We start from the raw sequence: 254,923 nt of genomic DNA, 5'->3' as shown, positions 1-254,923 counted from the left end.
ATCTACGAAGGTCAGAGAATTTTGAAATATTTCTCTGTTCTCAGTTAGTCTTCGGAAAACCAAAGCCTGTTGCCGCTCAGTGGATATTGTATCCGCGGCGGCAGGTGAGCGGACAAAAGCTGCGTTGGAGGAACAAGTCGGCCCATGCCTGAGCCGAAACATCAGGCCCGGATGTGTTGACAGATGCAGACAGAGGGTCAGGAGTCACACCTGTGGAAAAAACAAACCTCTTTCTCTCCAAACCAGGTCCTGTCACCTCAAACAGTCAACACCTGAATGAAAATACACGTGGCCAGCACATCTGCTTCTCAGCGACTGTCTTTTACTGATGTTCCTCTGGACGTGGGCGTGGTTCTGCTGCAGCACCAGCAGGGGATGTCGTTTTTTGAGGGGAGCGGGGAGGATGTTTGTCCTGCTGTCTGATGACTCCTGACCCCCCCATCCTCTCCAAACCTGCCTCACCTCTGCATGAGCTCTTATCGAATCACCGACGTGCATACACAGAGCTCCAGATAAGAGCGGCTCTGTTCTCGTGATTGTTTTCGGAGCCATCCGACCTCTTGCTGTGACCCAGGTACAGTATCTAAAGCAGCACCACTTCCTATAGCTCAATACTGTTTTTCAACCTCTCACCAGGTTATCTATGCTGGGAACTGACATCTATTAACAACACAATGCAACGTGTTTAAAGCCTGCTAACAGCTATGTAAATGAATATGGGCGTCCATTTCCCTACTGTAAAGCAGGAGCAAAACATGTGGCCTCTGGGCTGAGCCAGAATTGTTTTTACTGTACAGATCAACAAAACGATGAATATAGGCCATATTTGGGTTGATGAAATATTTTCCAATGAATGTATTGCTGTTTATCTATTGTATTTGTCTGATTTAAATAAAACCTGTTGCATTGGAGGTATATTTTCTATTAAACCTAAGAGGGCGCACAAACCTGACAGGTTTGAAATGGACGCAAAATAGGCTCAAAATCCAAACTACTTTCTGTGAGGTCAAATAAATCCTTCACTTTGTTGCTCTAATGTGGCACGAGTTGACAGATACCAAGTGGACTCTTTCGTCCAAGTCTGCCTTCCACATGGCATGTGGCTTTTGCATATATATATATATATATATATATATATATAGAGTGGTACCTCGATTTTCGAACGTCCCGGACGTCGAACAAATCGGAGTTAGAACAAAAATTTCCAGATTTTTTTGCTTCGGATTTTGAACGAAAATCCAGAACTCGAACGCCCCCGAAAAAGCCGGGATAAACATAACATGTGCGGACCGATCAGCTGACCTGCGACGTGCTCTGTTATTGTGTATAACACAGCCTCTGTATGGAGACGTGTCCCGTTAGCTACATTTACTGACTGTTTTTTCTTCATATTGAGGTGTAAAACCTTTCCTGTCTCCGCACTGGACCGTGGATGCAGGGGAGGTGCTCGCTCTCCACACCTCCGAGGAGCGCGCACTCCAGGGTTTGATGTCCTGTTGTGGGCTGGAGCTGGGACAGGGATGAGTCTGGGACAGAGCGTGACTTGGTTTATGACTTTGTCACAGCCAAACTGCACAGAAGCGCACATTCAGAGCTGGACACGCACCGGGCACCTCTTCACTTCTGGAGAGACGTCACTCACTCGGCAACCCCTCCCACATGCAGCGGCCACACACATAGAGGAACAGCGCACCTGCAGCAGACACTCTACATTCACTCCTACTAAGCCTATTTTAAGGCTTGGAACACATTATTTCTTTTTCCATATATGGGAAAAAAATCGATTCAGATTTCGAACAAACTGCTTCTCAAATGGCCGTCTGGAACGGATTGTGGTCGAGAACCCACTGTGTATATATATATATATATATATATATATATATATATATATATATATATATATATATATATATATACAGTATATATAAACCAGTTAAAGCTGTACATTTGTTTCACTTGTAGTTGTGGTAAAGTAATAATAGAAGTAGAAAACCAGCGAAGAAAGTAGTCGTAGGAGTTTAGGGACATTGCTAGGAGAAGGGGAGGAGGGAGAAAATCATTTTAGAAATAGTGAGTGTGAGATAGGATTGAGGGAGGTAAAGAAGAGAGTGCAGGCAGAGTACGAACAAGAGTTCAAGGGAAGTTCACTTGGATATTGACTCAAGGTACTGATACATTTTCAGTACCCTTAGCAGTACCCCCTGGCGATACAATCTGGGTCGATTATTTTGGCCCCTTTGGCGGAGCAAAGCGGCCTGTACAGGTAAAACCCTTGTATAGGAAACCAGTGTTTGGTTCAGACTTTCTCTGCCATCTGGCCACAGCAGTTTTGCTGCTGCATGACTACCCTGCTCACTAAGACAACACTCTCTGGTGGTGAGGGCCCACCAAGGCCCCTGACCATCACACTCTGTTCGGTCGCAGCCGTGTTGCTTCTCATCCGCGCTAACGCACACTGACACAGGGCTTTGAAGTCATGAGGAGCAGCGTGGACCCGGGACAGGCCCAACAAAAGCAAAACTGATCCTCGACTGATTTGTGCGAGCAAGCTTCTGTCCCTGGGACAATGGGCCAGGACAGCAGGGGCCCCATGAGCCACCTCTGTGTGTACCTAGGAGACAACCTGCAGGTTGTTCACAGGGAATGGAAAACATGGGGAAGAGTGATGCAGATGAGAGGAAGCTCTCCATGCATCAGTTTTTACATCGCAGTTGAATTCAAGAGTCCAAGAAAGTACATTAAAAGAATGATATGAAATGTGTGGCACCTTTGAGTTTGGGTGATCCTGGCTTAACCCTTGTTTATTACCATGGTGTGATGGGCTGGAAAACAACTCTGGTTGACGTTAGCTTGTGAGCGACCTCTGTGGTTCTGAGGAACATCAACAGATTAGTAATTTCCTGAAGTTATTCTGGTGGTTATCAAGTAGTCCTTCTCCGTCCGTGTGTTTCTAAACTCCATGAGGTGAGCCAGCTGTTTCTTATTTTGGCATTATTCACTCATCCATATCAAAAGTAGCTACATTTGCCACACCTTTTGGACCAGCAGACGAAAATAGTTCCGATGAAAAACTGTTATTGACTCACGCTCCAGTCCGACAAGAGGAAATCAAAAACCTGTTTTTCAGATATCCCACTCAAAAGTACCGCGTCGCTGCCAAAAGGCTGTGGCCGGGGGAAAATTCCAGAAAGAAATTTGCATTTGTTTGTTTCCACTTTCGTAAACTGCGACGTCATCCAACGTCTGACACACCTGCCCAAAACACAGCTTTGCATGTTTGCGCCGGAACCAGAATGTAAATGACATTTTCTTTGCAGCTCAGAGTGACCTCAGCACCAAGCAACGCGCCACGTCCCCTCCTCTCTACATCTGGTTCACTTTAGCTCCGGCATCAACAAGTGCTGCCTCACACTCACATCACCCCTGGATGATTCCACCTCCAAGTTTCAGCTCGATGTATATTTCATGAGGGCATTAGACAGTGTATTATTCATGCGGCTTCGCTCGGCCGTAGATTGTGTGCGAGACAATGGATCCGGGCCGCCATGATTGTTGATTTGCATATCTGGAGATCACAAAGCCCTCCAGCGCTCTTCATGCACAGGAGGGGTCCATTCATAAACCAGACCAGTGGTTCTGTGTGAAAGAATTTGAGTTAATCATGCGGAGGAATTTCTCACCATGAAAGTATATCACACAGTCAAGCTAGCTGGGGCTAATATATGAGTGATAAACCTCCGTCTTGTATGTGCATAAACAGTCATTTTTAATCTCTATGAATGTTCACTAGCTGGACTAAGTTTAATATAATACATGTGCATTTACAAAAGGATATAAAATTCCTGTAAGTCTTGCCTATGTGGTGGACGAGCGATGGCGCTGTCAGCGTAGCGGCTGCAGCAATATAGCATGTGTAAGCTACAGCTAAAGCTAAGCTAAAATTAAAACAGTGTTTTTCAATGAGAAAGCAGTATTTTGACCAAGACAAACACTGCAGTAAAAGTAGCTGAGTGACAAGAAGTAGGAGTAGTCATAACTGAATGTCCTTGGAAGTATTTAATCAAGTTTTACCTTGCTTTTTCTTGGTCCTCTAATAAAACACATATAGTTTAAAAGCTAGCAGTGGCAGTGCAGGTAGGAGTACATTTTGGAATCGAATACCAGGATTGTAAAAATACTACAAGCAGATGTAAAAACAGCTAGGAATTGCAGATGTACTGCCATAAAAAGTTAGAGAATATTTTAATGGACAAGAGAGTCAAGTAGTACTATAGAGGTATTATAGAGGTAGTAAAATTCAGTACCTGTTATAGTAAAAGTAGAAAAAATATTGGGAAGAGTAGTTGTATTTCAACCTCTCTGTCAGGGCTTCACCTCTGCCTATTTTCTTGTACCCTTAGTATGATGAACAAAGTACTTAAAAGACAGATTTTAGAAATAGTTCTGATAATGTGTAAAACTGCAGTGGAAGTGGGGTTGGTATTTAAAGGCAGTAGTAATTTGAAAACCAGTTAATGCTGTACATTTCTTTCACTTGTATTTGTAGTAAAGAAATAATAGAAGTAGAAAACAATTGAAGAAAATAGTAGTAGGAGTTTAGAGACGTTGCTAGGAGAAGTACGAGGAGACAACCGTTTTAGCAATAGTGAGTGTGAGATTAGACTGAGGGAGGTAAAGAAGAGAGCGCAGGCAAGAGTACGAACAAGAGTTCAAGGGAAGTTTACTTGTATAGTAGTGAGATCTGCCACAAGAGAAGAGGCAGTGATAAAAATACTAAGCATGTCATTGGGACTGGAGCATAAACAGTAGCATCAATCGTAGAAGCTGTAGTTTTAGTCGTAGAGGTGACTAAAAACAGAAGAAAAGTAGGAGTAGTTGTGATACAGTAGGATGGGAAAAGTAGATGTAGAAGCAGTGAAGGAAAAAGAAGCGGTAGAAATAGATGTAACTTGAAGATGCTGCAAAGAAAAGTAGTGGAAGCAGTAGTAGAATTATAGACAAGTGGTGTTGTTTTCAAGAAACAGCAGTGGAGTAACAGTAATAGTCGTAAAAGTTTGTGCAAGCAGTTGAGGAGACAGTACATTATTTGATGAATGACAGCTGGGACGATTGACGGAGATCAGACGAGTACACCTATTGTGAAAGAGAAAACTGAAGGCACTTGTGTGAGTCGACGCTGCCAAAAGATCCACTGTAGCATGAAAAAAAAACAGATTGGTGTACTGTGAATAAATGTTCAGCTTCCTCCAGAGGCTTGGACGTGTTGGAAAATCATCTCTTGACATCAAAACTGCATCTGGAACCCACTAGCGCCTAACTGTACCCAGGCGCAGGGATACGTACAGGAGAAAAGTACACATCCACTCCAAACCTCTGGAAAGCTGCTCCTAGTAGTGGCCCGTGCTGGAACAACACGCTCTTTGTTCTCAGTCAGAGGAGTGGAAATTGAAGGCGACCGCGGCCCTGCGCTGCCTGTAAATCATTTCAGACAGACTCACTGGCAGGGCTCGGCTTTAGCGGACGACACTGGACTCAACTGGAGTCAGTGTGGAGGAGAACTTGATCAGTGGAGCGCAGGATCTAGTTTGAGTCTCTGCCCGATCACACCCTTTAAGGAGTGTTGTTTCTGCGTAACAGGGGACACAGTTGGACTCACACTTTGCCTTCTAGCTTAGCTCATTTTCCCTCTGATGTCCAAGCAATGGTGCATTTCACTGACCTCCACATTAGTAGAGTAGATAACAAAACCGGGCTTCCATTTTATAATGTCTTGCGAAAATAAATCCTGCCCAAAGGGTTAAACAACAACTGAGTCCAATGTAAAATTTCTAAAAAATATATTTTTAGCGCAATCTGAATCAATCCATGATGCACAATCCCCAAGTTTCCTGCTACGTTTCATTGCTACAGCTGCTAGCATCCAACCACTGCGCCCCCCCTAACTTCTGAAAAAAAGCTGCTCACACTGTTAGCACTGTTACGACGAGTCTTGCTAAAAACATCCCCGAACACTCCGACATGCTTTCTCACTCACACACAGACGCAATTTAAACCCCAAATAAACTGATGGAACAAGTTTTTCGAGTGTTTTTGAGAAGACACAGTGCCACTTGGCATGGTACTACATTGTTTTGATCACGTTCGCGCTCCAACACCCCTAAGGCCGGGCACCACCTCCACCTCACTTTGTTTTGAGAATTTTCCCGACAAACTGCAGGTGTTTCAACTGACGGACACTGAAGACACCTGAGATGATATCAGGAGACTGGCAAAACAAAAGCGTCACAGCTGGACTGAGTGGAAACAGCAACAAGAGGGAAGATCAGAATGGAAGAGGGCGAAGAACAGAGTGAAGCTTGTGGGTTTAGCTTTCTTGATAGCACAGTAACAGAAGGAGCTGGTTCAAGTTGGTGTTTCGTGTCGTCGCTGGAAGCAGGGCTGCCTCCTGCGGTGCAGAAGTTGGAAAGCTGGAGACAAAGAGGTAGAATAGAGTCGAAGTGTATCCATCAAGGAGTCGCATTCCTGAGCCAGCTGTGGGTTGGAGGGGAATTCTCTCCAAAGCCCTGAAAATAAAATAAGACTATTTCAGTATTCCACGCCGGAGCCAATTTAATGGAAATGAGAGAGGGGAGATTCGGGAAGGAAAAAGAAACAAACTAATGACAGAACCAGCAGTGGCCCGGCAGGTCGGCCCAAAACCGCAGCAGCCAGGCGGTTAACCTCTCCCTGCTTCTCCTGTCTCCCTCAAAAGTCATTTTGAGACATTCCACACGCTCGGACAGGTGGAGGGGCTGTTTAATAAATACAGGATTTGATGAAGGCAGCGGGCGGGGAGGGGTCAGGGGTCATCCCGCTCTGTAAACAGCAGAGCCCAGCAACCAAAACAAGACTACTGCTCCTCGGGGAAAGCAACCTGGACTCATGTCTCCCTGTTAATGACTCACTCTTTCAACCGAAGCACGGCGCTCAGTCCAAACACCATTGTTCCCGGCTGATGACTAACTGTATGAAAGTTCAGAGTTGTGAAACGCCAGAAAGAGATGTCACCGAAGCTGGTTTTGGGTGAGTCACGTGACTTTGACCTTCCAGTCCAGCTGCAGTGTCAGCACAGTGGTAGCTGTAGTCTTGGAATCCGGACGCCAACAGTGATCTTTTCAATATGTTGGTTTTTTGACACATTTAAAGCATGTAAATGTGATTGAAGAAATCTTAAGTGACGTTCTTATTCTAAAAATAGCATTTTGAAACAGAGCTTCCAGTGCCCCCATGAGCCCTGCAAAGTGTTGGCAGATGAATGAATGAATGAATGAAAGCTTGTTTGTTACTTCAGCTAAGGACATTATGTTTCTGACGGTTTGCTATATTCAAAATATCGATTCGAATGAAATTGTCAAGGGATATTTGAAATGGGACATGGAACAAATGATTCCATTTTGGGGGTGATCCGGATCAGTTTGAGGCGTTCACTACACACGATATACACACTTTTACGGTCTGCAGTCTAGAGCTTAGGATTCATAGTTTGTTTTGTCCTTTGCAAATTCCCCCGAACGAAATGGCGAAAACATAAACACAACCTGCTACTAGGACAAATTCTGCAACACAAACCCGGTGCTTCAAGGTTGCAGCGCTCAAGTGTGCGCGCCAGATTATCAAACGCTGGTATTGTTTTTGATTCCCCAGCCTGCAGAGACTTGTCGGCGGCTCAACCGTCAGAAGCTCAGTGGAAGGCTTGTGTGAATGATTCCGTTGGACGACTCGCGAGTGCACCTGTAGCGAGGTGATGACATAATTTATGGTTTCAAAACAGCCTGTCGAGATTTGCGCCGTTCTTCTGGCTCGGCAGCCACGACGCCAGTCACTTGTCACGGAACATCCAAAGTCAACACCTTGCGCCGCTAATTCCAGGTTGCAGTCGGCTCTTGTTTTGTTTCCGAGTGTGAGTCAGTAACAGCTTCTTTCTTACAGTGACGGAATGTGGTGGAGTTAAAAAAAACAAAAAAAAAACCAATGTTCTGACGCCATCAGCCCAGGTCAACCAACACATTTCCCTCAGCATGTCAGAAGCCACTTCCTCCATCTGAGGTGGCGGCTGCTGGTCAACCGCCGCGACCGCATCCACTGTCTCCTCTTCCTGCCCGTCCTCGACCCCTGTTTTCCGGCTTCTAGCGCGATCAAAAACTATTCCGCATCACATCACATGTCAGTGGTGCTGTGACTTGTGAGGAGCTGCTCCTCCACATCCCCCTGATGGGAATGATTTAGGATACTGGGGTGTCATTCCACCCCCCTTCTGTTGGGGTCCTGAAATAGAGGCAGGAGTTCCACTGACTGCAGGAGAAACTTGCAGCAGGCTGAGCCCCCTCCTCTCACCCACCACCACGCTTGTGGTTTTTTAGACCATGATTGATTTCAAAGGCTGTAAACACACACATGTGCCGGCACAATCAAGACTAGCTTTAATGATTTCCAATTGCAGGTTATTCAAAGCACATTCCGCCTCCATGTGTGTGACATTGATCATGGTGACTGCCAGCACACGTCTGCTGCTCCAGCCTTGGTGGAGGGAGGAGGGTGGAGGGCGGGTTCCAAAGGAAGCAGACGGAGCGAACGGACACTAACCACCTGGAAGTGGCAGCTTCCAGCCCTGTCATTTTGGACAGCAGCTCTGAGAGCAGGCAATTGCTGCAATAACTTCAGGAAGGGTTTGAGGGACAGAGGACAGGATGGAGCTGGCAGACAGAGCCAAGATGAATCAGCCGCCTCCGCACTTGAATGGAAACTAGCGCAATACCTGCGACGACTGAGCCACACCCACCTCCTCTGTCTCACAGAATTATGGAAATGGCCCAACATATAAACAACCCAAACATCTTCATAAATAAGCGCACAGAAGCGGCTAAAATTTTTAGAAAGAAATTTAAAAAAAAATTGTGGTTCTCATTTTTTTATGGATGAGCTACAATGTTGAGACACAAAATATCAAATACATATTTTTATATTTTTGGCTATCAAACGTAACATAAGGCTCCTCATAAAATATGAAGAAAAAAGAAAAAAGGAAAAAAGGAAAAAGAAAAAAAATACATTTTTTGTTCTTATTACTATTAGTATATTTTTATTTCAACATCTAACTTGTTTGTTTGTTATTTATATATATATATATAATCACATATTTTTAAATATATATATAAAAAAACGAATATAACAAAAACTTTTAAGACAATATTGTTGTGTTTTTATTTTATGTTAACAACTCAATACCTTTTTCAGCATTGTGAAATACCATTGATCGCAGTGAGCTCAAGCAGACAGGAGGAGGCAGTAGAGTAAGAGTTGTCAGAGTCGGTGCTGAAGCTCACCACCACAGTGAGTGATGATTTGCTTTATCCGGATGGTACGCCACCCAAATGAAAATAATATAGAAATACATCAGTCTGTTTTTGACATACAGATAAGAGTCAGTGAGAAATCTGTATATGGACAAAAAAATAGATGATGAAAGTTGAAATGATGAAGCCAACAAGAAGCCAAACATCCTTGAATTATTTCATGCAGCACACAAAAACACGATGAACCTCCAACCATCACTCACTGACGTTTCACAACCGTCGTCCCTTCATGAGCAACTGAAGACTGGTGGAGCCGATGACTAAACTGAGACACAGAGCAACAATGATTCAGACCCCACGACGACAGGGGAGACAGAGCGTCAGCACGACATGTGACCCATGTGTCCTGCCGTGATCTTTTCATTAGCTTCTATCATCTCATCTAATGTCGAGGCGGGCAGCGGCGTCACATGCTGTAACCGCCAACCCTCCTCACTCTGGACGCCACGCAGGCGAACAAAACGGCAGTGTGCTCACCAAAGATGAAACTGTCTGATACGGAGTTTTGAGAAATGACTTAGATCAGCTGAAACGAATGAGTGAACTGGCGCATTTGGAAAAGATTAAAATGATTTCCTGTCTTACAAAAGGAATTTTCCTCCCCTCCATTTGCTCACATCAGCAGATGCACAAGAGGGTCAGTGTTCCTGAGCGTTGGTCGTCTCTCAGGTGACACTGGTGGCCAGCAGAATAATAACAAAAACAAAGTCAGATCCCAGTGTTGATTCTTGCCTCAGGGAGATGAAGAAGAGAGTGAAGGCAGAGTGGACTGAGAGGATTCTGACTCTGCTCAGTAGTCAGCAGGAGAGTTGCGCTTGTGGACCCTTACAGGAAGTGACGTCAGCAGTAGGTGAAACCAACTCAGCAATGATCTTCGTCCAACACAGCAAACGCTCCTTCTGCTGCTAAGAAAGAGCCAGCCAGCTGGAGGTCAAAGGTCACCCGCTGCAGTCAAAGCAGTGACAGACATATAGATGCAGCGGCCGCAGAGTTACGCACCCCCACCAACAGGTCACGGCTTGTCCAGCTGCAGGACTTGTAATTGGAGATTAAATGCTTTGCGCATGGGTAACACTGAAGGCACAGGAAATTGAACCTGACACTGATGTTACGCCTCAAGCCAAGTGAGAACAGTGGTATTTAGTCAGTTAAATATCAGTTTAGAAGGCAAAAGAATATTATGGAAATTATGGGTTAAAATAAACAATAAAAATTCAACATAACAATTTGGACATAAATATCATACATTTGTATTTACACATACAATATCCACCAATTCATTTTTTATTTTTTTTATTTAAATCAAAATAGCTCAAGAAATAGATTTTCTTAAACATCTTATCTTTTTACTTTTTATATATGTGATTTTAAAATTGAGAGACAAAGCTTTATATTATTATCAATTATTTATTCATTTTTTGATATCATTATACCAGAGCATAGCATATTTATTTTTAAAGCGCTTAAAAAGCAATACGATTGTCACTAAGTTCTCTAAAATAAAACTGTAAAATAAAACAGAGATTGAAAACAATAAATATAATGATCATGAAGGACACGTAATAAGCTTGAAAAAAGTCATTTTCCCCAAAGGCAGCTGCCAACCTGAGCAGCCGCTCTCCTTCTATTCATGACCAGCAAACTCTGGAAGATAACAACTTCCAAATGTAGAGGAGAGAGGAACTGTGGAGACCACGAGGAAGGGAGAGCAGGAGGCAGTTAAGATGGGACTCCCTCGTAGGTTCTGACCTTTGGCCGCCCTGGCGCTCGTGTGCGGCTCTGTAAATTGAGACCAGATTGAGCTCAGGAGAGTTGGAGCGTGTTAGGAGACAGAGATGCCTCACGACTGAGTGGTGGTCACCCCAGCGCCCGGGGGTCTCCACTGTCGACCATGCTGTTTAACTAGTACTGCAAATCATGACATGAGGCCTGGCCACCCCACTTGTGACACCATTTGTGGCAGAGGTGAGGATGCCGCCCGAACCTCCCTGCAGCTCCAGCAGCTCAGGCTGGGATGGAGCTGCTGGGCTCCGCTGAGGCCTCTGAGGGCCACTCAGCATCAGGCTTCACAGAACTAGCAGAAGGAGCGGTAATCTTCCTCCTCCATATTCCCAGGACGGCAGGCACAGAGATCTTACAGGCCGAGGGCTCAGCGCTAACACAAAAACAATAGCATCACAGCAAACCTAAACAGCAGCTAATCACACTGGCTTCCAACACCAGGATTCACACACACGGACAGCCAGACCACCCCAGAGAGCTGACCCGCACATGCCCCCCCTCCCCCACCCCCTTTTCTGCTCGACACTGGCGCACGTCCAGAACAAACCAAGGCTCTCCGTAGGGATCCGTGGAGGCCTGAGGCCGGGCTGCTGAGCAGGCGCCGAGGGGGCGGCAGGCCGCCGGTGGTCAGTCACAGAAGAGGCTTCTGGGAACCACCAGCAGTAACTCGGCTTGGAGCCTAGTCAGCAGTCGGGTCAGTTGGACCGTGGAGTCAGCGACATTTTGACAGGAATATTCATACAGGACGGGTTTGAAATTGTGTGGTGTTTCACCATGGGGTTTCTCTCGACACTCTGATTTCTTCCCACAATCAAAAACCATCAGAGGGTAACTGACTCTAAATACAGTAGTACAGTGGTACCTCCGTTCTCGACCACAATCCGTTCCAGACGGCCGTTCGAGAAGCGAATTGTTTGAAATCTGAATCGATTTTTCCCATTACAATGAATGGAAAAAGAAATAATGCGTTCCAAGCCTTAAAATAGGCTTTTGTAGTAGTGAATGTAGAGTGTCTGCTGCAGGTGCGCTGTTCCTCTATGTGTGTGGCCGCTGCATGTGGGAGGGGTTGCCGAGTGAGTGACGTCTCTCCAGAAGTGAAGAGGTGCCCGGTGCGTGTCCAGCTCTGAATGTGCGCTTCTGTGCAGTTTGGCTGTGACAAAGTCATAAACCAAGTAACGCTCTGTCCCAGACTCGCCTCATCCCTGTCCCAGCTCCAGCCCACAACAGGACATCAAACCCTGGAGTGTGCGCTCCAGCCTCGGAGGTGTGGAGAGCGAGCACCTCCCCTAATGTACCTCCTGCACTACAGACGAACAAATTCCTCCATTGTTATGTCTTCTTTGTGTGTCATTAGAGCTGCATGTAGTAACAGCAACACTGCCCTCACATGGTCTGGTCCAGTGGTACTGCTCCGTTTGGTCCATATCCGTTGGAGCTTTGATAAGATAATGCCATGTGTAACATTGGGCCTTAACTCCACCAGAGAGGCGAAGAAGAGAGTGCAGGGAAGGTGGAAGTTGGAGACCAAGCAAAGGAGGCGTGGACACAAGACATATTGGACGAACATTTGAGATGGAAACAAAAGAAAATGGAAAATAATGAATCCGATTTTAAAAGTACATTTGTCGCTCCTTGCTTGACCCCTGGACGCACCTCACATAGCTCCTCACAGCTGGTTGAAGCCTTATCAGCCCCTGAAGCAGAAAAATAATCTTATCCGACACAAGGGTCTTGACAACTTCAAGTGACGCTACAAAGACGCAGAAGGCCGCGAGAAACTCAGCAGGACTCGCCGCGTTATCTCCCAGTGGTCCCGGAGCCACACTGTGGCCCAACCCCGCGCTTCACCAGTCACACTTCCATAGAAAGAAAACTCTTTTTTTTTTCGGCATAAAGAGGACAAAGCCGCTGTCTGTCAACACAGGGAAATAACTTAACAAGGCGAAATCACATTTCCGGAGACCACTGCGGGACATTTTCTGCCAATTGGAAAACAGCAAAAAATAGCAGCGCATTAAATTCCTCCGCCGAATAATCTCCCAGATTGTCAGATAGGGAAACACTGGGCCCATTAAGCGGCGGTCGCACCGACTCCACAATCGAGCCGCGAGCCCGAGTTTAGCCAGCTGCCTCCGTTTACTGTCGTCTCTCGTTCCAAACAACGTGGTCATTTGCCGGCGGCAGCGCGCGCCCCTCCTGCCTCAGATCATGGCTTCTCTGAACAGTTATAAAGACTCGGGTTTCCTGCGGGAGACCACATCAGCTGTCATATTTATAATACCAGTCCTTCTTCTATTTACATCAGTCACATAATTATTATCGCGCTGCGATTCCTCTCCTCGCTATAATTACGAGAACTCGGCCCAAACTGTCTCAAGGATCGGCAACTCTTTTATTTATATCCAGCCAAATAGCGTTTTTTATTTTCATACTGGTCCCACTGTCAAAGAGCGTCCATGAGCAAACAATCCAAGCTGATATTAATGTGCTCATAAACATGGAACTGTGGCAGCTTAAAAAAAAAAAAAAAAATCATATGATGGTTGGACGCCCAAATAAGACGCACAGAATGTGAGACTCTTGGAGATTCTTTTGTTTATTCATGGAAAAAAAAAATTAAATTGTGATTTTAATGTAAAAACAATAATGATAAAAAATTATTTTAGCTTTTTAAAGTAGTTTTTCTCTGCTACAAAAACAATAAATAAATAAACAAACATTTTCCTCAATTTTTGGATTTAACATAAGTAAATACACTACAAAATACATTAAAAAAATAATCTGCAAGGCCTGAAATATATTATTATTTTTGGTATTTTTCTTTACAAATGGGAAAAGATGAAGAGCATATCATTATTATTATAACAAATAAATAAATAAACACAATTTACCTTTCATTCATTTGTGTAAAATACATATTTTGCCTGTAAGATAATAAATCATGGTTAACTCAAAATCAGTATTTTCACTCTACTTTGTTTAAAGCGTATTATGCAGTTAAAACCACAACTATATATAACTACAATTCAGCTACTGTATGTATGGCCCACAGTGTTTCATAAAATGCGTCATAGCTGCTGGAGAAAAGCACTTACCCCAAATCCCATAATGCACTGCAACAATTACAGCTATTAGAACTGTGACTGTGAGTTAAAAGTCACATAAATACTTCAGTATATAAATATGTAAATGTTAATCTGTTTGGGCTTCTTGTTGTGTTGCCCTCAGCCTTTGAAGTTGAAAGTTGTTTTTACACTGTGAATTGACAATTTGAATGCTGAGTGTTGTGCTAAATACGGAGAAATGCGAGTCAATTTAAGACTTTTACGCTCGGCCTCCTAGTAAATCTGTTCAGAATCAGACGGACATGTAAGCGACCACCATTACTCACAATTATGAGCAGACATCGCCAAAAAAAAGCAAAACAACCGAGACTCAATGGAGGTTCAGTCCAGCTCTCCTGACACAGACGCCATTAAAGGCCAGTCATGAACCTGGGGTACGAGCAGAGGGAGGTTCGCAGCTCGTCCACCAGGTGTTGGGCTCGCACTCAGGAAGTCCAGGCAGGAGAAACAGCTGGGTCTAATGATGGTTCTGAGGAGCCCACGGCCGCATGTGAGGAGAGACTTTGGAGCAATTCCGGGAAACATTTCCTGGACTCCACTGCAGGTGTGAGGCCTTATGTGAGGCCTCATGCAGCACAACTCCTCGAAAGCGTTTGGGTGCTTCAAACTAGAGCTTGTTCTTGGACTAAAACCTGGACTGGGAACCTCATAACAATAGTATGGGCCACGCTCATCCACAATTTATTACCATTTATTATATTTAGAATCATCAATCTGTGATCTTAGTGGTTGCAGTGGTTGAGCCGGATGGTGATGGAAGGTGTCAGAAAGGAGTTGAAAAATAATCCAAAACTATTCTTCAAAACACTCAGATTCAAGAAGGTTTTTCACCCTGACCGAGTGAATAAACCAAGGTTATCCCGAGCCAATTGGTGCAACATTCGTCCCAGTGTGTGCCACAGACAACCCATTGACAACCCTTCGTGATGTTGATAGCAATCTGTGCATCATGAGGGGAATAAGGAAAAACACTCACTGACATTGTGCACTTCTGACACCCACCAGGAAGCGGCTACTAAGTGAGCACTTAAATCGGCATGTTAGGAGCGAAACACGAGTCGGGATGGGACCCCGCCCTTCCTCCATGGGTCTGAAGTGTGAGAGGTTGGAGAGGGTCTTTCACATATCAAGCCATGGGCCCCTCCCCTGCTTCACCTCTCCTCTCCTCCACAAGGCTGCCTTTGTGTGTGAGGTATCGCCATGGCTACTGTCGGCGAACTGTAAGCCTGTTGGAATGATTTCCTCGCCGCACTTAACCATCAATCCGCGGCACGGGAAAACACAACCTCTCTTTCATCAGCAGCTGCGAGAATCTCAGCCGGCCGAGACTTCATTAAAGTTGAATTACTGGGGAATATTTGGACGGAGAAGTAGAACAACACTTCTTATGAGGGGCGGAAGGAAACCCAGCTTGTCATGGCCTGTGTGGGGTGACGAGGCTTTCAACAGCAACGGGACTTATAACCTAAATAATGTGGAGTTTTGTGGGAAAATTATGATTATAACCAAACAAATCAAGTACGTAGGTTACTGAACGGATCAATGGCGCAACTGTAGTTAATTTAAAAACGTTCTTCTTCTTCTTTCTCTTTCAGCTTCTTCCTTCAGAAGTGGCCACAGCAGATCATCTTCCTCCACCTCACCCTGTCCTCTGCTTCCTCTTCTCTCAAACCTACAAACCTCATGTCCTCCTTCACCACCTCCATCAATCTCCTTCCATCCTGCCTGCACCTGCTTCTTCACCTCTTTCTCACACTCTCCATCTCCCTGGACAGTTGAACCTAAGAACTTCAAATCCCCCACCTTCTTTATCTCTGCATCCTGTAACTTCACCTGTCCACTTGGCTCCCTCTCATTCACACACGCGAATTCTGTCGTACTCCAGCTAACCTTCATTCCTCTCCAGTCTAAGGCAAACTCTGGAGCTTATCTTCCACTTGCTCCCTGCTCTCACCACAGATCACAATGTCATCTGCAAACATCATCATCCAAGGGGTTTCTTGTCTAACCTTATCTGTCAACCTGTCCATCACTATCACATAGTAATAAATCTGTATCTTTCTATACACTAAACAACTACACACTTCTTTTTCTCCGCCTTCCCAGTCAACATTTTTGTGTCCAAGGGTCCTCAATTTTTGGATTTTAAGCCACAGGGCTTGTTGCTTGGACCCTTGACCTTCTTTCAGCATTTCCCTTCTGGGGTTGCCTGAAAATATGACCATCCTCATTTAGCACAATCGTGAACCTCATTGGTCAGTCTCCATTCGGCCTTTCTCTTCTCCCTTCCTCTTTCTTAGTTTCGTTCTGAGTTTCCAAAAGCGTAGCTCCGCCCACATGCCACGTTCACAATGAGGTGCAGGAATCAAACCACTTCCTCCAAGAGTTTTAAAATAGATCCACGGCCTAACTGTTTTCTCTTCTGCATTATCCTTAGAAGTAGGACCAACAAAGCAGTGCTAGTCATAATGTTACGGCAGATTGGTGTCCAACATGCTCCAGTGTGATCACACTGAGCGAGTGGGTGTGGAGGGGTGATGTTGTTATAAAGGCCAGATGGGCCCCGAAACAGGCCGACTCCAACACGTGGGGAAGTTTAACCGCTTCTCGCCGAAGATGTTTTCCCACTGAGCCAGATGATCCTGATTACCGTAATGATATTACGGGAAAAATGTAATGCAATAGAACTTTACGAGCCGCAGCCTCCACAAGACCAGTCCGCGACCCCCGACTCCTTCCCAAATAACGCAACAACTGCAGCATTGTTGCGCGACGTCGTCGGACACAATGCCACCAGTCTGCAGTGAGAAAGTCCAGACTAGAAGGGCTGCGGCGGAGCGCTCCGGTTCCCGGCACCCTTCAGTGAAGCAGAAAAAGTAGGTCCACTGGGGTCTCGGGGGAACGTCGGGCCCCAGAAACCTTCAGCAGTTCCGCTCCCAGGAGGGAAGCTGCGGCGCACTTCGGTTTCGCCCACTAGTGTTCGCCCCAGGTTTCGGTTACTCAGACACGCAGCTATTGTTGCTGCCAGAGCACGAACTTGGGAGATGGAGCAGGAAGAGACACAAGAGCATATTTGATCCTGTTTTACAAAGAAACAGAAGACAAGTGAACGATTGTTGACACCTTTATTTCATGTGATGTTCGGTGAGAAATGTGGGTGTCCAGACCCGAGGGGGTGTTGCAGCTGTCAGACATGTAAACCTGCGTCTGTGGAGAGAGACGTGGATGGTGTGTAATTCAAGGGAAATTCAGCAACAACTTCAGCATGTAAATGCAGCCAGAAAACTAGCAAAGCACAGGTTTGAGTCGACATGATTGTTGCGACAAAACAGGACAATAAAATAAACAGAATCAAGAGTGACAACAGAGGCAGGTGAACTTCACACTTCCCCTGTAGCTCCATTAAAAGCACCACAACAAGCCACTGTGGGATATGGTGTGGTGTCGAAAGAAGAGGCACTGAAGGAGCTGGAGACTATATTGTTTTTTTTAAAAAAAAAAAAGAAATTTGTGGGCTGCTGATGTTGCCACAAAAGTCGACTTCAACTCCATTTGTTTACGTCGGCTGGTTACCTTGGAAACCATCTAGGGTTTGGAGACTCGGAGCAAGTCGCGCAGTTGATTCCTGACCGGTAAAAGATCTGCCGGCTCGTTTTCCCTGGAACAGAAACATCCATTTGTAACAGGCCTAGCAACCACCATGGTTTTGGTAGCCACTTCTTAGACCAGGAAGCAGGGACCCGCACGCTTCAGCTCCTTCAATTCTGACTCCAGCTAATATAGCATGCTTAACAATGAATAATTGGGGAGTGAACATGAGGACAGGTGATTTATCTGTGCTCCATTTGTTTGCCTTGTTTCACCCAGCTACACAGGGTGAGCGGGAGGGAGGACGCGGGAGGTCACTTTTTTCCTTCAATATATTGGCTGACTTTCGCGGTCAAAAGAGAGAGCTGCTTGGTGACACACATGACGCCGCGATAACAGAGAGACTAGTCACCAGTTTGTATCTCCCAGCAGGGTCATTGTATCGTCCAGAACCTCAGGATCGATGACATCACTGTAGGACAGCACCATCTCATACATCTTGCTGGCTGTGGTCTTTCTTATCTGAAACATCCGTCTTTTATTAGAGCAAAAGTTCAACCTCACAACCTCAACCTGATCTCACCATCAGCGTGGGGTGGCAGAGCAGCAGCAGCAGTTGGTCCAGAACATGTTTCCTCACTTCACCTTCAAACTGAAACAGTCCACAGAAGCTGCGGGACAACACAAACTGTAAACACAGATGTTTGTTTCCGCAGGTTTTGGCGCCAAGCGGCGTTTACTCACACGTCTATCAAGGCGGGGATTTTGGCCGGCAAGGATTTGGACTTCTTTATCTTGATGCAGAGCGCAAAAAGCTCCTGTATGAAGGGGTGGCTTTGTATGGAAAACAAGAAAGACATTCGTCATTTTTGATCACTTCATGTTTGCAATGGAGCACAAGGTTCAGGGGAAAGCCTGACGTAATGGTACAACAGTGTGTGGAGGAAATGCTAGTAGTCATTTGGAGTGAGAAAAACATGTGTAACATGCAAATATTTACCGAGGAAACTGTCAAAACTGAACTGAAGATGAAGTTTTAAAGAAGTCTGTTTAAAAGACAAATAATATACATGCAGAAATAACATAAATAGTGGGGATTTAAATGTTTTTATTTACTGTAAAAATGGGTTTAGGAAAGTGGTAAATTAAAAAAACAAAAACGAGAAATATTAATCCTTAAAATATAGAATGAAAAAATAAATATTTAAAATGAAAAAATATCTGAGAAATAGCTGGATGATAGAGATTTGGAATTAAATATTTAAAAAAAACGATGAAAAAGCAACAGCAAAAAATATTACTATCAAAAGCTTCTGTTCAGATTTATAGATGAACGCAACAGACAGATAAATATGTCGACAAAGATATAGGAAACAATACTCTACAATAATAGAATATTTCAATCTGAATGATTTAAGAAAATACAAAAAAAATAAACAAGCATCAGCAGATAAATGGATGAGTCACATGGCGGTGAGGGGTTTGGTCACATGTGCGCGAGGCCTGGGCTGCAGGACAGAGAAAGCAGGGACACTCACTCCTCTTGTGAGCTGAAGGTTTCAAAGCAGCTGTTCTCCAGCAGCTGATGCAGCATCTTCAAGAAGGGAATGGCCAGTCTGGAAATAGACACAAAAGATTCTTGGCCCCCGACACATGAACTCCTCACATGCATCATGGAATCGCCTCAATATTAATGCAGCGTAATCATATTTCACATGATCGAATCAGGTGGTCACGCGGAAAACAAGCTCAATAAGATTCTTCCTACAAAATCATATTTTGCCAGAGAGATGTTCTTTAAAGAAAACATTTTGTTATTTTGGTCGGATTAACAAGACTTTCTGAGACTTTATCAAACATTAATGTGACAACTAGATTCCAACTACAGTCTGTTCCGTTCAGAAGTGTGAAGAGTGTGAGACATTTCCACACAGAAACACACTGGTCTTAGTGTAGTAAAATGACTCTTTGTCTCTTCGTTTTGTGTCTGTACCTGAGGTTGCAGAGATTTTCCCTGAAGATTCTTAATAGTGTTTCTCCAAACTTCATCATCGCCTTGTCATCGTCCTGGATTCCTCTCAGAAAGGCGAACAACGACTGAGATGAATTTTGCATCTAAACATTGTCAAAGGGGGGGAAAAAAACCGAACCATCGTTAGCCTATAAGACAATACCGAGGGCAAACAAACAGTCCTTGGCAGTGATCGATCAGTGACAGTCGCCAGCTTGGATTATCGATGTTTTCAGAGCTGCTGGGTTCAGTTTCTGTTTGCGTTAGTTGTTTACATATCGGCCTGGTGTGTGAAAGTGGCTCGTTCTTCATGATTCGGCCCGGGACAAACATCAATCTGACAAGCCCAGAGGGGCGAAGTGAAGGCGCCTCAGAGCCATCGGTTTTCATTCAGAGTGAATCTTCATGTTTGAAGGCCTTACTACTTTTGTTATGGTGTCGAACATGTGCCACTTTTTAGCGCGACTGACTTCGAAGAGAGAACGGAATCAAGTCAAAAGACGAGTGACACGTAACGACACGCAGAGAGCAATAGTGACGTTTAGTGAAATGGCGCTCCCTGCTGGTAAGAACTCGCATGACAACAATAACCGCTGAAATCTAATATCAAAAATGACTGTCTACTACTACTGTCTAGGTATGTTTATGTCTCCCAGTAAAAACATTTCCAGCAGTATTTGGAACCCGCAATCTTAATTTGAAAGTGAATGGAACGCTAGTCAGCGAGTTGCTGCACCGATCACAGTACGAGGACTCACTGTGGACTCAGAGATTCCTCCCACTGACGCAGTGAGGCCCAGGAGTGTTCGGTACTGATACCCCGGCAGTGCCAGCAGCTTGGTGACATAGGGGAAAACTTCAGATGAAGCCCTCCAGTTCAGACTGCCCTTGACTTCCCTAAGAGAAAAAAAAAAATATATATATATATATATATATATATATATATATATATATATATATATATATATATATATATATATATATATATATATATATATTTCAAAATACATATTTTAATAATGCAGGTTATATTCGATACATTATGTCCGGCTTTATTGTGTTCTTAGTAATGACAACCTACGCAGTAAAAATTTGGAGCAGCTCCTCCTTGTGGGGAATGTGAGGTACTTCAGGCTCAGTGCTGTGCAGCAGGTGCAGGAAGATGTTGCCGGCGTGAACTCTGGAGTTGTCGTTGGTCTCTGCCGCCTGCTGAGCCAAGCAGCTCATCATCGAACACACCCTGTTTCAGTCAGAGGGACAGTGAAGGAAGAGCAGGGCAAAGAAGTTGAATTCCCCTCTGAGACGTACTGGTCTGGCACGAGGATGCAGGGATCGTCTCTGCACACCAGCATCGTCACTTCCATGAGGCTGCTCATGGCTGCTTCTCTCACCCTGCACACAGGACGAAGACAAATCACTGTCACGGCTTCACAAGAAGAAGGCAACGTGGATCAATCCAAATGCAAACTGCTGAACAGTTTTCTACCATAGACATTACAGCTATTTTACAAAGTGTAATGTTGTTTTAAACAGAGACTAAGATATATTATGAAGTAAGATAAGACATGGATATTCAACAATAATGAAATACAATCATGAACCGTCTGACAAACAGTGAGTTGGAAACTATTTTTTATCTTAGCTAGATGGTAAGTTAAGTCAAGTTGGAATTTTAACCCAACTCAAAACTGTGTTGTGTGTGTGGAGAGACCACCAGACGGCTCAACCACACCAGCTAGAAACACCAGGACATGTATTGGCAAAAAAACGAAGCTCAGGATTGAAAATTTGGTTTTGTAAGTGCATAGAATACTAGAACGTTTCAAGTTATCGGCTCGCTTTTGTAATTCCTGTCATTTTAAAGCTCTTACCATGTTATACAGTCGAAAACTGCTGTTGTGTATATAGTGTTTTTTTCTATTTAAACAATTAGGAGATAAAAACCCACAGTAATCTTGAATAAACGGCCGGATATCAAAAGCGCAAGCCATCTTGAAAACAGGGACAGACGCACGTACAAACTAAGTAAAAGTAGTAATACAGAGGTTAAGCTTGAGAGGAAAATTGAAATGCTGAATCAATTAAAAATGATGAAAAATGAAAGGGCAGGAAGAAGGATACTAGAAAAGGTTGAGTAGAAAAGGAGGAGTGTGTAAACGCCACCCAACCCATGGAGGTAAAGACAGGTGACAAGCTTGGTGGCATTCCTAGTCAGCAGGTAAAGCGTCGCCTCGGGCTGCTGGCGATACGCATGTCAGGTCTTCATGTCCCAAGGTGGAGCGACAGAGTTATACCCCACAGGCCTTGAGGCAGGAACATTCTCAACACCTCGGGCGAATCCACAGTTTGTCCTGTGAATGAGTGTATTTGCATATGTATGTGGAGCAGGAAGTGAACTAACCAGATCCCGACATCTCCTCTCCTGTCCGATGTGTAATCGTTGATGCAGTTCAGGAGGCAGTCGTACACTTCGGATACACTCTCGGCAGGCAGTGAGGTGTCAGCGCCGACACCAGCTTTCAGACAAACTCTGAGAGAAAGGAAGTTAGAGAGAAGGAGATGATGCAACACAGTGCACTGAAAAAGGAGAAATAAACACTTGGACATGTCAGTCAGGTCCAGCAGGTAGTGTCAGTGAGCTGTTTATTTTAGAAAAGCCTGAGTAAAGAGGGAAACAAGGGAGCCTTTTCAGACAAAAAAACCCACTGTGCAATGGTTGCCACTGCATCTCTCCTCGCCTCGGTGAAGGTTCCTTCCCTCTGAGTGATGGCACACATGTGCTGAAGTGCTGTGAGGACCTGACGTTAGAAAGACAAATTCAATCTGCTGAGTTTAGACACATGAGAAGTTGATAGAAACAAATATTGTTCAAGCCATTCTGGTCTTTTAAGACAACTCATCACAAAGAAAACCACAGAAATGGGATGAGTATGAGACTATCGCTCTTCTCACAAATACAATGAGACGGTAAACAAAAACACATGGCTAGAGTGAAAGAAAACACACAGTAAATGCACTTAAAAATATCGAGAGTGACCTGTCATCTGCATGAAGCAGTATTTATGTGCCTCAATCCTGAGGGTTTTTTCAACTTCCTTTAGTCTCATTCATCATAGATGTTTTGGTGATGACATCAAAAGCCCACCAACACACCTGCTTTAGTTTGCTCTGGATCATGAATTTGGGGAGAGCACCGAGAGCGAGGGCAGACCCACATCGTGTGAAAAGCTGTGGACTGTTCAGGCCTTCGATGTACTGTGATACCAGGAGATCTGAAGATGCACCAAAACAACCAGGTAACACGACTGATTTCCACATGCACAATAAAGGCTCTTCGTACTGACATCACCCACCCTGTCTCTCCGCGTCAGCCACTCCCGGCTCGCTCTGATAGAACTCCTCACACAGGGCAGTCAAGGCGGATACCACCGCAACCTGGAGGCAGATGATTTATTTAAAAGTCTGATCCACTGCAGTTGTAACTAGTGTTTCAGGTGCAAATATTTGCAGTTGAGAAGTATTCCATTTTCACAGAGCCTGAGTGCAAACATTGATAAAAGGCTTCTCTGAACTTTGAGATAAGATTTGTGTTTGGTTACCATAATACTTTTCTGCAGGCGACTGGAAATAAGATGAAGAGTCTTGATGGTGTCGTCGATGAGCCACTGCCAACCAACTGAAGCACGACAGCAGGTGTGTCCTCAGCATCTTGACTGAAGAGAGTCACGACCGTTTCTTACTCACCTATTACTGCGTCGTCCTTAAATGGCATTTTGGATAGAGACAGCTTTTCTATCAGGACACACACTGACCCAAAAAAGAAAGAAAGAAATGCAGATTTGCCCCAAAAACTATGACAATGACGTGCTGTTTTACCTGCTGGCCTCATCAGCTCTCCATTGAAACCCCTTTAACAAAGCAAAACTAAATATTAGATAATTACTGGCCAATATTTCTATGCAATACATCCTTTCTATATACCTGTATTGCTTTCTGTCTTGAAGCTGAAACCAACAAATAACAATCAGTTACATGAAGCGAGGGCTGAAAACAGTGATGTCCTCTCACCGTCTGATGAATGCTCTTCAGTTTTTCCAAACAGTCGGGAGAAATCATGTCGGTCACAGTGCTGCGGGAATCATACACTTAAATAGCTTTGACTGTAGCACTCGCAAAAAAAATAGTACTTGGATTATACAATGGGTTCAATGGGTACAGGAGAGAAAATCTGGCTGCTTTTATATATATACATATATATATATCCATCCATCCGCCTACATGAACGTGTTTCTGGTTTACCTGTTGGTCTCCTGCGCCAGTTTGGCGAGAGCGTGAGTGATTTCGGCACATGCCAAGATGGCGCCATGGCGACCGTGGAGGTCAATACCCGTAGCCATTTGCAGCAGCAGTGGCAAAACTAAACAAAGAAATCCCCTTCAATCACACGTTCAGTGTTTACCATTCGGTTTTCAGAACTATTCCACACTTTTATAATGATACATTTGGTTCAGTAGGTGAACTTCGACTACCTGTTGTTGCCATATAGTCCGGAGCAGCTGGTGTCAGGTTATGGAGAGCCTTGGAGGTCAGCTCCCGAATTTTACTGAAAGAGCGTTACACAAATCTACGTATATTCACTGAATACTGAGACACCTACATTTTCATAATTAAAATTAATCTTGTCTGTCTAGGTAATATTTTCAACCTGATCATAATGATATATTTTATTTGCTTTCATAAATATCAACCTTTTGTGATCAAAACCAGGACTCAAATGAGGGGGAAAAACATATTAAATGACATAAATTATAAAACACATATAATTCTTTTTCTACTCACTCATTCCAGTGGTTGACCTTGAGGGTGATCAGGTGGTCGATCATGGCTTTGGTATACTCTGGAAAACCTGCTATATAAACGCTGAAAAAGACCAAGACAAATCCAGCTTTGACAGTAAATCTGTACTGAGGATTGAGTGACGAGTCAACGTCTCTTCAATTTATAACAACTTCTTACCAAATGTTGACATAACACTTGGTGATGTTGCCGACTGAAAAGTAGTCGGCTGCGGTTAAGATGTCGATCCCATGAGGAAAGGTGCCCTAGCGATGCAAATATACCAGTTAATTCAACGCTAATATCAGATTTGACTGGCTGTGACTGGCCTTTTTAGTGTCCATCCTACTCTATATAACCTTTGGTGAAGACACGCTGCTGCAGGAAAGTGTGAACTAGGGGAGCGAATATATGAATGTTTCCGAAAATGATAAAACTATGTTCCTGTCTGACACATACAGAAGAGCAGTGCATGCATTTGCGCGTCAATGTAAGTGCTGAAATGTGTGTGTCACAGGGAGTGTAGAAGCAGCAGCACTGTTTACACGAGACGATTCGTCATCTGTGTGTCTATATGTTCAGCAGCACACTGGCGATGAACTCTGTTGCAAGGTGTTCGCTAAATATTAGTGCATTATTAAGCAGGAGATTTTTCTTAAAATCACTTTCCCTTCCCAAAAAACGTAATCTGTGCACCTGACAAACAAATTAAATAACAGTTTCATGGCTCGAGGGCTGGGAGTCAGTTTGTTGTTGAACTCACGCTGATTCCAGCGTACTAGAGAAACTACACTTCACTGGAGGGTTGTTGGTTCGAAGCGAACGCAGCAGGTCGCGGCAAGAAACTGATAACTGGCAGCGGCTTGACAAAAATCACAGTCACCCTAAGTCTGAACACAAAAGAAGTAAATACTGTGACACACAAACCTGTCTGCCCACATTCTCCTGGAAAGCAGCCTGGGACAAGAAAATAGAGAAAATGAAATTCATTTCTCTGAGTGGCAGAGGGCCAGCTGCATGATGGGAACTCACCGAGGCGGCACGGCGGCAGGTGATGTCCTGATCGAACACGGTGGTGATCAGCAAACCGCTGCGAGGAATTGACAGCACATGACAAGATTTTTGTTTTATGTATCCAATGAGTTTGTACGTAGGATTTCGTCTTGCGCCTTTATTGCTGATGTAAACACTTTACTCCAGAGACTAAAATAAATAAAAATAGAGAGTGAAAGAATCTGTCTATTTTTGAAAAATAAACCACTCAGCAACAACAAAATAAAGAGCCATTTAAGGTAAGTTGGGGTGAGTAACTTGTTGAAAGAAATGAGTATTTTGACTCATTAATAAATGTACTAATTGAATGAATAAATGTTTACTTCAATCCCCTCTAATACAGTCTTAATTCCAAAGAAAAAAAGAAAAGAAAAAAAAAATCCACCTGAGGGAATAAATCAAAAGTCAAAAGTCAAAAAGCCCTTCTTATTTTCAGGTATGCAGATGATTATTTACACTTTTACTTGTGTCCTACGAGATTGCACACTCAGATTCTAGTGGGTCTGTGCTTTCAGAAAACTGTAGCAAGACCGAAAATGACAGGTCGCTCTGTTATTAAGTGCACGGCGAGTGTCATCAGACAGATAAACAGAGCAGGCATCAGCTTGTCTTAAAGACGTTCTGCCAAACGGTGACCGAAACCTACAGCAGCAGGCGAAACCTGGCAGTCCTGACGGCTACAAAAAGGGGAGGGTGCTGTCGCAAGTGTGACGAAAATACTTAGACACAGGGTTTAAACTGACACTGCAGAGCTGGTCTGCACAGTCACAGGACGCAAGTCGATACACGCTCGCGGAGAGAAGCGAGCAGCCGAGGAGGACGAAAACCGTTACCACTGACTAACACAGAGAGTCACCAGTGCGATGAGAGTGCGCCGTGGACTTTCTCACATGCTGCTATTGCATGTATGAGAGCAGCCAAAGAGCGGGATGTGACTGTTATTCTGACATTTATGGAAGCTAAATTCCTCTGTTTAGAGCGATGGTATTCATGAACACAAACAAGTCAGTGACAAAAAATTATTTTTTTTTATTAACAACATTAGTCGAAATTAAGAAAATGACCTCCTTACTACTCTTTTGGCTCAACTTCTTCTTTCAAACATCAAATAAACAATTGCTATAGCTAGTTTTTTTGCTTTAAAAAGCAAGGAAAGCCTCAATTTAAGTCAATTTATTGGTGTTAGTATTTTGTATTGCAGTTGTTGATAATAGATTTCATTGGCTTTTTTTAAAAGTCGGCGTTTTCTCTTACAATTTTAATATTTTTGAGCATTTCTGGTCCTTTGAAATGTATGGTAATAAAAAATAACATTCATCAGTAGACATTTCTGAGAGAAAAAGAATGTATAGAAAACGAAAAAAAAAAAGCTTAGCATCATTTTTTCTACTTTGCAATTGTTAGCAAAGTTTGTTCCCCAACTTTTCAGATCCATAAGGCTTCTCTTTGCTAGCTCAATATGATACTGGCGAAGAAGACAACTTTTCTTTTTTAAGTGTTAAACTAAAGCTGTGTTGTGGTTGGAGGTAATGTTTTGGTTTCTCTAGTCCAAAGATAAAAGGAACCAGAAGAAAAGAACTGCAGTGAATTTTTTTCATGTCTTCATTAAACCACCTATCTGTTGCCAGGAACTTGAAACACTCAAATGCATTGTGTCTGACATGTAAATTGTGCCCTGGAGCATCCATTTTGAACTCCTGAAAGACACTGAGTTGTCCGCACATTCTTCCATTAAACAGTCATCGCTTTTCTTGGGCATAAGAATGAAGATCCAGCTGTTTATTTCATGTTCCTTGTCAAATGTGACGCCATTTAACAGACAGTGTGCTGGATTTGACATCTAATAAACGTTTAGATTTAATTGAGAGAAATAGCCAAAAAAGATCTGCGACACGGTTTCATCTGAAAAGTTGTCCGAATTTATAAACAGTTATTCAAAACAATAGGAGTTTACCCTTTGAAAAAAGGGAAACTGGTCCTCATACTGGACGATTATATTCAAACCCGTGAAATAGAAATTAAAACAGCTCTTATCACTTTTTTCCGAGTACAAAATTAACAATATAAACAAGACCATTCCTTTTTTTATTATACATTGATTTTAAGAACACTTTAAATTATCACCTACAGAACCATATAAACCCCAAAACTAACAAACTGATTTATTCTTCAGATTAAATGGAACTCAAAGACACAAAAGCAATTACGCTTTCAGTCAGATAGATATTTGGTTCCCAGCCAAACTGCTGCAAGCAAAACATGAATCATAAATAGTTTCAGTTGACTTTGATTCTTCCTAAGAACGCAGTGGAAAGCAATTCACTTGAAAGTGTTAGAGACATGCCTCTGGAATAAGGCATAAATATGCAGTGTGAAATCATCATATAGCGTTTAAGAAGTTGGTTCTGTTGACTTGCAACACTGAATAAGTGTAAAGCCAGTCCTAAATGATTCAAATTCAGAGCCGTGTTGCGACGTCACTGCGGGTAGATGCTGTGCTATTGGAATGCATGTGAAAAAGCCCTTTAGCTTCAGTATCAGAAGAGAAATGCTGAACCGTTGCATGGCAGCTAGTGGGCACCTAAGCCTGTTCTTCTAACCAAAAGATGAAGAGCATCATAAGAAATAGGTGAAGCAAGTCTAAAGCATTAGGGACAAGTGTCCACCATCTGCGTGTTGCTGCTTTGCGGGATTATTTTACCCAGAAGAATTCGCCCCAAAAGGAGGTTGAAACCGACTACAAATGCCCAAACAGCAAGCTATAATAACAACCTATCTAAACAGTTCAGAGAAGCAAACAAAACTGCTGACCATTCTTAAGAGATTTACATTACATTTACATTACTGTTCAGTGTTGCCATTGTCCACAGCTGCCATCTTGTGATGTCAGTAATGAAAACTTTGTCAAAATCTATCTATATTTTATCCTAGTACATTCTATTAAATATTTTTGAATAAACAGAATTAAATTCCGAATTTTCTTCCATCTCATTTTGAATTGGTTGATGATGACAAAAAAAGTACTAAATATTTCTGCCTGATTTGTAGATGGTGGAACGTGAACTTCAGTGTGCTCAACGTGCCTCAGGGGTCAATTTTAGAACAGCAAAAGTTAAATTAAACTGTCGGACCAGAAATCATATGGTTGTTGTCATGTTTCTGAAATAAAAAACACAGGATTTCTCCGACAAGTCGCACAACTATTGCACAACAAACAATAATGTATGAATTATAAGAGCTTTGTAACCACTGACGAATTCCACACCCTCTATTGTTCGACAGATCGCTCACATGGTTCAACATGATTCAAGTCAGGAGGACACCTCCACACCACGTTCATTATAGATTGGCATATTCTGTTGAAACTATCCACTTTCTTCATATGACTCACTCGACTGGCAAATCCAGAAATCATCCCAAGTTCTTGACTCGAGGATTTAATCCACGACCACTAATCTTGGGAAAACAGTTTCTTCGTTTTGAAAATTGAATAAAAGTCAAACTCTCTTCCTGTGTCCCACATACATAAAGAAAAGTGTTGTTTTCCTTTCTACTAGCTTCTCAAAGAGAATTCAATTGATTCGACTTAGAAAACAGTTCACCAATTCATTGTTTCATTTTGGATTTTAAAGTTTTATAAAAGAGACATGAGGAATTAAAGTTACCTTGCAAGATCATTGACGTACGGTTTAAGCTCCTTGGGTTCATAAGCTCTCGCGAAGGACCAGCACACGTAGCATGCAGCGTCCCGCACTATAGAGCCCACGCTGCGAGCTCCTCTCTTCTCCTCATAGGTCAGGAACTTGATAATGAGAGGCACCACTGTTCAAGAAAGACAAAAATAATTATTAATAGATGACACCTGACATAATTCCTGGCACCAGCATCGCTTTTTCTTTACACTCTCCTTAAGAATTGTAACCTATCGTTGAAGTTACAGGACCTTTGAGCGATGTAAAGGTGAACAAAACATGAAGTCACCTGAAACTGAACTTGCTAGACTTCAATATAGGTTTGGCATAAATGTGCATACTCACACACAACAGGCTCTTTTTTTGCTTTTGATCTGAATGTTCATATTTATTATTTCCAAATAAAAGCCACGGGTTATTGTGCCAGTTTACTGTGACATAAAGTTGCAAGAAACACATTTAAAATGCAGAATGGATGCCGACTGCACCTCTCTTTCCAGCTCGCCACCCCAGAAATGGACCCAGTGCCCCCGTCATGTAAATCATCGCTGGAGGCTTAACTAATATCAGGAACATTGATGTTGCCCGAGGGCGCTGCAGTTTTGGCTGATGCTCCGCCCTCCAGAGAGACAACACCTTGGAGAGACAAACTCACCACACAACTAGTACAAGGCTCATTCGCAACCTAAATCACACGCGTTTGAAGCAAGCTTCACCTGGGACATCGCCATCGGACACTGGACTGTTGAGCTCCCCATCGCGGGTCGACGAGGTCCATTTTGTGTCAAGTTGAGCAGGTAAATAGTCCAATTTATGCAGCGTTAAATGGCAGAATTCGTAATTTTAATATTCTATATCGAAAGAGAAATATATTTTTAAAGGAAAAAGTGCAAAATGTTATTGACAAAAATGTGATACTTGGTGATGGTATTAGTTCACGGCTGAAGTTTAGTGTCCTTTTGAATCCATGTGACTGCACAAATGAATAATAGCGCTTTTACCAATTACATTTTTTATGGACTTTTGAGTGATGTTAGAGGGAAAAAAAGAGAATTTAAAGAGCTGATAATAAAAATAAGATTTTTAAGTTTAAAAAGGGAGTGGCTTTGTGTGCCATTACAGTTGGACAGAAACTTGAGTGACAACTTCTTGCGACAGCTCATGACAAGCAGGTTCCTCTTAGCAGCAACACCTAACTCACAGCTCTAGGGGATGTTTCATTTCAAAGGAAAAACACAAGTGCAGTCAGCGAACTGAAGCGCATTCTGATATTGGACAGTCCGTTATTTGGCTCTTAGGGGAGAAAATGTTTCCCACACTGATGATGAATTAGAGCTGCATCCCGCAGGTGTAGTCATGGGAAGCAGGTGGCTCACGGTTCCCACGCAGCCGGAGTTTAGAGAGGAAGAGCAAGTCTATGCACGCTTGCTGGATTCGCGTTAGTAAGCGCCAAGTCAGTACACCTGTCTCGCTCATGATTTGCTGCCAATCCACCAGACGGACCTGTGAGATCAGACAGGTGAGCACAAGCTGGACAAAAAGATGACTGGTAGATAAATCGTGAGTAATCGCCGCTCCAGAGGGCGAGAAAAGGCGGCCGATTTTTTTTTGACTAGGTTTTGCATTTGGACGACCATTTTAGCTACCGCGACAGTTGCAGAAATACATTAGCCCTAGGGTGCAGTGTTTTGTGTAGCTAGAGATTTTTAAAGGAGCTGGAAAAAGTCAACAACTCTCCAGCCCAACCAGTCAAGCAGCCCCATTAGCATCAATACCTGCAAGTCGACTCAGAAGGACACAAAACATGCATTGATTTTTAGGTTTCAGTCTCCCTCAGGCCTGCTGAGGAAACACTATGAATATTCACATGACAAATGTATAGTTAATACGTCTCTTTTTTGAAGCTTGTTTTTGGTTGTGTTACTGACTTGACAATAGGAAATAAATCCTTGGTGTCTTTCACAGCGATTCCAAAATGGAAGGTGCTCAAGAGCGCAAGCCAAAACGACCACACTACATCCCCCGCCCACCAGGAAAACCCTTCAAGTACCAGTGCTTCCAGTGCCCCTTCACCTGCAACGAGAAGTCTCATCTCTTCAACCACATGAAATATAACCTGTGCAAGAACTCCATCTCCTTGATGTCTCAGAAAAACGGCCAGGCGGCCAAGCAGGTCAAAGCAACAGCCAAGGCAGTCCCTCCGACACCCAATTCGCCAGGAAAACCTTTGAACTCTCCTCCTGAAGGAGACAAAGACAAGGAGGAAGCAGACTCCGTGGATGTAGATGTCGGGTCTGATAGTCCAGATTGTGCAGATGTTGCTAAGTCAACTACCGACAAGTGTGTATCACGCCCTTCTGCATTTTCCCTGGTCACACCCAGTCATGACGAAGCAGAATCCTTCAAGTCATCGACTCAGCAGACTGAGGATCAAGAAGCTCCAGCGCCAGCTATAACCAGACCGACTTTTCCATGGAATGCTATTGACTTAAAACCATTTCCCACAACTGTTGTCCCCGAGTACAGTCCATACCTACTGCAAGAACGTACCCTCTATCCACCCTTCTACGTTTCTGGAAGCCACAATGAACAAATCCAGCCGTCCATCGGTTCTAATTCACAGAGGCCACTGGTTCCCCAACCCCTCGCCCCACCTCATGCTCCCCTCTTTACACACTACCCATACAGATACTGCCACCCCATTCATTCCGGAACCCCTTATGAATACACTATGTATAGACCTTATGAGCTCCCAATGCCACTTCCGGGGTCAAGATATCTTCCTGTAGATTTGTACGGCCCAACTCTAGGACCTTATGATTTTTACATGCGCTCCCATCACGACGGCAACAATGCAGCGACACAAGAAGAGGTAGGCCAGAGACAGAGTGCGCAGAAGGAAACTAGACTGAGCCCTAAAGAGGGATGCTCAGCCTTAGGCTCACCAGACAGACCCAGTCAGGCAAACGTTGTCCCAAAAGACATAGACGGACCTCAGTATACTAACATGGATGAGGCTTCCAGTCCAAGGCATCACCTGATGCCAGGTAAATCCAGTCAGAAGGACACCAGGGTTGAGGATTCTGCGAAGAGTTTGCTGAAGCTCAGCCAGGGATCAGTGGCGAGAGGGTAAGTTTTAACAGCAAAAACAGCTGAATTATTCAACTCTGGCATGGCTGAAATAATCATATAAACCTCTTCTCAGATCTGCGGAGAGCGGAGGACAGTCATGTGACTCTGAATGGACATCAGAACAAGAAGAAGATAATGAGGATGAGATGGCACCACTCAATCTGTCGACAAGAACTCACGAAAGCCAACTCAACCACCCAGTCAGCACGTCACCCAAAGGGGAAGAGATGCCCCTTAACCTGAGCCTCCGCTCTTGTAGCCCACAGAGACTCGGCGCTCAGCTGGATGAGGAGTCATGTGACCAGCGGCAGGCGGCAGCGCTGGCTCTCTGTCAGCTGGCTGCCACTACTTCAACACACCACGTGAGCGTCAAAGAGGTTCAGGTGGATTTGACAAAATCCAGGAGACTTGGGGAAACAAAAAACACAACCAAGGAAAAAGGCACAAAAAGAACAATCTCTGAGCAGAGTAAGAAAAGTGGACACAAAGCGAACAAAAAAGCAAAAATGCTCAGAAGAGCAACAAGCAAGAAGCCACGCTGATGAACAATGACTCTATTTTTGTTTTTTTTAAACTAAATTAAAGCACTCTAGACTGTTATATTGTTCATAAATATTTCAAAATATATATTTCTTGGGTGGTTAGCATCGAAAACAAAGAGGAATACCAGTCTCAGAACTCTCCCATTGCAGGGGTTGTCTTCATCCAATCATCCAATCATCCAAAGACAGCATGCAGCTGTGATTTTAAGCGGATTCAGTGACTCTAGGCATTTGTGCCTCCCTGCTCAGATGATGGACAGCTCACCAAACCAGTCGATGGTGGACAAAGAATGTATTGTTGAACACTCCTTTTTTATGTAAAACTTTTAATTAAACAAGTGAAAACAAATGTGTTGTCTATTCAAGCTGTAAGTTCAGAAGCCTTTAAGCCTTCACACACGGGCTTCGAAAGATGACAAAGCTTTGCTTTTTTTTTTTTTTTTTGGTGATACATGAAATGGACATGTTTTAGTGCACTAAATTATTGGTCCAAATTTGGCACCCAGGCCTTGAGTTTGACACTGGTTCTTGTTAAGTATCAAATGTTTCGATACCTTAAAACAAGCAGGGCTGTGTTTTTATTGAAGGTTTAAATCGCATTGATTCGAGCGATAACCTACCATCTGAGAGTCTGGACGGCAGCAGCAGCCCTCTCCGTCCAAGTTCAGCCAGCGCTAGGCAGCCGCCATGAAGTGTGTTGTCTGCTTCCTGGAAGCTTTTTAGAAAGCAGGGTGAGATAACAGTGAATCATCGGCCATCAGGCTGCAACATGTAAAAGATGTTTCAGATGACGGAATTAAAAAAACGAAATCTTACATGAAGCATTCCAGCACAGAACCGACGACGTCATCTGCTAACTCTTTGGGAAGTCTTCCAGTGACTCTCCCAACTCTGAAAAGAACAAAAAATAAGATGAACTTCACATAGATTTTAGTGTGATATGGAACACATACCCCTTAGCTGCAGACCAACGAACATCCAGCTGTGTATCTTTCAGTCCAACAAGGAGGTGCTCTGCAAATAAAAATAATAATAAAATTATACACACACACAGATATATATATATATATATATATATATATATATATATATATATATATATATATATATATATATATATATATATATATACACTTCATCTTTCTCGATTAATAGCTAACCTATGACGGTCTCCACTTCTTCTGGAATGTCATAGTCTTCCTCCTGCTGGTGAGTATCCACTTCAGGCACGTTGACTGGAGCAGCTTGGGACATAGACAGGTTTGCTGCAAGTGAGCGGCTGCCTCGCTGGTACCTGAGACAGACAAGTTCCGAAGTTAGATCACAAATCATCTTTTCTCTGACGAATGCGGTTAATTATTGTTGTTAGTCCATGGTATGTCTTACCTCCATGTTGCCAATCGTGGCTTCAGAAATGTCATACCAAGCCTCTGGACGAGTTTGGACCCCAGCTTCCTCAAACGTGCTTCGCTGCTCTCAGAGAGATTCTTCTCCTTCAGGCACTGCAAAACTTTAGGAGCTGAAAAAAGAAATCTTATTTCTTATTCCATTTCTTCAAGAAACCATTAAAAAAGCATTTCCCCAACAGAGGTTGACCACAAAGGAACCATTATTTCATTAAATTCAGTCAGGGCCATTCAAAAATCGACTCACCATATGGGAGGAGGTCTTCTCTTTTGCCATGTTTGAACATCTTGGCCTATAGGTCACCAAGAACAGAGATATTAAAAACCATAAAAATGAACAAATACATTCAAAATACAATACCAAACATTTAGTTGTTAAATAGTATTGAAATAATCTTTGTTTCGGGTGCTTGTTTTTTTTCGGTTGCACTTTAAATTAGGGAACATATATTGACACAAATAAACAATTTATTGTATGTCTAGCAGCATCATCTTGGCCAGTCATTAATCACTATAAAATAGATTGTTTTAACCAGTATTGGTCACCAAAAGTTCACTCCAAACCACCTTATTAATGGCTAATACATGTTCTCCGATCTAAAGTGTAGCCATTTTTTTTATCCTAACAACAGCAAACAGACGACTATGTGGCGCTCAGGGCGCTCTAAAGTGAACAAAGAGATGCTTTGGTAAACATGTTCATCAAGTTTAGACCTTTGTGATATGCAATGCATTCGCCTTAGGCTGGAATAACTTTACCAGGGAATGCACAAGGGACTTTCAGCATGGCCTCATCTAACAGGATTCATTAGATTCGCACAAATCACAAGCCACTCTGCTCAACAAAAAATTGGAATTGACGACAACTACTCGATACTTTACACAAACCCATAACCAAATTGGAGATTTTTACAAGAAAACCCTAAATAACTAGAACATAACTATCATTCTGAATTGCCACATATGTTGCCTTTGGAAATAAGGAATGGATTTTTGCTGATACGACTGTTTGAGGCAGTCATGGCGAGGCTGAACAAAAGAATTCACTACCTTGACCTATAGGGGTTGGACAAAATAATGGATGTTTCCATTATTTTGTCCAACCCCTGTAGCTTTAAGCAGAGGAATAAACTGATATTCAGCACCTGCCAAAGCCACATGACGTTCTGCATAAAGCACACCAGTCATGTGAGGTCACGTATGTTTACCCAGCTCAACTCGTTGCTCATCATTCAGCATGGTGGGTAGGTCTAAAGGTGGAGGGCGGGCTCAGTTGGTTTACCAGAGCTTGCAGAGTGCCAGCCATCAGGTCACTTGTCGCAGATATGGCGGCGAGACTCCAGTCCACAAAGTCACAAAGATGCTTCAGTTTCACATCAGGGCGTGTCATGAACCTGCGCAGTCATGTTCAAAACAGAAAACACGTTTAAATGACGAGGAAAAAACCTGACGGATGAGAAAGTCAATAAACTTAACACCATCGCCCTCTGCTGGTGGTACAGCAAATTAGAAGACGCACATTTGACAAGATATTAAATTGTTTGCAGTAAAATTGCTTCGTGCCCTTAAAAACATCATCTTTCTCAGAATCAGTATCATGAGTCCAATTGCAGAAGATTTTTTGATCGGACACTTATTTGGTGGACTGATTTGGAAATTTGGACTTTTTTAAAGTCCAAATTTCCTTCTGAAAAGTGTAATGAGGATGTGGTGAGTGAGGACATGAAGACTCCACATCATGTGACCGGGGTGAATGATCAATAGATGTCAGACGTCAGAGTCTTGTCGTAACTTCCCACTCATAATGTTGAACTCACTTTGATATCAACACGGATGCGGCGTCAACTGAACTGTCAACAACACCCAGGTACAACTGCAATGGAGAGCAAACGTTTATAACACACAAAATAAATCACAAAAGTACTGGTATTTAAATGTCTTCAGTGGAGGGAAATGATCAATTTCTCTTTACGGCACCAATATACTGGGCATTAACAAAAGGGCAGAGTGAAGAGTCCAGATCTGGAAATCGGATGGGGAAAACAACAATATACCTCAAGCTCTAGATTATTTGTGTAACTTGCTGTCTGATAATATTAGCAGTTAGTCATGAAATGATTCTGTGAACTTGCCTTTGCAAGAGCTAGAATGCGTTCCATGATTGGCTCTTTGGAGTTACCACTGTCTGACTCCAAACCACCATCCAGGAGTGAGAGATCAAACGGTATGAGACAAGTCGTTGACAACCAAAGCAGCAGAATGTAGCGCGTCTCCCACGTCTGGAAGAAAAGAAAATATAACATTGTTGGTAAAGATATAAACAAGGAGACAAAGCTTACAAATGTTTGAGTGATAGGTGGCTCTCTGTGGTGACTTACCTCAGTGTCTTTTGGATCCTGTTTTGTCAGTAGATCCAAAACTGGTTGGATATCAGCGACTTCATGAGGAAGAAGCTGCATGAATGTTTTATATCCTCTCACCTGGAAGGAAAATAGGGGAAAGTGAAACGATAATAGTAACTGACAGACGCAATATTCTCATAATTCTAAAACCAGTGCACAAATTTAAACAATGTTAGAATTGAGCATATCATTTATTTGTCTCGGGTTCATTTCAGCATTACCCAAAGCTAATAATTAATACTCAATTTGAAGTGAAAATACACAATGTATTCAACACAACCATGTTAACATGTGAATGGGAATTGAAACTTGAGGAGCCCAACACAGGTTGATGTGATTCATATGTAGTTTCATTGGTGATGCAAACCACTCAACACATTATAAAGATACACAAGCCCACACACAGTAAAGGTCTTGAGAACAGCAGTGGCCAGTATCAGTGAAAAGAAATGCAATTTTACTGTAAAGAAAGCTTTGTTAGCTTCACACTTCACTTACCTTGCAGATGGTGTAGAGGAATTTGAAGGCAAGATGAGTCAGATCAGGTGGAGTTTCATCACTTCTGACGTATTCCAGGAGCATATTAATCATCCATTCTTTTAAAGAAAACAGCATTAATTAATGGGATAATACTATACTAACCTAACACAATGCATTTGAGACTGAAAATGTCGTTGAACAATATGACCAACTGCACTTAAATTTGCATTGTGACAACACATTCATGGGCAGTAAGAGCTCATTGTCATTACTAGTGCACTACACAGATGAAAACACTATTGAAAACGGACGTAGCTTTTTCCATATTGAGCAAACAATGTGGGGTGTGAAGGGACATCTCCTCCACATCGCCAGGCTGAATCGCGCATGCTTGTGCGACAGTGCTGCGCTTTTGACACACGTTAACCAGGAGCTGTTCTGTCACCTTCACACATGTAGTCACAAAAGTAAGCACCGGTCTTTCGAGGATTACCTAAGTGCGAGTCCAGAAGATGAGGCTGGTCCTGGTATCTGCTCATGATAACTAAAAAAACGAACAAATAAGCAGGTGTTTTTGAAGTGTTTTGCTATATGACATTGGCTATCTTACCCCAAAACCGTTCTTTGGCGGACTCTCGGAGCACCTGGTCTCTTTCGGCCAAACTTGAGATGAGGGTCTTGACCTCCTCAGACTCAGTGAAGGCCACACAAGACTTGACAATCCCCTCAGACTCTCCATCAGCAGCGAGCTGCTCATTCTCAGCGTCCGATAAGTCCATTGTCATTCTCTGTGATGCTAGCTGGCTACTTTTCACCTGACTTCACGAACGTAATTACACTTATAAAAAAACATATATTTACACTGAGGCCACAGCACAAACAGCACTTGTTCAAACACTTTGACAGCACAAGAGTGAAAAATGTAAACTAAAGGTCCTTCGGCGTCACGCCCGTCTGGTGGTACATTACCCCTCTCGTCTATTGATCAGCGCCACCTTGTGTAAGGGAGGGCGTAATGCGGAACACAAGTCTAATAAAAGCAACATATTAAATGACTGCATTAAAAGCTAAAGGCCAATCACAGTCCAGAAGTGAATGAAGATTTCTCGCCAAAGCTGTCATTTTTAACTTCAATCCACCTGGTCACTGTCCTCAGAAGAAGAACGAAGATGGGGGAAAAAAAGGTTATTTAAGCATTGCGACTGACAAATTTAGTCCAAATGTGGACCGGATATTACTTGAATTCTTGTTTGCTACTGTACACAGCAGGAAAGGAGCCTTTTTTTTTCTCCAATGCAGTCAGATTGATACAAATAACTGTGGAACCATTTGATCAACATTAAATACGTAAGATCCAGCATGACCAACATGCTTTTTTCTCTTGTAAAGAGAGTAAATAACAGTACAAAAGAACACATGCTGACAGAAACAAAAGGGGACCTCTTGAGATGTATTCATATTTATTCCCCACACCATGATAATACTATTTAAATAAATAAAACAAGGGAATGCTTTCAGTTATTTAAGTGATTTTTCCTTGTGCACCTCACTCTTCCCCTCCGTATTTAGACTAGAATACTATACAAGAATCTGTTCTATAAAAGAAACCACACAGTTCTATACATTACAATTTTTTGAGTTTTTATTGAGTTTTATAAGCTCAGTTTCACATCAAAACTAAAATAAAGGTGGATAATGCACAACTTCTCATTGAAGTTAGATTGAGTTACACAGAAAGTATTAAGAGAGATGAAATGATGAGCCATTTCATGCCGTAATGTCACCCCAATCACTGAAATAAAACTAGTTTGGATGACTGTCAGTACTGTGGGTGTAGGTTAAATCATTTAATCAGGTCCTTCATGATCTTTATGGATGAGCCTCTGTACCCTCCACCAAAGTGGTTCCAGTGATTCAGGTAGTGGAAAAGCTGATAAAGCTGGTTTCTCTTCGCAAAGCCTTCTGCTTTGACAATTTTCTCATGATATGCAGAGTAGAAGGAGCTGCTGAAGCCACCGAACATCCCTGCGATTCCCAATTCGAACTCGGCGTGGCCGTAGACGGAAGCCGGGTCAAATATGACGGGTCCATTTGCACACTCTGAGACGTTTCCCCCCCACAAGTCACCGTGGAGGAGAGCGGGGACGATCTGCAGGTCTTTAAAGAACTGAGGGATCTTCAGCTGCGAACAGAGAGGAGCAAATACAGGTCATGTTTTAAAGCTGTTATGTACCACTTCATAGTTTCCTTTTTTGAAACAAGTGACCTTTTGTTGTTCGCCATACATTATTTATACCTGCAGTGCTGCCCACAGTTCTCGGGCCTCTCTGTCTCCATAAGACTCTTCCACTACGTTCAACTGATGCTGCAGTCGTTGTTGAGAATAGAAAGTCACCCAGTCGTCCTGCCAGTCATTATTCTGGGGAAAGTAATGGATTACTAAATGATCTCCTCAAGCAATTTGCTGAACATGACAAAAATGAGCAACTTCTAAAACACATTTTTACCTGGGGTAAATATCCACAGCAGGTAGGAACTGGGAAACCAAATTTGTCGACATAGTTGTCCTCCAACTGCCCAGCTCCCCTTCCTATAAACAAGGTAGAAAGTAAAACCACTGCTTCACAGTAAGTCACACGTGAAAACTTATTAGGATGTTTAGGAAATAGTTCTAGATCAAAGGAGCCTTTTCGAGTGAGATACTAACAACAGGCCTTGATACGATTTCAATTATTAAAGTCAGATAGGAGTGGATTACCCACTGTCTGCTGCTCCTTGTTAATTTTTTCCATTTGTTGTTTGTTGTGAAGATGCAGATCAGCTAACTGCTCCCCAAGCTGCTTTGAATACCTGCAGGATTTATTATAATACAATGAAATGAACACACATTGTAACAAAAGCTATTGCTTTACAATGCTGCCGTTAGTTAACCAAAGCAACACTGAAATAAGAATATGAAAAGCAGGTAAAACGTCTCACGCAGTAACCATACTTGCAATAGCTATGTTTGTCCACAAGAGTGCGCGTGGTGACATGTTAAACATCAAATAAATGTAAATAGAATTTTAATGGCGTATGAACGAGCTGTAGTAACTGTCTCTTTTATCGTTAAAATACGTGTGTAATAGTTTCATTTACGTGGATTTTACGTAAAAATCAGGTCAAACGCCAAGGCCAAGTTATTATTTTTTTTCTTTTTTTTAATTCAATTATTTATCTAATTTGTCAAATACAACAGACATTAACAGGAAAAACAACTTATGAGTCAACATTTTCAACATTTTTATGTTTTTATCCTTCACTGTATCTATCTAGGTGACAGTGTTATTACTATAAGAATTACTGTCGCCAAACCTTCTTCCTATCTCAGCTTTAAACACATGACAACACGTAAAGAAAGTTGTTGGGTTTACTTGTTTAGACTTCGCATGTCCAGATGTTCCATCACGATCACACACCCCCCAGTGTCCAGCTCGATCACCTTCATAGGTTTAGGGACTTTTACTGTGCCTGTCTTGAGAATAGCGTCCAGACTGGCCAGCTCCCCATCGAACATCTTCTTGGCCTGAATAAGAACAACCAAATACAGGGTTTAGAATGTGCGCCGCAGGACTCTGCGTGGTGATGACGTTACCTCGCTCTGGTGATTGATCTTCACAAACACTCTCCCGCTGTCCGTGTCGTAGCTCTGGCCTTGGCTGATGCACCCGCCTCCGGAGTGACCAGCGGACTTCAGCATGCTCGTCCCCAGCTCTCTTTTCAGCTGAGCTTCCATGGTTAGGTCTTTGCAAGCTCAGCCTGAGAACATCACACATCGACAACACAACTGATAAAGACTTGTTCAGGAGAGTAACCTGCACTAACTTCAGCGCATCACGCGGTATATATAGGCCGTGTTTTGCTGCGCGATGGCAGTTTCCCCATCATGTGACCCAGACTGACCAATCATGTGCGACTACCTTGTCACGTGAGTGTCGCCTTGGTTGCGGCCCAACGCTACTTTAGCTTATGCTAACGCTGATAGAACAACATGACTCCGGGATGAGCGGGGGCCAAACATGTTTGCTCCTTGGGGCCACCGGCGTCGGGAAAACTTTGCTGCTGAAACGTCTGCAACATATCCTATTCCAGTTATTGCTAGTATTTGTTTTATGTATAACGGATGGAATAACGACGTAGTAACGATTTGTCTTTCAAGTGAATGGTTCGTGCATTAAAAAGCGTATTTGTATGTACTTTGACTGTTTCGGGGGTAACTATAAACACAAGTGAAATATTACCATCCAGACGTGTTTTTCTTAACGGTGGTTCACATCTGATTTTACATGGACCAGGCTCACTGGATGCTCCTCCCCCCACGCTTCCTACTGTAAGTTGCTATTGAGGACACTACATTACTGAGATTATTACCTCTTAAAAACACTATGTTGTAAATAGTGTTGGTGCCGTTCAAAGCAAACAATTGAAATTGTTTGTTTTTGTTGAGTAATCTTGTTTTGACATCGGCAGTTTTATTGAAATACTTTTGCTAGCTAGTCAAATGAGTGACATGGAAATCCTATGCAAATTGCTGATTTAAATTCAGATTTTCTTGCGTGATACGGACGAGGTGTATTCATTCATTCCCAACAAAACAAAATATCGGACAGGAAGTGACTCTCAAAACTGTGACCTGTGACCTGATGTGGTCAATGAGCCTAACACATCCTTAACTGCATCCGCAGGTGGGAACCAACTTGACTGACTTGACCCTCAAGAAGAAGAAGAAACTCACCATAAGAGAGTTGGGGGGCTGCATGGGACCAATATGGCCGAGTTACTTCAAAGATTGCACCGCTGTGATTGTAAGTATCGATGTCTCCTGACAACGTAACTGATGATCTAATCTAGGTGATGTGCTCATGCAGTTCATGGTGGACTCTGCCAATGTCGCTCAAGTTTCAGCATCCTGTATGCAGCTGTTGTCAGTTCTCTCTGCTCAGCCTCTGCGTGCAGCTTCTATACTTCTCCTCTTCAATAAAAGGTGGGGACCTGCTCATTTTCCATGGTCTTCTCAAGTATCAAGCTCATTTAAGTGGATTCATGTTCACTTCCATCTTTCACAGAGACATGCCTTGCACCATGAGTCTTCTAGAAATGAAGTCACTCTTCCGTCTGGATGATATCGTCGCATCCGCTCCTCAGCAAATCACAACGTTGGAACTTAGCGCACGTTCTGGACTGGGACTTCAAGAAGTCTTAACTTGGCTGGAGTCTGCAGCTGTCAAGTGACATGTACCAAGTAAAAATATTTTTTGTCAGACCCACACATTTAAATGTAAATATAAAACATAAGGGTGTGTATTTATAAAAACACTATACATTCTTCCCTTATATTGGTATTTATTGACTGAGATATTTTGATATATCCCATCTTTACATTACAGTCAGAGGTCCAGCAGCAGTGTTAGCAACAGAAGACGAGGTTCTGAGATGCGGACTCTCCTGGAATGTGAGGTGAAACAAATAAATAAATAACAGAGAGACTCTTCCAGCATTTTATTTATTTGGTCCACTTTCATTTGTGCAATGTGAAACCAAAAGAAAACAATGACATTGACTGTAATTCGTCTCGATCAGATGGACTGTAGCTCATGAAACCACCCAAAGGTTTCTCTTGAACATCGAGCTATAAAAATACGGGGAGTTGAAAATGTTCAAAGTTGCAATTGTTTGATTTCCAAGTGAGAAAGCAGCTAAATTACAGGGAATTTCAGAGTAAAGACCTGTTTAAAAGTTCCAGCTCACAAACTGGTCTAGTTTGGTCGAGCTGTCCTCTGTTGAAACCAGGAGATGTGACTAGTGATGAAACTTGATTGAAGCCTTGTTACTCTCCATTCTTTCCCTTTGTATCAACTATGATGACCAGTGCCTCCAAAATTGGATTCTTCTGCACCGTAATGCCTTTAAGTGACGAGAAAAAAAATCTGGTGTTTCTCATATATTTTCATTTTAAGCCATTAATTTTGTGTCCTAGCCTCTGAATTATCCACCAGAACGCCCTTCAATTGTACTTCCCAAGTATTAATGGCCCTTATAATCCATTGTAGTAACTGCATGAATGAGAGATAATAGAAAATGATTTTACATTTTCAGTCCTTAGGGCTGAGGATAGCATCAGCTATGTGCAGAAGTCCTCATAAGAAAGGGTTCTGATTGTTCTGGTCGGCCAGGGTCCCCTGTGTGCTGCCACTGGAGAAGGGCAACAGAGGCTCCGGGAGGGTCCCCAGCAGGTCCAGACCCGGCTGGGTGGGGTGGGTGAGTGAGGAGGGGAGGCTGGCAGGCTGCTGGCTCACGGGCAGCGGTAAAGAGGCACTGTAGGGCAGAGAGGAGTTGTTTGGAGCGGCAGAGCCAGAGCCCATCTGGTTCAGAGTCAGTTTGCCTTGGTCGGCCTGGAATGGATTGGTGGCTGACGGAGCACTCATGCCTGAGACGGAGAGACACAGAGAGGCAGCTTGGTCACGCGTTTTTCACTTTTGTTTCAGGACTTTCTCCTAAACAAAACTATAAAATGAAGCATGTTATTTGACTCCTGGTCTTGTGGACCAGTTCTGCTATTGAGCCTTCTTCTCCTAAAGACTTGAGAGAGAAGGCCATTTTCCCCTCTGCTCCGCTATAATTCCAGTCTTTCCTAAATGATGGCACAGAAACCATCCACAGAGTGAACCATGTGAGTCTCAGAAGGGAGAAGATCAAGACATTGATCCTGCCTGCAGAGCATCGGCCCACACGTAATGGATATTGGCAGGACCTGGAACCGGCTGTCGTGAATGTCGATCAAACCAGAGCTGACCCAACTTCGGATGTGTCCCATGAACTCCAAAATCAAACATTTGGTTGGGTTTTTCCAAGATATATGATGGTTTCACAGTTGTTGAAGTGTAAACTACTACTTTCCTGTTGCTTGATGGTTGTTAAACTGCTTTCTTGTTTAGATTAGTATGACCCTTTAAAGCCCACCATGTTTCATTGGTTTCTTACTAAACAGTGTTGCTAATAATTTCTTATACTATTACTGTTATTACTACTTAACTAATAAATATTAACATTATTAATTCATATTTTAATGTATTTATTGGAGACTATATACGCGGTCTTTACCTGAAAGAAAGGGGTTCTTGGTCTTCCCTGGGGGGTTTGCTGGGATCAGACTGTCCAAGTTCACAAGTGAAGCCGCTGTCGGATCCAGGAAGGACTCGGGGGTCCGACACGCACGAGCAGTCGGGGCAGGAAGGCTTTCTCCCAGTCTGGAGAGGTCGAACAGCTCAGGACTGGCGCTGCCTCGCCCGTTGATGCTGATCTGACCTCCGTCCATGGCTTCGTCAAACAGATCCCCATCTGGAAGCCCAGCAGAGGAGGTTCAGAACGCAAACTGGATGAACTAGCCAACTGAAGTGAACACATTAGTACCGGACGGGCTTCCAGCGCGGGGAGACGGCTCCCTTGCTGATAGTGCTGAGAAAGGATCCACCGCTGGGGAAGACAAAAATGTACTCATTCCTGAGCGATTCAAAGTAAAACTGAGGATTGTGCTGGAACTTGCAGAGCCACCTGTCTTTGCTGGGAATGGCTGAAGTCCACCTGCAGTGTTGAGGTTTCTCTGTGGGGAGTCCCAGGGATCTCCCACCGGTTGGCTGGGCTCCCACGGTGGAGGAGGGCTGTTGGAGGGAGGCGGGGCCATCCAGGCCGGCTCCACTCTTGAGTTGCTGCCTTTTAAACAAAACAGGGAAGTCAGATGATTCCATAATCACAAACATTCAGGATCTCAGGCTAATCCCAACCCTGGAAACAGGATTGACGATAGTGTGGAGCTGACTTTCTAGTTACACTTGACTGTATCTGGTGACTCCACATCCAAATCTGACATCATCTCACCCATTGAGTCCCAGGGTTCCGATCCTCCGGATGCTTGGTAAGGAGGTCTATTCCAGCTGTATTCACTGGGAGGGGGCTCTGATGGGACGGCGAAAATATCCACCAGGTCCATGAAGGCAGTCTGGCCACAGAACAGGACAGAATATTTCAATGACAAGCCACGCGGGTTTTCATGAAAATTAAAAACAAAACATGTCAAGGACAGCATGGACAACAATGACCTGAGAGATGCTCTAATAATAAGGACGATACAGGCTTAATATTACTGTGAAAACATGCTTTAATATTTAAGGATCAGCTTGATTGAATGACTGAATAATAGCAGATTTTTGTATTGAAGGGATAGTAATGATACGGATTACATGTGTAATTACTTATAATAACTTATAATTACTTGTAATAATAATAAACAATCTTTTCAAATAAATAGTAAGGTCAATGTATAAACTAAAAGTATAAGCAATAATAATAATAATAATAAAAAACAATCATTACCCTAATAATAATAGTAATAATACTAATACTACTACTAATAATAACAATTAACTTTTCAAGTAAATAGTAAGTTCAGTATATAAAACAAAACATTTATGACTATTATAAATGCTAATAATAATAATAATAATAATAATAAGAAGAAGAATATAACAAAGTATAATAATAATAACAACAACAATCATAATAAAAAACAACCTTCACCCTAATAATAATAATAATAATAAACAATCTTTTCAATTAAATAGTAAGTTATTTAATTCATGAACAAGGCAAATAAAATTAACCAGTCATGAAAAGTAGAGATTTTAAAACAATAAAATTCCATTGAAAAATAAATAAATTACTACATAAGTGAAAGGGACACACTCCTTGGCGTTCTTTCTTGGGTTACAAATGTAGTTTGTTGTAGTTTCATACTAGGTCACAGAGTATGTCACTTCTGCCTCAAATTTTTAAGATCTAAATTAATGTATAGCTTTTCAAAATAGGGGAGAGAAAGTAGGTTTGGTCCAAGGAACATTTTGTCCCTCATTGATTTGTTCCCCACACAAAGCCAGGTGTGAGACTCGCCAAGTGAGTGCAAGCATCCCAGAGTAATACAATGTTTGAGGCTACCATCTTCAAGACTGAGACTACAGCGATCCCCGATTATTGAACTCATACCCCAATAATTCATACCCCGCCTTTAGACTCCATCTCACGTTTGCTCTCCTCCAGAGCTTTCTGGAACATTGTCTCGTCTCCCTGACGACTGAGCTCCTCCTGTCAGAAGACAGAGACAAGGAAGTTTGTGAGGCAAGAAGCTTCTGGTACAATTCACATGCTGTCACATCATACTGTATTTATGAGTCAGGGATGGGGCCAAGGCAGAAAACACACAGACGGAGTAGCAGAATAGGGACGAACCAGAATGTTCGGGGGCTGAATGGAGGCCAGAGAGAAACACAGCTAAGCCAGAGCCACTCTATTGTGTTGGAGCAGACACGCGGCAAAGCCGGGCTGTTGACCTCGCTTATAAGGTTCATAATTATATTGAAGCTATAAAAACGCTGTCATGTTTAAGCACTGAGTTACACCAGTGATTCATTATATTCATTTCAAAATAGATTTTCAATATTCCTTCAATGCATTTTGATGGACAAGAAAAACACACAAAAATAGCCTGTGAAAAGAAGAAAATTCTAGTCATAAAACATAGATAAGAAGATAATAATGTTTTAAATTAAAAATTATTTAGTTGTACTCAGATAGTAAATATGTTGATCAAACTATAAAGTAGTAGCTCAAGATTTCTGCAAATTATTAAGATTAATATACTGTAAAATTTACAAGGACTGAACAGATACAAAGCAAATTTCTAATTGTATCTATTTATAATAATAAACAACATTATGATTCATGCCATAGGGCTAAATATTAACTTGAATTGAACATGTTGGGATCGGTAGTCAAAAGTTACAGGAAGTACAATGGTATTTCACTCTATTTCACAATAGTAGTGTGAGCAAGAAGCCAAAATTGCAACATAACACTTTCATAGTTTGGACAAAAGAAAGCAATATATTGAATAATATCGCATCTAAATTTTGTTCCAAATCTTAGAAACATTTAAAACTTGTGTTTGCAATAGTTAGTCATAATTTCAAGCTCAAAACATTAAATTATAAACTGAAATCTGGAGCTTTTTAGGTCATAATTCAATGAAGTAGAGGAAAATAAGTCGAGATGTCACCTGCTTGTGCTCCTCCTTGCTAATGCTCAGGGCTAGCTGGAGCTGCGTCTCTTCGTCCATGTCCACCTGGGGGGGTGGACGCTGCACTGCCTGCCACGGTGAGATCAGACACCAATGTGAGATATCTGGATGTATGGAATAAACGTAGAGTCCTTATGCACCCACAGACACCACAAGGTTGAGATCTGAAAGGGACCGTTGTGATTGTGTGTTCACACCAAATATGAAGTTATAGTTTTGAATACGAAGAGATTTAATATTTGGAAGTTTTAGTGTGAACACACTGAGAAGGGGGAAGAATCCTCAAAATCCATGAGTGAACTCTGTAAAAATGCAGCTGTTGTTAAGAGTTTTATGAAGGATGAAATGCAGAGTTTGTCCATGGTGGTCCCCAGTTGTACCTTCTTGACCTCCTGCTGGCTGAGCTTCATGGCAATCTTGAGCTGAGCCTGTTCATCCATATCAACTGTGGGAGGGGACTAAAACCAGGCAGGTTGTGTAAGGATGAGGCAGCAGGTGATAGAAAAATACAAATGACTACTGCACAATTTCAGTGTTGTCTTGATAAATAGTGGCTCAAGGTTACTCAGAAAATCTATAGCTTTACACTCAGGTAACAGAGGTGCACAGTCAAACCTTTGCATGGCAATATTGAAGGTAAATCTAATGGCTCAGCCGGTCAAAGGTTGGAATTCAGGTGTGGTGTGTGGCTGCTGACCTTGTAGTGAGTCACTGGATACAAAGAGGAGAACTAAAATAAAAATAAAAATAAAAATAAAAATAAAAATAAAAATAAAAATAAAAATAAAAATAAAAATAAAAATAAAAATAAAAATAAAAATAAAAATAAAAATAAAAAACTGACGGTTGTGCAATGCAGCCACAGAGGGCAGTGGCTTCACAGGCCATGCATACAATTCTGGCAACAGATCAATGCTCGCTTCCTGTCTCCCTCTCCATCGCTCTCACTCAGTATCGCTTACACTGATGCATCAAAGTGCCATTACGGAACACGTCAGAGAACACGTCCCGATATTGGCATCACTTACAGTTTTAAATCATGACTAAGAGAAGCTTTAACCATTCACTACATGACTATTCAGCAAGGGGAAGGTCTTTGTGAGGACAGGACTGAGTGTGTTGAGCTGAATGAGGAGCACCTTTTCACTCTCCTCCCGGCTCATGGCCAGAGCCAGCTGCAGCTGCAGCTCCTCCTCTCCACTGGTGGACGGGCGAGCTTGCTCAAGGTCAGGAGCCAGGCGAGATGATGACGCTGTGGAAGAAGAGCAGGGGGACAGCAAAAGGAAGATGTCAACAGAAGTGATGGAATAAAAAAAAGTGGAGAGGACAAGAGTAAAAAAATATGAATTTAATCCCTTGGAGAGCTTCATTGGCATTGCTGGCCATGGTCTGCCTCGCCCGGCCTCCTCTGAGAACAATGGTCTGTCTGTGTGGCGAGCTCGCTGATGGAGGGGAGAAGGAATGGATGGGTTGGATAGGGGCCCGCTCTCCTACCCCAAATCCACTGTGAAGGATCCAAGATTGTGATCCAAGTTTCAGAGCAAGAAACAGAGTGGGCTAAAATAGGGCTGGAGCTGCCAACCTCATACACACCCTCAGCAGTTTTGCTCCTACTTCAATGATGTCATACTTCTGAGTGGAGTGGCTTGCACTCGGAGCATTTCCTCCACTGAGCAGAAGCGCCATATTTGATTCATGCTTTGGTCACTTTTGACAGTGAGTTGAAAGCCCCAGTCTGTTGTTTCCATGTGAAACCAACCAAGTCTTTGTCAGACCTTGAGTTGCATGAGTCCCATATATTTAAAATAATAGCCTTGAATCCAGCTGATTCAATGATGAATAAAATGAAAGTGTATGTGGCGCTAGCTAATCTGTGACGTAGCCAGGAGCCACACGCCACACAGTCAGTTGACCTAAGGTCCCTCCCGACCTGGGCCTCCCTACATTTGCCATTTTGCTGACATGCAAGGTAGAGAATGACAAAAATGCAGGTGCACAGAGACAGAACCTGACATCAACACATGACGCGTCACGTGGTGCATTCCTCTGTCACCGGAAGAATTTCATTTCAATAACGTTTTGTTCCTCAGAACCTCATTGGGGTTGAGGGTAGTTATGAAACTGGTTTCTGATACTCACATTGGCCTGAGGAGGGCGAGCACCTGCTGTACTCGTCCACGTATGAGCTGGGATAGCTGGTGCGACGCCCTGGATAAGGAGGAGGTTGTGATGCCGAGCCCATTCCACTGTGCACCCCCGCCATTCTTGTTTTGGTCTTCATGGCCTGGCTTCTCTCCTTCTTCAGCTTCTCCTCGTCCCTCAGCAAAGCCACTATGTTTTTGGCTTTCTCTCGGACGTTCACGCCTTGGTCGCGTCCGTCGCGGTCGATGTACTGGAAGTCTCTCAGAGTCTGGATGGAATAGATGTTCTCCCTGCAGTCCTGCGCCACACGTTCTGAGCCCGTTTTGATCAAGTAGTCCATCAGCGTCAGCGCCTTATAAACGTGGCGCCAGTTCTTACCGTGGTCATTGAGGCGCTTCCATAACATGCCCATGACCTCAGTGAACGCCAGTACGTTGAAGGTCAGGTCGGAAATCTCACACATAAGAGAACTGGAGGGACCCCAGGGGTCATTGGAGGTAGCCTCTCGGACCTTGATCTCGGCCTCTGTGTAGTTGTTGACCATATTTTTCATCTGGCGTCGCAGCGATGAGGTCTGCATGGTGGCGACGGTTGTTTTTTTACAGACAGAGCGAAACGAAACACAGGCAGGCTGGAAACAGCTTCAGTTGAGCAATGATGTTGTTTTGTTGACGTCCAGGAGGACAGATCTGTAGAGAGAAACAAAACATCAACAAACCTCAGACGTTTTGATGGAAAGCGACACAATATTACAAGAACAAGATTATCATGCGATGCAGCAAGGTGCTACAGAGGAAGCGCAACATGACAACACAAATATTAGCCTTGTAGCTTCATCTATTGCTGACGTAAGCGAAGGCCTTTAGGGCTGTTCCTGTCGCGGCCGGTGCAGATGATGAACTGGCAGCCGGATCATGAAGGAGTCAGGGTTAATTGTTGTAGGGTGATGGCAAGTGTGGCCCAAATTCCTGATGAAAATATGCCACTCAGTCATGACTTCTGTTTCCCTTTTCAACAGTGGGGAACCACAAGTAAGTGGCGCATGTTATATACTGCATATATATATATATATATATATATATATATATATATATATATATATATATATATATATATATGAGTGAAGCCAAACAGTACCGCGACAATGACAAATCTGCGGTACAGTGGTCAAGTCTGTTGTTTTTTTATTAAAATGTAGCAGGTTGCAGTTATTTGTATTGCGTCATTACCCATCAGAAAGAAGTAAATGATGGAAAATACAAATAAAACAATGAAATATTTTAATATTCCTTAATATTTTGAGCTTGGAAATGTTTGTGTACAACACTACTTACAATTCTTTACTTTATAATTTGTTTTTTGCATCCTTGTCAAGAAAGTAGCTTCTCTTCCTGTTACTTCAAGTTGTCCTAAATCTAAAATCAAATTTCTACTCGGCATGGACATGATTTGCCCCAAATCGTCCTGTTTTATCAGAGTGTGGGAACATCCTGTGACTTCAGGGAAGTAGCTCCGCCGCCACATTAAAGATTTTGAAGAGGACCTATGCTTGGACATGAGCCTCTGAGCGGGATGAAACACAACACCTCAGCTCAGTTTTCTCCAGACAACCCCTCAGAGTGTGAGTTCCTGCAGTGGTTTGCTTCTAAACAAACAGTTAGCTAGCAGCCTGTCAGGTAATTCCACCGATCATTAACCCTTCCCAGGAAATGCAAACACGAGTTAACTATCGACATGGGTGGCGTTGAAACTGAGGTTCTGACCTACAATTCTGACCCAGTTACACCACCCTTACAAGATAAACCCTTGTAGAGAAGCATCCAAGTACATGTTAATCTCGGCTTGCCGTTGAGGTAATTGTGTTTATCGGACCACCTTTATCGGTGTGTTGCACCTGAACTTTAAACTCGGAAAGAGTTTCATAAACGAAATGCAATTATGTGATGGCAAATGCTTACTTCTAAATCAAAACAATCATTTTAACAAACTGAAAATTTTGTCAACAGAATTTTATTATATTTTTGTGGACAATATTACTTAATTTCAGCTTCCCAGAAAGCTTCTTTTTTATAGATAGTTCTGTTCAGAGAAAGATGAAGTGAAACCATTAATATTTGTCAATAACTTCCTATTTTTTCTAAAATCTTACAGTCGCATGAAGTCATCAATGACAAAAAATAAACTTTTTTCAACTGAGTCAAAGTACCTTCCTAGAGCAGTCATTGTACAAAGAAAGAAGTGAGCCCTCTTATAGCTGATATCAAAGCCTCTACTGTTGCAGTGCAATATGGCACTTATCAAATGTATCATGGGAGAGATTTATTGGTAGGCAATTCATAACTATGTGACAGGCCTTGAGTATGACCTAAGATTTCTGCTTTACTGGATGGATTTGAGGTTTACATCTGAGTGTCAGGCTTTCCCTCACATTCCTCCATGAAAAAAACGCACTCTGATGACCTTATTCTTGAATTTTCATCGTGTTTGTCATCTCTCAGCCTTGGAATGTCTTATGTACATGTGTCAAACTCAAGGCCTGGGGGCTTCATCCAGCCCGCCAGGTCATTTTATGTGGCCTAAAATGACCCCAAATGGTTCCCTCAAGATCATTGTGAATTCACGCACACTGATATATACAGTGTCCAATGAGGGCTCTCTGGAAACTTAACAGTGAATGACTGCAGGAAATTGAAGGAAGATGGAACATGGATCTCGGTTGGAGCCCTGAATAATTGCACAGAATCAGAGGGGAAGGACAACAGTCTATGACGATGCCACTAAACACAGATACAAGAAGCTAAATTTGGTCCCCAACAACTGACAAGCTAATTGATCTCACATTGTGTGAAGACTTGTTTTTCCTGATCTCTGTTTTGCACTCCCTGCAACTGTCTCTGTTTGGCCCCCAAGAGTTTGAGGATGAAGGTAGATCTAGCACCAGAGTCCACATTCGACTATTACCAAGTCAATATGTTGACATACGATGAGGTGAGAATGACAATCTGACAGTCGAGGCTGTGCAGTGCATCTTCACATGGAGATGCAGAACTATGATGTCACAACCCAAAAATCTAACAATGATGATCTCACTGATGAGATCAGTGAGATCAGCTGTTACGTCAGTCACTACACATCTGGAGTCTGAATGTGAGCCGCGTACGGTTGAGGCTGGAGACGGAAGCAGCTGAGTATTTGAGAGAAATGATGAGGAAATATAAAACAGCGCCCCTTCCTTCAACCAACACACGCCCTGGAGGATATGTCTTTTTAAAAAAATGAAACAACAATGGCACTGTTCAGAGCAGAGCAGGGAAAGTGAAAGTAAAAAATATTTTTAAAAGTAGAAATATATTATGCCTTTTTTTATTTAAAGCCTAATGCTTTTGACTCTAAACATCATTTCCATTTGTGGCCAACTGAAGGTTCAGGGACCAATTCCGGCCACCCAAGTTATTTTATGGGGCCCAAATGTGCTGTAAATGTTGAAATGAATTTAAATTCAATATCAATTTACCCAAAATTAGACTGTTAGCCATGACGATAGCTTTGAGCTTCGCCGTTAAACAGGCTGAATTATTGTGAGTTATTACTCCACTGATCGCAGCAAAACCTTTTGCTAAAATTAGCCTCCAAGAATCAAAATAATCGAATATCTTTTTTTAAACAAAGCTTTTCAATCCTCAGCTCTTTTGAAAGATGCGAGTAGTTTGCCTCATCATATTGAACAAAATAAAATTATGTTTGCCGAACACAGACATTTTGACAACAATATTATAGAATATATTACAGAAAAAAAACTATATTTTGAATACATCATACAGTCGCATCAAAACTGAAAGCGTATATAAAGACAGTTTTGACTACAATGACATTTGGTATTTCATACTAGTAATCTTTTGAATATTCATATTCATTCATCCAATAGTCAACCACGATAGATATATAGATAGATAGATTAAAGGAGTAAAAGTGGTCGAACTGCAGTGTAAAATTCTTGTCTGCAGCCACTTCAAGAGCCCTGAACTCGGACGAGACGCCAAGCAAAGGCAGGTTGCGTCAAACGGGGGACGTCTGTTGTAGGTGAAACCTCTTAACGTGACTCAGCACCGCCTGTGAAAGTTTAAATGTCGACGGAATAAGCGCAGAGAGCAACAGAACCGAGTCCCAAAATGTCTCTTACCGTCATGCCATTGCACGTCAGGGTCCCAAGTTGAGGAGGGTCGAGGAAGAACCGCCTCCCGTCGACATGTCCCGGAGCAGAGGAAGGAAGGAAAAACAAGGTTGGGAAAGAGACCCAAAGCTCGGCGGGAAACCTCCGTGTGAAGCTGGACTGGTTGCGAAAAAGCAGTTTCCACTTTCAAACTTTGCGCACGGCTCGAAGGCACCGAGCGTCCGGATGACACAGGCCCCTGAAAACAGTGAAATGGATGGAGGGGAAGGGGAGGAGGAGGAGGAGGGAAGAGAGGGGGAGGCCTGCTGGGTGACTGCGCAGTCAGAGTTAACCCTTTCACTGCCTCCACTCGTGTGGGCTTCATTCAGCTTTATTTATTTCTGTCCTCCGACTGCTCTCACTGTGACAACACAACACGGCATGACCTACAGCTGACATGGCATTGCATCCCCGCGTGAGAATGCCAACTATAGTGTCCTCTATATATTCAACATAGCAGGGTTTTGTTTTATTAAGTGCAAAGCACGTATTTCTAAAAACCTGGTAACAAATACAGTTGACCAATAAACATTTATGTGTGTAAAATCTGCGTTTCATGGTTCTACCAATTTAAAGCTTATTGCCATTTTCTCGATTTATAAATACCAAATAATATGAAGGCGAATATTTCTCCCTAATATTTTGAGCTGTTTGACTCAATTTGGGGTTAGGTTTTAGCAAGAAATGTTACAATTAGTTCCAAACTTTACACTTGTATCTAAACTAATATAAAGCAGTTAAATTGTGAAAGCAACTGTTAGTATATGAGTTTATTTTACCATCTATGGCCATCTCTACGTGTGTTACAAGAAATCAAAGTTGCAGTCATCGTGAGTCATGAAACCGGGAAATAAAATTTAAAAAAAAAGGTCATCATTTGTTTGGCAGAATGACATGTCTTTCTCGAAGCAAACAGCAAAGCAAAACTAATGAAACTCATGTATGTTATTCACTGTTCTACATTTTTGACATTTTCAACTTTTATTTTTATTTTTTAAATACGATTATTTTTATTCTGCTTTAGATTAATTCTTTTTTTCCTTTTATTGTTTAATTTCAATGACATTTAATATAACTTAAAGCCATTCAAAATTACTGTTTTTGCCCCAGTTTTTCCTTGTATTTGTATTTGTATTTCCTTATTTAGTTCTGTTTCCCTAAAACAAAATGTTCTTGCTGTAAAATGAAAATGAAAAACATGAATTTGTGTGTGTGTGTAGCACTATACAAAGTCGGTTTGTATTTTGACTGGGTATAGCATTGTGTACACATCCTGAATAGCACCCCGGAGAACGTGTTCTTGTATTTGCCCTCCATATGGCATCACTTGAGCACACTGCATCGTGCAAGTCTCCGGGCAGGGTGGTGCTTCATTCTGCAGCAGTGATGTAACGTGGATGTCACGCTGGAACTTGCCTGCTTCAGGAGTAAATGGACTTCCTCTGGGATCCATCCAAAGAAGTGCATTTCCTTTTTAGCAGAAGCTATTTACTTATTTATCAGTACTAATGGGAACTTGTCTGAAGTCACGTCCCAATGCATTACACCCCCCCCCGATCAGTTTTATTATCTGTTTTGGCTCCATGGAACGCACTTAATGCAAAGCTAAATGTTACAAGAGGCGCGGGATCATGTCAAGACTCTGGGGTAGTAATGATTATGCGAGAGAGACCAAAACAGGAGGAGGGAACAGCAAGTCTGGTGACTGGCTGACGGAGCAGGATATACAGGAAATACCAGCTCCACCTTTAAAGAAAAAAAAAAAACTGTCTCAACGGTAGGAACTGAGAAGTACAATGAGGTGAGGGTTCACGGTTGAGGAATTTAAAAGCAAATAAAGAGGCACGTGCTGGTCGCAAGGACCGTGGTGTGGTTAGTCTTTGATTCCAGCTAGTGTCAGCTGCTACTTTCACTGATCCCTCATGCGCCTCGGCCGCCACTCCTCCGTTCTCTGACTTGGCACCCGGTGTCTTTATTTCCCCTGAAAACAGATGCCTGAGCTGCTTTGTTTCCCAACAAAGGCCTAGTGATGTCAGCACTGGGTTGGGGGGGCATGCGGGCCAGGTCTGGGAAACAAGGGGGAGGAGAGACTACCACTACCACTGCAAAAATAATAGTCATATCACTTTGATCATCCGGTGTACGGGAACAAAAACACATAAGGGCTGAGAAGTGGAAGTGGGGAATGTAATAAAAAGTACAAAAAAAGAAAAGCACTGCCTCCACCACAAATCCATTTAAATGTATATATTATTTTATCACTTACATTCTGACTGTATTTCCGCAGTATTATAACACTGCTCTAATATAATTTAAAACCATTTTTTTAATTACTGGAAACATGTGCTGCAATGAAATTTGACAGCAGGTGGCAGTAGCGTGGCAGAACATTACTCCCACAGCGAGGGCGAAGAAGAAAGCTCTCAATTATATATTTATTTTGTTTTAATTTTACATTTACAGACAAATACATAACCTTGGTAATACAATATTTTTTTCTGATCCACAGTCATTTCAACTGCAGGCTCCTGTGGTTTCCTTATCTGGACTGTTCCCAGTTTCTATGTCGTGTTTACCATGTCCAGCTGTCAGTCACTAGACTTCCGCGTCACTTGTTTACACGAGACTTAAAGAGAATAAGACGCTATTTTTGAGATGACGCACAAGATGAGTTCGCTCGTTGCCAAAGGCATCTCTTATTGTCATATAATAATTACAAGCGATTGAAAATCACTAATTCAGAGTTTTAAAATAAACGTGTGCAGCTTGTTAAGTGACTTTTTGTTCAAGAAACGTGACCAAAATTCAATAATTCTTAGGCAGCTAGTCTCCAACAGCCTGTGCATTTGCTCCCCTCTAGCGGCCGGTCACTGGTGTTTCAAGTAACATAAATCCTGTGGATCACTAAATGTGGATTTTTTTTTCAATTGACAAAAAGAAATGTAATTTGAGCTACATTCGCAGCTTTCACCTTTATGCATTGATGCTCAAAAGCAACCTGGTATCGTCTCTATAACAAGAGAAAGACAGTTGAGTTGTTCCTCTACGGTGAACTGGGAGGACGACAGGGGCAGACTGTGTCTCTTGTTTAACCTCAACAAAGGGAGAGGAAAGTCTGGCCTTCTTAAGTTTGGCTGCTGCCCCCTTGACCTGCCCTCGAATACTTGACGGATAAACAATTTTTACTACCGTTGAAAATCTGAATTTCGAGAGTTCTAAATCACAAATGCCCACACAGTGAAAAGCCTCAGTGTGTTTGCGTGTTAAAATGTGAGCTACACTCACTGATCTGTTTAGAAGTGAGATCTAGGTGACAACTTACTAGAGCTATAGTAGAACCGTGAGTCTAAAATGGTGTTAAACACGTAATATTACTGGACATGTATTATATGTTGTGCCTTTTTTTGCTTTGTAATTATTTATTTTTTCATATAGTATTGATTTATTTCACCAAACATGAAAAGAAAAAGCAGCATAAACAGCAGTGGCTCATGGTCTCTGTATAAACACTCATTTATTGTCATTCATTGTGAGACACAGTTGCTGTCAGAGTCAGAAGTCTGCTTGCATGGATACTACTATATTTACTCCTGCGCTCTCCCTCTCTCCCACTCAAAGCAGGTGGGTGAATGACAGTGTCAGTGAAAGGAAGCCTGACATCTATTATCTCCCAGTGACGTGCTTTGATCAATGGTGCTGCTGGGACTGAAGCAGGACTCTGTAAACATGTGCTTCACAGTGTGAATATACTGGGACAAAAATGTGTCAAATTTCACTTCAAAATGTCAGTTTTTTGTTCTCCTATGTGTCACTAATTCACAGATACTGATCATATTTAAATACTGGTGGATCACGTTTCATTCATTTTGACTTCCTGTGGCTGCATCAGAAGGAAATGTAAACTGGTAAAACCCGGTGTGAACTGCTCACACACTCACCATGGCAATCATCGGGTCTCTTCACTCTCCTTCCCACAAATCTACTCCCATGTGGGCTGAGTGTCAGACTCGTGGAAACACATTGCAGTGCAGCAATACTTACACACATCACATGAATTGTAACCTAAGATGCCTTTTTCTTCTAAATTCAGGACCCCATAGAGGCCTAATGCAGTTATTGCTTGCAAAGACATGTACAGTAACTCGAGGCCTGGGGGCCGAATCCAGCCCGGTGAGTCACTTTATGTGGCCGACAGGAGCTTGAAATTAATTCTTATTTAAATAGAACTGCACTGAAGGGGAATCGTAGAGGTGTGTAGGCAAGACGAGGGGCTTCCTGAATTTGCCCTGAGTCTGACACCTGTGTTTTAAGATTTAGTCAATTCCCCAGCTCAAGATAAACATGTTTCACATACATTTTCTAGATTCTATTGCTTTTCGTCAACTTTGTATCTGAGACAGAGATAATATAATGGTCTTGTGAAATCATGAAATTGTGGGTTTCTATAAGAAAATGTCCACAACTTCAAAAGCGGCCGCTGGTGATGGCGTCATTTCAGCGTCTTCATCATTTCTTGTGAATCATAGAGCAAAGACTGAGCTGTTGCCTCGGCTCTTCACACGCAGCCGAGTCGTGATCGGTGCCAACACGACCTGCAAATGACTAATCTCATCTCCGAGGTGCATAGTGTCTCTGGTGGAGAAACATAAGGGCATCATCAGCCAACAAACACATGGCAACCGTGACTGGAAGCTCACTCAGCTAGCGCTCAATAATTCACACCTCCCGTCGCCATGACGACCGGGATGCAAGCAATTATCAGTCCATTAGTTAAACCACTTATCTCTAATGAGACAGGAAGCATTGTCACCTCCAGTTGCTATAAATGATCAGGTACATTAAATGTTTCTGACCTGATTCATCATCTCACTCTGCTCCTCACCATCAAGCCAATGCCCTTCGTGGTTCAAGCCCTGCTAGCGTCATTGCAAGGTCACTCACCCTGTTGGGCCGTTCGTGTGTGTGTTTTTTTCCCCAAAAAAGATCAGACTTCGGAAGTGAGGTGGAGGCCACAAATGGTGTCAGAAGGTGGATGGTGATGTCAGACTGTCAGTGAGGATTTTCCCTGAGAATGAAGGGCCATAGTGAAGTATGGGAGAATGATGTAACATAAGACTCTCATAAAAAAGTGTATGTCAGCGTATGTTGGTTGGCTAGTGGAACAACATGTGGATGCACATTTGTTAGTCTTTATATAAGATCCATAGGGGCAACTTTCTCTCAGGACCAAGCAAATTGTCTGTTAGAGTGGACCATCTACGTTCTCATGAATGATCTTGTCTCACAAGTTTTCTACATCGACTCATGCAGTTAGTATAGGTGGAACTTGAGGAAAAAAAAGGCAATTAATCAGTTTATGATTAATTAATCGTGATTAATTCGTGATTCTATCTGAGGTTATTTTAGTTTTTAATTTGCTGTTGCTGAGTCTCATTTAGTCTGGTTCATCGTGGATGTATCGGTTATGACGTCACTTTGCATAATGTGGCGCACCTGGAGTTGATGTTGACATTTGCATACGTGAATAATCTGAGTTTTGGTTTGACTCATATATTTTTTTTTCTGTAATTAGTGAATCAAAATAAAGGTGTTTAAGTCCCTCACCCAATAGTTCTACTTCTATATTCATTGTAAAATATTCAGGTGCGTGTCATTTGTCCACAGAAGTGAGTGTTGAAAAAAAAAAAAAAGTACCTGAATTAGAAATAAAAACCCAGATATTCTCAGCAAATTTCGTATCTTCACTTTCACCTGCATTTGGTCAGAATATGATTCAATATAGAATGACTTGCTGCCGTCAGAAATCATAATTTTCTTTCTCAAAACAACGGGAAAAACAATAATATTATATGCATTAAATAAAATGTATCTAATTTAGGGTATATGTTATTTTAAAATATTGTGACAGTAAAATTAATGTTTATTATTTATAAATTTAGGATATGTTTGCATTTTCTGAAATCCTTTAAAAATGTGTTTCTGGTTTACATTTATATAGTTAGTTTTTCCTCCACAATAGATTAAAATTGGGGCAGTAATGGAGAATGAATGTCCCGCCGCTGTTTATAAATAACATGTCTCTTAGCAGGAAACTCACGGACATCTTGAACGTTTGGAGAAAAAAAATGGGAGGCTGTTGTAATTCTATTTAAGGCATATTCTGAGGATGAGAGGCGATGACGCAGGCGCAGCCCTTGACGGAGACTATAAGAGGTGCCATCCGACTCTGTCCGCGCACTCGGAGACTGAGCGAGGTTGGTAAGATTTGGACAAATGTCCTGATGCCCGGAGGAGGCTGACGGAACAAGGGGATGAAAACGACTGAGAAGTTCCAGCTTCCTCGGCATGTTCGACATCTTGACCAGTCACCACCAACCGACTCTTCCAGCCGTCGCAAAATCCAAACTTCTCCAATTCTACAACTCGTCCAAAAGCGGCATGGGCATGCTCAGAAAGGTCAAAGAGCAGTCAAGACAAAGTGGCAAAGGAGATGCTGAAGCCAGGTCGAGTTCGGGAAATCGACTAGTTTCGACTGACCGAGTCCCCAAGCGGTCCATGGACCTGCTGGAGCTGCAGGGTGTGATCAAACCCCGGAACCGGCAGAGGATCGTGGTGCTCGGCGGACCGAGAGTCGGCAAAAGCAGCATCATCAGGAGGTTTTTGGGGGAAGAATTTGTGGAGACCTACGAGCCCACGAGTGAGGATTTCCACCGGAAGCTTTTCCACGTCGGAGGCGAAGCGTATCAAGTAGATCTGCTGGACGCAGCCGGCGAGCGGAACTTCCCGGCGAAGCGCAGGCTCTCCATCCTCACAGGTGCGATTTCGAAAAGAATCTCTGTCGCTATATCGATCACTGACTTTGGATGTGTTTGCTGATTCGTGATGCTGTTGGATTTAACGATGAAAACTGGCTCTAAGTTTGTGCGTAAATGTCTCCTCAGGCGACATCTTTCTGCTGGTCTTCAGTCTGGATGACAGAGAGTCGCTCATCGAAGCCTGCGATCTTCTCGCCGAAATAAAAGAGGCAAAAGCGAAACTGCTCAAGAAAAGCCCCGTGGTACCGGTGGTGATCTGTGGCAATAAAGTGGACCAGCGGAGAGAGGTCAGCAGGTCAGAAGTGACGGCGCTTCTCGGTGATGAATCCGCCTACTACATCGAGACTTCGGCGAGAGATGGCAGCGGGCTGGACGGCGCGTTCATGGAACTCGCGGTTGTCGGTGGGCTGCCCGTGGAGACCAGCCCTACTCTGCATCAAGCCGTGTCCCTCCTGACCTACCACTCACTGTGCGTGAACACGCGCGGCCGGAGGAGGTGGAGCAGGACGCGGGGGCTCGGTGCGCCGTGCGCCGCGGTGGATCCACTCGCGCGCAGGCCGAGTTTCACCAGCGACCTGAAGATGGTGCTTGGATCAAGTGCCAAACACAGCAAACCCGAGGGGTGTCAGATTCAATGAATCGCGAGCCTTCTCGAAAAACCAATTGTAGTAGTACGCTGCAATGTTCTATTATGTCAGGAGTTATACTCTGTAGGAGCCGGCTGGACCGGTGCCTTTATATTGTACTGTACAGTTCGATGTATCGCGATATTTAACGATGAATAAAACATTTATTACTGTCTCAACTGCGTGTGCTGATCTGTTGTGTTCAGTAGAAATTGAAATGAAGGGAAAAATCTTATTTTCTGTTGGTGTACAAAATAAATGAACCATTGAAATTTAAAATAATATGATAAAACACATAAACCATTAAGATAAAAGATAATATTTCTGATATACAGATACTACAGAATTCTGATAAACATTTTAAAAAAATGATGCCACAATAAAATGAAAATCGTCATTTATTTAAAAACGAAATGGTAAAAATGCCATAATAGATCGTAGCTGACCTTAAAATAACAGGTGTATATTCTATTCTAAGTCAACTGTGCAGTTACCAATCATTCATATCAAAGACATTTTACAGAATTAAGAATGAAAAACGTTAGGGACTGGACTCGAATAGTATTTATCAGGTAAAATTCCATTTCCCTCATCATACAACGGATTTAAAAAACACTTATGAATGAATAAATCAGACAGCTGCCTTTGCCTGGCCACGATTTCAAACACAATAAAGCTTGTGGAGAGGAAGAATAAATGATAAGCGTCCATTTTGTGTATAAAAATACAAGATGAAGAAGAGCGTCCTTCAGTTTCAAACACTCGAGGACGTAAAGGCTGTGCGTGCGAGGCTGAGTAAGTGTGTGAGAGTGATGAGTCAAGCAACCTCAAACGTGAACTATTGTTGTCATCAGCCTTGTTCACATAAACACCCACGCAGACAGAAGAGCGTCATCCCGCAAGGACCAAGTGTCACAATGCTTCTTTTTTTAAAATCTATCAGCGTCATTAGTTTACTCGCTCTTGTGTTGCTATGGTAACACAAGCATCACACATTTCCAGGGACATTGTCTGAGAGCTCCTGGTTAGTATTCTTTTCACATTGAAGGCCCACGACATGAATATGAATGAGGGGGAAAGTTGTGGTAAATCAATGGTCCCTGTCTTGAGTATTTGAAATAAATGAGGAGGCCAATATTGCTACAGGTCAGAAGATGAAAGGTACAAACACTCAGTTTTGTCATGAATATTAATGAGTGCTGAGTCAGACACTTTAGTGAGTCAGACAAAACTGTCAAAAAAAGTACTACCATAAAGAGGAGAGAACAAACAAGGATGTTGTTTTATTTATTTTTATTTTTTTATAAAAAAATACTAGTTATACCAAGCAAGTAAAAACGTTTTATCTATTATCTTTGACTAATATTTTTTAATATAATACTTATATGTCTGTACCAGATCCTGTCTCACTGGTGGTTGTCTGACTGCACTCCAAAAACCAAGATGGAAGATGCTAAACTAAAATTCCAAATAGACCTGGCTTCGACCGCAGTGAAAGGCCATGGTGGTGAGGTGAAGAAGAGAGTGCAGGCAGGGTGAAACAACTGATCTGTGAGAGATGAGGAGCAGCTTGAGTGAAAGGGAAGCAACAAGAGCAGAAATGAGGGGAGGTGGTAAATGCAGAGTGAGAACCTGCACCACAACATCATGATGAGTGCGAGTTCCTTTCTTCAGGTTGCGGTCTCTGGAGGATCCTTGTCTCCAGGGCCAGCATCAGAGTGGGCAGAAGGCTGTCCAGAACAGCAAGTCCATCCCAAGAGCAGCGCAAACCTCTGACCAGGGACGACATAAAAATAAAAAACTGCCAAAAGGAACATTACAATGTCCTGACCTCTCATCGAGAAGCAGCTGGCCATTTAGGATTAAGTCATTGACCTCTGTGGAGGCACCGAAGACCTCATGAAGACCCGACTCAGGGCTAAACAGGTCCCAGTGCTGTGAGATCAAATACATTTTCCGTTAATATTATCATCAATAATAAGGGTGGAAGTTTGGTCGACCTGTTGTGTGATGCCGTCCGTCATCCTCAGTCCCGTCACCAACACCTCCTGCAGCCTGACAAGCAAACATGAGACTCTGATAGTGAGAACATGGCAGCGAGTGAATCACCAATGACAATCACAGAACAGGAACAGAACATTTGCAGGGCCACAGACATGTGCACACTCTTCTGTCAAAACTTCCATGAGATCTCACAGTTCTAGATGGTTCAGCTTCATCCTCCTCCGCGTCGCATGGCCTCGCTGCCGGACCTCTCGGATCCACACCTCAGGTTCTAGCGTCTGCGTCCGAGCCTCACGGGTCGAACCTCCTTCTCCGTGAGGAATGAATCGACCATGAGCTCCTGGTGCAGAGCGGAAGAGCTTTTCTCAGCCATCAAGTTTCAGTGGAAAGTGTTGATGTAAAGTACCTGGGCCGACGCCGATGTACTGTCCACCTTTCCAGTAGTTTAGATTGTGGTGACTCACAGCATTCTGTCATCAGGAAGAAAATAAGTGGAATTCATTGTATTCTGCTTGTCTTGGGGTCACGGGGTCAAGGCAGCGAGTCCAGTCCAGAGACTCCAGCCATATTAGGCCTTCAGTGACAGCTGATGTGTTGTCAGTCTGGTGGAGCAGCCACTGAGTTATGACAGTGACTCCTTCACAAAGTCACACATCGACTGGGTCCAACTGTGCACAGAAGTGTTTACGCAATGAAGTCACATCACAGTTGTTCACAGACTGATTGTCCCACTTGTAGAGGCAAACAAAAAGAGCCATTATTTAGACAAAACCATCTGATGTATATTACAATGCCAAGTGGTGGCGCAGAAGAAGAAAAAAATCTAGGATAATTTACAGTGTTGAACTTCATTTGGGGACGAAAGAATAGTGGTTACAGACCAGTGGTCCTTAGTCACCCCTACATAATAAGCCAGGACTAGGAGAAAAATGGAACAGAATGTAGTTAAATACATGTATTATATACACAATATAACAGTAAAATTATTGCATGTTAAAATAAAAGCAAATCATGTTTTGTGAAGAATAGCTAGACGCACTTTTGGGTGCCTCTCCAGCAGTTGGAAACCAAGATGTTGAGGGGTTTAAGTTCAGCAGTTTGGGTGGTTTCTGTTGAGGTTTGGATTGGAACTTGTTGTAGTAATGCCGTTTGGATAGTTAAAATGGAGGGTTTTACCCTTCTTTATTAAGTTCATTTGTAGTTAACCATTTGTAGCTTTGCTTGTTTAAACTGATAAATAACATTATATCATTGGCAGCTTTTTAACGCTTAAACTTGGGGAGATAATTTCAGCTACTGGAATTAACGTATGAAGAAGAAGAAGATTATTGCTGAAATGTAGTTTTAACTAGCTTTATTTGTTATTCTAGTTAGTGCCATAGTGTTGTATGTTTAGTAGAAGTTAAACTAGTATACATACATAAATAGCATAAATAAGCATAAAATAAGTAAAGTTAGGAGCGGGAGTGGATGTCGCATTATATCTTTTAATTATTTAATCTTATTTTTGGAGCTTAAAAAATATAGAGCTGTGGTAAAAATAGAAGAGTAAGTAGCTGCATTTCTAGCAAAACAACACGTGTACAGAAAGTTGTTGTTATTCACGTTGACTAATGTGTCATGGGGTCATTTCTTGTCAAATGTTTGTTTGTTCCATGATGAATAAGAGACAAATGTTATTTTTCTGGACGACTCACGTGTCTTGCGAAGTTTGACACTTCGTACTGGTCAAAGCTGTGCTGCCGCAGCGTCGCTCTGGCCACGTGATACATGTCAGCAGCCGCCTCCTCAGGAGGAGTCGTCATCTCTCCCTGTTCCACTTGTCTGAACAGCCGCGTTCCTCGCTCCAACGTCAGCTGGTACAGCGACACATGGTCGTCACATACGCGCAACAGCTCTGACAACTCAGACTCCCAGGACTTCACGCTCTGTCGGGGTCGTCCGAACATCACATCCACGGAAACTTTGCCGGGACAAAGTTTCCTGGCCTGCTCCAGAGTTTGCAGTGCGTCGAGTGAACTGTGGTCTCGACCCAGGGCTGCCAGATCGGTGTTCTGGAGAGACTAAGACAAAATAATAAACATGATACTTCACTTCTAACAAAAAACACTTGTTGTAATATAAACATTTGCGAAGAACAAATCCACCTGGACGCCGATAGAAAACCTGTTCACTCCTGCTTGACAGAAATCTGCCAACTTGGACCTTCCAGCGGGAGTCGGGTTGACCTCTAAGGTGACCTCTGCATGATGTGAGAGCGAGGCATGTTTGGAGACAGTGTCAAGTACTGCAGAGACAGTGGAGGCAGGAGCCAGGCTTGGAGTTCCACCGCCAAAAAACACTGATGTGATCCTGTGAGGAAATGAGGTTCAGCAGCAGGAGGGTGGCAGAGGAGGTTTGAGTCCTCATACCTGGACACCTGACTGATCCTCAGTAACGTTTCGGTCTCCATCTGGAGACACGCCGTCATCATTTGGTCGTTGTTGTCTCTGGGAATGTATTTGTTGAAGTTGCAGTAGGAGCATCTTCTCAGGCAGTAAGGCCACTGTGGAAGGACACTTAACGGGTTTAAATGGATCCTCACGTTTTCATATTTATTCCATTTAATCGGCGCATTTGGTCAACACTCACGTGCACGTAGAGAGAGGCCTGTTTTGGGACAATGTCAGTCGATTCATTTCCATCTTCTGTCACGTGTCCAGCAGAAGAAGAAGCAGAGAAGCGTGGGACAGAAGCGATGACACGTCCGGCTGGTCCAAACGTGCGTCTGATCATTCTCATGACTCAGTTTCACCGTGGAAGTTTGGACGGATTGAGACTGCGACCCAGATTGGCTTTGTCTGTGAATCACAGCGTATAAGCGCATCACCTACTTCATTCGAAATAACTTAAAACAGACCGATGAAGACAGCGCTTGAGGCAGGTTATGACGTCACACCAAAACAGGAAGTGCAGAGTTTCATATTCTGGACTCTCTTTCCTGATCTATTATATTAAAACGTCCCCCTTATCATCTAATGTATTCAATCAAAATATAGCGGGGAAAAAAGACCCAAAACAGAACAAGGCATTGACGTCCGTGTCAATGCCTTGTTTTGTACGTGCAATACAGTATTTGACCAAAGAGTGTCGCTGTTTAGCTTATTTAATATAGTGCGCTTATTACCTTGAGCGAATGTTTATACTTTTTCATGAATAACAGGTGAAGATGGCATGTACCCAAACAATGTATGGACACAATTTTTTTCATCATGTCTAAGAATAAATCGCATCATGATAAAAGCAAAACAAATTCCTGATTTCCTGCAGTTCTGTTCCGAGTGACAAAATAAAGCGTAAATGTTTATGTAAACCCTTTACTGCTCCACTAACACATGAGGACATCCGTCTATTTTTAGAATATAATTTCCCCAGAAACTCCAACACGATCAAAGCCATTTAATGAGGTATCGATTTGTCTGCAGCTCCACAGTGCGTCTGTGATCCGACAGATTAAGTTATGTAAAACCAGAGAAAGACCATCGCATTGCTGCAGCAATGACTCGCTTAATATCGGACAAATCATTTGAAGTATAAGATACACCACCGAAGGAACTACATCTATAGCATTTTGTTCTTAACTCAGCTCAACACGTGAACTGTCAGCGACTTCATTCAGGTGAAATTCATCGCACTTCCTGAAAGAGACAAAAGTGGGCGGGATTAAAATGGGTGAACTTCTATCCAGATTTTGGAGCCAGTGAGGAGAACACCGCAATAAGGGCAACGTATTTACACCTACCAGGCTGGAAAATGGAGAAAAGAAAAAAAGGTAGGTCATTTTTCTGTCAAATTTCACGTAAGAAAAATATTGCATTTTGTTAAATCACACTACATGAGGTTATATTTTTATCAAGTTATCGGCTATTTGAATTGTTTGTGGTGGACAATATTGAAAACACTAATAATAATTCCACTGATTTAAAAATAAAAACTAGTGTGAAGTACTTCAATACAAGCTACAAATTAAGCAGTAACTGTAATATTAAGATGAGGCTTGAACTGGCTACAAATGATAACTGGATACATAAAACTGATTTGATGATTGTGATAGGAGGGAACATGTACTATTGAGAACTGCAATAGTACAGTCACCTGCAGTAATAGCCAGTAGCCATAGCCAGTTCAATAGGGATATTTAACTGAAATTATTTTTAACCATTTCAATCTAGAAATGTAAATCCAGACCAAGTGAAATGAACCGTGGCTTTGGCAACTTGTGTAGGTTCTGGATTGGAGCTGAGGCTTCTCGTGGTGGGCAGCAGTGGGCCGTCGCAGTTCCAGCTCACCAATGCCATTCTGGGACGGGAGGAATTCTTGAAGGACACCAACAGCCTTTCCAGCAGCAGAAAGAACATCGGGGAGCTTGCTGGGAGAAGAATCGCAGTTATCAATGCGCCCAACATCTACGACAAAGATATATCGCAGGCGAAGAGGAAGATGGAGGTCAGGAGGTCCAAGTGTTTGTCCATCCCTGGGCCCCATCTCTTCCTGGTGGCCTTTGACATCGAGAAAATCTCCCCAAACGACATCAAGACTCCGAAGCTGATGATGAAGCGTTTTGGGAGGCACTGCCTGCGACACTGCATCGTCCTCCTGGCTTATGAAGGAAACCTGGATGGACCTTTGGTGGAGAACAGAGTGAAGAAAACCGACTGGCACCTGAGAGATTTAATCGAGAAGTTCGGGGGGCGCTTTCATGTTTTCAGCAAGAACTGGAGAGATCGAAGTCGGGACCGGGAGCTGCGTCAGAAGATTGAGCTGATGGTGGCCTCCTTGGGGGGAGGCTGCTTCTCCAGCAGCACCTTCCAAAAGGCTGAGGACAGTGTGCGGAAGGAGGAGAAGAGGCTGCGGAAGCTGAAGTCTGGAGAGCATGAGAAGACCTGGAACGACCTGGAGCAGCAGTATATTGCAGAAGAACTGTATCGGCAGCAAGACGCCTACGCCGCCAGCTCCAGCGCGGAGATCCGGGCCAGAGCAGAGATGGACAACGAATGGCTGCGGACATCCCTCGCTAGAGGACTCGGAACGGGTATTTTTGTGGGGGCTGTCATGGGGGCGCTGTTTGGTGCTATAGAGGGACCAGTGGGGATGGTTCTTTACGGCATCATAGGAGGGGCTGTGGGCGGCTCTGCGGGGGGAACAGCTCAGGTGGCTATAAAACACATGGACGACAGAGTGGCTCCAACCGCGAGACTCAACTTCAACTCTATCTTCATCAATCGCTTCTTTGCAGCTCCTCGTGCTTGACCAGTTGAGTTATTGTGCCTGCACACTACTGTGGGAGCTTAGACTTGTTCACTATTGACTTCACTATTGTCCACTCCATCACTGCACCTGGCTCATACCTGCAGGGAGAAGGCATTTCATCTGTCACCTTGATATTCAGGTCACTGGCACCTTTCTCCCGATTATCTGAAAAGAAGCTTCATCCAATAGCCCCAAATCTTTTGGTCCATCTGCTCTAGTACTTCTACCTCAGTACTCAAAGAACAACTACTCTGACTCTGTAAGTTCTTCTTTACATTAAACTTCATTGTTGGTGTGGTTCTTGTGTAGTCTATCCATTTTGTAGTGTTATTGTGTGGTCTTTGGAAGGATGGAGGGATGGATGACTGGATGGATAGATGGATGGATGATGGGAGGATGGACAGATGACTGGATGGATGATAGATGGATGATGGAGGATGGGAGGATGGATGGACGATGATGGGAGTATGGGCAGTTGGATGGATGGAGGGGTGGATGGGTGAATGGATGGTGGCTGATGGATGGATGGGTAGATGGAATTGTGAATAAACACAAAACAAAGCCAGAGTTCTTCAATTTTTTTTTTCACACTAACCTCCTGACGGGCGGATAAGTAGAAGCAAACGGCCACCGGTGGCCCCCGAGCCTCACTTTGCTTCCTGCCAAAGTCTCCAATATCACTGGTTTCCTCTTCGGCAACTCCCTGGATTTAGACCTAGTTTCGTTGACACTTCAGACGGCCCTGTCCTTGTACTGATACTGGAGTTTCACCCCCCCAGGACTGACACAGAGTTAGCTCTCTATGGTTCAGATGTAAATGACGGTCATTCCCTCATACAATTGGTAAAACCTAAGCTGTAAAGTAGTATAAAAGGACTTCGAACAGTAACCAATACTGCTACTATATTATTGAGTATTTCAAGTTCAGACACCCATTTTCATGCCAGAGTGCGTGAGGAAGAAGTTGTTTCACATTGTTTCATCCATTGTCTTCAGTGCAGATGCTTTTGTTCCGGAACAATCCAAAATAATGATGGGTGTAAGTCACGCACGCTCAAGCACATGCTGCAGTTGGGCTAAAGTACAGCTCAGATAACAGTGGGTGGAGTCAGGCTTGAGAATGCTCCTCTGCTTCCTCTTCACACAGCACACACCTGTGACTAGTGCTGCTCAGCAAATGATCAACAGAACAATCTGACTCCCTCATAAGGACCAGAAAGGTAAGAGCACATTTGTTTCAAGGACTTTTCTAAAGATTATTTTGTTCTCTACTGTAGCTTGAGAGTAAGATGTTGAATACAGGCTTTGATGTTCAGTACTTTTTAGCAGTTGTTTTAAAATTAAATCATGTCTAAACTATTCAAAATAAACCTTAAAATGAAACGAATAATAAAGGGTTTTGATTTATTTTTAGTTGGGAATTGAGAAACCACTTGGCTTCTACCTGTTTGGTCACATACTTCACATCACTTCCAAAGTGAAGCAGACGCAGTGTGTTGCGTCTGCCGAACCTTGGCAAACATATTTGCTTTTTGTGAAAACATTAACCACAAAAAGCTTTTGTCCAGAGACCTGGTGCGTCGGATGTCTCCACAGACCAAAACAGCTGCGTCTGGTGACGTGTTATATAAAAAGAACCAGTTCCACATTTCACATTAATGTCGCTGGACATTTTTGACATTTTTAAAAAAAATGCTTGCTGTGTGGTTGGTCAAGTTTCTGTCGCTGTCTGTTGATCCGTCCACGTGTCAGCTATCAGCGTTGAATACATTAATGATTGAACAAGCTTGAACCAACGTCAGCAGGGAACAAAAGCCACAAAATATTTTCTTAACAATGATTAACTTCGATACAAATACTGTTTTGGAATTCATATTTTGCTTCCATAAAAATTTCCTTGTAAATGTGTTTTACATATGTAAAATGAATAAAGAAGTAAAAATAATAATAAAAAAAGTGGGTGCAGTCAAATTTTAATTCCAAATATAATCGAAGGAATGAATTATGTCAGAAATTACATAAACAAAATGTGTCATAAATGTGTATATATATATATATATATATATATATATATATATATATATATATATATATATATATATATATATTTTTTTTTTTTTTTTTTTTTTTTTATTATTTTTTTTTTTCCAGTGTTTTTACTGAAAATTATGCGGTTTAATGTCTCATTGCACTCAGACATGAAAGCATAGTACAAAAGTACAAAAGAGTGAAAGCAAAGCAACCCACAAGTGCCGCACATTTATGGGAACTTCTTCAACATATTCTGAAGAATATTGGATTTCTATTGTAGAAAGAATGCCTCGTGTGTGTTCAGCTGTTATATCTGCCAAAGGTGGCTACTTTGATGAGTCAACAGTTTAGAGCACATTTTGGTCTATAAATTGATTCCATAATTTCTTTTTTTGACTCCAATTGCTTATTTGTACTATGCTTTCATGTATGAGTGCAATGAGACATTAAAGGGAATAATTTTTAGTAAAAATTGGGGTGTTCTAAAACTTTTGACCGGTAGTGTATATATACTGTATATATATATACACACGCAGGATCTAACATTGAAAATGTTGTTTGTCAAGTTAACAGGTTATATCAGTTTTATTTCATCTTCCGTGTCCAAAATGTTTTTTTTTACTTCCTGTTGGTGCAGCGATGGCCTCCACGGTGAGCCTCCTCCATGAGAAGCACTTTGTGTGCTCGCTGTGTAAAGACATCTTCACCAGCCCGGTCACCACACCATGTGGCCACAGCTTCTGCCTGTCCTGTCTGTGTGGGTTCTGGAGCAGACACCAGTCCAGATACTGCCCCCAGTGTAGGAGACTTTTCTCCAACAGACCTGACCTCAGCGTCAACCGAATCCTGGCGGAGCTGTCGGACAAATACAAGAAGGATCGACCCGAGAAACCAGCCAAGGAGGAGATTGTAATGAACTCTTTCGTATTGACAGTTCATGGAATTGTTTTTGACAAGGATTGCTTGAACTGCTCTTAACAAGGTGGTAGATGTCGAGCAAATGATCCAGGAAAGGCAGCAGAAGATAGAGAAGTTCAAACAGGCGCTGGAGCTTCAAAAGGTGAGTCTTTATGGAAGTGGATGTTGATGTGCCTGACTGAATGATGCCATCTGTAAAGAGCTCGTACCTGAGGGAAGTGCGGGACAGCCACAAAGTGTTCTCCGCCTTGGTGACCGCCATGGAGAAGCGCCACAAGGCCGTGGTGGCTGAAATCGAAGCCAGGCAGCGAGTGGAAGAGGAGAAGGTCGCAACCCTGGTGAAGGAACTGGAGCAGGAAATCCAGCTGATGAGGGACGAAAGTGTCCACCTTCACCAGCAAATCACAATGGATTGCACCGAAACCATCAAGCATCTGGACTTGGTAACCATGACCTCACCTGACGTGACAGGAAGCGAATGACTCCGGCTGAGATTTCTCCTCCATGCTCCTCCAGCAGAACATTAAAGACTGGTCTGACGTCACCATCGAGAGCGACCCGTGTCTCGGCGTCACCAGAAGAGCGCTGTCGGACATGATGGAGAAGATGAGAGTGGAGGTCAACCGACTCTCGAAATCTGGTCAGAGAATCATTACTATCACCATCATATTGAACAAGCTAACTTTTATTGCCTATATATATATATATATATATATATATATATATATATATTATGAAAATGAATGAAAAAAAAATATCTATTGCTTTTATTCATTTTATTGTCTATATATATATATGTAATGAAAAAAAAATTACTGTTTGATTGTTTTGTTTCTTTTGTATTGTTTTTTATTGCTTTTATTCATATATACATTTATATATATTCATATATATGAATCACACAGTTCTGTTCTAGACTTCCCTTTTTTCTTTTATAGAACTGAAAAGGATTGAGAAATACACAGGTATGTATCAGATGAGTGAGGAAAGACATTATCAGAGTCTAATCTACCAACTTCTCCTAGTCGACATCAACTTGAGTGCTAAAACAGCCCACCCGTGCCTGTCGGTATCCGACGACAGGAAGCAGGTGAGGCAGACAGACAAGTTCCAGGAAGTGCCTGATCACCCCAAGCGATTCGACCGCATCGCCAACGTCCTGGCCAAGGAGAGCTTCAGCGGCGGACGCTGCTACTGGGAGGTGGAGGTTGGAGAGAAGCTGGAGTGGAACCTGGGTGTTGTCAGACAGACTGTCAACAGGAAGGGCAAGTTCACCGTCAGCCCGGCGAATGGCTTCTGGACTTTAGGCCTGAGAGTCGGGGGCCAGTATGTGGCCAACAGCTCTCCTGTCACCCTGGTGGCTCTGGAGCAGAGACCCAAGAGAGTGGGTGTCTTCCTAGATTACCGTGAAGGTCGTGTTTCCTTTTACTGTGGGGAATCTGGACAACACATTTACACTTTCACAGACACCTTTACTGACCAGCTTCATCCCTTTTTCACCCCCGGTCGTTTACATGGAGGCAAAAACGCTGCACCGTTGACTATCTGCTCCAGTTTCTGCAGCATCTAAAGTCTTCCCCATTTTTCTTTGTATTTATTTGTTTGATTTTCTATCAGAAGAACCACATTTTTTTGTGAAAGAACCAAGGACTCTTGAATGGAACTCCTGAACAAAATGAAGGGCAGAAGAGAAGAAAAGAACAAGAGAAAAGAGAAAGTGGATGAAATGTGTCGCTGACTTGGAAGGATTGGGAGAGAGGTTGACAAGGAGCGGGGCGGGACGGCCAAACACAACAGCGAGGCATTGTGTCCGTACACCAGGCACCGGGAGACACACTCCAACACGTTTGTGCATTCACACACTGACACGGCGATGCACACACGCTTCTGCCCACTGCCACACAGGCTCGGCATCGCGGAGGGTAGACCCAGCTCCAGTTCAGTCCCTGGTGCAGAAGCTGGACCACCTTCTGTTCTCAAACCCCAACACTCACAGCAGCTTCTTCGGGGGCCATATCTCAGGGCCAGGAATCCACCACATCCTCACCAAAGCAAGACACTTTCAGCTCTCACTTCTGGACCACAACAAAAGTGAGAACATCCAAGGGGCTATTTCAGGTAAACATTCTTCCCATAGCTCCATCTCTGCTTGTTTTTTAGCATGTTTGCAGATGTTTCTGTTGCCTTCACACTGGTGCAGCCGGGCCTGAGCTTATTTAACTGTTGCTGTTTCGTCCGATGAGAGCAAGCGACCCTTCGACTGATCTTTCATGCTGTTTTGCTGTGACAAATGGATGTCAGTGGTCGACCTTTGCCACTAAAGTGGCCATGAAAGCTGCTTGTGTTCAGTCTCCTCATGTTTTCTGAGATAATCCACTCTCCCAGTTAGGCGTCGCTCCACACCCACAGCCCCGTCAAAGACGGCCATTCTCTGTGGTCCTGGATGGAATCTGCAAAACATGTGCCAAATATTTATCATGAATATATGCTCCAAACAATGCTATGTTTTTCTTGTGGAGAAATTAAATAATTCATGAAAAGCTTGTCGTGCTCTGTTTTCAAGGTTCTCTGCAGTGAAAGCCTCCTCATATCCAAGACGCCGGCGGTGGAGCTCTGTGTTTAGACTGACTTTGGAACTGTTTCCAGACAAGATTTGACTCCAAGTGAAGCAACATCCGTCACCATGGCAACGACAGGGATGCAGCTGCTGGGCCTGATCATGTCCATTGTGGGTTGGGTGGCCGGGGCAGTGGTCTGTGCTCTTCCACTGTGGAGGGTGACAGCCTTCATCGGCAACAACATCGTGACGGCTCAGATCATATGGGAAGGTCTCTGGATGAATTGCATCGTGCAGAGCACCGGTCAGATCCAGTGTAAGGTGTACGACAGCCTGCTGGCTCTGCCCAGCGACATGCAGGCCGCCCGGGGGCTCACTGTCTTCTCCATCTTGCTGTGCGGCCTTGGTCTGACCCTGGGGGTCCTGGGAGTCAAGTGCACCAAATGCATCGGCGTGAACAGCTTGAAGGCTCGCATCGCCCGCGTTTCCGGTGCCCTCTTCGCCATCGCCGGCTTCCTCTACCTCGTGCCGGTCTGCTGGACAGCCCACTCCATCATCAGGGATTTCTACGACCCCCATGTGGCGGCTCCGCACAAACGTGAACTTGGCCCGGCGCTCTACATTGGCTGGGGCGCCTCCGCTCTACTCCTGATCGGAGGATCTCTGCTCTATGCTGGGTCCAGCCCTCCTGGTCTCCCTGGTTCTCCCACCTACAGCAGCGGGGAGAGTAGCCCTCGTAGGGCTCCTGCGTCACAGGTCAAAGGCTACGTCTAAGACCCGACAAGTTTAAAGCTCTGACCAACCCTGTATCTTGCCTTTCTGCTCTGTTGTAATTATTTTGTACTTAATGTTTATCGTGATAGGCTGAAAAGGGTTTATTATTTCATACAACATCCACCAATAACATTTGTTTTGCTGTCTGTCTGTGAAGTCATAATAAAACATAGTCTTCCCTTCATTTCACTGAGAAAACATGAGCACATTTCATGTATGATTATGATGATTTGTATTGTATTTTGGGTCAATTTAGTACGGAGAAACAGCACTTCCTTTCACTTCTCCAAAAACTGTTAGAGTTCAGCATCACTTTCCATTAGGAATAAGTGGAAGATAAAAGAACTGACAAAGTACATCAAACAGGAAATGGGTGAGATGATGCTCAAACTATGCTGAAATTCAATATATAAAATAAGATTGGACTAAATGGAGAAGTTCAAAATGTTTTTTGTTCTTGTTTAGAAGAAAAGATTGAAAACAATCGAGTGGAGTTGTGTCCTTCGTGCACAAAGGAACAATAGTGCGTGTGATCTTCTGACTCCGCAGTACCAAGGACAAAACATTCTTTTTCTCTCATGAAGTGAAACACATTGGATCGCATGAATTATCCAGCAAAACCTCAGTGTTCTCCACACCATTTCCTTCTGTAGCGCAGGAAAAAAAGCTACGTTGGGGCAAAGCAGTCATGTTATGTTAAAGGATTTATGTTATTATTGGTCTTAAAATCCTGGTCGATCAATAAAGTTAAAAGAAACACTTTGTAGACCTCAAATTAAGAGTAAAGGATTGTTCATCTGAGGCGATGCTCGCGTATCGTGACCATTCCTTTTCATTACATAAGAGAAGAATGGGAAGACAAAGCCACGTTCTGACGCACAACTACAATGGATGCCAGTGTTGGCAGTGCCAGGTAGTGACTCATACATGACCTAAGTCAGCTCCGGAGTGGCTGGAATACGGCACGGCAGCTAGTACATATCCACATAAACCACAGTAATGTTGTGGGGAAAAACGACTGCAGATAAACTTGTGAAATGATATATTGTTGTCATGAATGAGCGCTGGCCTTTTGTCTAAAGACTTAAAAGTCTATGACAAGAGCCACACTATCTTTATATATAATGGTGAGTCCAATTTGAACTTGCTTTGTGCTTTTGAGCACCAGAGGGATGTCAGTATTCTGTTTGGTAGGTAACCATTTTTGCATTTCATGCTTTTATAGCTTTTTAAAAATGGTTATGGTTTATCATTGTCGAGTTCATTACATTTTGTCATTTTTAAATCTATCTATACATGGCGCATGCAAATGTAAAATAATATACGAATAGTCTACAGTGTGTATTATAAAATCTTAGATCATACCACACAAAAGCAATAACAAGAACTTATCTTAATATCGCGCAAGGGTTTGTTCTGTAGTTGTGAGAAATTAAATATATATACGGAAACGCTGTTTACTCGGGGTCAAAAGTCGTTCCGGATTTTTTTTTTTTTTGTGAACAAAAGTCGGCTCATCCCGAGGCTACTCATCTATGTTGGTTGAACGATATTCACGTTACATTACAGAACTGCCACTTTGTGCTTGCCATGGCATCATCAGGTCGCTGGACGGCGCTAGTCGGCAAGGCTGGAGCCGTTTCCAGGCCGGTAGTGATGTAAGGCAGTACAGCTGTGCTAGGTGGCTAACACTGAGGCTAACCTCAGCGGAGAAAATCACCGGACCCGTCAACAACCCACATCGACAGACGCTTTAACACTCTTGACACGGAGATGGGGAAAGGAGGAGGCACTTTCGAGAGGCTTCTTGGTGAGTAACACTCGAGACGCTTTAATTAAAACCGTCCTTTGTAACTACGTCGGCTTTAACAGCGTATTGTTTTGATATATTGTGGGGCTGTGGCTGTCAGGCCGGCTACATTAGCCTGCTAACCACTTCGCTGCCATTGTCCAGAGGCCCATAGAATCAGCTGTAACTAATATAAGCCCTATACTTGCACATTACAGCCTTATGTGCTTTGTATATATGTTTAAAGCACGGCGATTGGCCTTTCGCTTCGGCTGAATGTGTTAACTGGGCTCGCCATTATTCTTGTCCGTCTCATTTTACTCTTAAGAATTCAACCACGTCAGCTGCCGTAAATAAACCTTGCCGTCAAATTAAAGACGTGACATCGAGTAGCTCATTTCACAGACATGAGCGGCTGTTGTAATCGAGTGTTGCTTTCAGTTACTGCGATAGATTTATTTGTATTTCATTCGACCTTAAGTGGTTATATGAAGTTACTTGCTGCCTTGTTCTTTCATTCAGTGGTCTCTCGTTATTCTTCTGATGTTTATGAATAACTTCACTTGTCTTTACTTCCCTGCGCCGATCATTGACAAATCCTTTGTTGTAAATATCGTTTTGCAATATTCATGGTGTAATCCTGCTTGCGTCGAGCAACTAAAAGAAAACTCGCTTCCTTTTCACGGTAATCGGAGTCATGTTTATATGTGTTATCAGTTTTAGATAATATATTTTCGTCAGAACATTCAAACCACCAGTAGGGGGAACAAACGGATGTCTAAAATAGTTCTCTGCTCATAGGAAAACATTTGTGTCAAGTCATCATAGCATGGTGTCAAACTGGGACAATCAGCAGGTTGTCTCATGGTGCATAACTTAGACATAATTTGCAACCATGACTCTGCAACTAATAGTTTTTAGAAATAACCTTTCAATCTCATTTCATGCTGAGGATGATTTGCTGTTTCTGCCTTGACAATCAGTGTTTTTATTCATGAAAACTGTCAGTACTAGGATACAAATGCTTAATGTTTTCAGTTAAATTGTGTTTACTGAAATATGGTTTGTATACAGGTTACATTCTAGCAGTAAAGTGTTAGAAATGAGTTGCGCTTAAGCGTAACATCCTTGCCATTTGCAGAAAAAGCAACCAGTCAGCTGCTGCTGGAAACCGACTGGGAATCCATACTTCAAATCTGTGATCTTATTCGACAAGGAGACACCCAGTGAGTATATCCGTCCACTTCTAGATTAACGTTGTTGTTGAACATCTATTTTTCTTTGTTTAATACCATGTTGTTGTTGTTGTTTTTTCAGAGCTAAGTATGCTATCGGAGCCATCAAGAAGAAGCTGAATGACAAAAACCCTCATGTAGCCCTCTATGCATTTGAGGTGAGTGAAGGCTGTGACCAAAGATGCTTTTAAAATGCATTGCTGAGGTAAAGAATTCATCTGTAAGTGGTTGTGGTTTGAACATTTGGGGTTGAGATTCTAATCTTAAAACCAAATACTTTTACAGTGCACTATAATGTGATGGAGTAGACAAGCTTGAGTAAGGATTCTTCAAGTTGGCCCTAAAAATATTCTTACACAATTTAATGGAGGAATAATGAAGTTTTACTTTATTGCGATCTGCTTGATCAGCGGCTTGAACCTTCCCTGCTCTTGAGATAGAATGCATCGCTACATGTCGAGGGCCACTTGTCGGTTTAGTCGCTACATGATTCAACATTGACAGGAGCAATGTGATTGAATGGGATGTACAGTAGTAAGAACAGAGGCAACATGCAAACCAGCAAATGTAGCGGCTAAGAGACGATCACTGCATAAAACGTTCTAATGCATTCAAAGACCGAGGAGAGGAATTGTGACTCAGACGTCTGAATCGATGTCACGCTTACTCTGAGAGCTAATCGGCCAATCAAAGGGGAAGTTTGTGGTTCACTGTTGGCTGCAGAGATGGTGAACAGTTTACACAGGCGACTTTTAAGATCATTCATCAGCAACATATTCTGCCTGCAGGTGCTGGAGTCGGTGGTGAAGAACTGCGGGCAGACGGTTCACGATGAGGTGGCGAGTAAACAAACTATGGAGGAGCTGAAGGAGCTCATCAAGGTGAAATTCACCTCCATGGCTGTTGGTTTTAGTCGTTGCTGTTTTCATTCAAATGGTTTCACTAGTTCTACTTGCGTGAAGTTCAACCTGCCAAGTCAATTCAATGCTTTCATAGTCCTCTCTAACTGCCAACTCACTCTTGGCTCGGCCTGTGCAGGCAATGATTGATGCATGTGTCATGTGACCTGCTCTGCCGCTGCCTGTCAGGATGTAGACATCCTGGTGATGTCATCATCTCATGCTTGTTCAGGAACTTCCCTTTTTGTAGTTGTGAAGCATATCATTGACTTCTAGACACGATTAGTTTCTTGTCGTCGTTCCAGAAGCAGACCGAACCAAATGTCAGAAACAAGATTCTGTACCTGATCCAGGCCTGGGCGCATGCCTTCCGGAATGAACCCAAATACAAGGTGGTTCAAGACACGTATCAGATCATGAAAGTGGAAGGTGAGTGGATGCTGCGGGCAGTTGTCCATGGCTGCACTCTTAACACTCGCAGTTACACTAATAATGACTTTTGTCTTGCAACATCAAAACACAGTTAAAGGCTCAAAGCCATGTCTAATATTGTCAATATTATTTTCAAATTTTCATCTTTTTCTTCCCTTTAATTGCCTCCTTTTGTTTTCTTTTGGACATTCACCATGAATTAATCGTCACTGCAGTTTACATTCTGTGCGGTATTTTGTCACTGCTAAATCCAGGACTTGAACACTCACAATTGTACATTTTGTCAAACTAAAATCTTCACTGAATATAGTTAACCATAAAATCTAAGCACTGAAAACATAAACTATACATGTCTTTATTTGACATGTGAATGGGTGGTTTAAATCCCCGGCAAAGGCAGTGCTTTGAAAATATTTCCTGTTTTTCTACCTGTTTTTCCTCACAGGCCATGTCTTCCCAGAATTTAAGGAGAGTGATGCGATGTTTGCCGCGGAGCGAGTGAGATGTTTTTCTTTTTCTTCAGCAGAGATTATAAGAGTCCATGAGTCATGTAGGCTACTTTGTCTTGTGATGTATGTCAACACTGTCTCTGCCTGTTCAGGCCCCAGACTGGGTGGACGCGGAGGAATGCCACCGGTGCAGAGTCCAGTTTGGTGTTATGACTCGGAAGGTAGGCTGGGCTTTCTTAAAACTAGGGCAGGCCTGCTCTTCCTGTCACATGCTTTACAGCAGCGGCAGAAGTCGACCTGAATTCCTTGTTTACTTCATTTCCAGCACCACTGTCGGGCCTGCGGACAAATATTCTGTGGCAAGTGTTCGTCCAAGTACTCGACCATTCCGAAGTTTGGCATAGAGAAGGAAGTGCGTGTGTGTGAGCCTTGCTTTGAGCTGCTGAACAAGTGAGTGGCAATGTTGGGAGCTGCTTTGTGGTTGAAATGACATTCCGTAAAACCTGCTTGTGTTGGTCTACTCATACTGCTGTGTTGCCGGGGAATACAGGAAGTACTGCAGGGTTTAGAAATTAAACTACACATGCTTAAATACAAGCATGCACACAGTGAAGGAAGTGAAACAGTGTTTTATGACATCACTTGTCCATGTATCACACAGCATCTGATCCTCTGCTGATTACAAGGTTGTTTGTCTTCCCTGATCCCCTTTCCTTACCAGCCACCCCTCCCTTTCTCCTCCTCTTAGAAAAGCCGAGGGGAAAGCCCAGTCGTCCGGCACTGCAGAACTGCCGCCCGAGTACCTGACCAGCCCGCTCTCCCAACAATCACAAGTAATTTGACATCTTTACAGTGGAGCATTTCTTTGGAAGTGTTAAGCTAATGGTTGTCATTGACCCTCACCTTTATCCACTTTGCCCTGAAGATGCCCCCGAAGAGAGACGAGGCAGCGCTGCAGGAGGAGGAGGAGCTGCAGTTGGCCATCGCTCTCTCCCAAAGTGAAGCTGAAGAGAAGGAGCGGATGGTGAGCGGTAGAGCAGCGCCACGGTTTGTAAACACCAACTCTTACACCTCTGTCTGTGTGACAGCGGCAGAAGGGCTCCTACACCATGTACCCCAAAACTGATCCCACCCCAGTGACTTCTTCAGCACCTCCCGTCAGCACCCTCTACACGTCCCCAGTGGTAAGAGACAGGTCCCTCCTGAATAATAAAACATGTTTTAGATTTATTTTTTTGCTTCCCAGAATTCTTCAGCTCCTTCAGCAGAAGACGTTGATCCTGAGGTAAAAACCGCTTATTGTGGTGGATTTAACAGCTTTTATCTGACTCATATAAATGGTCTGCTGTTGTTCCAGCTGGCACGTTATCTAAACAGAACATACTGGGAGAAGAAACAAGAAGAGGCTCGCAAAAGTCCCACCCCTTCTGCCCCGGCCCCCGTGCCACTGGCGGAGAGTCTTCCACCCATCAGTCAGCCAGTTGAAAGCCACGCTCCTGTCCAGCCTGTCAACATCGTGGAGGTATGCTGAAAAAGTACCATTTTTCTGCGTGACTTGGCGTCGCTTATCTTCCAATCTCACTCCAGCAGCAATACCAGAATGGGGAGTCAGAAGAGAACCACGAGCAGTTCCTCAAAGCGCTGCAGAACGCCGTCACGACCTTCCTCAACCGGATGAAAAGCAACCACATGCGTGGACGCAGCATCACCAATGACAGCGCAGTGTTGTCGCTCTTCCAGTCCATCAACAACATGCACCCGCAGCTGCTGGATATCCTCAACCAGCTGGACGAGAAGCGATGTGAGCGCCACCCCGGTCATGTTTGCGTGTTTATAGTTCAGTGTCCCAACGCTCTTGTTGTTGCAGTGTATTACGAGGGGCTGCAGGACAAGCTGGCTCAGGTCCGAGACGCCCGGGCAGCACTGAACGCACTGCGAGACGAGCACAGAGAGAAGCTACGTCGCGCCGCAGAGGAGGCTGAGAGGCAGCGGCAGATCCAGCTGGCACAGAAATTGGAAATCATGAGGCAGAAAAAGCAGGCAATATATTGACACCTTGACTTGAAATGCAGAGGAAGTGTTCTGTGTGTTGTCATGCCAACGAGTCATTGTGCGCCGCAGGAGTACCTGGAGATGCAGAGGCAGCTGGCTATCCAGCGTCTTCAGGAGCAGGAGAAGGAACGGCAGATGCGCCTCGAGCAACAGAAGCACACCATTCAGATGAGGGCGCAGATGCCGGCGTTCTCTCTGCCCTACGCTCAGGTAGCCTCCAGCTGTCACACCTCTGCAGTATGTTCTCCTTCCTCACCTGCCCTCCTACCCCACAGATGCAGTCCTTACCCCCAAATGTAGCAGGAGGCGTTGTCTATCAGCCAGGAGCCCCCCCCAGCTACCCCGGTACCTTCAGCCCAGCAGGCTCTGTCGAGGGTTCCCCAATGCACAACATCTACATGAGCCAGCCTGGTCAGACTGCGCCCCCGCAGTACCAGGCCATGCCGCCTGCCCCACCCTCAGGTGAGGTCCTCGGGTACTAAACCATGGACTCGCCATATTTTTAGGTGGATTTTCAGGCTGTAGGAGCAAGCTAAACATGACATGGTTTGACAGTCTCCCAGTGCTGCTGTAAATAGTGTAAAAGATTTGTTGCGCTCCCACCTATTCACACACACCGACAAGTGGCCACTTTAACAGAAAGTCTCTTGCCTCCGTCCTATATATGCCATGTTTTCTATGTGTTTTGATTAGCATTAGCATTGCGAACTAACGTGCACATAAGGCGCAGAGTGGAAAGCTGCAGTTTGACTTTTATGAGTAACCGTTTCTCCCGTCTGCCTCCAGATCCCAACATGGTGAATGCATACATGTATCCGCCTGCAGGCACCAACGGGCAGCCTCCTGCTCCTGGTCAGGCTCCTCCCAACACTAGTCCACCCTACTCCAACTACCAGCCTACGCCTACACAAGGATATCAGGTTCAGTTCAGACCCTCAGACTTTATACATCTATGCTTCTGTTGAACTCAACAACTCACGTCTTCCCCCATATGACAGCAGAATGTGGTGTCCCAGGCTCAGAGTTTGCCTCCGATGTCCCAGGCGGCTCCGACCAATGGCATGGCATACATGGGCTACCAGCCCTACAGCATGCAGAACATGATCTCAGCATTGCCTGGCCAAGACCCCAACATGCCTCCTCAGCAGCAGTACATGCCCGGCCAGCAGCCCATGTACCAACAGGTCAGTGGCTTTTCATTTCCTCCTGCTTTTTTTGTCATGTAGGTTTGCTAATATGTTTTTTTGTGTGTGTTGTTAGGTGGCTCCTCCTGGTGGTCCACAGCAGCAACAGGCGCAGCAGCAACAGCAGCCCCCTCAGGCCGTGCCAGCCAGCGCCGAAGCCCAACTCATCTCCTTCGACTGAGCGCTGCCGCCACACAGGGTCTGACACACTACAGCCTGTCCCCTCTCTCTGGTCTCCCTCTTCTCTCTGGACTCTGAGGACGACGTACCTCTCCCCTTCCATCTCGCTGTGATCTTGTGGCAATGCGCGAATATTGTGGTGATGTTGCAGAAACCCTCTTCACGCCAGCTGCACCGACACCTAACGTGTGGCTGGGGTCGAGGGGCCGACGCTGCTAGGAGGAGCAATATAACCACGACCCTCTCACTCAATAACCCTCCTCTTGACAGCCGGTGTGTATGTAGTATTTCCTTCTTGAATAACTTAAATCAGATCTAGTCAGTTGTATTATACTTTAAACCAATAATTGATGAGGTGAAAAATAAACCATCATGTTACATATTTTTTTAATTAAAGGAACAGCATGGTCAATTTTAATCATTTCCTGGTATGAACATTTGCTGCCTGTTGTAACCGTGACTGAAAGATGGCTGAAGAGAGGGAAGAAAAGCACAGTTGAAAGCCTAAAGTCAGCGTCACGAACTCACTCTTCTGTTTGGAGTCACAGTCAAACATTCCAGTTCCACACTGCTAGCAAGCATCACTTGCCATTGTTTGAGCATTTATTTGTTGGAGGTCTGAAAGGAGTGTGTCGCTTACTGTTAGAGAGCTAGTCATTTAAACAAACCTTACATTTGATAACATGGCAGATCAATCTGGAATTCATCCGCCCATCATTTAAGAAGAGAAGAGTCAAAAAGAAGCTTAAAAAGTGCCTGTTCTCGCGTGTGTTATAGAATATTTTCACGTGGCTGGAACAGTTTGCCTTCAACTGTATTGACTCCAGAGATGTCGGTGTTTTCCTACGAGGTGCAGCATGTATGTATCTGATTTCTGTAACTCTTCATCCTTCAACTGTGAAGCTTTCTTTCATCATACTGATCTGTCTGACTTTAAAGTAATTTTAAATTTATATTTAATAAATATCTGGTTCTTATTGCCCACCACAGCTTGGCTTTTGTTTGGAGATTTATTTAAAACATACCTTAGCTGACACACTTAACCACAAGCTTGGAAACTGCAGTTAAAAGTTCAGTGTCACCACCAGTCTTGCCTTGCTTTGGTTACATTTTCCTGAATATGAGGCATTTGTAGTACTCTTCCATCTCCACCTGTGGAATAGAGGGTGTCATGCCACTGTGAAGTGGAAATGTAGAGGACTTTTGAAAGACAATTCAACTCACAATCCTTTCCAGACGCATCCCGTTCTTGAAGGCCAACTGTCTGAGCACGTCGATGTCTGGCAGCCCCCACTCTGGGTTCCTAAAACACCAACAATAGTACATTTTTTTTTAAACATATCTTGATGTCCAGAGAAGCAATTCTGTGACATGAGAGTTCAAGTCTTACATTTGCCGCAGCTCCTCGTCCAGTGCTTCATTACAAGGTGGAGTTATGGTTCCATTTATAGCGTAAACCTGCAACATATTTGAGTTTTCTCACACAGTTTGTGCACTGCTTAAGTAATCGAAGCCACACCTACCCCATATGTTATCAAAAATCCATCCTGTCTGAGCAGCTGCCCTGCTCCGGTGAAGACTCCCTGCACACGAGAAGCAACAACCCCACTGACTATTACGATCGTGTAGGTGTCTAAATGAGCCGTACCTGTGCTGTTTGAAATGAGCTGTATTGGAGTAAGTTGATGGCAACGATGACATCACAGGAGCAAACGGCCAGACCCGCCCACTTCTCCCGTGGCTCACTGGCATCCAGGTGGACGGGCTCAAGGATGTTCTTAGCACTTGTTGCACTGATATAAGCCTTGATGCTGTAACAAAAAGGTGGACTTTAACATCCAAATAATCAAACCAAGATCCAATGCAGACCTTTCCAGTGACTCCTCTTTGATGTCTGAAGGCTGCCAGGTGACGTAGGGCAGCTTCTGTGAGAATCGTACGACGTGCTGCCCCGTGCCGGAGCCCAGCTCCAGACCAAAAAGTTTCTTGTGTGACTGTGGCTCAAGAACATCTTCAAGAATTGAACACAAGTCCTCCCAGTTCCGCTCTGCCAGTGGAGACAACAGCATGGTCTGCAGGGAAGAAGCAAACATAAAAGCTCGACGTGTGATTTTGATAAATGCTGCTTTGTTTTTGGAGCCATCTTACCTGGTCTTCTGCTGAAAGGTAAGTGGTGCAGAATGGATGAGTGGAGCAGCAGATGGCAGCGCAGATTACTTTAAGAGGATTCTCAGAAGCTCCAGTGTTGATAAAAATTCATGCAACTGAAGGCCTACAAGCAGCAGAAGAGCAAACATTACACTCGGAATGATTGTCAGAGCAGAACTAAAAAGGGAGTTGACATGGGTGCCACATTCCTGAGATTATTCCACCGTGATCTCCACCACAGGTAAATCAAACTATCACTCACTAAGAATCGATTTTTGTCTGAAATAAAAGATGTACTTTGAATCCATAATGTTTGATATCCTGTCCACAAAATTGCAACACTGCCACGATTAAAAGGAATAAACGGTCACTTCAAAATAAATTATTAAATAAATAGAGTATTTAATAAATAATGAAATACATTTTAAATCGGGTTTTAATAATGCACTATTATAAGTTCAGATTTTCTTTTAATACCTCCACGTGGAGCAATAATTAGCAATGAGGGCATAAATATAACAAATCTACACAGATTAGAAGGTTATAAATATAAAGTAGTATGTATTTCAGTTCATATCTTAATTTGTCGTCCCCAATTATTGGAAATTTAAATACAATGATCATGACGCTACATCCCTCCGTGTTGTTCTTCGATGGTATGAGAAATAAAAAATAATGGGACTTCCCATTGGCGATCAGCCTATTGCTCCTCGTTGGCACCCGTAGATGTCGAACAGTTCGCGCAGTGCATGCTGGGTAGGTCAACAGTATCCAGGGCGCCATGTGCTACTGAGGCGCTGAGACTGGAAGGGTACCGGCTGTGACGGACGAGAGTGTGTGTGCAGGTTTTGGATGTGTCCTCGTTGTTGAACGGTTCCAGCGATCGCTAGCATGTACAGCACCAGAGTTTGCCTCCGCAGTGCGCTGCGGGCCGCCGCCGCTGTGCACCGGTACGTAACGTGAGCAGCAGTGATGGTTTGGTAACAGTTGCGGGTCTGACTGCTCCTTCAAGGGCAGAGACCTGACAGCGGGGATCGTGACTCCTAAAAAGCCCGTCCTTGTGTACCACACGCCATTTTATCCCATGCATGCTCCAGCTTTTCGAAAAAAAAAAAAAACTATACATCGAGCACAAGTTAGCATTAGCTTGTAGCAATTTACGTTTTGGGGTCCGGCGTTTTATTGCTCTGTGTCGAATCAGTTTGGCCTTATCCTCCCAATCTTTGCACGAACAAACACACCTGCTGCTCATGCTGTGATTTTAATGTCCAAATTCTAGGAAGTTTAATTCATTGCGACATTCAAGGTCAAATTTGAGAGCACAGATTAAGTAGCTACATCCTCACCTTTTTTGAATCAGCCGTCACCGAACAGACGCTGTGGGAAGTCGTTATTCTGATATTTTAATTGATAAACTCTTGTAATGATTCAAAGAGAGTTGATAAACATTGACTATTTATTATTTATTATTGACTATCCCTTGCAATGTGTTTTCTGTTCCCAGATCATGGTCAAAATACATGCCCATTGGGCATGTTTCATTGGGGAAAAACCAAATGTACAGAGTCGAATATAACAGAAAAGCAAGCAACTGGTTCATATATAAGAAAAATACAAGTGAAAATGAAGTGCATTCACTCTTATTGTTTTGGTGTTCTTATGTTAAAGTATTTCCTGTAGCCTTGTTGAATATAAAACAAAAGTATTTTTGTACACACTCTGGACAAACTTATTCAAGGTCAAAAGGTCAAATAATGTGCTGTTTATCACCTCAATGTCTTGACATTAGTGCCAACTGAGTTGATCTGACACTCTCGACCAATAACTGGCAGAGTTGTATGCTTGGTATGTCATATAAGAATTGTACATCCAGTAAAAAATGTCCTTCATCTTCATGTCAGGCACCAGCTCCTACAGCAGACACCAGTGTTGTGTGCGCTCAGACTCCTGAGGACAAGCGCTGCTACACAAGATGCCATCGCCACACCGCCCTTAGACGGAACACCCAAGCAATATTCGCCCAAAATCCAGCAGCTGGTCACTGACATAGCCGGCCTCACCTTGTTAGAAGTGTCAGACCTCAACGAGCTCTTAAAGGTGAGTTTTTTGCCTTCATGAGCTGCAATAGTCAACACTATTATGAACGTGATATTCCACTGGATCTTTTTACTGTCTTATCACCCTGTGTTTTGGTCACAGAAAACTCTGAACATTCAGGATGTAGGAATGATGCCGATGGGGGCGCTGGCTGCCTCGGCTGCTCCAGCTGCTCAGGTGCGCTGCTAACCCTAACCCTGCTCCAGTCATTCAACAGTAGTGTTGAGCAAAACTCAAGTGACATTTCTCCCATCAGGTCCCAGAGGAAGATGAGGCGCCGGTCAAGAAGGAGAAAACTCACTTCACAGTAAAACTGACTGAACTCAACTCGTCTGAGAAAGTCAAGCTCATTAAAGAAGTGAAGAACTGCATTCAAGGCTTGAATCTGGTGCAGGTAAGACCTTGTGGTGTTGACCACTCCTCTCCATGAGTCCAAACCTTCTGAGTCTGGCCTCCCTAACTTTGATGTGCTCTGATTCCTGTTCCCTCTGATAGCCTTCCACTCTTCCTTTCATCAAGGCATCACTAACTGCTGCCCTACGAAGCTTGTGTCACAGATCACCCCTGTCAGTCTTCTCCCCCTGTTCCACCCTACCTACACTCTCCTCTTCTACTCACTTGATCTCAGTCTGCAACTCTGCATGATTGACACATACTTCTCTTATTCCTCATATCTCCTGCAGCAAACCTTTTTGATAGAAATGGGTGCTAGATTTATACTTCAAGGTGTTTGTCAACACAAACAAAAATGATAATGTTTCTGCGTTCAGACTCTTGTGACCTGCTTATTGTCACTCAACCATCCATTTGTTCTTGGTATTAATGTGTGATGAATGGGGTGTATCTTTGGCTGGCATTATCTTTTGTGTTGTTTTGGGTCTGCTTTTGATCAATACTGTTGACACGTGCTATCTAGATCTGCATTAGGTTGATGTCTGTCTGATATTTTGGCTACAAGTTGTATGGTGTTAGAGAGCACAAACAAAATGCGAATGTATAATAGTGTGTTTTCCAACTTCCAATAGGTTTTTTTTTAATGTAAAACCAGATATTGGTGATCACTCATGAGTGAAACTAAACTCCTCCTTCTGTCTCACACAGGCCAAAAAGCTAGTGGAGTCTCTCCCTCAGGAGATCCGTGCCAACGTTTCCAAAGAGGAGGCTGAGAAATTGAAAGCAGCTCTTGAGGCAGCAGGTGGCACTGTGGTGCTGGAGTAGACCTCCTCTCTGCCACTCATTACATTTTTTTTGTACTTGGAGAAAAAGACAAACGTGGCTTCAGGAGGTGGGAAACAAAAACTGCCTTCTCACACTGACTCCCCCGCTCAAGGCGGCACAAGTCGGACTGAACTCTCCGGGCCTGCTGCCCGAACCCGGGGCCGAGTTTGTTTCTCCATTTGTCTGCTCATGTCTCTTGTGCGGAAGACGCGTCACAAGCTCTGGCACTTGGCTTTCCAAGCAGTTTGTATAGACACATGTATCTCTGTTTAATGAAACATGTCTGAGGATTCTAATGTTGATAATGATTAAAATGAAAATATCCAAAGTCTCTTCACTCATCTTGATTCTTAACTTAAAACCAAGAGGGGCGATGCTCCTCCATCGGGGCGGCCAACCTGTCAGAGGCTAAGAGTCACATTGCTTTACTGTGTTGCTGAAAAGAGCCACATCCTACAAATATGTAAGGCTCACCTGAACAGCTGGTCATGTGACTTAGCGGCAGTATAGTGGTTAAAGTACATCCCTGTGTGTCACAAGTTTGCTGGTTCGTGTCCGGCGTATGTCTCTCGTGCATGTATTTTTAAAATTCATACATTTTACCATGATCCTCCTGGAAATATCAAGCGGCATAGGTAGAAATGTGTGCACCATTTATTTATATATATTTTTTTGCGTGGCTCTTGCCACCAATAGCGTTGCTCGGGTCTGTATGTGTGTGAGTGACAATGCAGACTGGAGCGTCTCATCTTCACTCCACTGAATTAAATGGACTTCACGACGATAAACAATGAATAATAGGTGAAACACATGCCATACGTTTAGTTTAAGGAATGACAAAGTGAAACGTGGAACTAACTCATGTAAATGGTGTTGATCGTGGATCTGATGACGGTCCAAGTCTTAGGACCGCAAGTCTTATACTCTGATATACTGTAGAAAGGCTTTGTGATCTAATAATAGAGATCAGAGAGCCTTTCTGTCGGACTCTGCTTATGTTTCCTTGTTATCTATTGGTCCAGAAATGTCTCATGATGTCAGAATAAGCTGTCAAACCAATATAGTGACGCTTTGGCATGTAAACTACACCTGAGCTGAGCTTCAAACATAAACCGGGTTATGGTTATATGTATTAAGTTTGAACATCAACAAATGAATACTGTTTCTATCAGGGGGATCAACATCTTCACAGCAGTAGCTCATAAAATACTTTAATGCTGGCGTTTGTTTTCAAGATTTTGTGTAAAGTAAAAGTAATATTGCCATAAAACACTGATAATACATACAATTGACACGTTATTGTTGAGAAAGCATTGGACAAAAAGTTGTTGTAGAGCGCGTTAGGAAAAATAAATCCCACAGAGGGCGCTGCAAGCGCGGAAATGATGCTTCGCTCTGCTCCAGTCAGTTTTGCACTGATCGTCATGTTGAAATACTAATTTTGTGTGACGATTTAAAAAATACTAATTCACAACTGAGTCCTGATAACTTTCTGGATAGCGTCAAAACTCACTTCCGTCTATTTTTCTTTTTTTTATGTTTAAATATCAACCGTTCACGACAAGCTACTGTACCATGAGACGAATTATTTTAATTTTAGTTGGAGGTTCAGGTTATGTCCACCAAGAGGCGCCAAAGAGCAGGAAAAAAAACTCTGACAAACCTCTGACAGATTCAAACAAACAACAAATCCTCATAATCCGCCCGCCCAAACACTGTCATGAGTGAAATGACATGACAACCAAAACTATGAACGACTCAACTGCAGCCAACAAATTTGAATGTAAGACTAACATCACACTATGAATGACACACTTAAACTTCACAATGCATTGTAGTTGAGACGTTCCGTCTGAAGTCTCTATCACTATCACTGGTGCACAGCATAATGTGGGACAAATAAAGGACATCTGATATGATGTAATATAATAGGAAGTCAGCTAACGGTGATGTTGAATTTGTGATGCAAATAGAGGAGTATCTCTTTTGGGGTCCATGCAAAAGAGCTGCTCTGCAATGTAAAAACTGCGGTTAATTCCGACCCCCTGAAAACACATGAGAACTCACAGTTCATGTTGATGTTTATGGATTTATGTTTATGAAGCTTATGAATCCGTCTTTGTCCTTATCAAACTCACTCCACACAACTCTGTAACACAAAAGCAGCCCGGCTTCAAACACGACCCTATCGTTAAAGCATACTTGCTATTTATATTGTACTGACAGCAATTTTCCTCCTGGTCTTGACACAGTACAGTAGTCTGTAAATGTGTGTGCATAACATACAGAATGACTCAAACATACTCAATAACGATAATAATAATAATGCCTGCTACTAAAGAGCATTTTTCATGGGAACTCTTTTTTTAAGATCAAGGTTGGACTTCCGTATGACAGCACAAGTTTGATCACAGGAGGGCAAATGAATTTATTATTTTACAAACATTTTATTTAAAGAATGTCAAAACGTGCTTTAAAAAAATGCTTTAAGTGGGGGAAATGTTCATAAACTAATAAATAAAACGTGAATATGTAGGGTATAAAGGCACTATTTTCCTAGGTGTTTTTCCAAAATATGTAATGACTTATAGTTTTCTTCTGACCACACAAGGGGCGCAGTCTTCCCACCTGTGAGATAGGCGCCTCCATTTTCTTTTTATTTATTTATTTGGAGAAACTGTAAGTCATGAAACTCATACTTAGAAAAAGAGAAAAGAAGTTAAGTAGAACAGTGTGAACATGCATACAACTATTGAATCCAACAAACTGAAAGGTAAATATTCAGTCTGGGTTAGGCTCTTTCTTCAGCCAAAGATTTCACCACTGAAGATAGCTCAATTCAGATGTGACCAATTTGGACAGACATTCTGAGAAGACTGTGTTGCTGACATGACTTCAGTGCCAGTTACCTTGGTGTGTTTCACCAATGTTGGGTCAATGTTGGTTTCTAGTGGTCAAAAGTGGGCCAACAGAGTCATGAATGCTTGTTGGGACCACTACTTTATCTACCTTCCATTGTTTTGAATGCTATGATGACAGAATCATACACAGCTGGTCATAATGTTAAGAAGAATCTACATGTTCCTATAAACCTACACCTCTGATTTTATTTCTCACATTGACATTTTCACCCATGATGAGCTGAGAACACAGAAAAGCACATTTAAACAACCTTATGATTTTTTTATATTTGTTTTTTTAACTAACTGGGTGTGTGTGATACAAAATGGGGAAGTGGTATATGCATGAGCACACACACCTGCTCTATTCAAACTTTTGGATTATTTTTAAAGCAGCTCTTCACGGCATGCTAAGGAGGACACGATGTATCTTCTCTTTTTGTCATACAGTGAAGCAATGTGGTGAATATTTCACAGTAAAGAGTATGACTTGCAAAAGACGAATTCACTTCTTACTCACATTCTAAAGCCATCGACACCCTGACCAATAATCCGAACCGTCACTTAACGCTTGACTCTACTTTCTAAAAAAAATAAATATTTTTTTTTAATGTTTTGACTGTACACACTGTTCTGTCTCATGGTTTTCATTATGATATTAGATGATGGACACGAGCGACAAGTGGGCAAACCCAGGGTGTGCTGAAGACCTTATATCACTAAAAAAGGTTTCAAGGGAGAGGAAAGCTTGGGCCTCTGGGAATCAACTGCTGCTCCCACAACAGCAGAAGAACATGGATGAATGACATGCTGATTCAACATCATGTCATGTGAGATCAAAACATTTCAGTTGACGACCTGCCTTCTTCCTGAATAAAATGAACTTCCATCACCACAGAACACTTGAAATCCGACCCAAGCACAGACGTTGAGAAAGACTTGGACCGATACTGAAAACCAGCTGTGGTTGTGGTTATTGCTTCCTGGCTGTAACGGTATACACAGCCATAACGGTCATTTCTGACAAAAAAAGGAAGTACTCTTAAAGGGCACACTGGGGTTAAAAAAGGTCACCTTTAGTGTTGAGTAATGTCTGTGGACATGAGTAACTGACAAGACACCACACAGCAGTTGAGGACTTCCAATCCTCGTACGTAATCCCAGGCTTTGTGTCGTGAAAGAAATGACAAGGTCGTGAATTGGAGTGCTCAACACTCATTTCAGGAACCCAGTGCAAATTGCTTTTTTAAATATATATTTTTAAGCGCTTATAAACTATTACAGCTGTCTACACAGCCGACAATGACAGATCACTCACAGTGGTCCAGATGAACGATCAGACAGATTGTTTGCTCAGTCATATGAAAAATTTGAGGGACCATTGGTTGCAACATCTCCTCACTCCCATGGCGTCATATATTAACATTGGGAAAGTGGCCTTTTGCGTTGGAAGAAGGCAGCCTTCAGTGTCGCACGTTGGCAGCGCGACACATGAAAAACATGGTTGGCTTTAGGGTAAGCAATGGGATGGCACTCCGTTCATTCTACATTCAACAATGTGTCACATTGTATTTACTGACCATCAAACATCCTAGCGTTTTAGTCACAGTGACTTTCAGTACCATCACTCAGAAGGAGAGGCACATAAGGGGCCATGAAGAACAACTGACATCGTGTCTCCCCGTCTCCCCGCACCCAGTGGTCCACACATGGGGGGCTATTTGGAATTAAAATTTGTTTTTTGCTCTCTCGCCCCGACGCACAATGCTCCATGCGGTCCCACGCTCTTAAATATCACACACGACTATGTTGGAGGGAAAAGATAGATCCATTACGTACACTAGTTACAACAGCAACTATTGGATTCAATCATCTCTATAACTTTGTCTCCAAATAAAACGTATAAACTGGACCATGAATCTCACATGAAACTGAACAAACATGTCATGTTACCAGTTCAATAAAATAAATGCTCAAATGTATTCAAAATGTTTAACTGAGTGCAAAATGAAAATGAAATGGAAAAATTGAATGTGAAAGACAAAGACCTGATTCCATGGCTGTGGATGAGAGGCGGAGTCGTCCTCACAAACATGGCTGTCATGTGTAAATATGTCTCTATTTCCCTGTAGAGGGAGGGCTATGCAAACCTTCTCTGACATAAACGCTGGCTCAGAAATGTGAGCTGGGAATATAGGAGTCCCTGAAACTCATGCGACAGAGAGCAATCATGATCTTCTGCTGGTTCATCTGCATAGTTGGTTTTCATGGTGAGACTTGATTGAGACAAACACACCACTGTTTTTCTTGCTTGTTGTTGATGCTGATTATTGATTCCAGGAGTCTGGTCTGAGATCAGACTGGACCAGAGTTCCTCTGAGGTGAAGAGACCTGGAGACACAGTCAAACTCTCCTGTGTCACCTCGGGGTATAATATGTCAGCCTACTATCATCACTGGGTGAGACAAAAGCCGGGAGAAAGTCTGGAGTGGATTGGGTGGATTCATCCTTCAAAACTCACAACAAAATATGCCAGCACCTTTGAGGGTCGCTTCATTATGACTCAAGACGTCCCGAGCAGCACTCAGTATCTGCAACTCAACCGTCTGACCGCAGAAGACTCTGCAGTTTATTTCTGTACATTACACAGTGTGTAAAAACACAGGACACGCTGCACAACAACCTCCACAGCTGCCAGCACTGCAGTGGAGGAACCACTGATCTGGTCATGGTGCAACCTGAGGATCCCCTTAAGGCGCCTTGACAGCCCCTCATGAGCACAGCGCCAACACAGAAATAACACTACTGATAATAAAAATGAAAAGATACATAAAGTCACCTAAATAAACCATTCCAACATTTAGGATCATTGAGGACTGGGGTCCTCCTGAGGAACAGGATTGTTTAACGCTGCTTCAGTCATGAAAAAAAACCCAACTTGATACCACTCAGTCACTTCATGATCACTCAGGCACAACATTAAAAATGGATGTCAGCCAATCATCCTGGTACACGATAACATTTGTCACTGTGGCGAAACGTCCACACCATCATCAGCATGAACACACACATACAGCGAGAGTGATCGGGAGAAATCAACACCACAATCACACTCCTGGTGGTGGTTCAATAAAAAAATACAGTTATAACTTCGGTATATGAGTCAATGCCAGAATTTAGTACTGTCTTGATATTTATCTAATAAAAACAAAACAAATATGTTGTAACCAGGATGTGACATCACTGATGTGGTGTCTCATCGCTGCAGCCTTGTGTGCACAATTAATTTCCATCGGACAATTCTAATATATGAAAAAAGGTTTTCAATAAATTTAAATTCTAAACAAATTCAGAGGGATTCGACAGCTTCATATTTTAGGTTTTGCAACTGTCTGCTTTCTGTTCCACAAAAACAGTCATTCAAATATGCCATGCAAATACTTAACAGCTGTAAAATGCCTTTAATGTTTTGATGTACATGTTTTGATGTACATGTACAACATTCATTCATTCATCGAACCAGAGTTTCAACCAGGTCTGCCAAACATTTACATGAGATCACTGTCAGTTTTGGCAGGAAACTTACAAGAAAACGTTCAATTATAAATCTGCTGGCTGTATATTTTTGCATTTATAGCTGCATTTATAAAGCCATCTTCTACATGCAGCATGAAGTACTAAGCTCTGTATTTGTAGAATTGAACATTTTCTAAACCCTTCAAGCTCAGGTTTCCAGCTCATGTTTCATAGAGGGAGAATATTTATTTTCATATGAAAAGTCCATCAGATACAAAGTCAAAGGGATGATAGAGTACACCATGGTTGCTGATATATTTAAAGATTAGAAGATGTAAAACTGGAGGATATAAATTGAGCTTTAAAAATGATTCCATTTCGGGGTGTAACCATTATTCGGCTCAGGTTTTTGTACGAGGCTATAGCACTGTGAGGCTGGGCCACAGTGATATATGCTCGTACAAAAACCTGCCGTGGTTGAGCTGCAGCTGCTCACAGACATGAGGGACGGAACGGACCTAACAATGTATAGGATGCAGCGCTTCCATGGTTGTCTGTTTTTTCAGACGCCATAAAGGCACCGAATGTTTTTCCGTTCTGCCATGCGACAGTGGCAACGGCGACATTACCCTGACCTGCCTGGCCACTGGCTTTACTCCGTCCTCACTGACCTTTGCATGGACCAAAGGAGACACGGCCATTACAGACATCATCCAGTATCTGACCATCCAGAACCGCAATGATTTTACTGGGATCAGTCAAGTGAAAGTGCGCAGACAGGACTGGGACAGCAAAGAGTATTTTTACTGCAAAACAACCCACAATGAAAAAAAAAGGAATGACTTTTTTCCAAAAACAAGGTGATCTTTGATTATTACTTTTTACCTCAAATCATCATATTTGTAACTAGTTTTAACGGTAAAATCCGACTGTGATTTATAGTTTTTAAAATACATCTAGAACTAACTGTAAGGCTGCTAAAATGTACGGTCATAGTTGTGAATAATAACAATACATTTTTTATTCAAGCAAAGAGGAAACTTCACAGACAAAAGTGGGCAAAAGAGAAGAAATGTGTGTGGATGAACATGAAGAAAATTTATTGATATTTATTCTGGTTCTTACATAATATACATGCTTCCTAAATGTAACTTCTGTGATCAGGAAATTATAAAAATAATCTGTAAGAACAAGTATTAATACTATCATTTAATTGTCTAAAATGCTCATTCATCTCTGTTGTAATTTAAATAATTTAAAACACTATTATAAACATTGGTTGCAACATCTCCTCACTCCCATGGCGTCATATATTAACATTGGGAAAGTGGCCTTTTGCGTTGAAAGAAGGCAGCCTTCAGTGTCGCACGTTGGCAGCGCGACACATGAAAAACATGGTTGGCTTTAGGGTACGCAATGGGATGGCACTCCGTTCATTCTACATTCAACAATGTGTCACATTGTATTTACTGACCATCAAACATCCTAGCGTTTTAGTCACAGTGACTTTCAGTACCATCACTCAGAAGGAGAGGCACATAAGGGGCCATGAAGAACAACTGACATCGTGTCTCCCCGTCTCCCCGCACCCAGTGGTCCACACATGGGGGGCTATTTGGAATTAAAATTTGTTTTTTGCTCTCTCGCCCCGACGCACAATGCTCCATGCGGTCCCACGCTCTTAAATATCACACACGACTATGTTGGAGGGAAAAGATAGATCCATTACGTACACTAGTTACAACAGCAACTATTGGATTCAATCATCTCTATAACTTTGTCTCCAAATAAAACGTATAAACTGGACCATGAATCTCACATGAAACTGAACAAACATGTCATGTTACCAGTTCAATAAAATAAATGCTCAAATGTATTCAAAATGTTTAACTGAGTGCAAAATGAAAATGAAATGGAAAAATTGAATGTGAAAGACAAAGGCCTGATTCCATGGCTGTGGATGAGAGGCGGAGTCGTCCTCACAAACATGGCTGTCATGTGTAAATATGTCTCTATTTCCCTGTAGAGGGAGGGCTATGCAAACCTTCTCTGACATAAACGCTGGTTCAGAAATGTGAGCTGGGAATATAGGAGTCCCTGAAACTCATGCGACAGAGAGCAATCATGATCTTCTGCTGGTTCATCTGCATAGTTGGTTTTCATGGTGAGACTTGATTGAGACAAACACACCTCTGTTTTTCTTGCTTGTTGTTGATGCTGATTATTGATTCCAGGAGTCTGGTCTGAGATCAGACTGGACCAGAGTTCCTCTGAGGTGAAGAGACCTGGAGACACAGTCAAACTCTCCTGTGTCACCTCGGGGTATAATATGTCAGCCTACGATCATCACTGGGTGAGACAAAAGCCGGGAGAAAGTCTGGAGTGGATTGGGTGGATTCATCCTTCAAAACTCACAACAAAATATGCCAGCACCTTTGAGGGTCGCTTCATTATGACTCCAGACGTCCCGAGCAGCACTCTGTATCTGCAGCTCAACCGTCTGACCACAGAAGACTCTGCAGTTTATTTCTGTATATTACACAGTGTGTAAAAACACAGGACACGCTGCACAACAACCTCCACAGCTGCCAGCACTGCAGTGGAGGAACCACTGATCTGGTCATGGTGCAACCTGAGGATCCCCTTAAGGCGCCTTGACAGCCCCTCATGAGCACAGCGCCAACACAGAAATAACACTACTGATAATAAAAATGAAAAGATACATAAAGTCACCTAAATAAACCATTCCAACATTTAGGATCATTGAGGACTGGGGTCCTCCTGAGGAACAGGATTGTTTAACGCTGCTTCAGTCATGAAAAAAAAAAAAACTTGATACCACTCAGTCACTTCATGATCACTCAGGCACAACATTAAAAATGGATGTCAGCCAATCATCCTGGTACACGATAACATTTGTCACTGTGGCGAAACGTCCACACCATCATCAGCATGAACACACACATACAGTGAGAGTGATCAGGAGAAATCAACACCACAATCACACTCCTGGTGGTGGTTCAATAAAGAAATACAGTTATAACTTCGGTATATGAGTCAATGCCAGAATTTAGTACTGTCTTGATATTTATCTAATAAAAACAAAACAAATATGTTGTAACCAGGATGTGACATCACTGATGTGGTGTCTCATCGCTGCAGCCTTGTGTGCACAATTAATTTCCATCGGACAATTCTAATATATGAAAAAAGGTTTTCAATAAATTTAAATTCTAAACAAATTCAAAGGGATTCGACAGCTTCATATTTTAGGTTTTGCAACTGTCTGCCTTCTGTTCCACAAAAACAGTCATTCAAATATGCCATGCAAATACTTAACAGCTGTAAAATACCTTTAATGTTTTGATGTACATGTTTTGATGTACATGTACAACATTCATTCATTCATCTAACCAGAGTTTCAACCAGGTCTACCAAACATTTACATGAGATCACTGTCAGTTTTGGCAGGAAACTTACAAGAAAACGTTCAATTATAAATCTGCTGGCTGTATATTTTTGCATTTATAGCTGCATTTATAAAGCCATCTTCTACATGCAGCATGAAGTACTAAGCTCTGTATTTGTAGAATTGAACATTTTCTAAACCCTTCAAGCTCAGGTTTCCAGCTCATGTTTCATAGAGGGAGAATATTTATTTTCATATGAAAAGTCCATCAGATACAAAGTCAAAGGGATGATAGAGTACACCATGGTTGCTGATATATTTAAAGATTAGAAGATGTAAAACTGGAGGATATAAATTGAGCTTTAAAAATGATTCCATTTCGGGGTGTAACCATTATTCGGCTCAGGTTTTTGTACGAGGCTATAACACTGTGAGGCTGGGCCACAGTGATATATGCTCGTACAAAAACCTGCCGTGGTTGAGCTGCAGCTGCTCACAGACATGAGGGACGGAACGGACCTAACAATGTATAGGATGCAGCGCTTCCATGGTTGTCTGTTTTTTCAGACGCCATAAAGGCACCGACTGTTTTTCCCGTTCTGCCATGCGACAGTGGCAACGGGGACATTACCCTGACCTGCCTGGCCACTGGCTTTACTCCGTCCTCACTGACCTTTGCATGGACCAAAGGAGACACGGCCATTACAGACATCATCCAGTATCTGACCATCCAGAACCGCAATGATTTTACTGGGATCAGTCAAGTGAAAGTACGCAGACCGGACTGGGACAGCAAAGAGTATTTTTACTGCAAAACAACCCACAATGAAAAAAAAGGAATGACTTTTTTCCAAAAACAAGGTGATTTTTGATTATTACTTTTTACCTCAAATCATCATATTTGTAACTAGTTTTAACGGTAAAATCCGACTGTGATATATAGTTTTTAAAATACATCTAGAACTAACTGTAAGGCTGCTAAAATGTACGGTCATAGTTGTGAATAATAACAATACATTTTTTATTCAAGCAAAGAGGAAACTTCACAGACAAAAGTGGGCAAAAGAGAAGAAATGTGTGTGGATGAACATGAAGAAAATTTATTGATATTTATTCTGGTTCTTACATAATATACATGCTTCCTAAATGTAACTTCTGTGATCAGGAAATTATAAAAATAATCTGTAAGAACAAGTATTAATACTATCATTTAATTGTCTAAAATGCTCATTCATCTCTGTTGTAATTTAAATAATTTAAAACACTATTATAAACATTGGTTGCAACATCTCCTCACTCCCATGGCGTCATATATTAACATTGGGAAAGTGGCCTTTTGCGTTGAAAGAAGGCAGCCTTCAGTGTCGCACGTTGGCAGCGCGACACATGAAAAACATGGTTGGCTTTAGGGTACGCAATGGGATGGCACTCCGTTCATTCTACATTCAACAATGTGTCACATTGTATTTACTGACCATCAAACATCCTAGCGTTTTAGTCACAGTGACTTTCAGTACCATCACTCAGAAGGAGAGGCACATAAGGGGCCATGAAGAACAACTGACATCGTGTCTCCCCGTCTCCCCGCACCCAGTGGTCCACACATGGGGGGCTATTTGGAATTAAAATTTGTTTTTTGCTCTCTCGCCCCGACGCACAATGCTCCATGCGGTCCCACGCTCTTAAATATCACACACGACTATGTTGGAGGGAAAAGATAGATCCATTACGTACACTAGTTACAACAGCAACTATTGGATTCAATCATCTCTATAACTTTGTCTCCAAATAAAACGTATAAACTGGACCATGAATCTCACATGAAACTGAACAAACATGTCATGTTACCAGTTCAATAAAATAAATGCTCAAATGTATTCAAAATGTTTAACTGAGTGCAAAATGAAAATGAAATGGAAAAATTGAATGTGAAAGACAAAGACCTGATTCCATGGCTGTGGATGAGAGGCGGAGTCGTCCTCACAAACATGGCTGTCATGTGTAAATATGTCTCTATTTCCCTGTAGAGGGAGGGCTATGCAAACCTTCTCTGACATAAACGCTGGCTCAGAAATGTGAGCTGGGAATATAGGAGTCCCTGAAACTCATGCGACAGAGAGCAATCATGATCTTCTGCTGGTTCATCTGCATAGTTGGTTTTCATGGTGAGACTTGATTGAGACAAACACACCACTGTTTTTCTTGCTTGTTGTTGATGCTGATTATTGATTCCAGGAGTCTGGTCAGAGATCAGACTGGACCAGAGTTCCTCTGAGGTGAAGAGGCCTGGAGACACAGTCAAACTCTCCTGTGTCACCTCGGGGTATAATATGTCAGCCTACTATCATAACTGGATAAGACAGAAGCCTGGTGAAGGTCTGGAGTGGATTGGGTGGATTCATCCTTCAAAACTCACAACAAAATATGCCAGCACCTTTGAGGGTCGCTTCATTATGACTCAAGACGTCCCGAGCAGCACTGTGTATCTGCAGCTCAACCGTCTGACCACAGAAGACTCTGCAGTTTATTTCTGTATATTACACAGTGTGTAAAAACACAGGACACGCTGCACAACAACCTCCACAGCTGCCAGCACTGCAGTGGAGGAACCACTGATCTGGTCATGGTGCAACCTGAGGATCCCCTTAAGGCGCCTTGACAGTCCCTCATGAGCACAGCGCCAACACAGAAATAACACTACTGATAATAAAAATGAAAAGATACATAAAGTCACCTAAATAAACCATTCCAACATTTAGGATCATTGAGGACTGGGGTCCTCCTGAGGAACAGGATTGTTTAACGCTGCTTCAGTCATGAAAAAAAAAAAAAACTTGATACCACTCAGTCACTTCATGATCACTCAGGCACAACATTAAAAATGGATGTCAGCCAATCATCCTGGTACACGATAACATTTGTCACTGTGGCAAAACGTCCACACCATCATCAGCATGAACACACACATACAGTGAGAGTGATCGGGAGACATCAACACCACAATCACACTCCTGGTGGTGGTTCAATAAAGAAATACAGTTATAACTTCGGTATATGAGTCAATGCCAGAATTTAGTACTGTCTTGATATTTATCTAATAAAAACAAAACAAATATGTTGTAACCAGGATGTGACATCACTGATGTGGTGTCTCATCGCTGCAGCCTTGTGTGCACAATTAATTTCCATCGGACAATTCTAATATATGAAAAAAGGTTTTCAATAAATTTAAATTCTAAACAAATTCAGAGGGATTCGACAGCTTCATATTTTAGGTTTTGCAACTGTCTGCTTTCTGTTCCACAAAAACAGTCATTCAAATATGCCATGCAAATACTTAACAGCTGTAAAATACCTTTAATGTTTTGATGTACATGTTTTGATGTACATGTACAACATTCATTCATTCATCTAACCAGAGTTTCAACCAGGTCTACCAAACATTTACATGAGATCACTGTCAGTTTTGGCAGGAAAGAAAACGTTCAGTTCAATTATAAATCTGCTGGCTGTATATTTTTGCATTTATAGCTGCATTTATAAAGCCATCTTCTACATGCAGCATGAAGTACTAAGCTCTGTATTTGTAGAATTGAACATTTTCTAAACCCTTCAAGCTCAGGTTTCTAGCTCATGTTTCATAGAGGGAGAATATTTATTTTCATATGAAAAGTCCATCAGATACAAAGTCAAAGGGATGATAGAGTACACCATGGTTGCTGATATATTTAAAGATTAGAAGATGTAAAACTGGAGGATATAAATTGAGTTTTAAAAATGATCCCATTTCGGGGTGTAACCATTATTCGGCTCAGGTTTTTGTACGAGGCTATAACACTGTGAGGTTGGGCCACAGTGATATATGCTCGTACAAAAACCTGCCGTGGTTGAGCTGCAGCTGCTCACAGACATGAGGGACGGAACGGACCTAACAATGTATAGGATGCAGCGCTTCCATGACTCCTGCAAAGTAAGTTGTGCTTGCTGATTCATCATGACATATGAAGCAACTGCACCATCAGATAAGTGGCAGTGGTCCAGGAGCTCAGATATTCTCCTCACAGGATTTCACCTAAAGAACAAACTCAATCCATTGTTTTTCCTCATGATAGAGAACTGGGTCTTTGGGCCCCTTCAAATGTCTCCTGGCACGTTTGTCGAAGATTAGAAACGCATGGTGACTTTGACTACGCTTTACATGAAGAGTCATAATCCTGTGGTCATCTTGACAGATGTACCAATTGGTGGTTGCAATTAAAAACAAATCACACTAAACCTCCAAGAAAAACAGCAGGACGGTGCATGCCACCTTTCGCCTGATGCTGGTGGAAAGAGATCTGCCACTCCATGAACCAGGAGCGCCAATGTAAGCCTGTCAATTTTAACCTTCAGACTGATCATGACATATAGTTACAAAAACAACGCAGAATTTTTACAATACATTAGTATATTTGGATGATGCGACTCACGTTGACACATTCTGGATGGAATTACTCTACCAATGGCACTCAATGGCCCACAGGAGACCTAAAATAATTTTCTTTCGCTGTGGAAACTTCTTGGGTGCAAGTCATTCATATAGCAAATACTCAAAGTAGAGACACTACTTCTAGTCATGGAGAAGACCTCGCCCCCTCAGCAAGAAGCAAATATACAGTTCCATTTTCATCACACGTCGGCATTGTACTGCAATAAATCTATCTTTTGAAAGACCAGGAAAACTGGGTCACTCAGACTCTGATAGGGTGTTATTCTGAGACTGTAAACAACAGTGTAGCTGCTCCAAGAAACATCTGAGACCAGACCAAGACCACAGCAGTCCATATTTCTACATAATGAACTTCTGCTTTTTTGATGAATTAGAAGCAGCTTCTTGTCGTAACTTACATTCTTACAGAGTAGATCAGAAAATATATCGAGAAAATGGAATGGCGTTAAAAGAGAAAGTGGAAAGGTTTTTTCCACTGACATGAACTCAAGTCTTCCACTGTGTAGCTACTGGGGACGAGGCACAACTGTAACAGTCACATCAGGTAAGAAAATCCCTAAATTCTTTAAACAAAAGTAAGATTGATTGTTTCCCAAATGAGCAACATTAAGCAAAATATTTTTTGTTTGTTTTTTTGTTTGCAGTGACTTGATTAATATTGTTTGTGGTTATAACTCGTTTTAAAGTTGTTGAACGCATGTCAAACACAGTTGTCTGTGTTTTTTTCAGACGCCATAAAGGCACCGACTGTTTTTCCCGTTCTGCCATGCGACACTGGCAGTGGAGACATTACCCTGACCTGCCTGGCCACTGGCTTTACTCCGTCCTCACTGACCTTTGCATGGACCAAAGGAGACACGGCCATTACAGACATCATCCAGTATCCGACCATCCAGAACCGCAATGATTTTACCGGGATCAGTCAAGTGAAAGTGCGCAGACAGGACTGGGACAGCAAAGAGTATTTTTACTGCAAAACAACCCACAATGGAGAAGAAGATATTAAGTCTTTCCAAAGACAAGGTGATTTTTCATTTTCTCATATTTAAACCAAACTTTGACAGTAAATTCCAACTGTGATATATTGTTTTTAAAACAGATTTGTCAGGCTGATGGTCATGGTCATAGCTGTATAATAATGATACATTTTTTATTTAATGAGAAAACTTAAAACTTAATAAGAGAATGAATATGTGTAGGATGAACATAAAGAACATTTATTGATCTTTATTTTGGTTCTTACATTATGTAAGTCGATAAACATGCTTCTGAAATGTAGCCTCTGTATAAGGGAAATCAATAGCAGGAAAATGCACTATTAAGGTAGTTAAGCGAAGATGCATGTATGTACAGTATGTATGTATGTATGTATGTATATATCTTTAAGAATATGTCCATTAATCTCTGTTCTAATTGAAATAATTTAAAGCACTGAAGACATTATATTAATTCCACTTTCATGAACACCATGAAGATCAAATAACTTGTCTAGAAGCTATTTCCACAACAGCAACAAATTAACCTGCTAACGTAATGAAAAAAGATGTTGTAATGTTAAACTAAACGTACAAATATTGTGCTGAGTTAATCTCATAAATCTGAAAAAACTGAAACTAAAAATAAACAATAAAATAAAATAAACAATATGATACATTGAGAAGTTAAGGCTGATGTAAAATCATGTTATTATGACTATGAAAATGAATTTTAAATCAAATTATAATATGTATGGTATCACTCATCACATTAATTAAAAAGTATGTGTATTCGCAACATAATAGCATGTAATTAATCATAATATAGTACCAATTTGCGTTTGACTATGTTTGCCCTGGAATGGTCACTGAAAGTTCAGTGTAAACAGCTTAAATAATAGCAGCTTAAATCAAATAGTTAATAAGTGCGTAATTATCTTCATAATAGTTCATCTATGCTCCCCAATCAGAAGTGTGACCATTAAAATGATATGAAATGAGAAAATATCTAAACAAAAATAACACTCATATGTCTACTTTGTGGAGCTTCAAAGTTTCAAAGTGGCAGAATGAAGCTTAATTTGTTCCAGTGTTTAAATAACAACGCTAAAGAAACAGCTTGTACTGTATCTGAATCTGAATTTAAAGACACAAGACCATGAGTGGATGAAAGAAAGTGCTGATGTTGTCTGTCATACTGGACCCATGTGAAGATAAGGCTGTAGTGAGCATGTGTCTCCCTGCTCTCCGAGACAAGATCATTCAGCTGTTGATCTCTGCAAATTTTTTCTTCTTTTTCTGCTTTTACTGACCCCTAGTGCTGGTAATTAACATCTACTCATGTTCCATCTGTGTGTCTGAACAGTCCAAGTAGATGCAGAAGCAACTCTTCAGACTGTGGGAGACTCTGAACCCACCTGCCCTGAACTGAACGTGTTGTCATCCGCTTCTGCATATGCGAATAAATCCTGCTTTTGCTTTTGTCTGTCTTTCAGAGGTGTTTTATAACCTGCCAACTCTTAAACTGGTGGCCTCCTCTCAGGCCTCCTCTCACGAGGCTTTCTTCGCCTGCTTTGCCAATGACTTTTCGCCAAACACTTTCGAGTTTAAGTGGCTGAAGGACGACGCAGAAATCACCTCCAGCAAAACCGAGATCACCACTGCCTCCAAAGTCAAAGACAGGCAAGACGGGAAGGTGTACAGTGCAGCCAGTTTCCTCACCGTTGAATCCAGCGAGTGGTCTGGCAACGCAAAGTTCACCTGCGAGTTTAAGGGAAAAGGTGAAATCGGAGATCAGTATGTGAACGCATCAGTGACTCACATGGCCGCTTCCCCAATTGGTGAGTAAATCCTGCCTTTTAGTGTGAGCCATAACATACTGCTATTGTGATTGTCGCTCTTGTGCAGCAAGCCTGGGCTGCGATGGGGGAGCCTGGAAATGGGTTCGGCCCATCACAAGAGAGTGACTTGTCTTTACAGTTCATAGTCCCTTATTAAGTCTCTGCCTTGACCTAATCCTACTCCTGTTGTAACAGCTCATACTGCAACTTGAAGATGTAGCCTTGTCTCACAAGTGAATGTGTTTTTGGGATCTGGAACCTCTCAGTACGCCTTGGTCAGAAGTTAACTGTTTATCAAATGCGTCACACAGCGAATGACTGTCGCGAGAAGGAGCAGAGAGATCTGCACATCGAGATCATCCCCCCAGAGCCGGAGAACTTGTTAATTCAAAAGAAAGGAAGCTTAATCTGTGATGTCTATATCAACAAGAAGGGCGTGACACACATTTTCTGGAAGGACATGGCCGGTTACTCTGTCAGGCCTGAGCAAGATAAAACTGGAAAAATAAGCCTCCCTATGGACATCACCTTTGACGAGTGGACAGCAGGGGTCCACCACACCTGTGTTGTCCAGCATTCTGAGCTGCCGGAACTGACAAAGGAATACACAAAACGGGCTGGTAAGAAAACTCATCCTGTTACGCTCAAGATATAGGTCTTCTAACATGGAACGATGTGTGCTATCTTTCAGAAAAACAAAATCGACCAGCGGTTTTCATGTTCCCTCCAGTAGAGCAAAGTCAAACAGGCATGGTGACCCTGACTTGCTTTGTCAAAGACTTCTTCCCCGAGGATATCATTATTACTTGGCTCGTCGACGACGTGCCAGCAGATCCGGCCTTCTACCAGTCAAGCACCACCAAACCGGTCCTAAACAATGGCTTGTATTCGGCCTACTCCCAATTGTCTTTCAATGTTGACCAGTGGAACAGCAGCGGCGTGGAATATAGCTGTGTTGTTTACCACGAATCTGTGGTCAACACTACAAAATCCATCGTCAGGTCCATTGGGTCCAAATCATTCGAAAAAGTCAACATGGTCAACCTCAACATGAACCTAGCTGATCGGTGCAAGACCCAGTAGATGTTCTGTTGTGGTGTCTGCTGTATGTCGTTCCATGTTTGCTGCTTTTGACATGATGTTGTCTTTACCTTTTTAATGCAAATCAAAATAAAAAAAAAATAATAAAAAGTCCTTATGTATGTTGCTTTGTGAAGTCTTTACTAAAAGCTGTGTGTCCAGTTTGTGTGCTCTGTCACCAGTGAAAACACTGTATGTTTAGACCAAACTAGCTACATAACAGTATCTTCTGTGACTCGTCCATATGTACATTTGTTTTGTGCTTCCTCAACTGAGTCTTGCACCCATGCCAAACTGTTAAATCATGGAAATGCTGTCCAAATTCGGCTGAAATTGACATTCAACATAGTCTTTCATAAGCAACTTTGGGTCACCAGCCTTCTATTACATCTTAAAAGTAACTTTGCTTTGCGTTTAGAAAGGAAACCGCCATACCAAACTACTTTTTTCATAATACCAAAATGCATTTCTTTCAATGATGTCAACTTACAGTCTTACTCTGTAGACAAAAACATACTATATATCTAACCAGAGAAAACCCAGTTAAGATGTGTTTATGTTCTTTTTTCCCTCAAAAATCAAGCTCTCATTTTGAATGAGTTCACAAGAGAAAATCGTACTACTTTCTTAAAAAGAAAGGCACTGTCTGGTATTTGTAGTATACTACGTCATTGTATGGATAGATTTGACAAAACATATGACAGCCACTTCATCACATCTCAGAACTGCAGTGCTGTTTTCATGCAACACTTTATTTAGTTGAATTTGAAAATTTGACTTTCATTTAAAAAATAACATTGCTAGAATTTAAAGGTTATTTTGATGGGTTTAAATTTTGCTGTGCCATATCCGACCATGTCACCAACTTAAATTTGTGTTATTATACTAAAATGACATGAATCATGCCATTGCTGACCATGTGAGTGAGTTGAATACCTATTGATATATATATGTAAAACTGATGAAGATTCTTCATGTATATACTCACCATGTTTTGTATATGACTGTCTCCTCAGATTTCCTGTTTGTGGACTGCAATGTAAATGCTCCACAGCAAGATCACTTGGGCAGGACTGCATTTACCTTCATCCTCCTCTTCCTCATCACCCTCATGTTCAGCATCGGCACCATTGTGATAAAGGTAAGTTTCTACTATAATAAATAATGATGAAATCATTTGTTGAATTAATGTTATAGAACGATTCAAAATGGACATGAATATAATCAATTTTCTTCCACAAAGAATTTAGAGGACAAAGGAAGTAGTTGATGTCTTAGTACAAAAAACGTGTTAAAGCGTTATAAAAATAATATATATATATATACAATATAATAAAATAAAAATAGGAAGCTGCATGAGAGCAACATCAGTCACAAAAGCATTTTATGACTGATATATCTGGCATTTTTCCACTATTATTCAACATTAAATGCATCCAAACAAGAAATGAAAGCTGATCGTCATGCATTAAATGGTATCTTAACGTCTTAACCTCTTCTCTGACTTAAGAAATGCCAATCAATATGGATGACTGCATTCATAAAATATTTCTGACACTTTTCCATCTTGATTCACAGGTGAAATGACACCACACGATGGTTTGAAAACTATTTTGTAAGACTTGATACCATGTTTGTTTTGTCACAAAAGATTCACAAGATTTATGAGATGATCATTGTTTTGCATGTGGTTTTTGTGTTTCTGTGTCTACATATAACCTTTATAAAACCTTTTTTAAATATAAATGCAGTATTGATGAATGGCTTTCTCTCCCCTGCAAACCATGTGAATATCTATTTTGTATCTGACCTGACAATAAATGTGCTATTATTTTGCATTTTGTTCTGCAGCACCTGGAATAAACGAAGCATGATCAGCCAAAAACGATGGTCGTCTTTAAGTATTTTAAAACCTGACACTAGAACTGATACCCCTCTGGTCAGTGTCAGATATGAATGTCATACTTTTTGAAGGGGATGTGAAATATTTAAATGTGCACTGTGCTTCTGTCTCACGCCTCGCACCTGCAGCCTGTTCTGCACTGTAGCTCCTGGCTCTCTTTCACTTCTCTATGAAACATCACTTTCCCTTTGAGCGAGCTACAGCCTTATCGTCACTACTATTTAAGTGTAGCGGTGCAACTGCGCCATCTAGCATAAACTCAGAGATACCACACTTAGAATAGGGAGGCAAGGTAAGAGGAGATCATTTCAAAATCTCAACATCATATGTGAGATGTACTGATGATTCAATCTCATCCACAGAAGAAAGGATTCTCCCTCCAAGAATCACATTGCTTCCTATTAGGGAAGGAAAATCTGACAACTCTGCTGTCCGGCTTCTGTGCACACTGAGCGACTTCTTTCCAAACACACTGAGTGTCGAGTGGCAACGAGACGGACAACAACTCTCAGATGTGAAGGTGGTCGAAAAGAAGTATCAAAGTGTTGGTGGTCACCCAAAAACCTTCAGTCTGAGCAGTGAGATTGAGCCAGATATGTCAAAGTGGAACAATGGTTCAACATTTACCTGCATATCAACCCAAAAAAAACAAGAATTCAAGGAGACAGCAAGTATCTGTGGAAGTAAGTAGACAAAGCATTTTCAGTCGTGGCAGAATCGCTGCAGTAATCATACTAAATAAAAAGTAATTTGGTTGTATATTCGTAGCAATGTGAAAGAACATATGAGTCAGCCACAGCACCACAGCGGTTCTTTCAAGCAGGATACAATGAAGCATCAACGAAGTGCACTAACATGTGAATAACTATCTTCTTGCAGCACACAGAGATGCTTCTCCTACAATTCATGTGCAGATCCCCAGCTTTCAGACAGGAATGACGGGGTATTCTGATGTGACTGCGACATGCTCAGTTCAGACCACCTTAGCAGTCACTGTGATCTGGATGATGGATGGCAAGCAACCCATGAGCAACCAAGTGAGCCAGGCGACCAACTCAAGCCATGTCATAAGTAACCTGTCTGTTTCCATTGATGGCTGGAGAGACCTGAAGCAGCTGAAATGTGTTGCAAACCATCCCTGCTTCACCATGAAAGAAGAAACTGTTACTGTAGCAGGTACCACTCCATCAGTGGAGATCAGACGATCCCTCTCAGATTTCCTAAAAGGAGATGCTGCTGTGCTGGAGTGTGCAGTCAATGGACTCTCCTCCATCGACGCTTACATCTCTATCAAGGCCAATGGACTTGAGATAGCCGACAAACAGTTTCTAAACCTTCCTCAGTCTTCAGATCTCCACTCAATCACCAGACGTTTCAAAGTGTCAGAAGGCCACTGGGACAGGAGCTCAACGTTCACCTGCTCTGTGAATCAAGGCTTCTCTGACAGCTTCCATTCAGAACCCACTGGCAGAATCTTTGGTGAGAGCCGACCTCCTTCCTTCCAATTCAATTCATTCAAACGTTCATGTGAATCTACGACTTCTCCTGCCTCCCAGAGGACCCATCAGTGGAGCTCCTTCTAGTTCCCAGCGCAGAGTCAGGACCCCAGAGGCTCTTCTGCACTGGACAAGGCTTCAACCCACACATCAAATGGTTCAGCAATTCTCAGGAAAAACAACCCTCAACCTATGACATCAGTGTCTGCTCAGATGGACGTATGAAAGTGACCAGTGAAGTGCGCATCATCCAAACTGAGTGGGAATCAGGAGAGACCTTCACATGTGAAGTGGCTGATAAGTCTCTGAGCAAAACAAACAAGTCCACCGTCAGCATCTGCTCAGGTACATTAAAAAGTTGACACAAAATAAAACACCAATAGTACAGGGTCTTTGCTGAGCCTTAGTAATGGCTGTTCTTTACAGTAAATAATCTAAAATCTTGGCAGCCTCAGAAACGAATGCATCTGATTGAATTCTAATGTTTCCCAGTGACCCCGCCATCAAGCCAGCTTGTTGGTGTGTATGTGTGGGGACCATCACAACAGGAGAACGACAACCAGGGCCCAGTCATGGTCACTTGCCTTCTAGCAGGTTATGAGCTCAATGGTTTTTCCATCACCTGGAAAGTAGATGGTTCTGACCTTTCTCACAAGTCCAAACTGGAGCCACCAGTGAAGCACAGGAATGGGACGGTGACTCAGCAAAGCTTCCTCAATGTGTCCAAGGTGAAGTGGGACGCACATAAACAGGTGTCCTGCAAAGCAAAACACAAATGTTCCACTGAAGGCCATGAGGAGTTCATCAGCAAGTCCAAAGGTAAGAATCCAGGAAAATCATAGAGCAAATGTTATCGCTGTAAAATAATAACAGCTGTGGGCTTCTTTCTATCCCCTCCAAGATTTGCGTCCACCAACAGTGACAATAATCCCACCTTCTCCCTCCGAGCTGTCGGAAATCATCCCACTTGTTTGCCAAGTTTCTGGATTTTTCCCACCTGACATTCTGGTGTATTGGGAGAAAGATGGGGAAAGAGCTCCGCTCACTGCCTTCACCAACAGTCCAGCATGGAGATACACAGCCACAGATACTTATACAGTGATCAGCAGATTCAATGCATCAAGAGCTGAAGACCATGAATCCAACTACTCATGTGTTGCCAGACATGACTCATCACGGAAGCCGTCTAGAGACTCCATAAGGGACATCTTTGGTGAGACGTTCTTATCGATCATGTGCTACAATTCTTTATTGAATAAATAACTTATCTGTAAATACACTCAACTGATAACTCGTCTTATTCTTAGACAAAATACAGTTCTATAACAGTTGGAGTTGGGCCCTCTAGCGACGTATTTGAAAATTGAAAGTTAAAGTGTGTGATCCATGAAACAGTCATTTTAATTCCGAATTTGCCAAAAAACTAAAACCCATGTCTCACTTAGATCCCGACGAATTAGATCCTGCATCTACAGTTTCATTCTAGCCACCATAATTGTGTTCACTAGTTTTGTTGTAACATCATCATGATTATCTCCCTTTTCCCTCAACGTCCCAGCGTCACTCAGCCACACCAAGCCGACAGCTGCCCTGCTACAAGGGCCTGGAGAGCTTGTATGCTTGGTGTCTGGCTTCAGTCCAGCATCTATTGACATCACTTGGACATATGACGGCACCAAAGAACTTCTGGGATTCAATACAAGTGAACCTATCCGAGGCCCTGATGGAAAATACAGCATCCAAAGTCGACTGCGCCTCTCACCGGCTTACTGGCTACCTGGCGCTGTTCACACCTGCAAGGTGGAACATGTGACCAGCACTTTAGTCCTGAATGTGTCCAGACCAGGTACCTTTGTCCGTCCGCTACATTGTCAAATAAGCTGCAAGTCATTTACCCAAGTGTGTGTCCACAGCGACCATGCAGGATTGTGACTTCATGGATGGACTTGCTAATCTGGTTGTAAGTCAAGACCTGGGAGGGGAAGCCTGGTACACGTCTCTGGCCTTCCTCATTCTTTTTATCCTCTCTACCATCTATGCAGTCGTCACCACTATAATAAAGGTAGGACTTCAGTCCATAGCTCCCAAATAACCCTGAATCAAAGTGGATATTGTTCCGGAACTATTCTGGCTGCAAATTATATTCTGTTAGGCTTAAAAATACAAGTCAACAAACAGCTTCTATGATGCAGCAAAGTTGCAGTTGAATCTTCATTTTAACTTCAATGAATTGTTATTTTGCAAGCAAAATTACAAAAACACCACAAAAACGAAAACACATCCAATACATATATAATGTGTGTGTTTTTTTCTTTTCAGATCATATGATGGCATCAGCTCCTCTGTCAAATAAACCACTGATGTTTTTAAAGTAGGAAAATAGCAATTCATATGGAGAGTTGTTGTGAATAGAAAAATTGGAATTTTAGAATACATCGGACTTGAATTATTGTATCTGTGAAGATGTAATCTCATTTACCAGTAGACATTTTCTTTCAACCCTTTTTTCACTTCTTTTATGAGAGTGATCGAATAATTGTTCTAATTTTGCCATGCGTGTTTAAGGCTTTAATTGTGTTTGCCGAGTTACGTTTTGGAACATGCAAAATTACAAAAATACAAGTTTGTCTTTTGTTTTGCTTTGGTAAATAATATTTTTGGAAAATAAAGTCTCATTTCAGCTTTTTAAGTGTCTGTATATCAAGTGTTTCCTCTTTGTGCTTCTGGACACCACTGCAGGATGTTCCTCTCAATAAGTCAAAACCGAGCTTGTCTTCTGGACATAAAAACTGTGAGCTGGTGAATGAGAAATCAGAAATTTAGTCCGTCTTATTGAGACCCAGCAAAAGTTAAGGTAGACCGAACAGATTGGGACGGTGCTCCTTAGTCAAACTTGAATTAAAACGTTCGACAAAGGCAGCTGTAATGTTATATTAATGGCACCTCAGACAATATCAATCAACCACTTATAGCCCAAACTGTCCACAAGAGTGTGACAAAGCACAGCAGGAGATGTCTGCCGTCCTCATGAGCGAGAGCAGCGTCTGGAACGGGTCTGGAAACGTTTCCACACAAACTCTTCCGTCTTTAAATATGCTTATAGAAACATATTTATACTCAGTCTTGGACTCAGGGTAGTGAACATACATGTGTTCATGGTGGGTTTGTTGGAATTCCACATCTGGGAGGGATGACACTGACTCACTATTGGCCACATCTGCAGTGATCTGGCACGGCTTGCGCAGTGATTGGCTGAAGACATGTGATTGTCAGCCAAAATCTGTGACGCTGTTGCTGGGATGGAGACACGGCAGGCTGCTGCCAGTCTCAGAGCCATGGGGCCTGGAGCAGGGAGGCAGGGCGTCGTGCCCAGCAGGCAGCCAGAGAGCGTCTCCCTGTCTAGTACAACCATGCACTCCTGTACTAAAACACCCCTTGGGAGAACCCATTACTGCTGTTTCCATTCAGGGACCAACTCAACTGATATTGATGAATAGACTCTTATATCAGGGAGCAATATAAATTAATACAGTGTGAGCACAAGCCCAGTGGTTGTTCTCTCTTCAGGAACGTTTAAACACAGTCAACCTAAAATCATTGTTTCATATTACTATGTTTATTTGATGGGTGCCATCAAATAAAGACAGTAAATCTTTCCGCAGCAAGAGAGAGTGAACTAGCCCATGTGACATGATCACAATCATGTTTTGACCTTTCTGCAAGCGACATCTCCATCTACCCATTATGTATTTACAGGTGCCTTCATGAGCCCTTCGGCTTTCACATTTAAGGTTTACCTAATTTTGATCAAAACAGAAAAGCAGACAAAGGCACCTACCACTAGGGACTAAAGAGGAAAAAAGACACACAAAAAGAAGAAGATGATGATCATGTCACTAACATTCCACTAACACATAACATTCACTACATCTACTTCAACAGGCAAGGCTTGTAAGGCTGTAATTGTAGATTCATTGTTGTTCTTTAAGAACTTGTTAGTATCTCCTTGAAAAACCAATGATGGAAAACGCTCGTGAAAAAAACGTCTTTTTTCCAGTCTGAACAAACTTAGTCCTTCAGGCTGGATTTTTAACAGTGTATTATTAAAACACTCTCAAACACGTAAACAATTTTTCCAGGTTGCGAGATAAGTGCTGCACTGTTGCTACAAGGACAAGTACATCTTGCTGCTGATACCATTCTACCTCTGATGGCGCTGGACTCAAAATATATCTGGCATCAGGAATCTATGAAGACATAAAAATAACAGAATAAATTGAAATAAAGATGATTATTATCACAGCAGTGATGTTTTTTTTTTTTTTTTGTCTTACTGCAACGTTGCCATTGGGCAGTCAGGCATCAATCAGCACCACAGACAGCTCCACAGTTATCAATACAGTGCAATGATCACTGAACTGTCTAAGACAGACAAAACTGAATAGCAGATCAATTGCAGTACATTTACGGGAGCATTAGTGAGGGAGGTGCGTACACGCCTTTATGATAATTGAAAATCAAGATTTAGGGCTGAGCCGGTGGATTTGTGACAGAGAAAAATGAGTATGATTGAACAAATGGGCGAAAAAAAATGTATGTCAATTTCAGAAGCAAAACTATGTACCCACAAACAAATACATAAAATGGGATAGACTAGGATGGGGGAGAAAACTGCCAAGAATAAATGGCTGAGCAGGCCTCGGGCTACGTTATGAGTTATAAAATCACTACTTCTGAGCAGAAGACAGAAGATGACATCATCCCCCTCCTCCTCTTGACAGCAGCCTCAGTTTCACTCCAGCAGTATGACTGGATGAAAGAAAGCCTGCTGAATCTGCAGTTACTGTGAAAAAGTGCTTCATCATGTTGGTTTGTTTTTTGTTCTCGGTCTATAGATTTTTTTCTTTTTGAAATAAATTAGATCCCAGAGGTTTTTTGCCTTTTCAGACTAAAGTAGATAAATACGAGACAGTCAAACTCATAACACGATTGATTTGTCTCATCTTCAGTTCTACTGAGCCAGTACTTGGTCAGTCATAATCCAGGGTTTCTTCTTGGTTTTGAAGTTGTTGTCAATTCCCCTTCTCTTGTGATTGTGCTGTTTCAACTTCCTCTGGGATTGTATTTCACTGTTATCCCCTTCAAGGCCTCTTCCTCTGGGCATGTACACTTAAGCACATTGTCTGATTTATTACAATCTCTGCCTCACTGTCTGAAACTATCACACCAATAATCCAGTGCTTCCACTCCAGTAAGTTTAAATCTTAACCAAGTATTACGTCTGTCTGCAGTTTAAGAAGACAGTCAAGTCTCAAGGTCCAGCTTTCTTAATTTGTTGGGCCTGAGCTACAAATTGCTTCTAATACATTTCTCAAAAAGCCAGATTTAAAAACAAATCCTGTATTAACATCTCGCCACAATAGCCCACTCTATCAATTAATTCTACTGTTTCCTTCCTGTGAGCAAAAAATAAAATCACTTTTTTTAGTAACGTTTGTGCCATTAAAGAAAGAAGGCCAGATTATATTTTATTAATTTGCCACACTCGACGCAGACTATTAAGATTTTATGAATGTCACTGTCACTATGAATGTCATTTCACTGCAAGTAATGACATGGTCTCATGCTCGAGCCCCTGAAAGGTTAAATGTGCTCATGACTTTCTTCTTTATGCCACTATGTGAGACAAAACGTTAGTAAAACCATTTGAAGAAACTACAGGCAGAGGGGATCCAGGTTTACTATGACAAATTCTATCTACTAAATGTCATTATGCATATTATTTTTTGTTGCTAATATTCTGATGAGACAAAACAGCAAAGCGCCAATCACCCGGTATTATTGACCTACATGTATTTTGTCATTACATTTTGTGATAAAAATACCTGACTTGTTTTAAGATGGTCAATTTATTAACAATTTATATACATGAATGTGGAACTCTTGGGCGTTTATTAATCAATTCCTAGCAAACCCATAGAACATCACCAAAATCAAATCACTTCTAAAATAGCCCGTTTCCAACAAACCCACACAAGTTACTGCTGTTCACAAATCAACAGAGTCCAGTCACAGAACCTCCTAATACCACTTTATGATTGGTGGAAGTAGCAAGGGTTGATGGGTGTTGTTGCCTAACCACGGTGGAGCGCCCTCTGCTGGAGGAAGTGAACCAAACACCAAACCTCCAGAAGTGAGCCTCAGGCTTCCAAAAATATCACCAGTATTTAATCATACAGAACATTTTTAGGAATTAGCTTGAGGCAGCTTCAAAACAAGTTTAAAAATGAAGACATTCTCCATTTTTGTCTTGCAACGCATTTGATTTCTAAAGTGATAATGTACCTCATTGAAATTAGTGTTATCTGACCACCTTATTCTAGCATTGACCAGACAATGAGAACAAAATGCATAACTTTCCTGAGTCACACATAAAGCAACAGTCCCTACCAACCCAGTTTGCTGTCAGAATGAGAGGCAATGTTGTTGGTTATTCAGCTCTCATTGAGGTGTATAGTATAAATTTGGATTGACACTGGCCGTTGAAGTGGTGCCAGAATGCCAGAGGGGAAGAAGAAGACTAGTGAATGTGAATTATAGTCATTTAAAAAATAGGTGTTAATAGTGTATACATTGCAGTCTGTATATTAAAATGTATTAGGTTAAGCAGCCAGACTGGAGCCAGAAAGTGTCAAGAACACATTAAAACTGCAGGCTGAGAAGTCCTCTCTTTGGCATGAACCTTGAAATTCCTGTGCGTCACAAAAATGCACAAAGGAAACAGGAACTTTCCATTGGTGGATTAAATTTCCAGTGGCACTGCATTGCTAAGTTTTTGGATTCTGTTTCACTGTTCTTTCACTTTAAATGTTGCTGCTGCAATGCGCAGTGGCATTTTAATGCATTTCACAGATGTAGATGAGATCAATCTTGAATTAAATTTCTGAGGAGATTCATTTTAGTCTGTGTACTCAGAAAACTGAGCACGGTGTGTTCAGTTTCCATGACGTTAAACAGGATGCAATGTATAAAGTCTGTCTGAAAGACAATGATGTTTTCATAGTTTCATACATTAATTCACAGTCTAAACAAATTTGTTATGTAACCAAAAGACAATGAATATCAACTGGATTTTAGTAGTGATAGCAATGACTTGATTCTGTGTGCTCACACTTCCAGGTTTAAATAAGCAACTTTGAAAAGTTGTATAAAGCATGCATTGAGGAAAAATCTATTATTGACGTTTCATGTCTGATGCTCATTGTGAGACGAACTGGAGTGACCCTGTGGTGGATGGGCAGATTAACGGGGTGGATGGGTTTTTCAAGGCATCCAAACTCTAGAGCTACAACCGCCAAGTAATCAAAAGGTCACTAATTCCATCTCAAGCTCATGCCGAGGCTGCCAGAATGCCCCGAACTAGACCCCCTAATTGCTCTGGCCACGATGCAACCATGAATTGCAGACATACATCGAACAATTCTTGAATTCATCTTTCTACAGCAGATACATCTAAGGTCAGATTAAAATGACTTCCATTAAAAAACATTTTGGGTCACACAAGCAGCAGTACGGTTGTCGTATTAATGCACGTCTTGTTGAAGTACTACTATGAAGTACTAGTATATAATTAGAATCTATATGAATGAGACTTTTGAATACAAAATTACAGGGGTCAACTACAAAGGGTATTCTCACTTATGAGGTTAGTGAAGTGGCCAAGATTTTTAAGTGGAATGTTAAAGATCTGAGGCTCTCAAACATTCCTAATCCAGAGTTAGATATTCTCTAGTCAGCAGTCTAACATTTGCTTGGAACATTATCAACCATTTCAGTCATATGAACATGAGAAATCTTTAGTAACCGGATTGGAATTTGGAGAACTGATGCTCAAGGGTTTTGTGTCCAAGACAATATCACATAGAGAGAAAAAATTACCCAATTTGACGGTTTCCCTGTCTACTAGACAGAATCTGGGGATTTACAAACCAAAACCTCTGCTGTACAATGTTGTCCTATATATTTAGTGCTGCAATGAAAATATTAAACATGATTACTGGCAGAGAACAGGACCAGAATTTTTACAAAAGTCGATGACAAGGATAAAAAGAGGTGTTAATGCTTCCAGGTGAACACTGGAGGCTGGCTCACGAACAATGATTGAAACTAAAAAAATGTGTGACAAGAGCAAAAGTTACAGGAAAAAGCTAAAGTCCAATGCATGTAGGGCTTGGCACAGCATTTATTTTAGAAGTTAGACTGTGCTGTGGAGGACAGACTTCACAGCACCCAGATATTTGCATATTCTGCCTCAATGTTTACAGGCAACAAGGGTGCGGTTTTATCCCTCCTACTTTATATGCGCTCTGAGTTCACTCAAGTTAAATAACACACATTCGGCCTACTTTCCCCCCAAATCTATTGCTCGTATGTGGATGTGTGTGTGAGCGTGCCACTGCGCAAACACACTCCTCAGTGGGCTCTCGCTCCCCAAATTGAGGCTGAGCTTGCAACGATCATGCGATTGAATGACGCGTCCGTCTTCCGTGAGCGATCAGTAGTTCCGAGCTCGGCGATCCCCTGATAACAAGCTGCACCGGACTCGGCGGCTTCGTTTTTCGAATTGAATGGCCGCTGGGAGCCCAGAGACGCGGGGAGAGAGAGCACCGCGTCCCCTCGTTTGAACCGACGCTCTGCATCTACTTCCCGGCGCGGGGGTGAGTGTCGTGTCTGCGGCTGGGGTCGCCTCAGGACCCACCGGGGGGAAAGGAGGAGGGGGGTGTGGGAGGGACAGTGCTGGTGCTGGATTAGTCCTGATGAAGCACGTTCCGGCAAGATAATGAAAGTTTTTTGGGGGGGTGCGAAAGTGTAGGATAGGTGCACAACTTTACCTTACGGTAGCTTCAAAAAGCCCTGCGGTGCCGAAACAGAGGGTTTTATTTTTCTTATAAAGGTGTGAAAATGTGATGGCAGCCAGTTTTTGTTGGCTCAGAAGCCCCCGAGAGCGCTGCTGGTAAAGAATCGTGCCTTGTTGTGAGCGCCCACCCCCCCGCTCCGCGCCGCACTGGTTCCGTCTGGCTCGCCCTCAGCTGCTGCTGCGTGTCCCGGGATGACCTGTTGATGTCGGCGGAATGGAGAGTGGCAGGGGGAGCGATTTCCCCCATCACCAAAATATTTAAATAAAAGCAACCTTCTCTTGGCTCGACTGCCGGCACCACACCTGGACTCGCCTCGTCCGCACAGGCAGTAAGTGTGCTGATTGTCATGTTTGTGAGCGTGGAGTGGGCGGAAATGGTTGACACGGTGCGGCGGAGGGAGGCTGAGGTGGACGGTGCGAACCCAAAATATTTCACGTTAGCTTAGCCGTTAGCCACCTCTGTAGGCCCGATGCGGATGCAAGACAGCCCTGAACTCACAATCGGCGTGGACATTGGGAGATTAAATAACATCCAGCCTCCGAAAATGCTGCGGACATCTGTGTTTACGTGTCATTTAGGGTGAATTACTCGTCGCCGGTGAGGCTACCCGGCTGCTAGACTGGCGTCCTTATCTGCTCCCACCCGGCATCCGCGCTCCGTTAATACATCCCTGCACAGAGGCGGGTCGATTCAGGGCAAATCTGCGTAACCATGTATGTTAACTTGAGAAGTTCAGCCACTTGCTATTTGACATTCCGACTTTCCCTTGGTATTGAAGTAAAACCCTGACTCAGGCCTTAATGTGCACGTTTCTTCATGAGCACATGAGAACCAGGAAATACATGCTGCACCAATGAAACACTTGATATGAAAACGAATCGCTCAGTTCCATTCAGTTAAATGCCACTAACGGAAAACGGAAATGTGCATAGACACGTGAAGGTCATTTTAGCAACGTACTCTTCAGAAATAATTAATAACAGAAGACCTAGGCACAGCTGTGACAATATTTTAGTTTAGTCCAGTATTACAATTAAAGGTGAAGGTAACATATAAATTTTCCTGATGAATCATAGACAACACAGAGAAGAAATAACACCCATTTTGTAAAATTGCCTTTAGACTTAAACTAAATGAAACTAAAACATGACCTCCACAGCACATTTGTCTGAATTGGGTACGTTTAAAGTCCAACAATGTCATGACAAATTGGAAAACGCTGTTTTTCCTGTTTGTCCTGTGAAGAAGTGTGATTTTTTTTTTTTTTTTTTTTTTTTTTTCAAAACTTTCTGTGGTCAAAACATGTGGAAAGGTTTTGCTCATTTTACGAAGATGACTTGGTAATAGCTTGTGGTATTGAAAATGAACCTGTTCAGGTATTTGGGTTTAGTCGTTCAAAGAAGTGCACGGATATCAAGGTGAAGAAGAGAGTGAGGTCGGGGAGGAAGGGGTGGAGAGACTTGATCGGAGCAAGCTGTGACAGCTAGGAAAGCTAGAAGTAAGTTGAGCTTGACTTCTGTCTAGGAAAAGACAACACACAGAAACAAGAGACAAGATGTGTAATGAGTCCATAAGTGGAGAGGACCGGAGAGGAGAGCCGAGGAGGTGTTGGACAAAGAAGGTTAGATAGATAGATAGATAGATAGATAGATAGACTGACAACCAATGACGTGATAAATGAGGGCATGGTGGAGATAGGTGACTATAGAGGATGATCAAGATGGAGGAGGCTGACTTGTACTGGAAAGTTGCCTTATGAAACACTTAATTTCTGTCCCTGTTTAAACTGAAAACTTTGGACATGTGGCCCAGAGATTTTCAGCCCACCTTTAAGATGGTAAACCAAGAAGAAACAACCTCATTATTACTTCTACATTAACAAAGTGCAAGCAGTTGTCAAAACCATTACTGTTAAATAAGAAAGGCTTATAGTGTGAGAGGTTAGCTGGGACCATGCAGCAGACGGAAACAATGCTCAGGACAAATAGGACTGTTGGGATTGCTAAGACTTTGTGAAGAATTCAAGCAATGGCATTGAAGTTAACCTGCAGAAATGTGGCGTAAAACAATCTCTAATTTAATGAGGACTTGGCAGGAGACATGTCCTGGCTAGATAATATGCATGTGCAATTCTTCACTGTTTTCCAAGTTACCACGTCACACCATCCAAGAGCTAGTGTTCCTAAAAGCGCAATACAAAATGCTTGCATTGATCAAACCTGCCATCCTTTCGGTTACAACATGTTTTATGCATGAGGAATGGGCTGGTGAAAGTGAGTCTGTGCAGTTGGTTGGGCCCGTATTTCACGCTGCACTTTTGTTTGAGGTACTGCGACATTTGCATGACTATATTGGCTGACAATAATGAAAACTGTCGTTGGGGATGAGCTGTACTCTTGTGTGTTAGAAGTTAAGTGTTTGTTTTAGTGGGAAGAGGCTGTACCTGATTTTTAAAAATGCCTTCAGGCGGCGGGTTGTTTGTCAAGTGTGTGACGATTGCTGAGCTTATTTTTATCCTGCGAATGTTAACATTTCAGATTCATACCATCTTTAAAGTGGTGAAAACTAGACTGTAACGAATCACACTTAGAGTTTGAATGCATAGACAGATGAACAAGACAACCAAGTCTTCGTTATGAATAAAGGTGACTGATCTAACCGTCACACTTCGAGACGAGACAGCCACTTTCTCCCACTCTGTCACAGCAAAATACCCTCCTCCTGTTCCCAGCTCTGTGTTTGCATCTTTATATGCACGCCTGTGTGCTTACTGTGGCTCGCCAAACTGTAAACAAGCTGTATTGTCTAATGTCTGTGTGTATGACTCAGTGTGCCTTTTGTGGGTTTGTTTGAGTTTGTGTGTGTGCATCTGTGTTTTAGTATGAGGGAGAGGGAGCTTGAGAGAGATGGAGACAAAGAGAGCATTTCTCTATACCCTGGAGCTTGGCCCGGACCCAAACGAAAGGCTGTGGATATGATGGGCCCTGCTCTCCCTCCCGTCTTCCTCACACAACAAAGTTTGTGGCACACCCTGTTGCGGGTGGACTTCACCTCCCGTCGGCATGTCAACAAATGATTATCTATGTGTTAAAGTTTTTCTTTAACACTGTTTAAAAGCAACTAATCGGACAGTTATTTCTGTTGATTCATACTGGAGGTTGTGCACTGTTGCTTTAAGGATGGATTGAAATTTGGCGTTTGAAACATGACCACTGTGTGGTTTGTCTAATGGAATCTACGGTGTCGAAAATGCTCATTGTGGCACAGCCGCTGAACAGAAAGGGGCAGGATGAATTTCCATAGATGAAAAAAGACGCTCACTCACAATTCTGTCGTAATAATTTTCTAAAAAGTGGCATCTTAACCAGGTTAAATGAAAAGGAGTACAATACGACTGTTACCTTCCAGGTAATATGCCCTATTAAGACTTGAAAGTCTCAGGATAAATCTCATTACTGCGCCGCATGAACGGGGAATAAAGATGAAATCTCTAACATCTGGCCAATTCATCTAAAAATAATATACCTCCCTTACACCTCTCCTACAGTAACAGTCAGAGCAGGATGTGTTTAGGTGAAGTGGGAGGAATTTGAGGTGAGGCTTTCATTAAAGCCAAGTTGAGCCGTGATATCAGCTCCGGAAAAGCCATAATTACTGCAATGTTAAGAGGACCAAACATGGTCAGATAGTTTCTCTCTTAAATACACACAGAACAACTGCAGAATATATAGGTCGCCATGTCCCTCCCTTGCTGCAAAGGACTGTGGGCATATTATCCACTGAGGATACACATCTTGTGTCCTCGAGGTGAAAATAGAAGTGCAGCCTTCGTAGGCAAGGATGGGCTATGGGAAAGGAGCGGTCCTTGGCAGTGGTTGATGACTCGGCATCCTTGAATACAGTAACTTGCTAGAGAGTTTCTGATGAGATTGATCTTCAAAACATGACAAAGCCCATAGTCAACCCCCTGTCAGCTCATTGTGACCTAGTGAAAATCACAGATAGGCTCAATTCATTTGCGCCGTTCATTACTGCAGCTTAGGCGACGATATGTATCGTCTGATCAAACCACATCATTTGAGTTGGTGAGATCAGTGAGTTATTAGAAAGAAGGCTGGGGAGAGGTGCGGGTCAAGAGTGCATGTTTGACAGCTCTGAAGAGTGAACAGATACATGCATTGTGCTGTTTGTTTAGGCTGCACACACACACACACATTTGCACATAGAATAACAGAGCATGACCCAGTTATCTGAGGACACTCGATTTTATAGCTCATAGAAGGCAGAAAATAAAAGAGCTTTTACTGAGCCGGCTCCTGGCAATAACAAACACTGCTAGGCTGGGGTGACGTTTAAGATTAATGCAATGAAAGCTTAAACAAAACTTTGTTTCAAGTATTTTCATCCCCTTGCTTGCCAACTGCTTAAATAGGACAGTGTTTTCAGTTGAAACAGACAATTTAGGACAACTTTTCTCCAGAGCAAAGTTGTTTCATTATACATAAACTGACCTAGTGGTGATTAAAAACAGACTACTTTGAGATTAAGTGTTGATTTGTGAAGCTGTGTAGGCGGAAAACACCGTCAGCCATTTTACAGAGTTCATGTATGAGGCTCACATTCCTCACTGCTTTTGTTTTTGGCCCTCATGGGTGTATTGTCATTTAACATGTCCTTGTTACATGACACCTTTTCTTTACATCAGCTGTGGTTTGAACTCAGATCAAAGCAGCGAGCCTGGACAATGGCGGTTCTATCCCTGATGTGGCAGGGTTTGGTCACACCATGCTCCAAATAATGCAGCATAGCTTCAGGCAACATCCACATGTCCGGGCGGCAGAATCTTTAAGATCGAAATTTAAATATTTATGATACGATTCATCATTTAAAGCACTACATCTGAAAACTGCAGCAGTGAAGAAGTATTATAGTCGATTTTACTTTGTCTCACGACGTAAGGGATGACTGTCCTTTTTGACTGCTCTGATAAATATTGTACAGTGTAAGAATGGAAGTTAAACACAGTGCGACTATAAACCATAGTTTATTATGTGCTTCTTTACTGTAATAAATGACGTCACGCTTTATACTGCTTTGGTTTACTTATTATGTAAAATAGGCTGGTCTGAATGAGAATTTTTGTGAGGCCCTTCATGAGAAAATAATTCTTACTTTCCAAGGATACATTTTTGTTCTGATTTGCCTTTTATTGTATTACCATGCAACTACTGCGCCGGGATTTTTTTTGACAAGTTATTATTATTTTTGATTTATCTTTATTTAAAAATGCATTTTGGGGTACTAATTTAATTTTCTGACATTTTTAAACTTTGTTAAAATTTGCTATCTTTAATTAATTATATTTAAAATTAATTAATTATATTTAAAATGCAGTACGTTATTATATTTACAAAATATTCCTTAAAAAATGTTCATTCCACTCGACGTCATGAGTTTTAATGACCCATTGATGAATGATGATGTCCTGTTCTAATTTAATATAAACTTGTAAAATAATAATTCATTCAAATTTTGTGTTTTTCCTTCTTTCCATCCTTACAAATTATGAAGCGCCTTTCTCTCTTTATGAAGAAGAATCTGAGCTGGGGTTTCCATGCCTCAGTTAGAATGTCAGGGAATGAAACAATCAGAATGACAGGATGAGTGTCGCACAGATTTGTGTGGGCTGAGTGTCAGAATTGTTGTCATTTATTGTATTGGAGTAATTTGTGCTCACTGTGTGTGTGTGTGTGTCTCTCTCTCTCACCAGATAGTTTCCGCTTCAGAGGTGTGCCGTAGGCGCACCATGGCCCAGTCCCTCCAGATGGCGATCCCAAACTTCGGCAACAACGTTCTAGAATGTCTGAACGAGCAGCGGCTGCAGGGGCTCTACTGTGACGTCTCTGTGGTGGTCAAAGGTCATTCCTTTAAGGTACAGAAGATGAAGATAAAAGACACTTTTCTGAAGTCTTTGCTTACCGATCGATGCATCTGGAATCTTGCAGGCCCATCGAGCCGTGCTGGCTGCTAGCAGCTCTTATTTCCGGGACCTTTTCAGCAACAGCGGCAGCGGCGGAGGATGTAACGGCACAGAGACAAGTCAAACAGTAGTGGAGCTTCCTCCTGCTGTGCAGCCTCAGAGCTTCCAACAGATTCTGACCTTCTGCTACACGGGTCGCCTCAGCATGACTGTCGGGGACCAGTTTCTGCTCATGTACACCGCCGGCTTCCTGCAGATCCAGCAGATCATGGAGAAAGGCACTGAGTTTTTCCTCAAGGTGGATGCTTAAACACATTTCTTCCACATTTCTTGCTGTGAAATGAATGGTTGAAAAAGTGAGTCACTAAAGGAGTCGTCTGAATTATTCAGAACTGGGCTTGTTATGTTCATTTACAGGTCTCCTCTCCCAGCTGCGACTCTCAGGGTCTGCATGTAGAGGAAGCCCCACCGTCTGAACCCCAGAGCCCCGTAACACAAACCAGCAATGGTGCGGCCCGTCCTGCCTCTTCTGTAACTCCACTACCCCTTGTGTCGCGCGTGAAAACGGAACAACCAGCCAGTCAACCGGAAGCAGCCACTCCGTACTCTGTGGTCTGCACTCCTGTGGCCAAGCGACTGTGGGAAGGAGGCAGCAACCGAGACGGGAGTGGCTCAGGTTCTGGAGGGGGAGGTGGTGCCAGAAAAGCAGCGCGTTACTCCCAAGATGCGGTGCGAAGCAGTGCTATCCAGAGCCCTGGAGCACTGGGACTGGCGATGGGAATGGGGGCTTCGGCAACAAGTTTGGCTGGCATGGCCGGCACCGGTGGAGCTAGTGGTACCAACGGGAGCGCAGCCGCAGGCCCCGGCATGTCCGAGGGGGCGAGCCCTGGAACCTTAAGCACCTACGCTAGTGATTCACCCATCAGTTACCATGACGAAGAGGAGGAAGAGGAGGCCACCGAAGAATGTGCTGAAGAGCAGTATCGTCAAATCTGCAACATGTACACCATGTACAGCATGCTGAACATGGGAGCTGCAGGTAATGGACATGAGACGTGGTCCAAGGGTACGCCAGCTTTTATCACATCACACCCTTTTTGCAAAATCTTTAGTTCTTATGGTGACGTTTAAATGTAAACCTGTGAAGTGAGTGTCTCATTGATATGTGATGAACGTGTCCAGCTGCAGGCGAGCGGGTGGAGGCGCTGCCCGACCACACAGAGACACGGGGACGGATGAGAGGACGAGATCTCACGTGTCTCCCAGCAGAGCTCATTGCTCAAATTGGAAACCGCTGTCACCCCAAACTGTACGAGGAGGGGGACCCCGCTGAGAAACTAGAGTTGGTCTCTGGTGAGCATGTTGGAGAAACATTTTACATGCACCTATTTTAAATTTCGCTATTACTTTTCTAAAAAACAAAATATACATTTTTTTCCTCTCAGTGAAAATATTTGAATCAGAATTCTGTTAAACTGACTGTATTTACAGACAACAAGCCCAACAACACCGATGTGTGCACGCACTGTAGATTGTCCTGGAATGGCCAGGCTCAACTCTGGCATGCAGTCCATGCTGCAACACGTGATAGTGTATATTTGCAGGGACGTTCTGTGACAAACGCGTGTGTGAGCAGCGATTCATGCAGTACAAATATCTGCGCTGTGGTTCATTGAATTCAGTTTTAACAATTAATCTGGGGTTATTTTGTTGTTCATGCCACTCACAACAGGCACTGATAATGAACTCATTGGACATGGCTTACTATCTCTGCCCAAGCTTCCTGTATGATGAAGTAATGGACGGCATTTAGGTTGAAGCTATTTAGAAACAGGCACCGAGACCTGATTCATCTCATCCTCACATGAATTCCAAGAGATTCTATTACATGATAAACTGTTATTGGCTTAGAGGCGACTTGGATCAAGAAAGGACAGTACTAATCAGGAGTTCTCTGTGCAGGTACTTGTGTGTACATATCTCGAGCTCAACTGATGAACTGTCACGTAAGCGCTGGGACCAGACACAAGGTTCTGCTGAGGAGGCTGCTGGCCGCCTTCTTCGACAGGTTTCCTCTTTGATTCTTATCTTTCTTTGATGGCACTTAAAATAGGAATGAAGTTGCTTTGTGCTCTGCCTACTAATGAGGGATAGAACAACTATTTATGGCCGTGGTTTGTTCAGAGAAACTCATTGTTGTTTGGATGTATCAGGAACACGCTGGCCAACAGCTGTGGGACAGGAATCCGCTCATCCACCAACGACCCCAGCCGAAAACCGCTGGACAACAGAGTCCTCCATGCAGTCAAATGTGAGTGGAATGTTTTTCAATAAACAAACGAAAAAAGAATCGATTACTTCTCAATAAAAAAAAAAAGTTGATTCATTGTAGCTTCTTTTTACTAACTGACTTTGACCACAAGAGGTCAGCAGACGCAGTATTTTTTGATGAAACGCCAATAAGAAAAAAAAAACTATGCCACATGGATTGACTAAGATTTTGTCAAATAACTGCAATTTATTTATATAAGTGGTATAATCAGCCTGTGTAATACAGTTAAATAAATATGACGGGTGCATGTTGCACCAGGAAACTAAACCTTGGTGCAGGGAAATGTGTTAACCTTCTTTCTGCTCCTGGTGTCAGTTTATTGCCAGAACTTTGCCACCAGCTTCAAAGAGAGCGAGATGAACGCCATCGCAGCCGACATGTGTACCAACGCCCGACGCGTGGTCCGGAAGAGCTGGATCCCTAAATTAAAGCTGCTGATGGCTGAGAGCGACGCTTACTCCGCGTTCCTCTCTGATGGCGTGAAGAACGAGGACGACACCATCGGCGCTGACCAGGCCTTCGACCCCTCCTCTCTAGAGGCGGCCGGCGGTGCCGGCATGGAGTCTGGCGCCTCCTCGGGAGAATCACTACAAGGTGTGGGCAGCGACGTAGGACCATTGTTTTGAGTGTTGGTGAAGACAAACCAATTTCTTCCCCAGTTCTGCTTGCCTCTTCTCACTTTGGCCCACGCTGATATCTCACCTCTGACTGTCTGTTCTACACTGAAAGGTCTGCTGACCCGATATAACCTGGACATTTTTGCTTTGTGACTGTATGATGGTGGTAGAAGAGGAAAGGGAGAGAGTCAAGAGGAGTTTTGCTGCCTCTCCTTGTCCTTTTAAGGTGTATACATGCATCCACTTGTGCATCTTTGATACATTCCCAGAGAGTCACGCTGTGAGGGATCGAGTCTGAGGAGAAACAAGCTGCTTGGACATGGTATTGAATGTAATACTACTCGTACTACACACTACTAAGGTTTCATTTTTGTGTTCTCAGCTCGATACATATGCACCTTGATTGACAAGATAATCTATCGCTTAGTTTAGAGGTGAAAATAATTAGTGTAACTTATTTTTTTTTTTTTTACTTAAATTTGTTTATTTTTAAGACTGAGTAGTTGTAAAGGAGACGAGACTCAGACTATCAACGTTGACTTGAGCAATAATTGAAACCAAACTTTTAAACCTTAGCTGTTATCTAAGTGCTGTGTTTGCTTTATCCAAAACTAGATGTAGATCACATTCCAGTTATGCTGACCAGAGGAACATGTCCATCACCCGTCCACTGGATCGCAGGTTAACTTCACATTACACAGCATTTTCACTACGGAACAGATTCTGGCCACTTTCCTCCCATACAGCACGGAGACAGTGATGCATGGTCAAACCTGTATCTGCAGACATTTGGCATGCAACATTAATAAGTTTGGAATCCATGCTGACATGGCACAAATGGTCGTGGGAAATGACATTAAGAGATGCTGATGAACCGGCGGGAGGTTGAATGAAACCATAGTAGTGTGGACGTAGCATGTCAGTGGCATCTTCACTGTGCAAAACTAAAATATTCCAGATTGATAGAGTATTTAAAACTGTTCTTCCACCCCTGCATCTTCACCTGCAACTATTTGTCACCTCACGCTTTTCGTGTTTTGCTGACTGGCGTCTTATCTAATAATAGTTCATCCTTTGTTTTTTTTTTTGTTTTTTTTTGCACGACATGATCCAGTTTCAAAAGGCGGAAGCTTTTTACCAGAAAGCTCATTCAAGCTGGTCGTATTTTTAGAAGAGAAACTATATTTGTACTCGTGAGCACAGAGAGGGACGGTCATTGAGAGAAGTCTGTTAGAAGTGTTATTTTTACATGAAAGCAGAATTAATGGCAGGACTCTGTGTTTTTGTTGTTTTTTATTTTGTTTTGTTTTTTTCCTGAGAGATGGAACGAGCAGTTGAACTGCTAAACTCGACATGTTTTGGCTTCCTGTCATGGTTCAATAGAACATCAAGACTGAATAAGCTGGCTTGACTGTTGTCCATAACTAGTGTTTGTCTTTCAGGCCGTCGACATGCTTCATTAGAAAATTACGTGGCTTTGAGTTCACCACAAAAATGATGCGTAGCGGCATAAAGATGTGTAGAACTGAGAAGCTGAAAAAAAAACTGTTGTTTTTTTTGAGACTATTGGAATGTGCCTTTTAATTGAAATCACGGGTCAGAGAAGTTAAGAGGCAATACTGCTTTAAGATTTTATGGTACTACATGTGTATGTGTGTGTTTGCTAGAAAGAGAGGATGTGTTGTATACACGCATAATTAGATCATGTTTTGATGTGTTTTCATTTTGTAAAGTCCCTTTTTTAGTACGAAAATAGAAATGTCTTAGTATAGTTTGCACCTTCTGTCAGCTGTGGAGTGGAGCTTTGAGCACCTTAATGAGAAGAACCAGCGGTTCATGCACCTTTTGACAAGTGTTGTGTAGCGATGACATTTTGGCCAGAAATATTCTTTTATGGGAATTAATCTCGATTGGCACAAACACTAACCGCAACTACTGGAACAGACTGTTTATGTTTTGTATGTTAACAAGTTTTTGTGTGTGGTTCCTCTAGTCACATGTGGATGAAAGTTGTGCGTCAACTCACCCAACACATTTTTTTCACAGAAATATCAAATGTATTCATTTTTTTTCCTGCGTGCAAACAAAAGACTTCATTTTTAAGTTGTTGGGTGGTTGGACTGATCACTGTGGAAGGTTTTTAAGAACTCGTCTTTTGTGTGCTCATAAGAAAGCAATTGTTGACTGATGTACATTCCCCTCAAAGATACAGAGCCTGTTATGCAAGATGTTAATTTCAGGTCATGAATAACAGAGGTCACCATTTCTTTTGGTGAGACTGCTATTTCAGGAGATATGAAACACAACAAAATGCAGTATCCTAGGAGCTTTTAGTTAATAACCTCAAAAACCTCAGAGTCATTTGTCTGCGCGTGCCTCATGTGCACGCATCCCCATTTACCTCTTTATCACGACTGTTCTCCTTCAATACGGAGTGTCCGCACTACAGCGTTTTCCATTTTAAAATGGTGGTTCTGACAATTTTGGCCTTTTATCGCTACTGTTCTGAAGATTGATGATGTGATTCTTCTTGGTCAATACACACTGGACAGCATTTGCATTGATGTTGTCACTATAGCAACTGTGACACGTTACACAGTCTCCTCAGTGAAATTCTAAAATCAATGTCTACTTGCTTTGGAAAATCAAATTCTGAAAAGGTTAAGTAGATGACTGTCGACAGACGGTTTTCAACAGTGAACTTCACCTGGATTTCTTCATTTTTAAACAGATTATGCACAGTTCTGTCAGCAAAATTTGAAGTGGAATTGCAAGAGTGACATCATCAACAGGAAGTCTTGACGGCGATAAATGTGCCACATTGAAAGAAAATTTTAAAATGAAATGTAGTGTGGATCTACCTTCGGATTCGGGTCGAGTTTGAATTTCAGGACTGTGAGAAAAGAGAGTGATCATCTCAACCTGCTTTCATTTAACAGGAATTCAATTCATTTGGTGTAAAACAATTGACTGGTAACTATTCAAAATATTTTTCCCCCTATATTTCAAAATTCCTATTCGCTATTTTCAAAATGGTCTTTTAAAGCCATTCAGAGGCATTCACACAGAAAGCTCAAACTGGTAGTCTAGGGCTTGAACCCAGAATGCTGGTGATGTGCTTCAACAAAAAAATGCATTTCAAAGTGTTCTAGTTTCACACACCACAATAACTTGACCGACGATAGACGATTTACCTATCACCCACACACACACACGTATGCATCAATCTAGCTAGAGGTTTTGACTCGTTTCATTTCTAATTCAAGGTAAAGGTTTTTTTTTAAGGTCTAATAATAACCTTTCATGAGGTTAAGAAGAGACCAGACATGCATATTAATCTGAAGGACCCTGATTACTCACAGGTAGTCCCTGAATGTCAACTCAAGTAATAGCTGTGAGATAATGATCGGCTCCTTATCACAAGTTTTAGTTCAGTATTTTAACATAGCATACAAGGCAGCACGAGACACGGGGGTCTTATCAATAGATTTCAGGGTCAACTGATCAAGAATCAGAAAATGTAAAGTTGTGATGTGAGACTATGCTTCCTCTACAGGAATTGTTAGCGTGGTTGTGTTTTGTACGACTTTGTGTGTGTTGAAGAATTCTTAGCATCTGTGTTTACAGCTCAATACACACTTGAATGGATAAGGTGTGGCACCGTACGTGGAACCTTTCCTCACAGAACAGTACATATATAAATACGAATATATACATGTATAGATACATACTGTATATTCTATATAGACACACATAGCGGTCAGACTGTTGTTGTGCACTCGCAGCATGAGGTATATATTTACCCAGAAACGGCGCTTTTCTTCACACGCTGTGCAGTAATTGGTCCATGTCTGCTCCTCGCCCTCTGTGATCCCGTAGCACCAGTGAACCTCTCGATTCCGCTCATCTTATTCTTTCTGTGTTCCAAGTGCCAATAACTTTGTGAAAGCCCTGTAACTGTGACCCAACATTATCAAAGGTAATTGCACATTAACAACTGTAATATAAAGAGATACAAATCATAGAAAAAACAACATTGTCAAGATGGCTTAAATGATAATAAATATCTTAATAAAAGATTTGTAACATTTTCTCTTCGTGTCTTTTTTTCCTGCCAAACGCTTGATGTGAGGTAGCAATAGAATGAATCTAATATCATTGAGTCGGTAACAGCATATCAATTACAGCAGGTTGTTAATCCTGTGACAAATATATATGCAGGACTGTTCTTTATTTTCTGTAATGCATGTCAACTGAAATATTGCACGCCTTTTATTATTTTAATATTGCTGATTATGGCTTAAAAATCCTTTCTCAAAATATTAGAATATTTCCTCAGACCAAGTAAAAAAAAATTATAACAGCAAAACAAAATCAATCAAATGTCCAATAATGCACTCAGTAGTTGGTTGGGAATCCTTTCGCATTACTGCATCAATGCGGTGTAGCATGGAGGCAACCAGTCTGTGGCATTACTGGTGTGTCATGGATGCCCAGGATGCTTCAATAGCGGCCTTTAGCTCATTTGCATTGTTGGGTCTGGTGTATTTCAGCTTCTTCTTCACAATACCCCACAAATTCTCAATGGGGTTCAGGTCAGGGGAATTGGCAGGCCAATCGAGGATAGTAATGCCATGGTCAGTACACCAGTTACTGGTGGTTTTGGCACTGTGGGTCCAGGTATCAGAAGCCACTGATCACAGACGTGTCTGGGAAATGGGCTACAATTGTTGTATTCCCATGGTCCAGCCACTTCTAAACTCAAGACAACGGAAGAATAGTCTGACTTGGGCTATGGAAAAGAAGCACTGGACAGTTGCAGAGTGGTCCAAAGTCCTCTTTTCAGACGAAAGCAAGTTTTGTATTTCATTTGAAGTCAAGGCGCCAGAGTCTGGAGAAAGGCTGGAGAGGAGCAAAATCCAAGTTGCTTGAAATCCAGTGTGAAGTTCCCACAGTCAGCGATGGTTTGGGGAGCCATGTCAGCTGCTGGTGTTGGTCCACTGTGTTTCATCAAGTCCAGAGTAAATGAAGCCGTGTACCAAGAGATTTTAGAGCACTACATGATTCCGTCTGCGGAAAAGCTCTATGGAGATGATGATTTCATTTTCCAGCATGATCTGGCACCTGGACCCACAGTGCCAAAACCACCAGTAACTGGTGTACATGGCATTACTGTCTTCTGATTCCCCTGGCTATTGTGAAGAAGAAGCTGAAAGACACCAGACATTTTTGACTTCTCTTAAGCTGTAAGCCATAATCAGCAATGTTAAAATAATATATATATATATATATATATATATATATATATATATATATATATGCAATTGCTGATCATATTTATATTTAATTGATATATTTCACATAATTCAAGGTAAAGTAAAATCTTCAAATGAACATACTTTCAGATACGCGTTACTTTGATGCACATCACAATGATGCGGTTTAAACCGGTTAGCATGATGCTAATTGACTACTTTAGCTACTAGAGACTTAAGCTACTAGCTACTAGGTATGGAACGTTTTTGAGGACTTTCTAAACATGTGGAGGACTAAAATGGTATTTCACTAATAACTTACCTCATTTTATTATCAGCCAGGAGGTAAAACATCATAAAATCCACTGCTTCCGCCGTCTAAATATAAAATATTGCGCTACTAAGGTGGAAAAGTAGTTCGTTATATGAAAAATATACAGATACCAAATACTAATTCAGAGAATTAATGTTGTCGTGATTTACCTGCTTTTCATTTTAAGAAGTTTCGCTATTGCTTTGTAAAATAATAACTATGACAATCAAAAACAAAGAAGACCGTTTTATTGGAATTCAATCATGACCGCGTGCTCATCTGGTGTTAATGTATCACTCCGCGGACCTAATAATGAAGTTCATTTGCTGCTCCGCGCTGTTCTTTACTTAGTCAACAGATGGCGCTATTTGTTTTTAAACGGCAAGCGCAAGGCCAACATCATTGAGCAGAGATTGCCATCTGCTGGACTCCGTATATGAAGATTGAAGGAGAAATTGGAAACTTGTTTCAATCATATTTGGAGGAGTAAAAGGAATAAAATATAAACATGCCAAAAAATGAAGTGTTTTCATCTTAAACGTTCCAAAAATTAAGACAGGGTTGAAATATATTTGTGACAAATTCGTACTAACTCGGATAATTATTTTCTATGTTTAGGATGTTCCGTTGAGGTTCGAGCCATGTAGGTCATGAAGGCCTCCTCAGCCCCGTCAAAAACAATGGACTGCATTCTTCAAATTCCTCGTGGGCGAAAATAGTCACGCTCTCTCTGCCACCCGGTTTTTGAGCTCATTTCAGCGACAAATCATTCTCGGGTAATAACATCAGATCATATCTAAAAGAGCAGATTCCACTGCCCAAATTTGGTCAAAGGGAAGCAACGAACACTGATGCAATCCTGACTCTTACTTTAAATGGCTTCAGGAAATGAGGGCTCCCACACACGTCACGGGTTTTCCTCCGCGTGTAACACAAGCGCAGGATGCTCCATATATGGGCACCAGACCCCCCTTCTGTTTTCGTCTTCCTGTAGGAGGAAGCGGCAAACACAGGGGGATGGGTGAGTCTGGGGGAGCAGACACTTTCATCACGAGTGCCGTGTTGTCACCTCTGGTGGGAGACAAACTAAAAATAGAGGCGAGGAATTTGCCAGAGGACGTGTCTGCTCAGGATCATGCAAACATTGGTGGATCAAGGTTATTAGCGTTACAAAACCTCGATTAGCCGTAACAACAGGTTAACACAAACCTATTTGTCAACAAAATAAACATTCTAAAATGTGGTTTATTTTGAAAAATGAGACTAGATTTACTTCAACACTGCGTCAGCAAGCAAATCATCAAGAACTGGAGTGAAGAAAGGTGGAAGACTTGTTTTCACTTTCTCTTGATGCAGCTAGAAAATAAGTAGAATTGGACGTAATTGCTGACGGTTCACGTCTGTGTGATTACTTGAAATCGTTTGAAATTAAAGATGAAACATTTTAGTGCAACATTGCTACCATAGCAACTATCCCCAGAACCTGCCATCGGGCCAGTGGCGCAATGGATAACGCGTCTGACTACGGATCAGAAGATTCTAGGTTCGACTCCTGGCTGGCTCGCATCCTTTTTTATTTCAATTAAAAAAGGCAACGCACTTTTAACGATATAAATTAAATAAAGTAAATGTATCTGTGTGGTCGACCAATGACTTTTCTTCTGCTACCCATTCTAAAATACTTTTTTTTCCACTTCAAAATATAACAGACGTTATTCTCATCCTTTTAAGTAACAATAAGTAAAATAACAAAATGAATTTTAATGTATGTATAACTTTTAATACATACATTTCAAATGCTTTATTTCTTCATTTAATAAACAAACAAGACAATCCATAAAATAAGTTTCTCTCTCTAAATATAATATAAACTTCTAGAACTAAACAAAGTCTTGTATGCATGAGCTGGAACATGTAGATATAAATATACTCTTTGTTTGACCCCCGGATCTCACAAACCCCTTGGTGTACCTCAATTTCTGAGCAAAAAGCATAAGCTCACTACACTTAATGCCTCCAGCCAAGATTTGTTTGGATTACAGAACCATTTAGCAGATGCCTTTATCAGAAGCCACTTACAGTAAGTCCATTAAATGATGGGGGTCCAAACCAAGACCAGGGTGAACCAATTAACATCAAGTCAACCACCTCGAATTCAACAATTAAAATTCAAAAAACTAAAAATAAAACAAATAATAAATGGAAATGGACGGACAGAAGAACTATTCGGGTGTTCATTCTGTTGAGTCCACCAAATTAGCATAATATAATATAAGTCTCTCATTCACTAAAACAATTTAAGTGACTTTAACCATTAACTTTTTAACTTTAACCATTAAAAAATGCGAGATCGTGATGGTCCTACAACTAGTGGGCGGGGCTTGGTGCTGAGTCCTCGCGTCATCGCACGACGTCAGCGAGGTTTTAAATAACGGTCCAACGTCGAGTGTGTATTGTGTCTGAATGTGACGCAGGCGGCGGGGAGGAACAACACTCTACGACCAAAACAACCACGAACCTCGGCTTGGTTTTTGCTTCGCCACAACAAGACATGGAGGTCGGCACCGAGGCCAAGAGGATCATGGTGGTCGCGCTGGGGAAACTGTACAGCTCACGGACCCAGCGAGGAGGTCTCCGTCTGCACCGCAGCCTCCTGCTGTCCCTGGTCATGAAGTCCGCCAGGGACATCTACCACGCCGCCTACACGGAGCCGCAGATCACGGGGTGTCTGGAGGAGCTCTACCCGGTGGGGATTAACTCAGAACTTGAAGCCTCCGCGGAGGTTCCGTCTGAACCCGCTCGGTCCGCGGACGACAAGGAGAACGCGTGCCCGTCTGCTCCGACGTCCCCCTCCAGGAAGCGGCGGGGCAGGAAGGCGGCGGTGCCGGACTTCCTTCCGTGCAAGAAAGCCAAACTGGAGCAACAGCTAAGCTCCGCGTTGACGGACTTTGGGAGCTACTCTGACCTAGCGGTCCCGCAGAGCCCGCTGTTGGTCCACAGAACTGTGGCGGTGTGTTGACGCTCAGGCGGCGGAGGGACGTTTACGTTGCGCTTCTGCGCTGGAGCTACGCGCGGAGAACCTTCCCGCTCTCCCCGCAGGCCGAGGGAGGGTGCGCCCAACCCGGCGAGGTCCTCGGCCCCGGGTGCGTGAGCGCAGCTGCTGGGTCACTTCCTGGGAGCCAAGAGACGGACGTGATTTTGTAGATGCGTGTACATACATGTCGACTGAGTCTACCTCAGTATTTATTAAACCTTTTGTACGTCACGCCAGTGTTGTCATGTTCATTTGTTCTCGGTTGGCCGTGAGACCGGGGGTGAAGTTGTTTCCCACCCCCTAGCTCTGATTTACAAAACAAAAGCAGGAGATTGGGGCTCCACTGAAGGTTGTAAAGCAGCTGACAATCATGAACCCCCGCGGTCACGCCTTTGTATTCGGCTTCCATTGAACGAGGGAAAGGATCCTCAAATACGCCAATGAATGTCAAGTGATGCAAGTGCTTGGGTTTTCTATCTTAAATAGTTCCTCCAGAAATATATGTATGTGCGTTCACAGCGTCTGAAAGTGTAGGAATGTTGACAAATTGTGACTTCAAGACAACAAACAACAGGGAGTCACACACAGACCACCGGTGGCAATGTGGCGCTGGGGGAGGGGGTTAAGCCCAGGAACACGGAGGAAGGAATGTGGGGGGAAGTGCATGTCAGAGTCCCAAGTGGCCTCCACGGTGCTGCCGATTCTTCCGGATGAAACCAGAGCACCCTCTCAGGGGCCGGAACCGTCTGGAGATGCCTTTGGAATTCCACACGCATGTGTTCTTCAGGGGCATGTTGGGACTAACTTTGAACTGCAACTGCTGCTCCTGGACCTCCAAATAAACACACAAGTTGGGGGAGATCTTGTTCCTAGACAAACAGTCGTCCCGTCATTTAAGGCTGTCAAGCTCGAGACGGTATCAATGGTACAAAAGTATCCGTGTATTCCTTTGCTAAATGGTTGGGACTTAATCTACCTCTGACTATTAATCTCAATGTCTGAGTCACACTAGCACTGCAAATAATACATACTAGTTCATTTGTGTAATATTTCTTAAGATGCATCTCATCAAATAACAATAAAAAAAAACTTTTCAGACTCAATCCCGGTTTCCCCTCATCTCTATTAATCTCTTTTCACCCGCTCTTTGGTTCTTCGCGCACACGTTATCTTGATCCATACTTCTGTAATCCCTCTGGAGGTGATGGATTTTCTCACCTGAAAATGTTTAAAAACTAAGCAATTGCAAACAGAAATAAAATACTGATGAAGAAGTAAGTATAGGAAGTCACAGAGCAGGAAGATGGTGCTACACTTCTGCAAACTTTTGCGGTAATCTCTCACCACTTCCTCTGATTTCTTTAGTGTTAGGAAAAACCATCAGGTTTCAGCGATCCCATCCAGCAGCAGGAGTTTGTTCCTCTATTTTTATGTAGCCCTATAGTGCCAGAAGGAAAGTAAAACAATGACATAAGTAGGATCAAAGTAACAAAAGAACCACACAGCAGGCGGACGGCGTGCATTCTCTCTGGATTTTATTCTTTAGGAAGAGTTGTTTGGAATTACAAAATGCACTGGTAGAAATAGCAGTGAGACAGTTCGAGAGTGCGACAGAGTGAGAGAAAGAGAGAGACAGAGTTGGAGAGAGAGGAAGAGAAGAGGGAGTGCGTGCGAGACCAAACCGGAGGCCTCCACAAACAGAAGGGAGAAAACACCATTGAACTGCATTTCTCTTTTATTTTATACATTTTTCTCTTTAAAAACAGTTGGTGGTGTCCTGATCGTGTCGTGTCTCATCCCCATGTTGCAGGAAACAAACCAGACTTTCACCAAAGTCTCTTTTGTCTTTCGACTCTTTAGTTGTTTTTTTTTTGTTCATTTTTTTCAAAACCTTTTTTGTTCTCAAAAATAGAAGGAAAAAGGAACTGTTGCTTTTTTTTTAAAAACATCTATCTATTTATATATCTTTTTTTTCCTCTGAATTCAATAGTCTGCTTTTATCTTTTATGTCCTGAAGATGACTGTTAACCCACGGTGTGGCATGCACATAGCACATGCATTTCTGGAACTATTTTTTTTTCCTTTTTTTTCTTTTTTTAACATTTTCTTCTTAAAAAAACTCTTTTTTTTCTCTCAGAAGCGGCTTTACATTGCTTTTGACGTGTGGTTGATCAGCGTGTTAGTGGATTTCACTGCAGCATAGACAAATATGGATGGTGGATGACCAGGGCTCTGCATTTCTCACACACTCATCCACACACAGCCAAAATGTTTGGGTTGTTCGACTGAATTGTGTAAAAAAAAAACAACAACAAATGAATTAATAAAATCTGGAGACAAATAAAGCTGAGTAAGCACAAAACCGATCACCTGATACAAACCAACCCATACACACCCACACACACAACAACCAGGAGCTACATACCCAGTGTGCTATATCTGATTTTTAGTGAAAAAATATTGTGACATTCCACTGAGGTTGGAAAGACACTAATAGGCAGTTATTTTTCTCTTCTACATATACATATATATATTTCTGGTGCATTCTCTGGTCAACATGTGTTAGGCCTCCAGGTTAAAGTAAACATGAAATCATAGTTCTACGCATCGATGGAGCTGACAGTGGTGTGCATTGGTGACACGTGTTAGTTTGAGGCACACAGAGAAACACACGGAATCAAAACAAAGATTGTACACAGGTGTTTCCCACGACAGACTTCTTTCTTCCAACCCAAACGTCTGAACACCGGATTCTGTTCCGAGCCAGACGACATATGTAGCGTTACAGTGGCACCCTCCGGCCATAGACGGTACTGCGCCTCGGTGAGCAAATCTCAAAAATGACCTATGGCGACTGAAGAAATTTGATCACTAGAGATGGCAGTTAATATAAAAAAAAAATTATCCGGCAAAACAGTCAATTACCGTTGAGTGATTTCTTTTACCTACGTGCTTTAGTCTCGCTAAACTATTTACAGATTCACAAGGCAACAAATTCATATTTCAGGGGGACAAATACTGGATTCCCTTTTACCCTCATGAGCACAGCTTCAACCGTTGCATAGTGCCTGAGGGTTCAATATCCCCCTCGCTCTTGCTGTACGGTAGTATTGACTAAATTGTGCTTTTATTGTTGCATATGCCTTTCAGTTTAAGGAATGTCAAGCAGAAACTGAATTCCATTCTCTCATTCAAAAACATGGCAGTAACATAAGCTCAAGGCTAAACATGTCAAACTCAAGGCCAGGGGTCCAAAGAAGTGCTTCGAATTGTCGGCTCGAATGAAAAACCAGCATCTTGATCTCATCTTGTTGACGAGAATTATAAATATCAGCGATCAATCCGGAAACTTCACGATGCTCTGATCGGATTTCCCAATGAAACGTGTTTCAGGGAGAGCGTTTCCAGTGTAATGATGAAGCAGGACAACTTCTGTAGTTAAAAACAAACCACCTTTTTTTAGCCTCAGTAAATTCAGTAAAAGGCTTCAGTAAATATGGATTGCAGCTTCATTTGTCCAACATTTTTGGCCCCTGATTGAGTTTGACACTGCTAATCTACACTCACAAAAAGCATGAACTATTCTACTATCTACTATTTTTTGTTTGTGGTGTTTCGTGTCTTTTTGGTAACACCACAAGAAACGGTTAGAAAACACAAATTTCTCAGAGAAACCTTCAGAATCTTGAACAATTGTTGAGTATTGAGTGACTATCTAAATATTTTAGTCCATTTCTACATTTGATAAAGAATACTTTTTTTTTTAATTCAAGTGCACCCTAGTCATTTCAGCTGTTGTTACAGCACTTTTAAATGACTAGCAATCGATGTATTGGCTCCTTTAGGTCAAATGAAAGAGGCCCAGTATCGCAGTGACAGACCCGAATGCTTCATGAAGTGAAGCTGACAGTAAAAGCATTAGTGTCAAAGCTTCACCTCAGGGTTGGAAAAAAGACTCTGATCTTAAAAAACAACAAAAGACAGAAAGGAATCTGTCTCGTGACCATCACAAACCGTTGTATTTCATCCATTTATATAGCCAATTACCATGAAACGCACAGTTTCTCTCTCATTTTTAAACCTTTCTATAAATCTCTATCTCTCTGTTTCCACCCAAAAATCCTGGAAGACTTGAAAGTGTTTTCTGATTTGGCAACTTCGTCCACCGACGTTCTCGACACGGACCCTGCTTCCCTTAAGATCATCACTTGTGTTACAAAAGTTATGATCACAAAAAAAAGATGTGCATTTCCAGCTGTTCAGTGTTTCAGGCATTTGGCACGGAACGTACAGACGAGCAAGCAAAACCTAAATTTGTTTTTCATACAGATAAATTCTCTCCTTCCATCGGCGGGTTCCAGTGAAGGTACAAAGAGAGGAATGTCATACAGGAGAGAGAGAGAGAAACAGAAAGGCCAGATTACAAAAAAAAAGAGAGAAACGTTCAGATCACAACAGAAAAGACCAAGAAAGCACCCCCACCCACATACAGTCGTTTCTCATTGTTGCTATTATTATTATTATTGTTATCATTATTATTATTTTCTTTTGTATCATTCATGCAGGATTCCACAGGGTGTACAACTCTGCAAGTCTAAAAAACAAAGCTGCGTGGAGTGCAACCAAAGATTCAAGCTTCAATGTTTCAGTTGAAGAGGAGGAAGAAGAAGAAGCTGCAGGAGGAGAAGAAGAAATACTGCAGAAAAGTTTGTTTGGAACTCCACTTTTTTTTTTCTTCTCCGTCATCACAGGTTGAGGTTGGTTATATTGTTTCTGAGTGGAGGCTGTTTGTTCCGCGGACGGGGGTAAACATCCTTACTTGACCCAGCGAGTCCTCCGGGGTTATCCACAGCGTGCTCCCCCAACACTCCCACCCACCTCTCGCCTCGTGAGGCCGGCGTGTCAATTTCAATTAAAAACACAGATGATAAAACTCATCAATATTCAGCGAGTGGCTGGGAGGGTTGGGTCCCCTGCAGCGTCAGCTTTGACAAAAAAGAAAGTCTTTTTTTGTTTTGTCGAGTCGCAACTCTTGACATCTTGTAAGTGGCTGTAGCTCGTTGCCGGAGGCAGAATTTAAGACAAACAACGGCCGTGGACGATTCCGTAGTTCTTGTTTTCCTCACTTGGCGTCGTAAAAATGATGCACTTGATCCTGGTGTCCCCCGGCGCAGACCCTCCACCGCCATCGAGCCCACCACCCGGGACGAGCCGTGGTGGAATAAACAGCTATGAAAGAATGAATCATGGCAGCCAGTTCTTTCACCTTTCTGTCTGTTTACTTGGGTTTCTCCGTTCGTGCCGTGTCCCCGGGGGCTAGCACCAGTCGTCCTGTGTCTCTGTGTAGGGTTCATGCAGGCCCTTACGAGGACCCCTCGGATGCCCAGCTGGAGGGGGGACCTTCTGTGGTCCGTGTAGATGTGTGGAAGGAGATGAAGAGCGATACCCATTGGGTAGGCGACGCTGGACTCCCGGCTGACCCGGCGCTGGTCCAGTAATGGTTGCAGGGGCCCCGTGGAGGACTGTCCGTGGTGAGGTGCGGTTGGGCTGTGGGTGGGGAGGCGGGTGAGGGTGGGGGTTATTTACAGGGTGCGGCTGAGGAGGCGGAAGAGGATGGGGGTTGTGTGGTTGCTGCTGTGGCGGAGGAGGAAGAGGATGAGCGTGAGGATTGCCACCTTGTATTGGGTTTTGCTCATAGGCAGGAGGCTCATGTCGAGGGTCATAGTCCTGGTTGTAGAAGCAGCCATCCCCTTCCAATGAGCCCCCGACTTGGTCTCCCCAACGCACGGGAGGATGGCGAGGGGGGCCGTGGTGGGCCATTGGAATGCCAGCTAGGGGGACGCCCTGACCTTGGGTCGGCTCAGGGGAGAATCGCCTCGGACCCGGAGGTCCTGAGGGAGGGACTGGCATGGTCTTGCGCACAACAGGGGAGTATGTGACATGTGGGCGGGGCGTGGCAGGAGTCTGAGGCAGCTGTCGTCGGCCTCTGCGCGGAGTGCTCGTACCCGAAGTGGACGGGACTGGACTTCCGCTGACCGAGCTACTTCCCTATACAAGAAGTGAAATAAGGCAAATAAAAGGAACGTACCACAGTTCAACGACAGAACATGTAGAATAAAGTGTGGAATGCACAGCGAAGAAAGAGTGCGATTTGGGATGGAGACCTGGATCTAACGCAGGCGTCGTGCGACGTAATAACAGAGGAAAAAAAAGCCAAAATTAAAAGCAGAGTGAAGAGCGTTCTAAAAACGATGAACATCCTGCACAGAGATAAGCAACATGACATGCAGAGGAAAGAACACAGTGGACAACAGGAGACAAAAAAAAAGGTTAGGGGTTGGATTTTGGAGTGAAAAACATGGTGCACTTTGAAAACGATGACTTCAGACTGCAGTTTCTTAAACACATTAGCTCATACATTGGTGCTCTTCTGGGGAAGAATTCGTGGGAGCAGGAGGAGTGAAGACAAAATCACGACAAACAAATATAGTCCATATTTGTTGGTTTGAGGGAGAAGTGATTTACAAGTCAATGTTTACAAGCATTGTCTTGTAGTGGAGGGACATGCAGGGTCAAGCCTTCCTCAGTCATCTCCAGCTGTTATACTAGACCTGGACACCTACCTGTCGATGTGGCATGCAGTCGCGACCTTCGCTGGGTGACCTGGACCAGCGCCTGTCTCTCTCTCGGTCCCTCTCTCGGTCATGGTCTCTGTCTCTAGAGTGTCTGTGTCCATACTCGCCTCCTCTGTCTGCTACATAGCGCTCTTTCTCCACCGAGCCGTGGTGGTGGTGATGATGGTGGTGGTGTTTGCGGTCTTTAGAACGACCCCGGTCCTTGTCCTTGGCTGTCAGGTCACCGGATGCCGTGGTGGTGCCGAGGTCTGTGAGCCAGGTCATCAGCACACAGCAAAACAAATCGCAGATTCAAAAGAAATCCCCTCACCTGTGTCGGCATCTGCGTAGTGGCAGAGTGACCGCTCGGACGCGCGGTGGCTTCGGTCTTTTCGCCGGTGCCCGTGTCTGGAAACGCGGCCCTCCTCAGGCACACGATCCATGGTGTAGTCGTCTCCTCGCTCCCTGTGCCCGCGGCCGGACCTGCTGTGACCCAACGACGATGCCGAGCGCTTCATGGGACTGTTGTCATTGATGGTCTGGAAGAGCAAGAGAGACTGATAGAGACCACTAGCGCAGAGATACGCACTCAAGGCCTTATTTGATCTACATTTATCAGCATAAATCCTTCCATGTGTGTTTATAAAAAATCTATAAAATCAATGAGAATTAGAAACAGATCAGACAGATATTTTTTTTACTTGGTAACATTTAATCCATGGATTTTTATAATGAATTAAGTAAGGAGCTCACAACAAATAGGGTTTGGAGAGGTTTAAAAATAACCGCTGGTCCAAACATTAAAGAAGAAAAGATGAATAGAGAAAAGGCCCCGCTCTCTGATGCTCCTTCACCCCACATGACCCACTGGAGGCGAGTCCTCTGGTCTCGTCCTGCTCAGTGTGTGTTATTTCAGCCATGCAGTGTGTGTAAGATAAATCCTCTGGACCAGCACTGTATTTATCTGTCAGGTGAGCCGTGACAAAACTGCAGCTAGAGTCTGGATTTTATGTAGTCAACAGTAGATGAAAAGTTAGTCAGAAACACCTGATGATTTGACATCCCATGTGCAAGAAGTTCTCATAAACAAGACCCATAAGTGGCTGATCTCTGGTAGTTGCTGGCGAATGTGAAACCCACCCAAAAGACATCTCTTACTACTAAATGAACGGATAACCCCCCCCATAGGGAATTCCTGGTTGGTGCATGCACATGAAAGGGTCCACGTGGAGTTCTTATTAGGGAGGGATGGAGAAATGATGAGACAAGCAGAGTAGAACACAGAGCAACAACACCTCGGCTTGAAGAGCAAAAAGAAAAAGGAAATAAAGTGAGAGGTGATATGTCCACTTCAGCCTGAGTCTAAAAGGCAAGCTCATGAGAGGATCAGGAAGCCTGATCAGTTTCTGCCATGCCGACAAGTTTGATCAGTAAAAACAAACCCTGCCTCAGAGAGGTGACGACGGAAAGAGAGGGGGAGAAACAGACAAGACAGGGAAGACAAGGTACATACACTGAGGTTACTGCCACGTTGTTTCCCTTTCCTCCGCTGCTGCACGAGCACAAAGAAAACACACACAGAGCCACAGAAACACCAAAGGTGTGGTCACAGGTGAAGCCACGACACAGGGAGAGAGGTGAGGGATGGGAAGCAACAATTCTAGGTACAATAAGAGATGGAGTCACAGAGACAGAAACAGTAGACAACGACGCAGCAGTGAAGGTGGAAGATAAACACTTACCACGGACATTGGCAGGTGTGTGGCGCCGAAACAAGACTAACAAGCTCACAGGGAAACTACTCGTCGGACAACACCATGGTCACAACAACGATCAGCTACATGTATAAACAGACGTATACTGGTGCTGCGTTCAAGTGCTCTTTAAATTGCTCCAAAAGAAGAGACAGAGATAGACATTGCCTCACTTCTTTTGCTCTCTTTTGGCTCAGCTCTTTCGTCACCTGTCAGTCTTTCCTTCATTCTTGATCAAAGCTTGAATTCAAACGTACATTTCTCTCATATTAGCAAGATACTTGAACTTATTATTATTAATAATAATTTTATGACATCTACTCACTAGTAATCCTTGTCTTAAGTGCCGTTTCTTATTGGGAAATCTTACATTTTGGGAATTGACAAGCCAGCCAACTCATCTTACCCATATTTGATATAGAAGTTAGTATTCATGAACTTTCCAATGCATTCCAGAGGCTGCTTAGTTTTTGACTAGAGCCAAGCTAAAATATTTTTTGATACATGGGCTGACAATTTCACTTCAATTTAAGCTTTAAATCTTGAATGTTTTCCCTCATAAAATAACCATGTGAAACAATGACAGAGATGCAGAGCAGGTAATGTTTCTGAGATTACTTTACTACTGTCCATTAATGCAGTAAATGCAAAGAGGAGCAGCTTTATATCGGCGCCTATTTCTCAACGTTACAGCTTTTAAAGTTCACATCAGCATCTCTCAGAGCACGTGAACGCACCAGCAGCACACTCACAAACACACACAGGTACAGTTGACTGGAACAACAGCTGTTTCAAGAGAACAAGGTAAGAGCATACGCACATGAAATGGTCACACTCTATGTGATGCAGCTTCAGAAAAAAAAACAGAGCCCTCCCCCTAAATCTATAAACATTGGCTCCTGCTCACATGAAACCAGTCTCTTCATTGATAAAGTCGGACCAAATTGTCGCTGAAAGAATTGAGGTTTGTTTTGACAACCAGAGCACTCTGAGACATGAAAGAAAATAAAATAAAAAAAATGATAGTTTTGTGGATGGGAACGAGACAGAACCATGCAGGTTGAGAGGAAGAAATGAGAAGAAGAAATAAAAGATGTTATGATGTTGCTTTGCTGAGATTTGTCCGTTTGATAGAAACTCTTCAGCAAAGCATTAATAGAATTCATTTACACACAAACACCGAAAGCAGATTTACCGACAAAGATGACTGCAAATTGACCTGTGTATCGTCACCACAGCAACATAAAACGACCACTCAGGTCTGCGCGATCAATTTGGACAAGAATGAAGGAAAGGCGATGAGGAACCAAGGGAATGGAGGAAGTCGGAGAGTGGAAAGATGAGAATGCTGCTCACTTGGTTGTCTCCTGGGAGGCGGGGCATGGAAGCGGCCCTGCCGTGGCCTTCCATTGGAGGAAAGTGCTCAGTATCCGAGTAACCATCCTGCCCCATCTCCTTCATCTCTACCGTCTGAAATCAGAGCAGGAGAGCAGGAGACGCTGTGATTGGCTACAGGAAGAAGTGGTGTCGGTGGACAGTTGGCTTTTGACAGAGAGAGCGACTTGGAGAGGTGGATATTGTAATGGAGGCAATAGTACAAGTTTAGTTTGACGAATGTGCACTTGCTTTCATTCTGCTAAAAACAACTTCTTCTGCACTGATCTAAACAGACAGATTTTTAATAACAAACAAGTGCAAAAACTTCTACCACTGGCTTTGATCATGACACCGCCATCGAGTTTCTACTCAAAGAGACCATTTCATTATCAAATGACAGCAGGACTTGGTGCTCTGGCCTCAGTAGCTTCATCCCTGCCTGTTCTCACTCTGCTTCCTGCCTGTTTGTCCAGTAAAGCTGCCCTCTAGTTGATATTCTGTTGTCGCTGCCCTGCCTGCACTCTCTTCTTCGCCTCTTTTCATCAAGCTTACTTCATTAAATTGATCACAATTGGCAAAACAATATAAATATATTTTAAAAATCAGCCGTTGACGTATATAGTAACCGTGTATGTCATTCAAACGTATTTGAATGAAGCAGACAGCCACTCTCTTCGATCCAACTGCAGCAATTAAACGTCTCCAGACCTCAGGTGACTGATATTGAGATTTGACAGTGCCACTGATTGAAGGAGAGACCAGTCAGTTCCTGTAGGAGGTCTACAAGCAGAGAGGTTTAACAGCATGATAGACGCGGGCCGGTCGGAGGATGGACAGCAAGAGGGACGCTGAATGAGATGAAGGAATGAAGACAGAATTCCGTAAAATACAACACTGGAGAAAGACGTTTTGAGATGTGGGGCTAGTGGGACGTAGCACCACATGTCAAATCAAATGCTGAAAAAGTACAAACAACACAGAGAACACCAGTAAATAACACAAGTACTGTTGAAGAGGAACAAAACTCTTTCAGTCATATTGTAAAAGCACAAAAGGAGAAGCTCTGACTGCTATTCTTACCGTGACATGTAACTTAAAACTCAATGGAGGTGAAGTGAATGAAAGGTATTTATGGCTCTATGCAGCTGGTTTTAAAACCTTAGCAGTGGTTTGACAGTTATTATTTAATGGATGGTAAAGGAAAATCAACTGCAAACTCTAATCCACATTTTCTCGATGGTGGTCAGTTGTGTTGGTGTCAGTGACACCAGGTGTAACAGAAGCTTGGACTGTTGGCTTGCTCGCGAACAAATTTAACAGTTAAATCTTTCTACCTGTGAGCGAGACATGCTGCCCAGACCGTCCTCTATTTGACCTTCTGGGCTCCAGCTGCCGACTTTCTGGGTCATTTCTTGAGCACGAGCCGTGACCCACGATTGGCTCGCTGGGATCCCCCCTTCCACGGGTCTGTATCAGACATAGTGAGAGGCCATGACACACAATAGTGTCTGTAATGATCCGAGGGAAAAACGAAAGCTCACAGGCTGTTCGCCGTGTCCGTTTTCTCCGGTGGAGGGAGGGCGTTGTTGAGTCCGGGTCCTCCGTCCTGTGAGGGAGAAGGTGGCTCCACGCGCTGGAAGAGTAACGGGGTCCGGTTCTGTGTGAAGCAAACATGAACAATGTCAATATGTTTCAGAAAAAATAAAACAAGTTCACGAACAGATTTAAACATGATGGACCTCTAGAGCGTGATATATATATATATTTTTAGAAAAATCTTGTATAATCTTGTATGAGCAGATTTGTAGATGTGTTGCATTGAAATCCTAAACATGATGCTGCAGTTTCAGACTTTTACCAAAAGAGTGTGATGCTGCAAAACAGTCAACAAAGAAATGAACTGAGCTCAGCAAAATGAGTAAATGGCTGAGATACTCGGGAGAGAAAGCGCAGGCACTTCCGCCTGCTTAAGATTCAGATCTCTGCACTCTGTAGACGGCAGAGGGGCCAAAGCAGCGCCACATGCATTTGTCATTGTTTTTCTTTTCCTGCTGGGAAGCCAGGTCCCTCAGTTAAAGAAAGAGGTTTATTCTGTAAAGCCTCAGCAATGACTCCATCTATTGACCAAATCGGAGCATTTCTAATTACTTAGTAGCTCCGGCAAAGTCTTATCTATCTGCTGTAATTAGGAACATGCAGACGGCGCTATTGATTTCTGCAGTAACTCTGATTTATGTTGGGTCATTTCAGGTGAATATCACTTCTTGGATGGAGCGGACTGAAGCGGGCATCGTTGCCAGCAGAGGGCAGCACCGGACCAGTTGGGACGCTTGTAGACGGATAATAAACAGTGCATCTAGCAGCGAGACAAATGTAAAGGTTGAAATTCTGAGGAAAATAAAAGAGAGTTTCAGTGGAAGCATCCAGCCTTGACCCAAGGTTTGAAACCACCCACTCAAGAGTCGCCAAACACTGCATTTAACCGTTAGTTGGGTTAGAAAAAACTTTGATCTATGGTGGCAGTGAGAAAACTTTGGGGCAAAACTGCACTGATAACAGTGTTTGACTGGCTGTGACTGCAATCTTCCCCATACAAACAGCAGTACCTGCTCGTCCCGCAGCGCCTGCGAGCGTTTAATCTTGCTCTGCCGGTAGTACTCCATGATCATCATGGCGGCATAGATTTTTCCCACTGTCAAGTCTGTCGCTGCTGAGAAAATGACAAGTTACCCTGCAAGATTAGACCCTTTGGTATGGACCCTCAGCGCAAGGAATGGCAGAAAGAGGTGAGGCATGCACACAAATACAAACATCTCACACACCAAAACATGAACATTTTTGCAAAGTCTTTTCACAAACAGATTTTTTTTTGTTAACTCTTTAGTGACAACTCAAATCAACACATCAGTAAAATAAAAGAGCATGTCTCACCAGGGTTCTGGAGGGACAAAACAGGAACATTTTAAGGAGAGAATTATCACACGGTGTTTGAATCATCACTGACACTTCTGCAGATGCATGAGGTGACTTGGCACCTGTGCACAGTTTCCTCCTGGAGTGAAAAGACGTCTATAGAGAGCAGATCTATAGTGAGGCACCCTCTGATTCCAGGCTGAGATGTGAAGGAGTGCTGTGATCTGAAGTGGTCTGACAGTTCAAGTGTGTGTGTGTGTGTGTGTGTGTGTGTGTGTGCCAGCTAAATCAGAGGGTGCGGCAGAGAGAGAAGAAAGAAGCGACCCTCTGGTGGTGTGAAGAGACACTACAACACTGGGGTGGCACGTGGCGGCGTCCTCCGGGCCGCGCTGCTGTGCCTGTTACCACACTGCAACTTACACTTGTGCGGCGTCACCAGCAAATCCAGAGTCTTTTGAGAGAGATTGGGCCAGATCGCCATCATCTCCTTCCTCAGCTCCGCGTCCATCTGATGCTTGTCCACGCCACCTGGGAAGGTCACGCAAATACAGACGGAGGCACGCACATCCATTCCAATACACACAAATGAAGAACAAGGGCAGACGAACGTGACAAAAGACAAGAAGAAGAAAGGATATTTAGGCACTTAATCACATCACTTAATCTTGCTTTATCAGCAATTTCAGTTTTTACGTTGCAGATTTTTTTTTGTTGAATTTTAGCAATAAAATGTTCCATTAATTTTAGCCCATGATATACATTTAAAATACAGTATATTCACGTGTGTTAATGGAAAAGTGAGAGGGCAGTTAAATAACTTGAAAGGCAGAAAATTAGAATCCATTTTAAAGAATCATAAAACACATTCTAAATTAACAATAAAAATAATATATTTTTAAACACACGACAAGAATCAGAGATAAGACCTGTAAAAACATTGTTAACCGCTGATATGAGAACACTAAAGGTGGGGTTGGAAATTTTTCTTATTGTTTAAAATCCTGTTCAAACCTGCAATATAGCTGATTGATGAGAAGCTCAACAAAATAAAACAATTCCTGGTGAAATGCCTGCCACACTCAGCAGCCATTTGTCCGCTTCTCACCCCTCCCTTCACAGTCTCAGTTTTTTTTTCTCCAGAACCACCAACCCCACCTTTAACACTGGAAAGCAGAGATTAAGTTGCAGGTGATTCCGAACCTTCTGAAACCTTGGCGATCTTGATGTCCAGCGCAGTGCGTATCAACGCCATCAGAGTGGAGTTGAAGTGAACCGTGTTGTCGTCGGCTACGGGCAGATCCATGCGAAGCAATCTCTGTCGGAGAGTCAATCGAGTTGAGATGTGAGACGGCGGGAGAGAATTCAGGTTTGTTGAACCTCCATGTGAGCCAGACACAGGGTTGAGAGAGGTATTCTTGAGTTTGAGGGAGCTTTGGATAGTAAGAACTGAGCTTAAGCGCAGTTGCGTCTTTGTTGATATTTGAGGTGATTTGTTGTATCCAATAGTCTGATAAACAATATCTAAAGCTCCTTGAGGGGAGGTTCGGAGGTTCATAGTAAAACAAAGACCAAATAAACCAATAAACCCTTGCTCTTGCTCTTTGTTTATTGGTTTATATCTTTGTGTGCATCGACAATAGAAAAGAGACAAACATTGACTCACAGTGTGTTTGGTGACAGAAGACGGCGACGTCCCAGACATGCGGGAATCATGCACCCCCACCCCGACAAACTCCTCCCCGGTCATTCATTTCTTTCACCCCATCATTTGCTCATCGTCTCCCGTCCCCATGCGACATGCAGTGCACACGCAATATGCTTCATAGGACAGGCAGCTGTGCAGCCGTACATAGAAAGCATCGGGTGATACTAAATGAGTGTTGTTTTAGTAGTCTGAAGACGGGGGACGTAGATGATTAGATAAAAAGAGAGAGAAAGACAGAGTTGCTGAAGCAGTTACCACCACACAACTATGTTTTAACTGGAGAGAAATGTAAAAGTTGGTAACCACACATTAACTTTAAATGTATTGGCAAAGTAGTGATCCTCGATCACCTTTATTTATCTCTGAATTTAAAGCTCATAAGTAGACACTATGAGGTCGAGAAAGAAAACAGCAGAGAGGACGGAGGCTTAAATGAGGGATTAATTGGCAAAAAAAAAGATATTTTCACTGATTCACTATTTCACTGATGGTTGATATTAATCTGCAATAATCAAAATAGGTTGTTGGTTTTGAGAAGGGAAGCTCAGCAGAGAGGTCGAGGGAGAAAATCAACCGCTTTTGGAGCATGTTAATAAAAAAAAAAAAGCGACTAAAAATAGAAGAAACAGGAAAAAGAAAGAGAGAAACATCACCAGTTGGGTGTGTCTGTGATAAAGCAGTCCTGCCCGAAGACCCTGCTATTTCTCTTCAGAAGACAAGATCCAGAGTTAAAAGCAGGCCGCATAGCTCATTGTTCTGTGGACTCTGATGGTTTGGTCGCATCAGACAGTGGGGCTTGGGGAGGTAAAGGTTTGATGGAGAGGGATGATTTAAGCTGGTTCACATGTTAAAGCTCAGCTTTTCCAAAAGCATGCACTGAGACGGATGTCATCGGGGGAGTTAGGGGTTTAAAGCTTAGTTTAAACAAGGCTTTTATGAGGGGATAGATGGTGGGAGAGGTGTTGAGTGAACTCAAAAGAGGTCACCGTAATGGGTACATCTGGGAGGAGATTTTCTAATTTAACGTATTGATCAGCTGTAGAGGAAATAGCGAGCTATCTTCCTCCTGTGCCTGAAGGCAGCCTGGTTGCCCCCTGGTGCTCGCAGTGATCGGCCCATGTGGGCTTTGATATTTTTGAATGGCTTGTCGAGAACGTCTCGTGTAACAAAATCTGCCAGTGCTGAAAAGACGTCAAGTCAGTGGCGTGCACATGGAGATGGTGGTTACTGATCATGCAGAAGGCAGATGAAGGAGTTTTTTTTTCTTCGTTTTTTTTTTTTTTTTTTGTGAGGGAGGAGTGATGCGTAGATGAGAAAGGGGGCTGGAAACAGAATAGAACTGCATTGACGACAGAACCGAAGGACAAAGAGAGGATTGGACTTGCAGATAGAAGAGGCTGCTTGGGGGCTTTGAGCTGCTACATGAAGGGTGACAGGAAAAGAGCCGCTTCTGTACGGAGCTCTCAGAGGAGAACACAAGCCACCGACACAAGCCCTTCTGCTCTCTCTACCGTGAGAAATAACAGATTGATATGACCTAATTCTCTGCGTGTCTGTGCATGTGTGTTTCCCCATCCACAGGAGGGAACAAGTTGGAGGACGCAAGTCTGGTGGACCTTCCAAGCCCTGCTGCACACGCCATCTCCTTCACTGTAAATGTTTGCATGTGTGTGGATTTGCATGGGTTCAACGGTGCAAACGAACTGAGAAGGTCCCTCTTGTCGTTCCCTCCTGTGGATAAGCAACCCTTGTGCAACCCTTCGCCTAAAATGTCTCGCTCCCTCCACCCACGACACTCACACCATCACACGAACGCCACGACACCAACCAGCGCACCCCTAACTTTCCACAGAAAGAAACAGAAAGATAACAAAACACCACCAGTACACCAACTGAAGCGTTGAGAAAGAAAAAGAAAAGCCCTTCTCGGCTAGAACTGTGTTCTGACGTTCTGACCTTGTAGGCCACCCGTGCTGGACACCTCTTCCCAAGGCCTAGTGGAGGACACATGTGCCTCAGCATGTCATACATTTCCCTGCAACTGATCCTGCCACTGCACCATCACCCCATTAATAAAAACACAAGGAGAGGAGGGACAGGGAGACGCTTGGTTAGACAGTTGAATGGATAAAAGAGGGGATTAGTGTCTAGAAACAAGAGGGGAAAAGAATAGAAAACAAAATGACAGGTAGGTTAGTGGACAGGATTTTTGGTCTGAGCCGAGGTGGACACTTTAATTGTATTACAGTGGAGACGGAACACACAAGGTTGACGTAACTTAATATACTTGGGGAGAAATAATTCTGTACTCGGATGAGCTATATTCCTACGAAGGCTTGACAAGCGTTTTCAATGGCAGAAAGCTGTTATTATCACAAATTGGCCTTAAAATGTTCCCACTCCAAAACAGCAGTCAAGACTCCAAATTCTAGAAAAACAGCATTTTATATTAGCATTATTTTTTTTGTGAGGAACGCTTGCTTCTGCTCCACAGGGGGTCAAGGGAAGGAAGAGGTAGGAGTGACATGTCAATGCAGTTTCTGTCTTTCCCCCCAACCCCCCAAAAACCAAGAACAATGCAACAATACAGTGTGCAACCGTAGCTTACTAAATCGAAGCCACAGCAAGCAAAAAAAAAAAAAACAACAACCCTAAAAATGATTTCACTATGTGATTAAAAAAGTGCATTTCACATGCTTCTTTGGGTGTCTGCATTGTCCCGCACATTCTCTCAGCATTGTAGAATGCAATGGTGGAAAAGAAGTTGAGACTTGAAATGAAACAAAAAAAAAAAAAAGCTGCATTCACTCCATTCCTGGATGCTGTGGCTAGCAAGTGTGGTTGAGATGCTTTGTTTGAGCGGAAGTCAAACCTTGCAAGCCACCCTATGGGGGCATTTCTTTCCTAAGCCAAGAGGCGGGTCGATAACTCGCAATAAACTGTACATGTCCTTATAATGAATGCGACCGCTGCAAGAAGAATACAGGGGAGTTAAAAAAAACACACACATACACACAGGAAAACACAGTTTCAGAGACAAGAGAAAACGCTGGGAAGTATTTGAGATACAGGAGAAATACTATTCGTAGTAAAGCGCAACAGAGTCATTCAAGGAATAAGATATGGCTGTCTAGGAGTAGTTTAATCCAGCCTCAACTGTGGGCGGTGTAGTTAAACAATTGCCAGCTGGCTAGAGAAGCTCAGTAAACAGTTGATAGTGTAATAGCAGCTTGTGGTTTGCTGACGTCCTCCCTGTTAATTCCCTGTTAACCATGTGACCAAGACTTGTCCCTTAGCTGCATGAGTATTTCTGTGTCCGTTTTATTTCATATTTTATGAACATAAACAAGACATAAAAAATGAAAAAATGGAAGTTTCAGTGACAAATTCATCACTTGTCAGAAAAATTACCAGAAGTCCAATAAAATATTTATCTTTTTCATTTTGTACTTCACACTATTATGATCTTAGAATATATTAGTTTGCAGTCTACAGAGAAATCATGTTTTATTAGTCTGTGTGCGTTTTACAGGACGATAAAAAGGGCGACACACATGTAGCCGAATACAGAAACCATTAAACTTAGCATGTCTACAGGGGGGTGTTCAGACTAGGAGCTCAGAAAGGAAGGGTTCGAAGGTAGACTGTCGCAGTAAGTTTCTGTCTGTATTCAGGTTTCAGGAAAATAGAGGGAGGCAGGGGAACTGTTAAAGGACGTTTAGGAGAGACGTGGAAGGAAGCGGGAGGGATGGTACTATGGGTGAGATAACCTGATAAGGTTATTCTCAGGTTCACCCTCTTGCAGCTTTTTCACTACAGGAAGCCGTTTGGAGCAACGATTGAAGTTGACTTTAAAAAAAAAAAAAGTTTGATAACACTGCAGGATCCTGGTTGTGTGATGAAAAAAGCATGTTAAAAGACGTTTCACCAATTGCAGAATGATCATTTTGAGTTCCTCTGTGGTCTGAGGTCGACCACTCACCAAGCTGCAGGATCATACTCCGCCCAAATCCTGACATACTCATCCAGGTGATGTGGTCCAAGTATGGAGGAGTCTCGCGTCAGGTACTCAAAGTTGTCCATGATGACGGCGACAAACAGATTCAGCATCTGCACGAAGAGCAAAAGGAGTTGTTGCATGTTCTTTTTTCGAACAAGGTGAACAAAGTCTCACCAAGAACGAGCAGAAGAAGATGAAGGAGACGAAGTAGAGGTAAGCCACTTGGCTTCCGCATTCCGGCTCTGTGTTCCCTGACAGGGGGTCGCATTCTTTACTCCCAAGACACGACAGCATGATGTCATGCCATGCTTCGCCTGTTGCACTCCTAAAGTCACAAACAATATGGCATTACATTACAAATTTCAAAATGTCACATGGGGGGGTCATGTGAAATCTAGTCACCTGAACAGAAGCATGAGAGCCTGTATGAAGGTCCTGAAGTTGTTGTGCTGGTTGATGGCGCTCTCTCCGTCTTCTTCGATCGCAATGTTACCAAACAGCTGTGGACGCAATGATGCACATGAGTCTCCTTCAACGACAACTTCAATAGATCAATCAACCCTGTAGTCCATCACAGACTGAAAATATCTGCCTGCTATTTCCTGACAATCTTCCACCTCCCAACCACAAAATGATCACGTTCTCCTCCAACATCCATATTCAGCCATCATTAATGCTTCGATCATATGACTCACCTGCATTCCGATGATGGCATAAATGAAGAAGAGCATGGCAATAAGGAGGCAGACGTACGGCAGGGCCTGTGGATAAAGCAGATTATGTTATGGCTAACTGAAAAATAAAAAAGTAAAAAAAGACTGAATGGCCATGAACCTTGAACGACTGCACGAAGGTCCACAGCAGAATGCGGATGGTTTCTCCCTGCCGCAGCAGCTTGATGAGACGCGCTGCCCTGAACAGCCTCAGGAAACTTAGGTTGATGAAATTGTTCTACAGCGGAACCACGACATGAAACAAAGACATTATGATTAGCACCGCAGCCAGGGTGCGGAAAAATCCAGCAACAAAAAGAGGTGACAGAGGGAGGTGCTTTTAGGAAGGAGGAAAGTGTTGTTAGTTTGAGAGCGAAAAACCGAAAACAGTCAAACTGAAAGAGATCAAACTCAAAAATAAAGGAACCAGGAGCCAAAACAGTCAAAAGCAAACCAAAATAAAAATGAATAGCAAGGCTCCGACAAGCGTCTCATAAACCAAACAATGCAACACAAAAGGGAAATATCATCCAAGTCTAGCCGGGTTCATCCAAATTGAGTTCATCATGTGATAGCGTTTGCAGCGTGTCGAGGTGGTATGTCAAAAGTGCGGGGACATTTTCTTGGAGAGACAACCAAATGCACTAATTCTCTCAAGGCAACGTGCGTTTTCTTTACTTTCCTGAAAGAGCAGGCTCACAGCATGCAGATATGCAGTAACAGAACCATGCAGCAACACGAGGGTCTGTTCATATCCGATCCAATGGGATCGGCTGTCGGGGTTAGGTGACATGAGAACCAGGACTATTTTAGGGGTGTAGCGGCTTCTTCTGTTTAAATGATTCGAAGTGTCGAAACTGATTAAAAAAAATATACATATATTTCATTACCTTAATAATAAATAATAATAATAAATAATAATAATAATATTATATATATATATATATATATATATATATATATATATATATATATATATATATATATATATATATATATATATACTCATCTAACCTAAAAAAAACTGCTAAAAATAAATCATCTACTCAAAAGCAGAGAAAACCTCTTAGCATGAAAAAATATAAATCAGACCCAAAAACAACAGCAGAAATAAAATAAAAATAAAACCATTCTTTTTCATCCTCCAAATGATCCCTAAAACCATTACACCCCTAAATGAGTAACTCTAATAATTTAATAATTGAAAATAAAACTGAATTTTGACATAACTTATTTATCAAAATAAGCTATATCTCTGTGTTCCAAAAGGACAGGCAGCAGGCTCATGCATGTTTCCCTGCTTTTAGATCCAAATGTGCTTTGTAAACTTAAATTGTTGGAGGACACTGCAGGGGCAGCATGCATCATTCTGTCTCTCTGCCACAGACAAAGCCTCAGACTCTGTCACTGTGACTGAGATCTCTCTCACTCACTGTGACAGCGTGAATACTAACCTTGACTGACAGAGTTAGAGATCTATTCTAGCATATTTCCTATCCTTTACAAGATGAACTTAGGTTCATTGCAAAGGATATACAGCACAAGTAGAAGAAATGCAAACATAAAATATATTTAGAAGTGGAAGAGAGATTCTTTGTGTCTGGGTCGACATGCAAACTTCATTCACAAGTGGATGCAGTCAAACAAAAACGAAGGATGTCCAAAAAATTACAAACCATCTACATGTGGATGTTGCAGATATATGGTTTATAGTGGCAAATTTTTGGATTTTTGGTTTGAAGGACAACCAGAGAGATTGACCAAGCCAGTGGTCATGGGTGGACACAGAGGATTCATAGTGCATTTTGGTTGGACGGGAATCGCAGTAGAAGTTGTTGGTGTTGTGAGGGAAGAAGGGGGGCAGAGGTAGATTACAGTAGATCGTCGTAAAGTTTGTGGACGGTTTTAAGAAAGCATGTAAAAAAAGATAAAAACAGAAATAAATGAAGATTCATTAGAGACATTTGGCCACAGCAGCACGCTTGTGTCAAATCCAGAGAACACACACATTGTCAGAAAGATCGAAAATAACAAGGATTATCATGTAAATGAAAACAACTGCATTATTAAGGGCAACACATGATTCAGTATACAACCATCAAACCAAATTCTTAAGGAACTTTTAAAGATATTTAAAGAAAATTCATTTAAAATCAAATTTTTACCAGACACATTGCACCATGCCAAAATAAAATATATTACAAGGAGACAAGATCTTGAAGCCTTCTCTGTAGACACACAACAGTTTCTTTCAATGATTTGAAGCACCCTTTCTATACAAATGTTTTAATCTCGAATCAAAAGCATTTAATTCATTGTACAGTCAAGTTTAGCAATGTCCCTAAAGCTGAGGTTTAATCTAACTGTGATGCTGTGGATGACATTAACTCATTGTTTCGTGCAGACAAGAATCAGTCAAACGTGACTCAAAATAACATTTCAAAGTCTCCACAATAAACACCGATGGCTCATTCAAAAAATCATCACACTTTTATTGAGTCATCGGACAGCGCCACCTGCAGCTACGAGCAGATCCCATCCTCAAAAGTGTCGTCTCTCCTCATCCCACCAACTGGGACAATTATATAAGACTTTCAAGAGACGTTCATGCTCCACTGAACAACAGTAGCCTCTAACTCATGCTACTGTAACTCCCAATCATGTACACAGTATGTTTCAGGTTCTGTTACGGATCAGCCCCCAACACACATCAGAACGACTATAAGAAATATCCCATAAGAAAAGAGAAAACGCTATGATGTCACTGTCACATTACGAATTTAAGCCCTGGCTCTTCCCGTGCACTGAAGCGTATACATCAACATACTTCCACGGCTCAGCTGCTCCGACTTACCCCAAGCTCCGTCACCAGAATGTCAGTGATGCTGCCCAGAACAGTCACACAGTCGAAAATATTCCACGCATCTTTGAAATAATTCTGTGAACAAAGAAGAGGAAAAAAGGGCTTGTTAGAACACAGCAGTGACAAAACAGCATTCAGTAATTTTTAAAACAACTTTAAAACAACCCCAAAAACCACCAAAGTGGGGGGTTGAGGATCTACACTTTTTGACTTGAGTCTTAATTCATCTCCTACATTTAGCCCCCGAGAACTGAGGTAACAGGAGGTGGATGTTAAGCAAAATCCCCTGAACGAATGTGTATTTATATGGTCAAGCTCCTGCATGCATCAGTTTAGATTGTAATCCTTTAAATGCTCAGTTACTCATCTCATAATCTTCACCCAGTAGCATAAATCTTCTAATCACTTTCAACACTGCCTCCTACTTTGATGACTGACAGCTGACTTTTAAATCGGAACATTTCAGAGGGTGTTCAAGTAGCCTGTGCTGTATGCTAACATTCCCGCTTTTGAGGATCATCAGACATGAGGCCATGAGAAAATCGAAATAGGAGCAGTAAAATTAAATTTCAATCTTCAGGCCAAAGTTAATTTGGAAATAAATATAATAAAATCTGTTTTTATTGTGCCATATTTATACTATAGTGCACATAAAATGTAAAAAAGGAATAATATATTACATTAAAAACAACAAATCTGAGTGAATATGTAGAAAACAAGGTCAATTGTATCTATATTTTATTAAACAATGTGAACAAAAGGAGAGTGCTAAAAATATTTAAATACTTTTAAACAAGTGAATTAACAAAACATGGGGGGGAGTGCATTTTGAAAAAAAAAAAAAGATTTAATTTACTCGGTAATGAATGATATACAGACGCTTCGATTACTAGTGCCAGTAACTCGAGTTGGTCTTGGATCCTCGTGGGATTCTCATGTTTTCTGAGGATGAGTGGCGGAGAAGGACGGCTCACATGTCCAGTGTCACACCAACATATAAAGGGGTGAAGAGAGAGCCAACCTGAGCAGCGAAAGCTCTATCAAAGCCTTCTCTCTGCATTTACTTTGATGTTTTGTAAAGTAATAAACATTACACTTTTGAGTTCCCTCCTCAAATGATTCCTCCACACATATAATTCTGTAAAGAATATCCCTCACCAGTGCTCCAAATGCAATGATCTTGAGCACACATTCCATTGAGAAAAGAGATGTAAACACGATGTTCAAGTTCCCCAATACAGCTTCGTAGGTATCCGAAGCCCCATCATACTGCAAACAAGAATAAAAAAACAACTTAGAGCTCATGTAAACTTAAATGAGTGGCCAGCCAATGTTATCATCTGCTTACCTTCATCATAAGTACGACAGTGTTGAGCGCGATCATGGCCATGATAGTATACTCAAACGGCGGTGACACCACAAACTCCCACATCTTGTACTGAAAGCTGAGCTTGTTTTGGGGCATATGGCGTGTCAGGGGTCTGGCGTTGATTGCAAAGTCTATACAGGCTCTCTACAGGCGAGAACAGTAGATAGTTCAGTCAGGTTAGCCGTCACAATTCAACGTTGACTTCCTCTTACCTCGTTCTTTTCTAAACTATAATCCTCCATCATCTTATCTCCTTGTTCTTGGAAGGTGATGATGATCAGAGCCACGAAGATGTTGACAAAGAAGAAGGGGAAGACCACGAAGTACACCACGTAAAAGATGGACATCTCCATCCGGTATCCCGGGCTCGGGCCCTGGTTCTCATAAGTCGCATCGACTGAATGTTTCAGCACCCTGAGAGTCAAAACACGTTGTGCTTTATATCAAGATTAAAAAAACATTTATAATGCTTCTTAATGTCACTATGGGAACATGTTCTTCTAAGTTCTTGTAGGCCACATAAAATGACTTGGAGGGCCGGGTCTGGCCCTTGGCCTTAAGTTTGGTGTTAGATGTTTTTCATTACTCACTGCGGCCACCCCTCTCCAGTAGAGACAGTGAAGAGGGTGAGGAGGGCCCAAGCCACATTGTCGTAGTGGAAATCGTACTTCTTCCACTCCCGCTTCTGTGCCTTAACTTCATTATCGCGTTCGTAGACCAGAAACTCGCCTCTGTGACAATACATGAAAGACATCATAAGTAGAGCGACGCGACCTTCTGTTGTTTGGAAAGCTCGCGTCTCCTGACCTGCAATCGCGCTCAAACTCTTTAGACTCGTCGGTGCAGTAAAAGAAGCGTCCCTTGAACAGCTGCACAGCAACCACAGCGAAGATGAACATGAAGAGTAGGTAGACGATGAGGATGTTCAGGACGTTCTTCAGCGAGTTTACCACACAGTCGAACACAGCCTGGGAAAGGTGGAGCATTAGAGTGAGGGGAACGGCTCCGCATCATAATTTAACACCCATCTTCAGCCCATCACTTGTACACTTGTTTATACCTTGAGCTTGGGAAGGCGTTTAATAGTCTTCAGAGGTCGTAACACTCTCAGCACCCTCAAGGACTTGATGGTACTGATGTCTTTTCCTTTGCTGCTCCCTCTGAATGTCCGGATTTGCGTCACATGTAGGTGAAGACACAAAATTGGAGCAAAGCAAAATATTATAACCAGAAAAAAAGTATTTAAAAACAAGTAAAAAGCCATTCTTTGATGAGAGTTGAGCCCGCGTTAACTCAAATTGAGTAACTGCGTCTGGTTAAAATACATAGCAACACATGCAGCGTTGCTATATTACTCTTCAGCTGTACTTCTTGAGTGAGGTTAGACTTAGGGTCACTTGACAACTACTGAACATGCCGTGGGATTGCTAGCTTTCTTTGCAGTTCAGTAGTCTGCAATGTATTTCAATGCTGGTCGATGAAGACTACCGTCTTGGCTTGCACATGCCAAGCTAGTGGTGACTTAACACTCATGCTGCATTGAAACCTTGCTTTCCAGAACTCCACCTTACTCAGAGACATTTACAGAGAGAGGTCAGTCTCGTGTCTCACGGAGGCACCAAAGACCTCAAATTTTGTGAGCCGCCGTCCAACAAGTCACGGTCAGATCCGACAAGGCATTTACTGTTACTTATTTGGAATAATGATCTTGAAAAAGAAATCCAAGTTTAAATCCAAACTCTCTCATTTGATGACTCCTTTTAAAAATTGACCTTAACATTAACTGTTGTAAGAGCATTGTTCAAATGTCTTAGACAGGAGGATTCTAACAAGCAACTCTGAAAAAAAAAAAGAAAAATGTTTAGAATATTAAAGTTAAAACACAAATTGATGTGAGTAGTTTAAAAAAGGCATTTTTGTCATCTTAATAACACTGCAATAGTGTGCCACACCTTACTAGTGAATGTGTATATGCATGGCTCCCAGCTCAATGGCGCTGGTGAACAATCATGAAAAAGGTCACTGTTTTCGGTCCCCAGGCATGGAGGCAGCTGCGTCGACAGCTGCATAGCTCTTACTGCTATTGAGCCAGATGTTGGACAGCTGGATTCTATGTGCATGTGGACTGCCAGCGTTGATGAGTGTGTTAAGAGACAAATCTTTCCCTCTTAGTCGCACACAAATTGACTGTTGGAACGGTGAGCAATATTCACACTGGTCCATTTTCCTCATGGTGGCTTGGTTCCATCAACGTTAGCGCACTTCCATGATGAACAATGAAAACAGAGAAGGACAGACGAAGACAGAAGTTGTCTTCAATGGGGTGAAATGAGAGAAGACGGGTGACCAGATGAACTGGCTCTAAGAGTGCGCAGAAGGAAACAGGAGAAAGAAGAACTTTACCCGCCGCCGCTGTTGGTGGTCCAATTGTAGAAATGAGAATAGTTGAGAGACAGTGAGAACAGAAGGAGATATAAGGACAGACAAAATGTGCGGGGGAGAGAGAGACACACAATGGGACACAAAGAAGTAGGATTCTGGACAAACCCGAGTACAATGTTACTGTCTGTCCTGGACACACTGCCATTAAAATGAGGTAGAATAGGTCGGTAAATATAAGGCTAATTTGTCCTCCAGGATGCTTGAGTAGAGAGACATGCAGCGGAGACCTCTGTTTGATTTCATTTAGCAGTGACAGACATCTACAGTCGACTGCTGAGCCTGTCTAGAGTGTCGCCTGATTTCCTCTGATTCAGTTAGGAGAATATCGAGAAGTGTTCTGACTGGCTTCCACAGCTAAAACGGTTGTGTAGCCTGCATTAGTAAAACTGTTCTACTTCAAAGTGAGTTGTGAGCACTGAGTAAAGCTAAAAGTGGAACAACACACAGCATACTTGTGTAATAGGACACAGGGGAAAGAGAAATGACAATGAACAGGTACATATACAAGTGAACCACAAAGAACATTCACCAGGAGAAGTGAGACCCTCAGCATTTATGCCGAGCAAAACCCAGAGTACAAACAAGACAGCATTTTCATCTTACTCCTGTTAAACCTTGTCAGGCAATATAGTGTAGCCAAACTTCATATGTGGAGTCTAAATCCTGAAGGTCGGAATTTCAATGTCAGACGTTGTGATGTGAAGAAAGCGTTTGACTTCTTACAAGCATTCACGATTCTTTGTGTCCTCCAGCGGATGTGAGAGTGAAATCAATGCACCAGAGAGCGACATATTGTAAACAAATATTTTGAAAGGCATGGAGTGCTATTTTAACCACTTAAGTGCTGACGCTTATAAAACAGAGGAGAAACCGACCTTGAGTTATATGCTCTTTTAACAAGCACAAATATTGCATCTGGATTTAGAGTCATGCAGCTTAATGAGTGTTTATTGTACCTGCCTTTTCCTGAAGAAGCTATTGCATGAGCTCAAGAACATTCCGGGCACTAAAGGGTTAAAGGTGCGAAAGGCAGTCCTCACCTCCAACTAGGCCACATAGGGGGATGTTAGGGTTTCTACACTGGGGTCAGTGTGAGGAATAGAAGCGGAGGGATAGGCTGAAGGGCACTGAATCTCAAGGTGAGTTGATAGAGAGGAAAACCAATGATATGCCATGTTGGTCACCATTTTATATCACTTTGGTCACCCACTAGGAAATAGAGGTACGTTGTGATTCAAAATACATTTAAAATGTATCTTGGAAATCGTCTAAAAATAAGCAGTTGAAGGGACAACCTCGAGCTTCCTTTTAGAAAAACTAACCATGTTGCTTCTAGCCAATTGGTTTGACTGATGCTTTTGCTTGAGGTGAAAAATCTAATAATGATAACTGATAAAAATTGACATGGACTTCACATGGAGAGATTGGTAGTTGGCCTATGAGATCAAAGGAGCAAGAAAGGAGAAGAAAGAGGGGGGATGGGGTGGGACTTACGTGAAGGCGAAGGCCACCAGAGCACCACTAACCACTATAAAGTCAAGGATGTTCCATAAGTCTCGGAAATAAGAGCCCTGATGCATTACCAATCCCAGATCCACCATCTACAAGAAATAGAAGATAATACATTATTATTGGTCCAAAAACAATGTGGAAACGGTGTCATTGGTCCCCTAGAATTGTTTTTATACTGATACACACATATGAGCAGTTATGTTTTTAGGCATTTATATTCCAAAAAAAAGCTTTTCTTCTACGGCCTCTGCAACACAGCGCAGCAGGGAACTGTACTCTTTTACCTTTGTTAGCATCTCAAATGTAAACACTCCTGTGAAGACATAGTCAAAATAGCGCAGAACCTACACAGAAAAAAGAGAAACAACATTGTTATTCCTCTAATATAATATATACGGTAGACTCTGATATTCAAGGGTATAAACATCATATCATTCCACTTACATTGTTCCGAGGCGACTCAGGCCAGACGGGGTCTTCAGCTGCCAGTGCAATGCTGCTCATGGCGATGACCAGCAGGATGCACATTTCAAAATAACGAAGGGTGCAGATGTAGTGACAAGCCCTGCGAAAGCTGAAAGAAGAAGATGTGAATGTCAATGACAGATAAGACAGACAATCCCACGTGCACTTGAGCAAGGGTGCTCAACTCACGGGTTCGTGGTGGACAGAATGAACATGGAGGTAAACGGAGGCATCGGTCTGGGTCCTCCTTCGCCTCCCCTCTCGTCATCGTCGTCATCCTTGTCCTCTTTTGCTGGTAAAGGTTCGGTGTTGGCGTTCTTATTCACTGTTTTGATGGATGACACTGTTGTCAATATTCACGTTCAACCTCCAACAAAAAGTCTGCGATGTGTTACCTTGCAATTTGGCATTGGTGGAAGGAAAAATTGGCATGTCGATGGCTGTGTAGTCGTGGTGAGGAAGCCTGATGATGCTGTTGGCCCGGTGATGGCCGATGTTCCCGTAGCTGTCTATCGCCACCAGACTCCCATGAGTGCCGCTGTTAGCAAGGTGCAGAGCAGATCCGAAACCGGGTGCCACAGTGTGTCTTGGGACTGGATGGCCATCGGTCGGTGGAGTTGAACCGGATACCAGTTTGGTATTCATGAGGTTATCCATGTCTTCGCTGTACTTACTGTCCTGCCTGGAAAGGCTCTTTTGGATCGGCCTTGTTGTTGAAAGGTTAGGGACACTGCAGTCCCTGATGAGAGAGAACCAAAATATGTCACGACACCACATGAATAAACAAAAGTTTGTTTTTAGGACAAAGGAATATTAGGTTTGTTGAGTAACTGAATATATTGGAAACACGTATATACACCCAGGTACGTACTTTCTGCGACGTTGGCACACTCTTTTCCCTTCTCCGTCGGTCTGGTTGCCATGGCAATTTCTTCTGGGTCTCCTTTCGTTACTGTCTCCAGCACCCTCCTGTTCTCCTTCACCAGCCCCATCCGCTGCTTTGCTCTTGTGCCTTCCTGTTTTCCCAGAACCTCCGCCGCCCTCCTCGTCGTCCGCGTTCTTGCGATGTGACCTAGGCTTGCGGTGCTCTGACTGGCCTCCACCTCTGCTTCCACTCCGGGTGTGGTGGTGGCGCCTGGGCGGCCTATCTTCTGATCCAGGACCAGGAATGGCGGTGGCATCTAACCGCACATGGGAGCTGTGGTGGTGATGGTGGTGGTGGTGATCAGCTTTCCGGCTACGCCTGCTTTCTGTAGACTCCCCTCTCTCTAGCGGGGGCTTGGTCACAGCAGGTCCTCCTCCACCGACACCTACAACTTGTCCAGTGTTTTCAAGAAGGCGCGTTTGCTTCTGTACCTCATTTGCATTGTAGCACATGTCTGGATTGTTCGGCGTGTTTTTGTTGGTGTTGTTGTTGCGGTTCTCCAGAGGATCAACCACCAGAGGTCGATCGAGATGGGTCTTCATGTCCGGACGAACATGTCGTGAGTAGTTCACCTGTATAAGAGACAATACTGAGTGACTAAACTGTCATGAGGAAGTCAACGATAAATATGATTTTTGAATGAGATGAGCCAATCTGTATAGAATAGAAGGGTTGCTGATATAAGCAGGAAATTTTACGATGTGTATTATTTCAAATATTGCAATAGTTTCTTTCAAATGTATACAATCTTAGAAGCAGCCCACTTGCGTTTTCATTCATTCTTGCATTTTGAAGTCCAGAGATACAGATCTGGGTGTGTAGCCAATGATTTTTTTCAGTGTTCCTCAAAGCTCTGTTTTAGAACCATCTCATTTTTCTTCAACTTCTTGATCTATCCACAACATACCATTTCACTGTGAACGACAGACAGATTCACAGACTGTAAAAGGATTCTCAAAGCATCGCTGCTGTTATAGCATGGCATGGTTATTTCACAAATTTGGCCTCACCAGTTGAACCAGTCAACAAGTCATTCCACTAAACTCTACTTGGTCTCTTACTCCAAAACATAACCCATATGTGTCCTATTTGACTGTACATTTTCTTTTGATCCTCACATTGAAAAACAAGCAGTGTTTTAATAGGTCATGTGACTGAAAACATGAACATTCTTTTCCGGCTTTTCCAGCAACCGCATCTGTTTCTATACACGGCCCTCTCACTGCCATCACTTGTGTACACAGATATCACAAGTCTAGGGCCTTTGCGTTGACTTGTCCTTTACATTGTTGTGCTCCTCCCTCCCTGTCCTTGCCTTCCAGCGGTCATCAGGGTCCAGTTCATTGTAGAGGGCTTCTCGGCTGGATGCCAGAGTCTGTTTCCTCAGCTCCTTGGTGCGCTGCTCCCACACAGACTTGCTGAGCCCCTTATGGTTCTTTTGCTGCTCCTTGCTGTAAAATAAAAGTGGAGAGAGACCTGCGTTAAAATGTTGTGTAACATTGAGAATTGTCTTTTTTTTTAAAGATGAAAGAACCACCAAACTATATGAACACAAAATAGCCAGGACAAAAAGACGCAGGTGGGCCACAAATGTTTGGTATGATCTTCGGAAGGAGGCAGCTGGGAGTTTATATATATATATATTGCCAAAGAGACAGGAGAGAAACTGACTTCTATAAGGCAGAAACTGTCAGAATTTTGGGACCTTAAGCCTCATTCACCAACAGAACCCTTGAATTATCCAAGTTATTTGAAAACACACAGGTCGGTCCCACCTCTAAAAATTCTTTCAGTTCAAACACTTTGTCACCAATCAACCACAGGAAAGAAAGAGCCGAACTGCAGAGTGGAGGCAACGGAAGAAAACCAAACACAATATCAAGGAGCGATCTGAAGCAGGAAAAGAAGGAAAGGAATGATTGGGGATTCATAAATAAACAAAATAAATAAATACCAGTCCAGAAAGGGGTCTGTGGCGTTGTTACACTCACTGTGAACTTTGTTGCTGAGGAGGGAAACAGCTGGTAAGTGATAGAGCACGAAAAAAAACAAACCCATAGGTCAATCTAACCAAAGGAATGAAGACTTCGTGATCCCAGAAAATGTGCTGGAATTAAATATTAAATACAAACAGACACACAAACCTGCTGCCTTGTAGTTTCGCCGGATTTCTCTGTTCTCCTTTTGTAATTCACTTGTTTCATCCTTCTTGCATCACCCGCTTTCTCTCTTTGACTCCTGCTCTGTCCTAATCAATGCCTCTGCCTCTTTCTTCTTGTATTTCTCAATTTTCTCAGCTATATGTGTGTCTCTGTCGGCACCTTCTTTTACCAAAGGTGTCCCAAATGTAATGCTCAATAACAACAGCTTTTGAACCAAGTACATCTGTGCCATCACTATAGTGCCCCACATAAATAGCATGAAGCTGAGAGCCACAAATGAAAATATATTTGTCCGGAAAATTGGGAACATGATCAAATAACGCAGGCAAAAACAACGTCCACCTCCAAGACCTCTGAACTGAAATAGATGCAACATATAGCAGCAACAAACCATGAAAAACTAGGGCTGTATGTCTGTTTCCTATCATCATCAGTCCATGTTTGTTCCTGAATTGGACAACAGCTCCATCCTCATACTGCCTTAGAAATATTAGGTCAAACTATGAAAGTACAACTGGCAAGGTGCGAGAAAACTCACTCTGTATGAACAAGTGTGTTGTTCATGCATGTAGCTCAAAAGCAGTGGCTTTTGCAGTGTATTAAAGGTTGAATCCCATCTAGAGAAGAGAGTATTCATGAACCGATTTTCTGTTAAAAATCAACTTTTTTCTCTTAGAGATGGTTTGTTCCACATTGCTACCATGTTCACTAATGCCTGACTTGTGATGGGGAAACTGACCTCACCACACAATGTTTAAAAAAGAAGACCTGAATCACACTGTTATGAAATGAGGACCAACAATGACCAACTAAGTTCAATCCTGTGTGTTTTATCGAGCATCAGATAAAGAGTGACAGTCGAAGGAGAGCTTCTCTATCAAAGCAGTAAAGGTCACTGTGCCACAGCTCTAAAGCAGAGAGGAGCTCCCCTGCTGGCTGTGTGGTTGTGTGTGAGAGTGAACTTTACCAGGAGAGAAAACAGATCATGCATGGACTTTCCTGATGGAAGGAGGACTGTCCTCGTGAAGCCTGACTCTGCAGGCTAGTCGTGTGTGACTGATAATATAAGTTGCTTCTCTTTGCTCATTCTATGATCATCTAAAGACATATATATATGCAAAGCTTCATATTTAAGCACAAACAGAGTCAGACATTGGTGAGAGATTTTGGTTTTTGGACTCACATGTGTGAAGGAGAGCTTTTTAGCAACAGTTTTGGATGATTTTTTTTTCTTAAGTGAATAAATAAAGGATTATATCATTCCATTTCACATTCCATAGTCGACACATTTGCTATGATTCAGCTGAAGAATCTAGAAAGAAAACACTTACGCTGCTATAGAGAGGTTCGCAGCAGACAGTGGGCTGACTTCAGCGACCTCCTTGGCCTTCTGCAGGGCGATCTTCTGACTGGCAGCTTCCTCTTCTTCTTGCTCGTCCTACACAGAGGAAGAAGGAGAGTTTAGTTTGCTAAAATCAGGTCAGGCTGTAGTCACAAATAAATCTATTGAGAAATATTGTGACTATGATGTGGCAATGCTAGTTTTTGATGGAAACAATCTACAAGGGTCAGTCTGCCAGATGGTTGCATACCTTGGTCAGCTCCTGTGCGTTGGCCAGATTGTCAACAGCGATGGCCAAGAACACGTTCAGTAGAGTGTCTGAGCTCAGAGTTAAAGGCAGGCAAATGTATTCAATGGATTGCCTTATTAAATTTGGCAGGCAGAGTGCCTCATTTCTACTAAATGTTTTTAGTTATAACAAGATTAATATGAAGCACTTAAGCAATTCAGAAAATGCATTATAATGTCCATAAATTATGTACATTGCAAAGATCCTATAATACTGCTGGTGGATACAGTTGCCAAACAGCGTGAGGACAATGAAGAAGACAGAGAAGGCCATGCCCTTGTTGACTCCGCCCTGAGACTTGATGCCGTCATACATCACCATATTCCAGTCCTCGCCAGTCAGGATCTGCCAACACACAGAGAAGGAGTCAGGTGAGGCCACACTCCCCTCCATGCAACTTACTAAGACCTACAGTTTTCCTAGAGTTTCATATCCTTCCATTTAAATTGCACTTTTGAAGACACACCGCACGTCAGCAAAGATTAGAATGAGCATAGCATTTAATATTCTATATGTGACCTGCTAATATGCTAGTGACCTTCATTCATTCCATCAGTATTCCGGCCTTCACCTCGCCACTCCCGCCCGCCTGCCCGCTCCGCTCCCGTCTCCTTACATCACCTCTTGTGCTTACCTGGAACACTGTCATTATTGCTGCAGGGAAGGTATCAAAGTTGGTTGGAGGAGTGCCATTTTCAAAATTAAACCTTGCGGGAAAAACAGAACACGTTGGAGAAAGTTAGAGAACGGAGGCCCGAAGACAAAAGAACAATGGTTATCTTCTGGAAACACTTTAATTAATTGAGAATACTTGTAAAAGTATAATGCAGTAAATTAATGTTGAGAGGCTGAAGGTGAGATACTGACTGTCCTCCAAAGAGCTGCATGCCCAGCAGGGCAAAGACTACGATGAAGAGGAAGAGCAGGAACAGCAAGCTGATGATGGACTTCATGGAGTTCAGCAGAGAAACCACAAGATTTCGTAAGGATGCCCAGTACCTGACAAGAAGAGAGTTTTACATGGTGAAATGAAAGGCATGGAAATAGACCATAATTCATCAGACTTACTTCGTGACTTTGAATATTCTCAATAACCTGAGAGCTCGCAGCACACTGATGCCAAACGATGTGCCCGGCTGGATGATGGACCACAGCACTTCAAAAATACTGCCGCAGATTACCTGCCGCACAGACACCTCAAATTATCTGGATTATCGAATGTACCACGGCGATAGAATGAGGAGCAGATCAGGCGCGTGTGCTTCCACTCTTACAAGGTTCTGCACCCACGACAGTGGGACTTACAATGCAGTCGAAGCAGTTGAAGGAGGAGTTGAGGTACGCTTGCTTCCCGAGGCCATACATCTTGATGAACATCTCCGTCAAAAATATTCCCAGGAAGATGAATTCAGCAAAATCTACACGCAGGACCGAAGACAAGAATAAGTGATGGACGGAAAGAGAAACAATCCATTCCTGCAATGTGCAAATACTCCTCCAACCTGCAGTATTTGTTTCAATGAAAAAATGCTATCCTGCAGTTTTTCTTCACTTTTGACAATACATTTTTCTGTTTTTACAAAGCCCATGCTCAAGTAAGAATCTACTGAAACAAAATATGGAGTAAAGGTAAGCAGGTGAAAAAACACTTTACTCACATAGAAAATCTGAAAGTGGCTCGGGCTGGTCATAATGCACTACCGCCACACACAGCGTGTTGAGTCCCACCAAGCACAACACAGTCCAGTAAAAAGCCTGAGACTTAACAACATGTCGAATTAGGAAGCGTAATCGCCGTTCCCGCCTCTTAAATGTTGATCCTTCCAGCTTCGAACTTTTGAGACTGGCCCGGGCAAATGGGGACCCTGAAAGAGGAAAGAACCATTTACACCCGCTTTGACAAATGACATGAAGGGTTATATTTTAAGAGCAACACACTGTCCCTCCATCATTGTTAGAGTTGGTCAGGTTATGTTGACTTACCCACTGCCAGATCCCCATCACCCTCCTCAGGGTTTAAAAGCTCAGCTTTGCTCTTGTGGTTCTTAGTCGCTCTTCTTCTGGATCCTGTGACAAAATACAGCAAGTCATCAACCTGACAGGGTGCACTCATGCTTCAAGGGAAGCGTGTGTTTACCATCGTAATCGTTGTCGTTTTCATCATCCGCCAGCAGGACCTCTTCTGCAAAAGAAAAACATCCATGGGTTGACAAAGTTTACCAACATATTTTCAGCAACGCTTGTGATCTTTCACACTAAAATGAGAAAGATGGCTCAAATAAAGAAAAACATGTTGACCATTTTGACTCACCTATAACTACTTAAGCAACCGAGGTTTAGACTTCCACTGCCTTTTCCCACTTGAAAACTCGGTATAATATTAAACATCACATGGGATACCAAGAAGGGGTTTCCCATCTTAAATTGTAAATTAAAGTTGTGTTATTTACATCTATATGCTCCACGTTGCATGTGAAAGCAACATGTGCAATATTCATGTCACGACGTACGCTTGAACGACTTCACTGCATATTTTATGTTTCTCCTGATACTGTGCGACCCCGACTTCCTGTCTGCTGTCAAATCGAACACACAAACGATACTCACCAGCTTTGCAGATCCACTCGAGATAACCATTGAGCTCCCGCTCGATCTGCTGTTGCCGTCTGAGCTTCAGGAACTCACTTCTGTTTTCCACACGCTCCCTCTCTTTGGCAAACTCCCTGTGGTGTCACAAATACACAGTCAAGACCCCCGTAAATATACATTTGCGCACATAGAATATTCTGATCATTACCCTGACAACACGCCCAGCACTAGGTTGAGCATGAAGAAGGAGCCGATGATGATGAGGGGGATGAAGTACATCCAGTTCCATGCACTCCCTGAGGCATCATTGCTCTGAAACAAACAGCTGATCAATGACGCGCCCTTTACCTTGGAGTATGACACAACAGCAGCGGAGCAAGAATAGACATGCTGACTTCATTAATACTTAAAAAATAAGAGTTCACTAAACACTTTTCCAGACAGGAGACATTAGACAGGAGGAGCGTGACGTGAAAATGTCACTCCTAAGGAAAAGCATATCAAAACAAAGCAAAAGCAAAGACGGTGAATCATGTTAGTGGTTTCTTGCTCACAGAATTCTAGAAAGTGAACTTTCACCACTTTAAAATTGAGCCATGAAAGTGTCTGTGAGGACTTTTGCCCCCTAAAAATACCACAACTGTCTCAGTTTCTCAGATTTATAATTATATTTTGCTGTTCCTCTTTCCTCTCTGTTGGAGCTTATTTCAGCTTTAGAGGATTAATAAACACATTTACTTTCCGCTGCCTCGGCATCGGTTTCTCGGCACGAGCAAAGATATCTGCCTCTTCCTTCTGTGCCATGGAGCTCCTGTCTTCTCTCACCAATGATAGCCAAGACCTCCATCTTTCCTTCCTCCAGCATGTTAGCTGGCACTGCCACTGTGTACCCGATGTACCGCAGACCCTTTTTTCTACCATTAAACTTTCATCACTCCCCTCCCCGGCAGCTGTGAGGAAAACTTTAGCTGAACAGGCCCTTTTAAATATAGAGCAGCACCGGGATAGAGGGACATGCTGAGAGACATGGAGTGAGACGGACAGAGGAGGAAGAGGGAAGGGATGGGGGGAGAAAGAGGAATGAGAAAGAGAAAAGACTGGGAAGGGAGCGCTCACATGGATGAGACAGATGTGAGGATCTGACTAGAAAAGAGATGACTACAGTAATACTGAAAGACCCTCGTCTAGTTTCCATAGCAACGGTTGCCAATGACAGCAGGAACTATTCAGTCTTGGGCAGGAGTACCTCTCTGTTGATGCGGTCTGTCCAGAAACCGCAGGGACATTAAATATAAAGCAAACGCCACCCCAGCCTGGCGACTCTGTTCGGATTGCAAATGGGTCAGGATCCGTCACAAAAAGTACTGCATCCTACCAATAACTTGAGTGTTTCAATTTTTTTTAAAATACTGTACATATTAAAATGAGCCACATATAGTTGAGGTTACGTTTGAAGTGATACCTACATAGTATAACAGGTCAGTCCAGCCCTCCATGGTGATGCACTGGAAGACGGTAAGAATAGCAAACAGGATGTTGTCGAACTGGGTGATGCCGTAGTTTGGTCCCAGCCAATACTTTCTACACACGGTTCCCTCCGGACACAGTCGTGATGGGAGTTCGGTCCCACATGGAAACTCCTCTCTGATCTCATCTGCAAGCAATTGAGGAAACTTGTGGAAACCATGCAGCTAATCATACCTGAGCGCAATGATGTTGAAATAGCGTGTCCATCGGTCATAGTTTCACCTGGAATGAGAAGACCCCTGCCCTCTTACCTGTGTGATTGTCAAAGCAGGTGGTGTGGAATTTGCCCATGTAGAACTCCAGGCCGATGATGGCAAACATGAGGATGGCAAAGAAAAGCAGGAGGCCGATTTGCAGCAGTGGAATCATGGCTTTCATGATGGACTTGAGCACCACCTGTAAGCCTGGAGTATAAGGTTTGATAAGGACACTATACAGCTGCTCATAGTTTCGCTCAGACATTCTTAATGTATTGAGTCAGTGATCACTAAGATGACTTGCGATGGCTAACTGACTGAAGTATATCTATTTGAGATGTTTTTCATCTATCCATAACACATGGTGGAGACATTTTATAAAGGGCACTGCACATTGGAATAGAGGACAATTCCCTTGTTTAAACATGAGGAGGATATTTGGAGATCTTTTTCTAAGAGATGCTCAGGCATGTTTGCTGGGTATCATGCCCTCAAATTTGGAGCAAAAGTGATGAATATTTGCTTAACGTTTTGATTCTCACAGCTAAAAAGCCCATTCCAAAGAACTGGTTGAAAGTTGAGGCCGATGATGATTGGGTAATAAATACTCCAAACAGAGGGTTTGACCGCTTCTTTTTTGCAACTTTATATATGTAAAATAATATATGTACTTTTTCTTTTGATAAATAAGCAGTATTTAAAGATTAAAAATAAAATAATCAGTCACCAACCAACAACCGCCCTCTGCGCCCCATCCATTTCATTTTTGTTTTACTTTATTTTACTTTTTTTACAGCTTAAAATCACAACTGTTTGATGTAAAAGGTCAAATAGTGTGATATTTGGGCTTTACATTGTGGGGCATGAAATGACACTTTTGTCCTCAATAAAAGTTTGATAACTTTATTTTTATGATGACTAAGCCCTTGTTCACCAGCTCATCTGGGTAGTCGAGCCAGAGCTATAAATAACACTGCGGTGTTGCTTGAGCAGAAGTGTCACTGCGAAAGCTAAAAAAGGAGAAAGGAGCGCTGCAAAGAGCCAAAAAACTTTGGGTGCAGTATGTAAAGCCAGTGAATAAAAGAGAAAAAACTAGACATCAAATGCTATTTTGATAACCTAACCTTCTGTAGAAGGTTCTTGCCTTTTATGGCGGCGTCTACAAGTTCAGTCCAAAGAGAAAAGGAACTTACTGGGAATACCGGACACCAGCTTGAGGGGCCGCAACACTCTCACTGCTCTAAGGGTTCGCAGGTCGAAATCTGAACCGACGGTTGACAGGATGCTAAAGGGAATAAAAAAAAAAAAAAACAGTCAGTAAGCCAGTCAAGTTCATCACTGTCAGCGCTTCTGTCTTCCCCTGAACTGGGCAAATGTTGCATGTAAATCCTGTAAGAAGTGAAGTGATCGATGAAGCAGACAAGTGAAGTCTGACAGTGAATCTGGACAGTCTGATGGGCAGAGCCTTGGTGAAGGATTGGAGTTTGTAGAAAGACCTCTGAGCTAAACAATAATCTGTTTTATTTCTGGATAAAAAGGCATGTGCAGGAGAAGGTTATGATGTTCCTGGGCGCCGCCAGACTTCCAGTCAGTCCCTCGTCTGACGCACGCCGTGATTCATCCTCCACTCACTCTCTCTCTAGTGCTCGCTCATTCTGACACATTTCCACTTCCCTCTGTTCCACTAAGAAGCCCAGTGACACAGCAGAGCTTTAATCACAGGTTCCTTGCTAGGATCCTATAAATTTGGCAGGAAAGTAGTGCCGATTCTGGGATCTATGGGAGACCATGGGCTGTAAGAGGAAACCCCCCTAGTGCTACTATGAAGTCCTTGTGATGACATTGTGGGATATCAGGTGTCACATCACAGTCCGACGTGTCACAGACTGGTTCCAGGAAACAACGATCAGCAACATTTATCTCATAAAATAAGCATAAAATAACAGTATAGTCCAGAAAATAAAGGTAAAGAGTGATGACAAATGATATCCCAAGTCAGTATTTGATTCAGTATGTTCCTACTAAACCATACAGTACTCACAGCATCTCTTTTCTATGAATGTTTCTCAGTCCCCAAACATATACGTGTAGTCATTCATGGGATATTCACAACCCAACAGTTTTCCTCCAAGCAGCAATCACAGAATTGATGGCACATTGGAAAAACAAAGCAGCTCATTTCGCCGAGACGCAGGGAAGTGAAACAAATTGATGAATAATAAATGTTCAGTGACTTTGTTAACAACCGCAATGATTGTGGTCATCAAAAATTCAGTCTTCTAAACAGCCTCACAAACAATGGCAGGCCGGTGAGGCAGCCATTCACACCGTCTCCACGGTTACCAGGGCCCTTTCTCATTCATAAGTGTCTCCATGGCAACAAGGTCCGGGCTCATTGATAGAATCTCTGCATCACCTTGGTAACAGGCTACAGGGAGGAGTTTGATTGATTGTTTCTCCGTTATTCGCTGTGTATCAGAACTTCTATGGCGCTATGATCTCGAAGCGGGCATACGCTGCTTTTTAAGATGGAAGCAGAGACAACAATCCTGCGCAGGTAGAGATCTTACATGTTGAGCAGGGCACATATTCATTTATGCACTCGGAGGAAGTAGGCCATTTGATAAAACCAGTGACAAACAGCCGTGTCAAGCCGTCTGCAGCACATCTTTTATGCAGGACAGGAGCACAGGTACGCCCCAAATCTCCGTTCGCAGACGTCTAAATCATTAACCGGAACCACATTAAGAAACTGCCGCACAATCTCCCACTTCTCCCTCCGCTTTCCTCCCCATCTCCATCTGCTATACTGCCGACTTCAGCAAAAGCCGGATAATTAGCTCTGTCCACATCACTGACCAAAACGGCTCCACATCTTATCAAAGTGAATTGTCATTTATTGAGGCATTTTAATTATGTGAAATTAAACACACGCGAAAAATGACTCTGTTTACCTGGGTCATAAATCTGAGGAGAAAGGGGCTGGTCATGATAACATCCTCCCGGATATGAAGAAGATGAAGGTGAAAGATGAATCATTTACCGGCCTGTCAACGGGTGCTGCGCGGGGGAAACATGGCGGGCGCCAGTGCGAGGATGACTGTAAACTAAGCGTAATTGGACTAATAATCAATACAGGGCATAAAAAACAACCAGCTTATTCCCAGGGCCAAATCACTCAGGAAATTTACTGCGACAGACGAGCCGTAAATACACCTGAATACACCTCAACAAGCATTTTGAGTGAGAATAACTTGCACCTATGTGGTGTGCGATTCTGTTCTCTTAAAATAAAGATTTCTGCTAGCGCACACCATGTGAGCAGGAAGTGGAAAGAGACGTTTGATGTGGAAATGCGTGTGTCTGTGTGGAGAGGTGAGTGTGTGTTGGTCAGTAAGCTATCAAAGGTTTCTGACAGAGGTGGGCAGAAAGGCCAAGTAGCTTTCATCTTCAAACGGCGGCACTGCTAAAACACCACTTTCATTCATAGGGAGCACAACAAAGAGCGAGTGTGCTCCAAGTGTGTGTGAAACTGTAAACAATATCGCGTGGTCGCGTTGATGCCAATGAGTTGTACCAGCTTATTCCTCTTCTTAGATCAAAAAGGTGGAATATTTATCTGACAAGTTCAGTTGTCAAATACCTTCAACATGAATTTTTTGACAGATTATTTCATTTATGCTTTTACCGAAGCATTTTGCAAATTCAAAAGATGTATTTTCACAGGGTTATGTTTTACTTTTCAGGTGGACAACATCTAGGATAATTGGATACAGAATACAAGGTCGCTCATGTCATTTTCCACTACAATATGAATGCTGGTCTGAACAGCAATTGTGAGTTTGCAGTAATGGTTCCAATAAGAGCCTTTCAGGCGCATCTTGAGAGCAAGATATTTCTTTTGTTTAAAGGCTTTTGGTTGGTATTTTAGGAAAATTGTTAGCCCAGACAGCTTTAATAAACTGGACGGATGCCTTGAAGGACCATCTCCTGCACTTCCTAGATTAGCATACTGCTCAAATTTGCCTCAACCTTCTGTCTCACTGATGCTAGCATTGTCTCAGTACTGTCTGTTGTGCCTTGCAGGGAAAAAGAAGCATAAGGACACACTGCCAGGCTGAGAACGTGTGTGTGGGTGTGCAGTATGTGTGAATATGAGGTGTGAGTTTTGGCGGTGTGGGGAGGAGGAGGTGGAGGGGAGGGGGGTCATTAGTTTCACGGGTGCTTTGTCAGCATAGATGAGAGGTTTACGTAACCCACAGAGCTCTCCAAATCTCCAACTGCACACAAAATGACCTCAATAGAGCTTGTTTTCACAACTGACAAATAAAAAAAAAACGATACGACGCATCGCGGTGGAGCAGAAGTCAGCGCTGCAGCCTCACAACATGACGCCTTGTTTCCCTGGAGCGCTGGGACAGAAGGAATGCATGAAAAACCTTGACACCCATCAGTGCCAGTGTATGTGTGTGGTCATTTCTGGACCTTCTAGATTATCGGCCGTCATCCAGTTTCTCAGCGGCTGCTTGGATACACCCCTCCTCCTCGACCAGCAGAGGTCACTGTATTGTGAATCTGACTGACGACGGCGAAGACGTGCCAGTCCAGATGTTGTCGCAGGAGTGAGCTCTCATTGAATGTCGGTTACTAAAATAAAATCCACTCCATTTATTCAACTAAACGATTAGACTGTTTGTTTGTCAGTGTTTATGGCAACTTTCAGTGCGGATCGTGTCAAGTCACCATGCTAACCGGTTCCAACGTAGCATGACATGGCATGGCATATTGACTTTATTTGCTTTGTTTCTAGGGAGCGCACTACAGTATATATTTTTATATTTGTTCAGTGGAAAATGTTCTTTTGTTCTTTGCTACTACAATTTTTAAATGAAACTGTTTAAATAATTGCAGATTTCTTTCTTTTTTTGCCCAGCCCAGTTACTGTCATCTACTTCCCTCACAACATCCCCGTCAAATAATGAAATGCAAATAAAGCTTCCATTAGGAAGCAACATGTCAAGAAGCTACGAATGAATAAATGAGCCACAAACTTGGGATTCATTAAGTTGCATTGTACAAATCTGCTCAACACAATGGAAACATGTGCCGCGATCTCATGCAACACTTCACTCACTTTATTCAGCAACTGTGATCCCTGAGAAGATCTTCGACAATTTTCTAATTTTGTACATAATCCAATTAGTCATAGTTACTCTATCATGCTAATCCAGCTTTCCTCCTCCTTTGGAATAAGTGAATTTCTCAGCGTAATCCTCCGTGTTTGAGCTGCTGCCGTCTCCGTTATCAGTCTTACAAGGTTCTTTTTGTTGGCACAGGTGTACAAATCACCAGCAAGAAAGAGAGAATTTATAGTATATTGATCTGAGTGGGGATATGAGGCAAAGGTCACATCTTGAAAGCACCAGGGGCAAATGCTGTTTTACTCCACTTGCGGAAGTGTGTGATGAAACCAGTAAGCTGCTTTATATAAACACCAGCCCGGGTTATCAAGTATTTCTAAAATACTAATTCAGTAATTACACGTCTATTACTCACTTCCACTCCTTTTAAACAAGCTAAGTTTGTTATATTGTATTCCTATTCCCTACCCTGCTGTGTGCTACGCATTCCCTCAGTGCGCCCACTCCTTTCACACCCTCTGTCTCAGTGGTGACATTTGTCGACGACCCAGGCTGCTGGCCGCCTGCGGTTCTGCTCTATGATCTGGCTGCTGCCCGAGCGGGGAAGAGGTTGTCACATGCACAAACACACGTAAGACGCATTATAGACCCCGCTTGACACTGCTGTCATCTCGACACACCCACTTGAATGAAGCCACATAAACAGCAACTTACCCAGTGAGCACCACCACAAAATCCATGACATTCCATCCATTTCTCAGGTAGGAGTTCTTGTGGAAGGCAAAACCAAGGGCGAGAATCTTAATTCCAGACTCAAAACAGAAGATCCCAATGAAGTACGGCTCTGTGTCGTCCTGGGATGAGGAGAAGCAAGCGAGACAAGATGTGGAGGGACGAAGACGGGGGTAGGTAAAGAGAAAAAAGATTGAATACCGTCTCCAAACATTTGTTTGCAAAATTAAAATACAGCTTAAGTAACATGAATCTTGTGACTGTGACACGTGTTTCCGTTTAATTTAAATTGGAGAAGCATTAAATCATGAAGATTTCCTACATTTATTTTTAATCACATCAGGCCCTGAGTGTCCTTTTGATTCCAGACGCTAAAGATATGCATCTTTCGATGTGAAGAGACGTTCAGGCAACAGAGATCAAGCAACAAATCAGAGCTTATGATTCGATTACGTCTACACATGCCTCCCTAATGTATTTAAGTGTCGGTATCTTACCAGGCGCTCAGACAGCGGCGTCTTATCGCCATCAGGCAAATGCTGCTCCAGGGCCAGGACGATGCAGTTGGCAATGATGGTGGCAAGAATCATCCACTCAAATGGAGTGAGGGAATTCAGTTAAGGCAAAGAACACAAGTGAAAACACCCAATTTCAAATTCAAGTCAGGACGACTATTGCTATGACTGACTTTCATGGGTTTACCATTGAGTTTGACACGGCAGGCAACAGTATCTCTGGATAGTAAGAGAAGAGAAGAATCATTAAAGATAATAATGAATATTAAAATATGTTAAAATGTTTGCTTGACTCGTTTTAATCACAGCAACCAGAATAATGTCAGCGCTCCATGAGTTAAATGTGTGTGTATCTGTGTGTGACCGCTCTAAAAAGACACATTACTCAAACACCAAGGGCACCACTCAATTAGCCTTTGTGCCCCCTGCATTAATGCATATGTGTGTGTGTGTGTCTGAATTCCTGTATATATATATATATATATATATATATATATATAGATAGATAGATAGATAGATAGATAGATAGATAGATAGATAGATAGATAGATAGATAGATATATGAATGCTCGTGCAGTGTCGCTGACTGAAAACAGATGGGAGAAAAAAGACAGATGAAGAAGGACACAAGGACAAAAGGAACAACTCCCTGCATAGGAAATGATCATTTGTCCACATCCTGGATGTGTGACAGATGTCCCCTGCACTCGCACACAAGACCATATATATAAAGCTTGAGCATATGAATAAATGAGTCACACTTTACCATAACCTTTTCAATAATAAATTGCTACTTCCTACTTCCTCAGCGGTTATAAATAGCAGCATGGTGAAGTCACAAGGAAAGAAAGAATCAAGGAGGGAATAAAAGAAGCTGCTCAGTGGATTTTCTTTGTTTGTGTGTGTGTTTGCTCAAACTATGTCACCCAAATGTGTGGCTGTTTTAACCTCCACTGGGAGGAGCACCTCAGGTAAACAGAGAAAATAATCTCTGCTCTGTTTTCTATCATCAAGATAGAAAACAGTACAAGAAATTTAGCAATGCCTGGCGATAAAAATGTTTTGATCAATTGACAATCGCTCTTGAGATTCTTTTTCTAGTTTCATTGGGATTAGTTGTTTTGAATGAATGAAATGAGACACACTAGCAAACTGGCATTCACTGGGTAGATGTGTGTGAACATTGCATATAAGAAAATGGGATTTATAAAGATTGTTTCTCTTATACAGTATAAGTGACAGTGGCTGTCCGGGGCTTTTGATGAAAATTGTAAGATCAAGTTCATCCTAACTAAATAAGAGTAAAAATACATTTTAGTCTGATGTCAAACTGTTAAATATTATCCCGAAAAAATGTAGTGAACAAAACCTACATCATCCGTGAGCCATCCTTGTCCACACTGAAGATTCACAGACCAAAATGTCAACGTTACTTAGTTCAGAATCTTTCATGGTTGTTTTGCTCATGCAGCTCTGGGGTTTGGTTCAGGAGTGAGGGATTTTTCAGTGTGAAGTGACTAGCGTGTTATTTTGAGGCATAAAAGCAGCAGAGAAAAACATTTCTGGAGCATCACAGTGCTATAGAGAGTATGGTGTGACAGGGGCAGCAGTAGGTCATAGACACTGGTTCTTGCCAAGATATGACAGCGTAGCCCAAACGCTACAGCACCCACCGAAGCCAGTGAGGCACACACCCATGGCCAAGTGCTTCTGTGGCCTTTTCTTAACCTTGCCCATCAACCTTCCTTCCTCGTCACTAAATCCTCAGTCTGGTCCAACCTGATATATTTTCCCTCTCCTTGCCCTGCTAAGCCTCCCTGCCTTTTGTACTCCTCCTTATTCTTCCACCTCTTCCTGCTTGCCTCATCTGGCACTTTTCATGCTCTTCTCCCTGCTCACTTCTCCCCATCGCTTCTCAATCCCCCGTTCTCTTGCAGAGCCAGCCCATCAATCATCCTTATCTCGATCATCCCATCTCCATTCAATATCGAATGAGGGAGAGACCAAGAGAGAAGGGAAGAGATGCCGTGTCAGCAAACGAACAGGGACACTGACAGCATGAGTAGGGTATTAAAGCAAGAAAGAAAAAATACAGGAGCAAAATGAAAGTGAGGGACGGAGAGAGGGAAAGTAAGGAAGTATCCTGTGGGCACAGACATGATTGAAAAGAGTGAGTGGTGAGGAATGTAAAGGGAGATCAGGGGATGGAGCAGAGAGGTAGAGAGGGAGGGAGCAACACAGAGGATGGGCAGAGATGGAGACTACCAGAGTGCTGAATTAGTGAAAGCGCGACCGAGGCGTGTCTCAGTATTGCAGTGTTTTCAGTAAGTATGTTTGCTCAGAAGTGGGTTAGCAGCAGCAAACCGAAGAAGTATGGTTAATGGGATTTACAAGCAGAGTGGGAGGAACGCCATAAATTACGCTGTCACGAATTTTACAGAGCAAAATTCCACACTCGAATAACCTGAAGGAGCAGCATCAACTCGCAAACAGAGGGCTTTCTTCAAGACCTTGTACAAGATGAATCGAATTTTAGCTGGACCTTAAGACAATCCTGGTCCGGAGCCTGGTCAATGTCTAGAAACATGGACCACATGATGACATAAAAAGACATCAAGATAGAAGACAGTGCAAGGAATTTAGCAATGCCTGGCGATAAAAGTGTTGACATGTTTTGATCAATTGACAATAGCTCTTCAGATTCTTTTTCTTGTTTCATAGGGATTATTTGTCTTGAATGAATGAACTGCGACACACTAGTAAACTGGCATTCACTGGGTAGATGTGTGTGAACATTGCATTTAAGAAAATGATGACATAAAAAGCTTCTCCGAGTATTTAAAAAGAAAATCCTGCACAGGAGAGGAAGAGTGTAAGTTAGGGACCAAGCTCTTACTGCAGCAATAGAACATCCTTTGACCATTCTAGTTTAAGTTATTGGTTGTATCTGCAATGAAATACTCACAGATAGCTGTCTGGGATCAGTGCCACCATTCAAATTTATCCAATTCAGACGTTACAAGTGACTTTTTCTCCTTCACGTAATTATATAGATGTTTCAGGATGCCAAATGTACGTGTTTTAAGACAATGGCGCACTTAAAAACTATTTAAGACCAAGCCAAAAATCAATGATATAACTTCAGGACCGAGATGCTCGAAGGAGGACACAAACATTTCTCAGGCTAAGACAATTGACAACACACGGATGGGGACAAGTAGAATAAATCAAAAGCCTGTGGTTGGTGGTTTCTGGGGTGCTCTAGATTGCCAGTTTACACTCCATTTAAAAGCGACTTTCTCTCTGAAACAAGGTAGTTTAGGACACATTTTTGAAGATAAACTATTTTGAAGATGAAATGGCAAACCCTTAGATCAGTATCTCACGATAGCATCATGATTCACGTTCAGTAAATAGTTGCTTAAATATGAAATAAACAGCCTTGTCATCCATATCCACTTTCCTCTTATGTCAACAGGAAGAAGGTCCAACACATGCATAAATCATATCACACAAAACACAACCATCTCACAATTTTAATTTCTGATAAATTATCAGAGTGCTTTCCCAGTTTCTCTTCCGTTTGTCTTTTCCAGTGCCATTTGCTCTTCAGCAACACATTCATACATGGATGATAGGCAGAAACGCCAACACAAGATTCCACTTCACTACACTAAGACAGTCTGCCAATTGAGTCCACACCAGCTGCTACCCTCTGGGAAGGTGCCAGGCCCGCTATTAATAAAACCAAACATGACAGAGTGGGCATTTCTTGCGCTTTCATTCATGTTTATTTACGGCTCACTCTTTTTTATATTAGCCACAGATTCCTAAAAGAGGCACATTAAAACCAGCATCGTTTAAATCCCTCCAAGTCAGTCTTCAAATAAAGAGCATCCCATGGAGTATAACAGGTTGTAGCATGAGTCACAAACCGAAATGAGTGCTGTAACATTCAATACTTGTACCATATCACTGCCACTTTATATTATGGTGAGTAACAACACGAGCACCTGAAGGGCAGTTTAGCCCTGCTTGACCTCTATCACTTTGCTTTAACATCAATTAGCACATGCGTCTTCGCAGACATTTTCTCCCGTCTATTTGCATATGCTCTGCCTATCTCTGCACTGCCACTGTGTCTCGCACTTTACTAACAGACCGCCGAGTTGACACTTTTAAGAAGATGCTGACGGTGCTCTGGGTGCGCCCGTGGAGGATTCAGTGGCCATTTTAGCATAATTTGAATCTATTTGTTTGTTCAAACGCTGGGAATATATATTTGTATTATCGATTCAGCGCTCAGGATTTAATGCAAGTAGGTGTGTGTGTGTGTGTTCCAGTGCACCCTGCAGGTATAGTTTTGGTTTCCAACAGGGTCTGTCTCGCAGCAGCAGCTGCACGTGACAACAGAACACGGGCGAGAGAAAATCAATCCATCGCAGACTCTATCCTTATTCATTCTCAGTACACGTATCCCGAGCCCAAAAATAGTTCTTTCCAACGTCACTGAGAATTTTACAAACACACTGAGACACACGCTGTCTCCGAGACAGACACCCGCACACAAATACACAAACTGAACCGCTGTGCGACTGAATCTAAATAATTTAGGAGCCAGAATTCACTGCAGAGAAGAGAAGGAATTAAAAAATATCACTGACTGTGGTATTTAAATGTGTTTGAATGTCAAGCCTTTATAACTTTTAAATGGGGAGATATCCCCGAGCTGAAATGATGCGGTCACATTTCAGTGTTGGTTCTTTTAGATGATGTAATGTCGTGTCTTACTTGTAAGCAAATATTTGTCCCTCATATTTCAATAACACATCCAATGAATTGTTACCCAGCATGTCATAGTAGCTTTAAACAATATTTTAAAATGCTAAATCATGGTGAATTTTTTTAGGCTTAATGGCAGGCTTAATGTACAAACACACAAAAGAGCAGGAGAGGGACAGATAAAGGGAGGAGAGACGCTCCTGTTTTCAAATAGAGCATGATGCTTTTGCATAAAAGCTTTTCAAACATAATTCTCTCAGAAAATATGGGGATTATTTATAATAAACCTACATACTATTTAAGCATTGTTGGGGTCAAGGTTATTATCACAATTCTATTTCACATGCCAAAGAAACTATTGCGTTACCAGCATTAAACTGAAGTAAATACTAGCAGTATGATTTTATTGCTAATTTAAGTACAACCAAAAACACAAACACAATTTTGGCATCTTAGTAAAATGCCCTATCTAGTAATAAAACATCACTATATCAGTCTATAATCAATATGTAGTTGTCTTTCAGTCTTTCAAGGTCATGACCGGGTGAGTATATAGCGAGCATACGTCAAGACAATATCCCTCACAGCAAAGCAAATAAGTTTTTGTGTCAGCGTGTGTAGTAGGCCAAACCACTTCACCACTTTGTGTTAAATGATTTATATGCAGACTGGCAGTTTGACTCTTCATCTCTCTCCTCCACCGTTCTTCTCATAAGTCTGACCCTCTCTATAATGCCGGTGTCTACATGACTTCCCCTCTTTCCTGGGTCTCTTTTTTTAGTGGTTCAACTCTGTTCTTTCAAACCTCAAATCCAATGCCTTTATTCCTTTTTTCTAGACATGCCATAAAGAATTCCCGTTGTTAACAAGTGACCAAATGTGCAACCATATAGTAGGCTACAAAGAACTTCTGTGTTAAAAAGCCTAGTACTATGTGACCAAAATAGCAGGTAGTTTCAGTGGCTGATCAAAGTTTACTACACTTGTATTATATACGTTGTATTTTCTAAAAACATTATTTTGGTATCAGCCACATTTAAGGCACTGAAAATGACTCTGGCACCATGGTTCTCAATAGCAAACAGAAGGAAAACTAGAGGTTTAGATGTGTAACACGAGGCTAACTAATAGTGGAAAAACTGGAGAAGAATTTGACTCTACGTCACAAAGTTGTGATGAAAACAGTTGAGCAAGGAGGCAAATTTATCAGCATGAAACTAGCCTCTTTGTGAGGGCTCTTTTAGGTAACTGGGGAAGGTTGTTTGAGAGCCTCTCATGAATGATTATACAACTTAAAATGGCAACAAATAAAGCGTTTAGGTGAGTGAGTGAGTGAGCATTCATGAACAGGAGAAGGAACTAAATTAACTTGTACAAACAAATGTAAAAGAACAAGACCTTCCAAGCAGGACGGCTGGTGAACAAATCAAAACGCACATGTGTAATTCACAAACCAAGCTGTAAAGTCCGGATAGTTAACTGTGGCCAGCTGGAGGAAAGCCAATACATAATTTATATTCTGCAGTGAACATACATCACAAGTCTCTGTATCTACAAGAAAGCAAGCCTTTCTCTCACTGCACCTCCACCACGCTCAACAGCCATAATCACTTTTTCACTTTAATCTATTGCTCTTTTCTTAATTCTTTTTGTAATGCACCAGGAAGTGAGTCACAGCGGAAGAGATCCGTCAGACTTCTTTTTTTTTTCGGGTCGCAGTTATTTCAGATAATTAAGATGATGTGGTTAATGTTTGAATTATACTAATTCTGCTCTGTGATATTTCAAAATGGGATCAATGTTACTAAAGATAGACAGGACCTCTATTGACTTCCTCTCCATTTACAACAGCAGGGGAAAACCACTTAATGTATCCTGGTGATGTGCATTGAACCTTGGGGTGAGCATGCGCTGTACTAAAGTAAATACATTTTTAAGAAATCGGACGCATCGTAAACAGACTATGCACTTTATCACCTGATATGACACCTCATAAATACACAATGATAACAAATGTGGATGAGGATATACGCTATGCTCATAGCATTTACTGTAGATACATAAGACACCGGATATAGATTCTCCAAAGTCAAAAGGGCATTTTGGGTCAAATGTCAGCAGAAAAGCAGGTGGGGGACGGATTTCCTTTCAGAACTTGTATAAGATGACTGACTCTATCCGCAAGAGAGAATATTATATCTTAGTTATGAGCAACAATCTAGTACACTTTCACTGCTGACAATTCAAACCAAATAATCCCGTAACAAGTGGGTTCTAGACTGCAGTGAAATGACGTTGTCTCAATCAGTTATTGACAATATTCAGAACACAATTCAAGATCTTTAAGAATTTTTTTCCCGACAGAACGTTCTGCTTTATTCAAGCCTTTCATTTAACCTCCTGTGTTTGGTTAAGGAAAATATTGGCTCATAGAAAGAAATTTGACTTAAATTCATTGAGCTAAACAAAAAACACTGAACATGAAGCAACAAAAGTTTAGGCTTAAAAGTCTTTTTATTAACACCAGACTTTTCTGGGTTAGACACTGTTAGTACCTTCCGAAAAAAAAGTTATAATATAGCTGTTGTGTGACTACACTCGCGTTTTACCCAGCTCTGGTAAAGGAAGCAATAAATGGCGACAAACACATCTTATACAAAATGTAACTACTCAAATGTAGTTGCACACAATACCTACCAATTCCTGTCGTTCTGGACAAAAAGTGTTTCCATATTAACCTCCGCCCGGATGTGTGTGCAACTACAACCTTCATGCTATGGTGAGCTTCATTAAAGAAGATGGGAAATAAACTGATTCCAGTCTTAAAACCATTGTTTGAAGTATCCTTTCATTTCTAATAAATTGAATTTTATTTTGTTTACGAATGAAGTTTAATTACTTTTAAAAGACCCTGCTTATAATTTTTAGGACAGTAGACGTTTTATTAATATTAAAATAGATGCTATACTTTTTAATCCAATTTAAATTAAAAAAATAATAATAATAATGATGTTCTTTTTTTAAATAGATGATTTTTATTAATTCATGTTGCGTGTGCAGGAACACAAGGTGAAATGACCTCTGATTTACTTCAGAGACATGTGCCTGTCATCACAGGCAGACGCAGAAGTGAAAGGGAGAGAAAGAAATAGAACCATCTCTCAGTCATTTAAGCAGAAATTAATGTACCAAATCAGTGCATTAAATGCTTGTCAATGAAGTAAAATAATAATAATAATAACAATTGACAATAAGCCTCCTAATATCTAATGTTAGCTGAAAGTATGTGTTATTATTTCATTTTATTAGAAGAAAGCTCACAACTATCCAAACACAACAGCCTCTACTTCAGGACCATGGAGAGCAACAAAAGCTATCAAAGGCCAGCCAACATACATCATGTTGGCTGCTCATCACTTCATTTTGAGTAAGAAAAGGAAGGATTTTAAGTTTAAAAACGGTTATTCAAGGACAGAAATTAAATGTGAGGGTCATTGTGTAGTCCCCTTTTCAATAATTCAAATGGCTTGATGTTTAAGTTAGACGTGTCCCTCTCACTCCTTCCTTGAACATGTCTGTCAAGAGTGACCATCAGACATCAGTCGCAGAGGTTTGTTCAAGTCGCTCCTGCATTTCACCCTCCCAACCCAATTAGGCTAGTTATGTCACAGCTCAAGAATCAGCGACGATCAATACGATCATTACTCCAATTTCCTCCGCTGTCATTAACTTGAACACAAAAAGCTACTGTCACATCAGACCAAGTTTACCCAGACAGTCTCCAATACCTTAAAGAATGAACACGCTGGTTCGTCCTGTGGAGCGAAGAGAGGAATGTATTAGCTCTTTCAACACATTAGAACCCGCTGTTCAGAGTGAACCACAATGGGCAGATCTGTTGGCAGGCCATTGGACCATTTCAGGTCCAACATTGTCAAGGTAAATAAACTGGATTTTGAAGTGAGTGTCACTTGTGGATGAGAGAGATGGAAGCAGACTGGTCAGTAGTCTCATACGCAACATTTTTTTTTCGTCTACTACTACGACTAATCCCAACACACATCACTAAATTGCCTTCCTTCCGATTTTACATTGGTGACACAGATTAAAATGATGGTACAATTACTGACTGGCGACTGAGTCTTGTGTGATTAAGAGTGTAGGAACCGGAAACCTCTCCCTCATACGTTTTTCTGGAGAGACACCTGCATCATGCTGATAGGGAAGTGAGTGAAGCGCACAAACACAGATTGTAGCAGGTTATTTTCATCTCTCTCACACCTCTCCTCCTTCTCTCCCCTCCCCCCCTCCGCTCGTGCTGACATCAGCAACCAGCAGCGCCCCCTAGACACCCCCTCCCCTTACTCGACCACACAGAAAAGCACACACCACAAATCACACAGGTACAATATATCAAGGTCCCACATGTGACACAGAATTACTAACAATTGTGATGGACTGTGATCAACCGCCTCATAAAAAGGGGATGCAGGTTCATGCCCCCGCCTCTTAATTAGCTATAAATAAGATGCCCTGCATCCCTATGTCACCTAACTCTCCTGGGCTTGCAGGGCTTGTTACCATGATCCTGGAATCTAATATCCAGATGGGGGTGGTTTAAGTCTTGCATTTCTTCTCCAGAAAACATGCCAGTGTGCTCAGCAAAGCTACCTGTGAATGAGCGGCTTGACTGAGCCGCGATTGCAGGGCAAGAAAACATGTCAAGGAGGTAAAATGAAGCCTCATCTGTTGGTCTTTAGAGCCCATAATGGAGGTCAGGGTTGGACCTCACACGTCTTGGCTCATTTGCATCAGTGCCTTTGATCACTTCAAAGTGAAAGCCTTCTGTTTACAGCCAACATCCAGGCTGTTCGGTAAAAAATGTCATGAACTTGATGGGCGTTTTAAAGTTTGAGCGCTTCATAACTGAGTCATCAGACTATAAGAAACAATGACACATGCTTAAACATAAACAATTCTCATCCACCAACCCTTATATTGAAGGGACCCTTGACCAAAAATGTCATCGCATCTCTGTGGAAGAAAAGACAAATTTGGGTGTTGAAAGATAGTTTCCTAAAATCACTTAAATAAAAATCAACATATGAAAGAGCTACAAAAGTGTAGTGCTATTATGAGTTTATCATTGTCTTGCCTGCACCATTAGTGAGTCATCCATCGTCATTTATAAATCTGGAAATAAGGTTCGTTAGTGTACTGGCCTACCTGTTTCCAGTCTGGGCCTTGTACTTACTCACTACTCAGTAAAGGATATGGCCATTCGGTGATCTTTTTGGCGTATTTTCTCACGAAGTTATCCTCACTGAAGATGAACAGCGAGCGGTTGACAGTGAAGCAGTTCTGGCGCACAGGTATGGGGTTATAGAGGGCCATAGTCCTGGCTCTCTGCGCCATCGACTGCTTGTACATTCTCTGGGCACCTGGACCCCCAGGTGGACCATGGCCGTGTCCGTGGCCGTGCCCGTGTCCATGCCCGTGTCCGTGCCCATGTCCATGGGCTCCACCTTGTCTGCTTCCGCCACGGCCACCCGGACCCCCTCCTCCGGGCCCGCCGCCGTACCTGGCCGGAACCTCGTCTCCAAACCGCGCCATGCTGTGGACACTATGAGCCAATCTTCAGAAGGAGACCAAGGCTCAGCTGTGCAGCCACACAACATTACATCCCACCCGGAGCAGAACGTCTCATATGCACAAGTGGACCTCCTGGCTGCTGCCGGACTCCTGCAGCTGCTGGTTCACAGGACTCCCGTCACTGTCTCTGCCAGCTTTGGGTGTGTGGAAATTAAATGGTTGGCTGACTGGATGCAGTTCTGGCTCCGTCAATCCGCTCTTTCCCCTTCAACAGGAATCATAAGGAATGTTTCATGTTCATCTGCATCCTCCCGCATCCTCCTTTAAAACCCGCTCATTTGGTCCAGAGAATTAGAAGAATCTAGCATTATTTATTTATTTCGTTGAGAGGAAAAAAAAAATCCGCAATGTTTGGTACAGCTTGTGGCAACTGCCGCTTCAGCAGTGCGCTCCGACCAGATTCCGCAGAAATGGGACATTTGTGAGGAATGTTCTCAGATGTGTCGAGCTGGAAGCGTGAAAGGAAAATACCGTGCGTGTTTTAAGGCTGCTGACGAGCTTCCTCCCTCGCTGCAACACCTGCGCGTCCATCCAGAAGAAGCGGCTCAGGGGACATGGGGACGCCGCCAAAGACACGGATGTGACGGCCGCTTCTCCTCCAGCTTACCGCCTCTCATGGTCCGGCTTCGGGATCATCGGTGCCGGTGTAGTCCTTCACCATCCCCGCCCTGAAAAAAAGCTCTACCTTAGTCCGCACTGATCTGCCCAAACGTCCTGACACCGCGTCCTTCCTCTCTCTCTCTCTCGAGCTCGCTCCCTCCCTCTCTCTCTCTCATTGGAGTACAGTGCGCTCCACACGGCCTCACGGAGGAGGAGGGACGGACGGACGGACGGACGGAGAAATGGATCGGAGGATGAATGAAAAACAACGGAAGGGAGGGAATGCTGGATCTTTAAGGTGGTGTCTGGTCCGTCATGATTAAAGCAAAAAGACTGCAGCCACATGACGCACCTCAGACGCGGTCACGCAACACTCGTCTGAGGGGCGACACCACCTGCGGAACCAAAACCCCATGTGTGTTACTGGACACGTAAGCGTCCAGAGGCAGGTGACGGGGTTTTTTTTTCTTCGTTTTTTGGGGGGTGGTTGGGGGTCCAGCTGCAGCGGCGCAAGCGCGTGCGCGTCAATACGTGATAGGAAAGAAGGAAGGAGGCTATTCTTAGCAGCAGACATTTGGAAATTAATGGACGAAGAGAACAGCTCCCTCCCTCCCTTCGCAAAGATCTTTTTCCGTGCACCTCCACCCCCTCCTCCTTCGCTACCTTTCCTCTACTTGACTCCCTCACATCCCCCACTCTCACTCCCTCCCGGTTTTTCCCTTCCTCTTTCCGCCACCTTCCTTTGCGTTTATTCTACGGCTCACTTTCCCTGAGACACTTCTGTTTCCCTCTCCCTCTTTCAATTCCACGCTTCCCCATTATTAATATTACCTTCCTTATGTTTATCTTTTCCTTTTATTTCCATTTCTTTTTTGTTGCTAGTTTTCTATTTGTACCTCAAATACTATTATTTTTACTATAGAAATACGTTTTATTGTAAATCTTGAATGTTTTCTCCGCATATTTCCCCGCTAAAATGTCTTGCTTCTTCATTTACCATTCCCTTGCTTTCTATTTCATGAATCAAACCTCCCTTCATTTCTTCACTCTACCTTCCCCCATTTTTTTTAAACATTTTGATTTCCGATAATCAGAATTCCCTTTCAGTCAAAACTGGATTTGCCCTGATTTTCATTTCATTCCTTTCATTGCCACAGTTATTTTTAGCTTCCTCCACTTCTTACCACCTTTTTCACTTATTTGCATTTCTAACCCTTATTTTCTCTTCCTCCTGCGATAAAAGGTCCCTGGTGCTACCAAGACGCCGTAGCCGCTATGAAACAATGATTGCTCTTCCTGTCGTGAAGACGCTTCTGCTTCTCCCAGGGGAGCAGGAGAAGGAGCAGCTGCATCCCTCAGCATCACAGGACAACATTGCTTCTATCTATTACGTGGCCTAATTGATTGACTCCAGGAATAAACGCGCTTGTGAATGGGAAATGATTGCACACATACAGATTTAAGGGGGAGCAGCAGAGTTCACTCACCCCAGCTTCAGGAAACCTTCAGCGTACAAATCGATACCAGCGCGGCCTTAAACGTCTATCCGATCCGCCGAAGAGGGATCGTTTTTCTTTGCGACCACTTAAGCAACGCTACCATCCATGCTGAGATTGACCCCACCACAAGGGCATTAAAGACCACTATTTTTAATCTCACGAACGCAGACATACTCAAGGAAATTCACTTTCAGATCAAGACTGATTTCAGCACCAGGGACAGCAACACAAACATGGATCATTTGTTCTTGATACATGAAGACTCTCAACATTCTCAGGATCAAAATGACAGCAATGCTTGGTATCAAAAGCAATGAGTAACACTTGTTTAGGATCTTTGTCTTTGCCAGATGTTTCCTTGTGAGCTCAGAGGAGAAGGCCTAAAAAGGAGTTTCTTGATTCAATGATTCATAAGTCTGAATAATTTAATGGCTAGATGCATGTAGAGCACTCCGCCCCGACTGAACTCCTTGCTTCTCAGACCTCATGCAGACTCATCCACAAAATTCACCCGACACAATGGCTTCCCAAAACATCGGTCAACACGTCATGGAAAGCCTCTGTCCTGCAGCAACCAGACTTTTGTTACGTAGAAGTAGAGTAGTAGTAAGTAGAAAATAAGTAATAATAATATTTTCTAAGTATTGAAAAGTTATTTATCCAAAAAAGGAGAATTTATTTTTATTTTTATTTTTTATACAAGACACAAATTAAATCAAATTAAAAAATCACAAATAATATTCATATTTCAAAGAACAACAACAAAATAAGATTTTAAACACACTCCCATGCAGACCAGCGACAGTGTCTTACACATAATAAGGTGGACAAGAGTGTTTTCCTTAGTCGCAGGTTTTTAACTGGTGCAACGTGCTGCTTCATCAGGGATGAGTTCAAACGAAGGTGATGAGGCAAGAGGAGTTGAGTGCATTGCCACATACATACCTCAGGGTCCTGGGGAGTATAGGAGAAATTATGTACGCCAGCGAATACTTGGCTGCCTGCATGACTCTCTGGGATGAGCACAGTAAAATATGGTCAGAGGGAACATGGGGATTGACTTTTCTTCATCAGCTAAATTGTAAAACGCAATGAAAATGTGGAGATTTCCATCACTGAAACAATGTGAAACAAACAAAACACAGTGTGAGTTTGACATTCAAGAAAAACTACAAGAAAGTCCTAAATATGTCATTCATTCTGGGGTGGTTGAGAGTGGTTTAGATTGAGAGCAGCATCTTTGCGGGGAAAGACTCAAGATAATGATAAGTGATATCTGATAAACACTGTAAGTCATGTTATTATGCTCATATTGATATGTTTTGCCAAGTCCTCACTCACTCACTCATTCACTGACTCACTCACTCACTCAGAGGTACCTGCATAGTGAAATGACAGTGTCATGACTACAGCTAGCACCACATAGCATGTAAGGAGAATCATTTTAGGCATGTACATTATGTATATATATTATACATAAATTAGGAGTATAAAATGTCTTGTATATTAATATTACAAAAGCCCCATTCATGATGTTTATGAGTCATCATTTTTTGCAAAAATGAATCAGCTTGTATTAGCTGAGGGCTAATACAGTTGGCTAATATTAGGGCTTGACATTGATTTATAAGAAATGCCAACTCTTCTGATCAATAGTCTTATGCTCATATCAGATAATGCTCAGAACAACATAGTCGACTGAAAATGGCATAGCATAGCAGTTATACGTTTCCAAAAAAAAAAAATGTGTTACTTGTGAATAACTTAAGTATATTTGTGTATTTTTATTATTATTTATGTGATGGCATGTGGTTATTCAAAATGACTCAACCGTCTGCAACAAAATGGCGTGGCGACACCAGACATGTCGCTCACATGTGAGCGGTTATTCTTCTGGTAGTATTGCGTTTCAATGCATGGTTCCACCGCAGCGGTGACGACGCCTCCAGGACGTGCTGACCAATGATAATACAGTGAATCATACAAGCTTTAAATGAGTGAACCAACTGGGAGATTAAACTCCAAACACCCGTCGTGGCTCAGCGGACATGGCACTGGCCGTGGGGCATCAGTGTGGCATCCAACAATGAAATGGGCATCACGTGAATTCCAGGAGTGTGTGAGGGTGGGAGGGGTATGAGTTTCATTGTGGATGCTCAGTGACCGAGACCAGCGGCAGGCTCACAGAAGGAGCACTAATAGTCCCCATACATACATATTCGCGTGCGACACACACTCCCTGCCAAAAGCAGAAGCTGCTCTGGAGCAACTGTGACGCAAGAACTGCACACAAAGACACACACACACACACACACACGGTATGTTTTTAACCTGCTGAGCTCAGCAGAATGCAGCCTCAGCAATATGGCATTGTTGATCATGTGGGACAGCTGGTTCTCTCCAGGCACAATTATTTTCTCCATTCTTATCGCCATCTTAAAGAAACTACTTCTTCATGTTCAGTGTTGGTCCCTCAGGATTCGGGGGTAGACATCACTCATAATATCCTGAATCATTTCCTCATTAAGCTAATGTGCAAAGGAACTCACTGGGAACTGTAATAACTATTGAACTTAAATGCGGCGCACAAAGAAGTCGGTGCAGAATTTCACCATAATTATGGAGGTTGAATAATTCTCAATAACTTGGGATGTAAGAGAGGCAATAAAACAAATGGGTCCTGGCCGTGGAAGAAAGATTTCACATCAGACCCATTAAGAAAAGGCCTGGCTGCCAATCTCTACAGAGCACGGCTTGTTTTCAGGTTCTCAGCTGGACGAATGATTTCCTAACATTTGGATGAGGTGGCTTGAACGCGTACACTTCATGTGCTGTTGAGCTGCCCAAGGAGAAAGAAAGAGAAGAGATGGGAGGGAGGGGTCACCTGTCCTGAGAAAGTAGGCCAGCTTTTCTCGGGGTATCTGGACTGAGGGTGAAGCCACTGTTCCATGTAATTTGTTCCCAGAAAGTTTTCTTATTTTGTATACTCCATTTATTTTGCTCACGCACACACGCTAAAGGCTGGTGACGTCATCGTGGTGGATGACATTTCTCCGAAACATCGGTTGCAGAGATGAAATGTCATTTTTGGGGAAATAATAGCCTTGAAGATTATCTTTTTTTAGGGCTTAACCTTTGAAAGTGCGATGGGGAATTTCAGACTACTATTTTTATCGAAATGTTATGACCAGGAAAACTAAAAACTAAAAAAAAACTACGTGTTTGACACCGTTTTGATCGTGAAACCGACTTTTTGAACCTACTGAATTATTCAAATTAAATAATATTTCAATGTTGGAAACAGTAATGCAGCGTTTATTTTTTATTTATTTATTTGTTTTATTTTAGCAACAATCTTACCTTTCCTGCTTTCATCGTTTAAATAATGAAATACTTTCAATATAAGATAAAATATCAATGTTAATAACTTTTAAATCTCGTTATCTCCAGACTGTTTTTTTTTTTAACATGGTGTCACTTCTAAACATAATAATCATTTACTGTATAATATGTAACCACCGATCGTGTTCAGATGGAATTTGTTGCTGAATAAAATAGATAAATATAATGTAATAGTTGGAAACAAACTTACCGAGAAAGCAAACGTCTGTAGATGAACGTACATTTCAGAATGGGCGCATGCTGCCCCCCACTGGTCTATATGTATTACTGCATTATCGTATATAATACCACGTTTGAACGCATATTATTTATAATTGTTTTGTTCAAGACGGGGATTTCAGTCATTCTTTCTATATTATTCATGTTGTCGGTCATTAAATCGGATGTTCTCAGGATGCATTTTCGCTACTTCGTGCTAAAATTGTGTTCACACTTTCCAATAGGCAATAAAGGTGTGATGTTGCGCAGGAAGTTTCACCGCTTCACAGCGAGCGTGTCGCCGTTTTTTCAAGCCACAGACGATTGAAGAAATGCAAGTGGGAGACGTTTTGTTTTCGCCCTTTAATTTATACTTTTAAATTAAAAACATCTGAATTGCATTCTACCACCTCCAAAGGCACAGTCATACTATTAGCAGACCAAATCCATAAAACACTGCCACTGACAACACCTTTTTTTGTATCTTAGGTTGTTTTGTAAGTTACAAACAATGCACTATAAAAATGACTCCACTTGACTGGGTAAACGAAGACCACCCAATGCTGTTTGGTAAAAGACTACAGTGATATGTACTTAGCTGTGGTCGCCTTACAAAGTCAATGTGCTGGTTTGAAGTCGGCAATGATCATAGAAAACTAGAAATCCAAAGAAAGCAGATTTAGAATCATGAATTTTAGATGTTGGAGATGCCCGAGTGAAACAAAGCCATTGGTAGGAAGGTTGAAATGCGTTGAGATGAAATGTCTGAGGAGAAACCAGAACAAAGTCTATGCGATGAAAACTGCATAAAAGTCATAAAAACAAGGTCACGGGGGGAAAGATGTGCAAAGAGGCTCAAATAAAGGGTTAAAAACGGAACATACAGTCACGAATAAATCAATAAAGCACACCAGGTCAACAATGAATAGAAAACACAGCACCATACACTGCACAAGAGGTTCACTTTGTGATAACATAATTCAATATACAGCAGAAAGTATACCACCATTTCACTCAGGCACGGAAAGTTTAAATAAAACAAGTATTTTTGGGATAAAAGCAACCGGGTTTGGCAAACATGGGGACAGATTAGGACACGAAGGAAAATAAGGAGGCACAAAGGACAGGATGACCAGGAAGTAAGCACTTGAAACAGAAATATACTCAGTGAAAATATAAAGACAACACTTTCCCCTTCAGTTTTATGATGCGTTACACAAAAGGCTGATTTTGTTTTTAGCACTTATTATGCTAACTTTTGGGAAGAAAAGGGTCAATTATGTTGCATTAAAAGGTGAGAAAAACAGTTAGGTCTATTTAAAAAGGCACCAGTGTCAGATAGATACCAAGTCTTTTTTACGTAAGCACACTGATCTGAGCCCTTAAGAGAGGGTTTGGAATATTAAATTAGCCCAACTCCGACACAGAGAATAGATTGATATCCTTGAAATATTATGGTTGTTGGAGTGCAACCTAAGTGCTGGTTTATGCTTTGTGCTCAAGGAGTCAATAGTTTGTGGAAGAGTTGGTGGTAACAACAAGCTATCCTGCTAACAGCTAGCTGTACATGAAAACTCAACAGTGAAGTGCAAAATGCAGCATGAACCAATTCAAAACATGACCAATAGTCGCCAACTTTTTGGGCTTTCCTTGGTAAAACTTGGTGGGGAGAAAGTGCTGGACTGATATTTTCAACTGGAGTGTATATGACACATAAAGTACCTCACTCAGGGAACCAGATGTTCAATGAGAACGTGAGGATTTTTGCAGCAAATAACGAGAGAGCCGTTGCCGGCAGCTGTCACTTTGTCTTTGCAAGTGTGTGCAGCAGCTGCGTCAGGCACTCGGAGAGCACGACAACAATTCTTTCCAGGCAAATAAAAACTGAACTGGAACTATACACACGTCTCATCGTTTAAAAGCCTTAGAAAATATCTACAGAGGAAACAGTCGGCTGATTCACGTCATCAACGACACCAACTTTCAGCACAGAAGCAGAACTCGTTCGCACGAGAGGAGCCGGGAAGCACACACACGTAAGACAATATCCAAAGATCCCAAAATGCCTGCTGCTCGGTTCAGTACAGTATGATTCCAACAGGACGACAACTCCACGGCCTTGCTCAGTGAAAGATTCCTGTACACGTAGACACTTATCACAGTATTTTCTAGACCACTTTGATACGGCAGTGACGCTTTCCTAGTGTGAGCAGACTTTTCTCCGCAACGAGACGTTGAGGTTACAGGTTGCAATGACGGAAAAAACATGCTCAGATTAAAGATTCTTTTTTACAGAGTCGTACAGCTAATATCTGGGTTGGACGGGGGCCACATTCCGTCAAGTGTGTCACTGATCTGTGTGAAGGACACACAACCCAGCAAACACATGTGAAAACAAGAGCCGAGTGTATAAATTACTGTTGTATGTACATTTGTGTGTGTGTGTGTGTCAAGAAGAGCGTTACACTAGTTGTCGGCTGATCCTGTGGTGAAGAGGACACGCTGGTCAGTTCGGGCCAGCTTTGCCGGAGGCTCCAGGGACTCGTCTCCTAACACCGGACCGTCTGAAGGAAGGGTCAACTCCTGACCTTCGTCGTCACTTTCCTCCTCCTCCTCTTCTTCCTCTTCTTTTATAAACAATGATAAACAATTTTAAAAAAAGATCCAAGACAAAGACAGTGATTTTTATTTTTTTGCGAGTGTTTACCTTTATCCGGATCCAACTGGTTCAGTCCTCGGCCCAAACTAGCAAACTGATGGCAAAACACAACATGCGGGTTTCAAAAGAAAAAGAAAGGAGTGACAAAATTGTGGTTGTCTACCTCTCCCATGACTGCAATGGGGGTCTCTCCTTTGGCCTGTGCGACTCTGTGCTCGATCAGGTAGTACATGTACTCATCATAGAGAAGGCGGATCAAGTGAAAAGAACCGAAACTGGCTGCGCTTCGGAGGGTCAGGTCCCGGATCACCATGGAACTGAAGAACAGAGATAAAAAATTCAGATGTTCCTCTTCAAACCTCCTAATGATCCCACTCACCTGTAGAAGGACCACTTGAGCAGGAAGAGCTTGGCAGCTTTGGGGAAGGTAGGGCTGTGTTGGTAAGGCTTTAGGACTTGGGAGACCACACCATCGAGCCATGCAGCCCACTGCTCCAAGGAGTTCTGCTGCTGCAGGGTCAGCTTAAAGTCCTGCTCTAGTCTCTGGACCACACGGTCTTCACACCGGCACACCCACGATGCCTGCTCCTGTAACGTTGAGGGGTCATTAGAATCCTGAGACCCTCCCGACTCAGTAGAGTGCAAGCAATAACAATAGGCTCTTTTCTTACCTGAACATTTGCAAAATCAACACGATTCAAGTCTGACAGCATCTGATTGATCTGAGCTGTGTTTTGGAGGACGGCACGAGCCGCCTGAGCCAAGTGGTTCAGACTGGTGTAGCGCCGCAGTGTCTGGGCAAATGCGTTGGCTGAGGTGACCTAAAATAGCATTACAGTTTTTGACATATATGGTCTCACAACAATTGAATGCAATGAAGAATGCAGAATATTAAGATGAAAAAGCAACTTATTAGAGACATAGATCACGTAGGGGGTGTTTTAATGATTCACTGTACTCAAAATCCAAAGCGTTGCGTGTGAATGAGGGAAGGAGGGAGGAGGTTTCTCCTACTGTAGTATGAGTAGGAGCGTAAACAAACCTTAATGCGGACCATTTCCTCTGGGATATTCATCATAGCATTTGTCAACCAGCTCTCCAAGCTCTTGGCAAAGTTCCGGATGGCTTGAGTTAAGGCACCTGATTCCAGAAAAAAGATGGTTAAATCTTATTTATACTAGTATTTATTCAGAGCAAAGACTGATAACTTAGGTTACGTTTGGTTACTATGCACGTCAGACTGGATAGAACAGAAGACATACTGGGAATAGGACGGAGAACATCCGGGATGAGGATCTCCACCAGGCCCTGATATAGACTGTTATCACAGTCTCGGCTCCAGCGCAGCACCGGTTCATATTTACAAAGCAACACCAAGCAGGACTTTGGGAGGCGTTTCTCTGACTCATCGTGGCTGTGAAGACACAGCACATTTCAGTTTAGCAGCTCTATGATTTTTACCACAAAGGCTTGCTCATGGTTCACGCCAACTGCCAGCGAGTCATCCGGACCACTCACACGGCTGATGTGGCGTCGCCAGCTTGACTCTGGCTGAACCTCCAGAAGGTTTTCCACAGCGTCTCCACCAGTGTGAACTGCAGGTTGACCATCACGTCAAGTATGGCCTGAAAGAAAACAGAAATTCTCAAATACACTTTGCACCTCAGAGGTTCATTATTTCCGTCAGCTCTGCAGTTTTCTACCAACAAGACGTGCCAGGAAAAAGGTAACAGTTGTGTAAACTGCTGCTTAACACAGACAGGAATTGAGGGAGTTTCTTTACATGTATGCAACAAATCAATGAGGTAAGAAGAGAAGTGAAAGACCAGTGAGTGAGTGAAAAAACTTTGCAATATTTAAAGTGGTTGATCAACAGAAGCTTACTGTAAGTCTCTCACCTCACAGTGTTCTCTGTACAATAGCTGAAAGCTCTTTATGTGCTCAAGCTCGATGCCTTCTGGCAGGGACTTCCCTTGAAGGTCAATGTCTGGGAATTCCGGCAGTGCTCTGGAAGCATCTGGACCCATGACACACCACGTGAAGATCCTGATAAGAGCTTATAGACAGGTACACTGACTCACCAAGGAACTGCTGGTACTGCTGAACTTGGGTGCTAATGTCCACATGCCCCGACCCCTGTTGCTGTTGTTGCTGCTGACTGGCCCCTGATGCTGTCCCGTTGGTCATTCCCTCCACTTTGTGCACAGGCTTCAATCTGCAAGAAGCAATTGACAGATGAGAAAGATATTTGATATCTCTATAGGCAGAAGGGGGTGTTTATATGATGGCACTTGAATATCTACCTCTGCTTTTGTGAGAAAGGCTGCTGCCTCATGGCCAGATGTTGTTGGTCCTCCATTAACCGGAGAAGAGAAGATCCTGCTTTGATCCTCAGTCCATAATAGTGGTATTTGGAGTTACCCCTGAGAGAAATAAAAATGCAGCTTAATTTAACATTAAACATACATGAAGGCTAAATTATGAAAGCAAATCAAATATTAACTTGATCGTACCGAGTTCCCAAGCGCCGAGTACGTAAGCCCATGAAGACGGATCGTATGAGTTTCCCAAAAGAGGCTGCGTTCACTGGCTCTAGCTTCTGCTCCTGGCAGTGGAGTAAGTAGTGGCAATACAGGGTGGAACGCGGCAGACTCACTCCTTCCGCTGTCTCATAGTTGTCCAGCAACCACTGTACCTGGCACACAGGCAACGAAAGGGGAACAAGCTGGAGCAGTTAGCAAGGCCAGGAAAAGACCAAAATAATGTTGAAGATCACTTAGTATGCACGGGACACTACAGCTCTGGACATGCGCTTTATTACATCCAAACCATCCTGATCATAGAGAAATGGCATTACAAATAGTTTGCGTGCCGTGGCATACAACTTTGGTATGCAATATGAATATGACACAGGAAACTGATGGGACTTTTGGAAGCATTGTCAGGTGGATCTGATGAATTTGTGATGAGACATGTTATGTGCTGGGGCATATCAGGCAAATTAAAACGCCCCTCATCACATGCACTGTACGATATGAAAGTGATGAGGTCATTGTTTTGTTTTAAGGAGGAAATCCCAACTAAAAACATGGTGTACAATGAGGATTTTTCTGTGAATACACAAATTGCTTTTAACTGATCTTTCCACATGACGAAAAACGTAACTATGACATCATCAATGTGAGCCACCAAAGGCTTGTGTGGATGAAGGCAAAACAAAGAGAAACTGCTGCGCTTGGCGCCTCTGCATACCTTCTTGTCTGCCGACGGCACGCTACTCTCCTCGCCCTCTGTAATACTCACAGTGGCTGGGGAGGCGCGGGCGTTGTGTGAGTAGTTCTGACTGTTGCCAGCTGTCCCTCCACTGCTGCTGCCCAGCATGTAACCCCCTTGGATTACATAACTTCCTGTTGCGCCACCATTAGTGCCGGCCCCATCTCCTGCCCCGTTGGTGGTCCCACCTGTGGACACCACAGTGGCCCCTCCCCCGGCTACACTTGTGGGTTGGGCCACAAACATGGAAACACCTCCAGTGGTGCCGGCAGTCACGGAGACGGTCAGAGGAGTGCCAGGGGTGGAGACTTGTGAGCCAGAAGTTGGTTGAGCTTCATAATACTGGGCAGCCGTAGTTTGGGTGTACAGCGGCGTGTCAGTGTATGGGAACGCACTAGAACGACTGGAATAAAAGGAGACATTTAGAGATGAAGTTCAGCCTCAGAATGTGATAAGACGCTTCACTGTTCTTACATTGTGCTGGTGGTGTAGTTGGCATCTCCCTCCACATACTGCACCTGATTGGTGTAGACATGTTGCACGGGCACTGATGTGAGCTGCTGTGAGATTATAGGTAACAGTGAGAGGCTTAAATTCAAAAGCACAAATGGTGATGTGATTCTGCCTGTCTCACCTCTGGGCTGATGTGAACAGGCTGCAAACTTGTGACACTGAGCTGTGTACCAGGCTCAGTCTTGGCTATTTGAGATGTCGCCTGTACCACAGATCTCTGCTCGGGAACACACAGAGAATTAGATACACAGGATTAGATAAAACTAAAATGTTGTCTGAGCGTTTTACCTGCTGGACTGTCTGCACTTGCTGAACAACTTGTGTGGGAACTCCAGTTTGCACCACAGATGGAGGAGGACTGGAGTCTGACACGCTGTCATTGGAGTGTAGTGAGCCTTCTGAAGAAGGAAGACCTCAAAATCAATGGTGTTAGATTAATTTTAATGACTGATTTAAATTCATTTGCTGAAGACAATGAAACACATCAATTAGCAACAGCATGCATATATGTTTTATGAAATTCAGCAAAGAATTTCTGGAATAAGAAGGTACTCTTGCATCATCACCGTTGGGATACTCTAAATGTCAATCATACGCATGGATATTGAGAGTTTTGGTCTTACCTGTGACAGTAACAACAATATACTGAGGAGCACTTTGCCCATTTCCAGACTGTGTTGGGGAACTCTGGATCTCTGCAGTCACATACTGTGTCTGCGCTGGCTGAGCCTGTACTGCTGATGGAGTCGGTGTTCCACCTGCAGCCTTCTGAGCGGTGAGCGAGGCGGCTTGTTCTGTTGAGGAAGTCTGGCCTGTGGGCGTGACAACAGTGGGGGCTGCCACTGTGGTTTGAATCTCCAGGAATTGAGGGGCAGTTGCAGTTGAGGAATTAGTATCGGGCTGTCCAGCAGTGACAGCCACAGCCCCTTGAGGTTGGGCCGCTGGTTGGATCTCACTCACGTAGCCTGAGGTGGCCATTGCATGAGATGGGATAGACCCTTAAGAGACAAACAAGGCAGCATAAGATAAACAAAAATGGACGACACATTCACAAATACATGTGTTAAATTAATGCTAACTTCACCAAAGCAGAATATAAATTATTTACATGTATGAGTTGCAATTGGTCTTCTGGCAGAAAGCATAAATGAATAAATCACCCTGAATTGTAATAATATTCGGTTCTACTAACAGTGTTGACTCATAAGCGTTATCAATTCGCGGTAGTAACTTCCATTATGAGCTATGAGATAAACAACCTCACCTTATCTAACCGCAACCCATGTGCAAACGTGTGCTCTTAGCCACGCCCCTCTACTCTTTAGTCGTTGCCATATAATCTTAAATTTGCACGAGTCGTTTAGGAGCCTAAGGCCTCTGCCAAAAATAATATCAATAGTTAATGTGGCGCTGAAGCTATGCTCGCCTAACCGGCCTCGAATGCTGTGCAAATGTGTCATTTCAGTCCTTGATAGTTCGTTGGCATGGAAACATTTGGTCCTTATTAGCCGTTTATTAGATGCTTTTTTGGGTGAAATGATTTATAGCACGTTGCTCGCTCAGTTAGGAGAAGATAGGAGACACCACAAGCATGTCGTGACAGAACAGACTGCATGGTAACACGCTTAGCAAGCTAACTGGTCTCTACAACAACCGCCATTTTGTACCATTTGCTTTTGACATCGCCATAACAACGGCCCGCTTGCATCTGAGGCTACGTCGCCATGGCAGGCACGATTCCGTGACACCCCGATGTGCAGCGTACACCAAGCAGCTCGCTTTAGAAACACACCCGGCAGCGATTATCGACACAACGGCGAGGCTGAAGGCTAATACGGTGCAGCCTGATGCGGCTACACGGACAACGAGGGTAAAAGCAGCAGCACAGCTCAGCTATGGTCGTCATTATGCACTTTGTGTGGAGAGCTTCACCTCTGGTTCCACGTGTGGGATTCCCACCGGTAGAATATCGTCTTTTATGTTTACGGCCGATTCTGTTGTTGTTGTTGTTGACTCTCGTTGCCGGGTTCTTGTCGCCAGGGCTACCGTGGCTATGGCGCCTCGTCCTCACCAGGGCAACTGTTGCTACCCACCCGCTCCATTCCCTCCCACTTCCTGTTTCTGATTGGATGAGCGTTGCCAAATTTTCTTAAAGAAACACTTTCGGGATTCTCGCTACTACAAAAGCCTTCCACGCCCAGTTGTGAAAATCAATTTATTGTGTGTGTGTGTGTGTGTGTGTGTGTCTATATATATATATATATATATATATATATATATATATATATATATATATATATATATATATATATATATATATATATATATATATATATATATATATATATATATATATATAGTTATAGTTATAGGTGGCCAACAATTGAAAGAATGACAAAAATACAACATTTTTTAAAAATATTTATTTCTGGGGTATTTTATTTCTGGCGTTCCCATGTTCAAAATTATTCATACCCCTGACAATCTTTCAACAAAAATGTGCCAAATGTGATAAATTTTGTCTAGTACTGACTTCAAGATGTCACAATGAAGTAAACACTGTTGGCCAAATGTTAAAGTGGAAAAAAGACATCTTTCCAGAACACTATAAATAGGGGGAAAGTGTTCAGGTCATTCTTAATTTCTGGTCATCATGGTCAAGAAGAAGGAGCTCAGCGAGGACCTGCGTCAGCGTCTTGTTCGTAGCCACAGTGAAGGAAAAGGTTACAAGACTATTTCCAAGCAGTATGATGTCCCTGTTTTAACTGTCCAGAGCATCACCAACAAGTAGAAGAGGTTCAACGCTGTTAAAAACCTCAGTGGCCGTGGACGGAAGCGTAAGATGTCCCCCAAACTTGCAAGGAAAATCTGCCGAGAGGTCAACACCAACCCACAGATGACAACCAAGGCCCTAATGGAAACACTTGACCAGGCAGGGACAAAGGGTCTCCATGGATGTAAACCTCAGAAGACACCGCTGCTCAGTAAGAAACCTGGCCTTTTGTAAATGTCATCTGAAGCAAGATCCCAGCTTTTTCTCAACGATCCTGCGGTCTGATGAGACAAAGTTGGAGTTATCTGTCCATATGGATGCTCAATATGGTGGTGGAAGAAAGGAGAAGCCTATAGGCCAAAGAACACTGTGCCTACTGTCAAGTATGGTGGTGGAAGCATAATGTTATGGGGATGTTTCTCCTCCAGAGGCACAGGGAATCTCGTCTAGGTCCAAGGAACCATGAAAAAGGAGGATTACATCAGGATAGAAAATGTGAAGGCATCCACTGAGAAACTCCAGCTTGGCCACAACTGGACGTACCAGCAAGACAATGATCCTAAACACACTGCCAAGGTTGCCAAGTCAAAGTACTGACCACAATCCCATTGAGAACGGCATCACTTGAAGACCAGAGTAAGTAAGTATATATATATATATATATATATATATATATATATATATATATATATATATATATATATATATATATATATATATATATATATATATATATATATATATATGGCACAGGCTGGCACAGGCTGGTGAGATTCATTCAACATGTGAAGGCCAAAGGATTCCTTCAGTTGGGCTGAAAGTGACTATATAACACAATAAATACTGTTTAATAACAGCAAGTGACCGCATAAATCAAGAAAATGGATGAGTAAAATGGAGACATTAACTTTATTATACATGCTGAACATTAGGGTTGCCAGAGGAGACACAAACTACATATGTAGGCCCCTCTTCTACAATGCCATTTTGCTTGCTTATTATTGGCACATTCATTACACATTCATCATCACCTTTGTAATTTCCTAAATGGGCGACCTTCGGCTGTGTTGCTACACCGATAAAGTTGATGTAATTTTGGGTCTGACGCATTACAAGACTTCTATGTTATCTTACTTTAGAAATGTCACTCGCCGTGTCTCGACCTGCCCTCTTCACCTTTTGTGAAAGAGCTGGCAGCAAGCTGTTTTCAAGTGAAAAGAGGAATAATGGATATGTGGAAAACAAAGGACACAACTGCATTGAAAACACAAAACAAATGCATATTAATTAAACAACACAATACAGTGGACACTCTACATCAGACCTAGACAAAGTGTGGCCCGGGGGCCAAATGCAATGTCATTGAAATTAAATAAAATACAACAAACCAACATTTTCTGTGCATTTTTTAAGTGTAATTTCATATGATCACTTGATTTTTAATTTAAAATTTCTCTTACCCTCCTTTCTTTGGGTTTGACGACCCCTTTCAACTGTCACAATATATAACCTGGTCCCTTAGGAAATTGAATTGCCCACCCCTACTCTACATGCTTTACATCGTTGTTTGGCTCTATTAAGCACGTTTTGGATCCTAGACATACTTTTAGTGTGTAATAATTTTCTTTTTTTTATGATTATAGTAGTTGCAAAACACACAAAGTCACAAAACTTTATTAATCCCGAAGGATATTATGTTCGTAACATGCTCTGTACACAGCATATCACAATGAAATGAAAAATAAATAAATATATATATATATATATATATATATATATATATATCGTCTGTTAGTTTCTGCCAACGTTAATCTGCTTCCCCAGCAAACCACGAGGAATATAGGTTCATATCTGAGATTTGCATCCATCCGTCATGACAAATATCACACCGGTGTGTCACCCTAAGTTGACCTCCAAATGCTATTGGGGAATTTCATGATATTAAAGCAGACATAAAATAAAAAAAAAAACCTTACCAGACAATTAGATAATAGAGCCCTCTATTATGTTTGGTAATTATTCCACCTTTGCTACTCTCCATTATTCCTAAAGGTCTCTCATTCTATCTGATCTCTCATTCTGACATGCATACGCAATGTGTCACGTCAGTGTTCCAGACCACTTTATATACCAAACCTGGCCCACATAACTCTGAAAGACTGGAAGGGAGAAAGCAGCTCACTACGCAGGATTTGCGACTTCATCTTTGAGTCAATATCAGTCTGCACTATGTGGAAGGTTTTCATTCTAGCGGTGTGTCTGCTGGTCGCTGGTGCACAGACATTTGAACACCCGAATTATGGTGTAAAGCTCTGTGGTCGCGAATTCATCCGAGCAGTTATCTTTACCTGTGGAGGATCACGGTGGAAGCGCTCGCTCAAAAGTGCAGGTGAATTTTCATTATATCATTTCATTATCATTCATTATATTTTGTTTTTAATTCATAGTTTTTCATATGGCTTTCCTTGCACAGATCCTTCTGATGAACTACTCAGCTCTCAGCAAGAGGACTCTGCGAACATCTTGGATCGGAATCCATTGCTAGATGGTCTCCTGCAAAGGAACAGAGATCTAGCGTTCACTGCAATGGAGAACAGTCAAACACCATTCAGCAGGTCCACGCGATCTTTTATCACTGAGGAGATTTTGGAAGCCCTACGCAAAGCTGACCGCAAAGGCCGGGATGTGGTCTTGGGTTTATCTAACGCCTGCTGCAAGTGGGGCTGCAGCAAGAGTGAGATCAGCTCCTTGTGCTGAGAGAAAACAAGCCATTTACACTTTTGTTGAAGTCTTTGTATGAACATGGGTCTGTCTTAATTTATATTCTCTTGGATTATGATTTATGGTTCTGTTAGAACCATGTGTTTTTCCTTCCCTCATGCATTTTAATAAAGACAGATTGAAAAAAGTGTGTTACCCACTTTCACTCGTTTCACCACAAGACATGAATTAAACTAAAAATTGTGGTTTACCTCCATAATTTTGAGTTGCAATTGTCGTATTAAAATCGTTATTACAGACGTTAACCTACGGAAGCAAAGCTAGATTTCTTTTAACTACGTCAACATATGTCATTGAGACAAGCAAATTGTTTCAATTGTACTTTAAAATAGACAAACGCGATAAAAATGCTCGCATTGTCAACGCGACACAACAATAAAGTTCAACGAGGAAAAAAATGCCGATCGTTCACGAGTTCCTCCGAAGATTCACGAGTTGGTGACATTTCCCGTAATACAGTAGGTGGAGTCAAGGAAATCTATCTGAAAAGATCAGCCGAACATTACATCTGTGGCGGGATGAGGTAAAACGATGGTTAATAGATTCTCTCTCTGAAGTATTTCACACAGTTAGAGCTGTGTTAGAGCCTTATTAGCATGCCATATGAAGGTTTACGTTGTGGCTCATAAACGCTAAGTTTATTGTCACGTGTGTTTGTTTGTTTGTTTGTTTGTTTGTGGTCGTAACAGGAACCTGGCAATACGACTCAGTTGTGATGGCCTTGCTTCCGATCTGGTGGCAGCTATGCATTTTTTTCGTCACTGCAAATAATCGTGTTGTCGGTGCCAGTAAGTATTGCTGAAATGTCTGTGAACTAGCGGACGTTAACTGCCGTTACATGATTTCCTGTACATGATATACGCTTATTGTCACCCGGAACAGTGGTCTCACTGTTCCGGGTGACAATACTGACGACTGTCTGTAACGAATAGAATTAAATAAGTCACCTGGAATTCCCCAATTCTTATGCGAAGAACCGTGGTTCGTCAGGTTTGTGGTTTCTTATAATTGTATATTAGTCATCCTATCTCATCCTCGCCCCCACCCATCTAATGTGTTGTGTAGGCTGTTTTCTTGCTGACATTGCAGTGCTGTTCTTTGTTGTTATTTGATTTGATTTGAGAACACACTTAAACAATCGATTTATCTTAAGAAGTCATTGGAGGACAAGTACACCCACCAAAACACCTACTAACTTGTGGTGTCTTGTAGTTTTTATTTTGAAACGTTAAGAATAACAGGACGATTTTACATCGACTCTGTTGACCATTTAGCTCTTTGTAGCTCTATCACTCTGCATCTGCCCCTCCTCTCTTAGAATATTTAAGGTTTTTTGTCTATTGGTGATCACGTCTCACAATGCTTTGGGTGAACTTTTCAAGTGTTACTGATTCAAATTTAATTTGAAGAGGATGTGGTGACAATGGTGGTTTAGACCTTTGCCTAAGCATTTCCTGTTAATGTCTGAAGTAAGGCGTTTCCCGTCTGCTAAAAAAAACACACTAAATATGCATGCTGCATAACACGCCATGGTCACTTGAGGGTAAACTTTTGTTTGAGATTATTGATTGTAAAATAAAATATTTTTGCCAGCAGATTTTCTCCTTTCGAAACCAAGGTGCTACATCCCATGTGGTCAGATTTGCCAGGCTGCCATCCACTGTTATTGGGATGCATGGCCGGATCATAGCGTCTCCACTAACTACACTCTGCACTGGGAGCCACCTCGTCACAAGTAAATCGAACCCACATCTGAACTCTGTACAATAAATTACACAATTGTTTTTGTCTCCCCAGCAAAGACCATGTGAACACTGGTAACCCGAGTGGGATTATCCACCGTGAAAACTTTGCAAGCCACCGTGAATTAAGTGTTTGGGTCCAGGCTGTACACCAGAATGGTTCTGCCAAATCCCCGAGAAGTGTTTTTGACACAGGCAAAATCCGTAAGTAATATGCATCAGCTAAAATTTCTGCCTTCATTTTAGACTTTACTTAGAATTGCCAATTACTATTTATATCTATAACTTTATATGAGAAGTGAATGTTCTGTTACGTCACTTTTGTTGTATGTTTTCATAGAGAAACCTCCTGCGCCAAGTATTACATCCAGCCACAGGGATCCAATGGAAATTCACTGGGACCTGACCTGTGAAAAACTACATTTAGGAATGGGATCTTGTGATGTTCGGCATCGCGCTGAGACTGAAAAAGACTGGGTTAAGGTTTGTCTTGAATGCTGACAGATATCGGCTCTGGATCAGTACATCATGTTTCCTTGTCTGTTTTAACAGACTGATGTTGGATCGCACACCAGCTATGAGCACCGCCAGCCCGTGCAGCCTGGTTTGACCTATGAATTTCAGGTCCGCTGTGCATGTTCTACTGGACTGATGAGTGACTGGAGTGGGACCACCAAAATCCTGAGCCAAGAAATGAGTAAGCCACTCTTCCTATGGTATTACTCCTGACTATACTGGCCAATACACCAGGTTTAGTGGTCTTGCTAGTGAGGGTCATGAGTTTGCTCTATGCTCCTCAGCTCTGTGATTCTCTCTGAGAAAGTAAACTTCCTTTTCCACTTTTTCAGCCCCCGTGGGTGAGCTGGATGTTTGGAGAGACTGCAAGGTGTCCCAGCAAAAACTCTCCTGTGTGTTGCTGTGGAAGGTAAAATCATCATTCTAATGTCCCATCAGTACGTCGAATCATATTTTTTCCTCTGTTCCCCATCTAGAAACTTCCAAGGTCTCAGGCTCGAGGAGAAATTCTAGGATATACTGTGTTAAATAGTGGGATTTGGTATAATATTTCCACTGCACGACCAGGCCGCCAGTTGGTGTGTGATAAAACAAAGTGCTATCTTAATGTCTCTCTCATGTCTTCAGCCAAAATATGGGCGTATAACTCCGTCGGAGCCTCTGCGCCTGCCTATCTTCATTTCCCTCAACCAGGTATTAAGAGTGGTTTAGTTTGTTTGTGCTGGACTGTCATTTTCAGGATACTATGGATGCTTTGTCTTCTCAGATATAGAAAACAACAAGGAAATACTCAGTTTCCAGATGAATCCAGAGAAACTTGATGTGCAGTGGGATCCCCCTGCTCACCTCTCTGCCAGAGACACTGGTGATGACTATGTTGTTCAGTACAAACAAGTTGGGCAACCTTTAGGACAAGGTTTTGATTGGTTAAGAGTGAATCAGAGTGGTACATCAATAACATTTCAAGGTACTTTGTTGCCACATTTTGTTGGACAAATGCTATATGGTGTTCTCTACCATATTAAATGTCATGTTTTCACATTTAGATCAATTCAGGAAGTATAGACCTTACCAAGTCTCGCTGTATTCCGTCTCACATGAGGGAACAAGTCGCCAGCATTCATCAGTCATCGCGTATTCTGGACAGACAAGTGAGTTGGTGAAACATATTCTTTCACCTAAGGCCATTTTGTGTCTCCTTAATGTTTTTATGTTCTGTTTTAGTCCCACCACAGGTGCCTTCCTTCAAAGTGATAAAGATCAATGCCTATAGTGTGGCCTTGTTTTGGGAGCCAATTCCGCTGTCCATGCAGAATGGAGTGGTACTGTACTACCAAATAGGAGGGGCGACTCCCAATGGTAATGAACAGCTAGTGAGAAGTGTTTACATTAAATACCATTCATAGTTTCATTCACCAAGTCATATTCAGCTTAAAATTTATTTGGTTCATTGTAAACTAATTAATTCAATTCAAAATTTGGGAGACAACTGGGGAGTTCTGCAAATAGAACACAACAGTAGGTTGTTACCAGGAGTTGTAAATGAATGGCAATGTGTGACGCTGTTCCTGAAGAATATGTTCAAATTATCTGACTAATATGGCTTTGAATTTCCTGATTTTACATCGACAACTTATTTTTGTTTATATGCACTCACGTCAATAACTTCGTTATGACCTCCGACAATTGTAGTGGTTTCGTATTAGGGCTCTGTTTCTGGGTTAGTAAACAGAACAACTCCAAAACCATCTATGGTTAAAATGGGCAGAAGCAAGACACCCGCTTCTCGTGTCTGGTGTGTCTTATAGCAGCTCTGGAAAGCTACTACCACCTGCTGTCCGTTTGAGCTCAGTGCATGCGGAATGTTAATGTAGGTTATGTAGAAAAATTGGGAAATGATATCGGATCTGTAAATCACATCAATATTTAAGTTATCTACATATGTTGACAAGGATTTATCGGTTCAAGGTCCCTGTGTAACCTGTATATTATTCAAAAACGCATTGACTCCACTTCTGTTCCGTAGATGTGCACAATGTGTCTGCAGTCCCTCATAATGAAAACAGGACTTTTGAGCTGAAGGGCCTCAGTCCAGGTCGCAATTACGAAGTGTGGATAAAGGCGGTGACTGTAGCTGGACCTGGAGCCAATGTTTCCGCAAAATTCAAAACAAAGAGTGAAGAACAAACTGGTAGGGCATATCAACGTTTGCTCCACGTATGAGACACTTTCTAAATGTGGCTCTGCTGTTTCTTGTTTGCAGTACATTTTATTCTAGCAGTGCTTGGTTCTGCTGCCTTGATTACAATTGTCTGCGCGTGCATTTTTGTCAGGTAAGTTCACTTCAACGTATTTACCTCAGTCACACTGCATCATCTTTGACAGAGTTTCCTTACTTGACTATTCCAGAAAGTCCATTTATGTTGTAGTTCATTGATAAATTAACTTATCAGATAGAATTGTTAGTGTTCTACATATTTCTAAGGTATAAGCACAGATATTGAACGTAAGGTCTCCTACATACTTTAGAAACTCAAGGCGCCAATAGTAATTTACTTTTAAGCCCTGTTTTTCATCAGAACTTTTGTCTTTACCATGTTTTTGTGAATTGGGTCTTAATTTTTAATCTGATTCTTAAAGTGAGATTAATACCTTAAATGAAGAATGGTCTTGTTTGTTCAATAAATAAGTTGTGGTTTAGTTTATTTTTGGTCTTTTCAGAGCATATCGGGGAGACACCCTGTCTTCTCCCCTGTGTTTTGACAAAAATGTTCCAGATCCTCACAACAGCCTAATTTTACAACAGTTGAAGAATCAAGTAAGGGCCAATTCCATTCTATTCCACTGAATGATGAAATCCTATTTCTAAAGTGAGAAAATAAGATGAACATTTTTTTGACATTCTCTTGTAGATAAATGATCATTCAGTCTGGCTCCTCTCTCCCCTCTGTGAGCCACATCCTGAAATATCTGTATTGGAGGTTGTTGAGAACAAACCAGCAACGTTCTTCAGTGGCTGCTTGAAGACATTTAACCTGGACCAGCAGATGGAAGATAGCAGCAGCTCAGTGGAGAGTGACAGGATGGATCAAAGATCCAAAAAAGAGGACTATAGCCAGATGTTGGACTCTGATGGCGAGCAAGGTGGGCAGCAGCTGCTGGACCATGAGGAACACTGGAATTCATCACAGGAGGATTTCAGCTCGGGATATGAAAAGCATTTCATGCCTACACCTCAGGAATTACTGGGCTGCTAACCCCTGAGATCAGTCATGGGATGAATAATGACGGCAAACGGGGAAGATCATGTCAGTTTATATTTATTTTCATCCTTGGAGAACACTTGAAATGTTTTCCTGAGTGTTACTAACATTTTCAAACATGCAGTATTGATCTTGCATATCATGTCAGTGCCATGGCATTCTTTTTTTATTGAGGTTTGAATTTTTGCCCTCTGGAAATGAACGGGCAAATAAACTAATATGTAAAAGTGTTTGGTCTGGGTTTTCTTGAGTAATTTAATTACATATTATATGTCTATTACATCCATTTTTGCTCAGTAGCAGGAGTCAAGATTGTTGGAAATGAATTTTTATTTTTTTTAAGTGACACAAGCAAACAGTATATTATGGTTAAAAAAACATAACAGGTTGCTGAAATAAAGCAGCTCAAAAATGATGATTATTTTGAAATTGGGTCTTAAAACATGAACAACAACGCACGTTAGTGGAGTCAAATTTGGTTCACTATTAGTACAAAAAGGATTCAAATTCTCATCGTTGGAGTCTGCTAGTTTATTATGTTATACAGGGGCAAAAGAGATGACTTATAGTGTCATGTGGAATGCGTGGGACTTAAATTAAATGGTGGTAATGCAAGGTGAAAGGTTGTTAGCGTGCTTTCGAGATTATTGAATGCGCAAAAACAGTAGATTTTCGAAGTTCGTTCCCGTTTGACAGAATCCCACGTGACACTGAAGGTGGCGTTCTAATCCTGCGTGACTTCATCCCAACTCTCGCGTTCCTCGCTCTTACGGAAGCTGCAACAGGTCAATTTCAATCGGCGTGCTCATTTGAACAAGAAGAGCCACTGCGAGGCGAGCGAACGAGCGGCCCACTACGCCACATACAACTTTTAAGTTACGACTGTACGTGATTTGTGTTCTTGAGTCGTTTGCCAATTCGCGCTGACAAATTATTGCCGACAAGACTGCTCGCTTGGGTAAGGCGCTCCGCTGCGACTGTGTGATTTGTAGCTTTAGCAGCCAGTTAAGCGGCTAAGGCTAACTTACAAAACGTGTTCATCTCCTCGCGATTACATTTGGAACAACACGGTAGCTCCTGTTGTGTTTTTCCTGCGGAAGGTGCGTCTATAAAATAGTTTTACGTCTATTCTTGCGTATTTACGCCTGCTTGAGGGAGTTGAAGCTGCTGTTTGATTTGTCTTGTGCCCGGCACAATGTGGCGACCCGGCCCGCAGCGGCGCTGTCGACTAGGCCCGAAGATGAACTTTAGCACCGTCGAGTTTTTATCAAACCGTTGTAAAGTTAATCACCACCATTTAGTACAAATTCCACCCATACCTCGCCTACTTTTCGTCTGGAATTATTTAGGAAATGTAAACGACGGCTGTGCTACGTGACTAGCGGCGTTCCACGATTTTATCCCGCACTTAATCCAGCTGCTTAGGGATTTGACCCCGCCATTTGAATGCACAGTTTAAACTAGGCGTTTTACGAGTCCCTCTACAAGATATGAGTGTTTCTTCAAATTGGAACAGCAAAGCGATCTGTGGTGGGGGTTGTCGGGGATTAGCTCGGAACGATTAAGCCGGGTGACTGAGATTTTAGCCCGTTACGTCTAATGTCGTGTTTTGTCAGGCTTGAACTCTTTTTTTCTGGCTGGCAGCTCGGAGGACAGCCGCAGGTGGTGTCATGTTACCGCTCGCTAAGTCAGAGGACCCCTGCTTATCACGACACCCACATGTGCTTTCATTACAAGCCTTCGGCTCCTTTTAGCCTCGGCCGCCAAATCTGGGTTTATGTTTCTTTTTTAATATTGCTCTGAAAGTTTCGTGTGTTTTAAAAAGATTTGTTTCCCATACCTTCATATGTAGCACTGATCCAAGATATGGACTTGTCTAAAGCTGCCAACTTTACTAACTACAATTTAGGATATGTTTTGTTGCACCATTTTATGGGGCCAAATGTTATTTTGAAACATTTGAATTTCACAATATATGGCTTTGAAAGTCCTGTTTCCAATGTTGCAGTGAAACGAAAGTTTTAATAGTGGATTACAATTGACTGATCGTTGCAGCTCTTGTGCGTGAGTGTTCTACTTTTACTTCAAGTTAGAGCAGTTTGAAAGCTTGATCATGAATGTGGCCAAATTGTTAAACAGAACCCAAATCTCAGGGTTACAGTCTCTCCTGCCTCTTCATATGTGATTCAGATTCCATAAAACACAGAATGAGATGTTATTCTTGTGCAAGCACATGCAATTGGTGGAGTTGTCGGTGACTGGAGGATGGTATGCTTGAAGAAGGGATAAAATTTATGGGTACGCATCATCGGTAGTGTTCCTCTGGGTCATAGGGTGTTTCGGCCTTTAGCACTATACAGGAGAACAAGGACGTGCTTACTGCCACTGCAAATGTGATTCAAATATAGAATGAAGATTCCAGTTGTTTAATTCTCAAAAAAAAAAAACTTGAATTTTCTGTTGTTTTAGCACTACTGTTTTAGTCCCGTTAGGAGGCGACAAAGTCATTTTAATCTTTGACCACACCCAGTTTGTATGTGTTCCAACAATGTTTTGTGTACTTCACAGGATGGAGTGGCAGCCAGATGAGCAGGGACTGCAGCAAGTCCTTCAACTGCTCAAAGACTCTCAGTCACCCAACACAGTCACACAGAGAGCAGTACAACAAGTATCCTACTTTTATTTATCAAGAACTGCTTATTTCCGTTGTACTGCAGTGTTACCAATCACCACAATATTGCGGTCGCCCAATACCAAGTTGAAGAACAGAAACCTGGCTGTGTAAAGTTTTATTGGTTTTGGTCTAGCCTAGTCAGATGGTGAAAGACTGTGAAATTTGATCTGTGAAATGATCTGTTGATGAAAGTCAAGTTAATTGGCATTGAAGGGCTATCAATCAGCAGCAGTGAAGCTCGAGGTGTGGAAATTGTCCTTAACTGCTCCTCTAGAAACTTGAACAACTCAACCAGTTTCCGGACTTCAACAACTTTCTCATCTTCGTACTCACACGGCTAAAATCTGAAGGTATGTAACTAGTGTTGTGGACACTTGCGGTCATTAAGTGTGGGCCTATTTAAGCCCTGAAAATTCTTGACACTTGTTCATTGCGACAGATGAACCGACCCGTTCACTCAGTGGCCTGATACTGAAGAACAATGTGAAGGCCCACTACCAGAACTTTCCTTCTCAAGTTGCCGACTTCATAAAGCAGGAATGTCTCAATAACATCGGAGATCCCTCACCACTCATTCGAGCCACAATCGGTGAGATTCCGTGCTCCTAAATACTGTTTTTTTTTTTTTGTTTTTTTTTTTTTTGGCTTCTGAGATGATGCATAATAACGTCTGACTGCCAGTGAAGGTGTTTGTATTCATACTGTCTGATCCAGAAACCTAATTCATAGTACATTGACAAGACGTTTTTGAGTTACTTTGCTTACAAGGTCTGCCTGTATCTCACTTAAAGGCATCCTGATAACAACTATTGCGTCAAAGGGAGAGCTACAAACGTGGCCAGAGCTCTTGCCTCAGCTCTGCAATCTGCTCAACTCTGAGGACTACAACACGTGTGAGGTTTGTCATCTTACATTCTCACTTATGGAACTGTCAATCATGTGTACGGGATGAAATGGTAAAAGTAGAATGTGGGCTTTGGAGATGATGCATCAAAACCTCCTGACTTCTGAGGGTTTTTGTATTCATACTGTCTGATCTGAAGACCACACCTGTCAAATCAGAAACCCATATTTGGCAGTGGATTCATTGGAGTTTTGGTCGGCGTTTCAGCTGAAAATGTAAATGATGCAAAAGAGTCCTGTCGTGATGAATGTGATGTGGCACCCCAATTGCCTGCAGACGAACTAAAATATCTGATGTAGTTTTGTTTCTCTCTCTTGTGTCCTTGTATGTTTGCGTTTGATTTGACAGCTTCTCTGTGTATGTCCGTGTCTCAGGGCTCGTTTGGAGCACTGCAGAAAATCTGTGAGGATTCGTCAGAGCTGCTGGACAGTGATGCGTTGAACAGACCACTCAATATTATGATCCCCAAATTCCTCCAATTCTTCAAGCACTGCAGCCCCAAAATTAGGTATGTAACAAATTTGACTAATTATTTTTTTTTACCTGAACATGGCATTAATTTCATTTCTATGTCCATGTAGTTTTCTCAAACTAAATGTTAGCTGTTAGTGTTCAGAGTACCATATTTTCCTTACTGGTGTGTGTGTGTGTGTATATATATATATATATATATATATATATATATATATTTCATTTATTATTATGACTGACCTGTTCTTTCTCCCTGATACACCCCTAGGTCCCATGCCATTGCATGTGTGAATCAGTTCATCATTGGACGAGCACAGGCTCTCATGGACAACATTGACACTTTCATAGAGGTAAAATCAGTCTGGCAGAACCTTTGTTTTGAGTTGAAATGCCTGCTTCAGTTTGCTGAAGTCTGTTAGCGATCACACCTTGAATAAAATCTTTTTTCCCCCCTCCTCCCTGCCTATCAATTTCCTTCCATCTGTCTAGAGCCTGTTTGCGCTGGCAGCTGATGAGGACTCTGAGGTCCGTAAAAATGTGTGCCGAGCCTTAGTCATGTTACTGGAAGTCCGTGTAGACCGTCTCATCCCCCACATGCACAGCATTATTCAGGTATGATGCAGTAAGCCGCGTAGTTGGATTCATATTCCGTCTGGACTTGATGAAACACCCAGCTCATTGATGTAAAATGATACTTAATGTTCCTATTCTTTCTGATCCAGTACGAAAAGCTGAGATGTTTGTTTTTGTCTCGTTCATGATAATCATTTTTTGTATTTTTAATGTTTGCAGTACATGCTTCAAAGAACTCAAGATCCAGATGAGAATGTAGCTTTGGAGGCCTGCGAATTCTGGCTTACTTTAGCAGAACAGCCGATCTGCAAGGAGATGTTGTCTGGACACTTGGCTCAGTAAGTCAGACATGCTGCAGTCATCATAAGGATTTCTTTTTCCTAAGAACGTACATTCTTTAAAAGGTGTCTTCTGAGCCCCCTTATTTTGTCTGCTTTTATTTACTTTTATTAAATGTCTTTCAACAGACTGATCCCCATCTTGGTGAATGGAATGAGGTATTCAGAGATTGACATCATTCTGTTAAAGGTAAATTGGTTTAGTGGAATTAAACCAGTATTATCAATCCTACCCGTTTGCCAATGATGGTGATATAGGTCCTGTGTGAGTGTTCAAATATTCCTCACATTGTGACAGGGTGATGTGGAGGAAGACGAAGCCGTTCCAGACAGCGATCAGGACATCAAGCCTCGTTTCCATAAATCCCGAACTGTGACCCTGCAACACGAAGGTCTCGAGGGAGAGGAAGGGGAGGACACAGAAGATGATGAGGACGACGACGATGACGACACCTTATCAGATTGGAACCTCAGTGAGTAGTTTACAATCGACTTGCTGCATTTTAAGGAACCCTCTTTTTTTTTTTTCTTGGAACAGGCTAATGGGTGAATGTCTTTCAGGAAAGTGTTCCGCAGCAGCGTTGGATGTGCTTGCAAACGTGTTCCGGGATGAGCTTCTGCCTCACCTCCTGCCACTTTTGAAAGGTCTCCTCTTTCATCCCGACTGGGTTATTAAGGAGTCTGGAATTCTGGTTTTGGGTGCAATCGCAGAAGGTAATAGCACTTTGGCTTTTGCTTCACACCCCACAGTTGAGTCTTGTATTTCTGGACTTTGTTTAAAAAACAAAACATTTTACTCTCTAGGTTGCATGCAGGGTATGGTTCCGTACCTGCCGGAGCTCATCCCCCACCTCATCCAGTGTTTGTGTGACAAGAAGGCTCTGGTACGCTCGATTGCTTGTTGGACACTTAGTCGTTATGCACATTGGGTGGTGTCCCAGCCCCCGGATTCCTACCTCAAACCTCTCATGACTGAGCTTCTGAAGCGCATTCTGGATGGGAACAAGAGGGTACAAGAGGCTGCCTGCAGGTGAGTCTCTTCCCACATCGATGCTCCTTTGAGTTTACATGGACATGATGAAACACCCAGCTCATTGAAATGCAATGATACACTAGTTCCTTAAATCACTGATCCATAGCTTTTTGTCGATTTAATATCAGTTTTTTTTTTCTTTTGTTGCAATTATTGTATTGTTTTTGTTTGCAGTGCATTTGCCACCTTGGAAGAGGAGGCCTGTACTGAGCTGGTGCCATATCTCAGCTTCATTTTGGACACTTTGGTTTTTGCTTTTGGAAAGTATCAGCACAAGAATCTCCTTATCCTTTATGATGCCATAGGAACTCTGGCCGACTCTGTGGGTCACCATCTAAATCAGCCTGTAAGCATTGCCATGCTAATTCAAACAATGAGTGCTGATAGGTTTTCGGTCGTCTGAAGCGGTTTGACATTAACATGAACTCTCATTCAGGAATACATTCAGAAGTTAATGCCCCCACTCATAGCCAAGTGGAATGAGCTCAAAGACGAAGACAAGGATCTGTTTCCTTTACTGGAGGTAAGGTGCTTTATAGGCTATGTGCCAACGAATCATTTGTAAATGTCTAAACCTTGTTGTTCCAGTGTCTGTCATCTGTAGCCACCGCCTTGCAGAGTGGATTCCTGCCTTATTGTGAGCCTGTTTACCAACGCTGTGTCACCCTAGTACAGAAAACATTAGCACAAGCCATGGTGAGACTGCAGTCAAAACATGAGTCATTTTGAGTTCTTGAAAAAGTCTGATGCGTGTTTTCCTCTGCTGCAGATGTACAACCAGCATCCGGATCAGTATGAAGCTCCAGACAAAGACTTTATGATCGTAGCCCTGGATCTACTCAGTGGTCTGGCTGAAGGTTTAGGTGGCCATGTGGACCAGCTTGTAGCACGCTCCAACATCATGACCCTGCTGTTCCAGTGCATGCAGGTGGGCTTTTCTTACTCAACACGATCTGAATGAGCTACAGTGTTGTCTTACTGAACCAGAAAAAACATGTTCTTATTTTAGGATACAATGCCTGAAGTGAGGCAAAGCTCCTTTGCTCTGTTGGGCGATTTGACTAAGGCCTGTTTTCTGCATGTGAAGCCTTGCATCGGTGAGTTGCTGCACAGACATGCCCGTGGGAAAATATACATTCAGGCTTAAGTAGGACGTTTCTGCCTTAGCTCGTTTGACCACAATCTTTTCATTCTCCTGTCAGCCGAGTTCATGCCCATCCTGGGACTCAACTTAAACCCAGAATTCATCTCTGTGTGCAACAATGCCACCTGGGCCATTGGAGAGATTTCAATGCAAATGGGTGAGAAAGCAGGTTTCTGTTGTCTTCAATATATATATATAAGGTTTAGGAAAGCAGGGGCTCAGTATCTGAATGTGATGAAAATCCCAGCTCATTGACAAAAATGATACATTATGTTCCTATTAATTTTCTGATTCAGATATTGCAGCCCTCGTCTCCAAACCTTGTGACAGAAGAGTTATCTTGGTGTCTGGAAATAAAGATGGAGACTCTTCAAAGACAGTCAAGTCTTTGTGTCCTTTGAAATAGCTCTGGTTAAAAGCAGGATAGACCTTAAATCTCTGCTTTAATTGTATCCCTGAGACTATGACATGCCTCCTTCAAACCTGGGATTTGTTAACTAACATTGCCCGATATTTTGCTGTGAAACTGGCCTGTTGATTTTAGCTTGTTATGATTAAGCATTCGATAGTGCCAGATCTAACGTTTCAGGTCCAAATCCAAAAATTGTGAAATGATATCAAAGCCATGTCGGCATGTGATGCTTCATAGCTTGCAATTCTGCCTCGGTGGCGCAGATTTTTGCTTGCCTAACATGCATCCAAATGGCATGTCCAAGTACAAGATTATTCACCAGTGGAGTCTTTTTTTTCAGGCTCAATTGCCAAGCAGCAAACAGATTGTTCAGGTGAGCACATAGGCTCTGGTCTGAAATCTTGGTCTAACTGAAGGAGTTACGTGACAGGAAGCCCACTTCCTGAGAAAGTGAAGTCAATGCAGATTTAATGTGATGCCAAAGTTCTTAGGTTGGGGAAAAAAGGCAAATGAATAATGGCCATCTGTGTGCAGGTGCTGAAATGCAGCCCTACGTCGGCTTGGTTTTGCCTAACCTGGTTGAGATCATAAACAGACCCAATACACCCAAGACCCTTTTGGAAAACACAGGTAAACGCAGCAGAAGCTGCCATTGTTTTGATGGGTCAGGTTGTAATGTTTGTCCCTGTCTGTACAGCCATTACAATCGGCAGGCTGGGTTATGTCTGTCCTCAGGAAGTGGCACCGCAGCTTCAGCATTTTATCAGACCATGGTGAGTGTTCAGAATGCCTCTCCAACCAGGAGGATTCACTTGACCAAGCCCAACGCTGATTTGCAGGTGCACTTCTCTGAGGAATATTCGAGACAATGAGGAGAAGGACTCAGCTTTTCGCGGAATCTGCGTCATGATCGGTGTCAACCCTGCAGGAGTCGTTCAGGTGTGCAGTACACTTGAGAGCTGTGGTTTGGTTTCAGACACTCACCTGCAGTTTCCCTGCAGGATTTTATTTTCTTCTGTGATGCTGTGGCGTCATGGGTGAGCCCCAAAGATGACCTCAGGGACATGTTTTATAAGGTGGGTGCCATCCAAAGCTCGCAACTCATCCTTAATATCAATACCATACAATGATGAGATATTTAGACATTCGAAACCTGATGCACCGTGTGGATATTACTTGGGTCTGACATGTGTGGGTGATGTTTCTTTACATGGCAGTTGTTGAAAACGAGAGGTACATGTATCTAACCCTTATTTTGTTCTCCCCTCCTGTTAGATCCTTCACGGCTTCAAGGACCAGGTTGGCGAAGAAAACTGGCAGCAGTTCTCCGAGCAATTCCCTCCTTTGTTGAAGGAGCGGCTGTCGGCGTGCTACGGTGTCTAACAAGTGGACAGGACACCTGTAGGTGAGTGGAACTTGTCTCCTCTGGAGAGCCTTGTCAGCTGATCCTGGAAGTGATGAAAATCCCAGCTCATTGATACACAATGATACACTTTGTTCCCAAAACGATTTTCTGATCCAAATGATGAATCACTCTCCCGAAAGCGTTCACGTGACTTTGAACGACTGAGGTATGAAATAAGCCTGCGATTAATCTCAGGCCCCGTCTTATGTGTCTTCAGGTTAACGTAGGGATGGGTTACTGGGGAACTCAACGCACCGCCCAGATCAAGGGGAGATGGAGGGATGTGACGCGCCACGAACCTCCACTCAGCAAAGGGCCTGCTTCCCTGTGCCCTGTGTGTCTCTGTAAGGGAGGGTGGGAGGTGGGTGGTGAGGGAGGGTAAACTAGGGATATATGTATACCTCTCGGATTTAACGCCTCACTAAATCCAACACACTCTGAAGTGACTTTCACCAACAGCACCGCAGGGATCCTTGGTGAGGTGAAGCCAGCTCGCCGGCTGGTTCCAACCTCGCCAACCCTTTAGACATTCTGTCAACAACGGCAGACATAAAGTAGCAAGGGCGTGGCAGAGAGGGTACATTTTAAGGCTCAATATCAACCAGCGTGATGTGCCAGCGTTCCAGTGTCACAACTCACAGTTAATAGGTAAAGCTTACGTGATTGGTCAATGGCTAGTCACAGCAAGGCTTGCCGGTTAAACACATGCTTTTACGATGTAACACAGACGTGCACTGATTTTTGGCACCTTTTACCGCTAAATTCATCTCGTGTGCACATATTTTTGTTTTTCACCTGTACATTAGATTGAGTTTAATTTCCCTCTAGTTGTATGAAATGAGTTTGGTTCTCCTCAAGGTCAGGCTCACAGGTTTATCACACCACCGTACAATTATTGCATGACGTAAGATCACAATGAAGTGCTGCATGTTGGAGTGAATAACTGTTGCTGACGTCACCGTCACTCGCGGCGGGGGGCTGGCGATGGCCGCCAGGAGCTTTGCTCGGTTCCCTTTCCATTCTGTGTAATCGTTGTACCCAAGCGCTGACACGGTGGAGGTTGTGCTGAGAGAACCTCGGTTTGACCAAGCTGTCATGGCATCAATCCCAATACTGTAGGCTGCGTCACTGACAATGCTTCTGCTGCTACTTAAATTTCCTCTACAGGTCAATGAGAGCGCTAAAGCATCATAGAAAGAATACTGATATTATTGCACTTTTGTCTGAAATGTAGAACTTCAACTGTAAGATGCAGTGGCGACACACTGTTAATGGATTTTTTTTTTTTATATACGTTTTAGGACTGTCGATTGCTTGCTAAAGTAAGCATATTAATGGTAAAATATCAAATGACTCCTAACATGGGTAAAACAATGTAGCTCTTTGCATCGTACACCAGTATTTTTGAACTCCTTTTGTTTGTGTTCCCGGGCCATTGTGGTGTTTTTGTTCACTGCTGTTTTGATCGCTGTCACGGTATCCAGAACAATGCATGCTGTTCAGTGCGCTCGCCCCGACTTTCGGGTCCTCTATGGCAATACACCAGGCTGGACGAAGACTGTTCCATCCCAGCTCAATCTAGCGACTCCCTTTTGGTTAGCTCCCCCCCAATCGAGTTTTGTCCACAGTGGACGTTTGTACTGAAATCTTTTGCGGCTGTAAGCCTTGTGGTATTTTTAAAACCACAAGTACTGTGTAGGAAGCTTTCACACCAGCCTTCACATGCTGTTGCAATGAGGGTCCTACCTGTGTTCTTGGGGTCAGCAGATGTGGGGGTCACAATTGAGGTGCTCAGGGGTGTAGTAATGAATTAGATGGCTGCTTTTCTGGTTTGTCTGTAGAGTTTTCCAACAAGAATTGAGAGAACAGACCTTGATATTCAAAGAGTCTGACTGCAATGGAATCAAGTTTCAAGCAGATGTTGGTGCTGCTGGAGAACACAGGGAGGACACCAAGTAAGAAACGCATCCTGATGGTGTCCCCTCAAAAGCCCTCAGTTTTGGGCCACGACCAGTCAGCTGTGATGTGGCTCAGCCAGTTAGATGATTTTAAATTTTTATTTTTACATTTGATTTATTTTAATAATTTTCTTTTCTATTTTTTGTGCTCTGTGCGCAAAGTTATTTTTGGACTTTAAAAGTTTTTTTTTCCTTTTGTTTTATTTGTATTCTTTTAATTTAAAGAATTTCTTTTCGTTGTTTTATAGCGGACCGTTGGAGCATGTTAATGTTGTGCTTGGAGCGAAGGAGTACCTCAAGTAGGAATTGAAATTCATAACTTTGCTTCAATCAAATCCAATATCTTTGTAGTACCAATTTTCTCAACTGTGGCGCTGGAGGAACGTTATCTGATGTATTTCTTATTTAATTTTGTGAATAGGGGAAAATAAAACTTTTTTTTCTATTACACTTGTGTCTTCTGTTTTTCTTTTCCCTTCAGCTCAGCTTCATTTCTGCAAGTCGAATATCTGAAAATCAGGAATTCTAGCATAGATAATTGGGTAATGGGTCATAAAAATAATCGACACCATGTAAGAGTCTGGATTTTACCGTCTTATGAAATTATTTCAGTTAGCAAAAACTGTAGTTCTATTTTTTTTTCTGTGGGTTTCATTAACTAACACTGGAAGAGATTTCATGGAGTTGAATTTTATAATTTTATAGGTAAAATAAAGGAATTGGGTAAATGATGAATGGTGTAGACAAATGATGGAGACATGCTCTCCCTCCTAATTCCTGAATATCGCTGGAAGTCAATTATACATACAAGCACATGGCTGGATGGACCGTAGCCTCCTGCCAGAGGGAAGAGGAACAAACAGTCCATGTCCAGGATGAGACAGGTGGCAGGCTGCAACCGATCACCTTCTCAGCAGAACGTATGATACGCTACAGTCGGCTCTTGTCCCTGGAGGTGGCGCTGTTGTACCAGACAGTGATAGAGGAGGTGAGGATGGACTGGATGATGGCTGTGTAGAACTCCACCAGCAACTTTGTCGGCAGTCGTAGCTTTCGTAGCTGCCTCAAAAAGAACAGCTGGGCCTTCCTGATGAGGGACATGATGGTTGGCTCCCATTTGAGGTCCTCAGTGATGGTGGTTCCTAGGAAGCAGAAGGAGTCTACAATAGGAATGGGTAAACCAGCCAACATGAGAGGGGACAGAGAAACTGTGACTCTCCTGAAGTCTATGACCATCTCCATTGCCTTCTGGGCATTGAGCTCCAGGTTGTTGTGGCCGCACCAGGACACCAGCCGCTCCACCTCCCTCCTGTAAGCCGACTCATCTCCATCTGAGATGAGCCCGATGATGGTGGTGTCATCCGTAAACTTGATCAGCTTCACGGACTCGTGGCTGGAGGTGCAGCAGTTAGTGTACAGAGAGAAGAGCCATGGAGAGAGAACACAGCCCTGAGGAGACCCGATGTTGAGGGTCCGAGTGTCGGAGACAGTCGTCCCCAGCCGCACATGCTGACTTCGGCTGGTCAGGAAGTCTGTAATCCATCTGCAGAGGGAGTCAGGCACGTCGAGCTGGTGAAGCTTGTCTTCAAGCAGAGCTGGAAGAATCTGTTAAAGGCAGAGCAAAACAGGATCAAACAGGATCCTGGCATAGGTTCGTAGACTTCAGCTCATCTACCTGCCATCATCGAAGTTACTTAAAGGTTTTTAGAACATTCTTCATGGTCTGTTGGTGCTTACATTTATCTCAGGAGCATCTGGCTGTGGGACAACATCTGACTCATCTGTCTTAAAGCCCGCCCACTTGAATATGTAGGTGTGTGTTTGTAAAGTGATGTCGATATCTGTGAACTCTCAGACACCAACTGGATGTCAGGTACGTGAGTCAAACTTCTTTTGTAGGACAAACCGACGGGGTGTGCTGGCAGTAAAGTTTCTTTGCATTGTGTATTTAATTTAACTGTACTTCTGACTTGTCATGAGAAATTAAAATTCAGACTGTGCGTGCGTTAAATGATAATTAATTAATTATTTATTTAATTAATATTTTTTAGTGAAGACTGAAAGCTGTGTATATTGAAGGTAGGTAGCAGCAGTTGAGTGAGGGCATCAGTGCAGAGCAGTTGAGGTGATAAAGAGGGCGGGCGGTTTTACACCCCTTTATGTGACTTGAAAAAATCGGAATTTAAAGTCCTGTCCAAGAAGCTCATGAGCAACTCCTGAGTTAACTGGTGCTTCTTCTTTCCTAACAAGCATTTTAAGAAGAATTAAAACAGCTCCTCTTTAACTGACAGAAGAGAACGCCTGACTTGGGTTCATCTGGGGCTGGAAAAAAAAAAAAAAAAAAAAGAGGCGGGTGTTTTCTTATCAGACTGGTTTGACGTTTGGATCCCGGCCATAGTCAACGCAACACGCCCAGTAACTCTTTTAATTAAAGTGATTGGTGTATCAAAACTGCCGTTCATTATCTCTTCAGATTATATTTGACCAGAGTAGATGAGAATAGATTAGACCCCAAAAGATGGGTCTGTGCCCCCGCTTCTGTGTGTTTCACTCCCATCTCTCTCTGTTCTTTCAGTGGGCAAAATGGCGGGTCATTCGCACGGCTTTTCCACACCCAACTACAGAGTGTGTGACCCCATGCCGGACGGCACCCCGGTGGTCAAAGGCTATGACTTCAACAAGGGTGTGGATCACAAGGCTCTGCTGCGGTCCTACCTCACCACTGGATTACAGGCCACTCGATTTGGCTTGGCGGTCAAGCAGATCAACAGCATGGTGAGTGTGCATCACGCCGGACAACAATGTTCTGGACGCTGAGAGAACTGTTTCAAATAGCTGCAGATAGAAGTTGGTTCCAGCCACAGTGGTGCAGACTCTCAGGGGTCTTAAGCTTTTACTGTATAGTTCCAGGACCTTTCTTCTAACCTCCTCATGTGCAGTGCCACCTAAGATACAGCAAAAAAAACTAAGCTATCAATCTCTATAAATGTGCTTGGACAAAGTTTTATGTCAAAGGTCTTGTTTAAATGTGAGCTGCTCTACTTTGGCAGTCACTATGAGAACAAGATGAAAGAAAAATTGTCAGGTGGAAGACACAATATGCACGTATGCCCATTACTCTTGTTTAATTGTTTCATAAGAGTTGGGTTTCTAACAACTTCAATGAGGCATGAACAATCATTGGGACCAAATCCAAGTGAATGTGCTCATCCAAACGGTTAGCTAAAAACCTCATCGCCATGGTAGCGTCAAGCTCAACCAGGTCAGGTGTGTCAGTCTCCCTTGTCATTTTTGGAGGCTTATTTTAGCGCGTAGCATCTTTATAGTTCCCCACCTACTCCATTCAAAACTCAGACAAACACGCCCAAAACAGTGGTCTGAAGTTCTCAAAGCTCAGATCACTGCTGATCCAGTTATGCATTGAAACTGTGGTGGCCACGTAAAATGACTCAGCAGGCCAGAGTTGGTCCCCGGGCCATGAGTTTGAGCCCCGTGTCACGTGTTTTTTTTTTGTCTTTAGACTTTAAAAAATACTCTCTTAACTGCCCCCACAGATCGAGAAGCGCATGCAGCCTGTGGTGGCTAAGAACGGGGAAGAGCCAGACCCGGCCGTCTGCCCCTGTTACGGTAGCTGCACCATCTTCTTGGGCTACACGTCGAACCTCATCAGCTCCGGCCTCCGGGAGACCATCTGCTACCTGGCTCAACACAGAATGGTATTCTTGCAACCTTCGTTGAGGAGGTTATGTTTTCCACCGTGTTGGTCTGTGTTCAAAACAACTCAAAAAGACTGAATGATGAAATTCTTATTTCCACCAGGTGGATGTAATTGTGACCACAGCAGGAGGGATAGAGGAAGATCTGATCAAGTGTATGGCACCAAGCTACATCGGCGACTTCCAAATGCCTGGCAAGTACTTGTACAAAAAAGGCCACAACAGGTGAGAGTCTTGAGTCCTTCTTTACCTCTACCAAGAGGTTTTCATTATGTTTGTGTTCAAAATAACTTGTAACGTTACAAACAGATTGGGACGATACTTTCAGGACGTGTGTGAAATTGTACAAGGAATAAATCATTCAAGTTGTGGGTGTGATCCCAATCGCTTTTATAGCCATCAATCCAGGTGTTCAGTACACATGAGATACACACTTTAAGCGTATCCAAAGTGGTCTATGGTTAGATACCTGGTCTGTAAAAGGTTTCGAAATAAAGTTTTTTGGAATCAGTCGACTAGAAAGACCTGTTAAAACATAGTAATGGAATGTTTGGCAGCTTCAATAAAGGTGTGTTCTATACATGAGAAGTGCAGGCCTCAACATGTCCGCTTACTTATATCCCTAATCCTTCAGCATACACTGTTGCAGAGATGCTTATAACATGGTGAGGTTCAGGATGAATTCTCAGACGATGAGTCTGATCAGTGTGTTAGCCAGAGTCTGGCGAAAACGTGGCTGCAGGAGACAAAGCCTGGACTGAGCGGGATGACTTTTTGGTTGCAGGAATGGAAATATTCTTCTACCAGAGGAAAACTATGTCAAATTCAACGAGTGGTTGATGCCCATCCTGAAGCAGCTGCTGCAGGAGCAGAAGACGCAGGTTGGAAAACCGGTCAAAGAGCTTTTCTTTAGCCCATATATAATCTAAGTCCATTCCAGGGCGTAAACTGGACCCCATCCAAGATGATCCATCGCCTAGGAAAGGAGATAGACAACCCTGAGTCTGTGTGCTACTGGGCCTACAAGGTGAAATCATTACAGAATGTTGCTTGACCCTGCAGCCAATGTGAAGCAGCGGCGCGGTCTGCAGCTGTGACAGTTAAGAATCTCACGATTTACAGGGCAGACGAAAAAAAAAGGCTGACAAATGTGTTTGCTTGTTCAGAATAAGATCCCGGTCTTCAGTCCAGCCCTGACAGACGGGGCCATTGGAGATGCTCTATTCCTGTTCGGAAGAGACACCCCTGGCCTGATCGTAGACATTAGTGAAGGTGGAGCTACTTGATGGCCAGTCGTGGTTTGTCTCTTTCTGACCATCGCATGCTCCACTGCAGATGTGGTGCGCATGAATAACCTCGTCCTGGCAGCCAACAGCACTGGCATCATCACCCTGGGAGGGGGTGTGGCTAAACATCACATCTGCAATGCCAACTCCTGGGTGAGTCTTCATGCATGTCTCTCCAAATTGCTCTCCTTTTCTTGTCTTTACTTTTTATTGCGCTGCTCATTTATTTAGTTGAGAATGCCATGTGTTATTTTTCCCTCAGAAGACCTGGGTTGACTTCATGACTTCAGGCAAACCCAGTGTTGTGGTTGTGAAAAACCTGCAGAAATAAGTGACCCACTCGTGAAGCTTAACTCTGAGGAGTGTTACTGTTTTTTTTATTATTATTATTTTTTTATATTTCATTTATTTTTTCATTAATGCACTATCTACCAATGATGAATCTACCAAAGCACTTCCTGGCAATAAAGCTTTTTGTAATCCTCTCATTCTTGGTTGCTTTTGCATCCTACCAGAGAGACGGAGCAGACTATGCTGTGTACGTGAACACAGCTCAAGAATTTGACGGTTGCGACTCTGGTGCCAGACCAGATGAGGCGGTGTCCTGGGGCAAGATCAACAAGAAAGCTGAACCTGTAAAGGTCGGCAGTGCTGCCACTCACGACTCAACTTTGTTTTTTATTTGATGCTGGCAGTATGTTAGAATACGTTCTATTTTTCAGGTGTTTGGAGATGCATCCTTGATCTTCCCTCTGCTGGTGGCGACGACTTTTGCAGCACAAGCGAATCAAACGACTTCAAAGTAGACAATGGCATTAGCTCAGCTTCAGTGGGTGTGGTGTATATCAAATGTGGCGCTGTATTAAGCTCTTCTGTGAAGGGAGCTGAAAACATTTGTGTGTCTAGCTGAAGAAAAATATACATTAAAAGTGTGAACAGAGGTTGTAATTTTGAGATTAGATTCAGTGAGGATGAATTGGGATGACAGGTTGCTTGACAGACAATGGACTATCATGCATCTTCACAACAGAAAACACCCCACGACTGGTTGGATGCCCAACAGGCAAACAGTTCATTTCCCTTCAAAGAACAGTTGCATTTCAGGAAACGCAGGCTGATGAACCAGTGACCTGCGGCAAGAGGAATAGGAATGTACATATAACTGTGACAGCCCTTAAATATTTGTGTAAACACGATTAGGTGTCGTGTCTGACAAATTGTAGGTTAATAATATTACATAACAGGCGTTATGAATACTCATTCTTGTCACTATTCAGTACAATTAATAAATAAAAACAAATGCATAAGTCGTGGCAAAGGACAAAAAAACCCTATTTATTGGTGGAAAAAATGACTTTAATTCATTCAAAACTACTATTTCAACAGCCGTCTTTTCATATCCATACATGGAAAAATAAGCACAACGTCTAATATACAGTACATGTTTACTTGTCAGCTATAACCGTCATGACCCGTTCTCTGAACAATAGCACTACCCATCACAATCGCTCAATTTTATTTATTAAATTACGGACCCAACAACAAATAGACGTCGATATACATCAGTCCTTTTAAGTTAAAAGCCAAATGGAATTTGTCAGCGGTATAAAAGGTTAAAAAGGTAAGAAAGTTCAACTATAAGACAACGGCAGAGAAGCATGACATTAATAGTACACACCATTGTATACAGGTATTTTATTAATAATGTATTATTCATTATGATTTAATACCTGGGGTATTTTTTGATACAAAATATTATATACACTAGGCGGCGCTGTGTTGTGCGGTTGCCATTGCACGCACCAGAAATAATGACAACAACTAGAAGAAGACAGACACCGACAGTAGTAAATCAGATAACAATGTGTGTTTAGTACAAATAAATACCGTAATTTAGATGATGGCGTCGTTCAAAATCCCACATCTCTGAAACATGGTAACTTTGATCCTTTCTCGATTGTATAATCGTTAGCTGACGGGTGCTAATAGCTTCAGCCTCTACTTCTTTGAATGTAAGCGAGCGCCTTGTAGCTTTTGCCACCTGGCCAGAACTAAGATAATATAGTTTCAGTCCAGAAAAACAACAAACAAAGGTGTTGGAATCGCAAGGTGTGTAGTGTTTTAAATTAGATTTCGAGTGTGTGATGTCTGAGGGAACGGAGAACCAGAATATTCCACCCGTGGACAGCGATGATAAACACGATGGACCGTCGTCTGGACCTTTGTCAGGAGAGGAACCGGAGTCCAGCCTGCAGCGGTAAAAGCCGGGTGATATTCAGCGTCCGTTATATGTCATGAAAACAATTCCTCCTTGTGTATCTCCCAGTCTTCGGCTCTATGACCATGAACCCTCTGCCTCGAGCCTCTCTCCCCCAGCTGAGGCCAGTGGTCTATTATCCTTACCATGGGAACTCATTGCCTACATCACTTCTTATCTTTCTGCGAGCTGCATCATCAATGTGCTGCCAAAGGTTTGACTCTAACACAATGAGAGTGTGTCTTGTCTTTTACAAGCTTTATCTCAGTAGGTTGTGTTTTCAAGTTTGCTGACTAAATCTCATTTGTATTGTTTACTTTTATGTCTGGAGAGGCTGTAAATATTGAGTGAGATGTTTGGCTAAATCTGTCCAATTTCTCAGGTGTGCCAGGCTTTAAGTAATGTGTGCAAGGACAATGCTGCCCTCCAGCTGCGAGCGCGCAGGCTGGTCGGGTCAGGAGCACGCTTTCCAGTGCAGCTGAGAGAAGACATCGACTGGCAAACCGTTTGCCTGGAAATGGAGCAGTTGGTGGCCTGCTGGTTGGGCCTGCGTCACTTTTTCGAGAAACAGAAACCCAATAATGAAGAGGAACGGAGAGGAGTTCTGCAGCCGCCGGTGGTGGAAATGCAAAACCAGGAAAATGCTTTTCAGGAGTTTGGACCGGGCGATGAAGAAATGGAGATCGCTCTGGAGGCTGAGAATGGAGAGTTTCCGCCTGCAGTTGAGGATGATCTCATGGCGGGTTTGCAAGAGTGGGAAGAGAGAGCAGATGTCAATCTTGAAGACCCAATCGCTGGTGTGATGAATGATGAGGAGCAACAACGTGTCGGTAACCACCAGGATGACTTTGCACTCATCGAGGGGGTCCGCGGAGATATAGATGTAGAGCTGCTACAGAAAAGCTTGGCCTTGAATCCTGAGCTAGATCACCTTACGCTACATTCCGAACACATTGCCCCGATCAACTGCGTCCTCCTGTTGGGAGGTGAAGGGGCCATCTGTGCCACTGGTTCCAGAGACTGGGAGGTGAAACTGTGGGATCTGAAGCGAGACTTACGGAACCCTCTGCTTCTCACGATGCGAGGCGAGGGTCAGTTCAGTAGTCACCAAGGCTGGGTCTGGTGCTTGGCGTCTCAGGGATCTTGGTTGGCGTCCGGGAGCTTCGACGCTACCATAAGACAATGGGACCTTCAGGCATGTGGAGCTGAGAGAGGCCTCATCAGGACTGGAGCTGGTGTCTTCTGTTTGACCTATCACAGGGAATTCTTACTTGCTGGCACAGTAGATAAGAGGGTCAACATGTATGACCTCAGAGGTCAGTGTGCATGACCTTAGTTCATGGGTATAGTCGGTTCGATCTGAGCTTCTCTGTGATACTTTTGTGGGCAGCTGCCGAACCGTTGGTGAAAAGTCTGAGGCCTCCCAGAAGCAATGTCATGTGCCTGGCGGCGGATGACAACTACATCATTTGTGGGAGCAAAGACGGCAACCTGAGTGTGTATGACAGCCGGACAAACGCTGTCCTGGGAAAATGCCAGGTTTGTCCACACGTTTTAATGCGTGACCAATGTATGGTCATGTTTACGAGGACACCTTCCATTTGCAGTTGAGCTCTTACCTCCGCTGCATGTCCTACGCCGACGGTGAAGTCTGGGGAGGAGACAGCCGCGGTACGATCCATTCCTTCTCCGTACAGAGCTGTAAGTTAAAATCCCTGTCCCGCTTCGGAGTGGGGCACACAGCCATGGTAACTGGCATCCACAAGTCCCCTGGGAGCCTCTACACCTGCTCATTTGATTCCACCGTCAAGGTAAAAATGCCTGAGTACTTGTCTTTTCTCCCCACATCATACTGTCGTTCACTTGTCTTGTTGTTTTTTAGATTCACATCCCTTCTGCGCCTCCGAAGACATTGTGCACGCTGCGACATAAAAGTGCGATCAGTGGCGTAAGTTAACTGTTTATCCCCTTCGAACATCAAGAAACGACCTGTGCAACCTAAGAAATTAGGTTGTTTCCTTTCCATGCTGCCCTTTTCCTGATTCTCCTGAAATTCTAGCACATTTTTCTTCAAAAATATATATTATAATTGCTGTTTTTTATGATGATTATTGTTATATTGCATGTTACAATTATTTTCTAGTGACTATTATTTTCTTCCAAAATATTTTTGTGTGTGATAAAACATTTGTATCATAATATTTGTATCTGTACACACATAGCAATTGTTTCTAAAACTGAAATGATTATGTACCTCTCTCCATTTCGCATTATTTGTCTCATAGTCACATTTTTAAACTAAATAAATCTACACTGTCAGTAACCTGGGGATCAGGAGGTAAAATTGTGCTTCCTGTTTTCCTGCGTCTCAGAAAAATGATTTTTCTTTGTTCATACTTGTAGAATATTGTTTTAAACTGAACTTTAAATGGAAATATACGTTTTTAATTTATTAAAATGATGGTTAAATGACGCTTCATGATCTAACATGCATCTTAAAGGTGATTTTAACCAAAATTTCCAAGCAGTAATTTCTGGTTTATTATTACTGGATAGATATTATACAATAATAATTTGATTTATTCTTGACATGCTTCTCTCTTTCCATCAGCTGAGTGTGGAGGCCGGCGTTCTTGCCGTAGCGTCGGGAGAAACATGCGTGGAAGTCTGGAAACCCCACAAATGAAAGTGGAAACCAGTTTGATATGTATCTCGCGGTTCCGTGGATCAACATCTTACAGCGTTTTAGTTTAAGGGACGTGTGCAAAACTGTGTGATAAATCTTGTGAAAGAAGAACTGTAACTGATACATGCTTTAAATTTGCAACATAAATGTCAAGCTATTCATCAATGTGACTCTAAACTGAACACTTGATCCATGACTGAAATATTGCCACCTCAGCAATAAAGATCCCATCATCTCCTGAGTCGCGCCTCATGGTCTTGTTTTCTCGTAAGGACGCTTCAAGTCTGTGCAGTGATCTTGTCACAATGTGGTATTTTGAGTTGAAACTTGAACATAGCAATTATATTATTACATGCAGGTTCTGCATTTCATGTACGGGCAAGAACATTTATAATGGCTTTGCAGTCGGCTTCTTCCGTCCGTGATCGTAAATCATTTCTTAAAAACTGACTAAAAATGCGAAATGTGACGCGTCCGTTGGATGTTTTCCTGCGTCACAGCGGACAAATCCTGCCTGGTTTGATTTTACAAAGACAATAAACCATGTAAATCCTGGGAAAACGTTTTCACCATCTACTTTGTTGCATTTGCTTGACAGAACCAGTTCTGACTTGATTCACAAGATATTCCCCGGAGCTCAATGGAACAAGCTCTCACTCTGTACCAGATGTCGAAATGCCCTTATCTTAGATAAACCAGGGCTGGTGATGAACTTCCTCCCTGTGCACTGAGAAATACTGTTTCCAAGTTGTGATAGAACATCGCAGTTTTCTGGTAAAACAACATTTGTGGAACAGTTCTTTGCACTCTGATTTTTCCATGTCATAATGCACAATTTCCTACAAAATGACGGTTCATTTAGCGTTATGTAATATGAAATAAATATGTAATAAATAGTAAAAAAAAAACATTTTATTTGTTAATGGTGGAACAAAGATTAAGAGATTAATGTCTTTTAGGGCCACATCACAGTCCGAGAAAGTATATGGTTACATCTCACATAAGCAAATAAAAATTAAAAAGTATGTAGTTATTATTTGTGAAATAACCTCAACTCATACAGTTTTTTTATCTTTTCAAATTCTTTTTTAATTCAGTTATATTTATGAATTATATTCAGGGGTCTAATGAATAAAATACATTCATACAATTCTATTAAATGTGAATAATTATTGGTGATAAAATTGCATTTTTTTTAAATTAAAAATAGGAAGGAAGGAAATTAAATATTAAATCTTAGCTATTGGATACAAATTATAACTCAGTGCAGGGAATATTTATTAATTCATTTATTTATTTTTAAATTCTACATCTGATCAATGACAAGAAAATTAAAAGTCAAACATCATAGAATAAGAAGCCAACATGTTGGTACGTATCTTTAACATGGTGATGAAAGAAAAAGTGGAGCTCTTCCATCAGTCATAGTTGTCTACAGCAGCGCGCAGGTCTTCTTCTCTTTGAAAGGGTTGGCTGACGCTGCAATGCCGCTGACCAGCGGGTCGCTGCGTCTGTGCTCCTGGCAATACTGGACCAAGTCTGCAGCGGTGAGGGAGATCTGGATGGAGGCAACTTCACTCAGAGACAAAGTGTTGTTCCACCATGATAATAGAGGACGGTACCCACCTTGATCCTCTGCATTCCAGCCTCCAGTCGCAGCTGATCCACAACTCTCTGCACATGGCTGGTTGTGTTACTGCTGCACGTCTTTCCTGACATGATCGTCCTTTACATCAGCTGCCAGCTCTGTGTATGAACTTCTCTGAATGAGCGGTGTGAGAAACAATCTTCTCATTGTGATTTATGTTCTCCGTCCTCTTTCTACTTTCAGTGAGTCCTGTGATGTCAAAGGTCACCGTTGAAAGAAAGGTCAAAAACATCCCTCGCAGCAGTGGATTTGCCGGGGAGCATCAAATGTCACACGGCCATCTATTTTATTAACCCACAACTACAATACTGCAAAGGTTATCACTAACATCACAATGCATTTTTGTTGATGCTGTCATTTCTGTATTTTAATGCTCAGAATTCATCATTAAGTTTGTTTTCTCATGATCTATAATTCATTATGATACAGTTTCCTTTTTTAAATAATAACACTGTCACCAAATTAATTTAATCATGATATCATAAGATTTAAATATAAATATATGTATGACATTTAGTCACAAGTATCCTATTTCACAACTGCATTTTATTTTATTTTATTTTTTCTGTAAAAACAGATTCTGCTTATATTACCATTTGTGACTACCATTTATAAAGGTTATTATTATTATTATTATTGTTACTGCGCCAAGTGTGTCCTCTTCCTGCATTTTTGTGTATAATTTGTGTTAATATAAATCATTATTTTGAGTTAAACATTTCTCCGTACATCTGTACAGACTTTATCAGTTTCTTAACTCTTTCTTTCTTTCTTCTTTAACTGTTTCTTCAGCTCAAATGGTTTTATCCTACGAAACAACGGCGATACAGTGGTTTTGTAACTGGGCAAATATATTATATTTAAAAGGATGGCCGTATGACCCTCACTGATCCAACGTGAGTTTTTTTTATCCGAACAGCCGAATAACGAGAGAAAACGAGAAAATGGATTAAACTTCTTCTGGTTTTGTGACATGCGCAGCTGGCTTTTTGTCCCTTAGCGGTTTCCGTGGCGGCAGTGTGCGGTGTGCTCATGTGGTGTTTATAAGAATGCGAGACGGCCGTCGTCACTTCTGTCTCAGACTCCTGAGGAAGACTTCGCGACTGTTTTTGTGGTTGTGCCCATAAAAGTAAGCTTTTTAATCTTCCTCCGTCCCTTTTGTTGCCATTACTTCTTATAGCCTACCGTTTTTTTTTTTTTACAAGAACCGTAGCTTCTCTTTTGCTACATGAGTTAGCTGCTTCACCTGCTTGTCTATATCTAAAAAGCAATATTTATCTGTAATGCTATTCAGCTATGCACTCAAAAGTTGGTTTAAAAATGCTTCGTACGTCGGCCCGTGTTCGTATGTGCAGTGTTTTTAACTGGGTGTTAACAGCTGAAATCTAATTTAATGTAATGCAATATTATATAATTGTGAGGGCGCGTTATTGTGAACTTCTTGTAGTATTTAACCTGCATTCACATTTGAAATATCTAAATGCTGCTTATTTGACTTCCGATATTTATGTTGCCAATAGTGAAGTAAACATTGATGTCAGATTCATGGCGCAAGTGACATTTGCCTTGTGGCTATTTTTATATAGACATTTCTGTGATTGTGTTACTGAAAAGCTTCATTGGTTACACATAGGTTAGAAACTGTTTTTGCAGTACAAAATAACTCAGCGGAATAAATGACTTGATGAATTGCCATGTTTCTCCACCCTTTTCTGGACATCTGCCTACTTCTTCTCTGTTGTTGTGAGACTGGTATTTTATTTTTTATACAACACATTCTTGAGACCTGTTTTTGGACCGACTCCTTTATCTATCAGCTATCGTTCTGCTTTCGTCCAGCGATGGCTGAAAACGTCCTCGCCGCAGCTAAGGAAGCTGTCCTCAAGACCAGCTGTGAAGTTCCGGAGAACCTGCTGACAATCAAGGGCTATGACTTTAACCAAGGTGTGGATCTGCATGAGATTCTGAAGTCGTACCTCACCACGGGTTTCCAGTCCAGCAGCTTAGCCATGGCCATTCAGCAGATCAACCAAATGGTGTGAGCTGTATTCTTGTTACCCAAGCCATCCCTGGCTCTGGTTGTTTTCATGTGGAATTCTACTTTTCTTTATGGCTGAAGATTGAGAAGCGACTGGAGCCGGTCGAGAACGATGAGGAGAATCAAGCAGAAGGGGGAAAGAAAAATGGCTGCACCATCTTCCTGGGGTTCACCTCCAATCTCATCAGTTCTGGAGTCAGGGAGACCATTCGCTACTTGGTAGAGCATAAAATGGTAAATTCTATATCTTTTATCGACCTCCACGGAGTGACTGTTGCTGAGCTGAAACCGCCGAGAGGCAAATGCACTCAGCAAGTGTCTCTGGAACATACCGTACAGAGATCAACTGAGGTGATCTGAAATCAGGAAGCAGGGTATAGAGCTCCAGGCGGTGGGAACCTGGGTCCTGACTTGCTCAGAGCATGTTCTATCATGCTTGTGTCGGTTTCTCCGGGGAACACATGGGGCCTTGTTCAACCATTACAGGAAGTTTGCTTGGTGATAATATTGTAATATAACAATATTTATATTTTCAGTATTTTAATTGCTTGTTATCATATTTTTCTAGTCTGAGCGATGCAAAAATAGTCTCTCAGGCACTATCTCACTTTTATATTTCCATTATAACTTGTTATAACATGATATTGCGTCAGTGTCACTTGTTCCATGAAATATTTTTGTGCAGAAACGTGAATGTACGTTTTGCAAATTTTTGTGTCTCTGAGATTAGTCAGTAGGTGCTGAGTCAACGTAATTGGTATTCAGCTCTTCGGGCGGATTTTTGGCAGCGCTTACTGTCCATCGAAAGAAATTGAAACTAAATGGGTAGAAGTCTGCAGAATCTCTGCATGATTGGTACCTAACAGTGGGCCCTTTAAAACGCCAGCCTGACTTGTGTACTACATCGTTCGAAATTCCCTGGTGAGAACAAAACCAATTTATTTTTAATAATAAAAATAAATTCTTATGACATTTCACGGTGTGTTTTTAAATTTTTTTCCCCATTTTCAAGGCTAATTTTCTTCATCCCTCCCATCTCCCCTCTTCATTGAAAATTTTATTATCTGTTCCTGCATTGCAATTGAGAGGAATTTCGATTTTTCTCCCCCCTTTTTCAGGTGGATGTGATTGTGACCACAGCTGGAGGAATAGAGGAAGACTTCATCAAGTGTCTGGCTCCTACTTTCTTGGGAGACTTCAATATATCTGGCAAAGACTTGCGTCAGAAGGGCATCAACAGGTGGCTTTTTTTCTTCTTTTTATTTTTTTTCCCCAGAAAACAGACGTCCATCCTGATGAAGTTTCTCATTTGGTTTCAGGATAGGGAATCTGCTGGTTCCCAATGACAACTACTGTAAGTTTGAGGACTGGATGATGCCCATCCTGGATCAGATGCTGTTGGAGCAGCAAACAGAGGTACCTGCCGACGTCGCATGCGTCAACGTGGTTGATGTAAAACGCCTTTCTTGTCCAGGGAACTCTCTGGACTCCATCGAAAATGATCCATCGCCTAGGGAAGGAGATAAACAACCCCGAGTCTGTCTACCACTGGGCCTACAAGGTGTGTAAAGTAAAGAGGGGTCAAGATATTTCATCTGCATTCCTGAATTTTCCTGTTTTTCCAGAACAACATTCCAGTGTTTAGTCCGGCTCTGACTGACGGCTCGCTGGGCGACATGATTTTCTTCCACTCTGTGCGAAACCCCGGTCTGGTCCTGGACATCGTGGAAGGTAGGAAATGCGTCAGGGCGTGGCTGTCCTCAGACTAATCCATTTGCTTTTCACCATCAGATATTCGTGGGATTAACAGAAAGGCGCTGTATGCCAAAAGGACTGGAGCCATCATCCTGGGTGGCGGCCTGGTCAAACACCACATCAACAACGCCAACCTGATGGTAACAACGCTTCCATCCCTCAGATGATTGAGGAAAATAACGTCCAGTGCTGTGGTCTTCCAGAGGAATGGCTCAGACTATGCTGTGTACGTGAACACGGGCCAGGAGTTTGATGGCTCAGACTCGGGGGCCACCCCAGATGAGGCCGTGTCATGGGGCAAGATCAGAGGAGACGCCAAACCCATCAAGGTACCAGGGAGAAACTGATCTTTTAGAGCAGGGAAACCTAGGCAGGGATTCAGTTCACCTTCATAAATAAATGCACTTGATGTTTATTAAATTATAGCTGTATTTTTGCAGTCATACATAATATAAAAGAGAAAAAAATCTGCCTTTTGTGACTCCTAATAATGCAAATAATAATAATAATATGCAAATAAGTAAACATAAAATGAATATTCAGCTTTTTATCAAAGCCTGGAAACAAAATCTTTAGTTCACTATAAAACAAAAACAAACCAAAGGTGGAGTAAGTGTGCAGTTACACAAACCTCGATAAGCTCTTGCGTTCCCACAGATCTGGAAAAGTCACTTTTCCGGTGGAACTGCTTGCTTCCTGCCACAAGGGGGCGGCATTTCCCCAGGTTTCAGTTTGTTGTAGTCGCGAACATGACTTGCAAGTCAAGAAGAATGAAGACCAGGTGTGTCAGGAGGGGTAAAGAGTACAAAGTAATATGTCTCTTCTGTCTCCCCTCAGGTGTTCGCAGAAGCCACGCTGGTCTTCCCGCTGATCGTGGCGCAGACCTTCGCTCGCCATGCCGACAGGCTGGTCGCTGACAAGCAGGTGGATTAAACGTGTGCACTGGAGTTTCCGCTCCCCTTACTCTTGAATTTATTTGCATCAGGGAAAGTTTGCCTCAGTAATCCAGAGTAACATATATGGATGATGGAAGGGGATACGTCTCCATACCTGCGTGTATAAACCTGTACAGTGTCTTTTCTCTTTGGATTTCCCGGCTTCCCAGCATGATTTTACAGTCGACTTAAAGGGCCTTTGAAAATGAAGAGAAATATAGGATTTTTCGAGGATATTTCTTGTCTTATTTAGTGCTTTCACCCATACTTTGCTATTTATTCATATGCTTGGATGTATATCCAACATTCATGTGTTCATCCTCTTCTATATTTTAATGTAGCTCAAAGTGATAGTATGAGTAGTAATGTTTGTAGTTATTAGGATTTGTTAAGGTATGAATTCAATGTTCAATTTCTCTGTTTTAATTTGCTCCAAATATGTTTTAAATGTCCCCTCCTGTCATTCTCCTTTGTCATTTTCAATGACCCCGGCACTTCCACTTGGGTTGTATCTTATAAAACTACTATCATGGGACGATATGAGTTTGTCAGCTCCGGCCTGATTTTAAATTGTATATGGAACTCAATTATGTCATAAACACCTCAGCATGTTCATCCAGAATCAATCTTTTTTGCTGAGTTCCTCTTGTGTTTTTGTTTATTTACTTGGGGACTTCAGACTGCACCGCTTCAGTGTGCGTGAGTGGCACTGAGGAAGACTCTTTCACCTTCCATGGTCTCACTTTGCTTTCCTCAGTGGGTTAAGAGTGTGGTGACTGTGATGACCTCTGCGTGTGAGGTCAACTCATGTTGTGAGTCAACAGGTTTGTGATGTGACGCTCTTGGAGGCCTCTTGTCGCGCAATTTGTTTGAAAGCTGCTCCACAACAAACCTCAGAGTGATAATTGCCTTCATCTTCTTGATTTACGACGTGAGGACCGCCTCCAAAATCCCCAGAGGAGCTTCGATGACAGCATATTTGGGTAATTGTTGCAGGGAACACACACAAACACAGATTCAACTTGTCAACCCTTCCAGTTCCTTCAGCCGAATCCAAAAATGAATTTGTAGGTCCTTTCAAAGCAGCGGTCTCCTGTGTCTGATGATTTTTGAGGCTGTTGAATGTCAAATTTGGGTGAATGTGATCCATGAAAGTTAGAACTTTTTTTTTTTTTTTTTTTAGTTTAGGATAAAATGTTATTTAAAAAATGTTTCACTATTGAGGGAAAACATACAATTATTTTTGCAAGATGTCTATTCAGTTGTCATCATCAAAATGGATTTGAAACTAAATAGAAATGTATACATTCATATTAAAATAGTTAAATTATGACGTGAATAATTATTTTGAATTGCCAAAAAAATTTTTCCAAAATAATAAATATATCTAAAATAACATTAAAAGCATCTGGTCGGAAGAATTAAATAAAAAAAACAAAAAAACAAGCAATTAAAATACTTAAAAACTATAAATTCTTATTTATACAGCTGTCATAAATTAAAGTACATTATATTGTGTATCATGTTAAAATAGCAAAAAAGAAAATATCTCATTTTTATATATATATATATATATGTGTGTATATATGTGTATGTATGTATGTATATATATATATATATATATATATATATATATATATATATATATATATATATATATATATATATATATATATATATATATATATATATATATATATATATATATATATATATATATATATATATGTGTGTGTGTGTGTGTGTATGTATATGTGTGTGTGAATGCGGTAGCGTGGGTGGATATACAGTATGTAGACAGAACAACCAAAAACTAACAAGCGGTTAAAATTTTGAAATAATATTAATAATAAATAGTAGAAATAACAGGCAAGACAAGACGTAAAGTGACATCTTAAATTAAGATGGAAAAAAGTATATAATGTATATGCAAATTATATATTTAAGTTAATATTGAGCGGTAAGAATGTGTAAAATATTCAAACGCCTATTGCTGCATTTCAATATTAAAAAAATCTTTTTCAGTTCAAAACTCCTTTTCAATCTTGGGAGACTTCCTGTGAATGCAACTTGTGTTTACCCAGGGCTCGTCGGTTGAAAGTTCCTTCCCCTTTTTGTGAAACAAAGCAATTCTGGATTTTCTTCCTATAGAACTTGTATGTTTGGTGACTAGTGGAAGGACTGATGGGTTTGAATGGGGCGGAATCACGCGACAAAACAACCTTGCGTGTCATGTTATTTGCCATATCAGCCACTTTTAGCTTCAGGATTTGAAACCATCTCATACATGGGCCTCAAACTCAATTGAGGCCTGCAGAAGAAATGTTTTGTGGTCGCTCTTTGATATTAAGCTTGAATGTTGGTAGGTCAAGTTCCTGATGTTGATTTTTTTAAATTTCCCTAAAGGTTTTGGAGACGTATGGACAAAGATATAAAAATTAATTCAAGTTATGATTCATCTAAGTACATATTTATGCTAGTCATATAGCCCCTAATATCCCAAGAAGACCGAAGATGTATTTAAAAGTAAAAAAAAAATCTAGAAATTGTTTTTTTATTTTTTTGTGTTATGACATCTGGCTCTCAGAACCGGGTCAACGTGGGAAGTCGGCTGACGCAGATGATCATATTTGCATATTGATATCAGCATCTGGGGTTAGAGGTCTGCTCTGCTGTTTGCTCTTATCTGCACCTATCTTTACCTGTTTTGTTGCCATGGAAACCTCCACCTTGTCGCAGAGCGTGCAGGTGTGAATGCGGCGGCGTGGGTGGAATCATTCACCGCCGCGCCAAAGTAGCAATGTAGTAGTTAATGGATGACAGAAGTATTATTACACCAGAGGAGTCGACGCGTCAGCAGCACTGCACGCTCCGGGGAGGAACAGGAAGTCGTCAGTGTAACCGCCATCTCCTCTATGACGTCAGTGCTGTTGCCTAGACAACCGAGCCAGTACCGACAAACATCCTGCTTTAGCGCCTCGATTGAAGTGGAGACGGTTTCTAGTGTATCAAAACATAAGAGGAAGGAATGGCTTTATAGCTGAGGTGGAGAAAGGAAGGACAAACATTGGTGCGGTACAGTTTTATTGCTTCGGTGGAAACCCTTTTGTTTAGGACCCGGAGGTCGACCTCAGTGTCCATTCATGAGTTTGCTGCGGCCCAAGAGGAACAAGTGAAGGTAAATTCAACAGCAAAACCAGATGAGAAATGTGAGAGTGGAGCTCAACTCGGCTCAGGATTTGGACCCCATACCTTTGATATTGTTGAACATCAGTCTGCACCAGGGTGTGTAGAACCTGAGGTGGACCAGGACTTGAGCTTGAATCCTCGCTGCTCCTGACTGTTGGTTCTCAGTTCCCTGAGTCAGAAGCAGCTGCCGCGCCTGGCTCTCTGTAGATCTGGACATCCGTGTAGAGTCCGGACACCCCGACTAACCACAATTCATTGCTGTGGTCGATGGGTGCTGCGGCCGCCTGGCTCATCTAGAACGCCCCCATCATGACTCTGTATCACACACCCATTATTTCTTAAGTCACAACTATGCACATTAATTCATTCAACTTGTGACGACGACTTGTGAGTTCCTCTGCTACATTTGAAACTAGTAAACGTTGAAGTGCATCATCAAACACAGAGTTCATGAAGATATATCCGGCGCGGATGCAATATTATCTTTAATCTTTTCCCAGTCTGTGAATGATGTGGTGCTTTGTGGCCTTGAGTGACCTCTCTGACCTCTCCCAAGGCAGTCCAGACCGGGTGAATCCATCAATGTGAAAGTTATTTAAGCCTTCAGTTTTAATCTGTCGCTGATCTGTGGAAGAAGTTTCCATCTCCCACATCCATCCGTCACACATCAGGACTCGCAGTTGCTCTTCACTTTTTAAAAATATCAATGTGATATTCAGTATCTTGTTTAACATGAGACACTTTTGTATTTGGCTATTGCTATTCTGCTCATGTATCAATGACCTTCGACCTTCCTGTTACTTGACCAATGTTGGTGGGTACTGACCACTGCTTCCCCTCACCACAGCTGCTTCATTGTTTTTAACAGTGAGTTTTGCCTTCCATGTCTTGTGTTTTTAGTAGTTCTTTGCCAGTCATGTTGGCTTCAGACTATATACACTCGCTACAAGCAGACAGTCGAACAAAGACAACATAGTTGTACAGAGACACACAGAGACGGTTGCTGCCTGACAACTTTCTTTATTGGCACCGTGTCAAACTCACTTTATTCAACATTCACGGGTCACTTCAGAGACGCACACAACTTGCTCCAACATGTTTTCCCGTCACTCCTGCATGAAAAACTGCATGTTTACATTTCATCGCTGCTTCACTGGCTCCTCCCCTTCTGGGTCCAGATCCCAGTCTTGAGCATGTTGGTTTTGATTTGAGGCGACCTGAATTTTCACTGAGAACATGAGCACATTGTTGCTTTCCACTTGGGGGTGGAGAAAAAGATAATGTGTGTTTTGTAAACCATGACCTTTGAATCAATCCTCTATTGTTATGTTTTATTGTTGTAATGAGTTATTATATTGTTAAATATTGTTTAATATATTGGCAATAGTAAGTAAAGTAAATACACAAATTTATATATATATATATAATAGTAATATAATATGTATTACATTATTATTGTTGTTATTTAGCAGATTGATGTAATCATATCAGATGATGCCACATACTTCTTGATGGTAATTTCATTCTTTTTATGATTTTTAAAACACAGTTAAAAGAGAGAGAAAAACAGATTTCATAACCACTAAATCACTGTCTCCTCATAAAACCTGATTCTGTCGAGAGTCTTGTGAGCTATTTTCCGGACATTATCTTCATTAAAAAAGCAGAGCTGGATTTTTTTTTCACGAGATAATGCTGTTATCTTCCTTTTAATATGGATAAATGAAGGTTAAATATGATGTACAGTTGTGATTGCATTATCTGTGTGTGTGTGTGTGTGTGTGTGTGTGTGTGTGTGTGTGTGTGTGTGTGTGTGTGGAGAGGAGACCAGTCCCCTGTTCCTGCTGAACTGAGCCAGCAGACTTCACACACTGATTATCAGCACAGCAGGCACAGGAGACCGACCCAGTGGAGGGTCAGTGGAGGGGGGGGGGACACGGCTAGAGAGAGCGAGAGTTTGAAACAGACAAAAGAGATGATGCACAGACACATATACACCAGTGGCAACAGACTCGCACGCTCCCGCCCGGCTGCTCTCGGACGCTCATGAGACATTTGACATTTAGCAGAGACAGTGGCAGCTAATTCAACTGTCATTACCAGAAGCTCGCAGACGGCACAAAAACCTGCCCCAGTCAAGCGCACGCCAACCTTCCCACAATGCAACACTGAGTCACGAATAGGGCCACACATGTCGTCACAGCGGGAGACGCCAAGTCTGTTCTGCACGTGGTGAAGTTGACGACGACCGGCTACACTGCCAAGCATTTCACACCAGGACGGATGACGTCCAAGTCAGGTGGGGCTGCTCGGGCCTTGCTCAAGGGCACCGTTCACAGCGGCTGGACGGCACAGTTTGGCCACACGTCACGCCAGGAAGGAGTAACAATATAATAAAGTCTTTTTTTAGAGGGACTGCAGACACACAACGGCAAATTCAAACACATCATTCGTCACGTGTTATGAGCCACCTTTTTTTATTTTTTAAATCTCTCAAATTATTTACAGAGAACTTTAAGTGAAGTGAAGTGTCCGACTGAAGAAGTGGAAAACAAGAAACAACATGTTTGTCTTATTGTGAAACCTGTCGATGGAGATTAAAATGCAAAAGGTCTTGTACAGAAGAACACAACTGAATCATGTCTTTGGTACAATAAAAGACCAAAAAGAGATTTCAATTCAGCATTCATTTTATGGGAAAACAGATGAAAATATATTTGAATAAATATTAAATCATATTAGTACGGAAAAAAATAAGTAAAAAACACATTTTTGTCTTTAAACTTTTGCCTACAAACTAAAAAAACGTGTGACTGTGATTACTAAAATATAATAAAGTAGCCAAAAAATCCTTAAAAGTCAAGAAGAGAACAATAAATGAGAGAGGATAATAATAATTAAAAAAAATCAGGACACAGGATATGTATACACTTATAATGTTTTTATTTTTATTTATTTATTATCTTCAATATAAATAAAAAAATGTGAGAAAAAAATATATGATAGCTTATATCAAATAACAAAAAAAAAAAAAAAAATCCCATTAAACAGCACGTCTCTCACAAATGACACATATTAACACATAATATATTTTTTAAATACATTTTTCCGTCATGATTTAACCCAGAGTCACATGTCACGAAATCCAAAATTTGCTCGAACATTTCCACATAAGTCATGCTGAAGGGGGAAAGTAAGTGAGCTCAAGAATCAAAATACTGCGTTTCATTTAAAATTATACATTACAATAGCAATTGCTCATGATGAATATGATGACATGAACTTGTCACGTTTGTCAACTTATTGTAAGGTCCGGAAAGATGCAGGCCAAGGCCCGCACGTGGCCCTCGGGCCTTGCTTTCTCTAGATCCGTGGCGACCAAAAAAAAACATAAAATCTTAAAAAAGTCAGCACTGAGAATTGATATTGAGTTTGCCTTTTACCATGACCCCATGACCTTTCCTGCAGCCTTGTGGCGGCAGAACTTAACCACTGTGAACATGGCGGACACTCACTGTTCACATGTGCGTTAAGTCCTGCTGCCACACAGCCAAGTCACCCACGCGTGACACGCGCACGGCCGCCTCTCCCACGTCGAGTTCCTCATGTCAGCCATTGGAAATCCCTGGCAATGTGATTCAGTCTTTTACCCTCAAAAATCACTCTGCCAGGAATTCCCCTGGTCGACAGACATGTCGAACAATGGCCGACCTCAAACTCCCGGGCAGCTTCTGGCGCAGGCTTTGCTAGCGTCTGACTCATTTTCAGCTCGTTTTCGCCGCGCTCTGTTTACTGTACGCGCATGTTTCTCGTCGACTCCCAGACTTCCCGTGGCCTCTTATAAAAATAGCTATTGAATGACAGAATGGAGAATTAGCTGGCGAGGAAGTGGCCAGTCGAGTGTCGCTGCCACTGGAAGATGCTCGCAGAGCTGCTCCCGAGTGTCAGTGACAAGCTCATGATTTTAGCTTCCACGCCTTTAGGACGCTATTTCAACCATCAGCCAAAACATTATGACCGATGTTTTCACCTTTTAAGACTCCCAAAAACCGTTGAATTAAAATCTATTTTAAGGAATATTCTATGAAATATAAACCAGAATAGGTTGATCTGATCAGACTATTCATCATCACTCATAATGCTATTCCAACTGAAATATTATTCTTGTGTATTATGTTATTTAAAATTGCTGAACATAAAGTTATGTTTTATAAGAAGTTTGAAAATATTAAAATTTCGTGAGAACAATGATGAGAAAATAGTACAATGTTTAAAAGAACATTTTAAGAGATCAAAATATCTCAATTATTGAATAATTATACATATATACATATATATATATATATATATATATATATATATATATATATATCATTATGAGTGATAAAATGAAGTGTTTAAAAATCATAAAACAACAATGTAAAAATTTATCGAGATTCTATATTGAGCAAGTTCTTGGATGAAACGCCTCCTACGGGGCCATCAGGTAATTCAATAATCTGCATATGTAATTGTATTTTCAGGGTCTGATTTCGGGGAAAATCCAGCCCCTGTTTAGCTTTTTGTAGTGTTTGATGCTGTTGGAAAAACCCTTAACTGTAATTAGTAAATTCTTCTCTGTAATCGACTTAAGCTCCGACTGAGTCACGTCTGCGTCCCTGTTTTTGGGTTTAAAAAAAAAGAGAGAGATCTTGTAGCCACAGCAACAGATAACACAGATTACAGGGCTTCTGAAGGCCAAGCATAAACTGAGATTATGCTGCAGAAATGAAGGTGACTTGGGTGAAATCACATGTGGATGGGACAATGGTGAACGTTTGAGTTGAAATTGTGCACACGTACGACGACAGCAGCAACATAAATATTAAAGTTATAGTGGTACGCAAAAAGAAATCTGATGAGTGAGGGATTAGCATCATGAATAGCTGCAGGTTTAGTGGAGTCGAAGAGACGCGGCTCATGCACATCCAGGAGGAACTCATACTAGAGCCGAGAGCGGAGATTTCTCATTCATTCAGCCTCAGTAAAATGGAAGTCCATAAATTCAAAGTTATTTTTGGGCTAACATTATTCCTGGTCCACACATCAGAGGTGCCGCTGGAGGTCTTCGGAGGTCCCATCAAAGCCACCTCCACTTCACCTCCTCTATCGCCCTCAAAGCCTCCACACTGCCATCCTTTCATCTGCCAGCGGTTCGTGTGTTATTTTCTCCCGCGTTTCATCTTTTCCATCGCTCCCTCTCCCTCCTCGCCGCAGCTGCTGATGTCGCCGGGATCGGCCCTTCCCTGTAATGACGGCACTCTGGTCGACGCGCGCTGTCCAACACCTCACCTCAAACACTCCATCATGGGAGGATCTCCACATTGCTGACTTTTACATATGGCTTGGATTGTTTGTTTTGATTTCCATGGTGCGGCCTGGTGTGGCCACTGCACTCGCTCAACTCATGCTTTATTTATATGGTGCTGCTTTACGACTCGAGTTGTCTCAGGTCAAGCCCCAGAACAAGCCATACTTCATCACATGCATATTAATTGTATTCTTGGCTGCAGCCACTAGCTAATGCGAAAACTGGCTCCACTCCCCGACACTTTTTGTGATAGTTGCAGTATATTTTGGGTGGTAACGATCGATGAAACTATACAGTAACAGCCAAACATTTGCTTGATTTTATTCCGGAATCAAATATGAAAATATGTAGTGTAATAAATGTGTAATAACAGTATTAACATGTAGCCTCTTTATAAAGCAACGTCTGCAGTTTGCCACGTTAGCAATGAATAATTCATAGTTGATAGATTTTACATGATTCAAAGCGAAATAAGGAGGTTGACATCACATGCCACGAACACAATACTCCACAAACACGGCTTTAGACAACCGGGGCGCGATGGCGTGAGGAAACAGTTTGGCACCAAGTTGAAATCTCATAATTGCGCCAACGTGTCGGGTCATGACGGAGGTGCTCGTATCTCTGCAGGTTGTTCGCCAGCAGACGTGCAATTTAAGGTGCAAAAATCTGGTTTAAGACTTTCACCCTTGAAAAGTAGGAGCCCATGAGTTTGTGCGGGCGGGTTGATCGGAAAAACAAGAGCGCCATTGTGGGAATCACATGATGGTGCTCAGTTTTAGCAAAGAAATGATCAAAACTGAAGCATGTAAACGCACTTAATGACAGAACTTGCTTAGTGTTGTGCATTTATATCACACTTTATTGACAAGTCATCGTTCTTTTATTGAGAAAGTGAGCTTCGCCTGGACGTCTTTACTGAAGTGAACTAGCTGATGGGCTGAATGTAAGTCAGTGGTCGATGCGATGCACACGACTGTAGACGTGGCCACTGGCTGTTTTCTTTCCAACACCAGTAGAGAGTCGACTGCCGTTTACACAAGGGCACGCGGTTAAGTGGAAGGCCTCTGTTGAGACAGCTGGTTCTCAGCGCTGTGTTGTTATAACACATATCTCCTCTCCCCATGCCCGTCCTCACACGCATGTATATATAGAGACACGTGTGAAAATCGCCCAGAAGTGATCGCTATCGATACAAGACAAGAGCCATCGCCAGGTTTCTCAGAAGCCCAGAATAGCATTAATAGTCAGCGAAGTGACATCATTCGCACCTCCAGGTTGCAGCACGAGGCAAGTGTGCAGACACCGCTGCTTCTATAATCCTCCTCAATCGAACGGCAGCCATTTTTGTCCTGCGGGAAAATGCTGCTCAAGGGTCAAGGCTCCCTCTTTCAATCTGAAATGTTCCTTCCAATTTCACCAGACTCAAATGTTCAGCCTTGTCAGAGCACTCCTGGCATGGCAGCCGGCGCCGCACCAGCGGGTGCCACCCTGGACCGTCACTTAATCCTGTTTTTCTTCTTTGTCTTTCAGCATTTCCAGTTCAACAGGGTTCATTATTTTTGTGCGTCGGCAAGAAGGAAATAAAACAGGCGACGCATTCGCAAAAAAACCCCACTAAAATTGGAATGTTCCTTCATTCCTATTTAGAAAATGGAAGCTTATATTTATGTAATTTATGATATTATATTTATTTGTTGCAGGGACCTCAGAAGCCCATACGTTTTCTTTCAGTAAAACCTCACTTGTTTAGCTTCTTTAATTGACGTTTTGTCTTGTTTCCTCGGCACCGAGGAAAATCGAATTCTAAGTAAATGGTCAACACAGCAGGTTACACATTGAGCTGCAGTTAATATCCTGGTTCATAATTGATTTGTGCGTGGCAATGTCTGCCATCAGCAACTGAACAAAACTCTTCGACACTGTACATCTGTACATGACCACGTCTTTCAGTCACTGTGTTTGCAGGGAACTAAGTTACAATAGTTGGCTGCTAGAGGTCAGCATTGCGCAATATGTAGCAGAAAAAGGCCTTTTTTAATACTAAAATAACATTGATAAAGTTTCATTGTTTTGTTTATTGTGTTGAGTAATATTGGTATTTTGACGTCCCTGACTCTCAGGTCATATTAAAAAAGTAGGTCAACCTAAAAGGGGGCGGGGCTTAACATTGTAGCTTTCTATCTACGGTGGAAGGATATTAGTGGTAAAATAAAAAAACGATTCAGGGTCCATCAGATCCTCCAGAGGCACCTGGTGAGTGGGTGAAACTTCCGCCTCTAGCTTTACTCTCACACTGACCTTGCAAATTTTTTTTGTTTTATCAAAAAGTGTCTCAGTTCATGTTGCTGCGTAAAGTGGAAATGTGCCTCCGATCACGTTCATTTCAACCTTGATCTTTGTGCCCTCGCACACCACGCCCCGGCTCCGTGTTTTCACTTGCGTGTCAGTCTAATTACCGCCACCAAGGTGACATTCAGTGGCTCAAGCGCCGCTTCCACCTGAGCTTTTCTCTTCTTCAAAACACTTTTTTTTCTGGAATTAAAATGCTATGTATGTGAAAGAAAAGGGCCCAGTGCAGCCCAACCCAAACTGGTGGTTTGCTCCTTGTCTCCCCAAGCATGTAACCCTATCCCCAGCCTGACTCCTTGCCAGACACCCTCACCACCACCAGCCCTGTACTTAGTCCACAGCCGCCTCACTGCCACCCCACCACACAGACACAAACAGGACATTTTTATTCCACTACGCCACGCTTTCCTGAACCCGAGCCCGCTCCTATGGATTTTCGATGGGCATCAGTCACAGACTCCTCATCCACCTCTTACGTCAGTCGATGCAATCATCCATGCATTCTGGCTTTCCCGTCATGTGGAACGCGATCCCACCCTGCGCCCTTACGCGGCACTTTGGGTTAAAAGTTGGCCCACTTCAAGAGCAGATAGTGAACTGTAGCTCCAGTAGCGGCTGGATTCCCTTCCTTTCATGGAGGTTGAGGAACTCACAGCCTTACAGGGCCTCTGAACAATGAGAGGAATGTTTGAGCCACTCCACTTCGCCACTACCATTACATCTCACGGCTGCTTTTCTAGAACTTTTTATGACCCCCCTCGCTCCCCTCTATTCCTGCTCATCTGTTGCCAGCGGAGTGACAGACGTGTAGACAGACAGATGACATGCACACAGACAGTTTGGCTGCACAAGAGAAGAGGCAGCAATTACACCGTCACTCATTCAGAAGGGTGGAGATGAAGTTTCCAAATGACACCGTCGACACAAAACAAATGCGCTTAAAGATTACGGCTGACCTTTTGACGCCAGTTCACAGAGCTACATTTGAGACACACGCTACTGAGCAACAGGTTGTGGAAGTTTTAAGAGAGTTTCTGTGGAAGATGAGAACATAGTTGTAAGGTGAATTGCTGCTTTAAAAAGTCTGATGAAGAAAGCAGCTCTTACCTGAGGACACGGTTTACTCCTCAACTTTGGTTCCCTCCAGAGGTGTGATCTGAACCTAAGGACTCCGATTCGGGCTCTTTTGATCTCGGGTCCGCTGCTCTCGGCAGAGCAGACAGGAGAGTGTGTGAACGAGTGATGTCTGGGAGCCAGACAGGGTGAGAGTAAGCAAGTGGGCGGGACCAGCCCGGCTCTGTGCGGGGATTCCTTTATGACGATGTCAGTGGAGAGGCAGCCCTCCCCTTCCTCGTCTCTCCGAAGCCCCCCCCCCACAACCACCAGCACCTTTTCCCCGGCTGGTGCTGGAACACAGGAAAGGGGGCAGGGGGATAATTGGCCACACAGCTGCTAATAAACCAGCAAAGGCCGTTTGAGTCAATATCAGACAGGAAGAGAGCGGAACTCAGAGTGTAGTGTGACACTGGACAAACACACTGGACGCTCTGTTTTTAGGTAGAGAGCAGATCAACATGTCCCGCTGACATTGCTTGGATCAATATGGGATTTGTTGTTGAGATAGTTTCCTCTGTTTTAAGGCCTTTAATGCTTCGAATTAGTCCAGAACTTTATTTAAATTGTTTTTATTTCAAGGGCCTGGATCTTCCTCGTACCAATTACACTGGTCAAAAGAAAGATGTTTAACCATCTGATATACTTCGCACACCTTCATAAAAGCCCAGTCAAGTGGACCAAAAAAGTGCTGGGTGATTCAGTTTTTAGTTTTCGAATTTCAGCTTTAATGTAAAGCCTTCTAAAATGATTTTGACTTGCCAGATTGGGCCCCAGGGCCTTGTGTTTGACACGTGGTTTGCCATCTCACAAGGCCGTTCGGTCATTCGTATCAATGCTTTAAACAAAATGGAAGCATTTCCACTAGGCGTGTGACGCAGAGGGATCCCTGGATTCCGGTCTCAACCTGGTCCAGTCCTCACGTCTGGTCTTTAAGACACACCTTGCAGCAGTGCTCCATCAGGGGTCGGATTTTTGTTATCAAACACCTGCGGTAATGATGTATTCCGGTGACCTCACTAGTCACCGGTAACTCCATCATAGGCGATGAGTGTGGCGAAATGAGAGCGTCTAAGTTTGGTTCAGAATGAGCCATATTATTATGACCACCAGCGAGAGTAAGCTGCAGCTCTTATTGTTGTATTGTCGGAGAAAGGAAACTACCGGGGAGGTTTCACAGGAATTTGAAATTAAACACCACCTGAGATGAGCGTTTCTTTTTGCTGCCATCAGAAACTGACGCGGAAGTATTACCAACAACTCTTCCATAAAGCAAGATCCATTTAGAAAAATAGACTTTCCGACAAGCTTGAGTGGCTCATCTCCTGTCAGATCAACAGATGCACAGACGGCAACCTGAGAATTTCGATCCGAGCTTTACAACTTCCTATTCCTTCCCTCTAGTCTCAGGGTGTGTGTGCTAGCGACAAAGTCCGCCGCAGCCACGCCCCTGCAAATGAGCGGACGTCACACATTCCTAACAAGTACACACACACACATATACACAATAACGCGTATCTTAGCAACGCATGCTTTTAGCCTGGTGAAATGAGTTTGCCAGTAAGTCGGTTGACCATGATGCATTCGTCGCTTGATGTGAATTGTTGTTTATGCAGTCTCTAAGTTGCTCGGTGGTTTGCTCCACGTCTGACACAAAATCTCAACGCTTTCTCATGAAAGATTTCAACAGAGATTTGGCTCCAGCTGTCAGATTCGGTGTTGAGCTTCATGCATAGTTGTCATGGTTACTCCAAACCACCATCTTCTGTACATGTGTAGGAGATTGTCATAAATTAAATAAACAATGTGACACACAAAATAACATTTCAGGATCTCACTATTGTACTTTTGAAAATGGGTCATGAAAACAACAAGGACAGATTTAGCATTGTTTTTCTTGACTCAAGTTTCCTCCCAGTTTTCCAAAACTCATAGCAGACTAACACTGTCAGTGTCATTGTGGTCTCTTATCCTGTCACCTCTAAGTTAGTCATGGCCCTGGCTAGCTGGGACAAGGGGCGCAAGATGTGGCTGAAATCCAAGCACCGCTTCGGTTCAGTGTCTGAATGATTTAAATGGTCATTGCATATTACAAGTTTTTCACATGACACATGCTTTATACAAGGCTTGGGAACATAGCTATCTTTTCAGCGCAGGGTACTGCGTGTGTGTGAG

The 254,923-nt window shown here is 42.6% G+C and overlaps 26 protein-coding genes, 1 non-coding gene and 1 gene segment (V, D, J or C); 20 read left to right on the top strand and 8 right to left on the bottom strand.

Moving 5' to 3' along the window:
* Positions 1 to 17,409: 17,409 nt before the first annotated feature.
* tbcd (tubulin folding cofactor D) lies at positions 17,410 to 38,400 on the bottom strand. The gene is made up of 39 exons (XM_053851364.1): positions 38,052 to 38,400; positions 37,935 to 37,985; positions 37,460 to 37,557; positions 36,938 to 37,039; positions 36,692 to 36,838; positions 36,377 to 36,432; positions 35,842 to 35,953; positions 34,807 to 34,852; positions 34,540 to 34,672; positions 34,314 to 34,447; positions 34,107 to 34,167; positions 33,970 to 34,044; positions 33,774 to 33,868; positions 29,453 to 29,609; positions 25,767 to 25,824; positions 25,662 to 25,691; positions 24,915 to 25,000; positions 24,738 to 24,818; positions 24,428 to 24,501; positions 24,198 to 24,315; positions 23,967 to 24,027; positions 23,880 to 23,902; positions 23,775 to 23,806; positions 23,643 to 23,705; positions 23,498 to 23,574; positions 23,252 to 23,333; positions 23,052 to 23,170; positions 22,605 to 22,696; positions 22,300 to 22,428; positions 21,207 to 21,290; positions 20,980 to 21,138; positions 20,657 to 20,795; positions 19,881 to 20,002; positions 19,426 to 19,503; positions 18,632 to 18,721; positions 18,471 to 18,558; positions 18,300 to 18,409; positions 17,873 to 17,957; positions 17,410 to 17,506 (listed from the first exon to the last, which is right to left on the bottom strand). Exons 1-38 carry the CDS (start codon positions 38,224 to 38,226, stop codon positions 17,885 to 17,887), a joined length of 3,510 nt encoding a protein of 1,169 aa, XP_053707339.1. The 5' UTR covers positions 38,227 to 38,400; the 3' UTR covers positions 17,410 to 17,506; positions 17,873 to 17,884.
* Positions 30,157 to 33,483, top strand: znf750 (zinc finger protein 750). Its single transcript, XM_053851381.1, has 3 exons — positions 30,157 to 30,276; positions 31,445 to 32,608; positions 32,685 to 33,483. The coding sequence occupies exons 2-3, from the start codon at positions 31,455 to 31,457 to the stop codon at positions 33,151 to 33,153; spliced, it is 1,623 nt and encodes a 540-aa protein (XP_053707356.1). The 5' UTR covers positions 30,157 to 30,276; positions 31,445 to 31,454; the 3' UTR covers positions 33,154 to 33,483.
* Positions 38,401 to 39,065: 665 nt separating the features above from the next.
* On the bottom strand, positions 39,066 to 41,367 carry fn3krp (fructosamine 3 kinase related protein). Its single transcript, XM_053851393.1, has 6 exons — positions 41,076 to 41,367; positions 40,855 to 41,006; positions 40,200 to 40,291; positions 39,949 to 40,031; positions 39,738 to 39,860; positions 39,066 to 39,623 (listed from the first exon to the last, which is right to left on the bottom strand). The coding sequence occupies exons 1-6, from the start codon at positions 41,214 to 41,216 to the stop codon at positions 39,285 to 39,287; spliced, it is 930 nt and encodes a 309-aa protein (XP_053707368.1). The 5' UTR covers positions 41,217 to 41,367; the 3' UTR covers positions 39,066 to 39,284.
* Positions 41,140 to 43,685, top strand: arl16 (ADP-ribosylation factor-like 16). 3 transcript variants are annotated; one of them, XM_053851401.1, is made up of 5 exons: positions 41,140 to 41,560; positions 41,757 to 41,810; positions 42,166 to 42,285; positions 42,349 to 42,464; positions 42,547 to 43,685. In XM_053851401.1, the coding sequence occupies exons 1-5, from the start codon at positions 41,450 to 41,452 to the stop codon at positions 42,710 to 42,712; spliced, it is 567 nt and encodes a 188-aa protein (XP_053707376.1). In that variant the 5' UTR covers positions 41,140 to 41,449; the 3' UTR covers positions 42,713 to 43,685. The 3 variants fall into 3 exon arrangements, with proteins under 3 accessions (XP_053707376.1, XP_053707375.1, XP_053707374.1); XM_053851400.1 differs by lacking the exon at positions 41,140 to 41,560 and having other exon boundaries at positions 41,581 to 41,810; positions 42,547 to 42,722; positions 42,868 to 43,685; XM_053851399.1 differs by lacking the exon at positions 41,140 to 41,560 and having other exon boundaries at positions 41,581 to 41,810.
* Positions 42,965 to 54,176, bottom strand: epn3a (epsin 3a). Of its 2 annotated transcripts, XM_053851376.1 has the most exons (11): positions 53,929 to 54,176; positions 49,746 to 50,437; positions 48,746 to 48,858; positions 47,987 to 48,064; positions 47,586 to 47,675; positions 46,532 to 46,615; positions 45,356 to 45,476; positions 45,032 to 45,190; positions 44,891 to 44,953; positions 44,582 to 44,818; positions 42,965 to 43,907 (listed from the first exon to the last, which is right to left on the bottom strand). In XM_053851376.1, the coding sequence occupies exons 2-11, from the start codon at positions 50,326 to 50,328 to the stop codon at positions 43,618 to 43,620; spliced, it is 1,818 nt and encodes a 605-aa protein (XP_053707351.1). In that variant the 5' UTR covers positions 50,329 to 50,437; positions 53,929 to 54,176; the 3' UTR covers positions 42,965 to 43,617. The 2 variants fall into 2 exon arrangements, with proteins under 2 accessions (XP_053707351.1, XP_053707352.1); XM_053851377.1 differs by lacking the exon at positions 47,987 to 48,064.
* A 6,038-nt stretch (positions 54,177 to 60,214) lies between these two features.
* Positions 60,215 to 61,411, top strand: rasd2a (RASD family member 2a). Its single transcript, XM_053851389.1, has 2 exons — positions 60,215 to 60,772; positions 60,900 to 61,411. Exons 1-2 carry the CDS (start codon positions 60,304 to 60,306, stop codon positions 61,409 to 61,411), a joined length of 981 nt encoding a protein of 326 aa, XP_053707364.1. The 5' UTR covers positions 60,215 to 60,303.
* Positions 61,412 to 61,831: 420 nt separating this feature from the next.
* On the bottom strand, positions 61,832 to 66,473 carry rsad1 (radical S-adenosyl methionine domain containing 1). The gene is made up of 10 exons (XM_053851382.1): positions 66,303 to 66,473; positions 66,035 to 66,243; positions 65,815 to 65,948; positions 65,551 to 65,755; positions 65,101 to 65,466; positions 63,810 to 63,873; positions 63,596 to 63,743; positions 63,400 to 63,454; positions 63,231 to 63,334; positions 61,832 to 63,171 (listed from the first exon to the last, which is right to left on the bottom strand). Exons 2-10 carry the CDS (start codon positions 66,182 to 66,184, stop codon positions 63,045 to 63,047), a joined length of 1,353 nt encoding a protein of 450 aa, XP_053707357.1. The 5' UTR covers positions 66,185 to 66,243; positions 66,303 to 66,473; the 3' UTR covers positions 61,832 to 63,044.
* Positions 66,474 to 66,834: 361 nt separating this feature from the next.
* Positions 66,835 to 68,696, top strand: LOC128750829 (GTPase IMAP family member 4). Its single transcript, XM_053851387.1, has 3 exons — positions 66,835 to 67,061; positions 67,131 to 67,214; positions 67,668 to 68,696. The coding sequence occupies exons 2-3, from the start codon at positions 67,196 to 67,198 to the stop codon at positions 68,690 to 68,692; spliced, it is 1,044 nt and encodes a 347-aa protein (XP_053707362.1). The 5' UTR covers positions 66,835 to 67,061; positions 67,131 to 67,195; the 3' UTR covers positions 68,693 to 68,696.
* A 144-nt stretch (positions 68,697 to 68,840) lies between these two features.
* Positions 68,841 to 73,212, top strand: btr02 (bloodthirsty-related gene family, member 2). 3 transcript variants are annotated; one of them, XM_053851385.1, is made up of 8 exons: positions 68,841 to 68,951; positions 69,840 to 69,912; positions 71,361 to 71,632; positions 71,706 to 71,783; positions 71,842 to 72,084; positions 72,161 to 72,281; positions 72,580 to 72,606; positions 72,667 to 73,212. In XM_053851385.1, exons 3-8 carry the CDS (start codon positions 71,363 to 71,365, stop codon positions 73,209 to 73,211), a joined length of 1,284 nt encoding a protein of 427 aa, XP_053707360.1. In that variant the 5' UTR covers positions 68,841 to 68,951; positions 69,840 to 69,912; positions 71,361 to 71,362; the 3' UTR covers position 73,212. The 3 variants fall into 3 exon arrangements, with proteins under 3 accessions (XP_053707360.1, XP_053707358.1, XP_053707359.1); XM_053851383.1 differs by having other exon boundaries at positions 72,158 to 72,281; XM_053851384.1 differs by lacking the exons at positions 68,841 to 68,951; positions 69,840 to 69,912 and having other exon boundaries at positions 71,254 to 71,632; positions 72,158 to 72,281.
* Positions 73,213 to 73,233: 21 nt separating this feature from the next.
* cldnk (claudin k) lies at positions 73,234 to 75,697 on the top strand. Its single transcript, XM_053851395.1, has 2 exons — positions 73,234 to 73,759; positions 74,205 to 75,697. Exon 2 carries the CDS (start codon positions 74,325 to 74,327, stop codon positions 74,970 to 74,972), a length of 648 nt encoding a protein of 215 aa, XP_053707370.1. The 5' UTR covers positions 73,234 to 73,759; positions 74,205 to 74,324; the 3' UTR covers positions 74,973 to 75,697.
* Positions 75,698 to 76,046: 349 nt separating this feature from the next.
* hgs (hepatocyte growth factor-regulated tyrosine kinase substrate) lies at positions 76,047 to 84,181 on the top strand. Of its 9 annotated transcripts, none has more exons than XM_053851369.1 (21): positions 76,047 to 76,162; positions 76,542 to 76,782; positions 77,903 to 77,987; positions 78,079 to 78,154; positions 78,785 to 78,877; positions 79,204 to 79,324; positions 79,773 to 79,825; positions 79,929 to 79,997; positions 80,102 to 80,226; positions 80,498 to 80,609; positions 80,702 to 80,800; positions 80,865 to 80,960; positions 81,023 to 81,061; positions 81,134 to 81,298; positions 81,364 to 81,577; positions 81,644 to 81,816; positions 81,898 to 82,038; positions 82,104 to 82,290; positions 82,615 to 82,748; positions 82,827 to 83,012; positions 83,089 to 84,181. In XM_053851369.1, the coding sequence occupies exons 2-21, from the start codon at positions 76,746 to 76,748 to the stop codon at positions 83,191 to 83,193; spliced, it is 2,310 nt and encodes a 769-aa protein (XP_053707344.1). In that variant the 5' UTR covers positions 76,047 to 76,162; positions 76,542 to 76,745; the 3' UTR covers positions 83,194 to 84,181. The 9 variants fall into 9 exon arrangements, with proteins under 9 accessions (XP_053707344.1, XP_053707350.1, XP_053707349.1 ...); XM_053851375.1 differs by having other exon boundaries at positions 79,201 to 79,324; positions 80,525 to 80,609; positions 81,367 to 81,577; positions 82,830 to 83,012; XM_053851374.1 differs by having other exon boundaries at positions 79,201 to 79,324; positions 80,525 to 80,609; positions 81,367 to 81,577.
* Positions 81,595 to 133,872, bottom strand: zgc:103625 (methyltransferase-like 26 B). The gene is made up of 14 exons (XM_053851397.1): positions 133,849 to 133,872; positions 133,688 to 133,765; positions 131,914 to 132,067; positions 125,342 to 125,411; positions 125,161 to 125,231; positions 124,949 to 125,084; positions 110,908 to 111,020; positions 85,341 to 85,464; positions 85,062 to 85,264; positions 84,841 to 85,003; positions 84,716 to 84,775; positions 84,583 to 84,650; positions 84,417 to 84,495; positions 81,595 to 84,344 (listed from the first exon to the last, which is right to left on the bottom strand). Exons 9-14 carry the CDS (start codon positions 85,259 to 85,261, stop codon positions 84,297 to 84,299), a joined length of 618 nt encoding a protein of 205 aa, XP_053707372.1. The 5' UTR covers positions 85,262 to 85,264; positions 85,341 to 85,464; positions 110,908 to 111,020; positions 124,949 to 125,084; positions 125,161 to 125,231; positions 125,342 to 125,411; positions 131,914 to 132,067; positions 133,688 to 133,765; positions 133,849 to 133,872; the 3' UTR covers positions 81,595 to 84,296.
* Positions 86,105 to 88,968, top strand: mrpl12 (mitochondrial ribosomal protein L12). The gene is made up of 5 exons (XM_053851398.1): positions 86,105 to 86,290; positions 87,242 to 87,437; positions 87,540 to 87,614; positions 87,694 to 87,831; positions 88,539 to 88,968. The coding sequence occupies exons 1-5, from the start codon at positions 86,232 to 86,234 to the stop codon at positions 88,653 to 88,655; spliced, it is 585 nt and encodes a 194-aa protein (XP_053707373.1). The 5' UTR covers positions 86,105 to 86,231; the 3' UTR covers positions 88,656 to 88,968.
* LOC128751364 (immunoglobulin heavy variable 1-46-like) lies at positions 97,170 to 99,352 on the top strand. The segment is given in 3 exon segments: positions 97,170 to 97,235; positions 97,306 to 97,602; positions 99,048 to 99,352. Coding segments are annotated over 3 exon segments (660 nt in total).
* LOC128751363 (uncharacterized) lies at positions 103,069 to 112,920 on the top strand. Its single transcript, XM_053852331.1, has 14 exons — positions 103,069 to 103,513; positions 103,699 to 103,992; positions 105,440 to 105,784; positions 106,096 to 106,404; positions 106,476 to 106,863; positions 107,881 to 108,005; positions 109,130 to 109,450; positions 109,647 to 110,246; positions 110,324 to 110,608; positions 110,756 to 111,082; positions 111,165 to 111,476; positions 111,822 to 112,109; positions 112,177 to 112,325; positions 112,583 to 112,920. Exons 1-14 carry the CDS (start codon positions 103,450 to 103,452, stop codon positions 112,589 to 112,591), a joined length of 3,816 nt encoding a protein of 1,271 aa, XP_053708306.1. The 5' UTR covers positions 103,069 to 103,449; the 3' UTR covers positions 112,592 to 112,920.
* On the top strand, positions 119,281 to 132,190 carry LOC128750824 (nucleus accumbens-associated protein 1). 2 transcript variants are annotated; one of them, XM_053851379.1, is made up of 8 exons: positions 119,281 to 119,509; positions 124,952 to 125,113; positions 125,187 to 125,459; positions 125,579 to 126,200; positions 126,344 to 126,514; positions 127,124 to 127,229; positions 127,375 to 127,472; positions 127,809 to 132,190. In XM_053851379.1, the coding sequence occupies exons 2-8, from the start codon at positions 124,988 to 124,990 to the stop codon at positions 128,117 to 128,119; spliced, it is 1,707 nt and encodes a 568-aa protein (XP_053707354.1). In that variant the 5' UTR covers positions 119,281 to 119,509; positions 124,952 to 124,987; the 3' UTR covers positions 128,120 to 132,190. The 2 variants fall into 2 exon arrangements, with proteins under 2 accessions (XP_053707354.1, XP_053707353.1); XM_053851378.1 differs by having other exon boundaries at positions 119,284 to 119,509; positions 125,579 to 126,227; positions 127,809 to 132,189.
* A 1,297-nt stretch (positions 133,873 to 135,169) lies between the features above and the next one.
* On the top strand, positions 135,170 to 135,242 carry trnar-acg (transfer RNA arginine (anticodon ACG)). The gene has a single exon. It is a non-coding gene; the product is annotated as a tRNA-Arg (tRNA).
* Positions 135,243 to 136,118: 876 nt separating this feature from the next.
* LOC128751308 (immediate early response gene 2 protein-like) lies at positions 136,119 to 137,803 on the top strand. The gene has a single exon (XM_053852256.1). The coding sequence runs from the start codon at positions 136,230 to 136,232 to the stop codon at positions 136,695 to 136,697; it is 468 nt and encodes a 155-aa protein (XP_053708231.1). The 5' UTR covers positions 136,119 to 136,229; the 3' UTR covers positions 136,698 to 137,803.
* A 427-nt stretch (positions 137,804 to 138,230) lies between these two features.
* LOC128751463 (voltage-dependent P/Q-type calcium channel subunit alpha-1A-like) lies at positions 138,231 to 191,309 on the bottom strand. Of its 7 annotated transcripts, none has more exons than XM_053852489.1 (48): positions 189,917 to 191,308; positions 179,841 to 179,947; positions 179,326 to 179,465; positions 174,664 to 174,755; positions 173,525 to 173,677; positions 173,213 to 173,400; positions 171,955 to 172,058; positions 171,765 to 171,880; positions 171,295 to 171,339; positions 171,141 to 171,224; positions 170,816 to 171,022; positions 170,463 to 170,575; positions 170,226 to 170,338; positions 170,025 to 170,156; positions 169,792 to 169,864; positions 169,385 to 169,502; positions 169,119 to 169,186; positions 168,858 to 168,964; positions 167,319 to 167,369; positions 166,650 to 166,815; positions 165,311 to 165,936; positions 164,835 to 165,178; positions 164,629 to 164,764; positions 164,419 to 164,548; positions 164,259 to 164,318; positions 163,957 to 164,063; positions 161,081 to 161,180; positions 160,828 to 160,988; positions 160,611 to 160,751; positions 160,233 to 160,434; positions 160,000 to 160,164; positions 159,810 to 159,920; positions 158,643 to 158,726; positions 155,910 to 156,026; positions 155,771 to 155,836; positions 155,478 to 155,575; positions 155,250 to 155,400; positions 155,058 to 155,185; positions 153,948 to 154,044; positions 150,571 to 150,685; positions 149,791 to 149,898; positions 149,064 to 149,167; positions 147,999 to 148,114; positions 147,792 to 147,924; positions 146,437 to 146,550; positions 143,658 to 143,865; positions 143,336 to 143,595; positions 138,231 to 142,760 (listed from the first exon to the last, which is right to left on the bottom strand). In XM_053852489.1, the coding sequence occupies exons 1-48, from the start codon at positions 190,251 to 190,253 to the stop codon at positions 142,029 to 142,031; spliced, it is 7,428 nt and encodes a 2,475-aa protein (XP_053708464.1). In that variant the 5' UTR covers positions 190,254 to 191,308; the 3' UTR covers positions 138,231 to 142,028. The 7 variants fall into 7 exon arrangements, with proteins under 7 accessions (XP_053708464.1, XP_053708466.1, XP_053708465.1 ...); XM_053852491.1 differs by having other exon boundaries at positions 166,680 to 166,815; XM_053852490.1 differs by having other exon boundaries at positions 149,064 to 149,164; positions 189,917 to 191,307.
* A 5,016-nt stretch (positions 191,310 to 196,325) lies between these two features.
* Positions 196,326 to 204,533, bottom strand: rfx1a (regulatory factor X, 1a (influences HLA class II expression)). Of its 6 annotated transcripts, none has more exons than XM_053852593.1 (18): positions 204,369 to 204,533; positions 203,060 to 203,434; positions 202,725 to 202,849; positions 202,558 to 202,653; positions 202,398 to 202,483; positions 201,903 to 202,326; positions 201,164 to 201,345; positions 200,954 to 201,073; positions 200,732 to 200,865; positions 200,549 to 200,667; positions 200,169 to 200,275; positions 199,913 to 200,064; positions 199,693 to 199,790; positions 199,322 to 199,471; positions 199,030 to 199,238; positions 198,814 to 198,967; positions 198,699 to 198,744; positions 196,326 to 198,618 (listed from the first exon to the last, which is right to left on the bottom strand). In XM_053852593.1, exons 2-18 carry the CDS (start codon positions 203,412 to 203,414, stop codon positions 198,458 to 198,460), a joined length of 2,718 nt encoding a protein of 905 aa, XP_053708568.1. In that variant the 5' UTR covers positions 203,415 to 203,434; positions 204,369 to 204,533; the 3' UTR covers positions 196,326 to 198,457. The 6 variants fall into 6 exon arrangements, with proteins under 6 accessions (XP_053708568.1, XP_053708569.1, XP_053708572.1 ...); XM_053852594.1 differs by having other exon boundaries at positions 201,164 to 201,339; XM_053852597.1 differs by having other exon boundaries at positions 201,954 to 202,326.
* Positions 204,534 to 207,006: 2,473 nt separating this feature from the next.
* rln3a (relaxin 3a) lies at positions 207,007 to 208,249 on the top strand. Its single transcript, XM_053852263.1, has 2 exons — positions 207,007 to 207,598; positions 207,683 to 208,249. Exons 1-2 carry the CDS (start codon positions 207,439 to 207,441, stop codon positions 207,964 to 207,966), a joined length of 444 nt encoding a protein of 147 aa, XP_053708238.1. The 5' UTR covers positions 207,007 to 207,438; the 3' UTR covers positions 207,967 to 208,249.
* A 191-nt stretch (positions 208,250 to 208,440) lies between these two features.
* On the top strand, positions 208,441 to 213,735 carry il12rb2l (interleukin 12 receptor, beta 2a, like). 2 transcript variants are annotated; one of them, XM_053852045.1, is made up of 15 exons: positions 208,441 to 208,513; positions 208,680 to 208,778; positions 209,587 to 209,725; positions 209,788 to 209,936; positions 210,073 to 210,215; positions 210,285 to 210,429; positions 210,581 to 210,657; positions 210,725 to 210,941; positions 211,015 to 211,215; positions 211,295 to 211,399; positions 211,473 to 211,607; positions 212,275 to 212,439; positions 212,512 to 212,581; positions 212,970 to 213,066; positions 213,161 to 213,735. In XM_053852045.1, exons 2-15 carry the CDS (start codon positions 208,706 to 208,708, stop codon positions 213,503 to 213,505), a joined length of 2,061 nt encoding a protein of 686 aa, XP_053708020.1. In that variant the 5' UTR covers positions 208,441 to 208,513; positions 208,680 to 208,705; the 3' UTR covers positions 213,506 to 213,735. The 2 variants fall into 2 exon arrangements, with proteins under 2 accessions (XP_053708020.1, XP_053708019.1); XM_053852044.1 differs by having other exon boundaries at positions 209,584 to 209,725.
* Positions 213,736 to 214,282: 547 nt separating this feature from the next.
* Positions 214,283 to 224,873, top strand: LOC128751332 (transportin-2-like). 3 transcript variants are annotated; one of them, XM_053852289.1, is made up of 25 exons: positions 214,283 to 214,395; positions 216,080 to 216,179; positions 216,460 to 216,535; positions 216,625 to 216,774; positions 216,977 to 217,083; positions 217,464 to 217,597; positions 217,829 to 217,910; positions 218,050 to 218,172; positions 218,353 to 218,471; positions 218,601 to 218,661; positions 218,770 to 218,944; positions 219,033 to 219,185; positions 219,276 to 219,501; positions 219,679 to 219,850; positions 219,941 to 220,027; positions 220,093 to 220,200; positions 220,274 to 220,432; positions 220,514 to 220,601; positions 220,707 to 220,805; positions 221,595 to 221,690; positions 221,758 to 221,833; positions 221,900 to 221,999; positions 222,062 to 222,136; positions 222,336 to 222,465; positions 222,683 to 224,873. In XM_053852289.1, the coding sequence occupies exons 2-24, from the start codon at positions 216,081 to 216,083 to the stop codon at positions 222,441 to 222,443; spliced, it is 2,673 nt and encodes an 890-aa protein (XP_053708264.1). In that variant the 5' UTR covers positions 214,283 to 214,395; position 216,080; the 3' UTR covers positions 222,444 to 222,465; positions 222,683 to 224,873. The 3 variants fall into 3 exon arrangements, with proteins under 3 accessions (XP_053708264.1, XP_053708263.1, XP_053708265.1); XM_053852288.1 differs by having other exon boundaries at positions 214,301 to 214,469; XM_053852290.1 differs by lacking the exon at positions 214,283 to 214,395 and adding an exon at positions 214,592 to 214,611.
* A 2,133-nt stretch (positions 224,874 to 227,006) lies between these two features.
* Positions 227,007 to 228,389, top strand: LOC128751361 (deoxyhypusine synthase-like). The gene is made up of 3 exons (XM_053852330.1): positions 227,007 to 227,198; positions 227,978 to 228,139; positions 228,243 to 228,389. Exons 1-3 carry the CDS (start codon positions 227,007 to 227,009, stop codon positions 228,366 to 228,368), a joined length of 480 nt encoding a protein of 159 aa, XP_053708305.1. The 3' UTR covers positions 228,369 to 228,389.
* Positions 228,390 to 228,560: 171 nt separating this feature from the next.
* Positions 228,561 to 230,280, top strand: LOC128751161 (deoxyhypusine synthase-like). 2 transcript variants are annotated; one of them, XM_053852007.1, is made up of 6 exons: positions 228,561 to 229,020; positions 229,080 to 229,166; positions 229,306 to 229,411; positions 229,475 to 229,578; positions 229,941 to 230,066; positions 230,148 to 230,280. In XM_053852007.1, exons 1-6 carry the CDS (start codon positions 228,979 to 228,981, stop codon positions 230,229 to 230,231), a joined length of 549 nt encoding a protein of 182 aa, XP_053707982.1. In that variant the 5' UTR covers positions 228,561 to 228,978; the 3' UTR covers positions 230,232 to 230,280. The 2 variants fall into 2 exon arrangements, with proteins under 2 accessions (XP_053707982.1, XP_053707983.1); XM_053852008.1 differs by having other exon boundaries at positions 228,952 to 229,020; positions 229,070 to 229,166.
* An 808-nt stretch (positions 230,281 to 231,088) lies between these two features.
* Positions 231,089 to 234,601, top strand: fbxw9 (F-box and WD repeat domain containing 9). The gene is made up of 7 exons (XM_053852019.1): positions 231,089 to 231,682; positions 231,752 to 231,896; positions 232,065 to 232,998; positions 233,073 to 233,221; positions 233,290 to 233,493; positions 233,565 to 233,630; positions 234,294 to 234,601. The coding sequence occupies exons 1-7, from the start codon at positions 231,570 to 231,572 to the stop codon at positions 234,366 to 234,368; spliced, it is 1,686 nt and encodes a 561-aa protein (XP_053707994.1). The 5' UTR covers positions 231,089 to 231,569; the 3' UTR covers positions 234,369 to 234,601.
* Positions 234,602 to 235,628: 1,027 nt separating this feature from the next.
* LOC128751328 (guanine nucleotide-binding protein G(I)/G(S)/G(O) subunit gamma-12-like) lies at positions 235,629 to 236,136 on the bottom strand. The gene is made up of 2 exons (XM_053852284.1): positions 235,995 to 236,136; positions 235,629 to 235,926 (listed from the first exon to the last, which is right to left on the bottom strand). Exons 1-2 carry the CDS (start codon positions 236,085 to 236,087, stop codon positions 235,801 to 235,803), a joined length of 219 nt encoding a protein of 72 aa, XP_053708259.1. The 5' UTR covers positions 236,088 to 236,136; the 3' UTR covers positions 235,629 to 235,800.
* An 887-nt stretch (positions 236,137 to 237,023) lies between these two features.
* On the top strand, positions 237,024 to 241,481 carry dhps (deoxyhypusine synthase). Of its 2 annotated transcripts, none has more exons than XM_053851751.1 (10): positions 237,024 to 237,145; positions 237,856 to 238,052; positions 238,136 to 238,288; positions 239,173 to 239,294; positions 239,374 to 239,470; positions 239,529 to 239,615; positions 239,680 to 239,785; positions 239,846 to 239,949; positions 240,013 to 240,138; positions 240,647 to 241,479. In XM_053851751.1, exons 2-10 carry the CDS (start codon positions 237,858 to 237,860, stop codon positions 240,740 to 240,742), a joined length of 1,086 nt encoding a protein of 361 aa, XP_053707726.1. In that variant the 5' UTR covers positions 237,024 to 237,145; positions 237,856 to 237,857; the 3' UTR covers positions 240,743 to 241,479. The 2 variants fall into 2 exon arrangements, with proteins under 2 accessions (XP_053707726.1, XP_053707725.1); XM_053851750.1 differs by having other exon boundaries at positions 237,030 to 237,145; positions 237,834 to 238,052; positions 240,647 to 241,481.
* Positions 241,482 to 254,923: the final 13,442 nt, after the last annotated feature.

This window comes from Synchiropus splendidus, chromosome 19 (assembly GCF_027744825.2).
Source record: "Synchiropus splendidus isolate RoL2022-P1 chromosome 19, RoL_Sspl_1.0, whole genome shotgun sequence".
NCBI lineage: Eukaryota > Metazoa > Chordata > Actinopteri > Syngnathiformes > Callionymidae > Synchiropus > Synchiropus splendidus.
The sequence above is the reverse complement of the archived record's forward strand: the minus strand, read 5'-3'. Positions and strand labels throughout refer to the sequence as shown.

Bases quoted from the DNA above. Each gene is read 5' to 3' on its own strand.
- rasd2a (XM_053851389.1), top strand. From the start codon at position 60,304: ATGTTCGACATCTTGACCAGTCACCACCAACCGACTCTTCCAGCCGTC. The intron at 60,773-60,899 runs GTGCGATTTCGA...ATGTCTCCTCAG, and splicing joins CAGGCTCTCCATCCTCACAG to GCGACATCTTTCTGCTGGTC.
- rfx1a (XM_053852593.1), bottom strand. From the start codon at position 203,414: ATGGCCACCTCAGGCTACGTGAGTGAGATCCAACCAGCGGCCCAACCT. The intron at 200,276-200,548 runs GTGAGAGACTTA...GTTTTCTTTCAG, and splicing joins TGTACAGAGAACACTGTGAG to GCCATACTTGACGTGATGGT. The intron at 198,968-199,029 runs GTGAGTGGGATC...TCTGTTCTTCAG, and splicing joins CTCAAGTGGTCCTTCTACAG to TTCCATGGTGATCCGGGACC.
- rsad1 (XM_053851382.1), bottom strand. From the start codon at position 66,184: ATGAGAATGATCAGACGCACGTTTGGACCAGCCGGACGTGTCATCGCT. The intron at 65,756-65,814 runs GTATGAGGACTC...ATTTCCTCACAG, and splicing joins AGGATCAGTCAGGTGTCCAG to GATCACATCAGTGTTTTTTG. The intron at 63,744-63,809 runs GTACTTTACATC...GCTCTGCACCAG, and splicing joins GTACATCGGCGTCGGCCCAG to GAGCTCATGGTCGATTCATT.
- mrpl12 (XM_053851398.1), top strand. From the start codon at position 86,232: ATGTACAGCACCAGAGTTTGCCTCCGCAGTGCGCTGCGGGCCGCCGCC. The intron at 86,291-87,241 runs GTACGTAACGTG...TCTTCATGTCAG, and splicing joins GCCGCCGCCGCTGTGCACCG to GCACCAGCTCCTACAGCAGA. The intron at 87,438-87,539 runs GTGAGTTTTTTG...TTTTGGTCACAG, and splicing joins ACCTCAACGAGCTCTTAAAG to AAAACTCTGAACATTCAGGA.
- fbxw9 (XM_053852019.1), top strand. From the start codon at position 231,570: ATGTCTGAGGGAACGGAGAACCAGAATATTCCACCCGTGGACAGCGAT. The intron at 231,683-231,751 runs GTAAAAGCCGGG...TGTATCTCCCAG, and splicing joins CCGGAGTCCAGCCTGCAGCG to TCTTCGGCTCTATGACCATG. The intron at 233,222-233,289 runs GTTTGTCCACAC...TTCCATTTGCAG, and splicing joins CTGTCCTGGGAAAATGCCAG to TTGAGCTCTTACCTCCGCTG.
- il12rb2l (XM_053852044.1), top strand. From the start codon at position 208,706: ATGGCCTTGCTTCCGATCTGGTGGCAGCTATGCATTTTTTTCGTCACT. The intron at 211,400-211,472 runs GTGAGTTGGTGA...GTTCTGTTTTAG, and splicing joins CGCGTATTCTGGACAGACAA to TCCCACCACAGGTGCCTTCC. The intron at 211,608-212,274 runs GTAATGAACAGC...TCTGTTCCGTAG, and splicing joins AGGAGGGGCGACTCCCAATG to ATGTGCACAATGTGTCTGCA.
- hgs (XM_053851366.1), top strand. From the start codon at position 76,746: ATGGGGAAAGGAGGAGGCACTTTCGAGAGGCTTCTTG. The intron at 78,155-78,784 runs GTGAGTGAAGGC...TTCTGCCTGCAG, and splicing joins TAGCCCTCTATGCATTTGAG to GTGCTGGAGTCGGTGGTGAA. The intron at 80,610-80,701 runs GTAATTTGACAT...TTTGCCCTGAAG, and splicing joins CGCTCTCCCAACAATCACAA to ATGCCCCCGAAGAGAGACGA.
- LOC128751363 (XM_053852331.1), top strand. From the start codon at position 103,450: ATGAACTCAAGTCTTCCACTGTGTAGCTACTGGGGACGAGGCACAACT. The intron at 106,864-107,880 runs GTAGATGTTCTG...CTGTCTCCTCAG, and splicing joins GCTGATCGGTGCAAGACCCA to ATTTCCTGTTTGTGGACTGC. The intron at 111,477-111,821 runs GTGAGACGTTCT...TCAACGTCCCAG, and splicing joins CTCCATAAGGGACATCTTTG to CGTCACTCAGCCACACCAAG.
- fn3krp (XM_053851393.1), bottom strand. From the start codon at position 41,216: ATGGAAGCTCAGCTGAAAAGAGAGCTGGGGACGAGCATGCTGAAGTCC. The intron at 41,007-41,075 runs GTAACGTCATCA...GTTCTTATTCAG, and splicing joins AGATCAATCACCAGAGCGAG to GCCAAGAAGATGTTCGATGG. The intron at 39,624-39,737 runs GTATAAATAATG...CTCTGTTCGCAG, and splicing joins AACTGTGGGCAGCACTGCAG to CTGAAGATCCCTCAGTTCTT.
- LOC128751332 (XM_053852289.1), top strand. From the start codon at position 216,081: ATGGAGTGGCAGCCAGATGAGCAGGGACTGCAGCAAGTCCTTCAACTG. The intron at 216,536-216,624 runs GTATGTAACTAG...TCATTGCGACAG, and splicing joins CACACGGCTAAAATCTGAAG to ATGAACCGACCCGTTCACTC. The intron at 222,000-222,061 runs GTGTGCAGTACA...GTTTCCCTGCAG, and splicing joins ACCCTGCAGGAGTCGTTCAG to GATTTTATTTTCTTCTGTGA.
- zgc:103625 (XM_053851397.1), bottom strand. From the start codon at position 85,261: ATGCTGTTGTCTCCACTGGCAGAGCGGAACTGGGAGGACTTGTGTTCA. The intron at 84,496-84,582 runs GTAAGACTTGAA...TTGGTGTTTTAG, and splicing joins GACGAGGAGCTGCGGCAAAT to GAACCCAGAGTGGGGGCTGC. The intron at 84,345-84,416 runs GTGAGTTGAATT...TCTATTCCACAG, and splicing joins GGATGCGTCTGGAAAGGATT to GTGGAGATGGAAGAGTACTA.
- cldnk (XM_053851395.1), top strand. From the start codon at position 74,325: ATGGCAACGACAGGGATGCAGCTGCTGGGCCTGATCATGTCCATTGTG.
- LOC128751328 (XM_053852284.1), bottom strand. From the start codon at position 236,087: ATGTCAGGAAAGACGTGCAGCAGTAACACAACCAGCCATGTGCAGAGA. The intron at 235,927-235,994 runs GTGGGTACCGTC...GCCTCCATCCAG, and splicing joins CTGGAATGCAGAGGATCAAG to ATCTCCCTCACCGCTGCAGA.
- LOC128750824 (XM_053851378.1), top strand. From the start codon at position 124,988: ATGGCCCAGTCCCTCCAGATGGCGATCCCAAACTTCGGCAACAACGTT. The intron at 126,228-126,343 runs GTACGCCAGCTT...GAACGTGTCCAG, and splicing joins ACATGAGACGTGGTCCAAGG to CTGCAGGCGAGCGGGTGGAG. The intron at 126,515-127,123 runs GTGAGCATGTTG...TTCTCTGTGCAG, and splicing joins GAAACTAGAGTTGGTCTCTG to GTACTTGTGTGTACATATCT.
- rln3a (XM_053852263.1), top strand. From the start codon at position 207,439: ATGTGGAAGGTTTTCATTCTAGCGGTGTGTCTGCTGGTCGCTGGTGCA. The intron at 207,599-207,682 runs GTGAATTTTCAT...TTCCTTGCACAG, and splicing joins GCGCTCGCTCAAAAGTGCAG to ATCCTTCTGATGAACTACTC.
- tbcd (XM_053851364.1), bottom strand. From the start codon at position 38,226: ATGACAATGGACTTATCGGACGCTGAGAATGAGCAGCTCGCTGCTGAT. The intron at 34,448-34,539 runs GTAAGACATACC...TGTCTGTCTCAG, and splicing joins CCACGATTGGCAACATGGAG to GTACCAGCGAGGCAGCCGCT. The intron at 25,692-25,766 runs GTGAGTTCCCAT...TTCTTGTCCCAG, and splicing joins CCTGCCGCCGTGCCGCCTCG to GCTGCTTTCCAGGAGAATGT.
- arl16 (XM_053851400.1), top strand. From the start codon at position 41,643: ATGGTTCGTGCATTAAAAAGCGTATTTGTATGTACTTTGACTGTTTCG. The intron at 41,811-42,165 runs GTAAGTTGCTAT...CTGCATCCGCAG, and splicing joins CTCCCCCCACGCTTCCTACT to GTGGGAACCAACTTGACTGA. The intron at 42,465-42,546 runs GTGGGGACCTGC...CATCTTTCACAG, and splicing joins CTTCTCCTCTTCAATAAAAG to AGACATGCCTTGCACCATGA.
- LOC128751308 (XM_053852256.1), top strand. From the start codon at position 136,230: ATGGAGGTCGGCACCGAGGCCAAGAGGATCATGGTGGTCGCGCTGGGG.
- LOC128751463 (XM_053852489.1), bottom strand. From the start codon at position 190,253: ATGGCGCGGTTTGGAGACGAGGTTCCGGCCAGGTACGGCGGCGGGCCC. The intron at 155,837-155,909 runs GTTCATGGCCAT...CTTTATCCACAG, and splicing joins CCTTCGTGCAGTCGTTCAAG to GCCCTGCCGTACGTCTGCCT. The intron at 150,686-153,947 runs GTTTGACTTCCG...ACTCTCCGACAG, and splicing joins CCCATAGGGTGGCTTGCAAG to AGATTGCTTCGCATGGATCT.
- znf750 (XM_053851381.1), top strand. From the start codon at position 31,455: ATGGAAGGTGCTCAAGAGCGCAAGCCAAAACGACCACACTACATCCCC. The intron at 32,609-32,684 runs GTAAGTTTTAAC...ACCTCTTCTCAG, and splicing joins CAGGGATCAGTGGCGAGAGG to ATCTGCGGAGAGCGGAGGAC.
- LOC128751361 (XM_053852330.1), top strand. From the start codon at position 227,007: ATGGCGGGTCATTCGCACGGCTTTTCCACACCCAACTACAGAGTGTGT. The intron at 227,199-227,977 runs GTGAGTGTGCAT...CTGCCCCCACAG, and splicing joins TCAAGCAGATCAACAGCATG to ATCGAGAAGCGCATGCAGCC. The intron at 228,140-228,242 runs GTATTCTTGCAA...TATTTCCACCAG, and splicing joins ACCTGGCTCAACACAGAATG to GTGGATGTAATTGTGACCAC.
- dhps (XM_053851750.1), top strand. From the start codon at position 237,858: ATGGCTGAAAACGTCCTCGCCGCAGCTAAGGAAGCTGTCCTCAAGACC. The intron at 239,616-239,679 runs GTGTGTAAAGTA...CTGTTTTTCCAG, and splicing joins TCTACCACTGGGCCTACAAG to AACAACATTCCAGTGTTTAG. The intron at 240,139-240,646 runs GTACCAGGGAGA...GTCTCCCCTCAG, and splicing joins GAGACGCCAAACCCATCAAG to GTGTTCGCAGAAGCCACGCT.
- epn3a (XM_053851376.1), bottom strand. From the start codon at position 50,328: ATGCAGACCTCATCGCTGCGACGCCAGATGAAAAATATGGTCAACAAC. The intron at 47,676-47,986 runs GTACAACTGGGG...TCACCGTGGCAG, and splicing joins GCCAGCAGGAGGTCAAGAAG to GCAGTGCAGCGTCCACCCCC. The intron at 43,908-44,581 runs GTAAAGACCGCG...TCTCCGTCTCAG, and splicing joins CAAGAACCCCTTTCTTTCAG to GCATGAGTGCTCCGTCAGCC.
- btr02 (XM_053851383.1), top strand. From the start codon at position 71,363: ATGGCCTCCACGGTGAGCCTCCTCCATGAGAAGCACTTTGTGTGCTCG. The intron at 72,282-72,579 runs GTCAGAGAATCA...TTTCTTTTATAG, and splicing joins CAACCGACTCTCGAAATCTG to AACTGAAAAGGATTGAGAAA. The intron at 72,607-72,666 runs GTATGTATCAGA...AACTTCTCCTAG, and splicing joins AAGGATTGAGAAATACACAG to TCGACATCAACTTGAGTGCT.
- LOC128751161 (XM_053852007.1), top strand. From the start codon at position 228,979: ATGCCCATCCTGAAGCAGCTGCTGCAGGAGCAGAAGACGCAG. The intron at 229,021-229,079 runs GTTGGAAAACCG...AGTCCATTCCAG, and splicing joins TGCAGGAGCAGAAGACGCAG to GGCGTAAACTGGACCCCATC. The intron at 230,067-230,147 runs GTCGGCAGTGCT...TCTATTTTTCAG, and splicing joins AGAAAGCTGAACCTGTAAAG to GTGTTTGGAGATGCATCCTT.